This window comes from Ictalurus furcatus, chromosome 29 (genome assembly GCF_023375685.1).
Source record: "Ictalurus furcatus strain D&B chromosome 29, Billie_1.0, whole genome shotgun sequence".
NCBI classification, from domain to species: domain Eukaryota; kingdom Metazoa; phylum Chordata; class Actinopteri; order Siluriformes; family Ictaluridae; genus Ictalurus; species Ictalurus furcatus.
The window spans coordinates 1,600,827-1,889,184 of record NC_071283.1 but is presented as its reverse complement, the minus strand read 5'-3'; the positions used below and the strand labels follow the sequence as shown (position 1 = coordinate 1,889,184).

Here is a 288,358-nt window from a genome sequence, read left to right as displayed (position 1 = left end):
TTATTTTTTTTTATAATTTTGAGAAGAATATACTGTATGTGTGTGTGTGTGTGTGTGTGTGTGTGAGGAGAGACTTGACTGTTCCTCAGTAGAAGGCTAATTAGTGTTTCAGTGATGTGTTTGTGTGTGTGTGTGTGTGTGTGTGTGTGTGACGTACTTGCCGTACTGTACAAGATAGAAATGTGTGTCTTTGCATCTAAATACATATATGAAAGCCTTCAAGTAGAAAGAAGAAAGTTAACATAATGTTAACAGTGAACATATTGATTAGCCAGCTAGCATATTATTTCTTAGAGGACTTTTCTTTTTAGCTAGCCAGCTAACTACCTGAAATTCATATTCATAAGTGAGAATAATATTTACTGCTAATGTTAGCCTGCATAGCTAACATGAGCTAATGTAAGGTTTCTGAGAGGGTAACATGACCGAACCTGACAGGATTTCTGAAAGGATTTTATGTTATAGTCATAAATCTTCATATTGTCCACGCTAATGCTAGCTAGATTAGTAAAAAAAAAACAAAAAAAAAAACATTTAGGAATATTGTAATATTTACTTTTTTAAACGTTTAGAAATATTCACATATAATTACATAAATTTTTATTTTAATATTCAAGAATGTTTAAGTAGTTTTTGCCGAAATGTTCAGAAATATAAAATTTACAGTTTTTTTTAACGTTCAAGAATATTATAATATTCTTAGACCTTTCAGAGGAAAGTTTGAGATAATTTAATATGTTTTGAGAAATTAAAAAAAAATATATTGTTACATAAAAAAAAAAAATTCAGATATTTCAATATTTTTTTTTCAAGCAGCTACATTTAGGTTGCCATTTTGTGCTCCATCCTTTTACTGAAACACAAAACCGTATCTTTCAATCCACGTTCAGTCAGAAATTCAACAATATTCAATAATTAACTAACCCATGAACCAAAGCCAACGGACTCAGGCTTTCCAGGTGGGGTCTAATGCAGCTCAATTATTTATCTGCTGTTGTCCAGCTTTCCAGTGAACTTGCACTTTAAAGAAAGGCAGGGTTTGCAGGATCAGTGGCTCAGTGAGTTTTATTAATACGTCTTAGGTTCAGTCTGAGTGTGTGTGAGCGTATGAGTGTGTATGAGCGTATGAGTGTGTGATGAGGGTATGACGTTATTTAAGATACACATACCAGACACATGCTGTAGATTTCTGACTGCAGACTGACCGGTGTCAACCACGGCCGTATACTCACCCCGACTCACGCTCATGTCATAATGACACCACTTTCTATTTCCAACCTGTCTGTCTGTCTCACTGGGATTCCCGTCTCTGTTCCGCGTTAGTGTCCCATCCAAACACTTAAAGGAAAAGTCCGGTGGAATGCCACTCGATGTTGAAGTTTTAGCAAGCAAACCTTGATAAAAGAGGATCCATATACGTGTTTCAGGTGACTTTATGAGAGTTTTAGTATGTGGAGAACCGGTGTTTAGCCTTAGAGCTGGTGGTATTACGTCGATATCATATACAATAGCATCATGATACACTTTCCTAAGCATCCTTATTCCCGTCATGTGTCAGTGCTTTAATAACTCTTTTGTTACTGTGAAAAGTACCCGAGTGGGACGTTAAAAACGATCTTCTTTCCTTTTTTTTCATGAAATAGGGAAAATATGAACATTTGCTTACTTAACATAGCGGTTTCTAAAATGGAATTGATAAAAATGTGAAGTAAAAAATGAGCTGATTTAAAAAAAAAAAAAAGAAGAATGGAATAGGTTACAGTTGAGTTACACTTACTGACCTGAAGTTGATTATTTTCCTATAACATCACATCACATTTACCTTTGTGTTTTATTCCTTTTATACCACAGCAATTTGCCGATTTGTATTAGTTGTAGAACAACATCGTACTTTGGTACTTTGAAAACCAAAAAAAAAGGTAACGTCCTCTGTCCTGACGCTTCAAAATGACGCCTTGACCTGTGACTGCAAGTGGAGACTCCTTCCATAAATGTTAAATAAATATCACCATAACAACGATTATATGTATTTCTCTGTTAAATAACAATACATTTTTAATCGGTTTAGTACCTGTGCAAGTTGTTACTATAGAAACGATACTGTACTGTATTAGAACCAATGCATTAATACAAACCTTTTTCAACCAAGTGTGTTTTTCTTGTGTGTCGCATCCATGTTTGGTGTGTGTTGCAGGAAAGTGAGTTCTTATTCCCAGAAGTGCTAAGAGGAAATCTCCATCATGAACGCAGGTACGCCTGTAACATTCATGAATCCTAAATGCAGTCGATCAGAGACGTACGGCGTCTGAAATCAGCTACGACGCTAACGTAGCTAACTAATATTGTGTATACAGTATATTTTCCTCAAACCTATTTAAAGTTCTATGTAAAGTGCGTGAATTTGTTCTAGACAGCTTAGTCTAGTGATTTAGATTTCATTGTGTTGTTTTTTTTTGTTCTCTTCTCCGCTGAGTCAGCGTGCTCTTTCAGATCCACTAGCATTAACGCTGAGCGCGGCATCTTTCGGATGATTTGTGTTGTTTTGTTTGTTTGTTTTTTAAAAAGAGTTTAAAAGCTCTTTTAAGAGTCGCCATTCACCACACGTCCGAGCCGGGCACTTCATCCAAAATGAAAACAATTAAAAAGAAATAAAGACAAAGGAAAGAAACGAGAGCTTCTGGGAACAAGTACGGATTAGCCTGTTAGCGAAATGCTAGCTCGCGTTCTACAAACCAGCAGTATTAGCAACGTTTTTTCCCCCATACGAGATTGAATTTTACAGATAGTTAAACTGTTAGCTTTGGTACTAGTGCTAGGTGGAAAGTACTTTGAGTAGTTGTACTTCATTACTCCATATTAGTATTATTTTGGTGTATTTACTTCATTGAACTACTGAAATTGTACTACTTTTTTGACTTTCACGTCAGTACATTTTTGGCTGGATTCTTCCATTTTTAATCGTGTAAGATTTTCACACATTATTTATACTATCACATAAGTAGGATTTCATACATTTTCAGTACGTCCACCCCTGAGTATTAGTACTCAAATAGTACTTAATGGTATATAATAGAAACGGAAACAAGTAACAGAGAATTGAAAGAAAGAAAATACAGCATTGTATTTGATGCTTATTTGTCTGGTGTGTGTTTTCAGGTAGTGAAAGTCATTTGTCAGATTCTGGTAAGTGTGATCATATTTGTGTATTTGTACCTGTGTGTGTGTGTGTGTGTTCTATAGGTTGTCAAGTCATGGTATAGTAATATGACAGTAAATCCTGACAGAGAACCTGAAGCAGATATATAAATGGATGGTGCTATGAGGTAATTGTGTGTGTGTGTGTGTGTGTGTGTAGATGGTTGGCGGTCTCGCAGTGTGACAGACAGATTGAGGAATGGCGATACGAGCAGCTCCACTCTGACAGCTAAAGGTTACCGGAGCGTTCGTCCCAACCTGCAGGACAACAGCAGTCCCGTCCCGGTAAAAAACCTAACCTGCTTTTAATTAGCAATTTAGCAAGAAAAAAAAAGTGCCAAAAGGTAGAAAGTTGTACACCTTTGAAAACGTCACCATAGCCACGATTAGCGTAGGGAAACGAGCACACGCCTTGAGTGCTGAGATGACTTGCTGTGGAGGTCAACGTCCATCTCATGGGAATGTGGACGGAGTGTAATGAATTGCGACCTGTCTGTTCTCGGGTCTCAGAGCCACACGTCCGATCTAAGATCCCATGTGAAAGCAGGTCAGGTCTGAGTTGAAAAGACCGGATTTTTGGTGTTCAGTAGATTGGAGTGGAAAAGGTTTTCATGATGGATATAAGACTGGACAAAACATGTACATACGTAAATACATATACTGGTGTATGTACTGTATATAGTCCCATTACAATGATTTTATATAGACTAGCTTACCTTCTACACTATATGACTATATTATTATTATCGAATATGACTATTCTGCACTATATTTCTTCTTTGTATTATTGAATATCTGATTTTTATTCACACCAATTAATCTATCTATCCGTCTCGCACCCAGCATTCTTCAGCATTCTTTGATATGCCATTGTTTCAGTTCATAGAGTGCGTTTCCGTGGGGCGGCCATTAAAAAGGCAGCAAGATGGGTCGTTTTATATAATCTGTCAATTTAATCTTGTTTTTATTCGCAGGCCGCAGATTTAACGATCTTATCATTTATTCAGGAGGAACATTCTCGCGTCTGACTCACCATTCATTTTTTATTAAGATCATTTTCAATCGTGCTGCCAGTTTGCCATGCGCTCCAGTTCTAACGTTGTACTTCTTTTTGGGTTATTTTTTTTTGTCTGATTGGCTCCCCTTGTGTGTCAATCAGGTCCCGCTGCCGCCCCCTCGGAGAGAGAGCTATCACATGACCCCTAACCCTCCACCTTATAGCTCGCTTGTTCCCTCCGGTTCTTACGCCGTCAAATCCAGCTCCTCGTCCTCCTACTCGTATTCTGAGACTACTCGCGCTACCAGCACTGGCTCAGATATCTCCCCAGAGGCTAATGCTAATGCTAATGCTAATAACTTTATTAGCCAGCTCCTGGAGCGAAAGGTGTCCTCTCTCAAATTTGCTAACGAAGGATCCAACTCAGTCGCTGCTAATGCTAAAACCAGTGCAGGTGTAACCAACAGTACTAACATGAATCAATTATGGGCTAACACTAACATGGCAAAGGTCATGAACCCTGGTTCACCTGATAGTCCACCATCCCCACCACTACGTACACACTCCAAATCCCCTGCTACAACACACACAGCCTCTCTCTCCATTCGGATAGCCCCTAAAGGTTCGGAATACCATCCTGAATCTGGACTCCAGTCGGGATTCGGATCCGTAAGGCAGGATCCTGCTGAGCCAAGCCCCAAAGTGCCACCTAGACCAGCGGGCGATGTGGTGGTATTGCATTTATTTGGCTATAGATCACTTTTCACCTGATTAGTTTTTTCTAACCCACAGATTTTTTTCCAGTTACAGCTAACGTAAAAGTTCTTCACTCTGTCCCTCTGGGGAACCTTTAAAGGTTTTACATAGGTACCCTACAAAGGTACAAAGTGCCCCACACGAGAGTTGTCTTTAGAAACCGTTCCCCTTTAGAGAACTGTCCAAAAATCCTTGAGAAACCCCATTAGTGTATATACTTTCATTAAATTCTACTGTTTGTTCCACTGGCGCAACTCTTAAAGGTTCTATGAGGAACCCACCAACAATCATTTCTCTTTCAGACAGAGGTTACAAGTAGAACCTATTTAGATGTCTAAAACCATTGTGAACCCTGGAGAAATACTTTCTGGGAGTGGAAATCTGGGTATAGTTTCTCAGCAAAGCTGACCTGGGTCAAATTCTGTTTATACCTGTGATGGAACCTTTGAAGGTTCTATGTAGAGCCCTACAACAGAGGGTTTCCTTTGAAGAGGTTAATATTAGAGCCCCTTTAGAGAGCTAGAACCATTAACCACACAAATAAACCTTGAGTATCATTTCTAATTGTACATTTGTTCTTGATTCCTTACTAAAAACTCTCAAATCCTTTGTCAGATTTCTCAATTGGCCCATCTGGCCTGGATCCTTAAAGGCTCTGAGTAGAACTCTTGCTTTCCCTTTCAGAAAAGAAAGTAGAACCCTTTTCACCAATCTAATGAAATCTTGAGGAACCCTTTTTCCTTAGGGTATCTTTGTTCTTGAATCCTCAGGAAAAGCTGTCAAATTCTTCTTTCCTCCCACAGCTGAGTCCCCTATTCAGTCTGCTAACATGGTACAACCCATCTTTACCACACAGTATTTCACACCCTGCTTGCTAGCATGGTTGTGCTAATCTTTTCTTCATCCCTCCTTTCGTCCTTCCTACCTATACCCCGTTAGCGTGGCGTATCCCCACCAAGAGGTACCACCGACTTCGTTTGTGGGTCATCCTACAGCCGTACAAGTCAGGACTCACCTGACTTCCTGTCTGGGCCGAACGCTTCGTCACCATCTCTTTCGGCCCTGAGCCACTATTCATCATCAACAGCCGTCCTCGAAGAACTGCAGATCTGCGCTGTGGACTCGGCCGAGGCCACGCCCACCCCCTCCCCCACACTCAGCCACGCCTCTGTTACCCATGATGATGTCCCTCCACCCACTGCTTCAGCAACGGCTGCTGATACTAACGTAACTATCACGCAGCCACGCCCCCTTCACTCAGATCTCTCATCTGTTTGCCCTGGCTTGTTTTGCCAATGTTGCAAAATCTCTGTTTGTTTGTCTCCCCCCTAGCCTTGTTAGCATGTGTACTAAATGTTGCCGTAAATGCAGGTGGTCTGTTGAACTTGTGGCGTCCGTATTTTCTGGAGTGATCTCGTGAGGTTCTTGTGTGCTTGTCTGAAATGTGTATTTGCTACCCTTTCTGAAATGACCTCAGGCTTGGACATTTGAATATCTAACCCCATACTCAAGCTACTCTCTAGCTAACAGTTGTTTGACTTGACCTGTCATTGTTCAAACGTTGAGGTGTTCTAACACTCTTTTTTGTGTGTTTCCTGTGTGTATCCCGGCCACACTCACAATTCATTCAAATTTGTCTGTGTAACATCATGTTACGTCGCTTCCTGGTGTGCTAACACTGTAGACCCAGACCACTTACCAAACAGTCATGATCATGATATATATCATTCAGTTTCTTATAGATTGGTTGTGTTTGCAGGGTCAAATGGCGGTAAATGGAAGCGCGCACTCACAGAGGCCATTCTCTCCTCCAGCACAACGTCCTCCTCCACCGGTCTTTAGTCCTGGACTCGAGCACTTCCAGCAGATGAGACACTCGGGTGAGTGTCTGATGTTCATCCACCTCCAACAGGATCAACGTTAAACAGCGGCCATTGTGTAGGACTTGTTCGTTGTGATGGAGCAAATTATTAGTAGTCCTGTTGGGATGTGATTTTGACGAGATGTAGTGGTTCGGTGAACAGCTAGTGTTAGCTAGTTAGTTAGGTTTTAGCTATTTTTGGTCATTGTAAGTGACATTAAGAAACTAGCAAGGTTTCTCTGGGGCTCCCAAGTGGGCAACGGGATGGTGGGCGTTCACTATCCATGGCTGGGAGCCAAGGGAGCAAATTTGGCCATGGTCTCTGGGTGGGATGGATATCATGCTCTCTCTCCCCTGTCAATCACAGTGACACTAGTTAACTGTGGGCTGTGTCTTTGAGCTCATCTGTAGGCTTATGTTTTTGATTTCATGGGGTATTTTGATGAATTTGCCCCATAACCAAATGAATCACTACCAAAGTTCCTTTTTGCGTCTTCTTCCATTTACATTCGAGTTAAGGCAAGTTTTATTTGAGTTTGTTTTGATCAACGTTTTTTCACATAATTAATTAAGTCTAATAAATTCTTTGGACCGGTTATAGGATGGTCTGGTTGTCCAGAGCCTCGAGTTTCTACTTTAATTCCTAGCTTTGTTTGGCTGCTATGAAGTGAAAGTTGAAAGTAAATTCAAATGATTGATCTTGTGTAGTTGGGGGCACGGTGGTGTAGTGGTTAACTCGTTTGCCTTGCACCTCCAAGGTTGGGGGTTCGAATTCCACCTCGGCCCTGTGTGCACACCGTTTGCATGTTCTCCCCGTACTTTGGGGTACCTTCCTCCGGGTACTCCGGTTTCCTCCCCAATCCAAAGACATGCGTTGTAGTATGATTAGCATTTCCAAATTATCTGTAGTGTGTGAATGTGTGCGATTGTGCCCTGTGATAAGTCTGTACCCCATCCAGGGTGTCCACATCCTAGTGCTCTGAGTTCCCTGGGATAGGCTCCCTTCGACCCTGTGTAGGATTGGCTGTGTGGAAAATGCGTGGATGGATGCATGTTCTTGTAGTCACAATATAACATACAGCATATGAATAATTGGTGACGTTGCCATGGCTAGGTCTTCCTAGCCAGAATTTTTCCCATTCAGTGTAAAGTGGGCAGGGCTAAAGATTCGATCTGACCAACCAAAGGCTGATATCACTTGTCCCACCCACACAGTTATATAGTTATAGCACTATGCTTTTCCTTTGGAAAGTTCTCTTCACGTCTAATTCTTGTGACCTACTACAATGAAATCTTAAATAATGAACAAGGAGTTAGATGTCATTTTCACCGATTCACTTGTCAAGTAAGTGTCACTTCTGGAACAGTTAGCATGCCATATGCTCTTGACTTATAATCTCCTATGTGATGAGCGTTTTAGAAGCCATTGCTAATCATTTCAGCTCATATCTTATTGATTGAGCTCTGGAATCGCGGCGTCCATCTAATGGCAGTGTGATGTACATGGCTCATTAGCAGCGGCGCCGTTGGCAGCTAACTCTGTCCAGCTCTCGCATTTGCAGCCATTAAACCAGACTGGAGCAATCGATATCCGAGTAGAATGGAGACGGACCGCGAGCCACCATTTGGGCGCTGGTGAAAGTTTTGCTGCCGGGATGTCAGAGTGCTTCAAATGTTGACGGTGCAGATTCTAGCCGAGAAGCTAACAGTTTGTTTATGCCGTCTCCTGTAGTTTATGCTTTAGTCAGGATTTCTGCTCGTTCGGATTAGGTGCGACTGGAATCAGTGTCACTTCTGAATTCAGTGTCTCTTTGTCCGGTTTATATCCTTTCTGTCTTCTTGTCCTGTCATCGTTCTCTGTTTTTATCTGTCTGTCTGCCTGTTTCTCATCGCCTATACTTTTCTGTCTGTCAGCGTATTTCAGTCTCTCCTACTCTGTCTGCCTGTCTGTCTATCTATCTGTCTGTTTCTGTTTATTCGACTGTGTCTGATTGTCGGTCTGTCTATCTGTCTGACTCCGTGGATATGTCCGACTGTCTGTCTGTCTTTATCTACTTATTTATCTGTCTGTCAGTTTGTTTGTTCCTCTATTTCTTGATGTATTTCTCTGTCTCAGTCTACCTTTCTGCCATAATCTGTCTCTCTGTCTGTCTGTCTGTTTATCTGTCTATCCCTCTGTCTATCTGTCAGTGTACCTGTCTAGCTGTCAGTCTACCTTTCTGTCTGTCTATTGGTCTGTGTATATGTTTGTCTACCTGTCTGTCAGTTTGTTTATCCCTCTGTCTGTCTGTCTGCCTGTTGATGTATCTGTCTGTCTCAGTCTACCTGTCTGTCTGTCCATCTGTTTATCTGTCTGACTGTCTGTGTATATGTCTGACTGCCTTTCTGTCATAATCTATCTGTCTGTCTGTCTGTCTGTCTGTTTATCTGTTTATCTGCGTATCCCTCTGTCTGTCTATCTCTCAGTATACCTGCCTGTCTGCCGGACTGTTTATATATTTGTTTCTCCACCTGTCTATCTATTAGACTGTCTGTGTATATGTCTTGTCTGTCTGTCTATCTATCTATCTATCTTTCTATCTATCTATCTATCTATCTATCATGCTTTATTCCTAATAGTCTCTAGCCCTGTATATTTTCTGTCTAACACTTCCTGTCTGTCTGTCTGCTAGAAGGTTCAGAGTCAGTACAGAGGGAGTCGGTGTCAGTGGGTGAGACGTCGTTCAGCAGCGTGACTCCTGTGGCTCGTTTCTCAGAGGAGGAAAAGAAAGTTTCAGTGATCAAAGCACCTCATTACGAGGGCATCGGGCCTGTGGACCAGTCGGGCCTCCCCCTCGCTATTCGCACGGTGAGTGCTACTGAACCAGGGTGGGCCCAAAGGATGGGCATTGGGGGTGGGACCAAAGGGTGGGCATCAGGGCGGGCCCAGGGCAGTTATAATGGTGACAGGCAGGGGTGTAGGTGTCAGGGTGGGTGTCGGGGTTAGACATTAGGGTGGGAATCAGGGTGGGCGTCGGGCATCAGGGTGTTACGTCTGGGTGGGCATCAGGGTGGGCATTGAACCCTGATGTCCCTGAAATCCGGAAATGGTATTTTACAGCTCTTTAAAAGATTAGCATGTAAGCTTGTTAATGGAAGGCCGTCTGGAGTTGTGTACGGTGTGTGTGTGTGTGTGTGTGAGAGAGAGAGAGAGAGAGAGAGTGCTCTGGGATTGAAAGCACCATATTGACTTGCTGACATCATCATAAATTCTCATCATATTACTGTTTACTACAGCAAAGCTTCTTTATTCACACACACACACACACACACACACACACACACACACACACTGGGATATATTCATGATATGTTTGTGCAGATTAGATATTCCTTGGTTAGGAAAAGAAATATTATGAACTGTGTGTGTGTGTGTGTGTGTGTGTGTGTGTGTGTGTCTCCACAGACTGTAGACAGGCCTAAGGACTGGTACAAGACCATGTTTAAGCAAATCCATATGGTGCATAAAGCAGGTGAGTTCTTTATGACTGATTACCCTTGATTAATTTCCTCACACACACTAAAGCTTGATTTTTTATTTTTATTTATTTATTTTTTAAATTTGATATATTTTTAATGATTTTATTTGACGCTCTTCACAGATGATGACTATGCAGACACATACGGTGCTACCTACGCTGTCGTGAATAACGGTACGTGCTGGTTAACTCGCCTCTCTTTTGAATTATTTCATTAATAGAATGCATTTCAGTACGTTTCAGTACAGTTCCTATGCGCTTGATGTAAAAGTGCGCTTTTTATTTATTTGTTTATTTGTTTTTGTTCGACTGCTGATCTTCGTCCCTCAGAGAACTTCGACCCCGTCCACGCCCACCCGCCACCTCGGACACACACATACCGGCCTCTGTCCCAAAACCCCAACGAGCCCGGCAGAGCTCCGCCCCTGCGAGATTCCAGCCCCGTCCCGCCCCCGCCCCCGCCCATGCCTTCGCTCCTGCAGCTGCGCTCGCAAGACCTCGACCGCGCGAAAGAGCATCCGCACGATCCGTAAGACTTCCTCACTGGTGCTGCGAGTTGGAGAGTCCCTCGCTTCCTCTGCCATTATTTCACAATCTCTCTCTCTCTAATGAGATCGAGAGAGAGAGAGAGAGAGAGAGAGAGAGAATATTAATTCTTAACATCTCTCTCACTTTCACTCACTCTCCTATTAAGTCTCAATGCCTTTCTTTCTCATTACTTTCAATATCACTCACTTTCTCTCTCTCCCATTATTTCTTAATGTCTCTCTCTCTCATTATTTTCAGTCTCTCTCCAATCTCATTACTTCTCAATGTCTCTCTCTCTCTCTTTCTCTTGCTTGCATTATTTCTTATCCTCTCTCTCCCATTATTTCCTCAATGTCTCTCTCCCTCCCTCTCTCTCTCCTTCCCTCTGTCTCTCGCTCTCACTTGCATTATTTCTTATCTTCTCTCTCCTTCCCCTTCTCTCTCTCTCTCTTGCTCTCTTTCTTGCTTTATTTCTTATCCTCTCTCCCTCCCTCTCTCTCTGTCTCTCGCTCTCACTTGCATTATTTCTTATTCTCTCTCTCCCATTATTTCTCATGGTCTCTCTCTCATTCTTTTTTAGTCTTTCTTGCTCTCTCTTTCTCTCTAACATTATTTCTTATTCTGTCTCTTTTATTATTCCTCCATTTCTCTCACTCTCTTTTGCTCTCTCTCATTATTTCTCAGTCCCTCTCTCTCTCCCACTCTCGCTCTCACTCTCCCGTTATTTCAGTCTCTCTCGTTATTTCTCAATGTCCCCTCCTGTCTCATTAGTTCTTGTTGTCTCTCTCTCATTATTTTTCTCTCCTGTTACTGATCAATGTCTCTCTCTCTCTGTCTCTCTCTCCCTCTATAAGAAATGAATGGAGTCCCCCAGATCGTAAAGTGGACACACGGCGGTATCGCGCCGAGCCACGTAGTATCTTCGAGTACGAACCGGGCAAATCCTCCATCCTGGAGCATGAGAGACCGGTGAGCTCGAGTCACTGTGTTTACATTTCTGCCATTTCTTTATCTCCTGCTAAACCCATCTCGAGCAGCTGCAACCTTTATACGTCGTTTATCATGTGTGTGTTGTTCTGTGTGTCAGAAATATCAGATGCGGTATCGGATAGTGGAACACATTTGGAAACTATTTCTTAATCAGGGTTACAACTAGCTAGCTTGAATGAGCGTATTGAATTAGCTAGCTGGCGTTTTAACAAGGCACTGTCGTTTGAGTACGTTAGCTACATGTAAAAAAGCTAGCACGCTGTAAAGTACGGTAATACAATAAAATAAAAAAGATAGCTGTGTAGTTAGCTAGCCTGGTGATTAGTTAGCTACTATCTGGCTAGCTTTCAGGTGTTACATCAGCAGGCTATCGATGCATTAGCTAAGAAGAAATAGCTGAATAGCTAGCTAGCTCGGTAGTTAGTAACGAAGTTGTGTGATGACAATTGTGTTTCGGTGTGAAACAGTTAAAGAACGTGTGTGTGAGTGTGTGTTTAAAAAGTGACTAGCGCAGCGTTTCTCCTCTCAGCGCTTCAGCTCAGCAGTTTTGTGATGGGCTGGAGACAGTGAGGTGAGCCAGACGCTCGTAAAAACTACATTTCCCACAGGGCTTTGAGCTCCAAGCAGCTCTGCGCTGAATCACCGCACCATATCGCCCACATTTAGTCTCCACATTTTGTAGTGTTACAGCGTGGAACTGAAATGGACTTGCTTGGGATTGTGCAGTATATAATGTTAATGGAACTGTATCACCCCTGGGGTTAATACTTGGTTGATCCACCCTTGGCTGCAGTTCCAGCTCTTCTGGGATGCGTCTCTATCATCTTCGGATGTCTGGTTCTTCATATTTTTCTCGTATTTGGCTACATCCATCTTGCACTTTCACAACACGATGCGACCGCCACCACGCTTCACCGTTCTCAGGGTGATGAGCAGTGTTGGGTTTTTCCGCCAACGTTAGTGCTTTGGTCCACAGGTCAAAACGTTCCGAGAACCATTTCCACACGTTTCCTGAGTCATCCGTCATGCCTTTTGGGAAACTCGTACAGTATGTCCCGTCACCGTTCCATAAAGCACGGATTTGTGGAGAGTCCAGGCTGTTCGCTGTCTAGTGAACACCTTCTCTCAGATCCTTCAGAGTTGTCCTTGTCCTCATCATGGTTGCTTGTCTCGACTAATCCTGGTCCATCTTTGCCTGGTCACTGTCTTTTGGTGGACAGCTTCCTCTAGACAGAGTCCCGTTTGTACCATCCTAATTTTTCGTTTTTTTTTTAACTTCGTAGATGTTCGAAGTTGGTGCCTTCCAATAGCGACTGGCTACACCAGAACTAATTTAGGGGTTTCACAGCAACAGGGTTGAATACTTTCGCAAACTATTATCGATTTTTTTTTTGTCCCCTATGTAACCGGGGATTAGTTCATTTAAGTTCCAGGTTGTAACATTACAAGATGTGGAAATACAAACTGTGGAGAGAGAGCGAGAGAGAGAGAGAGAGAGAGAGAGAGAGAGAGAGAGAGAGATACTTTGCTGCCCTCTACTGGAGCGAAGGCTAATGTGCAGTTTCAGCAAAAAGTTACTTCCTGTATAAATTCCATCTACGCAATCTGCTACTGAACACTTTTTCCATCGCTGAACACAAATCATAACGTTTCTCAAACAACACTTAACCATTCGTTTATATTAAACTTTCGTACGAGGCTAAAATGACTTTAAATGAACTGCACATTGAGGAATAGTAATATTAAACAAGTTATTCATTTTAACGTCTAAGATCATTGATAACATAAAGCGGTTCTCGCTAGTGGAGTCTTTCTGTCAGCCATGTGTGCGTACGTGTGCGTGTGTGTGTGTGTGTGTGTGTGTGTGTGTAAACCTCTGATATGTTGTCCTTTCCCATTGTTTACCCATCATGCTCTGTGATTCGGTGCAGTCCTCTTTAATGCTTTCCATCTCTCTGTCTCCTTCTCATCGCTCCGTGCTGCAGAGTTTCGATTTAGAAGCAGATGAGATAGATTTAGAGAACGAGCCGTGGTTTAAGTTCTTTTCAGAGCTGGAGTTTGGCCGGCCGGTAAGTGGAACGAGGAGGGAGCTCGTGTGTGTGTGTGTGCGTGTGTGTGTGTGTGTGAGGGCTGCACTTCAGCGTGTGATTTAGCAGATATAGGTGTGTGTGTGGGTGTGTGTGTATGAGGTTGGCATGTGCCGATATTCAACATACAGTGATTGTCTAGTCTGAATGCTTAATTAGTAATAATTCCGTCCACCATGTTTTGGGTCATTTCCGATGGTGAACAGAATTATGGGATTGGACGCACGCAGGAACGTTATTGACAGCTGTCTTTCCTGAGCGTTTCCCGATTTGGAAACGGAGTGTCATGTATCCGCACATGTTTCGGCACATGCCCGATGTGTTGTGTGGTCTTAAGGCTCGACCTTGAGTCTAGAGGTTTGCTCAGGATTGTTTTTTCCCCCCAAAAGTAGATTTGGCGGTACGCTTAGGAACGTTGTCATGTTGGAAGGTGAAACATCTCAAGTTTCTTGACAGGAACAGGCTTTCTTCAGGTATCTGTCTCCATCCATCTTTCCCCTCACCCCTGAGCGGTTTCCCACTTCCTGCTGATACATAACCTGATGCGACCACCACCGTGCTTCACCGTAGGAACGGTGTTCTCAGGGTGATGAGCAGTGCTGGGGCTCCAGCAAACGTAGCGCATGGTACCAAGGTCAAAGTCTTGAAGCACACCTCTAGCTCAGTCGCGAACACTGCAGAAGAATCAGATTTACTTTAACCACGTTGCCAGTCGAAGCAAAATTCACGGCGTCGCCGAAGTTCGTTTCGGATATTTCATACAAAAATCGCAAATACGACAAAGAACGTCTTCTCCACAGTGGTCTCGGGAGTGGGCGGGGATTTCTGTATTCCACTCCGTTATGAATCTTTGGTAGTGTTGCTGCTTTAAGACCACACAACGGCTTGAGCTTTGTTTGTTTGTTTGTTTCTCACCTGTTTACTTGTTTACTGTTTGTGACTAATCAAGTAAACAAGCAGGAAGTTGCTGATGAATGACGCAGATAATCCAAACTTTCAACCTCCGAGCTGGTCTTGGGTGTATGGTACGGACCAGAACACACGTGTGGACTCACTCTCACAATAACTTGCTTCCACACACACACACACACACACACACACACAGTGTAGTTGCTGGCCAGCTTTGCTACTTTAAAGCGTGTGATGGCACGAGACTGATATTAGCATCGCCTACTGTATTTGCGCGTGTGTGTGTGTGTGTGTGTGTGTGTGAGGGTGTGTGTGTGTTTCAGTGTTTTGATGCTATGCTCTAATTTTGTCGCTTTCTCCACATGTCTTTCTTTCCCATGGTGCACCTGCTTCTCCACCTCATCTCCACTCCTCCTCCGCTCCTCTCCTCCGCTCCGCTCCGCTCGGCCGTCTAGCCTCCTAAAAAGAGGCTGGATTACACGCCTGACTGCTCCACCCACTCCCGCGCCCAGGTAATACCACCCGCTCCCTCCTTCCCTCCTTTCATCCATCCATCCATCCATCTATCCATCCATCCTCTCTCCAACTTTCTCTTTTCTCCAACCCATTACATCCTATCTCTTCTCGCAACCCATCCTGTTTCCAGTCTTTTCCTCTGTCCATCCATACTGTCCTTTAATTCATCCATCTTCTCCCTATCCACCTTCTGTCCTCTTCTTCTTATTTCTTCTCTTCCCTTCCTTTCATCTATTCATCGCCTTCCTAACCTTCATTTCTTTTCATCAAACGATCAATTTATACTTTGGTTGTGTCATCCTTCCATCTGCTCTCCAGCCGCCAGCCCTTTCATCCTTCTCTTCATCCTGGCCTTTTTTCATTTTTTCCATCCAACCGTCTATTCATCCATCGACCAATCCATCCATCTATCCATCGTCCATTGATTTTGTTGCCCAGTATTTTGTTCCATTCATCTACTCATCCATCCATCAATCAAATCAGCAATCAGTCCGTCCATCCATCCACGTCCATCCATCATCCATCCATTTTCTGCCCAATATTTTGTTCCATTCATCCATCCTTCCCTCCATCCATCCATCCGTCCACATCTATTCCTCATCCATCCATTTTCTGCCCAATATTTCCTTCCAGTCATCCACGTATCCTTCTATCCCTCCATCCCTCCATCCATTCACCAATCCTTCCATCACTCAGTCTATCCATCCATCCATCCATCCCCTCCTTTAATCCCTTCTTCCTCCCCATATCCGCCTTCTCTTCTTCTTTTCAACCCTCCACTTTTCCATCCATCCATCCATTCATCTATCTTCTCTCCATCCACCTTCTGTTCTATACTGTTCCCTTCTTTCTTCTTATTTCTTCTCATCTGTCTTGTATCCCTTCATTAAGGCCATGCTTCCATTTCCATACTCTGTGACTTTCTTTTCTCTTCTCTCCAAACGTCCTCCCTCCTATCCATCCATCCATCCATCCATCCAACCAACAATCTTCTCCTCTCCTTCTCCTGCCTTGCTTTGTCATCACACTAATCCACATTAGCATGTTATTACTGATACGTGACCGACTATAATCATATCCCACCATCAAAATACACGAAAGCCATGTGTTTAAAATAATAAACAACAACAATATTGTACTGCGGTCTCATTTTAATTAACGGAAGGTGGCCGAAATGAACAGTTTCCACACGTACGGCTGTTTGGTGGCAGAAATAACCGTATTAATAGATCGCAGTTATATTTACATTTTATCCAAAGTGTAATCCAGTTTCTAGGGGTCTTGTTCAAATGCTTAACAATGGCTCTCTGGAAGTCCTGGATGTTTTTCTGGACATTTCATTTACTAGTAATGAATTTTATCCCGTGAAATTATTCGAATTCATATGCAAATTTGTGCATCTTTTATGTATTTATTTACTCATCCAAATGATCAGCCAGTGGAACGAACTCCTTGACCAGCTCAGCGCATCTCACCCATGCGTTTTTATCGACCAGCTCTTTCATTCGCACGGATCACAGTGCATTGTGGGTAGACTGGAGCGTCCTGGATCAATCGTATGCTGATCGGTGAAAGTCAATCAAGGAGGAGGAGCAAATCTCGCATACTCACGCTCGAGTGCCACGTGGAACTTTTGTGAACAGACGCACGTGCGCGCCGGATTTCTTCAAAAGAAGCACCCCGAATTGTGTATGGTTACCATGGATCTCTTGAGACTTTCTCTCTGCCTTTCTTAAAGCAGGTCAAAGGTCATCATAGCGTTGTAAGCAGGGATGGGGGTGGGGGGGGGTTGGGGTGGTGGTGGAACTATTGTGAGATACAGCCGTCTGTAAGGAGAGGGGGAAGGTTTTGAGCGTCGCACGGTGCTGAAAAGCAACGTCAGGGCTTCTTTGTTTCCGTGCATCTCACTCCTGTTTTCTTTTGTGTGTCCTTTTTATTTATTTATTTATTTTTTAGACGTCTCTCTATCTCTCATCCTCCGAGCGGCCTGAGAGTGCCTCCAGGTGAGTTCTCTTCCTCTCTTTGTCCCTTTTTATATCTTTTTTTTCCTGCTTTCTTAGTCATAAAAACATCTTGTGTATCCATTAAACTACTAGCCATCAAGTTTTCATTATATTCCTATGTTTGTTTGTGTGTGTGTGTGTGGTGGTGTTTGTGCATTCATTTGCAGTGTGCATAAGTGCGTAAGGAATTTATAACACGAGTAAGCTTGCTTGTGTGTGTGTGTGTGTGTCACTGTGTTGTGTCCATGACCCCCTGCTGTTCTCTGTTCATCTCAGCTCAGCTCATTAGGATTCAACAATCCTTCAATCTCTATAGAGTTGATCTATGAACTATATTAGCTGCTATTATTGCGGACGTACCGCTTGTCATGGTGCTTTTGTATGCCTCTAGAATGGTGTGTAAATATATTTTTTTTTACGGCGCAGGATACACCTCAGAGCTCAAAGACTTGCATTTGAATGTTTTCTTTCTGTAGTACTTTTGAAGCTGGCTGCTCACTGGACAAAAACTGAGCTGCATCTCCCAATAACCACGCCGTATACCAGGCGGACTATAAAATCGGATCGATGGTTGTTAACCCGACTATAAGATTGCCTTTTGTGTTAGTGGGGGACCTACAAAATCACCGGCCCCGAGTCCCAGTTGAAACTTGAGCATAAAATAGGCACTACAATGTCTAGCTGAACTGTGTAACCCAGGGACGGATTACTGCACCCACCGCATCTACTGGGTACATGCCTGGGGCTCCTGGCCACTAGGGGGCCTTTGACTTGCATAGACTTAAATAGAATTGGCCATTACGCTAAGCAACATGCAACACTTATCACCGAATCGGAAATCATTTGAGAATATTATCCATGCCTGCGTCTGAACTTGTAACCCGTGAACCGACAGTTGGGTCCTAACTGGAGCTTGTTATGCAGGTTTAAAAAAAAAAACACGGACAGCATTCATTTTCCCGTATGGGTCAGATTAAAAATGAACTCCAAACTAAAATGGGTCAAATAAGCCTCAGCTGCTGGAGATTGAATCTAAGCTTGTTAAAGAGCTGGACTTTGGTGATTTGGTGGATGAGCGAGGAGAAAATTAAGACTGCCTTCTGCGTATCACAGAGGCTACACGAATAGAATAGAAGCCTTTCGCATATCCCAGCTTGTTAGGAAGCTGGGGTCAGAGCACATGATAGAGTGCCCCTGGAGCAGTTAGGGTTAAGGGACTTGCTCAAGGGACCAACAGTGGCAGCTTGATGGTGCTGATGCTTGAACCTCTGACCTTCTGATCAGTAACCCATATACTAATGATAATGAGTCTTTATTGGTCCTATGTACATTACAGCAGAGTGAAATTCTTTTTTCTTCGCATACCCCAGCATGTTAGGAGGTTGGGGTCAGAGCGCAGGGTCAGACATGATAGAGCGCCCCTGGAGCCAAGAGGGTTAAGGGCCTTGCTCAAGGGCCCAACAGTGGCAGCTTGGCAGTGCTGGGGATTAGAGTACCCGACCTTCCGATCAGTAACCCAGAGCCTTAACCTACTGCCCCATATATACTCATAATGGACATGCAGTGTAGTAATGTATGCATCTTATTTTGTATGTGGGGCAGTCAAGGGGGTTCCCTGTGTAGGTTCAGCCCAGGGGCCCAGAATTTACTAATCCATCCATGGCATAACCGGTCAATGGAAGTGTGGGCAAAAAATTGACAGGTACTCAAGATGCTGGGGAGGGGTAGCCAAGCAAAGAATGGGACAGACGTGTGACATTTTTTTTGCCCAGGAAGCTTATTTTAGTACTAATACAATGTGTTGGTGGATGTTGTCCTGTTTTCAACAAGATGGTAGTGGAAGCCATCAACAATTTTGGTGATGTTCTGGTATTTGTGGTGCCACCAGTGACTACAGGAAGAGACGGAAGTCGGAGCCGTTTGTCACTCAGCAGAGCACAGGAAATGAGCAGAATGCTGGTCCAGTCTCGAAACTCGAGCCCTATAAATCCAGCAGTCTGAAGAAACCTACCGTACGTTCCTCGCCTTCCTCTCCAGCAAAAGCAAAAGGTACACACACACACACAATCATCGAGTGCCCAAGGTGACTACCACTACCGACATTTCTGGGAAAAGATTTCACACACATGACCCACTCTTGTGGTATTCGCAACTTCGGAAGTCGATTCTTTTTGATAGATCGGAGTTAGAAAGTCGTAGCGCGCATGCCGATATTCCAACATTTTCACCGTCATTGTGCCTTTACGTTGTCTGTATAACAGACTCGAGCTATGTGCTGTCTTGCTAAACTGTTCATTTATTTTCTATTTGCTCTCATGACTTTAGCCTCTTCCAATGTCACGAAATAGGTTTGAGATATATATGTAAATAAATTGATGTTTGTCACCTTCCCTTCTATTACTTTCAAGAAATGATTGTATTCTGACGTTTTCTCTGTCATTTGCACCACACTTTCTTGCATTTCTGTGTACGATCTCGCTGCCTCTTCGTCTAAAAATTTCTTAGAACCACACTAACTCTCTCTTTCTTCCTGTTGAACCTATTAACTTCCGCTCCTGTCTCCTCTCTTTTGGCATGCTGCATTTGCTGCCTCTGCAGCTGGAGGCACTTGTGAGTCTCTCTCTCCATCAGTGAGCTCCCCAGGTATGGACCACGTGTCCTCCCACCTTTCCTCTGACACCCTCTCCCTCTCCACATCCACCCTGCGCAGCTCCAAGCAATCAATCAGCTTCAAGAATGGTTGGCAGGTGTGCCAGAAGGACAGTGCTGAAACTTGGAGCAGCGTGGAGGACGAGGAAGCAGGCGCTTCCTCGCCTCGCCTCAAGTCTCGCAGCTGTGATGATTTACTCTCGGACGGTAACGTCGGAATGAACGGCAATCGCTCGGAAAGCGTCGGATCGCTGCTTGGTGAAGGCGGAGCACGCCAGCAGCAGACACAAGCGAAGAGTCTTAATTCATCCCCTAGAGCACGTCGGCATCATCGGCGCAAAATGGCCCACGATACACCAGGATTCCTGCAGCTTTACAAGACGATGCACCACATCGACCGGGCACAGCTTCTGCCCTCGGAAGTGATCTATTCTGTCCGTGCCCGCATCCTGGAACTCGAGCGACAACAGCAGCAGCAGCGGAAGAGCCTCCATTCATGGGCGTCATGTGGTCATGAAGTACCACAGCGCATGGTGCCCAATCGGATCTCGGCGTATGAGCAGCTGATCCAAAAGTCCAAGTCTATGCCGGACCTCGGCGAAGATAACACTCCGTCAGGCACCACCACACCAGGGTCTTCTCGAGCCAGCAGTTGCCCCAAGCGCCGCTTCTCTGTGGAGTCGCTCCTGGAGGAGGAAGACCTTCCAGAAAGGGCGAGAAGTCCCCCAGAAGGCCAACCACGGCCAGGTCCAGAAGATCGCAGCCTTGTTCCGGTGGTCAGGCAGAACCAGCACCAGCAGCAGGACTACTCGGACAGCGAGCAGGATGCTTGCGCATCTGAATTGAGTGACTTTGTTCAGATAGAAGGATCTTCCTTTTGCAGCGAGAGCGACTTGGACCACTGCTCACTAGCGTCGTCTGAGAGCTTCTGTGGTTCTGGACACCATCACCACCACCTTCATCACCACCATCACCACGGACGCCGTCACCACAGCAGCCACCACCACCATCACCACCAGAGTCTGGGCCAGAGTCAAGGTTACCACCACCGCCACCTCATCAGCTCATGTAAGGGGCGTTGCCCGGCTTCCTACACTCGCTTCACCACTATGCTTAAGCATGAAAGAGCACAGCAAGAGAGCCGCGCCACCATCACGCCTCCACTGCTTCAGCAGTCACCCAGCGAATCAGGCCTTTCCAAGCTGGCCTTCCTGGTCAGTCCGGTGCCTTTCCGCAAGAAGCGGGGTTCCCCACCAACCCAGCGGCGCCATAGTCGCTCCGGCCACCACAAATCAAAGGCAGCAATGTATGAGGCTTTAGACGCTGCGCTACAGGACATTTATGACCACTTAAGGGCTGAGAAAGGTCTGGGAGCTGCTCGGTTGCCAGATGACAGCATTTTGCGTCGGCTACTGCAGGAGTTGCTCCCAGAAGTTCCCGAAAGGAGCTCGTCACTGCGGGGTCGGCGGGGGACTTACTCCCCTTCCTCCTCCCACCACTACCAGCCTTACCACAGTGCCTCCTTCCAGCAGCCGCACCACGCAGATGCCTCCAACAACAACCAGCACACTAATGCTAGCTCAAACGCACACTACTATTCAGGTGCAGCTGCACTAACATTTCCTCGCTCGCTAAGAACCCTTATCGCCACAGTTGCACGGTCCCATTGTCATTCCCACAAACTCGCTGTGCTGGTGTGTTTGAAACACTGCCTCTTTTCTGCTGGTTTTTAAAGTAGACACAGTTAGCATAGTTGCTAATAGTTGCTACTGTTGCTAATCTATTTCCTCAGGGTTTATTGGTTTATAATATAAATATAAAACATGTTCAGATTACGAATTATGGTCTGTAAGCTTGTTTTGTGGAAAAGAGGCAAAAAAAAGAAGAAAGAAGCATGATCCATTTTTGTTATGTTTGTTAAATGCATGTACATATCGTACGTTTCGTGTCATTTTGGTCCATCAGTTTTTACAGCTTTTCTTTTCTTTCATATTCAAGTCTTGCATTCGTCAGTTGTTTAACGTAACAGAAGCATTTGATTCGATGTTGAATTTTTTTGTTGTGTCTGTAACTTGTTTTAAAGTGTGATTGTATACAGTGACGGTGTAAGTAAAGTTTTTCCAGTTGCTTCAGTGACGTCGGTATTTAGGAAAATTAAAAAATGTGTCAATGTTATAGCAAATACCTTTCGTTTGTTTAAAGTTTTGGTGTCTGCAGCAAAATGTGCTGAAGCAACTGGGAAAAAAAAAAAAGATAGAGAAAAGTTTCCACTATTTTTAATGTACTCAAAGGATTTCTCGCACATCACGACGCCTAAAAGTGAAATAAACACTTTTGATTTTGCTTTGCAGTTTGTTTCATCCCATCGTTCTTTTTATTTTTATTTTCCCCCCCACCAGTGCTTCACCTTTCTCATCTTACAACCCTGCCACGTTCATTTAAATGGTTTCCTCATGGCATGCCGTCTCACCTTGGTGCTATTCACCTTTTTGACACCTACCATGTGTAAATTTACAGATCAGGGCTCTGATGCTGGTCGCCTCACACCTCAGATCAGAAAACCAACTCCAGATCGAGAGGTAACGACACCTTTAACTTTATTATGCTGTTATATACGATTATAAGGATTTATTAAAGTAAGTTCTTTTTTTCTTCGTCAGTTCAGTCTTTTGTCACATCTGCTCTATCAGTGTTAACACATATGTTAACTATCTATCTAATCTACCTTCCTTATACGGTCAGTACTTCCTGTCCTCGTTACCTCTCTGTTTTTCCGTTCTTGTGTTACGACCCTAATCAACGTGCTAATAAATAAACACACGCTCACCTCTTAGAACATATCAGACCCTACTGTAATAAATAAATAAATAAATAATAAAATGAAAAGTGAGAGCTCTCTGATTGTCTCCTGCTGTAGGTGTCCTCTAAGCAGATGACATATCTCATATTGTCTTCTCTTCTTCATCAGAGACAGTCTGCCAGGGCGATTTACGATTTTAAAGCTCAGACCAGCAAGTGAGTACACGCTTAAAAAAAAAAAACGGCATGCTTCCGGCACACGGTTATGACATCATACTGTCCCAGCTGTCCTCTCTCGTGTATCTGCTTCCAGTGGATGTTGTAACTGTTGTAACAATGTCTGTCTGAATTGACGTACATTTTAAATGACGCTTTAAAAACGTGTTCTGTGTGTGTTTTGCAGAGAGCTCTCTTTTAAGAAGGGCGATGCGATCAACATCGTCAGACAGATCGACAGCAACTGGTATGAAGGAGAGCACAGAGGACGCATCGGGATATTCCCTATTTCTTACGTCGAGGTGTGTTTATAGATATAATAAACACAGCATTATTAAATATAGTCACATATTTTCCGGAGTATAAGATTTTCTCATTCGTTCGTGTATTTAATCAAACAGGTACGGTATTTTTGCTGATTTATTTATTTATTTATTTTACATTGCATCATGGTAACCTGAAAAAAAAAAAGAAAAAAAAAATCTCTATTTTGTGGTTTCTCTGTGTCTCTTAGAAAGTCGTGTCTCCGGAGAGGAAGCAGCCGGTGCGTCCTCCTCCTCCTGCCCAGCTCCGGGAGATGGGAGAGGCCGTGGCCCGCTACAACTTCAACGCCGACACCAACGTGGAGCTTTCACTCAGGAAGGCAAGAGACGCACACTAACATGCGTTCCCTGTATTTACCAGAAAAGTCCACACGAACAGACTCACTCTCTGTAGCGTTATGCTCAGAAATAACCATTTGTTTTGGTGCTGTTGGTGTTTCTCAAAATGGCGGAACACATAGAAGTTGGATTAGTGGTCGATGCTAAGTGTAACTATGTAAATGTAATAGCATGGAGTCTGTTCTTAGTAACTGACCAACACATCTGAGGGAAATGTTGACATTGACTCTTTACTGCATGGCGTTGCCATATGGCAACAATGAATTTATCTCAGATTTTTTGATAGGCAGTAAAAGAAAAGTAATATTTTCATATGTAACTGGAAAAAGGAGGCTTTAACCGTGACAGAACAAAAAGAAAATAGCCATTTCACATGACCAGGAAGTGCTGTTTGCTCTTCCTTTTTTTGCAATCTCAGGGCTCTCAAAATTTGACTAATTTTTCAATATTTAGGCAAAACTACTTCAAGGAAAAAGTCTGAGATCGGTTAACATTTACTTTTTTTTTTTTATTTAAACAAGTTTATACGTTTTGAGTGTTTTGTTACGTGGTCAAATGTAATTGTTGCCATATGGCGACAAAATGCAATAATGGAACTGTGGTATGTGCGTTCATGAACTGAAACTGGCTTTAACAAGACACTAGGCTTCTCTGACAGTATATTTACTTTTTTCACATTCCCAGTAAGAAAAACCGGTGTAATATCAGACATTTTGCAATTGCATGTGATTTCAAGAGAAAGAATTAAAAAGATACTTCACCCAAAACGTTTTTGGATCTAATTTTTTGTATGTATTTTGAGTGAGTAAATCCAACCATGTACTTTTTACAACTGAAACTTCTTTCTAGAATTTTTAAATGCTTACTAGGTGGCAAAAAAATGTTATGCTACTTTCCACCGTTGCACATTGTTGCCATACGGCAACAATTTACCAGCTACCCCCTACCCCTATTTTTTTTAATAACTGTGAGCTAGCTAAATCATTTACCTCAGACACTAGCTAACTTGTACCGCCTTACACATTTATCAGTACTGTTTATATGTGTGCGTTTTGCAGGGAGAGAGAGTGATCTTGCTGAGGAAAGTTGATAAGAACTGGTATGAAGGGAGGATCCCTGGCTCCAGTAAGCAGGGGATTTTCCCCGTCTCATACGTCGATGTCATCAAGGGATCCCCTTCTAAAAGTCCCGGTCACCGTGTAGACACCTACAGGGTGCAGAAGGTGAGGCTATTCAAGAGCGGAAGAATCTGCTAAATCAATCACTTTCTTTTATTTTTCCATCACTTTCTCATTCTTTCTCTCTTTCTACTCCTCTATAAGCCCCATCCTGCTTCCCTTGGCTCCGCCCCTTACCCCCACCTCCAAGAGGTCACCAGTGAATGGTTGTCTCTCACTCTGGGCGTCACAGCCTTTTCCCCTTCTCCCTGTAGCACTCCTGTCCCGCCCACTCCACCACCCCTTCCCAGCATCCTCCACTGTCCCAGTACCCACCCACCCACTCCTCCACCGCTCACTCAAGCACCCACCACACTTCAGCACTCCTCCATGATCTCAAATTCATCTCCGCCTCCTCCTCTTATGGCCCCACCTCTTCTACACAACCCCGCCTCTCTTGTGACAGACCACTCCCACTTATTTAACAGCGGAAATCATTTTCCAGCCGCACAGACAACACGGTTACAAAAGAAGCTGAGTTCAGATCAGAATCAAGAGCTGTACATCGTAGAAGCAGAGGCGACCGGACATAAAACACCGACCGCAGAACAGCAACAAAGCCGAGACCTAGCGACGCTCATAACCGAGACAAACCCCTACGACAAAATTCTGACCATGTTCCTTGGTAATCATTTATCACAGGAGGCGGAAAACATGGAGCCTTGCACACCACTGGCTGACGAGTCATCTAAAACCTGTGTGCTAGTGTCACCTGATAGGTTAACTCTAAAGAAACCATGCCAAGAGCCCGTGAGGCTGACCAGCCAATCAGAAAATCCACCTGATGATGAGGGGATATATGGGGAATGGTCAAGCATACTGAATGACAAACTCCCAGAACCTCACAGCCCAGTGACAGACAGCTTTGGGGCAGGGCTTCCTAAGTTGTACATACAGGAAGAGGGCGATGAGCCAATCAGATCTTCTGTTTTCAGTTCTATAAACGATGCTTCGACACAAGAGGTAGCACGTGCGGTGTTTTCTATGAAAACTGTGAAATAGATTTTTTCCCCTTTTGCATGTTTTGTAATGCGTACAGAATTTATGGTGGTCATACTACTCCACAGTTACGGTAGTTTGCCTGTTTGTTAGTGTGTTTATGGTAGACATGCTACTCCAACAGTTGTGGTAGTTTGTTGAGTTTGTTACTGTGTTAACGGTAGGTGTGGTACTCCAACAACAGTAGTTTGCTGTCTTGTTAGTGTATTTATGGAAGGCGTGCTACTCCAACAGTTACGGTAGTTTGTCAATTTGTTCATGTATTTACAGTAGTTATGCCAACCCAATGATTACGGTAGTTTGCTGATTTTGTTAGTGTATTTACGGTAGGCGTGCTACTCCAACAGTTACGGTAGTTTGTCAATTTGTTCATGTATTTACAGTAGTTATGCCAACCCAATGATTACGGTAGTTTGCTGATTTTGTTAGTGTATTTACGGTAGGCGTGCTACTCCAACAGTTACGGTAGTTTGTCAATTTGTTCATGTATTTACAGTAGTTATGCCAACCCAATGATTACGGTAGTTTGCTGATTTTGTTAGTGTATTTACGGTAGGCGTGCTACTCCAACAGTTACGGTAGTTTGTCAATTTGTTCATGTATTTACAGTAGTTATGCCAACCCAATGATTACGGTAGTTTGCTGATTTTGTTAGTGTATTTACGGTAGGCGTGCTACTCCAACAGTTACGGTAGTTTGTCAATTTGTTCATGTATTTACAGTAGTTATGCCAACCCAATGATTACGGTAGTTTGCTGATTTTGTTAGTGTATTTACGGTAGGCGTGCTACTCCAACAGTTACGGTAGTTTGTCAATTTGTTCATGTATTTACAGTAGTTATGCCAACCCAATGATTACGGTAGTTTGCTGATTTTGTTAGTGTATTTACGGTAGGCGTGCTACTCCAACAGTTACGGTAGTTTGTCAATTTGTTCATGTATTTACAGTAGTTATGCCAACCCAATGATTACGGTAGTTTGCTGATTTTGTTAGTGTATTTACGGAAGGTGTGCTACTCCCAACAGTTACGGTAGTTTGCTGATTTTTTTTGTGTATTTACGGAAGGTGTGCTACTCCCAACAGTTACGGTGGTTTGTCCATTTGTTTATGTATTTATGTAGTTACGCTATTCCAATGATTACAGTAGTTTGCTGATTTGTTAGTGTGTTTATGGTTGGCATACTATTCTCACAGTTACGGTAGTTTGCTTATATTTCCGTGTATAAATTTTGGGCGTACTATTCCGAGAGATATACAGTAGTTTGCTTATTTGTTATTGTAGTTACGGTAAACATTCCATGGCAACAGTTAAGGTATGCTCCCTATTGCTTAGTGTATTTATGGTAGGTCTGCTACTCTGACAATAATAGTAGTTGATGTATTTGTGTTTTTTGTGCTACTCTTAAGAGTTAAAGTAGTTCTTTTGTTGGTGTATTTATTGTAGGCATGCTACTCCTATCTGTCTGTCTGTCTGTCTGTCGTCTCTATTAAGTGTATTGTGTTGTTTAGGATTTGCGTGTAAATGTCTCACTGTATTTCTCCTTGCTAGGCCGATCCCTCTGCTCTTGTCAGGCCTCATCTCTCAAAGCCTGATCACTCCCCATCACCGGCCCCTTCTTCTCCTCCTCCTCATGTGTCCTCCCCCTCCCCTATTTCCTCCACTCACAGTCCATCCCTCCATCTTTCTCCTCCCTCTTCCCCTGTCCCCTTGTCCCTTGCCCAAACTCCCCCATCCTTCCCTCCACCCTTCTCCTCATCTCCTGTCCCTTTGCCTGCATCTGAAGAGAAGCCGTCCTCGTCCTGTTGCTCCCCTCCTCCCTTTTTTCTTACCTCCCTTCCCGCTTCTCCTCATCCTCATTTTCCGTCATCTTATATACACCCTCCTCCTCCTCCTTCTTCCTCCTCTTTTTCTTCCTCTCCCCCTGCCCGCTCTCTGTCTCCTCCCATCCCTTCCTCTCATCCTCCATTTTACCCATCACGGCAACCTCTCCTGCCCACCATCCCTGCCTCTCCACCGTCTTCTCCAGTCCCTCTCTCAGAGCGAACCACATCTCCCATAACTCCCGTCTCCTCTTCAGTCCCTCTCCCAGAGCAAACCACATCTCCCACAATTCCCGTCTCCTCTCCAGTCCCTCCCTCAGAGCAAACCACATCTCCCACAATTCCCGTCTCCTCTCCAGTCCCTCTCCCAGAGCAAACCACATCTCCCATAACTCCCGTCTCCTCTTCAGTCCCTCTCCCAGAGCAAACCACATCTCCCACAATTCCCGTCTCCTCTCCAGTCCCTCTCCCAGAGCAAACCACATCTCCCATAACTCCCGTCTCCTCTTCAGTCCCTCTCCCAGAGCAAACCACATCTCCCACAATTCCCGTCTCCTCTCCAGTCCCTCTCTCAGAGCGAACCACATCTCCCACAATTCCCGTCTCCTCTCCAGTCCCTCTCTCAGAGCGAACCACATCTCCCACAATTCCCCTCTCCTCTCCAGTCCCTCTCCCAGAGCAAACCACATCTCCCACAATTCCCGTCTCCTCTCCAGTCCCTCCCTCAGAGCGAACCACATCTCCCATAACTCCCGTCTCCTCTCCAGTCCCTCTCCCAGAGCAAACCACATCTCCCACAATTCCCGTCTCCTCTCCAGTCCCTCTCCCAGAGAAAACCACATCTCCCATAACTCCCGTCTCCTCTTCAGTCCCTCTCCCAGAGCAAACCACATCTCCCACAATTCCCCTCTCCTCTCCAGTCCCTCCCTCAGAGCGAACCACATCTCCCACAATTCCCCAGTCCATCCCCCCTTTCTTCACTCCTCCCTCCATCAGTGCGTCTCCTCCACCTTTGATTCCTCCTCCTGCCCTTTCCTCCCCTCAGTCCTCCAGTGTCCCCTTGTCCCGCACTCCTCCACGTTCTCCTCCTCTCTCCACTCCACCACTGTCCCCCAGGTCACAGCCGCGTTCTCATCACATCAAGGTAAAGCATAGCAAGTGTGTGCTAGGAGAATGGGATGTTGTGTGCAGCACTCAGTCTGCGTTGTGATGTGTGTGGGTATAAAACGTGGCATGGCGTGTCCCTACAACAATGCAACTTTGACTATCTATCTATCTATCTATATATATTTATGGATGAAACGATATTAAAAGTAGATTGTTGCATTAGCATGACATTAAACGACAGAGTGTGTATGTGTGTATGTGTGTGTGTGTGTGTGTGTGTGATGCCAAGTCCCTGACATGAGCTGTGACTCTTACAGACGCTTTATAGTCATGCAGCGGTGGTTGATGGGAAGCCGCCGCTCAGCCCTATTTCCACCAGGAGGCGCTGTTTATCGCCCTCCGTTTCCTCCAGTAGAGTACGCAGGGTAGGACGGAGCGTGCAGTGACACTAGCAGCAGTGCAGACTGGGAAATGGAGTCCTCTCTTAATGCCCTTTCCCCTGTTTGGAGTTCTGTCTGTGCATGAATCAGATGATGATGATGATGATGATGATGATTATACTTAAGGATGAAAATGATGCTGCTGCATTGCATCTGTCTGTGTGTGCTGATCATGAGGTTGGAGTGACGTCCTGTTCCAGAACACCAACTCTGATATTATAAACAATTGATCAATACAATCTCCCTCTCTCTCTCTCTCTCTCTCTCTCTCTCTGTCTCTCGCTCTCTCTCACTCTCTCTCTGCCAGAGAATGATGCAGGATTCACTCCATGGAGCCGGAGAGCCGTAAGTGACATCACCGTTAGCAGGATTCTCTCCCAGACTTATCGTTTGCAGACAGCAGAGCGACTAAACTCACGCTTCCTCTGCTGCAGGTTCCAGGCCGTGTATAACTACGTGCCCCGGAACGAAGACGAGCTGGAGCTGCGAGAGGGTGATGTGGTCGACGTGGTGGAGAAGTGCGATGATGGCTGGTTCGTAGGTATGACACGCTATATAAACCTGCTGTAATATATCAATAATATTTTCACATTTTCACGTGTGTATCAAGAGATATTTTTTTTCTTAATCCCAAGCCTAGGTCAAGATTAGTCAAAAAAAAGATTAGCTAAACAAAGACTTGATGAAATTAGACAAGGCTAGAGTAGGCAGACCAAAACCATGCCAGGCCAATACTGGACAAGACGACAGACCAAATCGAGACCGGACAAGACAAGCCATGACTAAAAGAAACTAGACGACTTGGGACTAAACAAGATTATCCAAGCCAGGACTAGCTAAAATCATCCAAGACTAGACAAGATTATGCAAACCAAGAATAGGGAAAACTCTATAAGACTTGATAAGATTAGGCAAAACTAGATATGATTAGCCAAGTCAAGACTAAAACTGAATTTAAACTGTGTTGTTAATGAACAATAAATATTCTTCTTCTTCTTCTTCTTCTTCTGCTTATTATTATTATTATTATTAAGTGGATGGCGGTAGCAGACGTTTTGCGCCCCATGTACTAATCCCTGGTCCTCAGGTGTTAATTTAACAGCCTCCGCTGAAGACCTCAGCAGCACTCTGAGTATGTGTTAACGCTCTCTCTCTCGCTCTCTCTCTCTCTCTCTCTCTCTCTCTCCACTGGCTCTGTGATTCACTTTAATCATTTCCAGCTGTTTTTACGCTGTCGTTGTGCTGGAAGTGTTTATGGCTCCGATTAAAGCCCGGTTTTAAACCCCAGTCGATATCAGTGATAAACTCCAGTGCACTTCCAGAACGTTCCACACAGAGAGCAGCTTCAGCCTCTCGCTCGGTCCCTCACCACACTGAGCTTCATCACACCACACCCCGGGGGAACAGTTATAACTCTCTTCTTTTTTTCTCTCTCTCCTCCTTGTTCTTCTTTTTCATTTGCTTCCTCTCCTTTGTTTTCTTTTTTTGTCCTTTATCTCTCTTCCTCTCTTTATCACATCTTTTCTGTTCCTTCTCTTTATTATTTCTCTTTTCTTTCCTCTTCTATGTCTTTATTTCTCTTTTCTTTCTCTCTTCTTCGTGTCTGTCTCTCTTCTCTTCTTTCTCCTCTTGTTTTTTCCCCTCTTTTTCCTCTTTTTTTTGTCCCTCCTCCTTTCCCACCTTCTCTTTCTCATCCACAAAAATTCCACTCTATCATTTCCTGTGATTTATTCTTTCTTTCTTTCTTCTCAAAATCCTCTCATTGTTTTTTTCTTTTGTCGCTCCATATTGTCTTTCAAAATCTTTTCCTTCTTTCATCTCTTCTCGGTTATTCCTTTCTTCCTCTTTGCCCTTATTCTTCATCTTTTTTCCTCTCGTTCCTTGTATTCTCCCTTTTTTCTTTTCTTCTTTTTTTTTAAAAAAATGTTCTCTTCCTTCTCCTCCTTCTTTTTTTTCTTCCTCTCCTCTGCAGGAACGTCTCGGAGGAGCCGGCTGTTCGGAACGTTCCCAGGAAACTACGTTAAGACTCTTTAATGAAGACCTACGGCACAAGAATTGAGGCCCGGTGTGGAACCTCGACCCTCCCTGCGTGCGTGTGTGTGTGTGTGTGTGTGTGTGTGTGTGTGTGTGTGTATGTTCTCATGTTTTAGAGCTCACTAGCCATCTCTAGCCAACACTTTTATTTTCTCCTCCACTGAAGTTTTGCTTCCATCCTGAATCAGGAGCTCAGCAGTGTACTTCATGCTCCGTAATAATATTCACATTATTTATTAGCTGTAATATTTTAATAAGCAATAGTTTATCATTTCAGGAGGTTACGAGTAGGAGAGAAGCTCTGAGACGTGATTGGTGGAAAGAAATGATTGACAGACTGACCGACGTCACATAGAGACAAAAAAAAAGTCGCTGACGTCCCACCAGGTTTCTTGTGGGTGCGGGCGTGGCCTGTCCAGTGGCTCACAAAATGATAAAAGCCAAAATGACATACGGTACATTGTATACCGTATACGAATCACTTTTTAGGACTTTGCTAGGTATTTGTATCATTTAAAATTGTTTATGTAATGCTGTCCCCTCCCCCCCTCCCCCCCCCCCCCCAAAACCGCCAAACAGACGTCACGTGAATTGAAAATATTCCAAAGTAATATTTCACTTCATTTCATCTGTATTAGTGATACCGTTAAATCCGATCTAGCGAGCAAGCTAGGCCAGTATGTTAGCCGATACTAGCTAGGACGGTGTTGCCATGGTTACAGTGTGCACAATTTGTGACTTGTTTATTTTTGTTTTTTTTTTCCTGGCCAAAAAACAACTAGCGTGAAAGCAGCCTAAAGGCCCCGTCGTATGTCATGCGGAGACGACGTCCGGCTCTCTTCCACGGACACTACGGCGTAACTGCGGAGAAAAGACGAACTCTGCGTAATTTAATACTCTCACGTAACACTTGCGTATTATTTCTCTTTGCTGTTTCTGCGTAGTGTTGCCATATGGCAACCGTTCATTTATTTCCTATTTTCTGATAGGCAATAATACAAAACTGCTATTTTTGGAAGCGCGTTCAAGTCATCAAAATCCATCAAAACATTTTCGATGTAAATGTAATAATCCATGCAGTAGAGGGATATGGAACAAAATCAGCAGGCCTAACTCTTCATGTTCGGTCTTTTGTCGATGTTTTTTCTTCATCCGACTTTCAGCAAAGTTTATACCATAAAGCGGTCTTCGTACCGCTGTCACGGAATCCGTAACAGCGCCACCTGCAGTACTGGAGCGCTCAGACGTCACGTGGAGAACGTGGCAGTTTTTCAGCTCGCGACGTCGTCTCCGCATTAAGCGCGCGGAGGTGTTTAGTGGACGCAGGTTTTTGAACTCAGGAGTGAAGGACGTTATTAGTGCGCAAGCAATAACCTTGCTTTCCGTCCAGTACTGGCCGAAATGACGTCGATGATGAAGTATTACTTTCCTAAACATGGCACTCGGCGAGTGTGTATTAGATGGTGATGGTGATGGTGACGATGATGGTGATTTCTGTATGAATCCACAGTATGTTCCTATGTTTAAAGACTTTTACACATTGCCTGTTTGAAAAGTGAAGAAAATGTCGGAAAAAAGACGGAAAAACAGCTGGATTTTCCGCATTGTTGCGTTTGTGTACGGAATGAAGTTCGATGCCACTTTTCACTCTTTTTTTTTTTTTTCTCCTTCTTCTTCACTTTATAAGAACACAACGTAACAGGATGTTTTGACGATTATGATATTTTATATGATTCCTGTTTTCTTGTCACCAGAGTTCTGACGTTACAGATGTTCAGTGTTCAGAGTGGCGAGTGTAGCCGCACCTTACGTACACGAGTTATACGTTTGTGTTCATGAACCTCACAGGTTGTTGTTGTTTTTTTTTTTTTTTTGTATATTAACGAAATCCACTTGCTTTATAAAGTCACTTTGCTCACACACTCATTACTTTGGGTTTCATTTCATTTCCATCTGAATTCGGTTTTTTATTTGGATTGTGCTTTTAACTGTACTGTAGACGTTGTAGATTTAGGTCCCTGACGAACAAGCCAGAGCGACAGCGGCGAAGAAATGCTCCCCGAGACAACGTGAGGAAGAAACCCTTGACTCGTCCTCTTCTGGGTGACACCGGATAACGGGATGATAAATCTACAACTGTATATTATGAAGTCAAAATGTATTAATCAGCCGTATTCAATTCCAAAACGATGTACGTATTTATATGGGGAAAGTTCCTCGTATTCAGAGTCGGGTCACGCAGGCACTCGGGTTGATGTTTAGTATACATTTAGTTAACGTTTCAATTTTTCTTGAGTAGAACCGTCCGGAATGCGTTGTTAAATCTAAACCCGAAAAAAAAATTGCGTCTAGAAAATTCACACTGACGATGTAGACCGTGTCCAGATTTATTATTTAGCGTTTTATTTATTTATTTATTTATATCGTGCTCCGACGCTCAGTTCTGTGCGCAGCGTAATGACGCCATCTGATGCGAAATTGAGACGATAAAATGGTACGTCATGTGTATGCAGGGTCTCTTTTTTTTTCCCACGTTTTTAACGTTGCTATGCTTGATTTGTTTATGCGAATTAATCAAATAACGCCGATGTTTTTTGTTCATTCGATGCGAAAACAAACCTGCGGTTCGAAGGACAAGCTGACCAAGCACCCGTCTGCAAGCTCGAGCCGATATCAGATCACATAGGAAATGTGAACTTACGTTCAACTAACCGAGACACGCCTCTGTTCTGGCAAGCTCCGCCCAGCACGTGTAACTCTGCCCTCTTTGTAGTCTGTCCGAGGTCTGAATAACGCAATGATGTGTGTAATTTCGGTGTTAAACGGTCTTCACTACATATGCGCAGACCTCAACTCTGAATACGTGCGAATAAGAGTCTCGGGCCGAGAACACGACATGTCTGTATGATTACAGCGGCAGAATTAGCATTATCACAATATACAAACCGAGACATGTTTACTGTCTGTTTATTGTTACGTTGGAGCCGCGAGGTTTATAGGTAGGGAAGGCTACCATATGGCTACCAGTGGCTATACTGTAAGCTAACAAAATGACTAAATTGGCTACATTTGTGTACAAATTTCATTTTGACGAAAGTTAGGAACTGTAAAAATCAGCACACGCTTTGTCTCCAGCATTACCATGATGTGCCAAAATATTCCTACTTATATACAAAACAAGTAAATATGCAAAAAATAACAATAATAAGTTAGCAATGGACAATATTTTTGGACCAGAAATGAGCTTTACCTCAACGACAGGACTGAGTTTGGGGACACGTCCTATCTCTCAGACTTTTTTCGGGGCTGTGCGTTGGCACATTAGATAAATACGTGAAGTGAAATCTTTCTTCTACACACACACTGTCTCTCAGTATCTAATAAACTCCTTCTCAGTGATCAGCCTCTGGTTTTGTTGGGTGTCGTCCTGTAAATTTATCTTGCACTCAGTTTCCAGTGTGTGTGTACGTCTTACTCGGAAGGCATCGCTACCTGACACAGTTTCTTTTCCAAAATGGTGGAGGAACCTGTTTGGAGGTAAGATAAAGCAATAAAACATCGACTAGATCGATATTTGATTCAAATACAGCTTTAATGTAGCTGACTTCGCTATCTAAATGTGACAGCTGAGGTAACTTCATTACTTTATACATGTATATATCTGTTCTTTTCTTATTAGCGTGCTAGCAGGCCAGGTTCTTAGCATACTGGTTAGTGTCTATGCTAGACAATTAGCTAGATAATAAAGCTATACTTGCTGTGTTTGATTGATTGTACCTGGAAGTAGATACACTCTGTAATGTACGACGTACACGTTTTAAAAAAAAATTCTCTTGTACCTTTAGCAAGACAGGCTAACAGATTGTGGAAAAACAAAAATACTGTCTAGTTGCTAATTAGCACAAATTACTCTCATTATGTTGCAAATAGAAGGGGACATCGTTACATGTTACAGTTATAACAAGAAAATAAATGTTTCCTTCAATTAAAGTCTTTACAAATAGATGCACTAAGGATTAGTGTACTGTACTCATCGTGCACGCCGCCATTTTGACCGTGACGTCAGTTGTTTTCAGTCAGCGATCTCAGGTGAGATGAATCTTGCTCAAACTTTGAATCCTGTCCTCGAAATTTCCTACTCTGCGTTTTTCCGCAATAGTTTTTCCCAATAATTAAAAAAAAAAAACAACAACTTTTGTAGCTTGTATCATGTAGCCATGAAGTTGAGTTAGGTTAGCTAACTTGTAGCTTGGCTAACGCGAGCTAATCAGCACATTCCCCTTGCTAGCTACTAAGCTGGTTGTTTCGACTTTATTTTCATTCATTTATAAAAAAGCGTAAACTATATTGTACCTGTATGTCCTTAGGATTTCAACTTTGATATTTACATAATTATAAAAATATATTCCTTGATCATTTTTTTCAGTGATTTCACGTCTTTAAATTATAGCTAGATTTATGAAGTAACTTGCCCGACGTTTTGCGAGCTGGTCAGCATGTTTCCTCGCTAATAACCAAGCTCCCAAGTGGTTTCTCAGTACAGTTGTGTCTAAGTGTGTTTTTTTTTGTTTTTTTTTAAATGCTCTGGTAATTAGCAAGCTAGCAAGAACACCAGCTAGTTAGTTAGCTATCCACCAACGTTGCTGATTTGCCCGTTGTCAAAGGATGTAGACTGAACAAACCTTTATAGCAAGATCACGTGGACTATATTGTGTCTGCTGCCAAGGCCAAACGTGGTCCAGTTTAAAAATTCGATTCCTTCTACACACGATACACAAGTATCAGCTCTGTGTGTGTTCTTTTAAATCGTGGGGGAAAAGATTAGATTGTGACAAGGTTACTAACGTAAACAGACAAAACAACCTAGAAAACAGCTCAAGAACTTACTTCTGAGTCAATAAGGGCATGTTGGAAAGTTTTAGAACCGAGAGAGAGAGAGATGTTTGGATGAGGAAGATTAGATGGCATTTACATTTGGAACTAGATGAAGAAGGCGAGAGTTAAAAACAGCATGATCCATGGCTGGAGAGAGAGAGAGAGAGAGACAGAGAGAGAGAGAGAGAGTTAAATAAGAGGCAGAATGCCAAAGAACTGTAGCTCTGGAACAGACGGAGGAAAGAGAGAAAGCGAGAGAGACTGAGAAACGGATATTCTCTCCACCACTCGTATATCTCACCAAATAAGGGCAGGAGCTCTGATCACCATCCTCAGGGCTCATACACACACACACACACACACACACACACACACACACAGGGTGTTTCAGACAGTTAACCTTCTGTACTGATCCCTGTAATCCTGGTGTCTTGTGTGTTCGGAGTAAAGCACAGGGCCCAAATCCACCTGATTTGGCTCGTCAGCTTCAATTGGTGTTCACACAAGGAGATTGCCAAAACTTCTGGACTCTAGATATATTGTAGTGTTTAAGTCATGTCATTTTTATATTTCACCCAACTGACATGTACTGGCTTCGTCTCATGATTCTGCATGTGGAGAAAAAGTTTAGAACTTTTGCACGAAGCTTGCGTTTGCTGGGACGCGGAGAACACCGTGTCCAAGGCGAAGCATGGTGGCGGTAGCATCATGTGGTGGCGATGCTTTTCATCAGCAGGGGCTATCAAACTGGACATGTATCAGCTCTACACTGGAAAAATTTCATTCCCAGTGACTACAAGCGCTCAATGCCGCCGCTGTGGACAGCAACAGACCCCGTTAACGTCGTTCGGTGTTGCCATGGCAGCAATGACGACAGTTTCCTGATGGACAAAGGACAAGGAGCTCATCTGCATACGCTGAACTTTAAACTCTGCATTCAAGACCGTGGAGACTTGAAATTTCCTCCAAAAGTTCAGAGTATGTTCAATAGCCTAGAGGTCTTTCCCCTCAAGTGTCCTCGCTTTCTTTAATACCGGTACAGTTTAAGAAGGAAAAACATCTGACTTCTGCATTTATTATTCAACTTTATACTTCAGCAGTGTAAATCCTAACGTTCCGGGATATCGTACATGATCACGGCGATCATAAACATCACATATTTTCTCTCACGATGCCATTACTAAAACAAAGCAGTATTATGTACAGGAGCTTTAAGCGAAAACAGATCCCAGATCAGTAACACGAACTGCTCGTTCTAATGTGAAAGGACTTTAAGCGCTATGAAAATTAGCAAACTGATCTCAGGTCAGTCAAACGTTCCGTTTACGGTCATGTATACAAATGCTAAACGTAATGAACGTGGAAAAAAAACTGGATTTCGGATGAGTATAATTAATGGTTTATGTTAATTTATAGGGTCTTTAATAAATAATTATACGAACTGATTGCAGATCTGTAGGATCAACATGATTTATTCTAGTGTATAGGAGTTTCAAGCAATATGAAAAACGAAAAAGCTGATCACAGGACAGTGGCATCAATTATTAAACATTATACAACTCACAGAACTGGTCTCAGGTCAGTGGTGTTACCTGTATTCACATGCATATGAGCCTGGTGAAAGGTGAATAACTGATCTCAGATCAATAATGTTACAAATGTTTGTTTGCACATATTGGTGTTTTAAGCTTTCTGAGAGTTACAGAACTGATATCTGGTCAGTACCACAGGACTATCGGGTCTTAAGGAGGAGTGGAAGTGAGGAATCAGGGATGATAAGAATGAAGAGGAGGAGGAGGAGGAGGAGAGAGAGAGAGAGAGAGAGTTTTAGATGTATGATCTACCCAAATAGCTTGTCCTGGGAGGTGGGGTCTTTTCCTGTGTTAATAGAGCCTAAACACAGGACAGTGCTCCATTCTGCTTGAGGATACACACTCTACACACACACACACACACACACTGCAAAGGACATGGCACACAGTGTCATACTGGATGGACCGGCACCATGGGGCTTCCGGCTGATTGGAGGAAAGGATTTCAACCAACCTCTCACTATCGCCAAGGTGAGCATATGTGTGTGTTTGTGTGTGTGTGTGTGTGTTAGCTCAAATAAGCATATAACAGCCAATTTAAGCTATAATAACCTAAGTGGAAACATTCGAGCCTCTGTGTATATAGTTCAGTGCATGTGTGTGTGTGTCTCTCTCTCTCTCTCTCTCTCTCTCACACACACACACACATACACACATACACAGGAGCAGGAAGTGCACTTTGTCCCTGCAACAAGTCCAACAACGAGTGTTAGAGCGAGTGTGCACTTCAGGAGTGCTCACTTCGAACACAAGACTGAATTTTTTTTTAAAAAAAGAGGCTCGGTTTTGAACCTGACCCAGCGTCCGGGATAGAGTTCTTGTAATTGTAAAAGCCAAAACTAAATTTAGAGAGTGTGTGTGTGATGCTAAAAGTTCAGCAGTGAATCATTCATGAGGAAGGCAGCGTTGGGAACGCTCGCACCTGTTCCCGGAGCGGATTATTGCGGCTCGTTTGAACTAAACAGCGCTGATCGATGGAGATTTTAATGGACCTGATGGATGTGGAACCTGAACGAAACTTTCCTCAACAAAGACGTCCCAGATGATACCGTGTTTCAAAATGATTTAAAGATAACTGTAAAAGCAGACATATTTCAGATTTCATCACCAGCGTAGTATCCCAAACATCAAGAAAACCTAGATTATTAAATGATTTGAATTCATCCCAGCATGTCTGAATACATACGCTTGCCCATTTTTCCTATTTCCAGCACGTCAACTTCGAGAACTGACAGTTCACTTGCTGCCTAATATATATATATATCCCACATCTTACTGTGGCATTTTAATGAGATAATCAATATTATTCACTTCACCTGTCAGTGGTTTAAATGTTATGGCTGATCGGTGTATTTACAGTCCCCTCCGAAAGTATTGGAACAACACGGTCCGTTCATTCGATCATTTGTGCTTTACACCAAAGACATTTAGGTTTGAGATCAAACCTGGATATGAGACCAGAGTTCAGGATTTCGGAGTTTAGGTTAAAGTCTGCTGATTGACTTGTCCAGTCTAAAAAATTCCACCGTTTCCCCCCCGATGAAGAACCTGTGTTGAGGTAGCAGTGTGTGTTGGATCGTTGTCTCGCTGCATGATGAAGTTCCTCCTGATTCATTTGGATGGATTTCTCTGGAAATTGGCAGACAGAATGTCCGTGTAAACTTCTGAATTCGTTCTGCTGCTACCATCATGACTTCCATCATCAATAAAGATTAGTGAGAATGTTCCAGAAGCAGCCATGCAACGTCCAAGCCATGACACTACCTCCACCATGTTCCACAGATGAGCTCGTATGTTTCTTGCTTTCTCCACACTTTGGCCTTTCCATCACTTTGGTAGAGGTTCATTTTGGTTTCAGAACTTTTGTGGTGCATATCTGTATTTCTTTGCGAATTCCAATCTGGCGTTCTGATTTTTACTGCTGATGAGTGGTTTGTATCTTGTGGTACGTCCTCTACTATGTGGTCATTCCAAATTGCTGTATTGGTTACGCTAAATGTTTGTGCAATGCCTCCTTTCCCCTCTTTTCTCAGCTTCAATATGGCTCGCTTTTCTCCCATAGACAGCTCTCTGGTCTTGTTGTTGGTTTATCCTTTTTAACAACAAATGCAGTCTTCACAGGTAACACTGAAGAGTAGATGTTCAGAGCTATTTATTGTTTAAACAGTCAGTCTAACAGAACACACCTGGGTGACAAGAAACACCCGTCATTCACCAATATTTTGTACTCACGTACAAGTTGGGTGGTCTGATACAAAATGTGCTGTCTTCTATATCGTTTAATACATCTGCATATAAGTGCCAGGAAATAATAGCTGAAATCCTAAACTCTCTTCTCGTATTCATCTTTTGATCTCAAACCCAAATGTCTTCAGTCTACAGAAAAGAAAAAAACAGTTGAATTGGCCTCGCTGTTCCAATCGTTTCAGAGGGGACTGTATATATTTATAAGAGGAGATTTTCATACAGTTATAATAAGGTCTGGGAGTTATATTTCTAGGTGGAAAATGTTAATCAAAGCAATTTTAAAAAATTTTAAACAGACTAGAGTGCAATTTAAAAATGCAAAACATGATCTATTAATAAACGAGAAAAAGAGTGTTCTTTAAACATGTTTATACTGTGATATTTTGATACCATGGACGGGATTGTTGATACCATTTATCCATGCTTGCTATAAAATCTCAAAGAATTCAGACTGTTTACCATGCTTTTAATTTTTCCATGACTAGACAAGTGTGTATGTGTGTGTGTGTGTGTGTGTGTGTGTAAGAGTGAGATCTGCTGAAGCGGTTCCTCCACAGACGGACACTTGGACATCGCAGTGTTTTTGCGTGAAGTTTCCCAGCTGTAGTTCTGCTCAAATGAGCTTTGGCTCTCAGTAAGATCGCTCCACACGTCCTGCGTTTCAGCTCAGAGACAGACGGCCATGTTTGGTCAAAAAGTCCTCCAGCTCTGTCTCTCTCTCTCTCTCTCGCTTTGTCTTTCTCTGTCTCACACAGAACAGTTGTTCTGTAGATTCATTAAAGACGTAACTCTGATAGAAAGTGTGACGAGAGTTGAACCGTTGTCCAAACTGATGCTCTGTATGTGGAATATTTACACAACGAGGTGTGATTACGGACACACACACTTATGAGATCTATATAGTACTGAATAAGCTGTGGTCAGGGACGCATCCACAGAGCCCTGAAGATAACGCCTTCACGATGGCTTTCATCTGGCCTATTTAGACCATAAGATGTGATTTGGGACACGTCCAGATATCAAGAGGCATAACTAATTGAGACGCACGTCTAACTGGTCAGATGTGTCTCTCTAGATGTTTCTACATGTCCACAGTGGACCGATGAGAAACATGTGAAGCATTCATAGTTGTGTTTGAGGCCTGTATGTAGTGAATACAGTGTGAATTGACACACAAGCGCATTCACGAATGTGTGTTTGTGAAGTATATAGGGAATAGGGTGTGTTGTTTAGGACACGCCCACAGTGGACTGATGATTGTGAGACATTTGTGATGGTCTTTATGTGAACTGTTCAGTGAAAAAGGTTGATTCAGGACACATCCTCATTAGACTCACGGTAGTGTTTACGTGAGGTATAATGGTGAATAAGGAATGTGGTTTGTGAGACGTTTGTGATGGTCTTTTTCTGGTCATTTGTGACGGTGAGACAATCAGGATGTTTATCTAGCCTATATAGTGACCAGGGAGTGGATTGGGACACGTCCACAGTGGAGCTGATTATGGTGAGACGCCATGTGACTATCGCTACCGAATAATCAGCGAATTCTGTAGTCTACGGAGCTAATTCATGAATTTGTTTCTTTATATTAGTGTGCTAGGTGGTGATCGTGATTTTTTTTTTTTCTCTGTAGGGAATAAGTAGTTCCTTAGGAGTAGGGCACCATTTCAAACATATCTAGAGATCGAAGTAGCGCTAACAGCTACGTTGCTTTTGTAAATTCTCTCTGCTTAAAGAAAAAAAACAAAACAAAAGAAGACCATACACCTGGCTTTGTAAGATCACATTATACTACCAGGCATTTTAATTTTCTATAAAATATGTTTTTACTGCCTCTCATTTTTTATTTTCTTTTTAAATGTTATTAGCCTTCCAGAACTAGATTTAGCTTAGCGCTAATACTTCAGAAAGTACTCCAGAGTCAGTAACTGACTATAATCAATTACTTTGCAAGTTAAAGATTTAGTTTATCATTTAGTAAAAATTTCTTCAGAAATTCCTCAGCCCATGTAGGTAGCGTTGTTAACTAGCATATCGTACTATTAGCTAGCTAGCATTCGGGTATACAAAGCATTCTGTCAGCTGAGCTAATGAGCAGTTTTTCTGGTCATTTCTGTCAGCCAAGACAACTGTTCTTTTTTTTTCTTTTCCACAAGTGCTGTGTGATTTCTCTTCTTCTTTATTTTTGTCAAAATTCCTCATCTCCCTTGTTGATATCAGCTTGCTAACTCGATACAGTGCTGTAAATCTAGTTCTTTCTAAACCTAAAGGGTTTAAAGGGTCTTCTTTTCGTGCATGTACTACAGTCTCTCAGTCTTACAGTCTTATTAAAGTCTGTTTAATTTCGTGACATGTTCTATATCAGTCCCATGAGTTTTGGCTACAGTTGCTATTCCTAGCATTCAGTGAACGCCCTCTTATGAGAATCTCAGTGTGTTTCCTCGAGTTCACACGGGGTCTCGATGGAGGATGGAGAGATTCCATTTTTATTTCTTTTTGGTGCCTTTTGGTAAATATTTAGTTATTCATACTTCCGTAATTCCTCGGAACCGTTTGTAGCTCTGCTGCCTTCACATGCTTGTCAGTGGGTCAGATTTATAGCCGTAATTATGCAGTGAATCTATATCTTCCTAAAATTCCCAATTATTATATATATAAATGTAAACAGTATAACCATCAATCAGCTAATTGTCGAAATAAGTACAACGGACCACTGAAACCGTTCGTTTGACCTCCATTTTGAAAAGGCATGCTAATAGCTAAAACATCGGTATCGAGATTCCCAACTATCTTCGACTGTGTATAGCGCTCATGAATTTACGATTCTGATTGGTCGGAAGGTGTTGATTCATTTTCTCTAACGTTTGTATGAAAGCGCTCGTTCCGATACGTTATCGTTCCTATAGTAACGGCTCGTTCACAGCGGCTTCGGACGTCGGATCCTTCACGTGAATGGATGGAAATAACATCGTAGTGTGATCGTCGACGCGGTGATGTTTTCAGTAAGGAGAGGTTTGTTTGGCGTTTACGAAAAGGAGTCTCCAGCGTCAGCGCTTTGTATCAGTCCGAAGTAAAGCTGTAGCTTTAAGGACAGGGGAGTTCACGCTTTGCGGTTTCTCACGGAACTTGAAGCACGTTAAGCGTCACTGTGAACGGATAGAAAGTACGACACGTTCTTTAATAAGCAATAAATCGTAGTCGTCGTGGTGCACGGGGAATAAAACACTTCAGGGTGTGCTGTCATGGGAAAAAGAAATCAACTCCAGGGTGGTAACAGTGTCTCCGCTTGGTCACACCACCTCATCACTGGATTATTTGACTATAACAGCGTCATACGGTGTGTTTTATTCTTTCAGTCTTCAAGAAGATCAGATCTCAGATCAGATTTACTTGGATCAACGTGTGGTTTTCAGGGCCGTACTCTATATCAGTGCGTGATGCGATGAGATCATCATCCAGCCCAGCGATATTAATAAACCAGAGCAGAGGAACTCAGGAGTAGGAGTGAATAATGGGATCTAAACCGAAATCGTGTGTGCCTTTTAACAGGTTAATGCATATATACATGCCTGTGTGCTTAAGTCACGTAATGCAGTGCACATGCATGTGACGCGAGAGCAGATATCAGCGCACTCGCAGGGTTCGCCTGGAGATTGTTATCCTGTTTACTGTGGAAAAAACAGTTTACACAAGTGCACATACCAGCAGGGGAAAGAATCCACACACACACACACACACACACACACACACACACACACACACACACACACAACTTCTCCCATACACACATTCTCTGGCTCAGTCTGCGCTCTAAGACTCATACACAGGAGCCAGGAGCTTTTATTTTATATATATATATATATATATATATATATATATATATATATATATATATATATATATATTAACTCATTTAGAGATTTTGTTTGTACTAATTAAGCATTTAAACACCATTATTCTATTATGACCTCCATCCCATACCCTCCAAACACCACTTCTCAAGTGCAAGCTGGTACTGTATACAATCCAAACATCGCTGTATGACTTCATCTGGTGCGTAGAAAGGAAAATAGAGAGAATAACGAGGGAACGAGTCTTTATAGCTGCTCTAACGTACGTGAGAACGGGATCTAACTTGGTTCACGCCATTAACCGTGACTATAAATGCATAAAAAGTCATTCTTTAATCAATAAAAATGTCCATTTGTTCTGTGGTATAAAACCTGTGCTTCATCGCACCACCACATCGTTGATTATTTTCCTATAACAGCGCGCCCTGAAGTGTTTTATACCTTATATAGTTCTTAATCTCCCCCGACAAGCGACAGCGAATCTTTGGCTAACGTTTCAGTTATGATCCTCTTCGTTGTTCTTTTTCTTCTTGACGTGTGTTTAAACACGAACCGGCTGCACTCGTTAACATGTCTAATAAACACAAGAGTGTTCCATGGCCTTGTTTTATGTGTGTAACTTGAGCAGGGAGCGGGATTAGATTAGGGAAGGAATACCCTGCGCTAATTCCGGGTCTTTTCAGCGAGTCAGATCATTCGGTTCCGCATCACTGTTTCAGGCAGGATGTTCTTATAAATGTGAAGTTGTCTAGGTATTAATACTTAAAAATGTCGAACGTCTTTATTATCTCTGCTCAGATATCTGCAGGCAGCAAGGCCTCCATGGTAGACCTCTCTCCTGGTGATATTATCCTGGCTATAGATGGCATCTCCACCAGCAACATGATGCACTGTGAAGCTCAGACTCGCATGAAGCAGGCCACACGACAGCTCAGCTTAACCGTCCAGAGGTCAGAGGTCATGCTACACTTTGTTTCATGGAAATAAACCAATCAGTGGACCAACTATATCTTTTTTTTGTTACAGGCCAGAAACCAAACTGTGGACACCTCGAGTAAGAGAAGACGGCAGAGCGCATCCGTTTAAAATGAACCTGGAGGCAGAGAGACAGGTCAGTGCGATGCTAATAACCACGTATACTGTGTACGTATTAGCATTACTTTCTATGTACTGTGCAACAATGGTAAGCGTCTTTAATTTTCCACGGTAGGAGTACAGACCAATAGGCACGGGCCATAACCGGCGAGCCGCGCCCTTTGTGGCGGCGGCCAACATTGACGACAGGCGACAGGTGGTCAGCTCTGCCTACAACTCTCCCATTGGTCTTTATTCTTCAGGCAATATCCAGGATGCCTTACAGGGTCAGCTCAGAGGCCTAATACAGAGCAAGCCAGAGAGGTGAGTGCAGAAGGAAGCTTTTCAGGTCTGAGCCACAATTAGTCAAAAAATGTTCTCTCCAGAACAGTATAAGAGATGCATTTAAGTTGAAACTACACACTGAAATAAGACGAAACTACATAATGACACATTTCCAAAAGTACATAATGACAGAAGGATGAAGCAGATGATAAATATGACCAAACCACGTAATGACAGAAAAAACAACAACAACCTAATGACAGACAGACCAAACTACAGAATAAAACAAGACCAAATGACTTAAGGACAGAAAGAGCAAACTACGTTATGAGAGAAAGAAGAAACTACAGACCAACGTAATGAGGCCACGCCTCCTTCACTGAGACTGACAGACTCAGAGGCCACGCCTCCTTCACTGAGACCGACAGACACAGAGGCCAAACCTCCTTCTCTAAGACTGGCAGACTCAGAGGCCACACCTCCTTCACTGAGACCGACAGACTCAGAGGCCACGCCTCCTTCATGAAGACAGACAGACACAGAGGCCAAACCTCCTTCTCTAAGACTGGCAGACTCAGAGGCCACACCTCCTTCTCTAAGACTGGCGGACTCAGAGGCCACACCTCCTTCTCTAAGACTGGCAGACTCAGAGGCCACGCCTCCTTCACTGAGACCGACAGACACAGAGGCCAAACCTCCTTCTCTAGGACTAGCAGACTCAGAGGCCACGCCTCCTTCACTGAGACCGACAGACACAGAGGCCAAACCTCCTTCTCTAGGACTAGCAGACTCAGAGGCCACACCTCCTTCACTGAGACCGACAGACTCAGAGGCCACACCTCCTTCACTGAGACCGACAGACTCAGAGGCCACGCCTCCTTCATGAAGACAGACAGACACAGAGGCCAAACCTCCTTCTCTAAGACTGGCAGACTCAGGGGCCACACCTCCTTCTCTAAGACTGGCGGACTCAGAGGCCACACCTCCTTCTCTAAGACTGGCAGACTCAGAGGCCACACCTCCTTCACTGAGACTGACAAAGTGGTCACACCTCCTTCACTAAGTCTGACAGACACAAAGGCCACACCTCCTTCACTAAGACTGAAAAACACAAAAGCTGTGCCTTCTTCAATGAGACTGACAGACAAAGAGGCCACGCCTCCTTCAGTGGGACTTGACGGTGACTCATTCTGCTTGCCGGAGTGTGACGCAGGTCGCCTCAGGGACACACAGTCCATCATGTGGCTCACATTAGAACCACAGATATATGAGGTGTGTTAGAGAATGATGGCTAACAGAACAGCTCAGGAATGGACTGTGGGGATATGTCTCTTACAGTCAGGTGAACTTTATGACAAAGGAATGCACACACACACACACACACACACACACACACACACACACACGTACGCTGAGTGACCCAGAATAAAACACGTGAACAGTTCGGCTCAACACAAAACAGATGAAGTCAAAGCAGAGGACCTTGACCTAATAGAGTATGATGATGATGATGATGATGATAAGTGTGTGCGTGTGTGTGTGTGTGTGTGTGTGTGTAGTCCCAGGACGCTCACGTCTATAGAAGAATCAGATGTATACCGCATGCTACAGCAGGAAGAGGGAGAGACGGAGCCTCATGAACCCCGCCAATCAGGATCCTTCAAAGCCTTACAGGATTACATCAACAGTGAGGGTACGACACACACACACACACACACACACACACACACACACACACACACACACTTACATTCCCTCAGTACAGCAGTCCATCATCATCTCGATTGATGGAAACGTTTGACGTTTCTCTGATTGACAGGAACACTTCCAGTCGTGACGAAGTCGGTGCAAGCGCCCATCACTAAGCCTCTCTCGCCTGGAGGAAACCTGCACAAACTGCCCATGTGTGACAAGTGCGGTAACGGCATAGTGTGAGTGTGTCAGAGGAATCCACAGCTTGGAAGATTATCTGGAAGTCGTGTTGTGCATTAACAGTCAGAAATCTATCCTCAAAGCCATATTTTAAAAAAGTCAGAAATGTAACTGTCTGCGTATCCTGCAACAATATTTTCAGAATATTAATGTGTATTACATCATTCAGCAGCCAATCCGGGCTGTTATAAGGGTTATAAAGGCTGTTATAAAGTAGTCATAAAGGTGAAGTGTAACATGAAGGATGCAAGTGTGTATACTCGGCGTGGGTTTTATTTGGGCAAATCCAGGAATCGTAGCGTGTGTGCATATATCCACACGCATCAAATTAGTAACGATAGTATGGTAACGAGACGGAAAACCGGAATAAACGTGGGACACAAAAAATAAGGTTTAGAACGGAATCATACAACTGACAAGGATACAGCACAGTACGAGTAGATAAAATTACTCAGTGACACGCAACAGGTGAACACATTAGGGCAACGAGGAGCAGAAACAGGACTACAACTAAAACAAAGGCACGTGAATAAATGTTCTTTGTCTTTCTCTCTTCCTCTCTCTGTCTCTTTCTTTCTCTCTCTCTCTCAGTGGGATGGTAGTGAAAGTTCAAGATAAGTTTCGGCACCCTGGCTGTTTCGTCTGCTCGGACTGTGAGGAGAACCTGAAGCAAAAAGGCTACTTTTTCATAGATGACGAGATCTACTGCGAAACTCACGCACACGCTCGCGCAAAACCTCCCGAAAGCCCAGACCTGTAGATACTACACACGCACGCACACACACACACACACACACACACACACACACACACACACACAAACACACACTCACATCCAAATATTCTAAAATATTAATAAATAAAAAACCGATACTCACTTACAATTGCACTCACTTGATACACATACGCAAGCGGTATGGTGATTTATTGAGGAAACACCGCAGGATGTTGATCGCATTGGATGTTAGTTTATTTGTGGGTTTTGAAATGTGTTTACACTGTGCTTTACACATACTCTAGGAATAAGCTATTGTGGATAAATATTTAAATAAAATGAAATGTACAACTGTGTGATTATTAACCTGGTAGATTTTCTATTAGAATACGACAGATATTTGTCTCAGTTGCATTACGCTAAAAGAAAATATCCACCATTTACCATAATTTAACTGATAGACTAATCAGCAGCGAACGGATTATACACAGGATTGACGTTAGCAATACGTTCTGAATGAGCCGTTGCTTTAAGCGAGCGTTATGACCAGAAAAAGGGTGGCCGTTTTTTAATAAAAATATTGCTAAGAGTGTTCTAAGACTACCGAGTAGACTACTGAAGACTGAATATGCTTGAAATATATTTTCAAAGATCAATTGTTTGCGTTAGATAAAAGAGAGGACTATTTCGTTCTCCCAGTGTCAGTTTATTTGAGGAATAAAATATAACGGGTGTGCAAGAAACGTCAGAAACTCTCTGTCCTGACTGTTAGGAAAGTGCTGACACTGGAGACTCCTTCCATGAATGTTAAATAAATCTCCTCACAGAAAACGAGTGATGTGGATCGTCCGCCATGCAAGTCCCCGAGCATGAGCTGTTGCTATAAAAACAATAACTAGCATCAGCAAGAGTGTTTTTTTATATATATATATATATATATATAAACCTGTGATTTGCCTCACATCCGAATTACACAGTCATGGGAAACGAATCAATAGATTCCAACCAATCCGAATCGAAGAAGTAAAATTTCCTGTAAATTACCCTCCAGTCCAGTGACACATTTTGCTAATGATGTTATAAAACTGTTCGCTACTAGCTTCAGTGTATTAGTAGCAACATTAGCATTTTTTCGATACACCTAATCATTACGATTTTCATACAGGATTCATTCTCCAGGCTGTGGAATAAAAGAACGCTTTATTATTAGCAGGATTAGCAGGCAGCCATTTTGTGCAAAGACAATCAAACAATCATGTATCTTTTGATAAATGTGTTGTGATTAGCCCAACTTTTACCTTGATGAACTTCATTATTAAAAGATATATCCCCACATCTTTCCCTCTTATATAAGGGTACTTTAGTTATACTTTGTATAAATATGTGTATACATAAATAAATGTATACATATCACTGAAATAGTAGGGTCAAGAGTAGTTATTTTCCTGTGAGAATGTGAGTGTACCTTTAAAATTCATGTACCTTTAAAATTAAAGGTAATTAAAATTACCTTTAAAAGGGACATAACTGGGACGTTTTGAACCATTATGGTGTATACGAAGGGTATATTTATGCTATTTTCTATGTCTTGGTAAACACATATGGAGTTTATTGTAGCGTTGTTTGTTTACTAATCGATTTTAAAAACGGATGAAATAAATGCAGGTTCAGGAATAACTGCAGTATAATCAGACAGACAGATTTATCAGATTTATCACAAGTTTTTAAATTTAGTTTTAGTGATAGAAAATATATTTAAGAAATGGATTTATCTTAAAAAGGAACACAGTGGAATGTCAATAGAAAATGACCCATTAAAAATCCTCATAAATTAAAAGTAAGTAGAATTATTATCCATTATTATTCATTAGTTTTTGGCACCTTTTGCTCATTAATATGGAAATTAAAGCATTGATGGGTGAAGTTACACTTATCCATCTGGCAAGATATTGACAAGAATGTTCTTTTTTGTTTTATTCAAATGAAAAAAAATTAGACTTAACAATTAAGAAGAAAAAGAAAAAATTATAATTCGTTTATATGTGTTTCCTCCGAACCGGCAGGTGGAGCTGTGGCGCATTCGTATACCTTTACACCTCCCTATTTACACACACGAAGAAGTGTTCCTGCTCCGGATATTGATATTATTATGATTATTATGATGATTATCAGGCTGTTTGTAAGAAATGGTTCAGTGTTTTGTCGCGGAATGTGACCACAGTTACAGTAAAAACCAGTGCAGTTTTTTCCGTTTGCCCTCCAACATCCGAACGAGGCGGAAATGGGAGCAGCTCTGCGGGTTCGTGCTTTCTTTTGATTCACTTTCCTGTGTGATTGAGCCAGGGTTAGTCCCAAATCGAGCGGAAGTGCGCTAGGTAGGCTGCAGGAGCGGTCGTGTGTAGTGTGCGTGTCCAGGGAAGGGGAGACATTTTGGATTGAGCCACTGTCATGTACCTGGTGAGTGATAGGATGGTTTGACACGGATTACTACAACGGTATAAACTTTGTCGCAGGACAGTGTCCAAAATGATCCTTTCTCTAAAAGTGCATTTAAAATTAGGAACATTGAAATACATTAATAATGTTTGAAAACAAAATTAAATCATTTCTATGATTCATTGTATTGAAAAGTCAACATTTATATTCTCGTTTATTGCATTTTTACTGCTAACACGTCTTTCAGGCTGTATCCTAATATGTGTGCACTACTTAGGGTATATAATACACTCTACTCTACCTAGTGCACTTTGTCAGTCATTTCAGGAAAGTGATCTCTACCCTGTTATCCATCCATTTCATCAATGGATCTTTATTGTTATATATTATATTATATTATATTATATTAAGTGCACCTTTATAAGGAGTAGGGATTGATTTGGGATACAGCCACCACTTGTACGCCTAGCTAGTGATGATATGGGTTTGAACAAATATTTTAGATGTGTAGCGCACTACGTAGGGTGGAACGATGGATCCTAGACCTTCGTGCGATGTGCTTTTATATGTGAAGATGAGGAATGAAATTGTAAATAGTTCCTTACTGGATGGTATATTATATAAAACCACCACTAGGAACAACGTTCTATTTTCCAGCGCATTTATATAAGGAGCAGAAAACTATTTGGGATTTAACCAATTAAATGGTGATCTAGTGCTCTTTCTTAATATGCGACACACTACATAGTCGACTAACTAGTGCGCTTGCAGATGAAGTAGGACTCTATTTGGGACCGAACCGATATACATAGTGATGTTGGGTGATATTCTGGAGTCTCCAGTGTGTAACAGTCAGAGGTAAAGCTGTTAACAGATCGGTTTTGTGTGTGTGCCCCTGGGTCGTAGGCGTCCTCCGGATTGTTCCAACGAAAACTCGAGGATCTGCAGCTGTCACTTTGTGGGCGGGATGAAATCCGCAGCTCCCAGTGTGTTTACATGGAGTGAGAAGAAACTGTCCTGCTTCACAGCTTCACACACCGACCTGAAGGTGTGTTCCTGCATAAACACACGTCACACCAGTCACACTGAATTCCACTGGATCCATAACGACATTGCGTACATCTCTCTCTCTCTTTCAATCTTTCCCTCTCTCTCTCTCTCTTTGCACACACTACAGGAGGAACCTGAGGAGAAGGACATTGTGAGTGAAGCTCCAGGAAGCGCCGCATCTCTCAGCCCTGCAGGTGTTTATTTTACACTCCTCACTCCACCTGGACCAGTTTGTGTCAGGACCGTGATGGAGGTTCAGTAGTTCCTGAAGGTTCTGGGGTTTGATCCCGAAGGGCCGCTTCTCTCACGTGTGCTGTGATTGTTTTGTGCTTGTGGTGTGCAGGAGGAGAAGAGAAGATCACTCACTTCAAACAGGAAGAGGCCGAAACGGAGATCAGCCCGTTTCAAACAAGTCCATCTCCAGCAGGACATCAGAGGAAATCTGATCAGAATGTGTCTGAGAGTGTGTGCAAGTGTGTGTAAAAGAGATAGAAAGTATGTGAGAGTGTTTGAGAGTGTGTGAGGGTATGACCCTACTGTAAGAATGTGTGTGTGTGTGAGACAGAATGTGACTCTGAGATTGCTTGATGGAGAGAAAGTCCTTGTGTGTGTGCTTGAGTGTCTCAAAATTTGTGAGAATGTTTGTGCGAGTGCGTGTGTGAGAGTGTGGCCGTGAGTGTTTGAGTTTGTGAGTGTATAAGTGTGTGAGTGGTTCAGTGTGAGATGTGAGCATGTTGAAGATTGAAGTGTTATTATTTCCGCTTTATGAATATGCAGTATTACTGTAGGGAAACTACATAATCAGTTTTCCTTTTTTTGTGTGTGAATGCATCATTAATTAGTTGTAATATATTTAAATCATCCTGGTGATGAAATCATTTTTAATTAAAAAATAATACTCCTGACGGACTGTTTTGCTGCCTTTCTTGACTTTTTTTAAAACTAAATATATTACACAAGTGAGAACAGGAACTAACTTGTTTCATAGACTTTCCTATAACTATAGTAAACGCTTCTATAAATGGACAAAATGTACAACGTACTTTAATTTTAAAACAGGCAGTCAGTCACGTCGTCTTTCGACATGTCTCCTCAGCCAATCACCTTTCCGTGCTGCGCTCTCCGCAATGAATATTCATGAGTAGTTCACTAACCCGGAAGAAGCCGCCTTTGCTCTTGTTTGGCTACGTCATTCGTAATGGCTGCTTCCTGAGGACCACGGTTGTGCTAGTCTTGGAGATTTTAGCACACAAAAATGGTATGTAATATGTTTTTGATGCAAATGAGAGACGGTTTATAAACATTTAATGCGCATATGTGAACAGAATGGCGTGTTTCGTGTGTGATTAACGCTATTAGATGGGCTGAAGTACAAATAGCGGGCTACTTCCTATATATGTGCACTATACAGGGTTTAAAGTTAACCGCGTATGCACACTATCTAGGGAAGGTTGTGTTCACTATAGAGCCGTTTGTGCGCCTCCGTGTTTGCTGTAGTAAACGCTTTGTTTTTACCAGCTGTAACAGGTAACTCCAGTTGTATTTATGTCTCTTTTTGTATTTTATCAGGTGCTGACAGAAAATAACAACTTTATTTTCCGACTAAAGGGTGTTTTGGAGTTTTCCTGCCAGCTTGACAGCTCCAATGGTAAAGTTTCCATGGTTAAATGATATCGGCTTGTTGATATAACGGTACAACGGTATACCGGGATAAGTGACTCTAATCTCAACTAGCGATACCGTTAAAGACAGTTCCTGTAAGATCATACTTTTTGGTAATATTCTAAAATTACTTCAGTCTAGCTGCCGTTTCAATCCGTAAAAAGGTGGCAAGTAACCCACAGGCATTACCGTAATTACCCTGACTCAAACACACTGTAATATAATATAATGCAGCATGACTAGTAACGGTAACTTGAACAACATGTACGTATTCTCTCTTTCATTTCTTTAGAAGCCCACGGACAGAACGCCATCTCTAAAGCCTTCCGGGTTCTCCGCTCCAGAATATCATCGGAGAGTCTGGTGTTTATGGTGTGTAACAGCCCCATCCTGCTGTGGCCTAACAAGTCTTGTCACTCCACAGTGGAGAGTCTGAGTGAGCGAACGCCGTGCAGAGACGTCCAGCAGCACATAGAGTGAGTCCCCAGTGTCGGGTCTGATGTATTTATATGTACGTATCATTTGATTGGCCTGGCGGTAAGGCCAGGTGATGATTTTGTTGTGGCGTCCAAGGTCAAAGCTGTCGTGTTAGTCATTGTCGCATTTTGTTTGACAGCCTGGAAGATGGGCCAAACAGGAAGTCCTCAAAAAGGAGGGATAAGAAAGATGCCAGTCCTGTGAGTATACATCTCGATCACATGCTGTGTAGCAAGCTCTAATTCAACATCTGATTCACAGTTTCACAAAACCTCCTCTAGAAGGTGAACTTTAATAAATAAATAAATAAATAAATAAAAAGGTTCTTGGTGCTTCCTGCGGAGCCTAAAGCTCAAATGTTTCCACAACAGGAACCTTTTCAGGAACTCTGTACATGTCCATGCTTATTCTATCACATGCCAAAACCAGGGAAATGTTTCTCCGTGTTGGTCTCCATGTGTTCTTTAGATCACGGTGAACCTGAAACTGTTGATGGAGGTCACCGAGTCGGGAAGCGGCGGTGCACTGAGTCTGTGTAGAGTAACGAAGAAACAGCAGTGTGTGACGATGCCTCTTTGCATGGACTGTGTGATCAACGCAGGCGGCCATGACACTCTCGGCTTGTGAGCGGAAAATATATATATATATTTTTTTCTTAATAAAATTTGCTTTTAAAATGAATATCAGTCCTGGTCTCTCCAGCGATCCAATACTGAAGGTATAAATGTGGAAATTGGGATAGTATGCATCTCTTGTGATCCTGATATTTCTGTCTGTCTCTTGCAGTGTGTGCTCTGGCCTGGTGGCGGCGCTGCACGCTCAGCTCTCAGACATGGAGCAAACGGTGCTTAAATACAGGAAGGACAAATCTCTGCCCCTTCCTGAGCCTTTTCACTTTCAGCTGCCTGCGTCTGACCGCCTGCTCACTGTTATTTACCCTGCTGGGGTAACAGACGATCAGCTGCTGTCTGTCAGAGAGGCAAGACACACACACACACACACACACACACACACACACACACACACTGGTATATAACCCCATATTTAAGGTGCGATTATATATGCGTTTGTCTTGGTTTTTGTTTAGATCAGGTCGTTTATGATACTTTTCACCATTTGTTTTTTTGTTTAGAGTAGGACATTTCTGATACTTTTGCCTATATATAATATAAAATAATATCATTTTGCAATGCGTATCAAACACAGGAGCTGCACAGGAAGCACGACTTGCTCCACGACCGGCCGTATTTCCGGCGCGCCAACGCCTTCCACTTCCCGGGCGAGCCCTATAAAGATGGTTACCTGCGCAGTCCACACACACACCTCAACGCTCCCAGTATAGAGGACGCCAAGGTGACGTCACGCCGTAAATTTAAACATTAGTGCGCTAACCGTAGACTGAACTATCCTACACAAAAATACCGCCCACCCTCCCATTTCTCTCTGTTTTTGCCCTCCAGTTGTATGTGGTGCGTGGCGTGTACAGTTATCATCACTACATGCAGGACCGGGTGGATGATAACGGGTGGGGCTGTGCATACCGCTCGCTGCAGACCATCTGCTCCTGGTTCCAGCAGCAAGGCTACACCGAGAGAACCGTCCCCACACACAAGCAGATACAACAGGTACACACACACATATTGTTAGAAGCGGACAATCTTTCTATAATCGCGCATTTTTGACTTGCTCAATGTATTATACATTGTCATGACAGTGACTCTTTGGTGTTTATGGTTTTATGGTGGCTTATTTATTCATTTACACTGTGTGTGTGTGTGTGTGTGTGTGTGTGTGTGTGTGTGTGTGTTCAGGCTCTGGTGGACGTAGGCGATAAGGAACCTTCCTTTTTGGGTTCTCGTCAGTGGATCGGCTCCATCGAGGTGCAGGCTGTGCTCAACCAGCTGCTGGGAGTCAACTCGAAGATCCTGTTCGTCAGGTACATCACCTGCGTGTGTGTGTGTGTGTGTGTGTGTGTGTGTGTGTGTGTGTGTGTGTGTGTGTGTGTTACCATTATAGATCTATTTTGCTGGCATACAGCTGCACTTAGCAAACTTTCAACAGTATGACAATGAAGGACGTCCCTACTAAACATGGGCGGAGACGACGTTTGATTTGATCGACCAATCACAAGCATGATTGGATGACATCACTTTAATAGTTTATAAGCAATAGTTTATCTTTAGATTAGACTCCAGGCTTTAATATGTGTATTGTTTATGTTTTTGGAGACCGATAAAGGTAGCGCTGGATTCAAAAACAGATTTTTTTTTTTTTAAATTTTTGAACGTTTGATTTGAGCATTTAGTGAATTTCTTCTCTTGATGTAGTCGTGGATCTGAGCTGGCTTCCAAAGGCCGAGAGCTGGCCAATCACTTCCAGACTGAGGGCACACCCATCATGATCGGTGAGTCAAGTGTCTCTACGTTCTAATTCTTAATGCTAATTGTTGAAGATTAACCCAAGGTTTGCACTAGCAAGTGACGAGTCTTGCTTATCTTGCTTGCGGGGACGTTTGTGAGCGTACGCTGTCCAGTAGAGCCGCAGGTTAGCAAAGCGAGCTCACCAGAAGCACTGATGGGCTCTGCTACTTCCTTCCAAGCTTTATTTTTCTTCACAATAACTCTTCACACATTTACTGAAGTCGTATATGACAGGATAAGACATGAGATAAACAGGAAATGGGAACAAACTGAAAGAAGGAACTGATTTGGACTGCGGAATCATTCAAGCTGATCATTTAGATTTGTTGCTTTACGGAGTCATACCTAGTACTCAAGCTGCTTCATTTCACCTCTAACTTGACATGTATGTAATAAGTTGATAAATTCCACATCTGTTTTTTTTTTTTTCTTTTGTCCATGCCAAAAGGAGGGGGCGTCTTGGCACACACCATCCTCGGCGTGGCCTGGAGCGAGACCAGCGGACAGATCCGCTTCCTCATCCTCGATCCACACTACACAGGAGGAGAGGACATACAGACCATCACTGATAAGGTATGACTGACAGCATGGCCAGCCAATCAGCACACTGAGTCTGGTTACATTCAAGAATTTCTGAGTCGTGTTTTTGTTTCGTCCTGATCGTAAGCTGAGAAAACACCAGGAAGTTTCGGGGCTGAAAGCAACACGTTCTAGCTGATTCAAATGAATCCGTACGTTCACAGATCGACAGTGTTACTGGTTGGAGTTCGTTTTTGTTACTTTCGCCTGTTTTTTGTCTAGAGTAGGTCGTTCTTGTTCGTTTCACCTTCTCGTTAAAGTGGGTCGTTTGTGTTGCCTTCTAGTTTAATCATTTTGTTTGTCGTTGTGTTCCCTTGGTTTTGGGTAACCTTGGGTTATGTCATTTTGTTCCCTTGGGTCAATTATAACTTATTTTGAATAATTTCCTGCTGCTTTGGGTCATTTTAGTTACAACATAGCCTGTGGATTGTTTTGCCATTAATCCTATTGAAAATACCTTCGAAAAATACCTCAACCTACTCCGTTCTAATCAAACCAATGACAATCAAATGACAACTTTAAAATGCAAGTCAATTTTTTTAATCGGATGCCTTTTTACTCAGTGTGCACGTCCACCAAAATATGAGCCAAAAGGGGAAATTTAATCTGACACATCATCTTCCATCACATAAAAAAAAAAGTCTTCATGCACCCTGTACACACATCCTGTAATCACACTTCCTTTTCAGAAATTAACCCCTTCAATCCTGTGAGAAATTAGCTGCATTTAATTCCTCTGGTATTTTCGCAGCTCAGTGATCTGGAAAGGAAACGGAACCTTTTATTAAGAAATGAATAAATTTGGGAAATATTTCGAGTTGAGCGATTACTCAACCACGACCTGGGTTAAGACCTGGGTGGTTGGGGGACCACACCGAAAACCTTCACTGGGTGTCATTTTGTTCGAGCTGTGTGTGTGAATGATAACAGATGAAACCATGCGCTTGTACCGGCATGCCGGAAGCAGCATCACCTCTACTGACAGTTTCACTATAACGTTTGATTTATCTGTAAAATACTGTGTGTGTGTGTGTGTGTGTGTGTGTGTGTGTGTGTGTGTGTGTGTGTGTGTGTGTGTGTACAGGGCTGGTGTGGATGGAAGGGACCGGAATTCTGGGATCAGAATGCCTACTACAACCTCTGCCTTCCACAAACACCGAAAATCATCTGAGAGTCCGCAGCGTTAATCCCACAAAATAAAAGAAACAAACAAAAAAAAAAAAAAGCGTTTAACCCACAGCAGACGCCATTCCTCCATTTTGTAAATGGTCCTTTTTTATTTTCAGCCAGCGTTGTCTTGCTCCAACAGAATTCTGTCTTGCTGCTTCTCCAGGCAAAATTAAACTGAACCAGAGCACTCAGACGTCTGCACTGTAACATGCTGTAGTCGACTTCTTCTCAAGACTTGGTGGTAATAAATGGATTTACTGAGCAATTTCTCCACACACTTTCCTTTGAATCGTACTCATTAACTAACACGCTAGCTCGTGATATACAGTGGCGCTTGAAAGTTTGTGAACCCTTTCGAATTTTCTACATGTGAAAAAACACCCGACTTTTAATTTCACCTTCAAGTTAAATGAATTGCTAATCCTAGAGGTTCACATACTTTTGCCACTCACAGATATGTAATAGTGGATCATTTTCCTCAATAAGTAAATGAGAATGTCTTATTTGTTGAATATCTTTTAGGACATCTGATGGTTTTAGGTCATATTTATGCAGATATCTAGAATATATATGTAGAATGGTCTTTAATGTACAACGCGTGAAACTTAGTTCGCATATCAGACTTAAGGCGTGTCAATGAAAAGTATTTTAGTGCACCTGTTCACATTTTTAAACCGCTTTATCCACTATCTGTCTCCTTAAAGTGTTTTGTACATTTTGAGCTTTTTGAAAGTCGCTCTCGATGAGCGAGTCTGAATGTAAATGACATGACGCAAGTGTAAGGGCTAGCTAACGCTCATAATGTAACATAACATAAGCATTCATAAATTTGACCTGTAAGGTCGCTGATACCGATAATACCACAGCGTCGACCAATTCCGGATTCTGATTGGTCGAAAGGTATCGATTTATTTTCTATAACAGCAGCTCTGACAATAGTGCCAGCTCATTCTCCTCACGTGTTTATATTAATGCCGTTGTTCTCTACAGGACTTGTATGATGGATGATCTACATAACCGAAGGCTAATAATAAATGGATTTTAACACACACACAAAAAACCATTTTATTATTTAACAAAGAAAATACCAATCAAGAGTATGGTGATGCTTTTTAGACGGAGTTGCTGTTTTTTTTTTTGTTTTTTTTTAACATTTATGGAAGGAGTCTCCAGTGTCAGCGCTTTGTAACAGTCGGAGCTAAAGCTGTAACTTTACCCATATTTTCAGGACAGAAGCGTTTACACTTTATGCGTTCTCAGTAACATGGCCAGCTTTATTTTGTTATTTATTTATTTATTTATTATTTTTTAAATGATTATTAATTCAAGAAAGAAAATAAAGAGAGGCTGGTGAGGGAACGACTGTTTATAGCTGCTATAATGTTCTGTACGACATGGATTGTTTTTATTCTTTACTCGGTTAGCTAGTTCGCTTACCAGTTATTATATTATGAGTTGGAAGTGTGACAAAGGGTTGAGAAAGCTTAAATAAAGTTTATGAACAGTATATATAGTACGCTCTCTTTCCGGGTTTGTTTTGATGCGCCCCCTGCTGGACGCTTCCGCATTAAATTAAATTAAATCAAATTTAAATAAATGGAACGGCGCAGCGGTTGCGGAAGTGACGTTGCTTAGTTACCGTCGCTAAGCAAACCCACTCCGTATCCACTACATAGCAAGCGGTCGCGTGTCTAGTGAGCAGCGTTTTAGCTCCGAGTCGCTTTCACACGCAGAACCCAGCGGAAATGGTGTGTTGTTGCGTTTCCTCACCGAGGCTGCGGGTTCGTTTGTCCAAGTTTCAGCTTTAAAGGTAAGATTTGTCACCGTTAGCTTTAGCTACACTGCTACGGACGTATTGAAAATGTGGGCGAATCCCAAATAAGTGTGTGCTCCTTATATAGGTGCACTAGATGTGGTGGGAAATGTGTTTGTTTGACGCTTAGTTCGAGGGACGTTTAGTGCGATTTGGGACGCGGCGCCAGAGAGCGTTGGCGTGGTGGTTTCACGCAGCGGTTTTTTTCCACTTTGTTTCGGTGTTTTATCAGGTTTAACGCTAGCTCCACTCGATGTTAGTTCATTTATTGAGAAACAGACATTTTATAAGTGAAATGTTTGGTCTGTAGTGTTGCTGGAAACCTCAGCTAGCTTAATATTTAACTAAGTACCTAGCGTGGCATAGAAACCCTCCTGTCAGGTTTTCTCCAGAGCATCAACCTTTTTGTTTGTTTGTTTGTTTATTTATTTATTTATTTATTTATTTTCCCCTCAGCTTTAATTAGACCTCCGTGTTTTCCCTCCACACCAACATATAGCCTTTCTAACCCAGTATTCTCATTAATCTATGATTTTAATAGGGCGTTTCGTTTCTCTTCATCTTCTCTTTCTCCTTGGTTTATCTAAAAGTTTTACAATAATGATGAAATGTATAACGTGAGCGTCAAAAACTCACTGCAGACATAAAATAAAATAGAACACAAACAACCTGGGAGCTGAAAACGTCAAAGAAACAAATCATTTTATGTCAAAAATCAAACATTTGCGTTATAAAATATAAGAGCCAATCAGGTTCCAGTATGCAAATGAAGGCAGGGCAACACCAGTTAATCTGAGGAAGGGGTGGAGCATGTGGGGTTCAGGATGTCTACCTAAAATTTGCATAATTTTACAATCCAGATATCTTGAGTGTTTGTGGTACTAATATTACTAAAATATACATTTCACAAATGTGGACTTCTGCTGTAGTAGCTTCTGTAGCCCATCTTCCTCAGGGTTTCGATGTATCGTGCGATGCGTTCTGCTCACCACGGTTGTGAAGTTTTTTGGTGTGTTATTGTAAGCCTTCCTGTCAGCTTGAACCAGTCTAGCATTTCTCCTCTGACCTTTCTCTTCAACAATTTTTTTTGGTCTTTTTTTTTTTTTTAGAAGGTGAAAGAGGGCTCATCTGAAAGAAAAAAGAAGATAACGATGTACAGCCCAAAAGAGCTTGAAGGGGAGGTAGATCATTCGTTCTTCGACAGTGACTGCGATGTGAGCAGCACCAAGCCAGAAAACCCTGTCTTCCAGAGGAAGGGGAATGGAAGCCACACCGATGAGAAGCTTCCCGATCAAATCGAGAGAGAGGTCGAAGCGTGTGGAAGCTTGAAGATGGAAAATAAAGAGACTGCATATGGAGCAGGAACGTTAGAGAAAGAGATGTCCGGACTTGAGCTTCAGAGCGGGTTGGTTGTGAAGGATGGTTCTGAATGTAAGGAGGACATCGAAATCAGAAAAGAAGAAGTTGCTTATCAGGAGAGTGAAAAGGAACAAGCCAAGGAAAGAGAAGATCCACTTAAAAAAGAAGAGGCGGCATGTGGGAAAGAGGACTCCGACACCTCATCCAGGAAATCCTCACCACTTCCTCGTTCTGACATGTCCGATTCGAGCCGCGGCAGCCAATCGGATGACTCGTCCAGCATCTGCTGCTCTTCCTCCTCGTCGGCGGCCGAGGAAGACGATACTGTTTTTAAAAACGAGGACGATGGCTACAGACGGAGTGAACCCGCCAAAAAGTCCACAGGCAAATTCCGCAACCGGAGCCATAGCCACCCGTCGTCATCCAGCAATGGAGAGAGAAGCTCCACCCCCTTGGCCAAGCACTCCAAGACTCAGTCAACCTCGTCACCACGGCGACAACCACGACCGGGATCAGCCAATCGGAAGCAAAGGCCCAAAACCATGGAAACAGCCGATTCCGATGATACAGTGACCGACGTTACTCCTCTGTCCTCTCCGGACGTTAGTCCCCAACAGTCGTTTGACCTGGCCCCGCCCACTTCCACTGAATCAACCCTACCTGTCCCACCTACTGACGCCTTGGAAACTGTTGATGGAAAGCAGCTGGATGTGAATATGGATGGAGAGGAACCATCCGGTAGGTATCACCGCTCGTGGGAGGATGGAAAACCACCTAATGTTTGGTAGCTTTACCGTGGTAAAATCCCAAGCTTCCTAAATATTAATAATAATAATAATAATGATAATAGTAAGATTTGATGATTCCATAATGACATGGTATGATGTATAAGTAATTATTGGCGATCTATAGGTGATCATTGTCCATATTTTGTAAATAACCCATGTTTTGTTCTCGTCTTCCTCTCTCTTCCTCCCCGTCTCCAGCCATGCCGAGCGCAGGCAGGCTTCTGGACAGGGTGTTGCTCGTCTCCACTCCCGGCAACACCTCCGTCAGCAGCCTCAGGAGCACTGCAAGTCAGCGCCATAAGAACTACACCTTCACCAGCGACGAGGTGCGACGCATCGATCGCGAGAACCAGCGGCTCCTGCACGAGCTCTCGCGCTCCACCATGCGTTCTTCCTCTCGCCCCACCCACCGCTCATCCGCAACGCCCTTCCGCCTTTATCACAGCGCCCTCAACAGGCAGCGCGAGCAACAGCGCATCCAGCGAGAGAACCTGGTCTGTGTCTCTTTTAGTTCTTCCTTAAAAGTTTCATAAAAAGTTTCCCAGTACGCTGTTTTCCCTGTGCAAACAACCTTTAGCCCATAGGGTTTTATATATTCCCTAGAAAACGCCTCAGTGTTCCTGGACGTTATTTTCCCAACTCCCGTGTTCCTTTATTAGGTATTCTAAATGACAACTCCCAGGATTCCCAGTGCTCTGCGTTCCAAGAGCATTAAAAATATTCCAGGAAACAACCGTGTTTTCCAGAGGTCGTTTGTTACCAAATTGAAACTTTCTAGGGGAAAATGCTGACTCCCTTTTTTTTTATTTTTTTTTTATTTTTTTTTTTTGTATCATTTTGCAGAACATAAATTAGAAATATAGTAATAGTAATAGCTCTCATTAACAAAAAAGTCTTGTTTGTTATGACCACTAGAGGGGATTCTTGGCTCACTTTTCAAGCGCGTGTATCCTGTGCGAAGGGAGACTCACTGTCGGATGGACAGAGACAGGTGGAGGAGTCCCAGTCTAAAGCAGTCCAGCATGAGTGGACTTGATCAGATTAAGCACAGATTTTTATTAGTGCAGGCACATTTGTGCTTTAAAAAAAAAAAAAAACACCCAAAAAACAAAGTAAACGGAATGAAAGAATATAAATGTATGTTTATATAACAAAATGTCAGGGGTGTTTATCTGTCCTGATATGTGATCAATGCTCTGATGTATAAAATAAAAAGCAGCCATAGATTGAATAGGAAATAAAAATATTTAAGTGTTATATTTGAGGGATTAGGAGGCCACACCCCCTTCACTAGTACTGATGGGCACAGAGGCCACGCCCCCTTCACTGGGACTGCCTATGGAAATGATTTTGATAACATTTCTAAATAATAGTAATAATTAAGGTGTTGGGTGTGTTTCATCAGACTTTCCAGCCATCCTGGTACCAGAACATCTGCCCCGAACGTGATGTTCTGAATCGCTGCCGTCTGTACAGCTTCTGCGATGGAATTTATTTGTTTACTTATTTTTTAATTCAGGGTCCCACTGAGTGAGTGTTGTGAGGTTGGGACAAATTGTCCCCCTCCCCCCCCCCTCTCTCTACCCTTCCACTTGCTCTTTCTGTATCCTTCTATTCATAGCACAGAAGAGTAACACAATCCAACTGGTGGTCTGTTTTCTTTCCTACACACACACACACACACTCTCAATGTCACGTTCCTTTTCTTGGATTCATTATTTCACTCTCTCTCTCTCCATAAACCGGCCCGCTTGAACACTTTCTTCCTTATTTATTGAAGTAAAACCTAACAGATGACTGGATCTTCCCAAATCTGGTACATATCTGTAATCATGGCCTTCAGTCTTCGCTCTATTTCCAGTGACGCGTTTCCCGCCGGCTTCTGCTTACTGCAGGGTTTCCAAAGGCTCTCGGAGGCACGAGTGCTGCTGACATTCTGATCCCCGTGCCCGGGTTATTTATACCTTCAATGGGTCACAAGGAACCTTTCACTCTGTTCTAGTACTCGGTGAACTCTCTGCCATACAAGAGTGTGTGTTACAGAATTAAGGACTGATTGATTTAAAAACAAAGGAATTAATATGCAAGTCATCATTGACGCAGCGGTGTGACTTCTCCTGAAGTCCTGAAGTGTTTTATTCCTCTTATACCACCATGATATGCCTGCGATTACTATAAACCTGCTAATTTTTCGATATCTACACATCTTTATAGTCTGGGAAATAGAGTAACGTGTAATGTATGTGTTTAAAATGAAAATGTGTATTATATGAAAAATGACACTGTAAATCCCTACACATCCTTTTGTGACAGTAACATCAATGATACCTTGTTAGACGTCCTAATGGATCATGGTAATCATTATTATCCGTGTGTGTGTGTGTGTGTGTGTGTGTTTGTACACGTTAGGCCTTTCTAAAGCGTTTGGAGTCAGTAAAGGCGACTCCAGGAATGAACCGATTAGAACAGCTAACAGACTACCAGCGCCAAGCCGGGTACCTTGGAATACCTACACCCCTCATCAGATCTACATCAGGTATACACACACACACACACACACACACACACACACACACACACACACACACACACACAGAACCTCATAGGCACAAATACGTCCCTTTGTATGTCACAGGGCGGCATAAGACATTCAGAGGAAACCGCGGTCTGCCCTCTTCCACATACGTGACCTTTCCTGCACGTTCTATAGTTGCATGACGTTAGTTTAAACTCTTGACAGGTTTGCTAATGCTGGTCTCTACGATGAGCAGTTAAAGTCAACTGGAATAAATATATACCATTCGACTATTTTATGTTACCGTCCACAGGAAGAACTTCCAGAACCTGCAGTTCAACCAGTCCTCACAGAACCAGACCTGAAACCACGAAACCCACCAGAACCACAGCTCCACGACCGGCCTGGTCCTGATCCAAACCCTCAGCTCTATCACATGCCAGACCGCTCAAATGCTTCCTGCAATGCAGCACCTCAGATCTGGGTCGTGGCGAGCCGTGTTTCTGACGGACCTCTCGACCAGGTGATCGGCTAGTTATATGTCGTCGTGTCTTCTTAAATTTATTTATTTTAAATTAAAAGTATGTTGACGGGTTAACAGAAGTGGTTGGTAGAGAAGAGACCTCAATGATTAACTTAATCCTCGCACATAAACTCATTTTATATATATATATATATAATATATAAAAAAAAAAACAACCCGTCGCTCAAAGCTGCGTCACGTGAACCAGGTTCAGAAATTTTCTCTCATGTTGCCGTTCCCAAAACTAGTCATGATGTCTATCGAGGCCATACGTTACGATTATTTCACTTATCAAAAGTCTTCATTCTTGAGCTCTCTTCATAAACTTAAATCCTAGCTAGAGAATAAATATTAGCTGACTAGCGAGCTAGATAACATAATATCCGGGTGGATTGTGGCACATGGTGATTGATTGATTGATTGATTGATTGGCAAATTAGTATAATAATCATTAGATTAAAAAAAAAAATTAATTCAACGCTAGGCTATTCGTGTACTTTAGTGTTCTCAAGAAAACTGAAAAATTATTAATGGACTGACCCTTGGATATATGACGTATCGCACTGAATACTCTTCTTTACCATATTATGACAATCTGTGTCTTTTATAAAACGAGGGTTTTGAATGTACAAGCCAAATTTAAAAAATTGACCCCGACTGTTTTCAGAGTACACGCACATGACAATCTACATCAGCCATTTCTCGATCAGTGAAGGAAGTTAAGCCTTATTTTGCTCGATCCAGTGTTTATTTTGCAGCTTCACATTGCACTTGGCAACTTTAGAGAACTGAAATGTACGTAGAATCGCTCATACGCTCCTCTCAGAGCGACGTAGTCGATGCCTATCTACAGTCCGCTTGCTTTCTTTGTGCCTGAAATAGCAGTAAGCTTAAATGATTAACCTGCTGATGACAAGACAATGAAACACTTTTGCTTTTACTGTTTACTGTAATAAGAGCATTTCATCTGTGGTGTAAGATTAAATAGAAATTACATACATACTATATATTTGATATTGTCAAATCTGTTTGCTGAAATAAAAGTCTTTAATTTCCTCCATTGTACGACACTTGATACCACACACACACGCACGCACATTGACGCAAGTTACTACGGATGGCTTCGTCACTGCAATGCTGACAATCCTGACCGTCTGGCGCTCGTTAATCTCTGCACACAAGCACGGAAAGACTCGCATTCGGTGCCGGTCCTGGCCCATTTGGTGCCCTAGGCGAGATTCATCCTCACTACCGCTTTTGTAGCTGAATGAACACGCATCCCTCACAGCCACACTCCAAAATCTAGTGGAAAGCCTTCCCAGAAGAGTGGAGCACTTTTATAACTGGGCTAAATCTGGAACCGGATGTGATGGTCATGTGTCCACATACTTTTGGCCATTTGATGTTGCCGTGTCGGCTCCAGACCTATTTGAACCGTTTATAAATATGGGCAAATGTTGGGTTTTTAGTTTAATTAGCTCAAATGTGCAGAGACAATAAAGAAATCTGACCTAGAATTGTATTCATTTAGTTTGTGGCTATAAAAACAGCTACACACCTGGAACCGAAATGATTATGGGTAAGCCAAAACTTCATTTCATGTTATCGCCTCATAGCTGTAGTGCAACACTAAATAAATAAATAAATTCCAACAACCAACATGTCTTGGCTGATTGTGTAAATTTGGTGACAAGGGTTATATTATGTACCTGTGTACATTATGTAAATTTTATGCTAAACCACAGTTGTAATATTCTGGTGCTGATTAGTCTAGCATAAACAAGTAATGTTCAAATTTTAAGGTTTTTTTGTTTGTTTGTTTTTGCAAGTTATTTTCAAGGGAAAAAATATCAAACTGGGGCATTATTTTCCTTTTTTTTTAATTAATTTATTTATTTATTTATTTATTTATTTATTTATTTATTTACATTTTTAACTTTGATGCCATTGAAATACAACAGAACCCATTTTGCAGCGATCAGAGTAGGACTGTGGTTACATTTGCTTCCTGAGGTGAAGAAAAGTTTTGAGGAACAACTCGTTTCTGATAAAGAAATGTTGAGACAAAAGCTTAAATGGTATTTTCGAGTTTATTTTTATTAAAAGAACACAAGAACTGTTGACTTTTCTGGTGTACAGGGACATGCTTCTTCCATTAACAGGGCCCTCTCTGGGCCCCAGAGGTGCTCATGTATGTTTTTTTTTTCTAAATGGAACAAATATTATAAACGAATCAGAACAATCTTTGCGTACCGAGAGTAATCGGACCTGAGACGACAGTCGTAATCGGAGACGTGGGTGGGGTGGGGTTAAATATATTTACACAGGTTTAGGAGCGGACAACGAAGGGGCTGCTTCCTCTTGCTCTCAGACACTCGGTACACTCTCGCACACATCGAGCCTGATTTAAGACATTCACAGAGTTGAGGGTCTTCCTTTTGGTAAAGAGGGATCTGGAGGTTTCGATATTTATGTGAACTTCTTGATCTCGTCATAGAGGACAAGCACGAAAGCACCGCCCATTCCTCTCAGCACATTCGACCAGGCGCCCTTGAAGAAGGCCTTCGGTCCTTCATCCTTGATGATCTTCTTCCAGCAGTCGATTGTGCCCTTGTACATGATGTCAGCTGGGGAAGGGAAGGGGAACAGACACGTTTATCGAAACATCAATCACACAACGTATTGTTCGTTATGCGTGATCACAGCTTTAGGCTTTGCAACATCAAGATCTTTATCGTCCTTGCTGCAGAACCAAAAGTCCAGGGGATGGACCTAATGACCTGACCTAATACATATAACCTTAACCTTAACCTTAACCTACAATACAGAACACACTTAACTCCATTCTTATCCAGTTTAAAGCATACTGAGTTGTCTCCACCCCCTGGACGTTTCTGCATTGAGAGGTCCTTGGAATTTTTAACCCTATTGAGTGCTATGATCATACGTGACAAGCTTCGACGTTCCAGAGTTTCTGTATGGTGTCACAGTATTTACACACAAGTTTCAACCATGAGCATTAAGGGTACACCATTGAGTCCCTAAAAGATTGCGGAGACTTTTACGAGTAAGCTCTGCTTACCTCCTTTGCGTCCTGACTGCATCATCATACGACGTCTGACAGTGTCGAAGGGATAGGAGATGATGCCAGCCACAGCAGTGACGGTCTGGGCAATCATCCAGCTGATGACGATGTGCGTGTTCTTGGGGTCTGGCAGCATGCCTGCAAGTTGACATTCAACAAATTTGCTCTTTAGCACTGGACAGTTTATTTATTCCTCGATGAAGCAATCAAACATCAATTAATTGTTACCTTTAGCGGTGTCATAGATTCCGAAGTAGGCTGCTCTGTAGATAATGATGCCTTGGACAGACACGTTGAAGCCAAGGTAGAGCCCCCTCAAGCCATCTGACTTGAAGATCTTGGTAAGGCAGTTGCCCAAGCCGGTAAACTCTCTCTCGGCAGCACCTTTGCCGATATCGGCAGCCAACCGGGTCCTAGCGAAGTCCAGTGGGTACACGAAACAGAGTGACGTAGCACCGGCGGCACCACCTGATGCCAGATTTCCAGCGAAGTAGCGCCAGAACTGGGTGTGCTTATCGACACCGCCAAGGAAGATCTTCTTGTACTTGTCCTTGAAGGCGAAGTTGAGAGCCTGAGTCGGGAAGTATCGGATCACGTTGGCCAAGTTTCCACGCCAGAAACTGAGGAAGCCCTGCTCCTTGGGAATCCTCACCACACAGTCTATGATGCCTTTGTACTGCATATCAACTGTGATCTGTTTGCTGGCATGCTGGACCTGGAGGAGGACCAATTGGTGTTAGTTCACTCCAAGTGAAATTTATTCACCTCAGATACATGCGTCTCTGCTGTCTGATCTTAACAAATCTCTGGCCTTTCACTACATCTTTTGATTCCAAACCAGATTTCTGCGTCTGTCGGGTTGGATCAGTTACCTAATTAGTTGGATCGGATGTGTCGGAGCAGGAAAACCAGACTCTGACATCAGGTTCATGGGGGAATACTTGGTGGTAAAATTCTCAGTTCTGTGCTAGAAGGTGGCACAGAAGGCACAGTATGACTAGAAGGTTGTGAGTTCAGAACCGTGGTTGGACCCTTGAGAAAGGGTATTAACCTTCAGCTATATCCTCAAATATGTGGCTTTTGACATGTTACATTCTTGACCTGCCATGGACAGTTGAGTTCCATGGTTTCCATCGTTTTAATCTCTCCGTTGTTCATTCGACTTGGCTCCAGTATAGATATTTCACCTTTCTTCCTGGAAAGATTGGTCTGACCATGTGCACCAGCCGCATTGAGGATTACACCCATGTGAGGTGGTGTGAGTATTGGGTTGCAAACCCCAGGCTATATTTAGCACTAAACTCACGCCAAGTATCGTCACTTTATGCAACCACGTTTTTACCAACCCCTGTGTCCAGGCCGTGCTTCTTAATAACTCAGTCACCAGAAGTTGAAATTGGATTAACATGATCAGGTAATTGTCCGCTAATATCAGCCTAAACTTCCTGCAATGTCAAAGGACAGTGAACCTTTTGCAGAAGACTTGCAAAAAAAAAACAACCCAAAAAAAGCCTTGCAGCGAACACCTACACCGACAGTCCCAAGTGATGATACCATGAAAAAGAAGTGCTGTAAGTAATTAGGTATACCAAAGACTAGAGAGAATCCACAAGGTGAAAACCAAGGTTGGTGGAAAGATCCCTTGGGGCCGTGACCCCTGGCCTGGAAGAGACGAATTCCAGGAACGACAAAACAGAAGGGTACTACGAAGTGCACACTTTAAGAGTCTGAAGAAGTAACCACTCTTGCAAATATAGATGAATGAACTTATCAAGTGTATTGAATTATGTGTAATTTGTAGGCTAATAAGTTACTCTTTGGATAGTAATCAGTTCATTCCAACTTTGTAAAAGGGTTCTGAAAGGGAAACCCTCTGTTACCGGGTTCTATGCAGAATTTTAAGGGTTCCTCCACCTGGATAAACCCTTTAGAAGAACCCTTTAGAGTGGTGGATGGATTTTGTTTTTTCGCCCAACATCTTTTTGGATCCAAATAAATATTACGTCTGTCAATTAATAATTAAATTGATGACATCATATCATAATATTAAATAATGATTAAAAAAAGTTGTTCATTTCGAAGGTAATTGGGATAAATTTGCGCGCGCACACACACTGAGTTACCTGCAGGAGCAGTTTGACCCTCTCGATGGGCGCGACGGCTGTTTTGGAGATAGCCGCAGCCACTCCACCTGCCAGGAAATCCTTCAAAAAGCTGATGACCGCCTCAGACATGGTGCCGGTGCGTGCGTGCGTGCCTGTCTGTCTGTCTGTCTGTCTCGCGCGCACTTACAACTCTCGACACGCCGCTGGACCCTCAAAGTGGACGAGCACGCGGGCCTGTGCGTGCCTCATATAGCCGTGTACCTATCGCGAGAAGAGCGGGTGATGGACGCGCGCGGCATCGAACGAAAAGTGAAGCGTAAATAAATGTCCCGGGTCAGAGGGCGCGAGGCAGACGCCATGCATGATATTGAGGGACGTTTAAAGGACAAAGTATACTTCTTTCTTCTTTTTTTTCTTTTCAAACAACAATATTCAGTTGTCCTTCCTGTGTTTTATTTGCAGAATAGTGTGAATAATAATAATAATAATAATAATAATAATAATAATAATATGGACCACTATTAAAAAATATGCTATATTTTATAAGTATGCATTTATGGATTTAAGAGCAAATAATAACCTTGCATACTCAAATATTTATTTACTCATTTATTTACTCATTTATTTATTTAAAACATTTCAAGAAAGGTCGAATTCAACACACGCGTCTTTATATTAGTTTCCCCTTCCTTTCCCATCAGATCATTCACATTGACCCTTTTGTGTGTTTAAAGAACCTGGAGTAGGCTATGACTAGACATTTTCGGTTTACATGTCACCTTGCAACAAATGTGCGCTCGTGCCTAAATAAAGATAAGAAAAAAAAAAAGCTCGGATTTTTCCTGTTTTGGTAACTTGTGTGCTCTGCGCAAGGCATTGCTGTTGCTATAAATGGCCTCCTCTTAAATGTGCACCCTAAAGCGTTTGACTTTTTAGAAATATGAATGGATGTCTAGGACGCGTGTAGAGCCACAGGGGTCAAAACTTTTTCCACGCTGGTTATTTCACCCAGCAGTCTCCCGAGTCCCGTGCGTAATTACGCACAGTCCATATGACCGAGGCGCGAGGATATCGGTTTCAGTGTAGAGATTATAACTCTCTTAAGGTCACACAGTAAAACCTGGAGTGGACTAAACACACCGGAAGTGTGACTTTCACTATCCGGCTTGTGTTAGTGTGCACAGACCTGGATAAAGACACGTTTATATGCATGTGTGTGCCTTGCAAATGCGTCTAGGGTGTGGACAGTATTTTTGTTAAAGTGACCCAAATAAGTCTTCTATCAGTGGCAACTTTTTTATGTTTAACTACTGATAAACATTATACATTTCTAAGTGTTGTAATATATATTACAACATATTATAAAAATGCAGGAAAGAAATAGCTAGGCCTTTGTGATGAAAAAATGTTACTGGTATGCTCCATTGTCATGTATAAATGATCTTTTCCTAGGTCCAGGATTTAAGTGTTGCATGTCACAAATCTTATGTGTGGATGTAGTAGAAATATGAAGCACGTCGGTTAATTTTTGACTGATATTTTAAAATAATAATAATAATAATGTGGTCTATAGAGTGTGTGCTGGAGGTCAGAAGGTGGCGATGGAGAGCTGTGACATCCTCCGCCTGTGAGATGCTGCTGAAAGATCTATCAATCTATCTATCTGTCTATCTGAAGGATGCTGTGCATGAAAAAGCCACATTTTTGGAAACGCTTCTTTTCAGGCTTATCTTTAATTATCAACAATGAACAATTCCTGATTAAATTCATAGCAAGCTAGAAACATGCAGAAAGGACTCGAGAACATCACTACTTTGGCAAAATATATTTCTTGTGGTCAAAGATGATTGTTTATTATATTATAAAAGAGTTATGTAAAAAAAGGGAAAAGGGAAAACTTGTTTTAATTCCGTTCACTTTAATATTATTTGTATGAATGTCCGTTTCGACCCGTAATGAGCAAGCCAGAGGAGAGAGTGGCAAGGGAAAAACTCGCTGAAACTACACGAAGAAGAAACCTTGAAACTCAACAGGGAAACCTCTATAAACCCAATACTGGCCTTTGAATATCATTATACAATTATAATACAACTTCCTTGTGCAATACTGCTTCAATATATTTCTGAGAAGTCTACAAACATCTAAAGAAATCCAGATAAGATTATATCCTGAAGCAGAAAGCATTTTTTTGGTGATGTGTGAATCTTTTGTCATCCACAGATGGTGAGTCTCAGATAGAGAGAACATGTACAGCTCAACAGTGAGAGATGGGATAGATTATAAGGTACGCTTTTATCATACGCTGGTTTTCTCCCTCCGCTAAACAAACTAGTGTTCTCTCAATTCGTATACTTATGCACTATTCTAGACCATTATTGAATACTAATCTCTTATTACGCTATTTTAAAAACCTCTCATGTCACCTTCAAACCTACCGAAAGGTCTGATTAGAGTACCAGCCTTCAGGATTTTCTAGGTTAGTAAACATTTTTGAGCCTAAGGTCAGAGATTTTCGATTTGAGACCGCAATTCATGACCAAAATCACGACAACGGTGGAACGTTTGAAGAGCGACAGAGCTCGTCAGAGTGTTTAATATTTTTACGTGTCAAATCAATACACGTTTTATAGAAACGTGACGCACAAGATAGGTAGCGAGTGTGTGAACAATGTCGCTTGTTGCATCGCCGCTGAATCAGCGCACCCCGGCGTGGTGCGATTAAATGGAAAAGTTTTCACTAGCCTTCGATTATGTGGATTGTTAAGTTTAGTTGTTACCATAGGAACGCTAATGTATTCGAATAGAAACCTGTGATTTGAATTAGAGACGGAACTAATTTCAAAGCTGCTGTTATTGAAAACCAATGGGAATGGAGAATTCAACAGCACTCTGGTGTAATACGTGTAATGAATGCTGTGATGTACTGTATATACTGTAGTAACATGCTGTAGGTGTAGGTGGCGCCGCAACAGCGTGAACTTTCACTTCCCCGCCACTGACCAAACAAACAGAGAAGGAAATCTTTCTCACTTCATGAAGCTTCCTTCCTGCCAACAAATGACACACGACCGTGGAGACCTCGGGCTCCCGACTCTTGTACTCAAACTGACTCGAGCTGTAACAGGCTTACGTCCCATAGTCCTCCTGTGCCCCGGGTCAGCGGGTGCACACACATCTCATAAACGCCCGATTCACGCTTTATGCAGGATGTCCACAGCTTAACGGATTTGGGGATGGCGAAAAAAACCCCAAAAAATCCCCACGGGCAAACACAGTCCAGCGTCTCCAGGAGCGGGATGAGTCGCTGTAGCAACGGTTGCTGGGACCTGGTGTAAAGCTTCAGTCTCATAAAGTCACTTTATTCAGACTCGGGTTAGAACAGGATGATAATCTCACGAGTTTCAGTATCTCAGTACGTGTCAGCTGCATTCCTTTTTATTTTTTTTTGTTTGTATAATTTTCTTAAAGAAAATGATATAAAAAGGCATTTAAGACTGATAAGTTGATTGCTAAGATGATTTTTTTTTTATTGACCATTTTCTCAGATGTTTTGTGTGTTTTTTTAAAAGTATAAACATTACCTTAAAGTGATGTACCTGTAACACACAGGTACGCTTGCGCCCTGCATAAAATAAGCTCAATTTGTTTTCTTAAATAGTGCGTTTTTGCTGCAAAAGACTGGTTTCAAAATAATTGGTACACTTCAGTATTGTTTAGGGTGTTTACCACAGGCTCATGCCAGAAAATACTAACAAAATGAAAAGACTGTAAAAGATAAATGTTTGTTGGAATTAGGGTTAATATTTTTGTTCAGTTTGAGTGGAAAATGTAAGTCATTGTGTATATTAATAATAATAATTATTATTATATTATTAGTGTTATCATCTTCTCTTTCTCGGTTCCTTTTTTCTTTCTTTCCGTCTACAGTTTCCACCATTTTGTGTGTACAGGAACGTTCGTTAACACGTTTCAGAAGTATTTAAAGGTGCTGTAGCTCCTCAGCACCTCTCTATTGCATGAGAGGTCAAAGGTCGGAGTCTGCTGAGGCCCCCCGGTTCTTTAATTAAACCTTCAGTGTGTGTATGAAGCTCTGAGGTTAAAGCAGTTGCTCATTAAAGCCTCATGTCTCTCTGCACTCTGTGTGTGTGAAGAGCTCGAAGCGCTTCTGTTCCCAAAGTGAATTCACTCCTTAATAGCAGGGCAAGTGGGGACCACCTGATCATTTAACTGTGTGTGTGTGTGTGTGTGTGTGTGTGTGTGTGTGTGTGTGCGCAGGGACATCATTAGTTAAGAGTAGTGCACTCGTGTAAAGCAGGCACTATCATGCAGAAATCTCAGAAAAGAAACCTCAGAAAACAAACATAACACAATATAAAGTTCATGAGAAATTTCCATGATTTATAATTAATGCTAAGTGTAATTACAGTGTAATATAATTCATAAACAGCCTTTTTGTAGTATTTTATCAACACATCTGAGGTAAAAGTTGATATTCTTAACAGTTTTGTTTAAGGTTCACGATGGCTGTACCTCTGCATTCCCTGTAAACGGATTCATGCTAGCTGAAACGTGATTAGCCTGCAGTCAAAAGTTATGAATAGTCAAGAACTTTTCATTCATATAAGTGAAGTTTGGGTATCACAATGCATCATGTTATTTATTATTATTACTATAAATAGAAATCCTCACTCTAGAGAAACTCAAAGTCTGGTTAGCAGTCAACGCTAGGTGTAATTGCCGTGTAATATTAACCAAACGGAGTCTTTTCTTAGTATTTTATCAACAGATCTGAGGTAAATGTTGATATTTTTGACAGTTTTGTATAGTTTCCTTGATCGCTACACTTTTACATTACCCATAAACAGCTTTATGCTAGCTAAAACTTGAGTAGCCTGCAGTTATTTGCTAGGTTATGCCCACATATTGTGTCTATACTGTATGTCCCAATAGCCTAGCAACAGTGCTCTAACAACTTTTGCTAGTTTTCTCTCAGTATCTCAATTTATCTCAGTTTATGTCAGGTGCTTATACAGGTGTATATGTGGATAGCGTTTAAAAGGAGCATCAGCCATTTGGATAACACACATTTGTAAAGTTTTATTCTTGTTATAGCTTTAGTCATTAATATGTTACACACCTGATTTCTTTACACAATCCTGTCAGCCTGTGGTCACACTCTCGGTCAGTCTATTAGAGCTCAAATATGTGCGCACAGGTTATTCATAAAGTTTGATAAATCAATCGGTCATTCTCTGTGGTTCCTGGACCGAGTGAAGGTTGCAGTTTGTGTGTGTGTGTGTGTGTGTGTGTGTATGTGTGTGTGTAATAAAGAGACTTTAATCCTACGATTGAGAGATATGTGACTGAAAGGTTTGGTCAGTGTGTGTCCAGCTCTTGGCTGAAGGGGCAATTCGACCTCTTGACCTAAAGGGTCAATGAACGGCGTATGCTGATGGTCTGCTTATCCGACCAGCTCGCCGACCTCCCGCTGACCCTTCAGTGACCTCTCGAACCCTCTCCGCAGGTTTGGACTAGAGATTTCCGACAACGAGTTTGAACAGCTGGTGGAAAGACTTTACGTTGTAACTTTTCGGAAATGTGTAGATGTTTTTATTGGTTGCCGTCAACACGAGGTACGAGCTCAAGCTCTCGCGCCGTCCTCGAACAAGGATTTTAGTATGAAATAATAACGTGATTTAAATGTTGTCCAGTTTCTCAACTATTGTTCTGTAATTCTGCGGAGAGTCGTACGACGATAATGCATGGCGAACACAGGAGCGTACAAAGAATATTGTCAATATCACGCACTAGCATTTGAATGAAATATAAATAATGACAGCTGTGATAACAGTTTTTGCACAAACTGAAACTATTTCGATAGATTTTAGTTTCATACAGCTTCGTCACAGTTTTAATGTATAATGCAGGCTATTACTGGATAATAATTTTGGAACTGAAATAATTATATAGTTTATATATAATATATGTTTTGCTACTTTTGTAGAAAGCACTAGAACTCAAATTGTATGATTAAAAGAAAATGAAAAATTCAGCATACACAGCTGTTTCAAAATAGTTTCCTCATAATTATATTTATTAATATATATAATTTTAAAAAAAAAGTAGTCTGGATGCCAAGTTTAATTTCTTACAGTTGTTCTAGATGAATCTATAGTACAGTTTTTTCATTACTTCATTTTTTCCCTTACACTTAAAAAAACCTCTTTCTGTAAATTATTTGAAAGCTGTGAAATTACTGAGCGATAGCATTTTATTCTAATTAGAATACAATAATTTAAATTCCAAAGCTATAAACAGCAGTGAACGTTCTTTAGTGGGGGTTTAGTTATTCTGATGTTTTTGGTTTTTTTTAAAACCCATAAACCCTGAAGCTTAATTTAACAACGTTAGAACATTGAAAGTTTGAAGATAAATTTGCACCTAAAGTCCCATTTGATGATTCACTTTAAAACCAGCCACAGATATATATATATATATATATATATATATATATATATATATATATATATATATATATATATATATAATATATATATTTCTGTTTGACAAACATTTGGTATTAAGCCACTTTAACACAGTTAAAAAACAACGTTTTGTCGCCTTCATGTTTAACACCTTTTTAATACATTTTTAAAATTTTTTAGAAATGTTAAAAATATCAGAAATTATTGCAGAAATTATTCCCCTCACAATCTTTCACATATACACAAACTATACCTTCTATATTAAGGAGGTACTTTTTGTCAATTTCATGTGAGAACCCTTGTCATAACATTGTACTTTGGCCCAAAACAGTAATTTCACCAACTAAATGCGTATTTCGGTTATTCAGTAACAGTCTTACTAAAACAAACCTCACGTTAAGGAGTATGAGTGCTAAATCACCTCAAATTTACTGTCAGGCTCAATATTATGAAAAGAAGTGAGGACAGTCCGTCTCTCTTCCGTTTCAGACAGCTTTTTAGCTTTGTGTGTGTTTCCTATGGTTGACGAAATCGGTCAACTTAGCATACTTTTTTTTTTTATTATTCGAACGGAATAAACCGCCGTGTGTTTTTATTCTCTGCTACGGTTGGGTTGTTTTTGCGGAATAGTCGAGTTTACAAGCTCGGATTTGCGGATTAGATCCCGGCCACCCGCGGGCGAGTCCGGAGAATGAGAACTCCCCCATCCGTCCAGTGAATGGGCCACAATAACCAACGCAATGTAAACGTTTCTGAAAAAAGAACAGGGTAATGAATTTTAATCTGCAAGAGTAACAGCTCCTAGACATGTGGTTTCACTGTTTGTATATATGTGTGAGTGTGTGTGTGTGTGTGTGTGTGTGTGTGTGTGTGTGGGCATTGATAGTGGGAGGCTGGGTATAAGCTTAGCTTCTCACTTTTTTTTTTTCTTCTTCTTGTGTGTGTCGAGGATAAAGACCTAGAAAACCAGCCAGGCTTAGTTGACAGGTGACAAGGGTTAGAGTGAATGGGGATTTTGTAATACCAACAGAAAAAGCCTGGGCACCGAGGGACCGACTGAATGGAGAGAAAGGAAACTTTAGAACGGTTCAGGACTCTCCCTCTCTCCCTCCCTCTCTCGCTAATCAATGCTAAATCATTGCCATGCTAAAGCAGGCTGATCCCGGTGTCACCAGTTCCTGTGTGGCACTCTCTTCCGTCGCCGTGAATTTTTGACACGTTTGGTCAACAGAATTTACATTTATTCATCAGGGAGGCGCTTTTATCCGGAGCGGTCAGGCAGTCAAACCACGACCGCTGAAGACTGGACAGAAAGCAGGGAGTTAAACTCGCAAGTCAGAATTAACGCTACATGCTAGACTACGCATGCTAGCCAAAAGCGGCCTGTATGCGTATTATCAACTTCGTTGATAATCCTTCAACGTCTATGGAGTTAAGGAGTCTCCAGTGTCAGCACCTTGTAACAGTCTGAGGTAAAGTTGGGAGGGAATGACTGTTTATATCTGTTGTAATGGAAATAATAGCATGAGCTAAATTTTTCCACACAGACAACGTTAACTTCAACTATAAACAATTTTAAATTTTCCCAGTCTTCAGCTGATGATCGTGTGCCCACTGTAGCTGTTGTTCCACATCAACCTCAAGGATCAATGTGTTATGCGTTCTGAGATGCGTTCTTTCCTGCTCACCACTGTTGTAGAGTGGTTATTTGAGTTATGTTAGCCTTCCGGTCAGCTTGACCCGTCTGGACATTCTCCTCCGACCTCCCTCATCAACAAAGTTTCTGTTTTACACACCATTCTGTATAAACTCTAGCGATTCTTGTGTGTGTCAAAACACAAGATCAGCTGTTTCTAAAATACTCAAACCAGCCCGTCTAGCACCAACAACCATGTCACGGTCAAGGTCACTGAGATCACGTTTTTCTTCATTCTGATGTTTGATGTGAACTTTGACTGAAGCTCTTCACCTGTATCTGCTTGATTTTATGCATTGCAAAGCTGCTGCCATGTGATTGGCTGATTGGATCATTGTAAGAATGTGCAGGTGTACAGGTGTTCCTAATAAAGTGGTTGATGAGTGTATACACAAGGCTACTTTTACTTTGCTTCTCTTCTCCTAACCACGCTTGTTTCTGAAACAAGTTTGTGTGAACCCCATGCGGCAAGAGACACAGAGAGAGAGAGAGAGAGAGAGGATGGAACTGTGTCAGATCTTCTTGTGGGAACCCGAGACTCCAAAAGCCCACCATGATCCATGAAGAAAAATATTTTTTGTTTTTCCCCCTCTCTCTCTCTCTCTCTCTCTCTCTCTCTCTCTATCCATTCAAGGCTTTAATTTTTATTCATGGGGACGGAGAGGAGCAGCGGCCATCGGGGGAAACTGGCCTGGGATTACCATCTCATTAATAGCATCTATGACTTTTGTTCAAAAAGAGCGACTTGTGTAAAAGTGGCAGTGCGGATGACGATTAATCCGCAGCCTGCAGCTGTAGGGAGCTGGACATACACACACACACACACACACACACACACACACACACACACACACACACACACACTGTCATGTATTCTAATACTTATGGGGACATTTGGTCCTTGCTAAGCACTAGAAACATACACACACACACACACACACACACACACACACACACACACACACACAAAATCATATATTCCAATACTTTTGGTGGATGTTTCATCCTCACTAAGCACTAGAAATACACACACACACTGTCATGTATTCCAATACTTATGGGGACCTTTGGTCCTCACTAAGCACTAGAAACACACACACACTCACAGAGAGAGCACTCAGATGGTGGCACAGATAAAGCAGGCAGCAGATAAACGGGCATTATCCCCCTTCTCCCCATGCCGTATTCTCTCCATCCATCCATCTCTCCCTCTCTCCTCACACGGGACGAAAGAATGAGAGGAATAAGCCACTCATTCATACAGCCGTTATCTCTCGGGGTGTCTTGTCTCGGCGAGTGATGGGGATCATTCTTTTCTCGGGCTCCGTCTCTCCCGTCTCTCTTTCTTGTCCACAAATCCCTCTTTCTCAGCCTGTGGAGAACAGTGGGAACGTGAGCAGGGAAACCGATCCCTCTTTCACATAAATGCCACTAGATAGTCGCCTCGTGAGCGTGAGTGGGGCTCTGGTGACCGACTTGAGATAGAAGATGGACGTTGCTTTATTAGACAAAAACTAATTTTGCATTTGTTTGTGCTACATGTATAGATAATCTGGAAATATTCATCATCTAAAAATTTTTACATGTGATTGATTAATCAAGCCAAACCGATGTCAGACTCTTAATCCTAAACTTTAATAATTTATTTAAGGAAAATCCACACATTCTTTGTTTTAAATTGTTTAAAATGTCATTAATTTGTTAGGCTCGTATGCTTCGTTTCCATTTTCAGGGCTGATTACACAGTATAACTTACATTATTCACAAGAGCCTTGTTTTTTTATTTTTTGAAATACATTCTTTGATTTTTTTTTTTTAAATGTGCAACTTATTTTAAGAAATAAATGACATATTACATGAATCATTCTTAATTTACCATATTTATTTATTAATAAACATTCTTCATTTTAACCCGGATTTTTCATTTTCAGAACTTAAGCAATTTATCTTTAGTTCTTTTAATAAGCTGTTTATTTCATTTTTGCTAGTTAAATAAGAAAGGTTGAACAAATTTAACAAAATCATTAAAATATTCATTTGTTTGTTTTTAAAATCTCACTTTCTTCATTTTCTTTCAAAATATTTTTGTTTAGAAATTCAAATGATTCAATTTAAACTTGAATGACTAAATGTTTTTTTTTTTTCCTTTTGAAGTAACTTGTATTCCATTTGAATATTTTCAGACCATTTCATTTTATTGGGAATTTTTTTAAAATCATTTTTTATTGCTGTTTAAACAACAACAACAACAAAAACATTGTTAAACAATGTTAGCTGTTTGATTGTTTATTTATCGCAGCACGGTTATTTGCACGAGAGACCTTGCTTTCATTTGTTTAGCCCATGTGCATACAGTATGTTCTCGTCATTTTTACTTTCGTAAGTCGTTCCTGTAAATCTTTATTGCACACAAGACGTGATTTCTTTTGAAATGTCCGAGACTAAGACGCAGTTTGAAATCTGACTTTAACCTTATGAAGGGATGTCTCGTTTAAAACCTTCGCGCATTCAGACGACACGGTGAAATAAACAGATTGTGGCAGTGGCACTGTGTGTGTGTCGCAGCGAGTTTGCCTTCATGTCGTTGCCTCTGTGGCATTTCGGTTGTAGGTCCGTCGCTCCCACGTATTCTTGCGGACGGACACTGCGTTCTTTCATGTAATCACGGCTACGGTGGTTTTAGCGGATTGGATTAGAAGCTTGTGTTGGAGAGACATGGGGATGGATTTCACTCTCACATTCCTGATGCGCTGACGTGATGCTGAGAGACAAACCTGAGCGGGGTTAACTGCCCCTCACAAAGACTCTTTCTCCCAATATCGCTGCCAATCCGACCTCAGATTAGTTTTACTGTCGCCTTCATAGTGGATGAGATTTGGATCCGGAGACGAGGCGCTGATCTCGGATCGGTGAAAAGGAGGAACTTCTGGCAGTGCAGAGTGAGAGAATGGGGCGCAGGGTCAAACTTTATCCAATGGACTTCTTGCTGTTGTATCAATGACCAGATTTAAATGGGTTGGGAAGAAAATGTCGCAAAATCAGGGAACAAAGCTTTTTAGAAACGCTGAAGAAAGGAGGTGTATTCCCCTTGGGGAACGCTTTAAGCTAAGAAAGATCTAAGAGAAACCTTTATCTAACCTATCTTTAAATTATTTTAAAAATCTGGAAATTAGTAAACATTTATATTATATATATATATATATATATATATATATATATATATATATATATATATATATTAAATATTAATGTTAGCATCTTGGCATTGGCATAGATTTTGTTCAAAATCAAGATGTGAAGGTATAAGCAACTGAACAACAATAACAAAAAATTTTCAGAGTTGACATGCATCATTTACATTGAAACCTTTGTTTGTTTGTTTGTTTGTTTGTTTGTTTTACAAAAATTGGCATATGCCCGTGTGTGTGTGTGTGTGTGTGTGTTCAGAGGTGGTCTGGTTATGACTCGGTGGCTGTCCAGGACCCTGCTGTGCCGGGTTTTGTGGTCGTGTTGTCGGACAGCGGTTTCCTGCTGTGGTGGTGTAGAAGGTCAGATCTGTGTGACCCCCTGCAGCAACTCCTTATATTTCTGTTACATCCGACAACAGTTTAAATATAAATTTTATTTTATTTTACTACCTTGTCTTGTCAATAATAAAAAATTATAATAATAGCGGTTTGTGTATCGTACACGCCAAACAAAAAAAAGGAGTTTTGGGAAAGTAAAGTAAGGAACGGGGTTTTTCTGTGATAAATGTGGAACCTACCTGTCCATGCAGCTAAATATAATAAACTAGTAGCTTGGGTACGATCTGCTTGTCCTGGACGCCTGGGCTACGTAAATAAAATAAAAGTGAACCAAAAAAGTCACCCTCCATCTTTGCCATCAGGAAGATCGCCGAGCATAAGACGGTCTTCTCAAACTTGTTTTCCACTGATATTGCTAATAATCTATTTTTTTTCTTTAGCTTGAAAAGTTATAGTAGTGAACGGGAGCGTTAAATCCACTCCCCCTTTCGTTACCCCAAGTACGGTTCTCCCAGATCCCGCTCGTGACCTGTCCAGCCTATGATCCGCCCACTTCAGCCCTGGACGCTGTCCCCTTCCCTGGACAAAAGAAGCCCCGGCCCTAGCGGTCAACCAGTCTGTGCCCTATCAAGCCATCCAAGCATGCAGGGAGGCTATTAGCCCCGATCGGGTTTTGTGCCTCGTCCTTTTTCTCACGTGCTTCCACACGCCCTCTGTTTTAAACTCCAGATGCAATCAGGTGCATTTTGGATTTTCTCCACGCCAAATGACCCCAAAGCTATCATGGCCACTTGACCCCTTAGGCCTTTATCCTGCACTGTCAGCTCCTGTAGCGTCACTCGAGCGCAAAGGCGGTCCTCAGAACTCTGGGAGTTTAGCGACACAGAGCCGGACGGGTTGTCGTCGATGGGGGCGTCGTCCTCCATCTGACCGTTTTTGGGTTATTTCTGATCTAATCTGTTCTGGACCAAAACACACACATTTGTCCTCTTTCTCATAAGAACACATAAGTCATTAAATAATGACACCATAAAGATTCATGCAGACCACCAGACCAAATCAGAACATACACACACCAAATGGAAACTCTGGAGTGGAGAAACTGGACATTAGGTAATACGGCTAAAACAAGGAACCGTGGAACCTGGACCGTTACACCAGCAAGACTTTACCAAGCGTGCACTCACAATTCATTACTAAAACTTCTCACAAGATTCACACACACACACACACGCACACACACACACACACACACACACACCAGCATTCGGATCAGGGAGATTTGAAACTCTTTTGTTCTGTAAGACAATGCGATCAGAAGCCGGCGCTTTCTCTCTGTAAATGATGCCTTAATTGTGAGTTAACCAGCTCTACTTCAGCCCCATGAATAACAAAGTGATGAGATAATGAGGCTTTTTACACTCCACTGCCTTCCTCTTACACATTCCCATGCCTCTGGCTGTCTGTCTGTCCATCTTTCTGTCTATCCATTGGTCTTTATGACTATCTGTCTATCTATTTATCTATCTATCTTTTTGTCTGTCTATCTAACTGTCTGTCCATCAGGTCTATCTATCTATGTATCTGTCTGTCTATCTATTTATCTATCTATCTATCTATCTATCTATCTATCTATCTATCTATCTGGCTGTCTCTCTGTCTGTCTGTCTATCTATCTATCTATCTATCTGGCTGTCTGTCTGTCTATCTATTTATCTATCTATCTATCTGGCTGTCTCTCTGTCTGTCTGTCTATCTATTTATCTATCTATCTATCTGGCTGTCTCTCTGTCTGTCTGTCTATCTCTTTATCTGTCTGTCTGTCTGTTTGTCAATCTTTTATTATCTGTCTGTCAGTCTATCTGTGTCTCTTTTTGTCCATCTGTGTATCTGTTTATAATACTACCATCTATCTATTTTTCTTTCTGTATAGCTGTCTTATGGTCTGCCCATCTTTCTATTTATCCATCTGTCTTTCTGTCCACCTCTACCTATCTATCTATCTATCTATCTGTCTGTCTGTCTGTCTGCCATTAATGCCCGCCATCCACCAATCATTTATTTATTTGTTTACCGTTTACTCCTCTCTCTCTCCCTCTCTTTGACCCACAGCTTTTCCTTTCGACCCTTTTGTCGTTCACTTATCTCTCGCCCTGCTCTCTCTCTTGTTGTTTTCTTCCTTCTTTATCACCCGCTTTTATCTCTTCATTCATTTTTCTTGGAGCTGGTATGAGGCCTAAAAGGAATGGGTGGCGGGGGGGGTGCGGATGGATTTACATAATCTGTGGTGTGGCCCTGGCAGAGAGAGAGAGAGAGAACGAGAGAGAAGGAGAAAGAGTGCCAACCAGGCTGAGGTAGCCCGTCGTCGCCAGCTCTCAGATTAGTGACTCTTAATAGGCTTTAGAGCAGCCAAGTTCACAGAAGGTCTGGCTCATGTGTCAGTGCCAACACCTCTGATTCCCGCAGTGGGAGTGTGAGAGAGGGAAACTGTTGCTTCTTTAAGTGATTCTCACAGCACACACACACACACACACACACACACACATTTAACTCTCCCCTTTGACTCTTAATAAAAGAATCAAGGTTGTTATCGTTAACAAAGACTAAAACTAAGACTTCAAATATATAAAGCTAAAATAAAAATTCATAGCTAAGATTTTAAGCTGAAATTAAAAGGAAAATTTAAAATAATTTTTTTAAAAACCAGACATGAATTATTTTCATTTTTATTTTATTTAAAAATATATATATATTTAATATTTATGTCACATTTTCTATTAAAACATCACAATAAATCAGTCTTTAGATCAGGTTAAACCAAAATCTAGACATTTTTTTATTCATTTCAAGCTTTAAATTCTTTTCTTCATTTCAGAAATAAATACTTAAAATGAGAGATAAATCAAGCTGCTAAGTGAATAAATGTAAATGTAAGCTTGAAATGCATACAAATGGTCTAGAAATACGTTTAATAATCATATATTTGGTTCACTGTAATCCTGTAGTTAGAAACATTCACTAAATTTAATATATTCATGATATTTCCACAGTGACATGCTATTAGATGGCAAATTGTCTACACCAATACAGATATGTTTGAGAATTATTCACGCTAAAACACGGGAGTTACAGTGTTCCAGGGTTCGATCCTGAGCTCCAGAGTCTGTGTGGAATTTAATATGTTCTCTTTGTGTCTGCGCAGATTTCCTCTGGGTTCTCCGGTTTCCTCTCAAAACATGCCAGTAGGTGGATTGACTGTAAATTGCCCCTAGGTATGAATGAGTGTGTGTGTGTGTGTGTGTGTGTGTGTGTGTGTGTGTGTGTGTGTGTGTGTTTGTGTTTGCATAGTGCTCTGAGAAGGACAAGCATCCTTTCCAGGGTCCGCATCCACAAACATACGTCTATCTGATATACAATATCTAAAAATCAACCACGAGAGAAAATGACCAAAAGGCAGATACAGCGTCAAAACAACGGGGGCAAGGCAAAGGCAAAAAACAAGGCAGGGCAAAAGGTGAAAAAAAAAAAAAAACCTGATGTAGCTATTCAGAAAAAAACCCACAACAACCAAACTCAGAACTCACTAGAAAGACTAGGCAAACTGAAAGACTTCGCAAAGCGTTAAAGTGTCCACGTGCACGGAAATTGAAATGACAAACAAAGATGTTAAAATTCGGATGAGGGCGCCCTCTGGTGGTGTGGCGAGGTAGAGCGAGGCTGAATGTTACACCGAGACTGAACGGTTAGGTTATTTCTCTCAAGAGCTTTATTTGTGTGTCATAAAAGGACGGGATATAGATGTATGTAATCCATGTAAAAAGAAATCAATCACATGACAATAGTTGGGTTTTTTTTCCCCCTTGATACCTGCATTTACAAATATTATACGCTTTAATAACATTGCAGAAATGACTATATTATACATATATAAAACGTACAGCAATAAAATAAGGCAATGTACTGTGTAATTCATTTTACAAGCATTTTAATGAAGGGCCAGAGATGGATCTTATATTCTGGACAACGCGGTAATTCAGTCGAAGCTTCTGATGTCGATCATATTCGAGTGCGAGGTGATCTTTCTTGAGGGAACGTCAGATAGTTACTACGTGACACCGATACAGACAGACGTGAGAAGATGTTTGTTAAGGGTACTTGGCAGTGTTGAGAAGAAGTGATTACGTGTGTGTTTCTCATTTCTCTGTCACTGCTGTTCTTTGTTTAATCATGGTGTGTGTGTGTGTGTGTGTGTGTGTGTGTGTGTGTGTGTGAGAGAGAGAGAGAGAGACAGAAGGATGAGTTCTCTCACAGTGCCGTCCTTTCTTCAGCCGCGCCTGGTGCCAAGGTCTTAAGATTACTGCCCCTGTGTGTGTGTGTTATGAGAAACTGTTGCTTCCCTGCATTCGGCTGCCAAGTCTCAGCTTTGCTGCAGTTAGGGGGTTTAAGTGTGCGGGGGGAGGGGGGAGGTTTAAGGGTAAGGGTTTGGGGGGGGGGGTTGGGGGGGAGGAAAATTCACACAGTTTAACACACACACACACACACAATACTTAATTTAGGTCAAAGCAGGTTTACTGGCATGTCAGTATCAGCATGCAGCATCGCAGTCACATCCAAGTAACGAGCACCAAAACACAGTGTCGTGCTCTTCTAGGAAAATAATCAACAACGGGACGGTGCGATGAAGCGGAGTCACCGTTTTCACCCCGAAGCTGGGTGAAAACACCTCCCCCGACACTGGAGACTCCTTCCAGAAATGTTAAATAAGCGTCTCCCGATAGAAATCTTCGCCATATCAATGAATTTTTTCATGTGCAAGCGTTTACGTTACTATAAACCTGTGATTAAAGAGTTCCTCGGGTCGTCTGCTTCCTGGAGCAAGCATGGAGACTCGGATCAAACCACTCGGAATCCCAGTAGACGATCCAAGGATACAGTATAGTCTCCGGGTCATGGTACAGCTTGACAGGAGCAGAATTCAGACTCATTATCACAAATTTCTTTGGTTTCCTAATGGATTAAGGCGCTGGTTTGTCCATCCCGGGTGATTCTTGACATCTTCCTGGTTAATTTTGTTTCCCTAGAGCAGTGGTGACCAACCCTGTTTCTAGATAGAGCTCTACCTTCATGAAGACTTTCGGTCCAACCATAATCGTTCTCACCTGACCATCTAATCATTCTCCAGGAACAGGGTTGGTGATGGTGACCACTGCTTTAGAGTCTTCTTGGGTCTCTTCCTGTGTGCGTTTGGTTTGGTTTGGTTCAACCAAGGTTCTTCGGGTAACGTTGCAGCGCACAGTCGCTCCTTTTTCCACACATTTGTCCAACAGCGTCCTCGTTTCTGAAGCCTTTCCACCGTTTTCTCCACCAGCTCTCTGTAGCAGTCGAACATTTTCCATGACAATGCGCTGGCTCCCTGGCGGGGTGCCATTAGTTATTATTCATAGAGCCATAGAACTGGGATTTAAACCAATACTCGCTTTCACAGCACACGCCTTTCATGGCATTATGAGGTTTTTCCAACCGCACACCCCCTCTTTGTGATTTCACGCTCTCGTTTTCGTAAAATTCCTGCGTGAACACCTCGGTCGTACCTGTGTGTCGTCCAGGATAGGTGGATGGAGTGAGAGTTCTGTCTGTTCTGCATGTTCTTCATACTTCCTTCGGTGTGCAGAACTATGGGATTCTTGGATCAAGCTAAGGATGGGACAGATTTTATCTCAGGATTGGGAAACGTTCCCCAAAAACGTTCTAATGCCCACGTAGGCAGCCTGGAATGCAGGGGGTAGTGATTTTTGATGCGACCATATTGTGCATGTTGAGTCTTAGAAAGTCGTGTGTGTGTGTGTGTGTTTAGATGGTTGGCTTTTCAGTTTCAGTTCAGTCGCTCTCTCCTCAGTAGTTTTGATTTCATACGCCTGATTATTTTCCTTCAGAGCCACTCAAGGATGAAGCTCAAGGAGCCTGAGGTCCCCCTTCACCCCGCCTTCGCCTGTATGGGATGACCGGACGACCCCCCCCCCCTCCCGTCCACCTCATCTTAAGCCGGCTTCACACTGTACAACTTTCAAAAATCGCACATGATAAAAGAATTCTGTGGCTACGAATCGAGATTACCGACGGTACGGAAGTTCCGTCAGTGTGGAATGATTTTGACTGAAAGCTCAGCGTGAGCTGCTGCTGCGACGCTCGTTTAAACTCCACCAACGCCACGTACACTGGCAGGACCGCTACAGATACGTTAGTGACGGCAGCAAAACGTAAACAGAACGATCGCTATTAGCGCTAACTCGCTCTGAAGAACGTTCGTGTTTCCTGCGTCAGCTGATTTCCGGAACACGCTGATCGATGATGTAAGCGGAAGTAGTTTTCTTTCTTTCGTAGGCCTTTTCTTTACTCAGAGGTACATCGTTAGAGGATCTTCACCGTATGATCATCTTTCCTTCTTTCATTCATTCTTTCTTTCTTTCCTCATTCACCCTTCTTTTTGTCTTTCTTTCTCTCACTCATTTAGTCTGTTTATTTTTGTTTCTTTCTGTCTCACTTCTTTGTTTTTCTTTCTTTTCTTTCTTTCTTTTTGTCTTTCTCTCACTCATTTTGTCTTTGTATGTTTGTTTGTTTGTTTCTTTCTTTCTTTCTGTCACTTCTTTGTTCTTTCTTTCTTTCTTTCTTTCTTTCACTACTTTATTTCTCTCCTTTGTTCTTTCGTTCTTTTTTCTTTCTTTTTCTTTCACCCTTCTTCTTGTCTTTCGTTCTCTCACTCATTTAGTCTTTGTTTGTTTTTGTTTTTCTTTCTTTCACTACTTTGTTGTCTTTTCTTTCTTCTTTCTTTTTCATTTTCTCTTTCTTTCTTTCTTTCTGCCTTTGTTTTTATTTTTCTCTCTCTTGTTCTCGGTTTCTCACTTTTCCCTTTATGATGTTCATACCCCCTCCTTGTCTCTCTCTCTCTCTCTCTCTCTCTCTCTCTCTCTCTCCAAATGTAATATACTCACATCACCACTTTAATGAAAGTACTATTTAGGAGTAACACGCCATGTTTAGGCTGTGAGTTTTCAGTTCCTCTGCATTACACCTCTCTCTCTCTCTCTCTCTGTTTCTCTCTCTGTTTCTCTCTCTCTCACACACACTCACACACTCACACACACACTCACACACACTCACTCACTCACTCAGACACACTCAGTTCGATGATCGGGTCGGTCAGGGCGTTAAACCGGGCCGAGACGGAAGGAGGAGAAGGGCGTGGCAGAGTCCATTCTGTGCTGCATTGTGGAGGCGTGAGAGGTTTTCGCTCCATCCAGTGAGAAAGGAAGAGGCCGAGCCGGCGACATCCCAGAAACAATCAGCGTCACGCCTCACCGCAGCTTGGTTAAATTATATGCAGATATGGCCGAAGTGTCGGGGCCTTTCTTCACCCCGGTGGCCTGAATCGCGGCTTTTCCACCCCTAATCCCGAGCACAGTGGAGAATAGCGCAGCCTCATTTGCCTAAATACGGGAAGAAATACGGCAAGACAGAACTTGTCCAGACTTAGACAGGGTCGATCTGTACGGCAACAAAAACACCACTTTATACTTTCGCAATAAATGACATTTCCAAACATCTTGTTTAGTGGATAAAGTGAAAATTATAGCAAAGCAGCAGAGACACATTTAGCATTATTTTTAGCATCATTATCAGACAGCTCATTATTTGACCCCATTAATCTTTCGACAAACACGCCAGACAAAACCGAAGAGTTGTTTATAACTGTAGCTAAAACGAATCACTTCCGGTCTAGCTAATCCACATATTTGTGCTCGTACGTTATACTGTGCTTAAATTTAGCTAATGTAGCATGACCTCATGGTTTATCTAGCTAGTTTGAAAGCCATTTAAAGTGCACCTATTATGGTTTTTAAAACGTGCGTAATTTTGTTTTAGAGGTCTCATACGATAGGTTTACACGCATCCAAGGTCAAAACACACTTTAATTTTCTCATAATTTACATTGCAGAATGACCTTTTTCCCCCAGTGTCACAAACGACTTGTTCAATGATCTGTTCATTCTAAACTCCTCCTTTCAGAGAGCCTACTCTGCTCTGATTGGTCAGATATCCCAGGCTGTTGTGATGACAGTGCGTGTCGGAAAGGAAACGCCCACTACTGTATACGAGTTGACCATGTCGGTTTTACCTGATCAATTTGAGCCAGAGTCCGATAACGATGCGTCGGAAGATCAACCCGAACCACCATGGTAAGCACGACGAGAACAGGACGTTTCTCAGTGGTAAGTTTATATGTAGTTTGGCAATAATGTGAGTTAGCCGGTTGCAGAGGCTAACAGCTAACACAAAACCATGCATTTGGAACACTCGGTAGAACATATATATATAAATAATGAATCACACTTGCAGGTTGTGATCCAGAGGCACAAGACGGTCCAAATAAAGTGGGTACGGCCAACGTCTTCTAGACATAAACCTATCTCTTTCAAGACGCAACATCAACCGTAGTGTTTGAGAGCGGCCAATGAACACCAAAGACGGGGTTGCTGTTACCGACCTACGTAGGTTCATACAGGAAGTAAGTCTGGAATTACTGACGACTCGTTTCAGCTGTTCAGAATCGGTTCTGTCTTTTGGGAGCCAAGAAGTCCGTCTTTGAAACATTTTAGGCTTTTTACATTCACGAACAGGTGCACTTTAATTCCGGTCCACGACAGCTAACATGCTAGCTAGCTTTAGCCTAGCTGTGTTTATTCAGAGCTTGTTGTTCATCACCGGCAGATGAACTGCTGCTAGTTTGGGTTTCATTCTCATGGAAGTGAGAAAAAAACAAACAAACTAGCCAATTCTAAACAAGAAAAAACATTCCATTTATAGTATCCAAAGGATACGCCGAATGTGCTGAAGGATCCATTTTTGGTTTAAATGGATCTTTAAAGGATTTCTAAAGCTGTTAATATAAATACACTACACAGCTTCTATTGAATATATTATGCTCTTCGAAATGGAGTCAAGGCTTGCAAATCTATGAGGGACAGGATGGGCAAATAATTATATTTGTGTGTATAGGAATGAGGTTAACTTGTTTAATAAAACCCCAACCCCACCCATTATTGACTGATCCAATTTGTTGTTTGCATTATATTTAAATATAGGTGGAAGAGTCCAAGTCCTTGGAAGGGGGGAGGACATTGTATTTGGCTGAATGCTCTGGGAAAGAAGCTTCTTGTCAATCAATGAGTCTTAGACCAACAAACTGATCTGCAGAATCCCGAGGACTAAAGGCTAATGTGGCTAACAAGAAAGGGAGGCTTCTAGCCGGCAGTTTAGCGTTGTTTATGGAGGGAGGGAGGAAGTAACACAGCATAATTATAGGTCTGGTTTTGAAGTTGACTTTTACTCTGTCAACTTTAGAAAAAGAAATGAAGAAAAAGCTCTATTTTCCACACATTAAACTTTCACTTTTTTGCTACGTACACTTTGTATTTATTTATCGATCGTCACAGTTAGCTATTATCATTAAGCTAGTTCGTATGGTCAGGAGTTATTGTCATGCTAGCTAGCATTTGAGAGATTGGGAATAAAGTCGTTGTTAGCTCGCGTTAGCGAATGTTTTAGTATGTTCCGTCTCTTTCACCCGACAGAAACTAACATTTGAGGCGTCTTTTTCTTTTTTGGGGTGTTGTACGCAGAGTAAATTTACGAGTTTATTCTTTCTTGAGTGAAGAAGTCGAAGCTGTATTTCCCCTTTAACCGGATGATTTACTGAGATGAGTTTCCGCACTTTCACTCGAGTAAATTATTTGTTCGTTTTGCGTTACGTTTTCAGTCATCATATCAGCGAGGGTACTGTAAATAAGACGAAAGATCTTCGAACTTCTGAGAAACGCTCCACTTTCTGAGCTAATGTCTCTCGCCCGATAGCTATCGATTTTGGTCCGATGAGCTACTTTCAGCTGAACGATTTACATGAGTATATGTGATTGGCTAAAACACAACAGAGGATCTGTTACAGAAATCGAATTGGCATCAAAATGAAACAACAACGTGCTGCGATTTGTTAGAAATAAACAAATTCGTCCCAGAGATCTTTTTTTTTTTTTTAAAATTTTATTACAAAAACATGTTTAGTAAATTTGAATATCTAGATTCTCGTTTGAAACGTGCACATATAAATTAAACAGAAATACAACAAACATCCAATCTACAAAGCGACGTGTGGCGTCGTGTGCAAGCTGTGTGTGTGGCTCATGAAGTTCATGTAATGGTGATGGTCCAGTCCGTGCTGCTGAGGGTAGGCGAGCGCCGAGCCGTGCCAGGATAAATGCCCGCCGTGGCTCTGCTGGAATACGGGTTCGCTCGGGTTCTGATGGCACTCCGGCGGAGAGCGCAGCTGACACAGGAAGTCTACAGGCTCGGGCGAGGTAAACGCGGACTCGTAGCGTGAGCCGAACACGGGCTCTGAGACCACCTTGGACTGCAGGAAGGCCAGGATGCGTGCGTACTTGTTGTCTTTGGTCTCTGTGCGCTCCACCGTGGTCAGGTAGTGCACCAGGTTCTTCATGCACTCGTGGTAGCCGTAATGGAAGTAGTTGGCGAACTCGCTCAGGAGCTCTCCTGCGGGAACAATTACGACAAACTGAATTGATCGCTTGTTGCTCTGGGAGAACATTTAAAAGTTCTACAAGCCAACAACACGGGGTTTCTCTTTTAGAAAGCGTTCCAAGTCGAACCCCTTTTGGAAGATAGAACTGTTAAGAAAACAGTTGAGAAACCCTGAGTTGCATGGCTGTAAGAACAATGTTTGTATTGTCCTGAGGCAAAAAAAAAAAATAGAAAAGTATCTTCCATTCAATATGATTTCATTGTCTAATATAAATCTGTTTACAAACACAATTCCTAACCGTTTTTTTTTTTTTAAACAAAACAAAACAAAACGAAAAACCTTTAAATTCTGTTTACTTCATTGTACTTTAAAAATGATGGCCAAAGTGACTAGAGGTTTAAACCTCCGATTTTAAGATTATACATTTCAATCCAATTTAGAATCGATATCTACTAACTCAGAATCCAGGCCTACACTCTTAAAAATAAAGGTTCCGGTTAGAACCAAAAAGATCTCTTTTTTTCAGCCTGAAGCCATAGGAGAACCCTTTTAAGCTGCACAAAGAACCGTTTACTCTCAAGTTCTTTAGAGAGCCATCTATTTACTGGTGCTTTAAAGAACCCACAAATGGTTCTTCACAGCAGTGCCACAACGTACCATGTTGTAATAAGTTCTCTCTAAAAAAAACAAACAAAGTGAGGTTCTTAAGAGTGATGCTAGGAGAACATTTTCCAGTCCCACAAAGAACCTTATACAGTAGGGTTCATTTTAACCCTAATTAGTTAAAGGATGGTAGGCCACCTTGAAGAACCAGTACACTGCTCAAGAACCTATAATGATGAATAATAAACATCTTCTTGAATCTCCAACGTACCATAGAGCTCGACTCAAGAACCCTATACGATGAAAAAATGGTTCTTGACAAGAAGAAGGTCCTTTGCTGAACCTACGGTGCTGTAAAGAACCATTAACGAACCTTTATTTGTAGTTTGCGAGTGACGAAGAACGATTTTAAAAGTATAAATCGCCTTGCCAGCCTGTTAAATTATTTACACGTACGTCTGAACGTTATTTTTTTTACACACATCTTTTCCGATAATGATTGATTCGTGATTGTTGCGTCGATTCATTTGAATCAATCAATCAATGAATCAAGCCAAAACTTTTAAAACCGTATTAAATAGCCGATGTTCGGTTGTCCTGGATGAAGTACAGACGCGAGACGGAGAGCACGAGGACTTGTCCGGCGACGTACCTTTTTCTCTCCCGCGGGGAAAGTCGGCTGAATGTAAAGCGCGCAGGTACTGTACGGTCATCTCTAATATTTCTGCCTTCTCCAGCTTCCCACAATTCTGTAAGAGAAGAGGAGATAAGATAAGACACGTGCAAGCAAAAATCTCGACGTTTGGTGTATAAATAAAAACACGGACTCTATAAATGTTAGATTAACTTTGACGCACATCACCGATATATTACACATTTCGAGAACTTTAACTTGAATCCATTCCATAAATTTAGCACTGGTTAGTTTAATACTTCCAGCATATGTTCATGCTTTAATTGTAATCCTTTACTATACTTCAAGGAGGATGGATGGATTAAAAATAAAACAGTTACACAAACTAAACGCAGCATAGGTGTTGTTTGTTTGTTTGTTTGTTTGTTTGTTTGTCTCCCAGAACTTTTTCTCCCAGTAATGTGCAGTGATCGTGTGGTACCTGTTTGGCCAGGGCCATGGGGACGGTTTTGCCGAGCTCATTCAGACAGCGGTTGATGCGGTCTCTCCTCCTCTTCTCGATCACCTTGTGTGAGACTGGAGTTCTCTGCGGGAAAACGGTTAACGTAGTGAAAAATACTGCAAACTCACGTAGCTTGATCCGTCGTCTTTTTTCAAATGTATTTTTAGCTATAGAAAAGCCGCAGTAACAAACAGGTACGTGTCGCGTCGCTGGATCGCGTCGGTCGATCGCTCTGACGTACGACCAAAACGGCAAATTATTCAGCGGTGGAATGTTTATTAAGCCATTAATGAAGAGCTTTGCATCATTTTTTGAGTTCTCGCATTACAAATGACCCTTAAATGATGTGATGTAGCTCGTTAATATCACTGAGCGCTTAATATTTTTCTTCTAAAATCACTCCACGTATTGAAGCATGCTTCCCAAAAGCAACTCTTAAATGAATAACAGTAGACTAATAACATGACTCGTCATTTAAAACATTTCGAGTGTTAAAGTGCCACTGTCACATATAGCAGAACCCTTAATGTGTTTTGTGTTGCTGTGTGATTGAACTAAATATCTAAAAGTGAAATTTCTCAAAACACCAAGCTGACGATTTGTCTCTCTCGTAATAATATTAAATATTCTATCTATAAATTGGTCTAAATGTGCCGACTGATTTATAGAACTTTCCTACAGCCATTTCACACTCAACATACAGGCCTAACAAGCTACTTTTAAACTAATATGTAACATTAGCATTAATTTGTCCATACTGTCTAGTCGTTATTGACGGCATTCACAGATTTTCTCAACAACAACAACAACAAAATTATTGATGAGAAGAGATTTTTAATCTCCGAGATTTAGTCATTCAGCTTGGTTAACATGTTCCCATTCCTGATTTAAAGTTCACGAATTAATATATTTAAATTATAGGCTATTTATTGATTGCACGAGCAGGATACCGAGCAACAGGCGCCGAATTGCGCGTGCGTTTGGTCTTTATGTTCACGCGATGGTTTCCTTTTTTAAATAATAATAATAATAATAATAATAATAATAATTTAAAAAATTGCGCATTTTCAAACGCATCGTGAAAAGTGTCGAGTCAATACAGTCGCGATGCTTTTGAATAAAATAGCAAACTACAGTACACTATTTTCAGCTCCATGCACGCGCTGGGTCGGATGCATGCGCGCGGTTTGTGACGCGACCCTTTTGACGCAGTTTCTAATAACTCTGATCTTTCTAAAAAAAAAAAAAAAAAAGGTTCCTGGGACTAAAAGGTTCCCTTTTTAGTTGTTGTTTGGACTGTCTCTCTGACAGAACCCTTGTTCTTGGAACATGAATGGCTTTGAGAGAACCCCAATAAGAACCCTCATTAGCTTAGTAGTGATGTGATATCCAACAAAATAACAAAGCTACTTGTTTGGTTAGTTTGATTTGTTTGTTTGTTTGTTTGTTTGTTTTAAATAAAACGTGCGCAAAAGGATCAACTCGAGTTCGCATGCCGTGCGCGCGCATTTTGGAGGGTCTCTTACCTTCCGGTCCTTCATCTTTGAAGCCATCATTTCCTTGGAAATGCAAATAAAAAGCAATTGTTGCCAGAGATCCAGGAAAGTTGCTGTGCACAGTACTGTAGGTTCCTGTGTCAGAGAGTGAGATTGAGACTGAGGTGTGTGTGCGGGTGGGTGTGTGTGTGTGTGTGTGTGTGTGTCTGGAGTCCGGTCTCTTTATAAAGCGGATTGTGCGCATGCATGGCCTCCCAAATGATTCCTCAGGGATTAAAGGCGAGAAAGCTCTGGGTTTTTTTTTTTTTTTTGGTTAATGTGCTCGCTTATAGGATCAGTTAAATTGAAAGAGAAAGTGAAGGAGGGGGGAAAACCTGAAACCGTGGGCTCGAGAGCTTGAGGAAAGGGGGGCAAGTGCTGTTTTGTTAATCCACGTGGCCGTCTCATGCACACGTGATGAAGGGATCTGAAGGGACGAGCGCGCGGAGAGCAGACCGCAGTCAGTGCGCGCGCGACTGAAACCCGCTTTCTGGTTGCCTTCCAGTCGGGCTTTATAGGTGTGGGCTCGTGCCCTACATGCCAGACTACGTTTTTAGTAAGAGCGTTGCCTCGTGCGTGAGCACGTGAGCACTTAGTTGGCGCATGTTTCAATCGGAGCGCGCTTTTTGGTGCCATCGTGTCCAAAACGGCACCCTAATCATCATTCAGACACTGAGCTAAGATCTAATGCAATGCACACTCTCGGAACCATAGTGTGGTACCATGAATGAAACGTCTGGTGGATGCATGTGGTGTACCTTTAATTTAAAACCAAAAATTTAATTAACTAAAAAATAAAGCTTAAAAGGTGCATTAGTAGCCCTTAATGACAAAATTATGTCCTAAGGTAGGTTTACAGATATATATATACATAGCTACTAAAGATACAAAACATGCACGTTTAGTGGTACCATCATCCTCATCATCATCAACCTCCTCATCCTCATCATCATCAACCTCCTCATCCTCATCATCAACCTCCTCATCCTCATTCTCATCCTCCTCCTCCTCCTCCTCCTCATCATCATCCTCCTCATCCTCATTCTCATCATCCTCCTCCTCCTCCTCATCATCATCAACCTCCTCATCCTCATTCTCATCCTCCTCCTCCTCCTCCTCCTCCTCCTCATCATCCTCCTCATCCTCATTCTCATCATCATCCTCCTCCTCCTCATCATCATCAACCTCCTCATCCTCATCATCGTCATCCTCATCATCATCATCATCCTCCTCATCCTCATTCTCATCATCATCCTCCTCCTCCTCATCCTCATCATCGTCATCCTCATCCTCATCATCAACCTCCTCATCCTCATTCTCATCCTCCTCCTCCTCCTCCTCATCATCATCATCCTCCTCATCCTCATCATCGTCATCCTCATCCTCATCATCATCCTCCTCATCCTCATTCTCATCCTCCTCCTCCTCCTCCTCCTCATCATCATCATCATCCTCATCCTCCTCATCCTCATTCTCATCATCATCATCCTCCTCCTCATCCTCATCATCGTCATCCTCATCCTCATCATCATCATCATCCTCCTCATCCTCATTCTCCTCCTCCTCCTCCTCCTCCTCATCATCATCATCCTCATTCTCATCCTCCTCCTCCTCCTCCTCCTCCTCCTCCTCCTCATCATCCTCCTCATCCTCAATCCTCATTCTCATCATCATCATCAACCTCCTCATCCTCATCATCGTCATCCTCATCATTATCATCATCATCCTCCTCATCCTCATTCTCATCTTCATCCTCCTCCTCATCATCATCATCATCCTTATCATCCTCCTCATCATCATCCTCCTCATCCTCATTCTCATCTTCATCCTCCTCCTCATCTTCCTCCTCCTCATCCTCCTCCTCCTCCTCATCATCCTCCTCCTCATCCTCATTCTCATCATCCTCCTCCTCATCATCATCCTTATCATCCTCCTCATCCTCATTCTCCTCCTCCTCATCATCCTCATCATCATCATCATCATCCTCCTCATCCTCAATCCTCATTCTCATCATCCTTCTCCTTATCATCCTCCTCCTCATCATCCTCATCATCATCCTCCTCATCCTCATCATCCTCATCATCATCCTCATCATCATCATCCTCCTCATCGTCATCAGGGACGAGGTGCTAATGTGATCTATAGTGTACGTTTAAAAGTGGTTTACGGTGCATAATTCTTGTGCCTTTATTGATAGTATAAAGGTACCCTGTCTATCTATCTATCTATATATCTATATATATAGAATGCACACACTCAGATAAAAAGGGTACTAAACTATAACTTTTGTTCACTCAAGCCTCGAGTGTACCCTGTGCACATGAGACACAAAACAGACCTGTAACCCGGCGACTAAGAAAGTTTAGTACTCATTTTTCCCCGTGTGCTCGTGCACCGTTGCAGTGCGTTTGTAGGATTTCAGGAGCGCTTTGCTTTCCGAATATAACTTTAAACTGTTTACAAACACGCACAGTGACGGGAACATGAACACGCTGTGGGTTGGACACTTGTAGCTAGTACCCTGTCTAACTTTTTTTATTTTCTTAATATTTATAAATATATCGCTGCTTCTCTGGACGCACGCGCGCGTTTAGGGACGCAAGCCTATTTTGGCGCAGTTTACGCGGATTGTTTTTTTTTTTTTTTTTTTTAAAGCCTGTCTGCTGTCATTGAAGTAATTAAGCAAAGCCTATAATAGGCTGTTCCGCCGTGTTGGACAGTAGACGCTTTTTTTGCGGAGCCCGAGTGTCTCTGTGTCCTCCTCCTCCTCCCTCCGCTGTGTTCACACGACTCGGTGACACGGAGATCTTTCACGCAAAGCGTGTGTTTTACACTCCCAAGCCTCGGCAGGTGTATGCGGGGGACCTCTTGGGCCTGGCATAGCCTCCAGACACACACACACACACACACATATATGCAGGCACACACTCCGGGCACGCCGCCTTTTTTTTTTTCTTTCTTTTTTTGCGCGCCCTGCGCCACAGCAATGGTGATGATGGGTTTTTCCCCCTACCCACCACCTCTGGACGGCTCAATTTGTATCCTATTATCCTATAAGAAAATGTCTATTGAGCGGAGTGAATGGTTGCACTGGGTCTAAAGTTTAATAAAAAGAAGAGAGCGAGAAAGAAGAAGAATGACGGAACGCAGCTGGCCCCCTGATCCTCCATCACCTGCGCGCCCCTATTCATTTGCCCTAATTTCGCTCAACTTAACCAACTTGGGAAGGACTCATTCGGGCATTGTTTGCCAAGGGTGAAGCTTTCTGATCGAATTAACACCATGTTTTGATCCGGTAAATGTCATTAGAAAGAAAAAAAAGAAGAGAGAAAGAAAAAAACAACAGTCGCGTCCAGAAGGGGGTCTTTGGCTACAACGCGCAAAAGCGCACAAAAGGACTTTTTTTTTTTTTTGTCCCCATGTTGCCCAAGTTCGTGTCCGACAAAGGGCATTATTTTATACTTGAATACATTTCATACAACAATCGGCTGTTTGTTTTTCTCCAGCCATATTTTCACACCGGGGTTAAACAACGGGGGTTTATTGTGCTCGCCGCACCGCGCGCCCTTTCCAAAGCGCGTTTCAGATCGTCTGCTGCTGTTTTAATCTCCCAAACACTGAGCTCGGTGTGTTTTGTGTGTTTTTTTTTAAAAAAAATCACACAGTTTCTGTCTACGAACCATTAAAGTGGGGGATGGTGTTAAAAAAAAGAAGAAATAAAAGATTTTTAAAAGAATAAAAGCGCTTTGGATAACCTATCTCCTGCGATGGGAAGGAGAGAGAGAGAGAGAGAGAGAGCGAGAGAGAGAGAAAGGCAGCAGTGGAGTAGACTAAAAGCAGAAAATCCCATTAGTCTGATTGTTGGATTATTTTCCAGCACAACCCGTATATACTCCTATAAACCCTCTGTTCCGAAGGTGCACAACTTTCTGAAACTTTATTTATTTATTTTAATTTTTGGAGTTTTTGTGTCTGAAACTTTAGCCCCAGAGCGAAACGCACAAACATTTTTTAGTTTAAATCTTCTACGACCTCAGATCATCTTGGAAGAACAAGTATGAGCCGGCGGAATTATTGCATTAAACAATATTCAGTGTTTCAAAATCCGCAAATGTGTCTCTTCTTTCCTTCTTTCTTTTGAACGCGTCTGCGAGTGCATCAATTAATCTATACACTTCATTAAAAATAATAAAATGTTCGTTCTATGGCTAATTCATATTCAATCATTTAATAAATGTCGGTTTTAAAGATCTGCACAATCTTTTTTTTATTATTATTATTCTTTTGATTTGGTCTTGGGGCTGTAACATGTCCAAGACGCACGCGCATATCCTATATATATATATATATATTTCTTATGTTTAACCTAATGATTCGAATGATTACTTAGTTAGTGTGTTATTCCTTTTTATTACTAAAACTTTGAACCTGTCATTTGGGAAGAATTTGGGAAGAATTTGTGAAGAATTTGTCCGTCCTGTCTTGTTACACGCCGTGTTTTCAGAGCGATGCATTTTTAAAAATATTTTTATATTATAATATTTTTTAGTCTATTAATTTCATCCCCAGATTTCAGTTACACTCAAACCTCACGCTTATACGCGTGATTATAATGCTTGCTGTGTAATTAATTCACAAATTATTAGCACAGAGTCATGCACGTGCGCCTCATGGAGACAAGTGTATACAATAACGAGCCCGAGTCACGATTTCGAGCTAAATAAATAAATAAATAAATAAAAAGCAGTGCGTAAAAACACGGAGGTTCAGTTCAGCACACTGAGAAACAGATGAGGGCCTGACAGTTTCTCTCTCTTTTAGGTGCCTCGCTCTGCCATTCAGCAAATGCCTTCCAGTCAGCCAAAAACTGTGTTTATTTATTTATTTGTTATATTTATTTATTTTACTTTTAGGAATATCTCTCTTCTTTGCTTCCAAATTAAATTTCTGTTGTTCTAACTGTATACTTATACCCGTCGGTATATATCTTAGTTTTGAAGCTGTGATCTAAGAAACACCAATCTCTCTACCGTCGCAGAGGCGAAGTTCCTGGAACTTCTTATAAGAAATCGCTCCATGTAACACTTCTCTCTCAATGTTCAATGTTCTAATTCTAATTCTAAATTATTGATGATTTCTACCAGTCAGTGTTGAGGCTGCATCACAACAAACAACAAACAACAAACCGCCTGCGCGTCAACACGGTCTTCAGGGTGAAACTTTTCCACGAGTGTCCTCCGGTTTACTCGTCGTCCAGAAAACCTGAAAGACCCGCGCAACCCGGCCAGGAGACGCCAAATTGCCGTGGAAATTAGACAACCCTCGCAGACTCGTTCTCTGAAGGTAAAATGGTTTATTACAGAAAGATGTTTAATACAGGATAGAATAAAGTAGGATAGAATAATGAGAGCGCTCTGAAGTGCTTGTGCTGAACCACTACTATATATAAGAAACGCAGAGCATGACACACTTCTGGGTACCGATAAGAAGTGGTTTGAGGCAGTTTCAAGCAGGCTTTGTTTTAGGTTTTAGGGTCTTAGAAGATGTTCAGACGAACCTTGAACAGAAGAACATGCTTGTGTCTCTCTCTGTAAGCAGATAAACATTCCGTACTGATCTCAGTGACATGACGTGGCCTTCTTAGGCGTTATCCTCACATGAACATGAACAAGAACAAAATTATTACAAAGTAAAAATGAATAATTTCCCTCACAAGTGCAAAACGGATGTGCAGAATGTGTGTAGGTGTATAGGATTGTTCATTATTATGTTGTGGTCATCTCAGGGACAGCTGTAAGACTTAACGCTGGTGATTATGCTGTAAGGACACTGAGTCCCTGGTAAAATAACTAAAGTGTTCTTCGATCACTGTATAAAATTCTCATTTTCTTCTGGAGCACTCTGCTCCTGTAGCCTATTGCTTAATGATTGTCTTAATGAAGTCTAAACATGCATAGCTTTAAAAATAAAATAAAATCAGTGTAATCACTTTACCTCCGATTTACATGTCTAACTTCACTATTTTTTGGACGGATATATGCTGTTATTATCGCGCATTAAATAATATTCAAATGAATGTACTATTAAAAGTACAAAAGACATTGAAATGATTAATAATAATAATAATAATAATAATAATAATAATAATAATAATAAACATATTACAGTTTTATTATTTACAGGTTGTTTTTCCTAAAACAACACATTTAAAAAAGGACAGCAGTCGTGCCGCTCTGTCGGGATTTTAATGATTAAATTGTTCATATCTTCCTTTATATTTCATAGGTTTATAATGTTTATATGTTTACTTGTTAGTAAACCCTGTTTTAATTGCTAGCTTAATACTTTAATACCTTCTTTCGGCTTGTATTTTAGCGCAGGTCAAAGTTTTCAAGGTCGTTTTGAATGTTAGCGCGCCCCCGTGTGGAGAAAAACAACCTCAGCACCGACCAAACGCTTTAAACGCGATCATAAATTCTTAAATAAAAATAATTCATCAACATCAAAGAAATCAGACGTGTTCGTTTTAGATTTAGTAATCATTTCTATAAGCATTTTGCTATTGTTTTTATTTATTTTTTATTTTTAAATATCTGATATCCATTTTACACACGTATTTATAAACCATAGCACTGTATGCAGGCCTATGTAATAACTAGAATTACACACAGCAATGACCCAAAGAAATAAATAAATTAATATATATAAAATAAAAAAAGGTGATAGCCTATAAAATGATTATCCAACAGGCAGATATGTAAATTAAATATAAATATGCAGTAAATATAATCCCAAAATAAAGATTGCAATAACCTTTAAGAACTGTAACTGTATCCTGAAAATGAAATAAACCACTTCGAATTAAATTAAAATATAAATAGAAAGTTAAATGGTTGATTTCATTTAAATAATTGTATACTTATGTGAATTAAATGTAAAATAAGTAAAATAGTGTTTCATATGATATTTTATGCTGTACATGTGCACAAACTTACAGAAGGGAATATGGCGGATGGTTTGTCTGGAAACATGAGGTGATGTCTCAGGCCCGAGGCCAGGTGAGGGCCAAGACCATCCTTTGAAATGTAGAAAAGGCTTATTTGATCCAAATATATTGCTCCCAATGTAGGTTTTGGGGATTACACACAGCAGGCCCTCATGTGAGACACAGTGACCCGTAGTGACCTCGGGGCCCAAGCACTGTGAGTCTGTCCCACATTAGTGCACACAGTGAGTGCTGTATTGTGCCCATATCAGCCATTTATCTCCTGTAAGAACATGCAATCACCTCTGCTTTTCACTGAAGCCACTATACTGAACTGTTGTGTGTTTATTTACATGGAAACTGACATTACAGACTACAATTCCTCATGCAGCTGGAGATGGGTGTGTGATCAGCTCTACAGCAGAAAAAGAGAAAGAAACTCAGTTTTACACAAAACTTGTATACATCTTGTTTATTTATATCTTATATATTTAAAAAAATAAAAATAATAAATAAATAAAGTAAACAATTACTACTTAATTTAAGTGGTTTTAACGTACTGCGGTTTTAATCCTGTAGAGGGCGCCGTTTAGCTTGAAAACGACAGCTTCTTTTTCATGGGTTATAATCACAGAAAATTAATAAATAAGTTATTAATACGTGCATAACAATCCGTGGAAGCATATATGAATGAAGTAAATTCCTACCAGCTGAAATATAACACATTTCCAAACAGATGCCTCTGAAATGTGCATAGATGCTACAGCTTTTCAATATTTCTATATTTGGCAGAGCTAATATTGTTCTAGCTTAGGTGTTGAAGAAATTGTTTGTTTGTTTGTTTAATATTGTCGCTGGGTGTATTTATTTTGTCCGTTTTACGAGTTTTGGTAGTCTGTAGAATGTGATTGATGAAAAGTAAATGTATGTAAACGCTGTGTTTGTCCACTAGAAGGCGCCTGTACACTGTTTAAACTCAAATTATAAATCGTATAAGATAAACATATTTAAAACAGAACAAAATGTACGTACGATCATTATATATATTTTTTTATCATTGAGAAATAAAAAGTAGGTTAATGATTTTGTTCTTGCGCCTGATTATTAATATTAAAGGTATATTTCATAACTTAATACTAGCTTACTTTATATATATTACATGACATAATATATGACTATCACACAGATTCTCTCTGATCATTACACTCCTAGATGTGGAACGCTTCAGTGAAAGAAATTTTCACTAAATGGCGCATTTAAAGGCCTGCAAACTGTGCACGTATTGTATAAGCCTAATTACAAATCTTTAAAAAAAAAAAAGAAAGAAAAAAAAAGCATGCGGTATTGTGTAACGAACATGTTAAAAATGTTTTTGAAAATCCTAAATGTATTACTGTATCATTTAAAAATAAATAAATAAATTTGATATTTTAGATTCTACTTATGTCCATATTTTGTTTGCTAAAATCTGTGAGTCGAATCTTAATTGGCCAAAAAGATTCGATTCATCTTCTATCGACTTCTTTAACTACTTTCACTTATTTCTTGTGCATAAAAAGGTGTCATAAAGACCAAATGTCCTCTTTTTTTTGTTGTTTGAAATTTCTTAAATGTGTGTTACTGTACGGTACAATATTTCTAACAGGCACTCTGAGTGGTGAATCAAAAGAATCGAAACTCATAATGTTCGATTCATTTAAACTCAGCTCGTGTAGTTAAAAAGAATCGAATCAGTAAAGTGATACAGCAAAGTCGTGCTGATGGTCACAGCTTCCCGTTTTAGAACGCTGGTAGGAGTGAAATCCAATCAGCGGGCCGCTCGTGAGTATGAACTAGCGTGCTAGCCAATCAGAGCGGAGGAGGCGGGGTTTGTGTGTGAATTGGTGCTGCAGGGGAATAAACACTGATGACTGTACCGTCTCTCTGGATGTCGGCGGCGTTTATGTAAAACTCACGCGCTTCAGGTTTGTTCCGGTTTTCATGATATATTCAGCAACAAGCTGGTTGTTTGATAATCTGTTGATTTAAAAGAAACGATGTCTTAATCTTTCAGAAGCTTTTAAGGGAAATCGGTTGCTTGCATAAGGTTGCAATTGCATGTGTTCATTGTTGTTTCATCCTGGACTTACATTTCAGTTGTGTACTATCCTGCGCGTGCTTGTTTGTCATATTTGTACCTGAATTTCAGGAGAAGAGCATTCCACCATTCACCATTCTAAGAAATAAAGGCACCAAACTGTACTTTTCCTGGTTTCTGGGGTGGTGAAGTCATGGGTGCATGCTTAGTACCTTTATCATGTGTGTTTCAACTGAAAACATGAACCTAGTGTACCTTCAAATTAATTAAGGGTACATAATTGAACCTCTGATGTTCCTAAACGTGCAGCTTCCACATGGTAAATGAAAGGAGGATGCACTGTTGATTGTGCTATCAGGCCGACAAGGAAAGATATTAATATGAGTATCAGGTAGATAAACATCTGAGGTCTCGGTTTGGAAATGTAAAAATAAAGGCGTGTGCATCAGATGAAGGTCTGTGTGATCCAGAGGTGTGTGTTGAAACCCGGAAAGGTGGAAATCATCAGATTCATCGGTCTTGACCCTAGGGAACAGGGTCTGAACTCTAGGTCCTGAGGTCAAAGTGTGTCCAAGCAGGAAAAACACTACAGGGAATAAAAATTAGCCGGGTCCTGGAGATGTGTGCAGTTACTTGGACACTCTGGCCTTGTGTGGTCTTCGTCATGTTAAAGGGCCAGGATTGGACGTTTTGTTGGCTCTAATCATCCTCCAGTCCACGGCATGGAAAAATCCACGACAGCAGCTGCTGCCCCGAATCGGACCAGGGTGGAAAATGCAGGTTACGTAAGCCGAAGCAGATGCGAAACGACTCAATAACTGCGAGTGTGTGGGAAATGAAGTGCAGTCTCACAGAATCCAGCTTGAGCTTGACCATGACCTCGTACAACGCTTTTTACACACGAGATCGTGTGAAGATGCCGCATAAACGTCTCACCGTTTGTGGGTTTTTTTTTGGGAAGTTCCACTAACTGATAATCCTCCCCTATCATACGACAACTGATGAGGGTGAAGGCTAACACGTGCTACGTCCCGGACACGTGAAGCCAGTCAGTGCATATTTCTGAACTGCTGCTCACGCTTCATCACAAGACCGCGTAACGCACTCGGCAGAAAGCGCTATCGAGAGGCGAACGGCGCGATTTCTTATGTTTGTGACCGTAATTAAAATGTAATTTTAGACATGCAGTTTACCTTAGCATCACATCTAAGCAAAATGGAGATTCTGGAGAATTTTGCTGCAGTACTACTGTGACTTTACAGTACATTGTTTGTATAAATGAGTTGGCAGTGTAGACATGATTTCTCATGTTTGGGACAGGAAGACTGCTCAACTGCACAAATGTATAAAGAGTCTTATACGCTGGTGGTAGTCATGTATTCGGATGAACGGTCGCACGCAGTGGTGTTTAACCTCAAACAAGTGCTTTTGCACAGACGATGAGTCATCACTGAGGTTTACTTTCTCTTCTATGCAAGACAGACTATAAGACTTCAAGTCTGTTTCGAAGGTTACAACCAGATGCACTCAGGAATGTCTGGAGTTTTGTCTAAGCGGTTTGAGGTTCGGGACAAAGTGAGCGAATGAAATGAAATGAAATGCAGCAGATGTTTAAGAATCGATTAAGAAACGCTTTGTGTGCGTTTGTGTCGAGCCGCTCGTGACGTACTGAAATACCTTCTTCGTGACTTTCGGCCTTCGGGATCGCACGTCGTTGGCTTTATGCAAAACACAGGACGAAGGCTGCCAAGCGCAGTAACTATTATATTAAAGGAACAGTTTTGTAAAAAAAAAAAACCCCCAAAATTCATTTACACCAGCAAAGTTGATTGGCCAAGACTTATTTGGTGTTGAAAGTTGTCTTTAAGTAAATATCTAACTCAAACCGCATCTTGTTGTTATAAAATGATGGACACGGCCATCTTGGAAAACCAGGATAACTTCTTTCTTTAGCAAAAACTTGGTTTCACTTGATTGTACCTGCTGTTTTTACAAATGTTGTTGAGCCATATGTAAATGTTTGGCAAAATAAACAACCAAAACCTTTCTGCTACATTAGCAATGTAGCAAAAAAAACAACCCAGGCCCCAAATATGTCTTAGCTGATAGAATTTTTCCAAACCGTTCCGTTAACCACTAGTTTTTATGAATTGTGTTACTCATATAAGAGTAAGATTGTAAGATCATGGACATGGCTGGTTGGATAAACCACTGGATGTGATGTTGATGAGAATCTCATCCAGCACAGGTTCCTAGAATCGTCCCCCGAACACTGGAGCTCTTGATGATGGACCTCTGAGCAGAACTGATCAGATTGTTCTCTGGTGACTATCAGCACCATTAATCAGATTAGCCACATCTCTCTACAGCTTTCACGCAGGCCGAATCATCTGCAGCAGACGCTGTTTCAGTCAAACGTTAGTGCACCAGGTCTGTGTGCCGTCAAGATCCATAAAAGCCTCACTTTTATGTGAAAAAAGCAAACTCTGTTAATTCAAAATATAGTGCAAGGGGCGTGGTGTTGTTTGTTTACATCTCGTATTGACAGTTTGTACCTGGATAGCAAGCGTTGTGAAAATGACCCATTCCTGATGACTTTCACTGTCCAGTAAGCATAAGTCCAAAGTTCATTATATTTAAGTGCTAGCTGGGCATTTGGTGTGCACATGCATGTTATATGAGCTCATGAGTGTGTTACATCTGCAGCGCCAGCTGCACACAGGAATGTCTGGAATTTGGGCAGAGTAGCTGGTTCCTTTTAGCGCAGTCTCTTTTACAGCAAGTCCAGGCAAGCTCTAGAGATCTTGGCATTAATTAGCGTACAGTAAGAATGACATAAAAGTGAGGTCATAGTTTGTTGGTGAGGCTACAGACTAAGTAAATAGTATACTAGACTAAATAAAGCGAAAATGACTGTGAATAGACGTTTAAAATTGTAAACAAAATGTGCTACAGGTTCACCCAATCTTAAAAATAAATAAATAGATTCTCGTAAAAATTTGATTGAACGTACAAAGTCTGTAACGCTGGGAAAATAATCGATTGAAACATGTTCTGCTCAGTAGCAGCATCTGAGGTGTCGTTTTAAATAAATAGAGCTCCAAAGTCGGCTAAAACGATCGGCTTCCGTGACCTCTTTCTCAGGCGTTGTAGATGCTACCAGCGAAGGGCTGGTGTCGTTTGAAAGCTAACCAGGATCGCTTTTTTAATAGTTATAACGGGGTCATGTAACCATATAACGCATTGTGTGTGTGAGAGAGTTGTTGTTATCCGAAGCTCTACACACCGTATGGATTTCGCAGATCGGGACCGACGGTGTTCAATAATTAATAGAAGCCTGATTTCCATGATGCACATCGTCAAATGTTTCCACTTAACAGCTTTTCTACGATGTCTTGTATTCCACGATACTGTGGGACACCACAGTACCAAATAGCATCTGATTCGAGGAATCACAGCAAGTGATGAATATATAACCCTATCAATTCAAATCAAAATGTCGAACCGGTTTAAAATATCGGAAAGGATTAAAGATCATTCTACCATTTTTTTTTAAACAATTGTTACATTTTAGTCAACGTTTTAGCAATTTATCCATCTAATCTATTTTTAACCTTTTTATTTTCATCTGTTGTAGTGGATAATTAACTCATTTTGGTGCGCATTGGGTGGGTATGAGAGAGAAGGAGAGAGTATTAAAGGTTTGGACAGAAGTAATTTAATATCGGATATATGCCGAGTGTGTACGTGGGTTAATGAACGTAGCAGGCCGAATCCCCCCCCCAAACACACACACACACACAGACTCATGGGCCGTCATCCCAGAACATGTTCTAGATTCTTCCATTTACTTGTCATTGGCTCTTTTCAGGCCTGTGCTTCACCTGTAGCATGTCTACTGTATTGTCACTCGGACTAGTCTCTGATCATCCCGACCAATCACAGACGATCGAGATGAAAGTTTCTCCGTCATCGCGTAAATGCATAAATTCATCCTAACACGCATCGTTTTTGTGCAGATAATTTAAGAAAAAATCTTTAACCATACGTGGCAGGATTTTGTTCAAATTACAACGATGTCTTTCCCGACGAAACGTTTATTCATAATAAAAGCTACACGAATGATGACTTTAGCCTCACGTGTTGCTACACCGCATGCAGATAGATCGCGCTATGATACGGCTGTTGAAGAAATCATTTTTACTCATTAAAACGTGATTAAACATCAGATTAAAACTAGCTAAAAAAGCTAGCTAGCAACTAAAGCCTGCAGTTGGGGTACAGCTAAACATAAACAAGTGGCTAGCTACGTAAGAGTGATATAAAATAAAGTATTAAGTATAGCTTATTTGTTGGCCTTGTATCAAGTAACATAAACAACCAAATACTAAATTCTCTCTATAAAAGAAAGTATTAAATAAAATAAGGTGTGAAAGGAGGCTAGCAGACAGTCACTAAACATTACCTGTGTAACCTACATAGCTAGTTAGATCAAATCTGGAGTCCTTAAAGAACACTGGTTAGCCATGTGTGCTAAGCTAAATGCTAAATAGTTTGTTCTTATATAAAATGTGCTAATCAGAGGATCAGAATTGGATTAGAGTGTTTTACAGCAGCAAGCTTACAATCTTGTTAAGTCTCACATAAGAATTTACATGACCTGCTAACTAGGTCCCTATTTGTGTGTGTGTGTGTAAACAATAAGCCTCTTGTAAGGCTTTAACAACAACAACAGATTTCGTGATCATATTTGAGGGGTTTTCCTTGTAAACTTGATCCTGGTTTTACTTCCTCGATTGAACAACCCTAGCGACATTAGCGACGTGAAACCGCTCGTCCACGGTAGTGGTGCTTTTTCTCTCGGTGCTTATCTTTACCAACTCTTGACTAGCTCGATGTAGCCATGAAGTCTTGTATACGGACCGCGGAAAGCCAGAGTGACTTTGAAAACGAGACCTAACCATCGGGAACGTCCACATTTCTCTCAGATGTGATGCTCGTTCGCTGAGAAAAAACTCCGTTCAGTGAGAATTATTCTTTCAGTGCATTTAGCCTTGTTGCTAATCAAACCACAGTGGCTTTTGTTGACACACACACACACACACACACACACACTGATGCAAGCTGAAGTCACATGGTGCATGTTGCTAACTGACTTTCCGGCATATGAAGAATGTGTTCCGTTTACTGGGTGTGTGTGTGTGTGTGTGTGTGTGTGTGTGTGTGATGAGCGGTAGATCAACATCACACCCTCCACTCTGGCTGTGTCGACCCACACGATTATCACCTCCAACTCGCTCTGCTGGAATTTATATAAACACACTCATGCTTTAATGTGGGTCAGCTCTTTATTTGTGTGTGTGTGTGTGTGTGTGTGTGTGTGTGTGTGTGTGTACATAAAATAAGGAAGTGGTAGAAAAGAACCTCCTTGTTGAATGCCAGGATCACGCTGGTCTACTAAATGACACATATATATATACACACACACACACACACACACACACACACACGCTCTCACACACACACACACAGGGTTTATATTGCTCTGCCCAAACATTTGGATCAAACCACAAGACAGGGAGGAAGACAGCACGTTGGTTTCCCTCTGAGGCAACAGTAAGTGTCTGTGTCTGTGTGTGTCTGTGTCTGTGCGTGCGTGTGTGCGTGTGTGCGTGTGTGCGTGTGTGTGCGTGCGTGTGCGTGCCATTTGAGGGGGTGTTGCTCTTCTATTCTTAGTCACTTAGGAACCCGTCTAAGAGTCCTATATACTACTGAAACACACACACTTCCAGACTTTGTTCTGCGCTCTCTCTCTCTCTCTCTCTCTCTCTCGGTTAATCATGTGATTCGCAGCTGTAAGTATAGACATTCACTCTGTGTGTTTGTGTGTGTGTGTGTGTGTTTGGATTTATGCTGAGGTGTGTCTGGATGACATGGATGGGCGTGTCCGAGTGTGACAGGTGGGCGTGTCTTTGAGCATAACTGAATGCCAGTGACTTTCCTCTAGCTGGAGACATACATTTATGGAGTCGAAGACACACCCACGTTCCCATGTATGCACTTCAAAGCTCACGACTCATTAAAAAATAAGGACTTGACGACAAGCCCATGTTTTTTTTTTTTCTTCTGTGATCTGTGACGTGACCCTGCTGCTATATCCAGCTGAGTCACGAGTGTGCAGGTGGGTGGGGACTATTTTCAGCAGCGGTCAGGTTGGGTGAAGGACAGGGTCACCGGAGAGAGACGGAGAGTGTGTGTGTGTGTGTGTGTGTTTGCAGGTTTGTGGTTACACACTAGGGTTAGTCTGTTAAGTTTTTGAATGAGGGTTTGTGTAATTGTTGGCACAGAGAGGACACGCCTCCTTTACTAGGATTGACAGGTACGAAGGCCATGCCTACCTCACTGACTGACTGCTGCACCGCCTTAGCAGTACAATTCTGTTGCTGTGAAGTTATCGTTGACGCGATTTGAGTTTCCTGTCTGACCAATATTGGTTCTCTCTGTACAGACTCGTGGTGCGTTTGACTGAGGAGCGCCTCTCGGTGGCCGAGCCATGCAGGTGCAGGATCTGATTTGGCAGTTCCGGTTGCCCGAATTGGGCGACTTCAGGCAATATGTGCGTAGTTTGCCCACCAACACGCTGATGGGCATGGGTGCGTTCGCCGCCATCACCACCTACTGGTACGCCACCAGACCACGAGCCCTGACGCCCCCCTGTGACCTCACCATGCAGTCTGTGGAGGTGGAGGTACAGAACTTACAGCATTACACCTGGAACAACGATTTTATCCTGAAATGTTTATCAAGCCATGTTCTGTGTACTCCTTAGAAATGTTTTTCAGTCCATCATAGATTTAACTATATGAGAAAATGGATTCCAAAATCTCTTCCCATTTCTTAACACTTGTAATTTGCTTGAATGACCTGAACATCGATTCCTTGCGACAACAGAAAGAGAAGGAGATGTGCTCAGGCTGCACGGTTGCCATAGCGACAGCCTTGGCAACCACAAGAAAGAGAGGAAACCTCAGGCCAACATCCTTCTCTGTCTGTCTCTCTATTTGTGACTCTCCATTTCGTTTTCTGCCTACGTCTTTTATTCTGTCTTTCTTCCTCTCGATTCTTCTTTCTCTCTGTGCATCACTTACTCTGCATCACTATTTATAATCCGGACATCCTTTAGGGATCCCATTAATCCAAATCGCTGTTAGAGAGGGATTATTGCTAGTCGAGGCTTGGGTTTGACGTGAAGATATGGGTCTTCAGTCTTTGCATGAGGACAGGCCAGCCAGGGGGATGTTCATTTCACCTTCGGGTGCCAGGACAAACCAGCGTCTTACTGTGCATGTCTTACTCGTATCTTAAGCGATGAGCCATGCTCATGTCTTAAAGGGAATGCGGTGCAGAGTGGGGTTTAAAATCTCAGCAAGAATAAGATGCTGTAAATTTCTTGAGATGTATGTCCATGTCAGGATTTGTTAACACTTTTTAATTTTTTTTATTTTTACTGGAATGAGTCGTCAAACATGTCTTAGCAGCTCCAATACATTTGGGATGTTTTCCAGGGCGAGGAATACGCTCGCCGTTCCACCCTCCTGGACAGCGACAGGTTGATGATGCGCTTCTATGATGATGCACGGACCATGTACGAGGTGTTTCTTCGTGGAATCAGAGTGTCCAGTAAGCGTCCTAAAACGACACCAATTTTTTAAACAATACTTTTTTTAAAGAGCAGGCTGCCTGCAGGTTTTCTTTCAGTTGATGCGTTGACGCTAAGCGTTATTTTTCTGTTTGTTCTGCTCAGATAACGGCCCTTGTTTAGGATCGAGAAAACCTAAGCAGCCATACGAATGGCTCTCGTACAAAGAGGTAAGATGTCAGAGGTCAATACTGAATTAATAGCACCAGCGTTTAGGCACGTAACAGCAGGAGAATTTAAGCAATGATATCAGGCCATTCTAGAACATCCTGTAACCAGTCGGACCACCTTTCCCATTCTCACCACCACTGAAACCAATTGGACCACCTTTCCCATGCCCACCACCACCGTAACCAATTGGACCACCTTTCCCATGCCCACCACCACCGTAACCAATCGGACCACCTTTCCCATTCGCACGACCACCACCACCGTAACCAATCGGACCACCTTTCCCATTCGCACGACCACCACCACCATAACCAATTGGACCACCTTTCCCATGGCCACCACCACCGTAACCAATTGGACCACCTTTCCTATTCCCACCACCGTAACCAATTGGACCACCTTTCCCATGCCCACCACCACCACCGTAACCAATTGGACCACCTTTCCCATGCCCACCACCATCGTAACCAATCGGACCACCTTTCCTATTCCCACCACCACCACCACCGTAACCAATTGGACCACCTTTCCCATGCCCACCACCACCACCGTAACCAATTGGACCACCTTTCCCATGCCCACCACCACCGTAACCAATCGGACCACCTTTCCCATTCCCACGACCACCACCACCGTAACCAATTGGACAACAGTTTCCATTCTTTACACCAATCGTACATCATTTCCTGTCCCTATTGACTCTAACCAATCAGATTATGGTTACTGCCCAAAATCCCTAGAACCAGCCAGACCACGATACCCACACCTGATGACGCTGTAATTAATCGGGCTACAAACCCTGCCCCCATCGGTACCATGACCAGTCCTCCCACCTCCTCAACTCCCCACCAACTTTCCTCTCCCAAATAAACTCTGTAACTAATTTGAGTACAGTACTTACCCTCCTGCACCAAGGTAACCCATGTGATTGATACTAGAATAATATATTTCTGTGTTGTTAAAATGTCTTGCTGTATAACTCCTCTCTATTATGAACTTGTGTTTAGTACATCGTGTGTGTGTGTGTGTATAGGTTGCAGACAGGGCCGAGATGATTGGCTCAGCGTTGCTCCACAGAGGTCACAGTAAAGAAGGAGACAAATACATCGGTATCTTCTCCCAGAACAGACCTGAGGTACACACTGGCATATATTTATTTGCTTACACAAGCATGAAGTCTCCAATATCACAGTATCTCGAAGTATCCATGTTAACCGTATTGTCCAGGTTAATTTTTGCAAGTATATAAACAGATTTCGTGATCACGTTTGAGGGAATTTCCTTGTAAACTTGATCCTGGTTTTACTTCCTCGATTGAACAACCCTGAGGACATGAAACATGCGACGTGAAACCGCTCGTCCACCGTAGCGGTGCATCGGAAAGCCAGAGTGACCTTGAAAACGAGACCTAACCATCGGGAACATCCACATTTGCTCGTTTTCTGAGAAAAAACTTGTTTAACACGTCTAGATGTAAATATCAGGACATGAAAGCTGAAATTCAGATCCATCATCTTATATTCATGTTTTGATCTCAAACCCAAACGTCTTCACTGTACGGCAAAAAAATAATAGTTCCAATAGTTTGAGAGTGGACTGGATGATGTTTCTGATTATTGGCGCTGTGGTTACAGTGGACTATATCTGAGCTGGCCTGCTACACGTACTCGCTGGTGGCTGTTCCACTGTATGACACACTGGGCACCAAGGCCATCGGCTACATCGTAGACAAAGGTAAGTAAACACACAATCGGAGTTCAACAGGGCGTGACCATTTTTGTTAAAAACATGCCGCAGTGACCGTTTCCACCATAGTCTGCCCAGTCAGAATAAATACATAAAAAAAAAAAACCCCACACTTTATTAACTCTTCTAAACAGATGAGGCGTGTCATGTGATTAGTTTCGATTAGCGTCTCGGTCCGTCTTCCTCACCTCTTCCTTAATCTCTGTCTCTAGCCGAGATATCGACGGTGATCTGTGACACGGTGGAGAAGGTGCGCACGGTGCTGGAGTGTGTGTCGGGTCGAGAGCACAGCGTCAGGACCGTCGTACTGATGGAGGAGAAGGAGAGCGAGCTCACGGCACGAGCCGAAAAGCTGGGCATCCAGATTCTCAGCCTGAGGGAACTGGAGGTTAACACAAACACACACTAATACATGCACATGCACACACACTAGAAGCTGAACTGAACCGAGTTGTGTTTCTTGCAGGCTCTCGGCAGAGCTTATCACAAACGCCCGGTGGTAAGCAGAATATTATTACAGGATTTTAAACCTTCAGGTGAATAATAACTCGGAGTGAGCTGGTGAAAACTGATGTGTTGCTTTGCTTTGTGGATTTTCTTATGTAGCCTCCTACACCTGAAGACCTCGCACTGGTCTGCTTCACCAGCGGAACGACAGGTGTGTGTGTGTGTGAGAGAGACGGAGAGTGTACAGTATATGTTTCATTTATCATCATGTTGCAGACGAGTACCGTTCGGTTAAACTCCCTATAGTGATTTAATTATTCTACTCCATCAGGGCAGCCGAAGGGTGCGATGCTCACGCACGGCAACGTCATCTCCAACTGCGCCGCCTTCATCCGGATCACGAAGGTATAGCCGATCTTTCCCGATTTCCCAGGTTCTCGTCACGACGCGGCGTAAAGCAGACGTGTCCGTGTTAGAAGAAATTCCTTCGTTCAGCGTGGATTTGTTTCACGACAAACCGCTAGAGACGAGACGTCGATGTTCAGAACAGACTTCGGTTTTAAGGGCTCGGGGCCGAGTGATTACTAAATTGGTTGCGAGGGGAAAAAACAAATCGAATACATCTTTAATATAGTCTAATTCACCTTATATTTCTACACACAATCACGTTCATACTTGGATATCTAACGGTCCATTTTCAGCAGAAAATGTATGTAGAAATTTGCTTAATAATCGTATACCTGTTTTATTATAATCTCTAATGACATTATACATTTGAAGATATGTTTATGACAGGAAGTCCTTTTATTTCTCTTCTACTGCAGTTATTGTCTCATTTCCTCTTTCATTGTTTACCTACTTCCTTTCCTGCTGCGTGATGTGTGTGTGTGTGTGATTAGGAAAAACTAAGGATGAATCGTCACGACATTATCATCTCCTTCTTGCCTCTTGCTCACATGTTTGAGAGAGTGATGGAGGTACAGTGTGATTTACCCTGCATGTGTGTGTGTGTGTGTGTGTGTGTGTGTGTGTGTGTGTGTGTTTTACAGATACACTGCATGCTCAACCACACCGATATCCACGTATCTTACCTTCCCCTCGCGCACATGTTCGAGAGGGTGGTAGAGGTACGTATATGACTGTGAATCCTAGACTGGGGAAAACGTGTGATTGAACACACAGCGCTCTGATACACAGTGAACTGAACCGGGTTTGTGAAAAGGAGGGGAAAAGCTCAACTTTGAGACTTTTAGTGAAAAAAAAAAAAAAGAGAGGTTGATTTTGTCTTGCTAGACAGGTAGGAAATCTGGACTGAGCTGGACTGAGGTAAGATTTAGCGCGCTAGCTAGCACCCTTTTACGTGTACGGAAAGTCCAAACGAAAAGGCGTAACGTCAGCAAAAACTATACAGAAATGTTGGGAATATCAACGTTTTCTTCAGTTGCGGTGGTAATAATAAACTAATAAACCGTTTCATATCCCAAAAATTACATTGTCAGTTAGTTAGCATTTCTGGCAAACGCTGTAACATCTGGTTCCAAAGGCTAACAATTGCTTGGCTAATGTCTTTTTATAATGACAATTTATATATATATATATATATATATATATATATAACACTGCCAGTGAAAACGAGACAAAAATGGTAAGAATGTACACATTTCTTACGTGTGATGGTAAAGCATATTTAGCATATCCCGCTAATCAATCTTTATACCAAGAAACATCAAGGTTCTGTTTCATGACCTGAGTCAAAAGCTAACTAACACTTGGCTGAGATTCTTTTTTTTTTTTTTAACTGCTACGGTTGTTGTGTTTTGTTTAATAACAGATTATTAATTAACAGATTATTAGCAGTTACGCACAAATATTCTGCGCATGATTTTGAAATGAAAATAAATAAATGTTCCGATCCTCGACCTCGTGTGTAGAGCGTGATCCTGGTGCACGGCGCGAGGATCGGTTTCTTTCAGGGCGACATCCGTACGCTGATGGACGATCTGAAGACTCTCAAACCCACCGTGTTCCCCGTCGTCCCCCGACTCCTCAACCGCATGTTCGACAAGGTGAGGACTCGTACGTTCTGATGCGCACAGACGCGCTCGCTTTGCGATTGTCGGTGCGATGTCGAATGCCGTGTGTTCGTGCTACAAAGCGAGAAAGAAAAACGTTTGTGATGAGTGATTTGTATATCCTCCTCAAAACAGCAGACTGTATAGTCCGTGTCAGACTTAACAAGCGAATATGATTGCAGTACTTGTGTATACATCGAGTGTTTACTGCTGATGCTGTGAGCGGCCATTTTGATACGATGTCACCTGGGGAACGCGGATTTGAGGAGACCGGCCCTGAATGGGAATTTCCAGTTGAGGGAGCGTTGAATGCAGCGTTCAAATATAATTTAACGGAGCATTTCAGTATAAACGGCAATATATTTTAACTGAATCGGTCATAACTTTTTTACTAGAAATAATCATTCTCGTCAGGACCAGTCAGACAAAACACGATTTATTTATTTATATTTTTTGGCATAGTTCACACGATTGGGACACGGAAACTGAAAAGGGATTTGTTTCGGTTTACCCCACTCGTTTACCCTCGAGCTGATAACCAACACACTGTGTTCAGATCTTTGGGCAGGCGAACACTCCGCTGAAGCGCTGGCTGCTCGACTTCGCCACCAGGAGGAAAGAGTCGGAGATGCGCAGCGGCATCGTGAGGAAGGACAGCATGTGGGACAAACTCATCTTCAACAAAGTCCAGGTAACGCAAGACACGAGCGTGTTCGAAGTGGAAACGACATGCGGAAGGCTTTTCAATTCAGTCTAAATTCATGCGAACAAATCAGGAAGTTTCCTGATGAAGCTGGAGAGATGAATCCCAAATGGCTTTGTCCTGCATAACCGCATCTTATACACTAATGTAGTCCACAGTACACTTTACTAGGGAACCTTCTGGAATTTAGTGTGAATAAGAAGTGATGTATACTTAGATAGCTGTAAATTTTTTGGACAGGTTAAAATACTAAATATTAGATCTAGTCCATAAATCCCGGTAACTGTTATTATTATTATTTCTAGGTGAGTCTGGGTGGGCGTGTGAGGCTGATGATCACCGGCGCCGCTCCCGTGTCCCCCACTGTGCTGACGTTCCTGCGGGCTGCTCTCGGCTGCCAGGTGAAGTACCACACCTACTTCCATCACGTAACGTTCTCCTCGCTGTCAATAAATAAATAAGATGGCGAACACGGGCTGCCGGCGCCACTGTGAAGTATCGAGCAAATATTGATTATCTTGTTACAACGGCGCTTGTTACGGGCTGGGATGTTAGGATATTAGGCAGTTCAGTTCTCGAAGTCGACGTTTTGGAAGTAGGAAAAATGGGCAAGTGTATGAACGGCGTTTTCCTTTACGTCACGTGGACGGCCACGTGCGTGTGCTCTGTGTGATTATGGTGCGTGTTCTGTGTGACAGTTTTATGAAGGTTATGGACAGACAGAATGCACTGCAGGATGCTCCATGTCTCTGCCAGGAGACTGGACGGCAGGTAACACTACCACACACACACACACACACAGACACAAATACGCTTGCAGAAAGACCACATGCACAAGCTGCTGTGTGTGTGTGTGTGTGTGTGTTTTAGGTCACGTGGGTCCTCCTTTACCCTGTAATTATGTGAAACTGATCGATGTGGCTGAGATGAGCTACTACGCAGCCAACGGAGAGGGCGAGGTGAGTCACCACTGCCTTTCACAACTCCTAAAACCCGATCCTGAGGACGTTCCCGGAAAATAGTGGAATTCCTATATCTGAGTGTGTGTATTATGTTGACTTATTGTTTAGGTGTGTGTGAAAGGACCAAACGTGTTCCAGGGCTATCTGAAAGATCCGGAGAAGTCCGCGGAGGCCATCGATACAGATGGCTGGCTGCACACGGGCGACATCGGCAAATGGCTCCCGGTAAATTCCGCGTTCCTCAAGTGTTTACGGGTTTACTTGGGGCTGTCCCGACTCAGAGAGCTTGTACGTGCGTGTTTAGATACACAGTTCGGTCATGTTCGAGTGCATATGTAATGTAATTGGTGAATACGATTAACGTGTTCATGTTAGATTTGAAGTTAAGACTGTGTTCAGGCGTTTCCGTGCGTGTAGAAACACCTCTTTAAGCATGTCCTCTGTGTGGCGCAGAACGGCACGCTGAAGATCATCGACAGGAAGAAGCACATCTTTAAGCTGGCTCAGGGCGAGTACATCGCTCCCGAGAAGATCGAGAACATCTACATCCACAGCGACCCCGTGGCTCAGATCTTCGTTCATGGAGACAGTCTGCAGGTCCTCAAAACAAAACACACAATGAAACACAGTGAAACATAGGTGTGTGTGTGTGAGTAAATGTTAATGCACTGTGTTGTGTGTGTAGGCGTGCTTAATCGGCATTGTGGTACCAGACCCCGAATTCCTCCCTGGATGGGCCAAGAAAAGAGGACTTGTGGGCTCCTACCTCGAGCTGTGCAAGAGCAAGGTGACCCCCCCCCCCGACCCCCCGCCCCACACACACACAGTATTACAATATTAGTAATCCAGGTGAGAAAGAAGTAAAAGCATGGATCAGTGTTAAACGCACAGTGCCTGGCTCCAGTTTATTTCTCAACCCATATTAGCGTTTGTCTGGTGTGTGTGCTTTAAAGTTGCACTTCCTCTTTTCTTTTTTTTTGTACAGGAAGTGAAAAATGCCATTCTAGATGACATTGTGCGGTTGGGGAAAGAAGGTGGCCTGAAGTCCTTTGAGCAGGTCAGCTGATGGTGGCGGTTGGCTCTTCGGGCAGACGCACTTCCCCGATTTCTCTGTCACGAGAGTGGAGGGAACATTTAAATGAGGTTTATTTGTATAGCGCGTTTAACAACAGACGTCGTCTCGAAGCAGCTTTGCGGGAACCTGGAGGTAGATTAATGTCTCTAATGAGCAAGACACCGTCCTCTTCTGGACACGGGTTTTCTCCTTAATGCAAATGTAGTCAATCAGCCAAGTCATTTTCTCTAAAGTGGCACCTTTGTTGACGTGACACTAAGCTACCGTGGAAACGCAAGCGCGTCGAACCGGGCAGAGGAAAACTGCCTTTAGCGATGTTGGCGCTACAAACTCAAAATAATGTCCAAAAAATTGATTCCTCAAACGTTATCGAGACTGCCATCTTGAGCAACCAGCGTCGCGCATTTCAGTTTCATGCCAGGCGACACGGTGCTCGTTTACCCTAATGACAATTTAGGACGTGCCCTGCCTCCTAGTGTTGGAAAAGTGGAATTACACCAGCGAACTGGATAGGAGACAGATATTATAGTTCCACTTAATACATAAAGCTCTACACGTGCAAGAAACTTGTTACTTGACATTAGCTCCAAAAAAAAAAAGGCTGTAATTATTCCAAGCTGAGTTGTGGTTTTTAAGAGGTTTGAGCTTAAAACCTGGCAACCACCCTTGGCACGGAACCTTGGTTTTGCTCGAACTTTAACTGCTGCCGCACAGCTGCTTAATATGAGCGAGGACAAGTGCTCAGATACACAACATAGAATAAAGTCAAGCATACACTCGTTCAGTCTCTCTAGACCAGGGGTGTCCGATCTTATCCGGAAAGGGCTGGTGTGGGTGCAGGTTTTCATTCCAACCCAGCAGGAGCCACACCTACGGACATGAAATGCTCAGTAGCTTTCAAGAAACAATTCCATATTAACACTCATGGGAGATGTTCAGGGATCTGCATACCGTTTTGCAGTTCACAAAGGGTTTATGTTCACTTGTACCGCTTCCTGTGTGTGTCCAGGTGAGAGACATCGTCCTGAACCCCGAGATGTTCTCCGTGGAGAACGGCCTCCTTACACCAACCCTGAAGGCCAAGAGAACAGAGCTGAGGAACCACTTCAAAGAACAAATCGATCGGCTCTACGCCAAGATCAAGACGTAAACACAAACAGAGATGGAGGGGGAAAGAAGGTGGAGAAAGCCAGAGAGGGTGGTGTGATGTGGTGTGATCTCGAACACATGTCCTCGCTCTGTAAATAAAGTGCAGTTACGATGATGTCCACTCGGTGGTGCTGAGTGTGAGCTTTTTGCTTAAAACGTACTTGGGTAACCAATGTGATTTTATTCAATGCCTTCAGGCCAGTAAATACCATCTGGCAGAAACAATTATAGGAACAGTTTAGAAACCTATATATTTTCACTTCTGCACTAGATCTACAAGGCTAATTGCCTCCAGTTTAGCATCGTATAAATCAAACATGTCTTGACTAATCAAATGTTTGAGGTGAATATTTAAAATATATATATATTTATCTAAACTGTTCCTTTAAATGGTCATTACTTTGATATTCAGATTAAATGACCTCTGTTCAGTCCATCACTGCAGAGTTTTAAAAAAATCTGCTCCTGACGAATAAGGTTTCCTTTCTTTAATTTAAATAATGTTGTTTTTTTTTTTTAAATTGTCAGTTGTCCCTAGCCTCTGTAGGCTGGTTCCTGTGTACCTGCTCAGTTTGTCTCAGCTGTCTCTTTCTCTGTGCCATGTGCTTTCCTATATCAATCGTTTAGTGCCAAAGACGTGCCATTCCCCTGACTGCCAAGTTCGAGTACATTTCTAGCATTGATGCAAATCCTGTTATGAATTTATAAATTATAAATATCTAAGCTTAAAAATCAATCAGGTTTTATGTACAGCCTGATACGTGTGACAAGTTTGAAATGAAGAACAAAACACTTTCAATCATGCTGTTATAGGAAAATAATCAATGACGGGCGTGGTGGTAGGAAGAGTTATGGATACTGCCCCAAAGTTGATTATTTTCCTATAACAGCATGTCCCAATGTGTTTTATTCCTCGTACACCACAGCCGTTTGTCATTTATTATTTAAACAACAACAACAACATACCTTTTATCCATAAATAGTTACATTTGACGTTGGGAATGAATCTAATTTCTGTTATAGCAGATATAAACGGTTGTTGTCCTCGTTTATTTTCTCTCTCCCAAAGTTAATCAGACAAACACGCAGCTCGTCGTGTTACAGAGAAACTGCAAAAAGCACAAACTCCTAATGTGTTAAATAAACGCAACTCACTGTGGTATTTAAAAATAAAGTTTTAAAAAAAACCCGTACACGTTTCTTTAAATACTTGCGTCACATTTGGCCAATTTTTTTACTCTTGAGTTTTAAATTAAGTAAATATATAGGTTGATCTGTTTAAAAAAAAAAAAGAAACACTTCTAAAGGTTCATCTAAATAACCACTACCACTTACAGTTACTATTCTGTAAAGATATATTTATGTTTTAAATATATAGATATATATATATATTTTATGTATAATTATTGCCGTACTGAATGTCACTTGTGTGTGGGTGAAATAAACAGATGTATTGTTTTATATCAGTATGAGAATTATTTATAAGGAAGGTTTTTATTATTTTTTTGTAATTTAAAGTTTACACTCGACACTTTGATTTCAAATCAAACAAATACATCTTTCACTAAATGAATTTTTTTTTTTTTTTTTTTGTATCTGTAATCCACCAATTTCCATTTATGGAAACCGTCTACAGTAAGTTCCTGTCAAAACTCGTTTAATTGGACTTAAACATTATTTAGCCGTAAGTGACAAACTATAACGAGAACACGTATTGCTGTCCATAACGCTAAAGGACGGGTGTAAAAAGCACAGTTTTGACTTACATATTTCTTTAAATGGACACCATTTTGAATATTGGGCACATGGTTATTATTTTGTAATAATTTGGTTTGTTATTAAATGATTCATACCTACTGTTGCTGGAAAACTGTATAAAGATTGCCCCATGGTTTCCTCATCTAAACATAAATAATTAACCTAACGGTTGATTTAGAAAATAAAATACTCGATTAAAAAAAAATGTCTTACCATAGTCATCCACACGGAGTTTCCTCTGGTAAGGTAAAGAGTCGGTTATTTCAATCGGTTCCATGAATCTGCTGTTTGATGTGAACGAAGGGAGTCGATTCGCAGATCTGAGGAGATTTTTCGTGATTGAACAGCAGAAAAATTAAGACATTTATAAACTGTATTTATTTATGTATTAAATGCGAATGAGCAGCATGTATATCATCTGACTGCCGTAGTTTAACAGGGTTTTAAAGGCTAAAACCCAACTGATATAAACATGAGGCTAACACTAGACATCTAGCTAGCACGTGCTAACTCGACAACGTTAATTTATTTGGTAAACTACCTCAACTTTTTACAGCCCAATAATTATTTAATATAAATAGAAATAATTAACACAACAGTCAATTTAGAAATTGACAGACTGAAAAACAAAAAGTTATACTCCTTTTAAAACCTTTTACCAAATACATCCACGCCGAGTGTGTCGTTTGCCGTTGGTCGGTTCCTTGAAGCAACTGCTTGTGGTGATCGAACGGAGCCGACTCGCAGATCTGAAGAGTCGTTTTGGCTATTGGACAGGGTTGAGTGCAACTAAAATTAAACATTAAAACTTTTTTTTTTTCTTTTCTCGACAACACATGAAATAAAAGCAGGTTTCCAGCACACGATGTTAAATGGAATCACACATTAATGCAGAATCATTGCAAAAACATTCTTAAAGTGTTTTAAGTATGATGTATTTCTAAGGTAAAGTGTAGCTATAGCAGGCTGGGACTGGTGCGGTAGATTTAGTAGCTTTTTAATAACGTTTAAAGTGATTTATCTGAAACATTCCCATAAATTGTTGTGAAGAATACATTACCAGTGTTTAAAATAGGATTCCACTGATTATTTATTTTAGTCAGCCGAGATCAACATTCCATACTATGCACATTTGGCTATAATTATGTGGACACCTGACCATCACATCTACAGTATATGAGCTTATTGGACACCCTATTCCAAAACCCATTATGTGGCTATGACAGCCTTCGCTTTTCTGTGAAGGCTTTCTAAAAGATTTTGGAGTGTATCTGTGGGGAACTTACAGGCATAAGAGCACCAGTGAGGTTGGGCACTGATGTTGGACGAGAAGGCCTGGTTCACATCCAACGTTCCAATTCATCCCAAATGTGTTCAAGTGGGATTGAGGTCAGGACTCTGTGCAGACCACTGGACTTCCTCCACACCGAATTGGGGAGGGCTGGTCCAGTGGTCCACTGGTTTTACACCACTCCAGCCCAACCCCAGACATTGTGCATCACGATCTTAGGCTTGTGCGCAGTTGCTCAGCCATGAAACCAATTTCACGAAGCTCCTGACACATAGTTCTTATGTTGCTTCCAGAGGCGGCACGGTTCTGTAATTTTGCGTCTTCTACCGCTTCGTGGCTGAGCTGTTGTTGCTCCTAGGCGCATCCATTTCACAATAACAGCAAGATGACATCTTATGACAGTACCACATTTAAAGTCACTGAGTTCTTCAGTGTACGACCCACTCTACTGCCAACGTTTGTCTACAGAGAGGGGTGTCCACATACCTTTGGCCATACATTTTTTAAGAATACCCATGGTAAAATACAAAATGATATAGTGATTCTCAGGATAGATGTTTAGCCTAAAACCTGGCCACAACTGCACCTGTAGATAAGAGTTTTACTCATTGAAAAGTAACCCCAGAACAGGAAGTCCTCCTGTAGAACTAAAGATTTACACAATTCAGCTATTGCACAAAAGAAATGCCGTTTATTTATCCCATGTAAGACATCCATTACAAGCAACAAATGCAAGCAGTGCAAGACACATCCTCACGAACAGAAAGCAAATACAGGAACTGGTGCTTTACTATTAAAAATGTTTACAGAGCCTGCTGTTTAAACCAGTCTGGTCTGGATCATACACCGTGTGGCTAATTTGGCTCATGCCAACATCATATGATAGTCCGTCCATGCAAAGACACTTGGCTAAGTAAAGGGACACTTGAGGTATTGTCTGATTGTTCTAAGGTCATGTTCCTCTAAAACATTACATGATTAAATTCAACTGGCTGATTAGTTCAGAGTCTATGGCTCATCATCTAATGCCATGGATTATATAAACACACACATAAACCAGCACCTTGACAGTATAAAGACAAATCCTGGATAAAAATGCATGAAATGTTAGCTGAATGCAAAGATTTCTTGCCCAAAGGAAGCTTCAGTCAAGAACTTCGTATTAGTGCACCAATTATACACCAATATCTAGATCCCACAACACGCAGTTGCCACATTTGATAGTTCCCTGATTTGATTAGTTTTTCGATTAGTAATAGCTGGTTTTATAAAACGCTGATAGTCGTTGAAACTCTACTACGGGTGAATAAAGCTGCAGGTTCACAATATGATGTTCAGCATCCAAAAATCCAACAATAAATACACAACACGTACATATACAAAACTCCCTTTCAATCACTGTGGGGGAAAAAACATCATAATAAATGCTACAAAACGAGACTTAACTGGAGTTCGGGCATCGAATGTAAATTTAAAAAAGTCATTCAGGTTTTCCCACACGATCAAGTATTTGATAAAGGCTCAGCTCAGGTTCAAATGAAATGAAATCGACACAGATTCAGCAAAGACTGACCACAGTGACCAAGGTGTAGTTCTTAAAAAAGTTTGCGCGCAGGCGAGAGAAACCTGAGAGAGGCCTGTAACAGAACCTGGATAAACCTCAAAAACCGTCCTGCGGTCCAATACTGCCTTCCTCATGACTTTGTGTCTCAGGCTTTGACAAGACACGCAATTTTCTTGGGCAATTTGTGTGGCCTTACTTCCTTTGAAGGAATTATATTAAGCTCCTGTCCTTGCTGGTATAATGACTCAAATCCTTGTTAATGTTACTTGAGCCATTCATGTAATAAAACCACCAATAATCTAATGTTTACCAGAAAATTCTACACCAACAACCCACATTACTGGTAATGTTAATAAAGCTCCAAGTCATAATGCAACACTGACATTTGTCAACATACCAGAACCCACTGAATGTTAACGTTAACGGCCAATGCTAAGTAATTACTTGTGTGCAACTGTGTGGGTTTTGGTCATATGGAGCATTTTCTTAGTAATTTACCAGCACATCTGAGGAAAAAGTAGACATTTTTAACAGTTTTATCTTATTTTCACTGTCACACTGCCCTTACGTTGTCTGTATAAAGCCTTTATGTGGTATCTAGCTAACGGAATAGCCTCAGTCATTAGTTGGCTGTGCTTGCCAGCTGCCTAGCAACAGCGTTCTGACAAATTTAGCCGTTTTAACAGTGAGCACAGTAGATCAAATGAAGTTGAGGAATGCAGCGCGTGTACTGTGGTATAACAATCATAGGAAATATCTTTTTTGTTTAAGTTACTCGTTGTGATTCGTATATGCAGTCTAAGTTTTGTTTCACACTAAGGTGATGTGAGGAAAACAATTACGAAAACAAAATGTCCGAGAGCCTGTTGTGAAAGAGTAACGCCACAACTACACATACACAAAATCGAAATGTAAAAATAAAAACCCCATGATAATCCATATCTACTGTAACAAATGCCATTTTTGCGACGTCTAATGCTAACTACCTGCAACGTTAGTGCCCTAACAAGACCTTTATGGCTCATTTTGCAATGTTCAACCGTTTCTTAATGAATCCTATTTACTATATGTCTAAAGATTAAAAAAAAAAAAAAAAAAAAAATCATTCATCCCAAACTCTAACCCCTAGGGGGCAGGTTATGAAGTGAAATTTTGACCTATTAGCTAAATATTCAAGTAATCTGGAAGTGGCGTTCGCCCCCAAGAAACTCTCAAAGTTTCTTTCTAAAATGACACTGAAATATTCTGAACTTTCCTCAGTCAGGGATTTGTACATCTAGCACCTTAAAAGGTTAAATGTAGATCCTTAACTATCCAAAAAAATGTAAAAAATCTATGAGGAACCCCTTTTTCCAAGAAGGTAGTAGCATTTATATGCTATTGTTTTTCAAATGTATTTATCTAGACATTATAGTGGTTTTATTTCAAAATAAGGCCTAAAAATAAGGCATTAAATCTGCCATGAGAAAAAAAAAGATTACTTTTGTCTTCCTGTTCCATAAACCAACGCTGAGAGCTGATCCCGCCCACTGAGGTTGATTGACGGATGGCCTTACTTTAAAAATAAAACCAAGAAGCAAAGTATACAGCCAAATTTTAAACGCGTTTTATGTTGCCTACACCCGTTGCCTATATTCCGCGTAAATATTCCACAGTGTGACGTAATTTACCAAAATAATAATATATTGTCATATCGCCACCCCCAGATCCCCATTCATCCTATTAAAAAAAAAATAAAAATAAATAAATGTGCCTGTTTGTACCCTTATCCCCATTACATAAGTGTGTGTTTACATTCAAGGAGTGAAGTACATCTCTTTGGTGAGCATGGACACAATACAGGGGATCTGCTTCTTGGCGTGGAAGCCAGGCATGCTGGAAGCAGACTCGAAGTCCAGTGCCACCTTGTGGTTGACGCGGGTCAGGATCTGCATGAGCTCCAGCTGTGGGCCGTGTTTACTCAGCAACTCGCAGAGGGACTGCATGAACCACGAACCAGTCTGCGTGTTCCTCCACGAGTAGTAACCTACAGCACACACAAGCCAGTGTGCGATTGACACTTTTTTCAGGTGCAGTGATTACAAGGACATTGTTTGTGTATGTGTGTGTGGGTACCTGGTGCTGTAGAATATGCATAAAGGAAATCAGCCTCCACTGGGATTTTCATCGAATCCTCTGTGCCACTGTCAGTCTCGATGCCAGGGTCCAACTCTGTGCCTCGGCAGGCCTGATGAAAAAAAACCACACGTTTATACTCTTACAATATTTATGAGGACCTTCCAATGCCGTAATGCAGCTATTTAATACTATGCCTACAACTAAATATAACTCATTCCTTAAAAGGAAAACCTTTGGCTCTTTTAGGTTTTAAAATAAATAATAATAAAAAGCAGTTTTGTTTGTGGGGACAAGCCAAATGTCCCTACAAGGGGGAAAAATTTGTTGTACATCCCATCCTTGTACGATACAATACAGTATGCACTGTGTGCACCTCAACCCGATAACCCTACACACACACACACACACACCTGGATGAAGAAGAGTTTGGGTTTGCCCACTAGCGATATGCAGCGGTCTCCTCTGAACAGACTCGTCAAAGCCTTCAGCTCCAACGCACCGTCTGTCCCAAAGAACACGCCCTCGTCTCCGTGACTCAGCAACACGCACACAAAGGAGGCACAGCGACTGTGGTCATCCCTGGCAACTGACACACACACACACAGGGAACACAAAAACAAACAATTTTAATTCTCTGTAAGGATCTCACCAGTCCCAACACATCACATCTCAACTAGCAAATCTGATACCACAATGCAGAGGCTGTGAGAGGCACAACGCCACATCACCACAACACAACGATCCAATTCAACAATGCAATACAATTCCGTGAAACCCCAACGTTAATGTTTTCTTACAGTGAGAATGTCTCCTCACGCCAATTAAAGAAGGTGGCGCTTCGGTTTCTACGACCGTAGAGAGATCCGACAAAGGCGATGGTTTTGCTACGTTTACTTTGAACGTAGTGCCATGTGACAGACGAGAACTCAAAGACTTCACACAACCACACCACACGCGACTACAGTTTACATATATATATATAAAAAACCTCGACTCCATCAGTCTTACCTGCAGTTAAAAGTTTCTTGATCTGATCTACGGTCTGGTCGTTGAACACCTTCACTTTGTAGCCCAGCTTCCCGAAAGTCTTCATGGCGTTTGCGGCGTCGACGTCCGTCCCGTTGCGCTGGTTCATGCCTTGTTTTTGGTCGGAAAATTGAGATTAGAACGCTTTACTTCAGAAAGGTAACTTCCGAAATAGCGAACGTCAGAAAATCAGAAACTTGCTAGCAAAACTGTTCCTGAAGCTTCCACATGACAGTAAGTGTCTGACTGTCACGGTTTCAACATGGCGGATGCATGGTTTCGCCAGGTTAATGGTTAATAACTCGTATTGTCTCTAATTCAGGCATGGATACCATTAAGTTTGCATTTCCTGAAGGAAAAAAGCAAGAAGCTGAAATACACAGAGGGGAAAAGAACAGTAAAAAAAAATAGTAATTTGAAAACGTATGATATTTACCATAACATTTACAGGTCTTCTTTTTTTTTTTTTTTTTTGCTTTAGTCCAAGTTTTACTTCCTGGCCTTATCATATGCCATTTTTATCATATCATTTTTGTTCATCGTGCTTATTTTACATTATTAGCAGCTTGAATGATGATGTTATATAAATAGTGTTTTATAGCGGTCGAGCGATTGTGGATTTTACCGATAAATAATTCAATAAAGTTTTATTTGTATATTGCTTTTAACAATGCACATTGTCACAAAGCAGCTTTACGGAAATGTATCAGTTTCGGATCGAAATTTTAAATTGCTCAATTTTAAAATTGCTCAATTTTAAAATGTTGAGACTGTGGTGAAATCCTCATAACTAAGTGGGCGGTACCTACCTGCCAATAACCGATGAATCAACAGATAGTTTTAAAAACTGATACTGAATGAAAACGTAACGCTCAAAGTAAAATATCCCTGAACTTTATTACAAAAATAAACAGTACTGGCTGTACCATAAAATTGTACTGTACTTTTTTAAAATAAAAAATGAAATGAATATATAAATATGAATGTGTGTTACCGGTGCTCTTGTGGAAGTTTTTGTTGTTGATGATGATGCAGTGGCCGATAGAGTTGTAGCTCAGGCTGTATCTGTAGCTGTAAGCGGAGGTTTTGGCGTCCACCTGCATGGGCTCTCCTCCTCCTGCCTCGACTCCTCCGGCACTGCACGTTAGAAACACGGAATAATCACCAAAACAAACCATTTCTGAGGGAATGACTGTTTACAGCTGCTATAATGAAAACAAGAACCTCTCTTTTTACAGATGCTCCACAACATTAGCTTAAACGTAACTATAAATAGATAAAACGTGTGACTTTTTTTTTTCAAAATAAAAATGAGCAGTTGTTAAATTGCTGTAAAAAGAATAAAACACTCCTTGACGTGATATGCGCTGTAACACTAACAGTTTATTCTGAAATTATCTTCGGCACACACTGCAAACAAAGTTATGAACCCACTTCACGCTTCAGGTAGATATGACCTCGTAAAAATCCAAATAAAGATAAACACAAAGTGTACATAAAGATATGAACATGAAACACACACACACACACACACACTCAACTACACCTAGTATAAATATTTAATTGGAAATCAATTTGTTTCCCAGAAACAAAATCATATATACAAAATTAGATCAATGACAACTGGTTTTGTTTAATACATTAAAGATCTTTACAATTTTTAAAAAATAAAATACACATTGCGATTAAAAAAATGAATACACTGTGGTGTTAAAGTCTGACTAATTGGTGATCTAAACAAACATGGCGTGAAATAAATGTGATACGCAAATTAGTAAATTCAGTGCCTCGTTTGCATATTCATTTATGTAAATTAAGTACTTGAGGTGTGTGCACATTTATTACTTAAAAAATACAGTTTAATAAACTGTTATATAGGTCTAACTTGTTTATCTAAAACAAACCCTAAAAGATCCATCCATCCATCCATCTTCTACCGCTTACTCCTTCTTCAGGGTCACGGGGAAACCTGGAGCCTATCCCAGTGAGCATGGGGCACAAAGCGGGGTACACCCTGGACAGGGTGCCAGTCCATCGCAGGGCACAATCACACACACTCACACACCCATTCATACACTACGGACACTTTAGACATGCCAATCAGCCTACCATGCATGTCTTTGGACTGGGTGAGGAAACCGGAGTACCCGGAGGAAACCCCCGCAGCACAGGGAGAACATGCAAACTCCGCACACACATGGCCCCGGCGGGAATCAAACCCTGGAGGTGTGAGGCAAACGTGCTAACCACTAAGTTATTTTTTTGTGATATGCAAATCATCACATATTTGCAAATCGCTAATTATATGCTTGTTGTAGGTGTGTTTTTTTTTTAAAAATGAATTTTTTTGGCAAATACATTTTAATGATATGCAAAGTAGCACATGGATCTACTGCCTCATTTGCATATTATAATCCAAGCAAACTTGCAAAACAAACTAACAAAAAACACTCCATTAATATATACTTTACATGGTTTGTTTTAATTCTGAAAACAATTTTTAAAAATGATATTAAAACTGATAAATTAAATAAGAGAAACGTTGTTTAGCAACAGTAGTCAAGTTCTTACTCTGGCGTGTCCGTGCCCAGTGCGCATGCGCAGTCTCCGTTCGACGCCTCACTCTTCTCCAGATTCTCAGACATGGCGTGTTTTTTTGTTGTTGTTTTTTAATTACTCTTTATTCCCAAATGAAACCAGGTTTCAGTTTTTTTTTTTTTTTTTGATCCTTCAAATTCCTCGTCTCGTTCACCGTTATTCCTTTGTTTCAGCGCTCGACCAATAACAACTTCCGGGAGAAAGACGAGATGTGTGACGTCAGCTAGATGTAAACAACAAACAAATAACACAAAGCAAATCAACACCATTTTAAAAGTATTTTTGCACATTAATTATGCGTTCAAAACATCAGCTATTCAACGTCATGTCTATATTCAGCACGTACACGGTTTAAACAGTTTATTCGGTGCATAAGGAAGCTACAACGCCAGCTGGATACACTTGCATCCAGTCTTTCTTTGTCTTTGTTGAACTGGCGTAACAAAACAAAACCTGCCAACAAAAAATAAACTCTTTCCTAACTTCTAGAGTGACTCTTACCATTAACTCTAAAGCGTTTCAGCTTTAGAAACGTCTCCGATATCGTAAAGTTGCCCAGTAAAACCGTTAGCGTCAGTATGTCGTGTATCGCGGAAGTCTAGAAGGCGGACTCATATAATAGACTACACTACCCAGAATTCCCTGCTCCCGCTACAGCGTCCGCGTTACCGTTGCACCCCTAAATGATGAAAAGCGGGGTAGTCGAATGGCATTGTGGGTAATGTAGGAAGGAAACCAAAATAGACAAATTTGATGAAAGGAGGAAACCAAAAAAGTCGGAATTGAATAATAAAATACATCTTTTTCTTAATTGACGAGCACATATCAGTGCTCATAGTGAGTGATAATAATGAGTATGAGGAACACAAACACCTGCATGCATGTAATTAATTTAGGAACATTGCTGTTGTTGTTGTTGTTAATAATAATAATAATAATAATAATAATAATAATAATATATTTTTATGTATACAGAATGAAAAGGAAACACCGACCCTATTAACGTTTTATTTATTCTAAAAAAATAAAAAAAAAAAATCCTACTGGCTGTGAGTACAGTGAAATGAAATGATATGTTCTCTTTCTTTACATTCTACATATATATTCCTAATAGTTGGCCAACTAACATACTGCTTGGACGATTGTAAAAATGGAAGTAGTTTGCATAACTGTGCTATAAGACTATGACATGTTGGCTCATAATTAGCCAAAGCCCAGTGTTACATTAAAGGCCTCCTCACCATATAAATTGTGCTATTGTTAATAAATAGACCCATGGATGAGCCTGATTTCGACTTGTTATCTAATTTTATCAGTCAAAGAGAATGCGTCTGCTGATGTGATCGATGCGGGCAAAAACGCTGTGGCTTTTTTCTAAATTTGCGACGCAACTTGTGGAGCTTTTTGTGATTTTTTTTTTTTTTTTGAGGAAAACTACTCGAATTGGCGAAATTGTGGTTGCACTAAATCATTTTGCACGATCTTTCGCAGGGATGTTTGGTGGAAACGAGACTTCAAGCTCCACAAATTTCAAGCCTCTTATGTTTTTATTTCAAATACATTCCTTATTTGTGATGTAAATTGTCTGCCGTTATTGTAACAGGGAACATTTAGATTAGCGCTAGGGGAGAAAGTCAGAAGAGTAACCCGATCTTAAAATTACCTTTCATGACACAAACCATCACTGCACATCATTAATGATTAGCTCATTAAGACCCGCCTCTCTCATCGCAGTAAAGAGATCTTTTGGTCATACCCTATAAATACACTGATGTTTGTGCGTCTTTGCAAAGCGAGCACCAATTACGTAAGTGCCACAGGTTAAGGACTGGCTAATATATTTATATTGTATAAATATATGCAAATGTGTTTAGTTTGTGTATGTAGTGAAGTAAAATATAGACGACAGATTTCTGAATTCCAGATCATCAGATGATTCGGTATTACGTTATCAATCAAATGCAAATTTGTAAATGTAATTAACAATTAAAATATTTGACATAAGCGTAGATATTAATGACTTAAATAAAGGTGACTTGCAAATGTTTTCCAGGAGGAAGCTTGTGTTACTGTGTGAAAGGCTGAAAGCACGGGTTTTCGTGTTTGGCGAGGTCACAAGGTTGGTATTTGTTTAATTGAGCAGTTTCACTGCGACAAATGGTGTTCTGTAATAAATCAGAACTTTCCAGATGCCCAATGTGTGTTTACACTGATTAATAATTCAGGTCTAATCATAAAGTAAGGAATAAAACCCTGAAGTTGATTATTTTCCCTATAGAAACACTTCCCAGAGTGTTTTATTCTACTTGTACTACAGCAATTTACCAACTATAGTGATTTTATTTTTTTAATTTAGTAACGAATGACAATTTATAACTGTTTTATACATTTATAGTTAGGAAACAAGCTAGTTACTGTTCTCACTTACGTTATAGCCGATATAAACAGCCGTAAACCCTCACTAGTCACCTCTCACAGCTTGCCATGTTACCGAGAAACCGCAAAGCGTAAATCTTGGAAAGCTTACAGTTCTCGTAAAATTACAGCTTTACCGCTGACTGTTATGAAGCACGGACACCGGAGACTACTTCGCAAAACGGGAAACATTTAGTGTTAAAGATTGTAAGATAAGGTGATGAATGAAGCTGATGAAGATCAAGCGTATTATATTACTATAAACCTCCGATTCGCCTTGCAGCCGGAACTACTGTTATATTAATTCTACTTTTATATAAAATTATTCAACAATTTCTGACTAATCAGAATCAAGAATTCGATGGTGTTATGGTATACAGTCATGTGAAAAAACAAGTACACCCCATAGAAATGGTTGGTTTTTTGTTGTTTTTTTTGTCCAAATACGTCAAAAAAATGGCAAACATCCATGAGGTGTACTTATTTTTTCACATGCCTGTAAAATACTATATTGCAGCATACTGTGGTTGCAAAAAATTTTTCAAATATTCTTCCTGTTTGTTTTCTTCTTATTCTTCTTCCTTTTTCGTCTCCAGAAATGGGGAAAATGGAACAAACACTATCCCAGTTCCTGATGTTCATCATTCTTATTGGCTGGACTCAGGGAGAAAAAAACGCTATAAAGTATTACAGCTCCTCCTATGGGATTCTGTGTGATGACACCTGTGGCACGCATGAACAAAACTACTACTGGTGCAACACTAAAATGGGATGGGATTATTGCTCACCAGAAGAGAATACAGATTACACGGGCCAGCCATGTCGAGAGGACCATCCCTGTGGGAAGTATGGCACATCTTACCATTGGTGCTATACTAAGGGTGACAGCTGGGGTTACTGTGGTTTACTGAGAGATACTTCAGAGCCAAAGACCAGGTTGTATATAGGTGCGTCCCTTATGAATGCATGCTGGGATGCATGTTTGTATGATGAGGGAAAGAAATTCTTCTGGTGTCACACGGATGAAGGGTGGGACTACTGCTCTCCACTACCTGATGTCACGTACAAGAATGAGCCATGCCGCTTGGACCACTATTGTGGCACTCACAACTACAGTTACACCTGGTGCTTCACAAACTCAAGTTATGACTACTGTGGACGCATCAGCGATGGAGAATGCACGTATATCACCCCTAAAACTAATAAAAAAGACATTAATACTGGGATATCCTGCACATGGAAGGATGCAAAGAATGAAAAACAGATCAAGTTCAACCTTGAGCCAGAACTTACAATATCTAGTGAAGGTTCCACCTGGAAGAACGAGATAATCAACTTCATTGCACGCTGGAAAAATACCTACTTGAACCCACAGGCCAGTTCCAAGCTGATCACCTCAGACAACCTCAGGTTTGAGGTACAGAAGCTGGTGAATGAAGAAGGTGAGCAATACTATAACCTGCAAATCGTGGTGAATGTACACGCCCAGAATGGGAGGAGCACCAAACTGGCCCAGGTGCACATACCGGAGTACGGAGTTCCAGACAGATTTGTCCAATTGGCCTTTGTGGAGAGCTTCTGGCATCACGCCAGGATTTCTTTGAAAATTAATGAGAGCATATACAGTTAATATGAAGTGATACATCGGTATATATTTTAATATCATTTCCTCATCTTAATTAAATGTTAATTATGTGAAAAATTATTACCTAAACATGTTACACTGCTCGCTGTACTAAAATGTTCACCCTATCATTTGGAAATCATAATTTGAATCTCCATGATGCCACAACCATCCATGGCTCGCTGCCAGGGAAGCAAAATCGGCCATGCTATCTGTGTGGGAGGAGCATACTCTCTCTCGCCTGTCAATCACTGTGACACTAACCAGTCACTGGTAGGTGGGAAGTGGCAGTTGAACAAATTGTGCAACAAAAAAAAAAAAACACAACAAAAAAGGGGGTGGGGGGAACACAGAGAAAAGATATGCCTTTTTTTTAATGCAAAACACATTATCTCCTGTCAAAAAAAGTCTTACCAGTCTACCAAATTGTGGTGAATGTACACGCCCAGAGTGGGAGGAGCACCAAACTGGCCCAGGTGCTCAAGTTCCAGACAGATTTGTCCAATTGGCCTTCAAGGAGAGCTTCCGTCATCAGGCCAGTTAGTTTTTCACATGGGTGATAGGTGTCGCTTCAATAAAAAATAATAAAATAATAAAAACTGTATTCACGTAGTATTTCGTTTGAAGATCTAAAGCTATTATTTAGTTACGAAGACGAAGACGTTCCAGACAGATACGTCCATAAGGCCTTAATGGAGAGCCTCCACCGTCGTGCCAAGGTTTTTGTGGACGTGAGCGATAATAGCTTTATTTTAGAAAGTCTAACATAATCTGTTGATTCTCAGCTAATGATTACCTATATCCCATTATATCTAAAATGAAACTTGCTTATGCACCATTGATGTCATTTAACAAGATTTATAATGGACTTCTGCTAGCTACCTGAAGCTACAGACCCACGTAGCATGCTTCTTCATGAATATATTTGATTTACTGAAGACTGGTGGCACACAGACATTGTGAATGATAATTGAGCTAAAAGAGTATTGTAGCTTCTGATCATGAAAATCCTCATCTATAAATGTTTGTGTCAGTACAGCTGATTAAAATGTGCATCACTACACTGATGACATTAACTACATACAATTCATGTTTTAGCTCGCTTCAAGCAACAGAGAAATGTAACTGATTATAGAAATAAAATAAAAACGCATTTACATTTCTATATCTTTACTTTGTAATAAAATGAAATGAGCTTCTAGCTGATTCTTCTTTCCCTGACGACTTTGTGTTTTAATATGGAAAATATTTGCATTGAATTCGGCGACAGAATCTCCACCTCTACAAAAGGTCACCACTTTTCTATCAGTTAAGAAGATGGAGTTTAACGGAAAGTAAAACACTTCATATCTTGTGCTGTTACAGTAAACAAAATAATCCACAAAAGGGGTGGTGTAAAGAACCAGAGTTAACAGTTACCACCCCAAAGGTGATTATTTTCCAATAACTGAAATGTCTGAGTCTTTCTATACCACTGTGGTTTGCCAATGATGACTATTTTTTTCTATTAAATAATGACACAATGTACATTTAAAAAAACCCAAAAAACCTGTTTATACTTAAATTGAATGTTGTGAGCCTGAATCGCTGTTATTTCAAAGGACTCAAGAATAATGTTCCATATTGAGCAGTAGAGAAGGAAAAATTGTCCGGGATATGAGGTGGAGGCAGATGCAAGTACAGACTATTTAGTATTAAATAAAAATCACAAATGAAACGAACATAACAGCAATCATATACAAAGCAAGAAACAGCCAGGAAACAAAAAGCAAACAACAAATGACAGAGAAACTCACATAAACCAGAACTTAAATATGGGTGCTAAGAACAAGAAACAGGTGAGTGATCAGTGAGGCATTTGACATGGTCATGTGATGTGCTGGGGCTGATGGGCGTTGTAGTTGTAGTCATGTAGTTGGTCATTTTGTTTCGTCGGTCTCCGTTACGCAATAATTTGGAGAGGGCCACAGTTTGACGAGGCGAACAGAGCGATTCCTACCGAAATCACGGACTACAACGCAAGCCTTCAACTTTACACCAAAAATGGCTACGCGTGTGCTCGGATATATATCGGAAAATCCTTCACTTATTGGGAAAAAGAGTTTGCCAACTCATGGGTGTCTTTCTACAGCAGCTCTGAAGATCCCGACAACAAATACCAATCCTATCAGTGGGTCACAAAGTTCACGAAAGTTGACAACACTAAAGAATATCTCATCTACGAGTACGAGTCATCCATGAGTATCGGACCTGGAGTCCAAGCTCGCTTTCTGTTCTCCACTCATTATTTCTTCAGGAGGTTTAGTTCTACAACCGTCAAAGCTCACACTATTCCTTGGGAGAGTGAATAACTGATTAGAACAGAGCATATAATATATAATACATAAGAAAACCCTGTCTTGGAAACAAATTAGCATGTGATGAAAATGATGTTTAGCTGTCAGGTTTCATTCCAATGAAATGAACTGATGCAGAAACAATAAAAATCAATCAATCAATAAATAAGAAAACAAATTATCACAAAAATTAGTGCAACTGTGATTGGGGCTGGTGAGGGGATGAGTGTTTATAGCTGCTATAATGCGAGTAAGAACAGGATGCAACACTTTTCATGGACAGTACACATTAAACGTAACTATAAATGGATAAAAAGTCAGATTAATCGGTTTTTAATTAGATACCATATGTTTGTCAAGCACATATTAATAAAAAGTTATTCCTAAATTTGAAATCCTAGTTTTTTTTACATTTACACTTTCTTCACTTTGGCAAATGCTTGATGTCTACAAAGGCTTGTAGTCGATATTAGAACTGTTCTAATGTGCGAATAAAATAATTTATATGTCTTTGGCTCCCTCTCTTGTCTCAACGGGGTTATTCTCCAACACAGTGGTGTACAATTACACGATTTAAAATCTTCTTGTCACGAATCGTGACGGAGCAGAGATAGGACGGATGCAAGTGCCGAATGAACAGTTGTTTATTAGAAAGAGAGACAGGCAGACAAATCCAAAACGTGATCCACAACGTAATCCACAAACATGCAAGAGGTCAGGCGATTGGCAAACAGGCATACACGGGGCAAGGCAGGAATCTAGGTCGATAAACAAAACAAGAAACGAACTATGACGAGGGACTGGAAGCGGATAATCCAGCGCGAACTAACTCTAAACATGGACCGTGACTATGAATACGCTACGACCTTAACTAACTCTAAAGTATTAATAATCTTCCGCGCTGTGTGCTGGGAGGCGCGCGGTATATATGCGGACATAATCAGCGTCTAAACTGCTAGCAGCTGAGAGCAATACAGACCCACGTGAAATCCCAGCCAATGACAGAACAGGGAGGAGACATGACAGAAACATAAACAAAACACACGTGTCCAGATGTCATTACAGTCAACAACGGAAAAGCAGGTGCTCGCGCATTCGCGCTTAGAGCACGCTGCTTAAAGGGGGAATTGTGACAGAACCCCCCCCAAAGGCACTCCTCCCGGAGTGCCATGAGTCATCCCATTTAATTGGCGGACCCGGCCCCCTGGACTGAATGTCCCAGGCAGAGCCAGGAAACTGCACGGTGTTCTTGGCGGCGCAGGGAAGCGGCGCGACGTCCTTGGCGTAGCAGGGAAGCAGAGTGACATCCACAGCCGGGCAGGCAGGCTGAGCGAAGTCCTCGGCGGAGCATGAAGGCAGAGCGACGTCCTCGGCGGAGCATGAAGGCAGAGCGACGTCCACAGCCGGGCAGACAGGCTGAGTGAAGTCCTCGGCGGAGCATGAAAGCGGAGCGACGACCCCAGCTGAACTGGAAGGCAGAGCGAAGTCCCCTGTAAGGCCAGGGAGAGGAGCGTGGGTCCCCGTGCGGCCAGGGAGAGGAGCATGGGTCTCCTCGAAGCAGTAGGGGGGAACGACGTTTGCCATGGAGCCAGAAGGCTGAGCGACGACCTCAGCTGAACAGGCGGGCTGAGCGAAGTCCTCAGCTGAACAGGCGGGCTGAGCGACGACCTCAGCTGAACAGGCGGGCTGAGCGACGACCTCAGCTGAACAGGCGGGCTGAGCGACGTCCTCAACTGAACAGGCGGGCTGAGCGACGTCCTCAGCTGAACAGGCGGGCTGAGCGACGTCCTCAGCTGAACAGGGGGGCTGAGCGACGTCCTCAGCTGAACAGGGGGGCTGAGCGACGTCCACAGCTGAACAGGGGGGCTGAGCGACGTCCACAGCTGAACAGGGAGGCTGAGGCTCTGAGGTCACCAGGTGAACCTTGGGCATGGGCGGAGCTTGGCTGGCCGTGTCAGCAGACTGGGGCGCGGGCGGAGCTTGGCTGGCCGTGTCAGCAGACTGGGGCGCGGGCGGAGCTTGGCTGGCCGTGTCAGCAGACTGGGGCGCGGGCGGAGCTTGGCTGGCCGTGTCAGCAGACTGGGGCGCGGGCGGAGCTTGGCTGGCCGTGTCAGCAGACTGGGGCGCGGGCGGAGCTTGGCTGGCCGTGTCAGCAGACTGGGGCGCGGGCGGAGCTTGGCTGGCCGTGTCAGCAGACTGGGGCGCGAGAGGAACTTGGCTGTGCGTGTCAGCAGACTGGGGCGCGAGCGGAACTTGGCTGTGCGTGTCAGCAGACTGGGGCGCGAGCGGAACTTGGCTGTGCGTGTCAGCAGACTGGGGCGCGAGCGGAACTTGGCTGTGCGTGTCAGCAGACTGGGGCGCGAGCGGAACTTGGCTGTGCGTGTCAGCAGACTGGGGCGCGAGCGGAACTTGGCTGTGCGTGTCAGCAGACTGGGGCGCGAGCGGAACTTGGCTGTGCGTGTCAGCAGACTGGGGCATGGGCTGAACTTGGGCGACCGGGTCGGTAGACTTGGGCGTGAGCAGCATTTGGTCATTAGGCTGAGATATTAGCAGAGCTTGGTCAACTGGATCAGCAGGCTTGGACGTGAGCTCAGGGACGGGAGGCTTGGCTCGGACCTCAGGGACGGGAGGCTTGGCTCGGACCTCAGGGACGGGAGGCTTGGCTCGGTTCTCAGGTACTGGAGGCTTGACTTGGACCTCAGAGCCTGGAGGCTTGACTTGGACCTCAGAGCCTGGAGGCTTGACTTGGACCTCAGAGCCTGGAGGCTTGACTTGGACCTCAGAGCCTGGAGGCTTGACTTGGACTTGGACCTTAGGGACTTGAGACTTGACTTGGATTTAAGAGTTGAGCTCTGCATGAAGTTGCCTGTAGTGGTGGGTAAACGGCAGGGCAGGTTCGCCTGCCAGACTTACCCCCCTGAGAAGTTGTTCTAGCTCGTCTTTCGCCTCCGGACTCCCGAATCGCATCATGAATTCCCCCACAAACTGTTCTACACTGTCCAGGTTCCTACAGTGCTTATCCAGTTTGAGCTGCACCCATTGACGGGCCGGTCCAAAGAACCGGGACCACATGAATCGGAGCCATTGCTTCTCCTCTGGCTTAGGGTCTAACAGGCTGGCGAAATAGTATTGACAGTCTACCAGAAAATATTCAGGGGCACCGAAAAATACGTGAAATGGATCAGGAAGCTCCATAAATGTCCATTGTGGGAAGTGGACGGAGTCCATAGCGGGGACGGCTGGCGTCGACCTCCAGGTTCTGCGTCTCCTCCGTTCTCCTGCTGCATCCATGTTTTGGCGGAAGATTCTGTCACGAATCGTGACGGAGCAGAGATAGGACAGATGCAAGTGCCGGATGAACAGTTGTTTATTAGAAAGAGAGACAGGCAGACAAATCCAAAACGTGATCCAAAACGTAATCCACAAACATGCAAGAGGTCAGGCGATTGGCAAACAGGCATACACGGGGCAAGGCAGGAATCTAGGTCGATAAACAAAACAAGAAACGAACTATGACGAGGGACTGGAAGCGGATAATCCAGCGCGAACTAACTCTAAACATGGACCGTGACTATGAATACGCTACGACCTTAACTAACTCTAAAGTATTAATAATCTTCCGCGCTGTGTGCTGGGAGGCGCGCGGTATATATGCGGACATAATCAGCGTCTAAACTGCTAGCAGCTGAGAGCAATACAGACCCACGTGAAATCCCAGCCAATGACAGAACAGGGAGGAGACATGACAGAAACATAAACAAAACACACGTGTCCAGATGTCATTAAGGTCAACAACGGAAAAGCAGGTGCTCGCGCATTCGCGCTTAGAGCACGCTGCTTAAAGGGGGAATCGTGACACTTCTATTTATTATAAAGTGCTGTAAGAAACTCTCAGGCCGATATCAAAATGTGCTTCAGTTTAAATCGTGACCTAGAAATAGTGCAAAAATATTGAATATTCCAGACATGTCAAGGCAGAAAAACAACAACAACAACAAAACAATCAAATACACACTTTATGACACACTTTATGACATTAAACAAAAAAGAAAGTGAACATACCTGCAGGACTTCATACTGCTGGAAGGAGAGGTTCATAAAGTAACACATGGACTAGTTGAAAGGTGTGTGATGGTGAACAGGTGAGTGTCATTAGGAATCAGGAGGATTATGGGAGTTGTAGTCTGGGCTCATGGCACGTTTCATATAATATCTCTAAAGATCATTTAAAGAAATGACCAAAAAGAAAACCAGTCCAAACCCCACGTTTACTTACACACTTCTTTATTTATTTTAACAAAATATTTCGATATGGTCACCAAATGAGTGCCAATATCTAGGAAAAACTAAATGTATTGAACGGTTGATAACAATAAGTTGAAAATGATATGACTCCACTACGGATCTTTCAGTGTTCTTTAATACGGTTCAACTTTTAGTCACTAGGAAGTCCAGGAAAAGTACAGACATTGGGAACATAAATGGAGACGTAATATACCATTTATTTTCATTTATTTATTGACTTCCTAAAGTCGCAAGGTAAAAATGTTTGGTATATTTATTATTATATTATAACATTTAAATGAATATTTTTTTTTACATTGTAATTTATATTTCTTGACTTTATTAGAATATATATACCTATAAATAGCATAGAAATGGTTTTGGATTCCATAAGCTGATTTTATTCTATAATAATAATAATAATAATAATAATAATAATAATAATAATAATTGTTATCTTTTAAGTTTTAACACACTCTTACAGACTGGAATACACACCACAGTCAGCATGTGACTGTTTCCTGTTATTGGGTTGTTTTACACTCTGATTCTTAGTTATATAACAGTCTGTAGCCAAAGACTAGAAGATACCGAACTTCTGACTGTGTTGTTTATCCCGACTTCAGGTGTGTGTTCATTCGATTATTATCAGAATTCACTTATTTGAATAATTTTAAGGAAAAAAAGGGTGGGGGTGATACATGATACACAGTATTTCTGAAAACTCTTTGGAGCAGTGAATTTAGGAAATTATAAAACCCCACCTGATCTAATGAAATTCTCTGTATCTCTGTTGTTGGGGGTTGTTTCAGAATTCCTAAGGTCTTCTGTCTCTCCTCGGTGTCAGAGGAACCAGTAACTACCCGGTACAACATGTTGCAATATGCTTCTTTGCTCAAATGAACCTACTCAGCATAATGGTGATGAGTAGGTTCAGAACAGACAGAAGACCTTAGGAAGAGACAGAATTTCCTAAATTCACTGCTCCAAAGAGTTTTCAGAAATACTGTGTATCATGTAGAAACAACAATGTGCAACAATGTGGTTTCGGCCACAAAATGAGCCACAGAATCTCTCCAGATCCTTCACATTTCGATGTCCACGCTGGTGGACTCTCCTCTTCAGTTCACCCCACAGGTTTTCTAAGTTTGAGCCACTTACTCTTTTGTAGGAACCTTAAGTTCTGTCACATGACCACCGTGGTACAACAGATGGTTGCATGCAGGGAAAGCATCAAGACATGCGTTCTCTCAGCCATTTGCTGAGGTGATCTGAAGAGTATGCTGTTTTTAATACGAGTGCAGGTGAGGACACCGAAAAAAAAAAAAGGCTTAATAAGTTAGTGAAGGGAAGCATTTAGGAAATTACTATTATGAGCCCAGGACAATTCATCTAATTGTTTAATTGATTTAATTCTGAACTTTAAATCTGTTATTGTCAACATGACACAGCAGATTGGAACAGCGCGATTGTTTACACAGCACTGGTAAACACCTGAAACCTGGCCAGTGGAGGTGGAGGTGGACTTACAGGAGCTGAGGTCCATGCCTGTTTTTGCCAACTAGGTTTAACGGTCATGTATCATTTCTATAATTTTTTTCAGCACATATAGGTTGATGATGCGCACAAACCTGTTGCTGAAGGACCAGATATATGACTGGTGTAGGGACTGACTAACAGAAAACAAACAAACATATGATTGGTCCAAAAGTTTTTTGTCACCTGTGGGCCTGCAGTTTCGAATAGCAAAAAATCGAATAGCAAATAAATAAAAACACGACTTTTGCAGAGTAGACAAGTGGATCAGAATACTCTGAGGCGTTACACACCTGATGGGAAGAAATGTACAGATATATGTAGCAATCACGGATACTCAAAGTGCCACACTGGAAACGGTCGGGCTAATTACTCAAAAGAAGTAAAAGAGATCACAGATTACGAAGGCCAGCCACGTGCTTCCAACATCGGACCAGGATTACTTTGAAAGTGTCACCTTCCAAATCCCGTTACAATGAGAGGAAAATGTCATGGAAATGAAGCCGATCTTTAATCCAAAAGCAAACCCTGTACTGAGGAATGGGCAAAAATTCCATTTAATACTCTTTAAAAATACATTTACACGTTCAAATCCAACAATATGTTCACAAACATGCGTTCATAGAACAACGAACTGTTTCTAGTGTAAGGTGTTCAGGTGAGGGGAAAAAAAACTCCATGAAATGAACAAAATAAAAAATGTACGCATTATGTTTCGCAGTGTAAGTGTAAATGTCTTGAGCTGTGAGGAATATTACGTCCATTACTAGCATTCGTGTGATGTTCAAAAATACCGTAACTACAATACTACTAAATTAATAATTATGTACCTACTGACACTTTCATTATTTTTGACCGCGTATCAGAAAACGCTGTTGTAATAGGTGGATATTAAATATGATCCTACTGAATACCGGTTCTCATATGCCTTGATTTAAAGTCGACACTCAAACCAGCGCGAACTGAATAAAACCAAATACATAATCAATTAAAAACAAATAACGCATGATATTTTGCTACAATTTCAGATTCATTCCAAACAAACCATTCGTATAAGCGATAATAAATATGTATCAGACTTCTGAAGTTCTGGACTTCTGAAGTTTACTCAGTAGTCATTCTGTAGTGCAACACAATATGGTAGAAAAGGTTTTGTTTTGTAATCTGAAAAGTTCTCGATTACTGAGCATGTCACGCTCTTTAATGATGGACATATTTTCGTGGTGATTGTTTCCCCCCCTATTGCCTATTGAGTATTACAAAAGACATATTATGTCAAAATAAAGATGCAAAGACTGTTTCCCATCTATGGGTTGAAAGACATCAGGGTTAAGTACATAGTAAGGGGACATGGTTAAACATTTACAAAAGGGTTCGATTTTGAAACACGGTCCAGTTGGCGTAGATTATTGTTTGGGAACAGGTTGAGTATTTTCACCACTTACACTTCAGGTAAGTCCAATATATTCATTTCTTATTATTGTGTCTTGATTTATTGTAATTTCCATCTCGTGGGGGGAAAAAAAAAGATATATCATTATTTGCTTGTCGCTGAAGGTACTAAGGTTTAAGTACATATTTAATAACTTAAATAACTTGTATGGTCACCTTATCTCGTTCCTTTTTTTGAAGGGAAAATGTTCAGTGACCAAAAGTTCATTGACCCAAACGTCACATCTGTACGTGTCTTTTAGCACATTGTTTATTATAAAGTGCGCTCAGGAATAGAAGGAAAAAAAACTCCACTATAATAATGCCCATTTAAAAAAAAAGAAAAGAAAAAGATGTTCAACAAGCACATGGTGCTCGTTCTTGAGGATTGGTCTCCAAGTGTCTAACTGACTGAATTAACCGATAGAATTCCACTGAACTGTGTGAATACATCGCAAATATTGATAAGGTAGGCAATAAAAATGTTTTTAAAAAAAAAAGTGACAACGCTCAATACTTTGATTGCTTTTCTGTTTTAAATTGTGTGCAGCATTCACGATGGCGTGGACGAGGTTCCCGTGTTGCCTCGCTCTCGTCTTTGTCTGTGTTAGTGCTGCCACGATTGAGACCTTACACAAACTCGATGATCTAAAAAGCAAAACTTTTGGTCATGAGTACCCACGCCACGGTCTTTTCCTGCTGCACTGGCTGGCCAACCACATCTCCATCAATCACGCAGAAGACATCCTGCTTCATTTTAATCCTGCACGACAGGACTATGGCTTCCACGACTATAAAAACACCAACAATAGCAATAACACCCTTCCGCACTTGGAGGACTCAGATGACAGAGCGTACTACTCTTTGGGCAGGCTCAGCTCAGAGGTGGTCCGAACCAAGCTGCCTCCATACGTCACACAAGACTACTACAACGCCTTCGAGGACCCCAAGAGAGACCTGGACCGCATAGTCGTCAGAGTGCAAAGGAGCAACCCAAGCCAAGCAGACAAAGTGTACATCACACAAGCAGTGAGCAATGAGCAAGAGGTGGACTACGACTCAGATGAAACCTATGAGATCAGTCCTAAACTCCTGATGCAAGTACAAATTCTCAAAAACCCTCTTGATTTAATACAAGCTCTGGAATCACATGTGACTGGCGCTCAAACCTCAGATGATCCTAGACTTGTCCTCTCCAAAGAGCAACTTCTCAACCACTTGAAATATTCTGACAAACGTCTTCAGACTATTTATGAAGACCCGAGTGTGAGGTGGGTTCTGTTTCTGGCTGGATACGACATAGAGAACAGGTACAGGATCCATAAGAATACTTGGTCCTGCTCAAATGATGAGCCAACCCAGCATGGCCAAACTCCAGCGCTCCTGAGACACTGTGTGAAGGCCACAGTACAGTAAACATCCAGGTGAAATCCACAGAAGGTGGCTACGCAAGAATCATTTGGAGCGGTTTACCGAAAAACATCTTGAAACAGAACACTACCCTTGTCCTGTTCAGTAGCGACGCGTCTAGTGACATCGAGAGGTTCACAAAGATCGACGGCCAAACTTCGGGAACCTACGACACTTACCTGCCGCTGAATCACGGAATTCATCCACGTCTGGTCACGTTCAGCTTCGCCTTCGAGTACGGTTTCGTCGGTCTCCGTTACGCAATAATTTGGAGAGGGCCACAGTTTGACGAGGCGAACAGAGCGATTCCTACCGAAATCACGGACTACAACGCAAGCCTTCAACTTTACACCAAAAATGGCTACGCGTGTGCTCGGATATATATCGGAAAATCCTTCACTTATTGGGAAAAAGAGTTTGCCAACTCATGGGTGTCTTTCTACAGCAGCTCTGAAGATCCCGACAACAAATACCAATCCTATCAGTGGGTCACAAAGTTCACGAAAGTTGACAACACTAAAGAATATCTCATCTACGAGTACGAGTCATCCATGAGTATCGGACCTGGAGTCCAAGCTCGCTTTCTGTTCTCCACTCGTTATTTCTTCAGGAGGTTTAGTTCTACAACCGTCAAAGCTCACACTTTTCCTATTGAGAGTGAATAACTGATTAGAACAGAGCATATAATATATAATACATAAGAAAACCCTGTCTTGGAAACAAATTAGCATGTGATGAAAATGATGTTTAGCTGTCAGGTTTCATTCCAATGAAATGAACTGATGCAGAAACAATAAAAATCAATAAATAAATAAATAAGAAAACAAATTATCACAAAAATTAGTGCAACTGTGATTGGGGCTGGTGAGGGGATGAGTGTTTATAGCTGCTATAATGCGAGTAAGAACAGGATGCAACACTTTTCATGGACAGTACACATTAAACGTAACTATAAATGGATAAAAAGTCAGATTAATCGGTTTTTAATTAGATACCATATGTTTGTCAAGCACATATTAATAAAAAGTTATTCCTAAATTTGAAATCCTAGTTTTTTTTACATTTACACTTTCTTCACTTTGGCAAATGCTTGATGTCTACAAAGGCTTGTAGTCGATATTAGAACTGTTCTAATGTGCGAATAAAATAATTTATATGTCTTTGGCTCCCTCTCTTGTCTCAACGGGGTTATTCTCCAACACAGTGGTGTACAATTACACGATTTAAAATCTTCTTGTCACGAATCGTGACGGAGCAGAGATAGGACGGATGCAAGTGCCGGATGAACAGTTGTTTATTAGAAAGAGAGACAGGCAGACAAATCCAAAACGTGATCCACAACGTAATCCACAAACATGCAAGAGGTCAGGCGATTGGCAAACAGGCATACACGGGGCAAGGCAGGAATCTAGGTCGATAAACAAAACAAGAAACGAACTATGACGAGGGACTGGAAGCGGATAATCCAGCGCGAACTAACTCTAAACATGGACCGTGACTATGAATACGCTACGAACTTAACTAACTCTAAAGTATTAATAATCTTCCGCGCTGTGTGCTGGGAGGCGCGCAGTATATATGCGGACATAATCAGCGTCTAAACTGCTAGCAGCTGAGAGCAATACAGACCCACGTGAAATCCCATCCAATGACAGAACAGGGAGGAGACATGACAGAAACATAAACAAAACACACGTGTCCAGATGTCATTACGGTCAACAACGGAAAAGCAGGTGCTCGCGCATTCGCGCTTAGAGCACGCTGCTTAAAGGGGGAATCGTGACAGAACCCCCCCCCAAAGGCATCACTCCCGGAGTGCCATGAGTCATCCCATTTAATTGGCGGACCCGGCCCCCTGGACTGAATGTCCCAGGCAGAGCCAGGAAACTGCACGGTGTTCTTGGCGGCGCAGGGAAGCGGAGCGACGTCCTTGGCGTAGCAGGGAAGCAGAGCGACATCCACAGCCGGGCAGGCAGGCTGAGCAAAGTCCTCGGCGGAGCATGAAGGCAGAGCGACGACCACAGCAGGGCAGGCAGGCTGAGCGAAGTCCTCGGTGGAGCATGAAGGCAGAGCGACGTCCTCGGCGGAGCATGAAGGCAGAGCGACGTCCACAGCCGGGCAGACAGGCTGAGCGAAGTCCTCGGCGGAGCATGAAGGCAGAGTGACGACCACAGCAGGGCAGGCAGACTGAGCGAAGTCCTCGGCGGAGCATGAAGGCAGAGCGACATCCACAGCCGGGCAGACAGGCTGAGCGAAGTCCTCGGCGGAGCATGAAAGCGGAGCGACGACCCCAGCTGAACTGGAAGGCAGAGCGAGGTCCCCTGTAAGGCCAGGGAGAGGAGCGTGGGTCTCCGTGCGGCCAGGGAGAGGAGCGTGGGTCTCCTCGAAGCAGTAGGGGGGAACGACGTTTGCCATGAGCCAGAAGGCTGAGCGACGTCCTCAGCTGAACAGGCGGGCTGAGCGACGTCCTCAGCTGAACAGGCGGGCTGAGCGACGTCCTCAGCTGAACAGGCGGGCTGAGCGACGTCCTCAGCTGAACAGGCGGGCTGAGCGACGACCTCAGCAGAACAGGCGGGCTGAGCGACGTCCTCAGCTGAACAGAGAGGCTGAGCGACGTCCACAGCTGAACAGGGAGGCTGAGCGACGTCCACAGCTGAACAGGGAGGCTGAGCGACGTCCACAGCTGAACAGGGAGGCTGAGCGACGTCCACAGCTGAACAGGGAGGCTGAGGCTCTGAGGTCACCAGGTGAACCTTGGGCATGGGCGGAGCTTGGCTGGCCGTGTCAGCAGACTCGGGCACAGGCGGAGCTTGGCTGGCCGTGTCAGCAGACTCGGGCGCGGGCGGAGCTTGGCTGGCCGTGTCAGCAGACTCGGGCGCGGGCAGAGCTTGGCTGGCCGTGTCAGCAGACTGGGGCGCGGGCAGAGCTTGGCTGGCCGTGTCAGCAGACTCGGGCGCGGGCGGAGCTTGGCTGGCCGTGTCAGCAGACTGGGGCGCGAGCGGAACTTGGCTGTGCGTGTCAGCAGACTGGGGCACGAGCAGAACTTGGCTGTGCGTGTCAGCAGACTGGGGCGCGAGCAGAATTTGGCTGTGCGTGTCAGCAGACTGGGGCGCGAGCAGAACTTGGCTGTGCGTGTCAGCAGACTGGGGCATGGGCTGAACTTGGGCGACCGGGTCGGTAGACATTTGGTCATTAGGCTGAGATATTAGCAGAGCTTGGTCAACTGGATCAGCAGGCTTGGACGTGAGCTCAGGGACGGGAGGCTTGGCTCGGACCTCAGGGACGGGAGGCTTGGCTCGGACCTCAGGGACGGGAGGCTTGGCTCGGACCTCAGGGACGGGAGGCTTGGCTCGGACGTCAGAGACTGGAGGCTTGGCTCGGACCTCAGAGACTGGAGACTTGGCTCGGACGTCAGAGACTGGAGACTTGGCTCGGACCTCAGAGACTGGAGACTTGTCTCGGACGTCAGGGACTGGAGGCTTGACTTGGATCTCAGGGACTGGAGGCTTGACTTGGATCTCAGGGACTGGAGGCTTGACTTGGATCTCAGGGACTGGAGGCTTGACTTGGATCTCAGGGACTGGAGGCTTGACTTGGACCTCAGAGCCTGGAGGCTTGACTTGGGCTTCAGAGCCTGGAGGCTTGACGTGGGCTTCAGAGCCTGGAGGCTTGACTTGGACCTCAGAGACTGGCGGCTTGACTTGGACTTGGACCTTAGGGACTTGAGACTTGACTTGGATTTCAGAGTTGAGCTCTGCATGAAGTTGCCTGTAGTAGTGGGTAAATGGCAGGGCAGGTTTGCCTGCCAGACTTACCCCCCTGAGAAGTTGTTCTAGCTCGTCCTTCGCCTCCGGACTCCCGAATCGCATCATGAATTCCCCCACAAACTGTTCTACACTGTCCAGGTTCCTACAGTGCTTATCCAGTTTGAGCTGCACCCATTGACGGGCCGGTCCAAAGAACCGGGACCACATGAATCGGAGCCATTGCTTCTCCTCTGGCTTAGGGTCTAACAGGCTGGCGAAATAGTATTGACAGTCTACCAGAAAATATTCAGGGGCACCGAAAAATCCGTGAAATGGATCAGGAAGCTCCATAAATGTCCATTGTGGGAAGTGGACGGAGTCCATAGCGGGGACGGCTGGCGTCGACCTCCAGGTTCTGCGTCTCCTCCGTTCTCCTGCTGCATCCATGTTTTGGCGGAAGATTCTGTCACGAATCGTGACGGAGCAGAGATAGGACGGATGCAAGTGCCAGATGAACAGTTGTTTATTAGAAAGAGAGACAGGCAGACAAATCCAGAACGTGATCCAAAACGTAATCCACAAACATGCAAGAGGTCAGGCGATTGGCAAACAGGCATACAAGGGGCAAGGCAGGAATCTAGGTCGATAAACAAAACAAGAAACGAACTATGACGAGGGACTGGAAGCGGATAATCCAGCGCGAACTAACTCTAAACATGGACCGTGACTATGAATACGCTACGACCTTAACTAACTCTAAAGTATTAATAATCTTCCGCGCTGTGTGCTGGGAGGCGCGCGGTATATATGCGGACATAATCAGCGTCTAAACTGCTAGCAGCTGAGAGCAATACAGACCCACGTGAAATCCCAGCCAATGACAGAACAGGGAGGAGACATGACAGAAACATAAACAAAACACATGTGTCCAGATGTCATTAAGGTCAACAACGGAAAAGCAGGTGCTCGTGCATTCGCGCTTAGAGCACGCTGCTTAAAGGGGGAATCGTGACACTTCTATTTATTATAAAGTGCTGTAAGAAACTCTCAGGCCGATATCAAAATGTGCTTCAGTTTAAATCGTGACCTAGAAATAGTGCAAAAATATTGAATATTCCAGACATGTCAAGGCAGAAAAACAACAACAACAACAAAACAGTCAAATACACACTTTATGACACACTTTATGACATTAAACAAAAAAGAAAGTGAACATACCTGCAGGACTTCATACTGCTGGAAGGAGAGGTTCATAAAGTAACACATGGACTAGTTGAAAGGTGTGTGATGGTGAACAGGTGAGTGTCATTAGGAATCAGGAGGATTATGTTGTAGTTGAGGAGTTGTAGTCTGGGCTCATGGCACGCTTCATATAATAGAATTTTTTTTTTACATTGTAATTTATATTTCTCGATTTTATTAGAATATATATACCTATAAATAGCATAGAAATGGTTTTGGATTCCATAAGATGATTTTATTCTATAATAATAATAATAATAATAATAGTTATCTTTTAAGTTTTAACACACTTTTACAGACTGGAATACACACCACGGTCAGCATGTGACTGTTTCCTGTTATTGGGTTGTTTTACACTCTGATTCTTAGTTATATAACAGTCTGTAGCCAAAGACTAGAAGATACCGAACTTCTGACTGTGTTGTTTATCCCGACTTCAGGTGTGTGTTCATTCGATTATTATCAGAATTCACTTATTTGAATAATTTTAAGAAAAAAAAGGGTGGGGGTGTTGATGGGGTCATGCCTTTGTAGTGAATACATACTTTTGTTTTTTGTTTTTTTTGTTTAAACTCCAGACAAAAAAAAAAAAAAAAAAAACCCACACACATTTTGTGTTTATTGCATTATTTAGAGCTTTGTGTATCTTCAGTATTAATATTTAAAGCCAACACAATGGCACATGTTTGCTTGGATGTTAATGTGCCCATTATTCACATTCTCGCATACAGTAAATGCCTGATATTGAGAGGATTTATAAAAACCCGCACATGTCGCAAATGAAACATCCTCAGGCATGTTTTCCGGTTATAACGATTTTAACGATGGACTTTGTGCTCGAACATTAATCCAAGTACTGAACGCACTGGACAAACATGTAGCTGCATATTTATTTCTTGGAGCCCTTAGAGCCCACACCGAATTCAGTAATTCAGCATATTTTATGATGTTATACGTTGTTAAGAGCACCTTTACCAGTTTGATTGGTTTGTTGATTGATTTGGATGGATTGAACTGCAGTCAAAATGAAGTTGGGATTATTCTAGACTAGGAATAAACACCAGAGGTGGTTTTGGTGCACACAGAGAGGAAGCCATATGGAAAAGTACCTCATGCCCACGGTTAAATATGGAGGTGGATCTTTAATGTTTTGGGGCTGTTTTTCTGCCAGAGGACCTGGACATTATGTGAAGATGCATGGCATCATGGACGCTTCAAATGGGCCGTGGTTGGATCTTCCAGCAGGACGGTGATCCAAAACATCCATCAAAATCAACACAAAAATGGTTTACTGACCACAAAATCAAGGTCCTGCCATGACCCTCCCAGTCCCCTGACCTGAACCCCATAGAAAACCTGTGGGGTGAACTGAAGAGGAGAGTCCACCAGCGTGGACATCGAAATGTGAAGGATCTGGAGAGATTCTGTGGCTCATTTTGTGGCCGAAACCACATTGTTGCACATTGTTGTTTCTACATGATACACAGTATTTCTGAAAACTGGTGGACTCTCCTCTTCAGTTCACCCCACAGGTTTTCTAAGTTTGAGCCACTTACTCTTTTGTAGGAACCTTAAGTTCTGTCACATGACCACCGTGGTACAACAGATGGTTGCATGCAGGGAAAGCATCAAGACATGCGTTCTCTCAGCCATTTGCTGAGGTGATCTGAAGAGTATGCTGTTTTTAATACGAGTGCAGGTGAGGACACCGAAAAAAAAAAAAGGCTTAATAAGTTAGTGAAGGGAAGCATTTAGGAAATTACTATTATGAGCCCAGGACAATTCATCTAATTGTTTAATTGATTTAATTCTGAACTTTAAATCTGTTATTGTCAACATGACACAGCAGATTGGAACAGCGCGATTGTTTACACAGCACTGGTAAACACCTGAAACCTGGCCAGTGGAGGTGGAGGTGGACTTACAGGAGCTGAGGTCCATGCCTGTTTTTGCCAACTAGGTTTAACGGTCATGTATCATTTCTATAATTTTTTTCAGCACATATAGGTTGATGATGCGCACAAACCTGTTGCTGAAGGACCAGATATATGACTGGTGTAGGGACTGACTAACAGAAAACAAACAAACATATGATTGGTCCAAAAGTTTTTTGTCACCTGTGGGCCTGCAGTTTCGAATAGCAAAAAATCGAATAGCAAATAAATAAAAACACGACTTTTGCAGAGTAGACAAGTGGATCAGAATACTCTGAGGCGTTACACACCTGATGGGAAGAAATGTACAGATATATGTAGCAATCACGGATACTCAAAGTGCCACACTGGAAACGGTCGGGCTAATTACTCAAAAGAAGTAAAAGAGATCACAGATTACGAAGGCCAGCCACGTGCTTCCAACATCGGACCAGGATTACTTTGAAAGTGTCACCTTCCAAATCCCGTTACAATGAGAGGAAAATGTCATGGAAATGAAGCCGATCTTTAATCCAAAAGCAAACCCTGTACTGAGGAATGGGCAAAAATTCCATTTAATACTCTTTAAAAATACATTTACACGTTCAAATCCAACAATATGTTCACAAACATGCGTTCATAGAACAACGAACTGTTTCTAGTGTAAGGTGTTCAGGTGAGGGGAAAAAAAACTCCATGAAATGAACAAAATAAAAAATGTACGCATTATGTTTCGCAGTGTAAGTGTAAATGTCTTGAGCTGTGAGGAATATTACGTCCATTACTAGCATTCGTGTGATGTTCAAAAATACCGTAACTACAATACTACTAAATTAATAATTATGTACCTACTGACACTTTCATTATTTTTGACCGCGTATCAGAAAACGCTGTTGTAATAGGTGGATATTAAATATGATCCTACTGAATACCGGTTCTCATATGCCTTGATTTAAAGTCGACACTCAAACCAGCGCGAACTGAATAAAACAAAATACATAATCAATTAAAAACAAATAACGCATGATATTTTGCTACAATTTCAGATTCATTCCAAACAAACCATTCGTATAAGCGATAATAAATATGTATCAGACTTCTGAAGTTCTGGACTTCTGAAGTTTACTCAGTAGTCATTCTGTAGTGCAACACAATATGGTAGAAAAGGTTTTGTTTTGTAATCTGAAAAGTTCTCGATTACTGAGCATGTCACGCTCTTTAATGATGGACATATTTTCGTGGTGATTGTTTCCCCCCCTATTGCCTATTGAGTATTACAAAAGACATATTATGTCAAAATAAAGATGCAAAGACTGTTTCCCATCTATGGGTTGAAAGACATCAGGGTTAAGTACATAGTAAGGGGACATGGTTAAACATTTACAAAAGGGTTCGATTTTGAAACACGGTCCAGTTGGCGTAGATTATTGTTTGGGAACAGGTTGAGTATTTTCACCACTTACACTTCAGGTAAGTCCAATATATTCATTTCTTATTATTGTGTCTTGATTTATTGTAATTTCCATCTCGTGGGGGGAAAAAAAAAGATATATCATTATTTGCTTGTCGCTGAAGGTACTAAGGTTTAAGTACATATTTAATAACTTAAATAACTTGTATGGTCACCTTATCTCGTTCCTTTTTTTGAAGGGAAAATGTTCAGTGACCAAAAGTTCATTGACCCAAACGTCACATCTGTACGTGTCTTTTAGCACATTGTTTATTATAAAGTGCGCTCAGGAATAGAAGGAAAAAAAACTCCACTATAATAATGCCCATTTAAAAAAAAAGAAAAGAAAAAGATGTTCAACAAGCACATGGTGCTCGTTCTTGAGGATTGGTCTCCAAGTGTCTAACTGACTGAATTAACCGATAGAATTCCACTGAACTGTGTGAATACATCGCAAATATTGATAAGGTAGGCAATAAAAATGTTTTTTTTAAAAAAAGTGACAACGCTCAATACTTTGATTGCTTTTCTGTTTTAAATTGTGTGCAGCATTCACGATGGCGTGGACGAGGTTCCCGTGTTGCCTCGCTCTCGTCTTTGTCTGTGTTAGTGCTGCCACGATTGAGACCTTACACAAACTCGATGATCTAAAAAGCAAAACTTTTGGTCATGAGTACCCACGCCACGGTCTTTTCCTGCTGCACTGGCTGGCCAACCACATCTCCATCAATCACGCAGAAGACATCCTGCTTCATTTTAATCCTGCACGACAGGACTATGGCTTCCACGACTATAAAAACACCAACAATAGCAATAACACCCTTCCGCACTTGGAGGACTCGGGTGACAGAGCGTACTACTCTTTGGGCAGGCTCAGCTCAGAGGCGGTCCGAACCAAGCTGCCTCCATACGTCACACAAGACTACTACAACGCCTTCGAGGACCCCAAGAGAGACCTGGACCGCATAGTCGTCAGAGTGCAAAGGAGCAACCCAAGCCAAGCAGACAAAGTGTACATCACACAAGCAGTGAGCAATGAGCAAGAGGTGGACTACGACTCAGATGAAACCTATGAGATCAGTCCTAAACTCCTGATGCAAGTACAAATTCTCAAAAACCCTCTTGATTTAATACAAGCTCTGGAATCACATGTGACTGGCGCTCAAACCTCAGATGATCCTAGACTTGTCCTCTCCAAAGAGCAACTTCTCAACCACTTGAAATATTCTGACAAACGTCTTCAGACTATTTATGAAGACCCGAGTGTGAGGTGGGTTCTGTTTCTGGCTGGATACGACATAGAGAACAGGTACAGGATCCATAAGAATACTTGGTCCTGCTCAAATGATGAGCCAACCCAGCATGGCCAAACCTCCAGCGCTCCTGAGACACTGTGTGAAGGCCACAGTACAGTAAACATCCAGGTGAAATCCACAGAAGGTGGCTACGCAAGAATCATTTGGAGCGGTTTACCGAAAAACATCTTGAAACAGAACACTACCCTTGTCCTGTTCAGTAGCGACGCGTCTAGTGACATCGAGAGGTTCACAAACATCGACGGCCAAACTTCGGGAACCTACGACACCTACCTGCCGCTGAATCACGGAATTCATCCACGTCTGGTCACGTTCGGCTTCGCCTTCGAGTACGGTTTCGTCGGTCTCCGTTACGCAATAATTTGGAGAGGGCCACAGTTTGACGAGGCGAACAGAGCGATTCCTACCGAAATCACGGACTACAACGCAAGCCTTCAACTTTACACCAAAAATGGCTACGCGTGTGCTCGGATATATATCGGAAAATCCTTCACTTATTGGGAAAAAGAGTTTGCCAACTCATGGGTGTCTTTCTACAGCAGCTCTGAAGATCCCGACAACAAATACCAATCCTATCAGTGGGTCACAAAGTTCACGAAAGTTGACAACACTAAAGAATATCTCATCTACGAGTACGAGTCATCCATGAGTATCGGACCTGGAGTCCAAGCTCGCTTTCTGTTCTCCACTCATTATTTCTTCAGGAGGTTTAGTTCTACAACCGTCAAAGCTCACACTATTCCTTGGGAGAGTGAATAACTGATTAGAACAGAGCATATAATATATAATACATAAGAAAACCCTGTCTTGGAAACAAATTAGCATGTGATGAAAATGATGTTTAGCTGTCAGGTTTCATTCCAATGAAATGAACTGATGCAGAAACAATAAAAATCAATCAATCAATAAATAAGAAAACAAATTATCACAAAAATTAGTGCAACTGTGATTGGGGCTGGTGAGGGGATGAGTGTTTATAGCTGCTATAATGCGAGTAAGAACAGGATGCAACACTTTTCATGGACAGTACACATTAAACGTAACTATAAATGGATAAAAAGTCAGATTAATCGGTTTTTAATTAGATACCATATGTTTGTCAAGCACATATTAATAAAAAGTTATTCCTAAATTTGAAATCCTAGTTTTTTTTACATTTACACTTTCTTCACTTTGGCAAATGCTTGATGTCTACAAAGGCTTGTAGTCGATATTAGAACTGTTCTAATGTGTGAATAAAATAATTTATATGTCTTTGGCTCCCTCTCTTGTCTCAACGGGGTTATTCTCCAACACAGTGGTGTACAATTAAACGATTTAAAATCTTCTTGTCACGAATCGTGACGGAGCAGAGATAGGACGGATGCAAGTGCCGGATGAACAGTTGTTTATTAGAAAGAGAGACAGGCAGACAAATCCAAAACGTGATCCACAACGTAATCCACAAACATGCAAGAGGTCAGGCGATTGGCAAACAGGCATACACGGGGCAAGGCAGGAATCTAGGTCGATAAACAAAACAAGAAACGAACTATGACGAGGGACTGGAAGCGGATAATCCAGCGCGAACTAACTCTAAACATGGACCGTGACTATGAATACGCTACGAACTTAACTAACTCTAAAGTATTAATAATCTTCCGCGCTGTGTGCTGGGAGGCGCGCGGTATATATGCGGACATAATCAGCGTCTAAACTGCTAGCAGCTGAGAGCAATACAGACCCACGTGAAATCCCATCCAATGACAGAACAGGGAGGAGACATGACAGAAACATAAACAAAACACACGTGTCCAGATGTCATTACGGTCAACAACGGAAAAGCAGGTGCTCGCACATTCGCGCTTAGAGCACGCTGCTTAAAGGGGGAATCGTGACAGAACCCCCCCCCAAAGGCATCCCTCCCGGAGTGCCATGAGTCATCCCATTTAATTGGCGGACCCGGCCCCCTGGACTGAATGTCCCAGGCAGAGCCAGGAAACTGCACGGTGTTCTTGGCGGCGCAGGGAAGCGGAGCGACGTCCTTGGCGTAGCAGGGAAGCAGAGCGACATCCACAGCCGGGCAGGCAGGCTGAGCAAAGTCCTCGGCGGAGCATGAAGGCAGAGCGACGACCACAGCAGGGCAGGCAGGCTGAGCGAAGTCCTCGGCGGAGCATGAAGGCAAAGCGACGTCCTCGGCGGAGCATGAAGGCAGGGCGACGTCCTCGGCGGAGCATGAAGGCAGAGCGACGTCCACAGCCGGGCAGACAGGCTGAGCAAAGTCCTCGGCGGAGCATGAAGGCAGAGTGACGACCACAGCAGGGCAGGCAGACTGAGCGAAGTCCTCGGCGGAGCATGAAGGCAGAGCGACATCCACAGCTGGGCAGACAGGCTGAGCGAAGTCCTCGGCGGAGCATGAAAGCGGAGCGACGACCCCAGCTGAACTGGAAGGCAGAGCGAGGTCCCCTGTAAGGCCAGGGAGAGGAGCATGGGTCTCCGTGCGGCCAGGGAGAGGAGCGTGGGTCTCCTCGAAGCAGTAGGGGGGAACGACGTTTGCCATGAGCCAGAAGGCTGAACGACGACCTCAGCTGAACAGGCGGGCTGAGCGACGTCCTCAGCTGAACAGGCGGGCTGAGCGACGACCTCAGCAGAACAGGCGGGCTGAGCGACGTCCTCAGCTGAACAGGGAGGCTGAGCGACGTCCACAGCTGAACAGGGAGGCTGAGCGACGTCCACAGCTGAACAGGGAGGCTGAGGCTCTGAGGTCACCAGGTGAACCTTGGGCATGGGCGGAGCTTGGCTGGCCGTGTCAGCAGACTCGGGCGCGGGCGGAGCTTGGCTGGCCGTGTCAGCAGACTGGGGCGCGGGCGGAGCTTGGCTGGCCGTGTCAGCAGACTGGGGCGCGAGCGGAACTTGGCTGTGCGTGTCAGCAGACTGGGGCGCGAGCAGAACTTGGCTGTGCGTGTCAGCAGACTGGGGCGCGAGCAGAACTTGGCTGTGCGTGTCAGCAGACTGGGGCGCGAGCAGAACTTGGCTGTGCGTGTCAGCAGACTGGGGCGCGAGCAGAACTTGGCTGTGCGTGTCAGCAGACTGGGGCATGGGCTGAACTTGGGCGACCGGGTCGGTAGACTTGGGCGTGAGCAGCATTTGGTCATTAGGCTGAGATATTAGCAGAGCTTGGTCAACTGGATCAGCAGGCTTGGACGTGAGCTCAGGGACGGGAGGCTTGGCTCGGACCTCAGGGACGGGAGGCTTGGCTCGGACCTCAGGGACGGGAGGCTTGGCTCGGACCTCAGGGACGGGAGACTTGGCTCGGTCCTCAGGGACGTGAGACTTGGCTCGGTCCTCAGGGACGTGAGACTTGGCTCGGTCCTCAGGGACTGGAGACTTGGCTCGGTCCTCAGGGACTGGAGACTTGGCTCGGACCTCAGGGACTGGAGACTTGGCTCGGACCTCAGGGACTGGAGGCTTGGCTCGGACCTCAGGGACTGGAGGCTTGGCTCGGACCTCAGGGACTGGAGGCTTGACTCGGACCTCAGGGACTGGAGGCTTGACTCGGACCTCAGGGACTGGAGGCTTGACTCGGACCTCAGGGACTGGAGGCTTGACTCGGACCTCAGAGCCTGGAGGCTTGACTCGGGCTTCAGAGCCTGGAGGCTTGACGTGGGCTTCAGAGCCTGGAGGCTTGACTTGGACCTCAGAGACTGGCGGCTTGACTTGGACTTGGACCTTAGGGACTTGAGACTTGACTTGGATTTCAGAGTTGAGCTCTGCATGAAGTTGCCTGTAGTAGTGGGTAAATGGCAGGGCAGGTTTGCCTGCCAGACTTACCCCCCTGAGAAGTTGTTCTAGCTCGTCCTTCGCCTCCGGACTCCCGAATCGCATCATGAATTCCCCCACAAACTGTTCTACACTGTCCAGGTTCCTACAGTGCATATCCAGTTTGAGCTGCACCCATTGACGGGCCGGTCCAAAGAACCGGGACCACATGAATCGGAGCCATTGCTTCTCCTCTGGCTTAGGGTCTAACAGGCTGGCGAAATAGTATTGACAGTCTACCAGAAAATATTCAGGGGCACCGAAAAATCCATCAAATGGATCAGGAAGCTCCATAAATGTCCATTGTGGGAAGTGGACGGAGTCCATAGCGGGGACGGCTGGTGTCGACCTCCAGGTTCTGCGTCTCCTCCGTTCTCCTGCTGCATCCATGTTTTGGCGGAAGATTCTGTCACGAATCGTGACGGAGCAGAGATAGGACAGATGCAAGTGCCGGATGAACAGTTGTTTATTAGAAAGAGAGACAGGCAGACAAATCCAAAACGTGATCCAAAACGTAATCCACAAACATGCAAGAGGTCAGGCGATTGGCAAACAGGCATACACGGGGCAAGGCAGGAATCTAGGTCGATAAACAAAACAAGAAACGAACTATGACGAGGGACTGGAAGCGGATAATCCAGCGCGAACTAACTCTAAACATGGACCGTGACTATGAATACGCTACGACCTTAACTAACTCTAAAGTATTAATAATCTTCCGCGCTGTGTGCTGGGAGGCGCGCGGTATATATGCGGACATAATCAGCGTCTAAACTGCTAGCAGCTGAGAGCAATACAGACCCACGTGAAATCCCAGCCAATGACAGAACAGGGAGGAGACATGACAGAAACATAAACAAAACACACGTGTCCAGATGTCATTAAGGTCAACAACGGAAAAGCAGGTGCTCGCGCATTCGCGCTTAGAGCACGCTGCTTAAAGGGGGAATCGTGACACTTCTATTTATTATAAAGTGCTGTAAGAAACTCTCAGGCCGATATCAAAATGTGCTTCAGTTTAAATCGTGACCTAGAAATAGTGCAAAAATATTGAATATTCCAGACATGTCAAGGCAGAAAAACAACAACAACAACAAAACAATCAAATACACACTTTATGACACACTTTATGACATTAAACAAAAAAGAAAGTGAACATACCTGCAGGACTTCATACTGCTGGAAGGAGAGGTTCATAAAGTAACACATGGACTAGTTGAAAGGTGTGTGATGGTGAACAGGTGAGTGTCATTAGGAATCAGGAGGATTATGTTGTAGTTGAGGAGTTGTAGTCTGGGCTCATGGCACGCTTCATATAATAGAATTTTTTTTTTTACATTGTAATTTATATTTCTTGACTTTATTAGAATATATATACCTATAAATAGCATAGAAATGGTTTTGGATTCCATAAGCTGATTTTATTCTATAATAATAATAATAATAATAATAATAATAGTTATCTTTTAAGTTTTAACACACTCTTACAGACTGGAATACACACCACGGTCAGCATGTGACTGTTTCCTGTTATTGGGTTGTTTTACACTCTGATTCTTAGTTATATAACAGTCTGTAGCCAAAGACTAGAAGATACCGAACTTCTGACTGTGTTGTTTATCCCGACTTCAGGTGTGTGTTCATTCGATTATTATCAGAATTCACTTATTTGAATAATTTTAATAAAAAAAAGGGTGGGGGTGTTGATGGGGTCATGCCTTTGTAGTGAATACATACTTTTGTTTTTTGTTTTTTTTGTTTAAACTCCAGACAAAAAAAAAAAAAAAAACCCCACACACATTTTGTGTTTATTGCATTATTTAGAGCTTTGTGTATCTTCAGTATTAATATTTAAAGCCAACACAATGGCACATGTTTGCTTGGATGTTAATGTGCCCATTATTCACATTCTCGCATACAGTAAATGCCTGATATTGAGAGGATTTATAAAAACCCGCACATGTCGCAAATAAAACATCCTCAGGCATGTTTTCCGGTTATCCGCGCTGATTTGTAGTCGACTGGTGAGGTGAACGATTTTAACGATGGACTTTGTGCTCGAACATTAATCCAAGTACTGAACGCACTGGACAAACATGTAGCTGCATATTTATTTCTTGGAGCCCTTAGAGCCCACACCGAATTCAGTAATTCAGCATATTTTATGATGTTATACGTTATTAAGAGCACCTTTACCAGTTTGATTGGTTTGTTGATTGATTTGGATGGATTGAACTGCAGTCAAAATGAAGTTGGGATTATTCTAGACTAGGAATAAACACCAGAGGTGGTTTTGGTGCACACAGAGAGGAAGCCATATGGAAAAGTACCTCATGCACACGGTTAAATATGGAGGTGGATCTTTAATGTTTTGGGGCTGTTTTTCTGCCAGAGGACCTGGACATTATGTGAAAATGCATGGCATCATGGACGCTTCAAATGGGCCGTGGTTGGATCTTCCAGCAGGACGATGATCCAAAACATCCATCAAAATCAACACAAAAATGGTTTACTGACCACAAAATCAAGGTCCTGCCATGACCATCCCAGTCCCCTGACCTGAACCCCATAGAAAACCTGTGGGGTGAACTGAAGAGGAGAGTCCACCAGCGTGGACATCGAAATGTGAAGGATCCGGAGAGATTCTGTGGCTCATTTTGTGGCCAAAACCACATTGTTGCACATTGTTGTTTCTACATGATACACAGTATTTCTGAAAACTCTTTGGAGCAGTGAATTTAGGAAATTATAAAACCCCACCTGATCTAATGAAATTCTCTGTATCTCTGTTGTTGGGGGTTGTTTCAGAATTCCTAAGGTCTTCTGTCTCTCCTTGGTGTCAGAGGAACCAGTAACTACCCGGTACAACATGTTGCAATATGCTTCTTTGCTCAAATGAACCTACTCAGCATAATGGTGATGAGTAGGTTCAGAACAGACAGAAGACCTTAGGAAGAGACAGAATTTCCTAAATTCACTGCTCCAAAGAGTTTTCAGAAATACTGTGTATCATGTAGAAACAACAATGTGCAACAATGTGGTTTCGGCCACAAAATGAGCCACAGAATCTCTCCAGATCCTTCACATTTCGATGTCCACGCTGGTGGACTCTCCTCTTCAGTTCACCCCACAGGTTTTCTAAGTTTGAGCCACTTACTCTTTTGTAGGAACCTTAAGTTCTGTCACATGACCACCGTGGTACAACAGATGGTTGCATGCAGGGAAAGCATCAAGACATGCGTTCTCTCAGCCATTTGCTGAGGTGATCTGAAGAGTATGCTGTTTTTAATACGAGTGCAGGTGAGGACACCGAAAAAAAAAAAAGGCTTAATAAGTTAGTGAAGGGAAGCATTTAGGAAATTACTATTATGAGCCCAGGACAATTCATCTAATTGTTTAATTGATTTAATTCTGAACTTTAAATCTGTTATTGTCAACATGACACAGCAGATTGGAACAGCGCGATTGTTTACACAGCACTGGTAAACACCTGAAACCTGGCCAGTGGAGGTGGAGGTGGACTTACAGGAGCTGAGGTCCATGCCTGTTTTTGCCAACTAGGTTTAACGGTCATGTATCATTTCTATAATTTTTTTCAGCACATATAGGTTGATGATGCGCACAAACCTGTTGCTGAAGGACCAGATATATGACTGGTGTAGGGACTGACTAACAGAAAACAAACAAACATATGATTGGTCCAAAAGTTTTTTGTCACCTGTGGGCCTGCAGTTTCGAATAGCAAAAAATCGAATAGCAAATAAATAAAAACACGACTTTTGCAGAGTAGACAAGTGGATCAGAATACTCTGAGGCGTTACACACCTGATGGGAAGAAATGTACAGATATATGTAGCAATCACGGATACTCAAAGTGCCACACTGGAAACGGTCGGGCTAATTACTCAAAAGAAGTAAAAGAGATCACAGATTACGAAGGCCAGCCACGTGCTTCCAACATCGGACCAGGATTACTTTGAAAGTGTCACCTTCCAAATCCCGTTACAATGAGAGGAAAATGTCATGGAAATGAAGCCGATCTTTAATCCAAAAGCAAACCCTGTACTGAGGAATGGGCAAAAATTCCATTTAATACTCTTTAAAAATACATTTACACGTTCAAATCCAACAATATGTTCACAAACATGCGTTCATAGAACAACGAACTGTTTCTAGTGTAAGGTGTTCAGGTGAGGGGAAAAAAAACTCCATGAAATGAACAAAATAAAAAATGTACGCATTATGTTTCGCAGTGTAAGTGTAAATGTCTTGAGCTGTGAGGAATATTACGTCCATTACTAGCATTCGTGTGATGTTCAAAAATACCGTAACTACAATACTACTAAATTAATAATTATGTACCTACTGACACTTTCATTATTTTTGACCGCGTATCAGAAAACGCTGTTGTAATAGGTGGATATTAAATATGATCCTACTGAATACCGGTTCTCATATGCCTTGATTTAAAGTCGACACTCAAACCAGCGCGAACTGAATAAAACAAAATACATAATCAATTAAAAACAAATAACGCATGATATTTTGCTACAATTTCAGATTCATTCCAAACAAACCATTCGTATAAGCGATAATAAATATGTATCAGACTTCTGAAGTTCTGGACTTCTGAAGTTTACTCAGTAGTCATTCTGTAGTGCAACACAATATGGTAGAAAAGGTTTTGTTTTGTAATCTGAAAAGTTCTCGATTACTGAGCATGTCACGCTCTTTAATGATGGACATATTTTCGTGGTGATTGTTTCCCCCCCTATTGCCTATTGAGTATTACAAAAGACATATTATGTCAAAATAAAGATGCAAAGACTGTTTCCCATCTATGGGTTGAAAGACATCAGGGTTAAGTACATAGTAAGGGGACATGGTTAAACATTTACAAACGGGTTCGATTTTGAAACACGGTCCAGTTGGCGTAGATTATTGTTTGGGAACAGGTTGAGTATTTTCACCACTTACACTTCAGGTAAGTCCAATATATTCATTTCTTATTATTGTGTCTTGATTTATTGTAATTTCCATCTCGTGGGGGAAAAAAAAAAAGATATATCATTATTTGCTTGTCGCTGAAGGTACTAAGGTTTAAGTACATATTTAATAACTTAAATAACTTGTATGGTCACCTTATCTCGTTCCTTTTTTTGAAGGGAAAATGTTCAGTGACCAAAAGTTCATTGACCCAAACGTCACATCTGTACGTGTCTTTTAGCACATTGTTTATTATAAAGTGCGCTCAGGAATAGAAGGAAAAAAAACTCCACTATAATAATGCCCATTTAAAAAAAAAGAAAAGAAAAAGATGTTCAACAAGCACATGGTGCTCGTTCTTGAGGATTGGTCTCCAAGTGTCTAACTGACTGAATTAACCGATAGAATTCCACTGAACTGTGTGAATACATCGCAAATATTGATAAGGTAGGCAATAAAAATGTTTTTTTTAAAAAAAGTGACAACGCTCAATACTTTGATTGCTTTTCTGTTTTAAATTGTGTGCAGCATTCACGATGGCGTGGACGAGGTTCCCGTGTTGCCTCGCTCTCGTCTTTGTCTGTGTTAGTGCTGCCACGATTGAGACCTTACACAAACTCGATGATCTAAAAAGCAAAACTTTTGGTCATGAGTACCCACGCCACGGTCTTTTCCTGCTGCACTGGCTGGCCAACCACATCTCCATCAATCACGCAGAAGACATCCTGCTTCATTTTAATCCTGCACGACAGGACTATGGCTTCCACGACTATAAAAACACCAACAATAGCAATAACACCCTTCCGCACTTGGAGGACTCGGGTGACAGAGCGTACTACTCTTTGGGCAGGCTCAGCTCAGAGGCGGTCCGAACCAAGCTGCCTCCATACGTCACACAAGACTACTACAACGCCTTCGAGGACCCCAAGAGAGACCTGGACCGCATAGTCGTCAGAGTGCAAAGGAGCAACCCAAGCCAAGCAGACAAAGTGTACATCACACAAGCAGTGAGCAATGAGCAAGAGGTGGACTACGACTCAGATGAAACCTATGAGATCAGTCCTAAACTCCTGATGCAAGTACAAATTCTCAAAAACCCTCTTGATTTAATACAAGCTCTGGAATCACATGTGACTGGCGCTCAAACCTCAGATGATCCTAGACTTGTCCTCTCCAAAGAGCAACTTCTCAACCACTTGAAATATTCTGACAAACGTCTTCAGACTATTTATGAAGACCCGAGTGTGAGGTGGGTTCTGTTTCTGGCTGGATACGACATAGAGAACAGGTACAGGATCCATAAGAATACTTGGTCCTGCTCAAATGATGAGCCAACCCAGCATGGCCAAACCTCCAGCGCTCCTGAGACACTGTGTGAAGGCCACAGTACAGTAAACATCCAGGTGAAATCCACAGAAGGTGGCTACGCAAGAATCATTTGGAGCGGTTTACCGAAAAACATCTTGAAACAGAACACTACCCTTGTCCTGTTCAGTAGCGACGCGTCTAGTGACATCGAGAGGTTCACAAACATCGACGGCCAAACTTCGGGAACCTACGACACCTACCTGCCGCTGAATCACGGAATTCATCCACGTCTGGTCACGTTCGGCTTCGCCTTCGAGTACGGTTTCGTCGGTCTCCGTTACGCAATAATTTGGAGAGGGCCACAGTTTGACGAGGCGAACAGAGCGATTCCTACCGAAATCACGGACTACAACGCAAGCCTTCAACTTTACACCAAAAATGGCTACGCGTGTGCTCGGATATATATCGGAAAATCCTTCACTTATTGGGAAAAAGAGTTTGCCAACTCATGGGTGTCTTTCTACAGCAGCTCTGAAGATCCCGACAACAAATACCAATCCTATCAGTGGGTCACAAAGTTCACGAAAGTTGACAACACTAAAGAATATCTCATCTACGAGTACGAGTCATCCATGAGTATCGGACCTGGAGTCCAAGCTCGCTTTCTGTTCTCCACTCATTATTTCTTCAGGAGGTTTAGTTCTACAACCGTCAAAGCTCACACTATTCCTTGGGAGAGTGAATAACTGATTAGAACAGAGCATATAATATATAATACATAAGAAAACCCTGTCTTGGAAACAAATTAGCATGTGATGAAAATGATGTTTAGCTGTCAGGTTTCATTCCAATGAAATGAACTGATGCAGAAACAATAAAAATCAATCAATCAATAAATAAGAAAACAAATTATCACAAAAATTAGTGCAACTGTGATTGGGGCTGGTGAGGGGATGAGTGTTTATAGCTGCTATAATGCGAGTAAGAACAGGATGCAACACTTTTCATGGACAGTACACATTAAACGTAACTATAAATGGATAAAAAGTCAGATTAATCGGTTTTTAATTAGATACCATATGTTTGTCAAGCACATATTAATAAAAAGTTATTCCTAAATTTGAAATCCTAGTTTTTTTTACATTTACACTTTCTTCACTTTGGCAAATGCTTGATGTCTACAAAGGCTTGTAGTCGATATTAGAACTGTTCTAATGTGCGAATAAAATAATTTATATGTCTTTGGCTCCCTCTCTTGCCTCAACGGGGTTATTCTCCAACACAGTGGTGTACAATTACACAATATAAAATCTTCTATTTATTATAAAGTGCTGTAAGAAACTCTCAGGCCGATATCAAAATGTGCTTCAGTTTAAATCGTGACCTAGAAATAGTGCAAAAATGTTGAATATTCCAGACATGTCAAGGCAGAAAAACAACAACAACAACAAAACAATCAAATACACACTTTATGACACACTTTATGACATTAAACAAAAAAGAAAGTGAACATACCTGCAGGACTTCATACTGCTGGAAGGAGAGGTTCATAAAGTAACACATGGACTAGTTGAAAGGTGTGTGATGGTGAACAGGTGAGTGTCATTAGGAATCAGGAGGATTATGGGAGTTGTAGTCTGGGCTCATGGCACGTTTCATATAATATCTCTAAAGATCATTTAAAGAAATGACCAAAAAGAAAACCAGTCCAAACCCCACGTTTACTTACACACTTCTTTATTTATTTTAACAAAATATTTCGATATGGTCACCAAATGAGTGCCAATATCTAGGAAAAACTAAATGTATTGAACGGTTGATAACAATAAGTTGAAAATGATATGACTCCACTACGGATCGTTCAGTGTTCTTTAATACGGTTCAACTTTTAGTCACTAGGAAGTCCAGGAAAAGTACAGACATCGGGAACATAAATGGAGACGTAATATACCATTTATTTTCATTTATTTATTGACTTCCTAAAGTCGCAAGGTAAAAATGTTTGGTATATTTATTATTATATTATAACATTTAAATGAATATTTTTTTTTTACATTGTAATTTATATTTCTCGATTTTATTAGAATATATATACCTATAAATAGCATAGAAATGGTTTTGGATTCCATAAGATGATTTTATTCTATAATAATAATAATAATAATAATAATAATAATAATAGTTATCTTTTAAGTTTTAACACACTCTTACAGACTGGAATACACACCACGGTCAGCATGTGACTGTTTCCTGTTATTGGGTTGTTTTACACTCTGACTCATAGTTATATAACAGTCTGTAGCCAAAGACTAGAAGACATCTTCTAGAACACAGTCAGAACTTCTGACTGTGTTGTTTATCCCGACTTCAGGTATGTGTTCATTCGATTATTATCAGAATTCACTTATTTGAATAATTTTAAGAAAAAAAATGGGTGGGGGTGTTGATGGGGTCATGCCTTTGTAGTGAATACATACTTTTGTTTTTTTTTTGTGTGTTTAAACTCCAGACAAAAAAAACAAAAAAACAAAAACCCACACACACATTTTGTGTTTATTGCATTATTTAGAGCTTTGTGTATCTTCAGTATTAATATTTAAAGCCAACACAATGGCACATGTTTGCTTGGATGTTAATGTGCCCATTATTCACATTCTCGCATACAGTAAATGCCTGATATTGAGAGGATTTATAAAAACCCGCACATGTCGCAAATGAAACATCCTCAGGCATGTTTTCCGGTTATCCGCGCTGATTTGTAGTCGACTGGTGAGGTGAACGATTTTAACGATGGACTTTAAAAATGTTTTAAAAATGTGCTCAAACATTAATCCAAGTACTGAACGCACTGGACAAACATGTAGCTGCATATTTATTTCTTGGAGCCCTTAGAGCCCACACCGAATTCAGTAATTCAGCATATTTTATGATGTTATACGTTGTTAAGAGCACCTTTACCAGTTTGATTGGTTTGTTGATTGATTTGGATGGATTGAACTGCAGTCAAAATGAAGTTGGGATTATTCTAGACTAGGAATAAACACCAGAGGTGGTTTTGGTGCACACAGAGAGGAAGCCATATGGAAAAGTACCTCATGCACACGGTTAAATATGGAGGTGGATCTTTAATGTTTTGGGGCTGTTTTTCTGCCAGAGGACCTGGACATTATGTGAAGATGCATGGCTTCATGGACGCTTCAAATGGGCCGTGGTTGGATCTTCCAGCAGGACGATGATCCAAAACATCCATCAAAATCAACACAAAAATGGTTTACTGACCACAAAATCAAGGTCCTGCCATGACCCTCCCAGTCCCCTGACCTGAACCCCATAGAAAACCTGTGGGGTGAACTGAAGAGGAGAGTCCACCAGCGTGGACATCGAAATGTGAAGGATCTGGAGATATTCTGTATGGAGGAACGCTCTCAGATCCCTCGCCATGTATTCTCCAACCTCATCAGGTGTTATAGGAGAAGACTCAGAGATGGTATCTTGGCAAAGCGACGTAGCACAAAGTATTGATATATGAATCCTATATATCGCCCATAGCTAGATCAAAGCAACACCAGTCTTTGGCGGATTTTTCGTTGTAGTCCAAACATCACTGATCCTGATCCTGTAACCATAATGTATCAGTAATTCCCTGCTTTCTCGTTTTTTTTTTTGTTTTTTTTGTAGGTTTCAAAATGGAGAGGCGAGGACAGCTTTGTGGTTTCCTTTTCTACCTGATCGTGACCAGTACTGCTGCCATCGAGACCCTGAAAGACATTAAGGACTTGAGAAGCACAAGAACAGCTTTGAAAGAATTCCCACGACATGGCCTCATGCTCCTGCACTGGTTTGCTAACAACGTCGAAGTTGATTCAAGTGGAGAGATGCAACTTCATTTCGACCCAGGACAAGGCAGCTATGGATTACACTGCTATAAAGATATTGTCCCTGGAGTGCCTTTCGACTCTTCTGAAAGCCTTTTTTACTCTTTGGGTGACCTCGATCGCGGAAGCGCTCGAATGTTACCGTTCTACGTCACGTACGATTTCCATCATTCGACGGAATCGCCTGGGAAAAACCTGGACCGAGTGCTGATTCGAGTCCAGAAGAGCAATCCGACAAAAATCGAGAAGGTGTATATAACAGAATATCATAAGGACGACAGCCAAGGAAGCAACTACGATCCAGATTGGACCTATGAGATCAGTCCTCAGCTCCTGATTCAAATTCAAGAACTCGGCACTGATCTAAAATGTGATTCAAGCGATCCTAGACTAAACTTTAGCCTGTGTGAGTTCTTGAATCACCAACAAAAGGCTGCCAAAGTATTAACGATATATCCAAATGTTCCAGGTCTGGAATGGTTTTTGACTCTGGCTGGTTACGACATAGACTCGAGGTTTGATGTATTTTCACGAGCATCATTCTACGCAACGAACCCACCTTCTAATCCAAATGCTAACGGCTCTCGACCCTCCGTAGGTATCAGTGACGTCATGGGCAACAGAGCAAAACTAGAGGTGAAATCCACTTCAGGAGGGTATGCAAAGATCACATGGAGCGGAATACCCGAGAACGTCGCAAGAACGAAGGTAAAAATCGGCCTTTATGAGGGCAGAACCAATACAAAACCTTTGAAAGATTATCCACTGAACGGAAGGACGTACGGATCCATAGACACCAGCGTGCCTCTAAATCCTGGCCTTCAGGTACAGCTTGTACAGAGTGAACAGACAAGTTACTACATTTTTTTCACAACCACGTCCTACACGGCTGTCTGGAAAGGTCCAGAGCTCGACGAAGCCAACGGGATTCCTCCGGTTAATATCAGAGGTTATCAGGGCGGCCTGCAGCTTTATACTAAACATGGCTACGCCTGTGCCAGACTCTACATCAAGAAAACCTTCATAAACTGGAAAAACGTCTTCAACAATGCTTGGGTGGGATTCTATACGAGCAAGGCAGATGATAATGACAAATACAAACAATACGCATGGAGTAAATCCTTTGAGAAGATTTCAGAAGATGGCTGCCCTTTGGGTTTTGAGATTTATCAGTATGAGTCCAGTGTGAATATCGGCCCTGGAGTCCAGGCTCGATTCATGTTGACCACGCATTACAGTAGTGAGAAAGCCCGAACTGCACCATGGGAGGAATTGTCAACTTTTAAACAATAACCAACCTTCTACGTCTACGTTTTCTAGACTATGATCTCTTTATAAACAGGATTTTCAGACAATAGCTAAACTTCTAAGGGTTAAGTTCACAAATACGTCTACTAACATGTCTAATGTGAACTTCTAAGAGTTTTTCTAGACCCTTCGTCTTTGTGCCTCTGGAGCATGAGCATAGCCGACCACCAAATTTCACCTATTTCAAATAGCTAGGTTTTCTAGGTTACAAGATGTGTCTCGGTAAAAAAAATAAAATAAAAAAGGTCTAATACGTCTCAGTTTTCTCGACGTTAAGTCTTTGCGCCTTGAGACGAATCTCCAACCGTCAAACAATAGCCAAACGTCTAGGACTAGCTTTTCGAGACTTCAAACGAGAGCTAGTTTCTCTAGATCCTGATCTGGTTGTCCTAATTTTTTCTTCCTGAACATTAACAGTCCTTGTCAGTTTTAGTCTGTTCTCAGTTCTGTGTGTTTCTGTTTTTACTCGCATGCAGCTTCTTTCTCCGTATCGAACACAGCAGTTTCAGGTCAAATGAAGCAACCTCTTGGGTCTATAACTAGAATTAGCCTGCTTGTAGAACTGATCCAAATCCGTCTTTTGTCTTGTCATGACAGAATTCTTATATAATGCGCTTTTGCAATATTAACCAACAAATTATCTCCACTCCGAGGACACCACTCCAATTTTATAGATGAAATTTCTTGCCAGGAGTCTGGGCATACCACCAAATCGAAACCCTCTCGATGCCGGTTGAAAACAGATCTCGCAGACGAATCCGTAGTGACACCGGCCTGTTTGTTTAAGAGTCCTTCCTCCTGCATGACAACGATCTACGTCGGTCGAGAAGGGTTACGGGATCGCTAGTCGTCCCATAACGAGCGGTTCTTGTTGTCTAACATTAGATTATTAGTACGTACTAACAATAATTACTTTCCTTGTCTAAGCCTTTTTTTATAAATATCATTTGATATGACATTTATATGGCTCCATGTACCAAATAAATCTATAAAATGATATTGAAATGACTGTTATTTTTTTTCTTTTGTTTTTTTGCGTGATTACTTTCCATCACAGAATTCCGGAAACAGGAGTTGTTCCACACACACACACACACACACACACACACACTAAATGCAATCCGTAATGTAACAAATGCCTTATTTTTTTATACCTTGTGTAATTGAATAACACATAACTCATTAGAGCGCATTACAAACTCATTACAAACTCATTACGAATACCCAGAACACATTAAACTGTCATTCTGATTGAATTACCTTTTTAGCAGAGGGATGATTTGATCGTTAAGCTTTTCTCCCATAGACGTGGGTGATTGATGTACTGTATATATCCGACGGACGCAGCCACCTAAGTGCGACTCTTAAAGGTAAATTTGATTAAACGACCCCCCCCCCACAAAAAAAAGCGTATACAAGGTAGCTGGACATCGGAATTGTTAACATATTGGCTTTTAGTAATATAAAATATAAAAAAAACGCAGATTGGGTCACTACAATGGTGCAACTAAGATTTAAAAAACGATGTACACCAGGGAGTCATTGGTGTACCTTATGTGAATAATCCGGAGGACTAGGGGGCAGGGCGATGGATAAAACATCCCTGACGGGCACTGGAACATCTGTCTTGACAGTACACCTGACCAAAGCTAGGTCATTAAACCAATACTGTTGTGTAAACAGAGTACGTTTCCGGTGCTGACGTGACCGTCACGTCGCACTACAGAGCCCCGCCATTTACACCGTTTATGTCAGGATCGCACCAATCAAATCACGCAGCATTCGTTTCTGAGGACGTGCACAAGCTACGCTCCAAAACGACCGCACGATACACACGTGGCAGCCGTTCTGTGTATGCGTAGCAACAAGGCTTTATAGAAAAGGGTTCTGTAGGGGTTCTTCAGACGGTTGAGCTTAACACTGAAGATAAGATTTATCGCTTCCTGAATTCCGTCCCTCGCTTTTGGGATTGTCTCGGAAGTAAAAATAAATAAATAAATAAAAAGAAAGAGACAAGCTTTGGTATTTTTAAGAATAATTTATTGCCAGTAGTAAAGCGATTAAGCTAGTGGCAGTATTTAAAAAAAACAAAAAAACAAAAAATCATAAACAAGACCGAAGCATCGCTCGCACACGAGCGTTTGCTTGAAAAAAGTCACGAGTCCACACTTCATCTCGCAATATAAATATACCGGGTCCCGTTTTTCTTTTCGTTTTTTTTTTTTTTTTCTTGGTGGAAAAATAAAGGAGTTTCAAAAGTTTTACAAAAAAAACAAACAAACAAACAAACAAACAAACATACGAGAAAAAAAAAAAAACCCACAAGAAAATGAATCTGACATCACGATAATAACGCAGACGCCCATCGGAGCGGAGCAGGAAGTGTGGAGACGGTCACACACACACACACATGTATATATATATATATTTATTTTTTTCAACCACTGTGTATATCTTTTTTCCCCCTCTTTCTGTTGTGCAGCACAAAGCTGATAACGACACGCCCTTTCATTCTTTATTTCTCTCTGCATTGGTTCTTTTTTTTTTTAAAAATAAAAATATCTACAAAAAGAACTAGTCAACCCTTAAAATCAAAACTGTACAGTACCATTTACATTACAAACGAATGAGCATTTGTAATAATTGAAAAAAAAAAATCAAACAAACAACAAAACAAAAACAGGTTGCATGGTTTTATCTACACAAACAGACAGCTATCGCTCGAAATGACGCTTTTTTTCTTTTCAAGAAACAAGACGGTGTGAATTTTCTATCGTGGTGTGACATCGTGTGAAGGCAGATACACACCTGAACACACTCGGGTCCTCTCGACTCCTATGGAAATTAGCTGCTGTGCTCCAGAGGAGAAATCGTCCTTGAATATGTCCACGTCTAAGAGAATGTGCGCGCTTGAATGTATTGTGTGAATCTTGTGTGTGTGTGTGTGTGTGTGTGTGTGTGTGTGTGTGTTTACGACAACAGTCTCCTGCATAAGGTTTAATTTTCAGGCACTTTTTGATTTTTTACTCTTTATGGATCCAGTGTCAGACTTCGGTGTGTTGTTGTTGTGGTTGCGGCGGTACGATGAGCCGTCGAAATTGCGCCCCGTCCTCGGCGCCGCTCTCACAGTCGCTCATGGGCGCCTCTGACTCCTCTACGTCCGAGCACGACACCGTGGACGCGTACAGCGACAGCGAGATGTCGTCAGCCGCGATGCTGCCGCTTTTCGGCTGCTCCGGGTCGGACGACGGGTACTGGTGGTGAGGGAGGTAATGGCTGAGCGTGTAGAGCTGGGGTAAAGGCGGGCGCTGGCGTACCCACGATCCTCCAGGACTAGAGGGGGCGGGGCCGAGCGTGTCGTACGATGCGGGCGGAGGCGGAGGAGGAGGCAGGTCGTCATGGGCGGGGAAGTCATCGGGCGGAGGCGGGAAATCGCTCTCGATGTCGTAGCCGCCCGCGTAATAGTCCGTGTCGAGCAAGGCGGGGTCGTTGTACAGGGTGGGCGGAGATTCCACCACCTCATACTGAGGAAACTCCTGGATTCCAGGAAGTTGAACACTCGGCATCCAATCAGATGTGTCCCAGTGATACCCTATAGGATGAAACGACAAAACGTCAAACCGTGACATTACAGCGTCACGATAATATTGTTACATTAAGGTTAAATTAGCGACGATTTTCAAAAATTATTTATTTATAACACAACATACTGGGTCGTTTTTTTTTTTTTTTCAGTTCAACGAATTCGTAACATCACTAGTGCATTAATTATTATTAATGTAATACATTCTAATTCATTCCAAGACAGGATTAAATTAGGATGATATAAATCGTTATGCAAAGTTACTGGAGAATTTGATTAGAAAATATATAAATAAATAAATAAATAAATAATCAAGATTCGTTTTCACTGGAATCCAAACAGAAGGAGTTTGAATTTGCTGAACTGAAATAAAATCCTGCACAGGACAGCTCCATCTGACGGTTATCATCAGGGCGAAAACAACACGACACGACACGACACGACACGACACGACGAACGCGTACGGTTAAACATCATGCAGGATCACACGGTTAAATCCTCAGACAGGATACACGCATTATACACAACACAAAGAAATGAAAATAAAACGAATAAAACACGGATGCTGACTGAAGATGGGTTCGGAATGGTTTCAGTCTCATCAGTGTCTTTTTCGGGAGTAGTTTTCTATAATAATTAAAAAAATATATTATGACACTTTACTACACAAGTTACTGTGCTACGACACAAATAATAATAATATTATTATTAATAATAAAAAGATTAAGAATTAAGCCACTGGTTAATCACATAACAAAGCTACAAGGGACGTGTTAGCATGAATTAATGATCGTATTAGTGTTCGTTTCATTTTTATTATGAAACCGATTTTGTTTTCCTTTTTTTCTTTTTTTTTTTTTTCTCTCTCACAGCACTGCATGCAGGTTCGGGGAGAACTCACAGGGCTTCAGGCAAACACGCGGAAAAAAATTCAATTCACCTCTCGGGTTCTTGAGCTCATGAGACGGGAGTGACTCTTTAGGCGAAAGCAAGCAGCAGATACAGAGGAAAGAAAAGGTTAATTTTTTATTTATTTAAAAAAAAAGGACACAGAGAGAAAAAGAAGGAAATATAGAAAGGACATCACAAGGACACAAGGACGCCATTGACTTAATCAGACACGTCAATATTCATAATCTTTATAAGTGAAGTGTGTGAAGTCTTTTTTTAAATTTTTTTTATACATTTATTTAAGAGACATGCCGGATTAAAGAAACATAGCGTCCGTGCATCTTTTTTTTTTTTTTTTTTTAAATCTCCCACCCAACAATACTCATGGAGACGACGAGACAATCAAACAAACGGTACCTTGCGTCTCCACCGAGCCAGCCGCCGAGCTGACCAGGTGGATTACAGTCACTATGGAGGCTTCAGGGAAGGGAAGGAGGGATGGATGGATGGATGGATGGATGGATGGAGGGAGCAGATGAGAGAGAGCTAACGTTAGTGTGAGGACATTGAAGAAGCACCTGGAGTTAAGACGACTACGATGACATGATGTGACACTGCGACGCTGAATAACCCCCTCCTCCCCCACCACACTGAGAAAGCTAGGGCTGGGCGATATATCGATATAATATATCGATATCGTGATAATTGATTACACAATACACTTTTCTGAGATATCATTAATGTATTTTTTAAAAAAAATGTTTTTAATAATTACAAATGAAATGGTACTGAACGAATGCTGCTGATTTGACGTAATTAAAAAAGAATTTTTAGTGTTATGCACAGCTTGTTAGCTAATCATAGCAATGTCTTCAATATCGCGTTGTGATATTTTTACCATATCGCCCAGCCCTAGAGGGCGCTGTTTCGTTTCAAGTTGCTTTGGAGCGGATGATGGTTTGGTTTTGAGCGTTCGCTTTATAGTGCTGCAGAAACAGGCTCGCTTTAAACAATCTGAATCACCTGACTCCGGAACAGAAATATTCACGACCTTAAAAATCCAGACCACGCCCACAAAAACGACATTTCTTCTAATGTCTACGTTTCGTCCAAATTCCTTACTGGGATGTCGGGGGTTTGGGAATTAAAATGGTGGAACACTTCGACAGAGAAGGGCATGGTGAGGTCTTTTAAACGCTACACGGTTTACACCGTGTTCAAAGTCGTCTCCTACTCGCAACTTCACTCAGACCTCGGAATGACCTACTTTTCAGCCTCCTAGAAAGTGGGACCAAACATGGCGGCCTCCATAAAAATCGCAACTAGCTAGCCAGCTAAGATTAGTAATAACATTATGAGTTCATTAGTAATTATATCGAAGTATTTCGTCAATGTTATAAATTTCACCAATGTTCTCTTTGTTTTTTTCCCAGTAGGAGGAGCTACGGGGTTTAGCCGAATGCAACGTGCAGTATTACGATATAAACCAAACAGGCTAAGTAACAAAATAAACGGTTCTTAACTTCTTAACAGTTCATAGTTTAGTGACTCCATAAGAAACACCAGGTTCTGGATGCATCATGGTGGAGTGAAGACTCGATGTTTTTGGGTTGATGGTGACATACAGGAGGTCGGTGATACTCGATGATGGTTCCACGGACACTGAGGGTACGATACGGTACAATACGATACAAGCAGAAGGAAGGATCGGGACCAGGAGAATTCTCAAGGATTAAGAAAAAAAGAAAAGTGAAGACGGGGAAAGTCTGTTTGGTTCCACGAGGAAAACAGGAAAGCCTTGAGGTACCTCAGGCTAGGGAAAAAGTAAAAGTAGAAGGCCAGGATTAATGGACTTCTAATGGATTAAAAGTTGTTTGTTTTTTTTAGACAAAAAAAAAAAAGGAATTCCCATACCACGGACGTCTTCAACTATCCGTAGCAGCTTGCATGCAAAAATATCCAAAAAAAAGAAGCAAACAGAAAAAGGAGTAACAGATGAACCAAATTATCACAAAGCCAGACAGTAGAAGGAGGAAGAAAAACAAAAAAAAAACCCACATTTCTTCTTTTTATACCCTGAGAATCACACTAGGCCTTTTTTGTGAGGCGATCCCTTCCTTCTCCGTGTTTGACTTACGAGTTTAGCTAAAACCTCGCCCTGCGTCTTTGGTGCGGTTTGATCCAAATGGGAGCTAAAGTCCCAAAGCAGCGAGTTAAAGAGGGGGAGAGAAACACAACACAACAACATGACCCTCAAACCACACAGCGTTGAATCGAGTTACGAAAAGAGAAAGAAAGAACGAGCTGGTTAGTATTCATGCTAACGCTAACAACACTACAGTGCTACGGTGGGAGCGATAAGACTGTAGATCACAAAAGAAGTTCAGTTTGTTTTAACGTGCAAGTGCATGGAAGCTTCTGGGTTAAAAATAATAATAATAAAAAATGCACAAAGTTAAACGACTAGCTAAGAAGTTGATTTGTTTCACCAGAGAATGCTAACACTGCTAAGAATAAATGTAGGCAAATTAGCATTTAGCCATGCTAACATTTTCCATAATAATGGTTGAAGATAAACCCTATCTAGTTAGCTTTGTGTAAACTAGACTCGGATTGTATTCAGTGTTAGCCTCCTTTAGGTGAAGTATTTCTATAATTTCCCTTGTTTAAGTCGTGAGAACTATCAACTTCATCAAAAATTAGCAAGAGATTCAGTTAAGCTGCGCTGCTTACTAAAGATCTGACAAGCTTCTGCTTATTAGAAACGCTTAATAAAGGAGGATGAACTGAACACCTGAGCAGAAACGATGCTAATGATGCTAAGTGCTAAACCGTACAGTACCGGTTAGCACACGTACCGTTGTCGTCGCAGGACTCAGACTGGAAAGAACTGAGCGACTGCACCTCGGACATGCTGCCCCGGGTGTTATAGGGGTGACACGTGCTGTCCTCCACTGCCTTCTTACTGAAACACGGATCCAGATCTACGACTTTAGCTGTGAGTAAACAAAAAAGATGCACGTGATGAGCACTACGTTAATTAGTTAATAAGTCCATGGTAAAAAAAGAAAAATTAAAAATGAAGGAAAACGGAAATGGAAAGCCAGGTCCTTCTTTACCGTCGTAATCGTAGTCCCAGCTGGGTTTCTGAATCGAGTCGCTGTCCGAGGCAGAGTTAGATGGCGGTGGCGGGGGCAGGTTGGGCGCCACGCTGCACACGGCAACGGCTTTGCGGTGCCCATGGCCTACCGGGTCAGGGTTGAAAGTGCTGAACTCGGTGTGCTCGGGAACAGCCGAACCTTCAAACGAGCTGCGGTCCAGGTTGTTGCGAGAGTCACTCGGCACGCTGGGAGTGTATGAGATGGGTCGCACGGGCACTTGGGGCGGCACGTCGGAGTAGACGTTCCTGCCCAACTTGGAGTCGTAATACGGACGCTGCAGGAAGGACGAGTGCAGGCGCTTGTCGTCGTCGGGAGACTGGGGCTTGGTGCGCCGGCACACACGCTTCCGGATCACGACAAACAGTAGAGCCATGACGAAGATCACGGCAACAAAGACGGCGATGCCGATGACCTCCTCCAGGCCGATGTTCCAGGATGTAGAGAGCACCTTGTTGCTTATCTGGGCGTGCTGCTCGCAGTGGTGACCTCCGTAACCAAGCGAGCAGTTACAGCTGTATGAGCCGTACGTGTTCTGGCACTGGCCAGCATTGGCGCACGGGTTTTTCAGACACTCGTCCACATCACTCAGGCACCTGGCCATGCAGACAGACATTTCCTTAATGTTTACGAACAAAAAAACAACAACTGTGCTGTTCTACTATTACTGAAAATACCACGTACCTCTCTCCTTGGAAGCCAGGCTCGCACTCGCACACCGGGCCGTCCAGGCTGCCGATGCACCTGCCGTTGTTCTTGCAGGGGTTCTCTGTGCAGTATGGACCTAGCTGACACCTGTCACACACGCAAAACAAATTAATAAGACGAGCAAGAGCAGAAACCACCTCGCCGAGTTGTTAAATCCTACGAATCGAATCACTAACCACGGTTTAACCGACTGGGCAAGCAACCAGAACGATCATGATCATGGGACTGTATCCCATGAACATGATCAGTCACGATACAAGCCTACCGTACAGCATGAAAGCAACTGTGGGGCCTTGCTATCATATAGAATGGGTATGTTCTTGTGTGTGTTTTCTCACCACTGGCCGGAGTACTGGCCTCGGCACTGGCAGAAGAAGTCATCTCCACGTGGCACACAAGTTCCACCATAAAGACAGGGATTGGATGAGCAGGGGCTGATGCTAACCTCACAGTGGCTGCCCATAAACAGAGCACTGCACTTACAGAAATAACCTACAACAAAAACAGGGAGAGAAATGTGGACAAAAGGAAAAATACTGATAGCATAGGCTCTGAATTTTGGGTTTTGTTGTCACAAATATGCAAAACGTATGTAGCAGAAATTACTTCCTAAACACGTCTTTTCCCCTCACTGCTACATCTAAATCTGCGCTCCCAGACCCCGTACCTCCATTGGGCAGCTCAGTGCAGGATCCCCCGTTGGCGCAGGGCTCACTGGCGCAGCTCGATACCCGAGGAGGTGGGCTGCAGCCCGGCACAGCTTCCACGAGTTCCTCCAGCACAGAGTGCGCGCTACGAGGCTGCGATCTCAGTGGCAGCTCGCGTCCGTTCAACACAACCCCCTGCAGGCAGCCCCTCAGGCCATTGGCCACACCCGCCTGCCACACATGCCCACCAAAGAAGACGCTGGTGTCGAGGTTGAGCGTGCGAAGGTTGCCCTGTGCTTTGCCCGAGGCGGTGTGTGTTCGGTCAAGCACCAGGCGGGCATAGTTTCCATCCACCTCGAGCGAGACTGTGTGCCATTCACCATCATTCACTAATGGGCTGTGGATGGGGACGACACCAGGCCCACTGCCACAGTCAAACTTGTACTGCAGGCGCCCGTTCACGATCTACACACAATAATATACACGTTAGCGTATCGTCTCATTCCTTTAATACGTCGCACACACAGCTGAACACATGAACGGGTATTGCTGCAAATTAAATCTGATCTGCCAAGCACAAACTTTACCATGACATCACCACTAGCCTTTTCTTTTCAGCTCCATGGCTGCTTATTGGCACAGTGCTAACCACAGCAAACTACTGAGCTTAGCTAAAGTTTAGCTAAGCTAACGCTAAAGCTGAGTTCAGTGAGCGCAACCTACAGTAATGCTATTTCATTAGCCAATTCAGCTAGCAATCTAGCTAATACTTGGCTAACTAGTATATTGTGTAAATAAAATAGCGCAGCTAGGTTTGTTAGAAAGCTAGCTAACCTTAACTATTATATTATCTACTATATTGTGTAATCAGATAGCTTCAAAATGTTCACTAAAATGTCAGTTAAACTATTTCATTAGATAATTAAGCCCAATAACGAAGATAATGTTAGCTAATGTTTTGTATTAAAACCAGCTGCTAAGTTTAATAGTAAGCTAGCTAACATTAGTATTTACTAAAACGTTCTTACAGGCTAAATAAAGCATGATGCAAGAAGTGTGTGTGTGTGTGTGTGTGTGTGTGTATGTGTTCTCAGAGGCTATAAATGTAGCATAGCGTAGCGTAGTGGATGTGTGTGCAAGGCAGAAATAGCAGGATGCTGTAATAAGGATAACATAACACATAACAGTGTACCACTCTCTCTCTCTCTCTGCCTGTCTCGCTCTCTGTCTCTCTCCTTCTGTCTGTCTCTCTTTCTCAGTGCTGGAAAGGAATCTGTGAGAAAGCACTCTCTCTCGCCCTCTCACACTACCAAAATAACCCGCTCTCTGTTTTTCTGTTGAGACCCCTTGAGGCGGCCATATTGAGGAGACGATGGACAGAGTGTGAGAGAAAAGAAAGAACGGCAGGCAGAAGAGAATGAAGAGAATGAGAAGGTTTTCCCAACATGCTGTGTGGGAAAACCTGTTATAATAATACTACACTCAAGCATTTCTGATCTGCCTCTGCACTCATCATTATGAGAAGGATGAGAAGGGGGTGTGGCCTTGGTGCCCTTCAATTTCATTTAAGGAGGTGTGGCCTAGCAGTGAATGAGGTGTAGTCTCTGTCCCTGCCAGTCTTAGTCAAGGGGGCGTGGCCTAGCAGTAAATGACTCATCATTATGAGAAGAATGAGAAGGGGGTGTGGCCTCGGTGCCCTTCAATTTCATTTAAGGAGGTGTGGCCTAGCAGTGAATGAGGTGTGGTCTCTGTCCCTGCCAGTCTTAGTCAAGGGGGCGTGGCCTAGCAGTAAAGTAGGTGTCATCTCTTCCCATGTCAGTTTTAGTCAAGGGGGCGTGGCCTGTCAGTCAAGGAGGTGTGATGTCTTCCCAAATCAGTTTTAGTCAAAGGGGCATGGCCGAGCACTAAAGAAGGTGTGGTCTCTGCCCCTGTCAGACTTAGTCAAGGAGGTGTGGCATCAGTGGCCTCTTAGTTTTTCAAAGCTAGCCATATTCTGATACAGTTCTGTGTGAGCATGCAAGTGTGTGTGTGTGTGTGTGTGTGTGTGTGTGCGCGTGTTCACCTCCAGGATGCTGTAGTCAGTGCCCTTGGCGTACATGATGGTGGCGTGGTCGGAGAATGTGCGCAGCCTGAGAGAGAGATTCATCTCCTCCTTATTGTCATTCTCCATCAGCCTGTAGCGCACGTAGCCGTTCCCGCTGAATGTCAAAGCGTGACCTTCTGAAACACACACACACGCACAGAGTTATAATGCAGTGTATTCGATTTATTTATACAGTGAATTATGCTGAGGTGTTGTGAGAGAGAGAATGTCTTTACCGGCACATTGTCCATGTTTCTCGTCTGAGCATATGCAGCTGAACGAGGTGTGCGTCGGGTCTTCCACACACTCCGTACCCTCGGGACATGGGTTCCCTCCACACAGCTTGCTCATCTCAGCGCACTCGGCACCTTCACAGATGCACAAAGCGTAAAGCAAATCAGTGAAATAATCCAAATAATTCTAGAACTCATGTATTGATATGTATCAGTGAAGTAAAATGTTGTATTTGAGGAAACGTGGAGCGTGCGTTACCGCGGCAGAGGCAGTCAGCTGTCCTCGTGTGGCGTGGGGTGACGAAGCTGAGCCTTGCTGTGCTGTACGTTGCCATAGCGCCCGTCTCCAAGGTCACCGTCTCCTGGCAGTGACGAGGCGGACAGTCCAATCGAGGGCAAAGTTTCTTGCCCACACGGACAATCCTCACCCCTGTTATCTCCTCAATGGCACCAACGGAGGCATTCAGCTTCCTCAGAACCACTTCCTGTGTCTGCTCCGGACTTCCTGTCTTGTCAAGCGCGAGGAGCACTTCCAGATCACCGTGATCAGGCTGCAGGCTGACGAGCTGCACATCGCTGCGCCGCACGCCCGCCGTGTTACGCAACGCCCGGGCGAAATTTCGCCAATGCTCGCCGATGAACTCTTCAGGCGCAATGGTGTCCAGGCGGAGGCTCACGAGGTTTCCGAGAGCAGGGGCGGGGCGCACGTGCACAGTGACACGCGCCCACGTTGTGAAGCGACCGTCTGTTACAGTGACGTTGAGCGGGTAGCGACCAGAGTCCAGGGCACCCAGCGCCACAAGTCGGCCGTCGGCAGGCGAGACAGAGAAGAGGGCGGAGTTGTCAGAAGGGGCGGGGTCAGGGCTGATGCCGTAGGTGAGGGTATCGTGCACATCTTGATCAGTCGCATGGATTTTTCCCAGCACTCCACCTCCGGCGTACTCGGCGGTCGTTGTGGTGACGAAAACATCGAGCTGGAGGATGACAGGCGGGTGGATGCTCTCTTCGATCAGGCGAACGAACACCATGGCGGAGGAGGAGAGCGGCGGCCGGCCGGAGTCCGACACCTGAAACGGAGAGACGGTTCCAGAGTTCATGATTCAGAGTCACCACTGAGTCACTTGCAAGGTAAATGAATTGATTCATTGCAAGGAATTATGATTCAAATGATTTTTTTTTACTTTGAGTCATTTATAGGGTAAATAAAAAAATTCAGGTTATTAAATATGTGGTAAATAAATTGATTCAATGAGAGAAAAGATCCAGGATAAATGAATCACTTCACTAAAATGAGGTGAAAGAGAGGGTTTCTGTGATTCAGAGTCACCACTGAGTCACTGATTCAAAAAAGCATGGATTCAGAAAAAGGAAATAGGATTATATGGCACACACACACACACACACACAGAAAGAGAGAGAGAGAGAGAGAGAGAGAGAGAGAGATTCAGAATCACCTCTGAGTCACAGAATCAATGAATCATTTCACTAAAATGAATTAAAAGAGAGGGTTACTGTGATTCAGAGTCACAAATTCAAAATAGCATGGATTCAGAAAAAGGAAATAGGATTATATGGCACAGACAGACAGACAGACAGACAGACAGAGAGAGGGAGAGAGAGAGAGAGAGAGAGAGAGAGAGATTCCGAATCACAGCTGAGTCACAGGATAAACAAATCATTTAAGGAAAATTCATGACCATTTAGAATCACTCATGACTCATCACGCATGACTCACTCATCAATCCCCCTCTTTTTTGAGAGAAACCTGATAAATAAAACGACTGTTTAATACGACGGCAACGATTTCAACGGTCGAGTCTGAAGTTTGAACATTTGACGAACAGATTAATATCGTATCTCGTCCACGCAGGAAAGCAGCAGCGTGGTGGATTCGGCTCTAACGCACCCGGTCGAGCTCCTGCAGAGATTTCGATCCAAGTCAGTGTTTACCGCGGCTTTCGGTTGCCAGAACAGAGATTTATCAAGCTTTTTGTTTTGCGAGCGTGAAACCCAGAGTCAGATTGTTCGGCACGTGTAGAAGCAGCTGAAGCTTTAGCAGCCGTAATCGTCTTCGAGGCGGATCATTACGGTGCTCGCGGCGGCGCAGGAACACATCGATACACATTACGGCAATTTAATAATCGATAAAATCACGTATCGGATGGATAAAAATGCGACGAATACACTTTACGTTTAGCACGCTCCTTACCTGGATCTCTAAGACGTAGCTGTCCTTGCTGCGGCGACTCAGCGTGCCGATCGACACCAGCACTCCCTGAGACGTGACGTCGAACGAGTGGTCCTCGTTCCCGCTCACGACGGAGAAGGAGAACGGCGGCCCGTTGTGTGAGGCGTCACGGTCCGATACGCTCAGCTGGAGGACGCTGGTCCCGACCGGACGGTTCTCCTGCGGATTAAAAACAAACGCACACCGCGGTTAGTCATTAACGCGTACGTATTTCCTGTACAGCGAATCTCCGCCCACTCGTGAAGACGGTTCGAGTTTTTTATTTTATTTTTTTTAAAAATTTAACTAGAAGAGGGAGAACAAGACAGAGACAGCAAAAATGCTATTTGTTGAGATGTGTGTGTGTGTGTGTGTGTGTGTGTGTGTACCTGGATGATGAGTGTGTAGTTGCTCTGGGAGAAGACAGGTGGGTTGTCGTTGATGTCGGAGACGTCGATGTTGATTTTGGCGGTGCTTAAACGAACTGGACTCCCGCTATCAGATGCTCTGACAGTCAGAGTGTAACCAGACACCTACACAAACACACACACACACACACACACACACACACACACACACAGTAAGACAAAGCAAAAAAAAAACCCCTGAAAAATAGTGATGATGGTTGATCAAATGCATGCCCTTGTGGGTGTGTGTGTGTGCGTGTGTGTGTGTGTGTGTGTGTGTACCTTCTCTCGGTCCAGATGCCGTGCCACCTTCACCTCTCCCTTTATTGGGTCGATGGAGAAGGGGCTTCCTTGGTTGCCGCTGATGATGGAGTAGCGCACCTGGTTATTGGAGGATCCGTCTGCATCTTCAGCCATGACCTACACACACACACCTCATTATCATTAGGCTTTATTAGTGCGCACTCTTTAGACTATTTATGGTCATGAGGGGGCGGAGACTCACCGTCAGCACCACCTTGCCCGGCTCGATGTCCTCACTCACCACGGCCGCGTAAACCGTCTGGCTGAAAACGGGGCTGTTGTCGTTTACGTCCGTGACGTTAATACTAACCACGGCCCTGTCGCTTAGAGACGGCGTTTCTCCGTCTGTCGCCTCGACCGTCAGAGAGAACTCACGGGACGCTTCGTAATCCAGCGGCGCGATCACAAAAACGACTCCTACGCAGACACGGGCAAGAACGAGAATCAAACATAGCTGACCTTTCCGTTTTGGCTGTGAGACAGACGTGAGAAGCGGAGTTAAACGCCTCCGTACGTCGCAGCGCTTCGACGTTTACCTGTGTGCGTGTCCACGCTGAACGCGGCCTTGTCGTTCCCGTCGACGATGGAGTAAGAAATCTGGGCTTCGGCGTCACGACTAGCCGCGCGCACGTGCAGCACCTGGGTTCCTGCGGCGACGTCCTCGGGGACGGTGGCGACGTACTCGCGGTGCTGGAAGACGGGAGGGTCGTCGTTGAGGTCCAGCACGGACACGGTCACCGAGCAGACGGTGGAGAGGGGGCGGGGCCAGCCACGGTCCGTGGCGCGGGCTCGAAGAGTGTACGACGGGCGGAGCTCACGGTTGAGAGGTGCGGCCAAGCGGAGCACGCCGGAGTGCTCGTCGATAGAGAACGCTCCGTCGGCCGAATCCAACAGAGAGTATACGAGCTCGGCGTTAGCGCCTGCGCAGAGAAAGAAAAAAAAAAGTCAAAGGAAAGCAAAAACCAATCTTCCTTTCATCTCTTCCCAATCACAGCTGATTACAGTTAACATAACCCTGTGATCTGAAATGAATCCAATCAGAAACCCTCGCAGCGCTGGGGTTAGAATGACTGCTACAACACGCTGATTATTATTATTATTATTATTATTACTGCAGAATAAGTGGTGTACCGTGCAGGAGAAAACATCAGCGTGTTCCTGAGAAGCCGGTCACCGTGTTCAGGTTGGATAATGACTTCATTATTTACCGGCGTCTGCGGTTATTGATTTCGCTCTGGCCAGCATCGAGCCATCACGATGTGTTAACACGTCCCCGGTATTCACACGCATCGATTTCACAGACGCCGCCAGAACCGATAATCCGGCCGCTGCGGAACACACGTACACAGACGTGCGATAAACACGGCCGACCGTGTAAGGAAATGTGAAAAGAATGTGCATCTCTTCGCCTATACGGTGTTTAAACACACACCCCCCCCCCCGGGTCATCCGGTTTCCGTCCCACCGTGTTCCGTGCGTTTAAGCGAATCCCGCCGAGCGGTAACACACTCGAAGCTCGGATCAGAAACCTCTCACGAGTCACGAAATCGCAGTTTTACGCCGCATTAACAATACGTTATCGTCTCTATAGTAACAGCTCCCTCATAGGAACTGGTGACGTGACGTGGTGATGTTTCCATGACGAGACGTTTACTTAAGGTTTATATAAAGGAGTCTTCTGTCTCAGAGCAAAGCTGTAAGATCTTTTATTATTATTTATTATTTATTTATTTTACAAAATGGCATCCCTGATTCGCAACGCAGAATCGCAGAATCGCCGGACGCTTTAAACACACACGCCCTGACGTGCGACACGAGACAGCGTACACATACGCGCGACGTGTAACAGCTGTATTTCTCGATAATAAAAAAGGTCTGCGATGGAAGAAGAGAAGGAGAGAAAGCGGTTTTGCGTGGGCACGGGCGCCTCAAACACTGCCTGGAATTCAGAGCTGCTGAAAAACAGGATGACATTTAGGACGGAACCGACGTGAACAAAGGACGCTGAAAGAGAAGAAGAGAAAGAGGATCTCATAGTGCGGGGGGTGGGGGGGCAGAGAGAGAGGGCGAGAGAGAGAGAGAGAGGTAGACAGAGAGACAGAGAGAGAGCAAGTGAGAGAGAGAGACAGAGAGAGAGACAGAGTGAAAGAGAGACAGAGACAGACATAGAGCGAGTGAGAGAGAGATAGAGCGAGTGAGATAGAGAGACAGAGAGTGAGAGAGAGAGTGAGAGAGAGAGACAGACAGAGAGAGTGAGTGAGAGAGAGAGAGACAGAGAGAGACAGAGAGAGAGCAAGAGAGAGAGAGACAGAGAGAGAGAACGACAGAGAGAGAGAGAACGACAGAGAGAGAGAGAGAGAGAGAGAGGGAGAGAGACAGAGAGAGAGAGAGAACGACAGAGAGAGAGAGAGAGAGAGAGAGGGAGAGAGAACGACAGAGAGAGAGAGAGAGGGAGAGAGACAGAGAGAGAGAGAGAACGACAGAGAGAGAGAGAGAGAGAGGGAGAGAGAACGACAGAGAGAGAGCGAGAGAGAGGGAGAGAGACAGAGAGAGAGAGAGAGAGAGAGAGAGAGAGAGAACGACAGAGAGAGAGCGAGAGAGAGGGAGAGAGACAGAGAGAGAGAGAGAGAGAGAGAGAGAGAGAGAGAGGGAGAGAGAACGACAGAGAGAGAGCGAGAGAGAGGGAGAGAGACAGAGAGAGAGAGAGAGAGAGAGAGAACGACAGAGAGAGAGAGAGAACGACAGAGAGAGAGAGAGAGAGGGAGAGAGACAGAGAGAGAGAGAGAGAGAGAGAGAACGACAGAGAGAGAGAGAGAACGACAGAGAGAGAGAGAACGACAGAGAGAGAGAGAGAGAGAGGGAGAGAGACAGAGAGAGAGAGACATAGAAAGAGAGACAGACAGAGAGAGTGAGTGAGAGAGAGAGAGACAGAGAGAGACAGAGAGAGAGAGCAAGAGAGAGAGAGACAGAGAGAGAGAACGACAGAGAGAGAGAGAGAGACAGAGAGAGAGAGAACGACAGAGAGAGAGAGAGAGAGGGAGAGAGACAGAGAGAGAGAGAGAACGACAGAGAGAGAGAGAGGGAGAGAGACAGAGAGAGAGAGAGAACGACAGAGAGAGAGAGAGAGAGAGGGAGAGAGACAGAGAGAGAGAGAGAGAGAGAGAGAGAGAGAGAGAGAGAGAGAGGGAGAGAGAACGACAGAGAGAGAGCGAGAGAGAGGGAGAGAGACAGAGAGAGAGAGAGAGAGAGAGGGAGAGAGACAGAGAGAGAGAGAGAGGGAGAGAGAACGACAGAGAGAGAGCGAGAGAGAGGGAGAGAGACAGAGAGAGAGAGAGAGAGAACGACAGAGAGAGAGAGAGAGAGGGAGAGAGACAGAGAGAGAGAGAGAACGACAGAGAGAGAGAGGGAGAGAGACAGAGAGAGAGAGAGAACGACAGAGAGAGAGAGAGAGAGGGAGAGAGACAGAGAGAGAGAGAGAGAGAGAGAGACAGAGAGAGAGAGAGAGGGAGAGAGAACGACAGAGAGAGAGCGAGAGAGAGGGAGAGAGACAGAGAGAGAGAGAGAGAGAGGGAGAGAGACAGAGAGAGAGAGAGAGAGAGAGAGAGAGGGGGAGAGAACGACAGAGAGAGAGCGAGAGAGAGGGAGAGAGACAGAGAGAGAGAGAGAGAGAGAGAGAGAACGACAGAGAGAGAGCGAGAGAGAGGGAGAGAGACAGAGAGAGAGAGAGAGAGAACGACAGAGAGAGAACGACAGAGAGAGAGAGAACGACAGAGAGAGAGAGAGAGAGAGGGAGAGAGACAGAGAGAGAGAGAGAGAACGACAGAGAGAGAGAGAGAGAGACAGAGAGAGAGAGAGAGAGAGAACGACAGAGAGAGAGAGAGAGAGAGGGAGAGAGACAGAGAGAGAGAGAACGACAGAGGGAGAGAGAAAGTGAGTGGGAGAGATAGAGAGAGAGAGAGCGAGAGAGACACACAATCGGCAAACAGAGTCAAGGGCGTACATGTTCAGACATTAAACACTTATCTCTCTCTCTCTCTCTCTCTCTCTCTCACACACACACACACATATCTTTGTACCCAGCTTTCATCTTTGAACTCTGCTTTAACTCCATCTGCTCTTTGAAGTCTGCACTTTGAAGCAGGACAAAAGTTTTCCCCTTTCACCGATCGCCAAATATATTTCCCCGTCCCGCTTAAACATGGCCCACTTCATCAGGGTGCGTTCACTAATTATGAGCGATCATGTCGTCTCCTCGTCCCTACGGCCTTACCGGCAGGAAATGACATCACGATTTCTTTTCGCTTCTTGAAAACAAAGCCGAAACCTCATTTAAAGGACGAACGCGCCGCCGCATCGCTCTCTTCGGGCGAGGGTTAAATCCCGCTACGCCGCCGTCAGCAAGGAGCCGATGAAAACAACTCAAACAAACGCTTTATAAAATAAATCTCGGATGCCATTAAAGATCACGTGTTAATTGTAAATATGCAAATCACGTTCAGAAAAGGAAACAAGCACGGGATATTCGTCTCACCGGTGTCGAGGTCCGTGGCCTGCAGCCGCGCGACAGGTGTGTGTATCTCGGTGTTCTCGAACACGGTGATGGCGAAGGGGTCGGCGGCGAAGCGTGGCGCATTATCGTTCACGTCCTCCACCGCGACCTCAACGTCGGCCTCGCAGTAACGGCCTCCTCCGTCCACCGCGCGGACCTTCATCCTGTGCACCGCGGCCTCCTCATAGTCCAGCGCGCTGAAGGTCTTCAGCTCTCCTGAGAGAACACACACACACACACACACACACAGTGTCAGAACGTTCAGCTCATCCCCCAGATGCAGAAGATAAGAAGCTTTAACGACCCGAAGGCACTTTCAGGAAGCTTTATTAAACACTTCACACCTTCTTCCTTCTTCTCTCAGACAAATAAAAACATCCACACAAACAAACATGTGAACGTGTGCTTAACGTGTGACGTGTGGAATCTGTTTAACGAATAAAAAAAAACAGGAAATAATTAAAGGCCGGGAAAAAAGAGGAGACAGAGAGAAGTGGGGTAGAAGGGAAACAGAGCGGTGAAGGAGGGAAAGAAAGAAAGAATAGATTAGAAAAGATTGAGAAATGATGAGAGACAGTGTGTGTGTGTGGTGTGTTTGGTGTGTGTGGTGTGTGCATGTGTGTGTGAAGCCCTTGGAATATCACCCTGATCATCTAAACACTAAAAGACTCGGGCTGTAACGCACAGCCTGATGGGATCCACTTCCTCCACTGAACCCCGCTGTGGCCTGTAGGGGGCAGTGTGGCTGTTCGGCTGGGCACAGAGAGGAGGATGATTACCCCTTCACTCAGAGAACCCTCTCACACGACGAGAGGGAAAGAAAAAACAAAACAAAACACACTGCTCCTCGCAGCTAATGACTGTCAGATGATGAGAAAAGTAAATAATTAAAGAACAGAGTGAGAGAGAGAGAGAGAGAGAGAGAGAGAAAGTGGAGGACGAAGGTAGAGAAAGAAGTGACTGAGGAGGGAAGAAGTGCTTGAGAAGGAAAGAAATCTTTTTACTAACTTCACTTGAGCACTTGAGGAAAGAGAGAGAGAGAGAGAGAGAGAGAGAGGGAGAAAGAGAGAGCGCTCTAGGAGACGTGTCTCTCTGCGGGACTCTTGGCATCGCTAACCTTCAACAAAGCGTCTTTTCTTTTCCGTGACTGAACAAAAGCGGGGAAAAACGAGGAGAAAACCCTGCAGATACGTTAATCCCACACCCAACACCAGCAGTCTGTGTGTGTGCCAACATATAAACACACACACACACACACACACACACACACACACACACACACAAACACGCAACGTTCTTGCTTGCAGCTGCTGACTAGCACCTTCACAATAGGCTTTGTGTTGTAGCGGCGTGATGAGATGCTAACACACATGCTCAAACACACACACACACACACACACACACACACACACACAGTACACTGCTTGCCTTCTGGCTGTGTGTAATATTTAATTCACAAAGAAAGAGAGAGAGAGAGAGAGAGAGAGAGAGAGAGAGATTTGGAGTTGGAGTTAATAAGCACCGTCAGACAACTAAATAGCCTCGCTTTTTCAATAATGCATCTTAAATTACTTGCAGGGCTTTTGTGTGTGTGTGTGTGTGCGTGTGTGTGTGTGGGTGTGTGGGTGTGTGTGATTCATTTTCCTTTTCCATTGTCTACATGGTTAAAGTCTGGAGTGAAACTACACACAGGACTAATGCAAGGAGTCTAGTTTGTGTGTGTGTGTGTGTGTGTGTGTGTCTGTGTGTGAGAAGAGCTTTGGGAGCACCGAGTCTGTCAAAACAAGGCCAAGCATCAGCTTCCATACGAGCCATGACACTGATAGTAAACCGTGCGCGCGCACATACACACACACACACAACCCCCTGACACTTGGTTGCATATACTGACATGATTACAAATGCTGGTACAATGAAACCACAAAAACACGTGTATCCTGTACACACATACACACACACACACACACTCACTCTGTACCTGTCTCAGGGTCGATGCTGAAGTGTTCGGCTCCGGCTCCTGAGAGCTGGTAGTTGATGTGAGCGTTGGAGCGGATGTCGGCGTCCGTGGCGGAGACCTGGAGGACGTAACGTCCGGCTACGGCGTCCTCCGGGACTCGCACCGTGTACAGAGACTGGAGACAGAGGCAGGTAATGAGGACGAAGTATTACGATACAGAACAAAACAACGAACAAAATACGTGTGGGTGGACAGAAAAATAATAAAGCAAGAAAACTGGAGCAGATTAGATATAGAGAGAGTGAGAGAGAGAGGCGACATATATATATATATATATATATATATATATAGAGAGAGAGAGAGAGAGAGAGTGAGAGAGAGCGACAAATATATATATATGTATATATAGAGAGAGAGAGATAGAGAGAGCGAGAGAGAGATAGAGAGAGAGCGCGCAAGAGAGCAATATATATATATAGAGAGAGAGAGAGAGAGAGAGAGAGAGATAGAGAGAGAGAGAGCTAGAGAGAGAGTGAGAGAGAGCGATATATATATATATATATAGAGAGAGAGCTTGAGAGCGATATATATATATATATAGAGAGAGAGAGAGAGAGAGAGCGAGGGAGAGAGCGAGAGAAAAAGAGAGAGCAAGCGAGAGAAAGAGAGGAGAGCATATTTGAAACAGTCCCACTGTGGAAAACAAAAAAACAAAACAAAAACAAAGCAGGGAGCAATTGAAACACAACTGGGGCGTATTACCACCTGAAAAACGACTCTCAGAGCTCTCAGCGGTGCAGAAGGATGCTTTTTGTCTTTTTGGAGCGACGTTTCACACAAGCACCTTTCCAAAATCACAGCTCAAGTGAAATCCATTCTGTCTCTCTCAGCTTGTTCTCTAGCTGTCTAACAAATCCTTGTTTACTTTTAAATTTGCATGAAGTGGACGAACTTTCTTCCAATTTACCTGACAGTAGGCACTTGTCTGTTTACAGGCTACTGTTACTAGCTTCTCAACAGTTCTTAAAAAATCAGACTGAACCTTTAAAAAGGCAACAAGTGGCACGAATCGATACGAAACAAAGCTCCGAACCGTACCTACTCGACTCCAAGAGTCTAGAACCGATGAAACACCTTGGAAAAGCCACCACCTTGACGCCCAGACACCTTGACTTCACAGAATGACCTACATGCTTGCATCACCATCTTACCTTCTCACAAACAGGACCATTGTCATTGGCGTCCAACACTTTGACCTCCACCACTGCCCGGGCGGTGAAGGTGCCGTCTGTCGCCGTGATGTTGAGGTGGTAATTGTCCGTCTCCTCCCTGTCTAACGGCTTTCGCACCAACACCTTCCACTCGCCCTGTGTGTGCTCTACACCAAACTGCCCCAGGGGGTCACCACCTTCAAACAGCCATCGAAAACAAGTCATCAACATATTGAACACATCAGCCAGTAATATTTCTGCAACCTCTAAAATGAAGACATCTGAAGATGTGAAGTGAAAAGAAACACTGCATGCGACACACATTAACAACGTGTTAAACGTCCTGTTTATATAATGATCTAATTGCTCGTTTAGCGCCGGTTCTCCGCGCTGGGATCATTTCTGTGATTTCTACACACCCTTGGCAAAGGTTTGTTTATCTTTCTCCATGGGCATAGTTTCGACCAATGAATGAAAAAGTTTTATGAGGAAGACTTCGTGCATTACCAAATCAAACCAAAAGTATCTATCTTGCCCTGGCTTGAACTCAACAATTGGGACAATAGTTGCGAAAGCATGCTAACAAAAAAAAAAAAACACTTAAAAAAACTATATATATATATATATATATATATATATATATATATATCACCAGTGCACTTTTGCAAGATTTGTATCTCAATCATAATCCGAGGTCCTGCAAAGAGGACCGTAACAAAGGAGTTAGGGTTGCCAAGGAGTAAGCAGAACCCTCATCATGACCTCATTTCTAAGATCTTGAGACATTCAGCTTGGCAGAGTTTTTCACACGAGCTAATTAACACCAGAGCATGCCCATTTCCCCAGCCAATTCCCGAAGAGTTACTGGAATAATTACACAAGCAGGACTTTTTCTATTGACCTAAATATTTCGGCTTGTAATTTGAAACTTGTTTACAGATCGAATGAGGAGAATGTTTGAGCAAGCAGATGGTATCTTTATACTGGCTGGTTTTAAGTGGCTCGGCAGTGATGAGCTGTTATTAGTGCAGGATAATTGAGTGCTTGTAGATTAGCAATATTCTGAATTAGCGGTTTCAGTAGGTTGACAGACAACCGGAAATGTTTAGATACCAACAAAGGAAATGGCGTCTAGCCGTGCTTTAGGACTTTTGCATACCTGTAACGAAGTATTCGACTTGTTTGTTGATGTCCTCGGAGTCTGTGTCGGTTGTGCTGAGGATGGCGATCACTCCACCAGGGGGGTCGTCTTCGCTCACTGTGCCTTTGTAGATCTCTGCTGTGAATCTGGGCGGGTTGTCGTTCACGTCGGCTACCGTTACTTCCACTTTGGTGCTCACTGTAAGTTGAACCTTGTCTCCACGGTCAGTGGCCAGGACTGAAACGGTGTACTTGTCTCTCTGCTCGCGGTCCAGCTCCTTCAGTGTGGTCACCCAGCCTGTTTCGCTATCGACAGCAAACAGTTCTGTTATGACCTCTGTGTCCTGGACGGGATCCAGACTGTAGCTCACCTGCCCATTGGTGCTTGAGTCCAGATCCATTGCTTTCACCTGTATCACCGAGGTGCCTCCAGGGAGATTCTCAACCACGACAGCTTCATAAGGGTCTGACTCAAAGAACGGACTGTTATCATTTACGTCCTTGACCTGGATGTTAACATCCACAGAAGAGATGATTTCATTCCCTTCATGGTCACTGTGCGCTTGGAGAGTGAACTGATACCACTTGGTGCTCTCATGGTCCAGTTTCTTCACCAGCTTCAGCGCGCCTGTGTCACGGTCAATCTCAAAAACCTCATCTTTGTTGCTCTCTAGGGTATTACCCTTTACTAGACTGTAGAACACTGGCTGGCCGCTCTCTGCCTGAATCATATCAATTTGTGACCCTAGGGGACGATCTTCTTCAATGGCAAACCTATAGTATGGTTCTACAAACTTTGGCACTTTGACCTCTGGGGCAAGTACTCTAACATAGACAGGGACAACAGAGGATCTTGAAGGGTTACCACCATCCCTTGCACGTACAAGGAAAGCATAGAGCTCATTTTCTAATCCAATGAGACTCTCTTTCGTCACGATGATGCCACTGAGTGGGTGGATCTCAAAGTTCTCAGATACGTTTTCTGTGTCAGCTTCGATAGTGTAGGTTATGTCAGCATTGCTGCCTTCGTCCATGTCAGAAGCGGCAATTTTAACCACCGTTGTTCCTCGAGGAACATCTGATCCTATGTTGACTTTGTACTCTGCAGCTCTAAACTGCGGGGAATTATCGTTAATGTCGGTCAGGATCACGTTGATGGTGCAGAATCCTACTTTCCCGCCACCATCTTTTGCCATCAGCGAGACCTGAATGATTTTCTCCAAAGCATTCTCGCGATCAAGGCTCTCCAAGGTAAAAATTTCACCATCTTCATTCACAGAAAATTTGTCTCTAGCGACATCATTGACAATGTGGTACGTGACTCGTCCGTACGTACCCGCGTCTTCGTCCGACGCCGGAGCCTCTGCCACTAATGTTCCGACTGCAGAGTTTTCTAGAAGCTCGACTATGTAGTCGACTTGAGGGAAGGAAGGACCGTGGAAGTTCGCACCGTTGACGGTAATTTTCACAAGAGCAGAGTTCCTGAATACGCCGTCGGACACAGAAACGTTAAGGCTATACAGGGGCTCCATGTGCGGCTTCCTGTGATTGGAAATCACAACTGCTCCAGATTTTATGTCTATGACAAAGTTCTGCTCCTCGTTTCCTGACAAGATTGAAAACTCGAGTTTTGCACTATCAGAGCTGTCAGCATCCGAAGCCTGAACCTGTGTCACGAAATGGCCACGGGGAGCCAGCTCGCTGACGGACGCTTCATAAATCTTCTGGGAGAACACAGGAGCATTGTCGTTAAGATCTATTACATCAATCATCACAGTGACTTCACTGGAAAGCGCTGGAACTCCTCCGTCGACAGCTCTGACTGTTAGCTTGTGTTGCGTTTTCTCCTCATGGTCTAGCATGCGTGCGGTCCAGATCGTACCAGTGTCACGATCGATAGTAAAATATTCAGAGTTTTCATCATTGTTGGCGATTTGGTAGAACAGAAGTTTGTTGTTACCTGTGTCGGAGTCAATGGCGGATACCTGCACTACCGCAGTGCCGATGACGGAGGCTTCGGAAAGGCTAGCGTTATAAGACTTGGCTAGGAACACAGGTGGGTTGTCATTCACATCCTCTAAGATTATGTCAACAAATACGTCAGCCTTGGCACCAGTCAACGAATCTGTGGCTCTTACACTTAACTTATAAGCAGGATGTGTCTCGAAATCAAGAAGCTGAACCACTTGAATAACTCCTGTGTTGAAGTTGATGTAGAACTGATTGTAAGGATCGCCCTCTGTGATGGTGTACACTACCCTTGGCCCTTCTGAATGACTAGCCTGTACATGGATAATGGGAATGTGTAGCTGTACATTCTCAGGGATCTCTAGACTGTAAAAAGGTTTTTCAAACACTGGTATGGCTTTATCCACTACAGTTATAGGCACTTCAACGGTTGCTGACAATGGTGGTTCGCCGCCATCTGTAGCCACAACCGTGACCATAAACTCTGAGTCCATTGAGTCCATCTCGAAGGACTTTCTCAGTGAAAGTTCACCTCTAGCACTTATCTGGATGTATTCGTTTAGTTCCTGTAGACGGTATCTTACGTCGGCGTTATTTTCTGTGTCCAAATCCATGGCAGTCACTTGTCTAATAACTTGGCCCACCTCGGCATCCTTCTGAACCAGTGCGTGGTAAGGCAGGTTGACAAACATGGGTGGGTTGTCATTGACGTCTTCGACGGTTACTCTTACAGGAACGTGAGCCATGTCGGACGACTTGTCCGCTCTGGTCACTTCTACTACAATGTCATAAGCGTCCTGCTCCTCACGGTCAAAGGGTATGCCAGTTGACGAGAGAACCCCAGAGGTACGGCTGATCTCAAACCTTTTATCCGGGTTTAAAATGGCATAAAACAGAGGATCGTTCACTTGGTTTCCTACAGCAGCAATGACAGCCAGAGTTTTCTTTTCCAAGGAGTTCTCCTGTACAAAAGCCTTGTAGGAGTTCTGAGTGAACTTCAGACTGCTTGCTTTATTCTCTCGAATGCTGATCTTCACTGACGCCATTTTGGAAAACCTGCCATCAGACACCCTAGCCTTCAGCTCGTACCTACTTCTCAACTGGGTGACATTTTGAATAGTAACGACCCCTGTGAGTGGGTCCATTCTGAACTTGTCTCCGATGTTGCCCTCTGCAATCGAGTAGAGGAGTCTAGCGTTCGGTCCCGAGTCGGCATCAGTCGCGTTCACTGTGATGACTTTCACACCTTTATAAGTTGGCACTAGAACTGTCGCCTCATATATGTCCTGGCTAAACTCTGGTGGACAGTCATTGACGTCTACGACTTCGATGGTCACGTTGGCAGCCTTCTCGGCAAAGTGACGTGGGATTCCCATGTCGTGTACTTGAACTGTGAATCTGAAAACAGATTTTCGTTCATAATCCAACTCGGTTGTGGTTCTTATCGCTCCGGTGCTAGAATCAATGGCAAAGTAATTGTGGGCAAACGGTTCCACAATTTGGTAGACTAGCCTAGCATTTGCATCCCGGTCCATGTCTAAAGCACGGATGACTAAAGGAGTGCTGTCTTTAGTGAGGACCACACTGTTCACAGGAGAGGACTCACTAACTATCCCGGTAAACTCCTCCTGGATGAAAACTGGCACGTTATCGTTTTCATCCTTCAGGTGAATCAGAAGTGTAGCATTGCTAGCTTGGCCAGCCATGTTGGAACCCTGAATGGTTAGTGTGTAGGACGGAATGCTTTCGTAATCCAGAGCCTTTTGAGTCACAACGACTCCAGAGTTGGGATTAACGTCAAACGCCCCATTCACATTTCCTTCCTTGATCTGGTAGAAGACTGACGATTGGCTGGTGGCTGTAACCAGACTTACGAAAGTTCCAGGAAGCGCAGTTTCACTGATCTCAGCAGAAAACTCTTTCTCAGAGAATTTAGGCACAGCGTTGTCCGAGACAGTAACCGCGACGTCAACAGTCGCTGTAGCGCTAAGGGGTGGACTTCCTCTATCTGTAGCTTTCACCGTAAGCTCAAAGTGATTGTTGTTGCTTTGGTCCAGCTCTTTCGCCACAGCGATGGTCCCGAGGACAGGATCGATGGCAAATGAATTAGCTACGTTTCCTGCAGAAGAGAGGCAATAAAACAGAAGCTGTATATTACCATGCTTGGCTAAAGTATTGATTTCTTTTATTCTTTCAGGCAACTAAACTGTACCTTTATATATTTTGTGACTCTTGACTACGCATTTAAATAAACTCAATGGGAATATTAATGACATGTCATGCATTATCGAACACCCTCACAAGCATCAGTTGTTGTTTTTTTTGTTTGTTTGTTTTCTTTTACCATAATTCGTGTCCCATTGAATATGACTGAGGTTGAAAATGTGACATTTAAATAAAACTTCGGATGCGTTGTATCATCAGATAGGTCTTTTTTTCTTGGCGATTTCCTTTTCGCAAAAGTGGTCTCTTAATATTTTTTTATTGACAACAGATGAATATTTAGCTGACCTTCAGCGCTACGTTAAAACAAATCAGATTAAAATAAAGCATTTTCACTTTCCATGACACACAAGGGTCTATGTGGTGGTTTATGAGTAGCGCTGACTCTCTGGACTTTACGCTCCAGTTAGATTAAGTCATGCGCGACGCTTCAAAAATGTGCATTCTCGACATCCCAGAGAAACATCCCCGCTCTGCTGTCCAAACACTGGCTATTTATTAAGACAACAATAATGGGAAATGAAAAGGGAGGAAACCACCAGCCTACTGCATGCTTCACAATCCTCTTTAATTTGTCGCTGTCTTTTTTTTCCTTTCTGTCTCCCCTCTCTGCTATCCCTCGTTTTGTATCCTTCGCTTGGTCACTCGGCTTTCTTCCCTCCCGCCTCTTCGGGTTTTTTTTTACTCCGTCTCTCTACATGACGTCTTCTCACTTTCTCAGATTGAGAGCCTGGTGGGTTGGAGACCTCTGGACGGGACACGTAAACTCTCCCACTCTCATCTCTCGCTGGTTCTCTGCTCTTTATGGACAGAGACACAAAGGAAAACGTGGGCAACATGACAGGAATGCTCTGCCTGCCGCTCGGGGTCTGTCAAAGCACGTCACCTCATGCACTCCGAACCGTTTCAAATTTTAAAGCCCATAAACACAAGCTGCCAGGACATAAACCCAACGTTCTCTTCGACAAAGAATTTCAAACGATTCCACCTGTTTGAAGGTAAACAGTGCTTATAACCTGCAAGAAGCTGACGATCAAAACCAGGATTTTTCCATTCCAGTAACTGTTTACCGCGTCATGTAACACACAACACCTTTGTTCTTCGATGTAAAAGAGAACCAATGTTCTCGTGCTTTCTCAAAACATCTTCAGGACCATTTATTCCACTCGAAAGATGTTTGGGTTAGTCGTCGATTTACAGAACCCGTGATCGCTATAAAACGGCTTCTTGGGCTCCGCACGAATCGAAACCGTGTAAGGAGACATTCGCCAAAGTCACGAGAGAAAGGGTTGGTGCTTTAATATTTCGTCAGACAATCGCTAGAAAAACCGAGAGCGCGTACGCAAGGCCGATTTATAATTAATGGCTATCGTTATAATGGTTTGGATTTAAAGTGATTACTACTGAAAAATAACTGCGTGGCTCCATAGCCAGCTCTTTTAGCTCCGTAGGTCTTTTATTCCTCTGTTCTACGGCTTCGCAAAAGCAGCAAGAGAGAAATCGCTGCAGCTTCTGGACTCCTGTGGCCGTTTAGCTTTCATTTAATTTGATGAACTTTTATCTCCGAGTGGGAAACTGATTCGTCTTATATCTCGACAATAAAGGAAGATGTGCACTGAGGGCTCGGAATGGTTGGTCCCCGGAAAACGTTCAGAGGTTTTACTGAAGGCCAGGGATTTGAACTTGCAACCTGACGATCTCGAGGAAACCCCTGAAGCACAGGAAGAACATGCAAACTCCGCACAGGGTCGGAGGCGGGACTAAAAATCCCAACCCTGAAAGTGTGAGGTAAACGTGCTAACCACTAAGCCACCGTCGCCCCCATAACTTTTGTGATGTAGCACTGAAGGTCTCTGATATAATTTTCTTGTGCAGTATGCATAATAATAATAATAATCATAATAATAATAATAAAAAGTTGACATTAAGTGATGCTTTTCACTTGAAAAAAAACAACTAATAATCACCTGATTCGATACTGTAGACGATCTCAGCGTTCCGTCCTTTGTCCTTATCCAAAGCGGCGACCTGCAGCACGGACGAGCCGACAGCGGCCGACTCGAACACGCGCGCCACATACGGCGCTCCGAAAAACCACGGCGCGTTGTCATTAGCGTCCTCCACTCTGACGATCACTCGCACCAGGTTCCGCTTCACTGGGATGTCCTGGTCTCGCACCTTAGAAAGTTAAGGAAGAGAGGTTCAAAACGTGCGGACGGCCATTTTGTTTCTTCATCATAATGTAGTTAACGTAGTTAACAAACCCATCAAACACTCCTGAGAACATAAAGCGTTTTAAAAACAAAATGTTGTTGTTTTTTTTTTTTACAATTATTTCTCAGAGACATGCACGGATGGCTTGCGAACAGAGCGACAAACAAACCCAGAGAGAACATCAGGTGAGGTGACGCACGACTGACTCGACATCTCAAATAATGACGACAAATCAATTCAACTAAATAACTAAATAAACACCGCCACATGATACACACACACACACACACACACACACACACACACACACACATCTACAGCTTCCCAAATACAAGAAACAAATTGAACTAATTAAGAACAAACAAAATCAATCAGAACTTCTGGACCACAAACCGTCTGCGAGTTCGTTTCACTGTAATAGCCTCATACGTCTCTAATTTAACCCCCGTGCAAAAAAAAAAGCACTCACATTTCATGATTAAATCCAGCGCATTTGCAACGCCAGGCATCGTATTAACTGAGAAAAATAAAACGTTCTTCGTCTTCGCTGTTTTTCTTTCTATAAGTTCTATTTCGCTCATAAATCTTTCCCGTAAGTACGCACACAGCTACGTAATCTCGTTTTCTCATTTCTCCACACACACACACACACACACACAAAGACGAGGTCATACCATGACGGTGAGCGTGTGCTGGCGCATGGCCTCGTGGTCGAGAGCCTCGGCTGTGTACAGCGCTCCGGTTCCCGGGTCCAGGCGGAACTTGCGCAGGCTGAACGGGTCGGTGCTGCTCAGCAACGTGAACGTCAGTTTGTTCTTCTCGTCCTGATCGGTGGCGCTCAGGCGTAGCACCTCGGTGTCGGGCGCCGCGTCCTCGGGCACGCTCACCTCGTACCGTGGCTGGGAGAACTGCGGCCGGTGGTTGTTGGTGTCGATCACTTTGATGAGGACCTGGCGGGAGGAACACGAGCGAGATTTACTGCCTCATACTCATATGTGTTCTAGTTATGTTGTGCTAGTTTGTATACTTTCTTGCTAGCTAGCTGCATGTCTTTGATATTGCTTAGGTTAGGAATCATTTTACAACATCGCCCTTTGCGGAAGTGCTGCCATTTTCAATTTCAACGCATCTCTGAAAGCTACACAAGACTCTTATTGTTACTGTAATAGTATTATTAGCCTCATTTCTATGCTTCAGTACTAGCTAGGTTTTTGTTGTGCTAATGCCTATTCAGGTGATGAGCACTACACCACAAAGCACTTCCTACTTGTTAAAATGAACAAAATGGCTGATAATATAACGCAGGCGCTGTAAAGCGATTCTAGCTGCTACACTAAAATGGACGTTATGCTAGCTAGCTAGCGTGAAGCTGAAAATCTGGATTGTTAAAGTACCCCAGGATTGCGCCAACGATATATTGTGTGGCTACAGTCTGACTATTAACGTAGACGGTCATTTTTTATAATGATTAGCCTTCGCATATTGTGCGAGATGAGTTCATTCACTCTGAATGCAAACCGCTGAGGTTCAAACAACAGACATTCCCCATTAACATCGAGGCTTCACCAATGAGATTGTAATAACCGCTATGCGTACCGCACACACAACATGTCGCAAATTAATATCAGTATGATATTTAGTCCGTATCATTCAACCCTAAAATAGAAGCAGCGTTTAGGCCTTGCTAATCAGACTGAATCAATCAGACTTTAACATTTTTTTTTTTAGCATTGCTGCTAAGTCAAGCGAATAAAGCGCTTTGATATTTCAAATCCGGTCTAACCCCGAGATGAGCGCTTGGGTCGGTAGCGCTGGGAAAATGTTACGGATTGACATCGTCTTTCTCTAAATACCAAAAGTCGCTCGCCTACATTAACGTAAAAGGCTGTGTTTCGTTAACGGTTATAAAATCAGCCGAACGGAGTTAAATGTCAAAGCGGAGATGGTGGCGTAATTATCCGAGAGCTGACGGTGTAACCTGGTCACGAACAGGGCAAAACAAAACAAAAGCAGGCGCGTGGAGACACGATAACACAATAAGCACTGCGGCAATATTCGTAGCTTTTTCAGTATGCAGTAATAGTCATAAGTGACGCTGTACTTATATGGGCGTTAGCAGAGATGCTACGTAGCTAGTAGGGAGATATTACAAAAAAAACTAACATGGAAGAAACTAGCGCAGTGCGAAATGCTTTATTAGATTGTACAAATGACTGTGGCTGTGCTGTGAGGGAAAATAATATGCAGGGACATCAGAGAGGTGCTAGAGCGTAGACCACTGAGAGAGAGAGAGAGAGAGAGATAGAGAAAGTGTGTGTGTGTGTGTGTGGCACAAACTAGTATCCCGGTAGAGCTGGCCTGTTTTTATAAAGTGCCAGAAGAAGACAAAACGTCCCTCCTTCGTTCACTCCACTCGGCTCTGAGGGGCTGAACAACATACCATCAAGCCATGCAGTCACAAACCCCCCCTCCCCTGTGGGCGGCCATATTGGATCCAGTGCTCTCAATAAGGGAAGCCCATATTAGCTGGCTGGATGTGATGACAGCAGATAAAAGTAGCTTGGCAGCAGAGATAGACAGAGAGAGATAGACAGAGAGAGAGAGAGAGAGAATGAGAGAGAGAGAGAGAGAGAGAGAGAGACAGATGACTAGACTGGCGAGGAAATGAAGTAGGGAGAGAGGGAAATGTGAGAGAGGAAAATGGAGGAATAAAACTGTGAGACAGACAAAAAAAGAAAGGGAGAAAGAGAGAAAGAGAGAGAAAGACAGACAGACAGACAGACAGAGAGAGACGGGGGAAGGGTGGAGGAGTTTGTCTGGCTGCTCTCCTGTCTGTGAGGTACCCACAGTGGTATGCAGCACAGTGGAATGTGTGTGCGTGCGTGTGTGTGTGTGTGTGTGTGTGTGTGTGTGTGCATCGTTTCATCCCTGAGGACCATCATACTGAATCCAGAAAGAGAAATCCCTCCAGGGCACACACACACACACACACACACACACAAACACACTAACCTCCTAACCGCTGCATTAAAAGAATACTCCGGCATTTTTCAACCTGTTGTGTGTGTGTGTGTTGAGAAAAACGACACAGAACCTGTTTATGTCAAACTCGCTCACAATGCAAGCCTAAGTGCAGTCTAAGGACAGCTGACGAACTCCTTCAATAACGCATTCATGAAAAAATCTGAATTATTCATAAACTTTATACCAGGGGTTTGTAAACGAAGCTCTAAATCTGTGTAACGATTCCGTTCAGAGAAGGTTGAACTCTACGTTAAGGTTAGGATTAAGGTTATGCTAAGGTTAGCAGCATACACGAGTGGCATAGAAACTTAAGCAAAGTTACTAAAGGTAACCGGGACTACTTTTCAGTGTACTGCTAAAAACCCTACACAGCTTTGTTAAGACGTTCTCACACATTACTCGCAAAATTCTAATCGTGCTAAGCATCACTTCCTGGCTGGCGGACGTCCAGGTTAACGTTTGGGTATGTACAACGACAAGATCCTTAACAATCGTTAGCTTAATACAGAGCTTGTTAGCTAAGTAAAGCTGCACTGATTTCGCTGAGTCATGCTAGCTAGTAGCTAGCTTCTGTTCTGAGGTCCATGCTCATTGTCAGGGCTACTCGATATAGAATTATTACAATGTTAACAGGCTTTTAAATGACTAAACATCGCTTTGACATATTACTGTACATATCACTCTCTCGCTAATAACAGTGAAAACGTGTGTGAAGAGATGCTAGCAAAGAAACTAGCACCGCTTCGGTTAGATTAGACTTCATCCACTCGGCTTCACTGCTCCAGCGTAACTGCTGTACACGTGAGTTTGCGTTCTATTGTTGTGCATTGAAATGTTTCAAATGTTGACCAACCGTTAGACGTCCATTACACGTGAGTTTCAGGTCAACGGATTTAACGTGAAATTCTCAGAATAGGAAAAATAGCTTAAAAGCTATTCTCCCTGATGCAGTACAGAGAGTCTGGAAAATACAGGATTCCTTTAAAGGTTCAGCACACACACACACACACACACACACACCGTTTATGTCTCAGGACACTTAAAATAGAACCGTTAAGAGAGATATTCTCTTCCGCCACTGCTTTTATCTCCCGCTGGGAAAAAATGGCATTAAATTGATCGTAATCCACTCGCTGTCCCAGATCCTGTGCTTTAACGAGAAACAAAAAAAGACGACAAAAACAACAAAATCAGGGCAGTGCCGGGGTTCTGCCTTATCACAGGCAGAACATATAACCCAACGCCGTCGGTATGCGATGGGGGAAAAGCAGCCGGGGCGGAACACGGATTTGGAACCGAAGATGTGTTTACCGCTGGGACGAACAAAGACGTGTTAGACACACCGAAGACGCACAGCGCGAATTCCGACTTTAATCTGCTTATCTCGCTCTGTTTTTAGAAAAGAAACAATTCAAAGCGCATGACGTGAGATTTAGAGCACGAGGACGTTAAGAGCGTCTCCTAATCCTCCAGGTTCGACTTGTCACGCAGAAGAAAAACAGAAACTAGGCCTGAGGCAATCGTTTGTTTTTACAATATATCACGATATTCGGTACTTAATATTATCGTTCAGCTCGAGGCGGCACTTTTGCAGTGCCGATTGTGTCGCTAAAGCAAAATCTCTCTCATTATCTCAGAAACGGTGGGGGCTTTGGATTTATTGATCCATTTATTGATCAAAACAAACGTGGCCATGCTGGTCGATTGTGGAGGACGTACTAGCCTCGTGCAACACCATCGGCACTTGAGGCAAACTCAAGCAATTCAGGAGGGGGAAGTGAAACGTGATTGGGTGTGGTGGAGTGGGAGGTGAAACGTGATTGGGTGTGGTGGAGTGGGAGGTGAAACGTGATTGGGTGTGGTGTGGTAGAGTGGGAGGTGAAACGTGATTGGGTGTGGTAGAGTGGGAGGTGAAATGTGATTGGGTGTGGTGTGGTAGAGTGGGAGGTGAAAAGTGAGTGGGTGTGGTGGAGTGGAGTGGGAAGTGAAATGTGGTTGGGTGTGGTGGACTGGGAGGTGAAACGTGAGTGGGTGTGGTGGACTGGGAGGTGAAACGTGAGTGGGTGTGGTGTGGTAGAGTGGGAGGTGAAACGTGAGTGGGTGTGGTGGAGTGGGAGGTGAAACGTGAGTGGGTGTGGTGGAGTGGGAGGTGAAACGTGATTGGGTGTGGTGGAGTGGGAGGTGAAACGTGATTGGGTGTGGTGGAGTGGGAGGTGAAACGTGATTGGGTGTGGTGGAGTGGGAGGTGAAACGTGATTGGGTGTGTTGGACTGGGAGGTGAAACGTGATTGGGTGTGGTGGAGTGGGAGGTGAAACGTGATTGGGTGTGGTGGAGTGGGAGGTGAAACGTGATTGGGTGTGGTGGAGTGGGAGGTGAAACGTGATTGGGTGTGGTGGAGTGGGAGGTGAAACGTGATTGGGTGTGGTGGAGTGGGAGGTGAAACGTGATTGGGTGTGGTGGAGTGGGAGGTAAAACGTGATTGGGTGTGGTGGAGTAGGAGGTGAAACGTGATTGGGTGTGGTGGAGTGGGAGGTGAAATGTAAGTGGGTGTGGTGAGGGGAAGGGCGAGGTGAAATGTGACCATGTGGGGGAGGGGAACATGATTTTTACAGATTCCACAAACAAGGAAGTTTTATTTGCAAGTTGTCTTTAAACAGTAAACAAACCCAAATGGTGCACAAGGTTCTCACGTTATCTTGCACTATTTGAATAATATATATTGTGTATATATTGTTACATATATTCTAACAAAAACGTTGCACGCCTGCAGTTCTTATCAAGCCTTTATTTCCTCTCGTGTCTCCAGCCGCTGCTGCTCTTTATTAATGCAAGTGCAAATATTTGCAGAACACACCTGCTGAGCAGCTCGCGAGATATCAGGACGTGTTGACAGGGACATGAGGCGAGCACAAAAGACGCTAATGGGCCGGAGTGTTGAAAAGCAAGAGGTGACTGGAACAAAAAAAAAACCCAGAAAACTAAACCCATGAGCTGTCACAAACAAACACGTCAATCAATATCGGAAAGACAGCGTGACACCGACTTCCTGTCACTACATCAACGTGATGCGGATACGAGTGTGTGTGTGTGTGTGTGTGTGTGATAATAAACCGTCATATGGTGCACCTTTTCTGATTAGGTACGAATGTAAACTAAATTTCAGACTTGCCTCCGAGCTTTTTACGTAACAAACAACTCGTACGTACCATAATACAATTTGTACAGCTAGCTAGCTGACTAACCAACGGGAAGCATGAGGAATGTAGGATTTCCGTGGAATATTCCGTGAATGTTTGGGGAGCGTTTAAAGAACGATAGCGGAACGTTAGGAGACGAAACCGAGCGACGTTTGAGGAACCTTCGGGAGAACGTTAGCGCTTAAGTATACTGATGATGTATAGAAGAGATTTTTGAAGAAAATTTAAAGATCAGTTTTGGGGAATGTTGTGGGAATGTTAAAAAAAAACATTCAAGGAAAATTTCAGTATGTTTACAGAACACCGGGGAATGTTCACGGAACTCTGGGGCTACAAATTAGAGGTTGCTTGAGGAACGTTTGTGAGAAAGGTTTTAGGAACCGTTCGTGGAATATTGCGAGAAGTGAGAACGTGTAAAAGTCGCGAGTTTTCAATGGAATTTATGAAACACATTTTTGGAGAACGTTAAAGGAACAGTTTGGGAATGTTTCAGGAGAGCAAACGTCAGAAGGAATGTCTGAAGGAACATGTAGGAACATCTGGGTAATGAATTGAGGAATATTTAACAACTGATAATAATTGGGACACAAATGTCGGGAACGTTTAGGCAGATTATTTTGGCTTTGCCGAACTTTCTCCATCCAACACAAAGCCTAAGACAACGACAGTTCATCGCAATATGATCACGGTATGATATTCCGTCCATGCTGTGAATTCCTAGTTCAGACTCTCTGGGAATTTAATATCTTTGGCGTCTTTTGGAGAAAGTGGAGACGGACACAAAGCTCGAGGACCGGAGGACACGGTCTTACACAAGCAAGCGGCGGGACAGCTAAAGTCTACACGCTGTGTGTTTGTGTGTGTGTGATGACTGTAACTGATTTGGGGTGAAGGCTCCGAGTCTCCAACAATGCCTCTCAGATTAGCACGCCGGCACAGAGGAGACGCGCTAACAGACTGCAACGATGCGGCTAAATGTGTTATGTCACCGCCCCTGGCTCCTGATCACATGAAGTTGCTTTTGCACTCTCCACCAAAGCCAAAAACAAAACAGAAACTTTTTTTTTTTGCTAGCTAGCATTCTTCAGGTTCTCTAAAGGTAGGAAACAAGAAGATACACCAAAAGACAAACAGAAAGATATACTGATGGAGTGGTGGTGAAAAAGGCCGACAGAGAGAGAGAGAGAGAGAGAGAGAGAGAGAAATAGAGATAAAAGTTATTGGAGCAGAGAGCCAGACATCCTCCTCACATGCTCAAGGAATGAGACAACGGAAGAATCCAGAAGCCGAAGCCAAACCCCCCCCCAAAAAAAAACATCAGCCAATGTAGAGAACGTTAGGAGGACAACCTTTGGAGAACGTTTTAAGAAATCTTGGGAGAGCATTTAGAGAAAGGTTCCGTGTTCGAAAAAGTCTTTAAGGAACATTTGGAAGAACGTTAAAGGAACGTTTGCGGTGAGTTAGGAGAATATTTAGGGAACGTTGAGAATCTTAAAAGGATGATTGAAGGATGTTTTTGGAGAATGTTAGAAGAACCATTAACTAATATTTTGGGGGACGCTAGCATTGTTTAGATCCACGTACAGTACAGTATTTTCATGCGAATTTTGGGATATCGCATTGAAATGTATTATTTAAAAAAAAAAACGCTGGATGGAAACACCAGATGCGAATAAAATCTACGAACTTACACGCATAAACTACGATGGAAACACACTCCTCAATGCGCATCAATAATCATGGATCATGTGACTCAACAAATCATGTGATCAGATAACTGGCTCAGAACAGTCAAAATGGCGGAAAAACGGTGCTTCATTCGCGAATGATCGATGCGATATTCCAATTTTTCGCATACACGTTAAAGCCGCAACTTGGATGGAAACGCGGCTAACGTTTGGAGAATTGCGATCTGACCTGAGGAAGACTTCAAAAGATTTCAGGTACATTTCTGACACCGTTCCCATTTACAGAAAAAAAATATTTCGGAAGTATATCGGAATATCGGGAGAACAAGCTGAGGAACATTTGAAGGAAACGCTTCAGGCTTCAGGATAATGCTAGGGGAATGTTTTCAAGGAAACGTTTAGAAAACCATTTGTGAGAAAACTGAAAGAGTATTTAAGGAATGTTTTGGGAATGTTAGGAGCACGTGAAGAAAACAGTAGAAGGAATGTTTATATTTAAGGAGGTTTTCGGTATGTTTATGGTACACTTAGGAACATCTGGTCTGGTGAATAAATTGAGGAATAATTGAGAAAGTACAGATCGTTTGTGGAAAAAAAACAAAGGGGGAACAAATCAGAAACATTTCAGGAACGTTACGAGGACGTCTGTGCCGCATTCAAACGCTCGGGGAACCTATAAAGGATTTAGTTGGAGAACTAACATTTGGAGAACTAACAGGGGAACGGTTTGGGGAACGGCTTTAGAGAACATTCATGTTTAAGGATGATGCTTAGGGAATGATTTGTAAAGCATTTTTGGACACAATTAAAAGAACAGCTTGGGAACGTCGGGAGAACGCCAAGAAAACATTAGAATTGATGTTTTGGGGAATATCACTTACGGGATATTTAAGGAACACTTGTGGAATTTGTCCGGGAATGCTTGAGGAACGTTTGTGGAATAATGCAAGAATGTTGGAAGAGCTGTTTTTATGGAATTTTCAGGGAGCAAGCTGAATGTTTGTGTAAAGACTTGTACAGAATGAACATTTTGGGAACGTTAGGAGAACGTCTGGAAACCATATCCCGCTCTGCTGAAGCTAGTCTAATCCTGGCGTCAGGCCCAATCCGTGTGGCTATGTGAGGAATTTCTGAGCTCTGGAATCACCTGACCACTGTCTCAGCACACACACACACACACACACACACACACACACACACACACACACACAACACACACACACAGGCTGATTCTGAAGAATCCAGTCTGCCTTTCAGCGTCGTTAAACATTCACAACACGGCTCCAACACAAACACACACACGCACAGCCGCTCCCTCTGCATAAACACCAGTTCCTCTCACCTGTGTGCTGACGGTGTTTGTGCCGTCCGTAGCCTCCAGCGTCAGGTTGTAGTTGGATTTGTGCTCGGCGTCCAGCGGCCGCGCCACCATCAGCGTCCCGCTCGCTTTTCCCACATCGAAACGGCTGTCCGAGTTCCCACCTGTACGGAAAACCAGAGAAGAACCTTCAAACTAACCCTTAAGCTTATCTGTACAACCTAATCACAAGAACTTCTTCTTCTGAATGGAAGACTCATCAGAAGGTTCGAACCCGTATCCATCCACAGAATTTTAACCACGATTTGATTGTTAATACCGTATTTAACACCAGGGCGTGATGGTGTTCAGATGCCACAGATCCCACAGCAGCACGTGCACGTTAACATGTAATTAAACGTTCAAAGAGATAGAGTAATTAGAAAAACTCCGCGCAGAGGATTTACCTTCCGAAGAGCGCAGATAACAAAACACATTAGGAAATCACAACGAGGCTGCAAAGGGTTCTGGGAAAAGCAGCGATGGATCGCTTCTCCAGACCCGGATTAAGCCCGGATTCTGATGGGGATTGATTTTCTTTTGGGAATTTCCCAGTTTAGTTCAACACCTAAACCTTGGGCTTTATCCACGTGTGATGTGTGACGATGGTGGAAGGAAATTACACGTACAGGAAATAAAACACTATAGAACTTAGTAAAACAAACAAACAAACAAACAAATAGAAATATAATATACGAATACACACACCAATATACAACAGTACAATGGAGATGAATTCAGAAGAGCATGCGCCTTTTGCAATGAAAACACTCGGCTATACGTTTGCTACTGCACTTAGCCTAGCTAAAATTGCTTTTTCACTCAGGTTCGGTTAGCATAAGCAAACGTTACACACATGTGCTATTAGTTTCCATAAATTCCGCATGTTTGTCTTTGAGAAAGACAATCAATTACCTCCTCACGCACTGGGAAGTCCTTTCGTGTGACTTAAAACACGGCTAAGAATTTAAAAGCCGTTAAGCCGTTAAAACACGGCTAAGAATGATCATACAGATTAGCATGCTAGTTTGTCTGCCTAAACCTCTTCTCAGTGCACAAACCAATAACGACATAAATAACCTGAGCACCCGAGGTGACATTTTTGAGAATACTCCAAAAGTTTCCAACTGTGTTTTGTTGATAAGCTTTGAATTCATTATAAATAGATAAAAGTAGCTGTATTCAGCAATGCGTAGCTAGCTAGCTAACTTCCTGCTAGTGTTACACAAATTCGATCTCATTTCAAACTCATTCTTCTAACGCTTAAGTAAACAGCAGTAAATTATAGCAGCTAATGGTTTCGCTTAACAGACCCGAACAATCAAAAAAATTTTCAGGCATGGCTAACTATTCTAACGTTGTTGCTAGCTGTCGTAAATGTTGCATCTGCAACGTGTAGCATGAGAAACAGGAAAGAAAACGTCAAAAGAAGTAGACCAGCTTCACTCTACCCTTAATTAGCTACATTTTAGAGCAGAGAACGCCAGAAACTACTGTCCTTTCTGCTTCTAGAGGAGGTTTAAGTGAGTAAAACTGTGAGCCATGTTGCTTTTATTCATGTTGCATTCACTGTTAGAGATGTTAGCGTCTTCGCAGTGAGTGCTCACTTAAAGGAACGTTTTTAGAGGATATATCGATATACTCATTCATTCATAATTCACAAAAGAACACTCCAGGAGGTTAAGTAGCTGAACTGTTTTTTTTTATGCTAATGCTTTTATGCCCCGGTGGAACCTTCTGGGAGATAATGTGCGCACCATGTCGTATTTTAGAAGCACAATGGGAACAAATGACTATAGAGCGAAGTTTAAAACACAGTAAAATATATAGAATTGTTTCCAAGTCCAAGACAGTTTGGTGATACTGTACGTGAGGGAGTAAAGCACTTCGGGGCGTGCTGTTAGAGGAAAATGATCGACGACGGAGCGGTGCGACGAAGCTGTTATGAAGATAAAAGGGCTAAGCTGAGTCTAGCGCATCATCTAGTCCAAACGTAGCATTTTCATTGCTTTGTCTTGACTTTGAGACACACAGGACAGCACAACACCTTTTTAATTAAAGCCAATCACAGATCCCGTGGAGATCTGCGATGGATACCTTCTGCCGTGCAGTTCAGGTCGCACGCAGCTTGTACGACGTGAAACGCCTCGCTGGGCTCGGCGTTTTCTTCCAAGCAGAAGAGAGAAACGAGAAGGAGAGGAGGTATAGGAGGAGCATAAAAAGAGAGAACAGATTGTCAGTTGGTTAGAAAAGATCAATGAGACGAAGAGAAAAAAAAGGGGTGAGTAGGTTTAAGTTTAAGCGAGATGCTCGTGCTACAAGAGACTCGTTCGCAGAAATCGAAGCTATGTGTTAGGACAGCTTTGAAGCGTAACGTACTTCGAGAACTTCGTCGTGTCTGTACCTGTGATATCAAACCAGACGGGTGTGTCCGTGTTCTCCATGGTGATAACCCCGACCATGTGGGAGACAGGGTCGCTCTCCATGACGCTGAAGGAAAACATGCTCTCGTCGAAGGCCAGCGGCGTGGCACTCGGCTCCGGCTTGGGGATCCACTCGATGTGCAGACGGCAAGTCGAGGATTTCTGGGGCCGGCCGTTATCCACCGCCTTGATCTGCAAACATTTCGGAACGGTTCAGCGTCAAATTCATTAACTCGTTTATTATTTACGTTTGTCAAGGTTTCCAAGAAGTATATGCCAATCGGCTGTAACACAGTACTTCGAATACTGCAGAGGAAGGTGCCTATGTAAGCATTTGGGCAAGAATTTGGGCATGCCATCATACAGCACCCCTGGAGCAGAGAGGGTTAAGGGCCTTGCTCAAGGGGCCAACAGTGGCAGCTTGGCGGTGCTAGGGCTTTAACCCCCGACCGTCCGATCAGTAACCCAGAGCCTTAACCGTCAAGCCACTACTGCCCCTGGAAGTGAAGTGCTTGGACCCCTTTGATAAGCACGGTTCAATTACAGTCCCAATTCTTTACAAAAAATTTGGTGGACAAGACTACCTGGAATGTTTTGTACAAAATGACTTTGATTGCCAGTTAGTACAGTACCTGTAATCATCATCAAATCATCACATTATCCAGTCCTACATGGTAAGGAAACATATCAAATACTGGCAGAGACGCGCTTATCCAATACCAAGTATGTGTGAACCTACATCCCGGTTTCCGTCTGGTCCAAACGCTACACTAACAGTTAACACAACGGAAAGCACTTCTTGACAGATGCAAAGTTTTCAGACAACACGTTAGGTCTCACCGTGAGGATGTCGTATTCACCAGCCGAGGAGAACTTCTTAGACGACACAAAGCCAGTTTTGGGTTCGATGAAGAACTTTCCCTGCTCGTCTCCGTCCTCGATGCTGTAGGAGATCTCGGCATTGGAGCCGTGGTCACGGTCCGAAGCGATGACTCGGTACACTGGCTCTCGGCGTGTCGAACGCTCCTTCTCGACCTTCTCCCGCTCTGGCAGCTTGATTTTGTAGACCTTTTCCATGAAGACGGGCCGGTTGTCGTTTTCGTCTAACACCTGTACGATTACGCGTACCGTGGTGGAGCGGGCCGGTACGCCCTGATCCGTCACCGTGATCTGTCAAGGAAGAAGACGAAGGGGAAGGTTAAAACTAGAACGTCGAGAGGAAACCATTGGACTTATTGGCGGTATCCTATATTTTTGTTTCCCAAGGTACAAATGGTCCCTTCATGGATCGAGACTTTGTTGCAGTGAAGGGTCTTAATGCTCCACGTTGGGAGTGCCAGGCTTGGTCAACAGATCTGAGGGGAGAGGTCTGTCAAAAAAAGCGGTGTCCTAAACCCCCCATGAAAGGTACAAATACAAATGCACCCTTGAGATACAACAGTTGTCTTTAGATCTGATTTCAAAAGTTAGTCCTAACTATATCTTCCCCCTATCTAATGGTACAAGGTACCCTTGATAAGGGCACACACATTGAAAGGTACACTTCCCTTTTTATCTGATCCTGTACAAGTCTTCCTGCTCGTCTAGTGTAAGTTTCATACCTCCACATGATTAGAACAGATATATGATATGAACGGATGATATTTTGATGGTTCCATTATTACCACATCACTACACTCCATACCCGGTTCTGTGACTTGTTCACGGGCCAATTCAGCACCCGGTAATTGGACAGGTCCTCAAGTCCCTGTCCATCGAGAACTGGTGAAACATGAACAATTCTCAGTAATGGACTCGGACTTCCAGCCCTTAATGTGTAATTCTGCCAAAATGGGCTTTTTTTTTTTTGGGTGCGTTTGATCCCTCTCGTGTCAAATAACCCCCAAAACCCAGAAGACATCTAGTGTCAAATTGGACATTTCCAATTAGAGAGGAAACAAGATCAGGGAGCAGCAAATTGTGAAAGTGAGCGACGGGACAATAATAGACTGTCTGCGCGATGACGGTCTCGAGAGGAGCAGCCGATTGAAAACGTTTGTGAAACGTCCGTGGTCGGAATCGATCTGACACACACACACACACACACACCCACACACACACACGCACATAAAAAACCCCCTCACTTGCTCAGCTTCTCTTGACGAAGCTTTCGCTAATTCAACTGGCTGCCAAAATGGAAGCAATGCCCCGGGTGATTAGCTGTCAGATATTTTACAGAGACACACGGCTACAATAAGTGAGACCCCGAGGTAGGTGAGATGAAAAAGCTGTTATGCACTTCAGAGCATCAGAGTGACAGCTCCTTCTCTACTGCCTCGTCCCGCGAGAGCGTACTAATACCTAAGAGAAAAATCGAGAGAGAAAAAACCCAGTACACGATGCAAACTAATTGGACCCCGTTGAATGATGTTTTCTTAAAAATAACAGGTGTTTATGTGCTGTTTTCGGGGGTTCGAGGATGAATTACTCCAACGTTCCCAAAGACACGATGTACATAAGGTAATGTAAAGCAACTCCATGGTTAAAAATGTATTATTATTATTATTATTATTATTATTATTATTATTATTATTAGGGAATGGATTAGTATTTCCCAAGTCCACGGGAACATCAAATTCCTCCGGAGCGAAAAAACTGAATAAAATCCAAAACAGCCGAGCATCGCAAAGCGCCGAACCGAACAGGATGCAGAGTTACAGAAGTACAAAACTTTTCTTTCTTTTTTTTTTTTTTTTTTGGTCAGCATGACTAAAACCGACTGAAAACTATTTTTATAACTATGCGTCCTATTAAATTCGGCTTTTTGCAGCGCTCGGCTATTTTGGATTTTATTACATTTCGGAGTTAGTTTTTGTTGTCCTCAGCACTTTAAAAAACAAAAACAAAGACTTAACGACCGTCCGAAAGTCGTAGCGCGTATTAACACTTACAGATGCGTGCTTATATATCGGTGTGGCAACCTCGTTAGACGTGTTAGACGTCGAGAGACGAGAACAATGAAATTAGCGTTCGGGATAGTCATATTTATAGGTTCTGTCGCATTTTAAATACTGTGTTCTTGCTTATTAACTGAATAAAAATATATAATTAATGTTTTCGGGGGGGGGGCTTTTATATAATGGGCTGTGAATCCTTTGGACTTTACTCATAAACCTACTAAACATATCTTTATGTGAAGGGACAATGTTCAGATTTGTGCGGTTTCTGAAAATAACCATTTGGTCTGGCGTAATGGAGGGACCTGGGCATAAACAGTCTGCAGAAACACACACACACACACACACACACACACACATACCCATGCACACTTTTTCTTGCTAATACAACATCTCAGTTAGAGAACGAGCCCCTGGAGCAGTCAACAAAAAAAAACACAAACGGAGAACTGGAAGTCCAAACACGGCCATTTCGGCGTGTGTAAGCAGCTCCTCCATCAGGCTCGTCACACACCGTTTGGTTCGGAAGGTGATTAACGCCGTAATGTGCCGTCGTCTTCCAAATCTGTTGTTTTCCAAGCTGAACACGATTAATTAATCTGGTTATTTTCAACTATATTAATTAACCAAGTTACTTCTAACCATCCAGTGTGTGTGTGTGTGTGTGTGTGTGTGTGTGTGTGTGTGTGTGGGGAGTTCACCAGCTCAGTCAATCCCGCTTTTATGGAAACGCAGCTCCAGATCCGTAATTACAGCGAGACAAAACATCAATTATACAAAAACAAATTTCAGAACACAGACTCGCTCCAATTAGTCCGACGCTGGAGGAGGATGAGGGAGGATGGTAGAACTGATTATTACCGAGATGTGTGTATGAGTATGAGACACCGCGTAGAGACAAAACATCCCACTATCAGCGCCAGATCTGACCCAGAATGTACAGCACTTAGAGAGAGCGAGAGAGAAAAATGTTATCTGATAAAATGCCTGGAAAAAAAATCCGATCTTGTCAAAGCCTGCAACGAGACGCCGGTCCGATCCGAGCAGGCAGGAATGCGAACGTCTCTTCCAAGAATTTTAACTGATGAGTCAGATCTGGGAAAACACGAATTAAAGCGGAACGCTGTGTGGAAAGCTGGGACTCGGTTATAAACATATATACCGTAACATTTCCGTCTAAGGCGCCTCGGCGTGTTACAGAGTGCTTATTAAAACCTGATTTTCCCCCACGTTAATTTAGTCCTTTCCCATCTGCTGCATAAATGTGCTACAGCACGAACGCTCCTTATTTGGGAGGGTCCTTTTTTTTTTATCCTTTCACAATTTTTCACTATTAATGTGCCAGATGGTCAGGAGGAAAATTATTATTATGTGCTAAAACCAGAAAAATAGGCCATAAAAAATAGGTTTGGTTATTACAGAGCAGAAAATGTGATAATTTGATAATTATGTATCATTGAGTTGTTTTTTGTTGCCTCATTATCATTTGAGGAATTATCATTTTCGTGTGTGTGTGTTTTTTTTTTTCATAATCATCTACGCCTCGCTCTTGCACGTAAGGACGAGTGAAATGATCGTATAATCGGTATCACGATACGCGATATCGTAATCCCTGCGAGCTTCCTGAGAACAGGAGTCTGTCAGTGACGCGAAGTGGGCGGGGCTAGCGATGCGACAAAGTGGAGTCGAAATTGAAATCGATGCAAATTAAATAATGCAAATACTAATGGGAAGAGAGTAACACTCTTTTCTGCGAATCGGATCATTTGACTCGGTGCACCTATAAGAGTCGACTCTTTCAGCTCCTAAACGACTCCTTCGCCGTTTTGGAGGAAGCTTTGTCGTGTCGATGTAAATGATGAAGTAGGGGACACAAGGGCACGTGCTTCAGCACTCTATCTAAACATGGTTTCCAAACAGGACTCAGAAGTAGGGGGGAAAAAAAACCCCGATTCACTATAAAATTCTAAATGACTCACGCGAACGATTCATCAAATCAGATTTATAATCAGGAAATGAAATTACTTTACGGTTTACGGGCTTTTTCCTTTTTTTCAATCGGCTTTCATTTAGACATGTGCACGCACACACACACACACACACACACACACGCACACACACACACACACACACAATAACCTTTCAGGCGTCTACCCCCTCCCTCTTTTTCCGCCCCCTGGAGGGACGGACGTCAATAAAGGACTTCCTGATGTCAAACCCTAAGCAAACACTAAACACTGAGCAGGTCACACCGATATAATCACACTGACCACCAGAGAGAGAGAGAGAGAGAGAGAGAGAGAGAGAGAGAAAGGAGTGGGGTGAACTCAATTAAAGGAAAGAAAGGAAGGAAGGAAGGAAGTCCACTGGTTTTCTATCTCTCTTTTATCAGTCCATCAGTGAGTGTGACATCTAGCCAAATTAACACACACACACACACACACACACCACTTCACTGACACTCACACACACTCAGAGAGAGAAACAGACACACAGAGTTAGAGGGAGAGAGAGAGAGAGTCAGACATAGAGATATAGAAAGAGAGAAAGAGAGAGAGAGACAGAAAGAGTGACAAAGAAAAAGAGAGAAAGACAGAAAGAGAAAGAGAGACAAAGAAAAACAAAAAGAGAGAGACAAAGACAGATAGAAAGAGAAAAAGAGAGAGAAAAAGAGAGAGAGAGAAAGACAGACAGAAAGAGAAAGAGATACAGAGAAAGAGCGACAGAGAAAAAAAGACAGAAAGAGAAAGAGACAGAGGAAAAGAAAAAGAGAGAGAGAGAAAGACAGACAGAAAAAGGGAGAGAAAGAGAGAGAGAGAAAGAAAGACAGAAAAAGAGAGAGAAAAAGAGAGAGAGAGAGAGAGAAAGACAGCGAGAAAGAGAAACAGAGGGAAGAGAGAGAGAGAGAGAGAGAGAGAAAGACAGCGAGAAAGAGAAACAGAGGGAAGAGAGAGAGAGAGAGAGAGAGAGAGAGAGAGAGAGAGAGAGAGAGAGAGAAATAACTCAATTAAAAATCCACAAGTTTAGACAGCGGCCGGTGGCTGATTGATACTTCCTGTTCTGGCCTGCCTGATCCCGAGCCGGAACACCGAGAGAGAACAAAGAACCACACACACACACACACACACACACACACACGCACGCGCATGTGGCTGATATCTGAATCCCTGACAGAAGCAGTTTAGAAAGGTTGTATGGGAGGCGGGAAAAGGAATCTCTCTCTCTCTCTCTCTCTCTCTCTCTCGTTTCTTTCATCCTTGTTTGGCTCCAGACAAAACCTCATTCAGTCGCCGCAGCGGGAATTTACACACATGTGTGAGGTAAAACCTGTGAAGAATTCACCAGCGAAATACCCTGACGGACCAGAGAGAGAGAGACAAAGCGAAAGGGAAAAGAGAAAGAAAAGAAAGGAAGAAAAGAAACACAACAATGAAGAGATGGAGGGAAAATAACAAAGGGATTGTAAAAAAAAAAAAAAGCACAAAGAGAAAAGGACAAGAGAGGAGAAAAAAGAAAGAAAGAAAGAAAGAATGAATGAAAGAAAGCACTGACTAGCCGTAAAAATGGTGGCAGCAGCTGATTGGTGGATTTAAAAAGGGGGCGGAGTTACCTCGAGGATGTGCTCGTCCTGCTGCTCTCGGTCCAGTTTGCGAGACGTGGTAGTGACAAGACCTGTGGGGGAAACATGAGCCAGAATTAGCGAAACAACCTAAAAATACACCATTAGCATTCATTCCGACAAAACTGCACCGATTTCTGTGAAACTGAAATCTTTTTATTTTTATTTTCAATTCAAACAGTAAATCATTGTTATCATTGTTACTAGCTACATGCTACGTAGCTCCTGTTGTGTTCAGCTTCAGCTAACAGCAGCTCATTTCATACATCACATATGAGAGCAGCTAACAACCAAGCTAGCTAGCTAGTTAGCTGTTTATGAATGAAAAACACCTCAGTGTAGCAGCAGCAGCTAGCTAACTTTGGCAAACATTTATTCAATTCATTTCAATTTGATTCGCTAAAAAAGTTCCCATTTCATAATGAAATCTTGGCTGCACACGGGTTAAGCAGACAGGACAGCACGGCTGTTGGACTTCTGGCCACGCAAACGCGCAGACGTGTGAAATACTGCGTGTGTGTGTGTGTTAGCAGTGCCACAGAGAGGTCAAGAAAGGCCTCGAACTTCAGACAATCTAGCTAGCACACACCCACGCCTTAAAATAACCTCCTGAACCTCACACACACACACACACACACACACACACCCTGTAGTTTACTAGCATGGCCTTTGCCAACAACTTTTCAAGCCCCGTTGGACTCCGCCAGCACCGCTTTTGCCGCTGTGTGATTGAATGAGGGAGAAGAGAGACAGACAGAGAGACAAACAGATAGAGAGACAGAAAGAGAGAGAAAGAGAGACAGCAATAGAGACACACACAGAGAGAGATAAAGGCAGAAAGAGAGACAGAGAGATAGAGAGGCAGAGAAAGTAAGAGAGAGACAGCAAGAAAGACACAAAGAGAGAGAGACAGACAGAAAGAGAGCTTGATGGCTAGAGAGACAGACAGACAGAAAGAGAGAGAGAGAAAGAAAGAGAGGGACAGCTATAGAGACACAGAGAGAGAGACAGCGAGAAAGACAGACAAAGAGAGAGAGACAGACAGATAGAAAGAGAGACAGAAAGTAAGAGAGAAGGAGAGAGACAGCAATAGAGACACACAGAGAGAAAATCAGAAAGAGAGATAGAGAGGCAGAGAAAGTAAGAGACAGACAGCAACAAAGACACAAAGAGAGAGAGACAGACCAAAAGAAAGAGAGACAGAGAAAGAAAGAGAGACAGCAATAGAGACACAAAGAGAGAGAGAGAGACATTGAGAAAGAGGAAGATAGAGACAGACAGAAAGAGAGACGGACGGAGAGATGTTTTCTAGCGTGGCGTTCTCAGTAATTGCAGGATAGAGAAGGCCGAGCGTCACCGCGCTGTCTGATTAGTGCTGAAAAAACATTCTGGAAACCCCAAAACCCGGGCCTGTCTCCCTGTCTCTCTCTCTCTCTCTCTATCTCTCAATCTTTCTCTCTTTTACACACACACACTGCAAACACCAGGAATAGCCTGGCCACAGCCCGCCCCTTACCATTAAAAATAACTTAGATAGCCTCTCTCTCTCTTTTTCCAAAAATGGCGGACAAATCTGGCACATCTGGTTTTTGTTTTTTTTTTCATTTTTAGTAAAATATTGTGATAGCATCAGGCCAACCACAGACAGAAAATTATAAACAGCCATGGTGTGTTTGTGCTTTGGACACAGGAGTGCTTCTGAAACAGACGATAAGCTTGAACTAGCTAAAAAAAATCCCTACCTGCGCCAGGTAGCAAACAGCCCTTACGTCCTTTTAAGGACAACGTAAAGACACGCCGACAGCGAAAACGAAACAGAAACATCCGGAACGTCAACATTTACCTCAAACGTGTTGCTGAATTACTAAGAAAATGCTTTAAAATATACACTGGAGTTAGATTTAGCATTCGAAGCTAACACAATTTCTATAACGGGAAATGTTTTGGCGACAAGATTTTCACTTCTGACGTCATGAACAGCAAAAAAAAAAAAAGAAAGAAATAAACTGTTTATTGAAAATAGTTTCTCGTAAACGCACTACACTTAGCTTGTGGGAATTTTATGTGAGAACAGCTAACGTTAGCTAGCTAATTAAGTAGATAGATAGCTAGCCGCAGTTTGGGCTTCTTCCTTAATAACTCTTACACACACGGACGCACGCACACACACACACACACACACACACACACACACTCTCTCTCTCTTTCTCTCTCTCTCTCTCTCTCTCAAACCACACTGTGAGGAGTGACAAAGATTAAACAGATGATGATGGAGAAGATTGGAAATGCTTTTTTCGGCTAATCAAATCCACGTCAGTCGTGCAAATATAATTATAGCAGCGGTAGACTGTGTGTGTGTGCGTGTGTGTGTGTCTTTTCAAAGCTGAGGTGTTCTTCAGCCTTTGGCAGGACACACACACACACACACACAAACCCGGGCCTCGAGAGACGCCCCATAACTCTGAACCACAATCCATTTCTTCCTCCCAAAAAATAGCCTCGTCCTCTGGTGTGGGCCAGAGATAATTACAGCTTTCTCCCGGTAGCGGAAAGAAAAACAAAAAAGACGCAGAGGGAAGAAAGAAAAGAGCGAATGTAGTCGACTGGGAGAGGGAAAAATAAAGAGAAAGATGGTTGTTATCAGTCAGGATGGCGCTGTGTTAGCAGTTAGCATCCCCTCAGCGGTTTGAAAGCTAAAATCATACAAAAACACAGCGTGTTCAGCATTCCTTCAGACTGACAGGAATGAGAAACCGCCATGTTGACAACCTAACTATGCTAGCTCGCTAATACATCTTCTTCAATCACGAAAATATTGTTTCATTGCTAAAATATCGAACTGTCTTGCTAGCTCACTGAAATATCAATACTGTTTCGCTAACACGTGCTAGCTGGATAAAATGTAACTGATATAATCCACACCCGAATTCATTTTGTTTTTAATTGCTAAATCTGGGAGCCATGCAGCTAGCTGTTTCAAAGCAATCAACACACACACTGGACTTAAATATCGAGCTATGTTTTGGCTAGCACCCGCTAGCTTGCTAAAACACCACTCCACCGCTTTGCTAAATCTGTGCCAGCTTTTTTTTTGTTAGCAAATTAGCAGCTCACACTTACATTTCCTCCTCATATAGTGTCTGTTTATGTATCTGGCTGTCTTATAGAGACTAGCTTGCTAAGATATTACGTCAGCCAATGTTGTATACATTTGTTAAATCTGCGTGTTATTAATATTTCATATATCCGGCTGTGCAGCATGTTGTCTCGTGTTGTAGCTAATATACATGCTAGCTAAAGATGTCTCTTTTGTAATAACCTAGCTTGCTGACACAGCTTTCTACTGTTTTTCCAACTAGCTAACTTTTCCACGTGGCTGTGGACGAACACCATTAGCCCACATTTGTGTGTGTGTGTGTGTGTGTGTGTGTGTATCACAGCACTGTCGCTTCTTGTCTTTTGCAGTGGCTGTGCACAGCCCACGGCTAAACACCTCTCTGCTTAAACGAGAACGCGTTTAACCTCCGACACGCTCGGTGCTCTCGCTTCTAATTGTAGCGCCGACCCACTGATGAGACGTCTCAGGGGAAATTACAAAAGACAGCGAGCCGAGAGAAAGAGCAAAATAACGAGCTGGGAAACAGGGTTAGCGAAAGAATGTCCAATTAGCGTAAGGATAAAAGACAGCGCAGTGCTGTTTGCTTAATGTATATACGACAATTTGTTTTTCGAGAGCGTTATTTACTTTCTCTCGCATGCCTCGGATACGCTAGCTCCTGCAGTAGCATGAAGGGAACCGCTAGTTAGCGTCAGTCCGTTAGCTATAGCAGCCATGTTACTGTTAGTGAACAGGTACTGAGGCGTCTGATCCAGAACTGAGCGCAGCTTTTAATCTCTCAATCTCTTTCTCTCTCGCTTTCTCTCTCACTCACACACACACACACACACACACACACACAAAAGCGTAGAACCCAAAATCTAGGCCAAGATCCTGAATTCCTCACTGCCTACACACTCACATTTACTCACAGTACACAGTCACATTTCTTTAAACAACATGCATTTTAGGATAGACAATGGCGAGAGAGAGAGAAAGAAAGATAATGCGCAAAGAAAGCAGCGAGGGAGGGAGTGATTTCGGATGAAGGAGAGAAAGAAAAAAGAAAAGACGAGTGGTCTCTCTCACACAAATTCTTTCTCTTTCTTCATAATTTTTGTTTGTTCTTTTGCATACTTTTTCTCTTTCATTCTTCTTCTCTTTTTTCTTATTTTCTCTCTTTTATATTCTTGCTTTTTTCTGTACTTCTTTCTTCCCCTTCCTTCTTTTTCTTTGTGCGTTTATTTTTTCTTTTCCTTTCTTTTGTTCTTCAGAATTTTTATTTCTTCTTTCGCTTTCTTTTCTCTTCCCTTTTTTCATTTTTCTTACTTTTATTCTATTCATCTTTCTTACCTTTCCTTCTTTTCCTTTCTCTGTCTCTTTCTTTCATTCTGCTTCCGTGCTTTTCTTTTTTTTGTCTTTCTTTCATCAGATTTCTTTTGTACTTTTCCTTTCTTTTCTCTTTCCTTTTGTTGTTTTCCCTTCTTTTGGTCTATTGATCTATTTTCTCTCTATTTTTCCCATTCTTCCTTTTTTTCCATACTTCTTTCTTATCTTTTTTTCCTTCTTTCCATCTCTTTCTTTTGTTCTACTTTTTTTTCTTTCTTTCTTTCACATTTTGCAGGATTGCTCTATATTCTGTTTGCTCATTTTCTTTCTGTTTCCCCTCTTTTTTAACATTTCTTTCTTTTGCTCTATTTTTCTATTTTCTTTCCCTTTCTTACATTCTTCCAATTTTCCTTCGCTGTACTTCTTTTCATTTATTTACCTCTTTCTCTGTTTCTGTACTTTTTTTTCTTTCCCTTTTCGTTTTAGTCTATTTCCCAATCTCTCTCTCTCTCGCTCGGTTTCTCTACTTTTCATCAAAAATGTCAATGTGTGTATGGGTGTGTGTGTTTCACACTGACAGGTGAGACTTCCTTCCCGCCCCTTTATTTTTCTCTTTCTCACTCTTTTGTGTGCTGCCACAGCTGCCCGAGAGGCAGGAAATGACCCACAGGAAGTTGTTAAGCTCGGATATCTTTCCTTCCTTTCCTTTCTCTGTCTTTCTCCTCTTTCTCTTTTCACTCCCTCTTTTCTTTCTTTCTTTCCATTTTTTTCAGCGCTGAAAGTGGAGTCGGGGTGAAAGCCGAGTGCCAGCAGACAAGTGGAGACGAGTGTTTGGCATTCGCTTCTGAGCGGCCAAAAAATAATAATAAAAAAAATAGATGATCGACTTGATCACTCCATTCCATCACTTTCTCTTTGATTTTGTAAAAAAAAAAAATAAATAAAATCTGTATTTATCCGTACATGAGAAATAAAGCAGGAAGTAAACGTGTGAGTGATTATCGAGAAATGTCACATGAGAAAGCAGACACGATGTTTTGAATTATAAGGCACAGATTTATGATACTGAGAACGGATCTGCGATTTACGTAAAATGACTTTCGACAGGAAATGAGCTCCACATTCTTGGACGGATTCTCCGCCTCCTCGCGATATTCGGATCGGGCGTCTGGGACCTTCATGGCCACCTGGACTGCACGAGTAAACAAGTAAACAAGCTACATATAAAAACCCACATACGGCCTCGCTCCAAATCACAGACTTTATCCTGCTTCTGCGTGAGAGTTCTGTATATTCCCCCCGGGTTCCTCAGTAGAGCTGCCAGCGCTCCTGTCTCTGTGTGCGAGTGTGTAATTACCGAGCCTCAGCCGCTATGTCGTTAACCCTCTCAGCGCAGAGCAGAGGGGAGAAAAACACACACTCCGGTCTGCGGACTGACGCCAGAGATCCTTCACGATCATACTGGAGAAGATGTATGAAGAAGAGAGGAGAAAATGTGGAGAGGATGGAAGGATTGGTAGATGACAGATTGATGGAAGGGTGGATGAAGAGCTCTAAATTCTTCCTTGGTTCTTCTCATTTTCTAGATGTTAGATTGGATGAGGGAGAGACAATACGTAGATCGATGGATAGATAAAAAAAAGAGGAAGGTCAGACAGAAGAAAAGAGAAGAAGCTGTAGAAAGGACAGTGGTCCTTTTTGTTTTCTGTTTATTAAATCACAAAACAAGACCTCGCTAATCTAGAGTAAAAGTGAAAATCGATTAGTTCACGCCAAGGTCACAAAGAGTTCTCATATTGATCAGAGTATTGATTAGCATTAGCGAGTGATACTCTTCCTACTTAGACGACCTGGTTAAGTCAGGGAACCTGGGAACATCGACATTTCCCTCAGATGTGTTGGTAAATCACAAAAAAAAAAAAAAAACCACACAATATGAGTGATATTACGATTTAGCTAGCTAGCATGCAGTAGTAAAGTCTTTATATAGAAAACGTAAACACTCAGCGAGAGTGGAAATGACATGAAAATGTCTGGAACGTCAATATTTCCCTCAGATGTGTTGGTTAATTACTAAAAAAAGGCACAATATGAGTGATATTACGATTTAGCTAGCTAGCATGCAGTAGTAAAGTCTTTAAATAGAACATGTAAATGCTCAGTGAGAGTGGAAATGACATGAAAAAGTCGGGAACGTCAATATTTCCCTCAGATGTGTTGGTTAATTACTAAAAAAAGACACAATATGAGTGATATTACGATTTAGCTAGCTAGCATGCAGTAGTAAAGTCTTTAAATAGAACAATAGAATGTAAATGCTCAGTGAGAGTGGAAATGACCCAAAAATGTGGGGAATGTCAATATTTACCTCAGATGTTTTGGTTATTTACGAATAAAAGACTAAGAAAGTAAAGTCTTTAAATAGAACAATAGAATGTAAATGCTCAGTGAGAGTGGAAATGACCCAAAAATGTGGGGAATGTCAATATTTACCTCAGATGTTTTGGTTATTTATGAATAAAAGAATAAAAGACGACCTGGTTAAGTCAGGGAACCTGGGAACATCGACATTTCCCTCAGATGTGTTGGTAAATCACAAAAAAAAAAAAAAAACACACAATAGTAGTGATATTATGATTTAGCTAGCTAGCATGCAGTAGTAAAGTCTTTATATAGAAAACGTAAACACTCAGCGAGAGTGGAAATGACATGAAAATGTCTGGAACGTCAATATTTCCCTCAGATGTGTTGGTTAATTACTAAAAAAAGGCACAATATGAGTGATATTATGATTTAGCTAGCTAGCATGCAGTAGTAAAGTCTATATATAGAAAATGGAAATGCTCAGTGAACATGGAAATGACATGAAAATGTTGGGAACGTCAATTTTTACCTCAGATGTTTTGGTGAACTACTAATAAAATACGCCAAAATGTGAGAAATTCCATGTGAGATTTATCTAGCTAGCATGTAGCTGTTAAGAGTGTAAAGGCACACAGTGGGAAGGACAGGAAACTGTCGGGCACGTCAATATTTAACTCGGAGGTGTTGGTGAAATAAAAAAGAGACTAAAATCATGAATAAAACACGAGTCTGCTATTCATGTCCGGAATTGTATCCGTTTAGAACGCCAGACTTTTATTTTAAGACGGATTAGCTCCGTAGTTACGTAGGAATTCCCCTCTATATTTAACCAACCACGAATTACAGGAAGGGAAGAATCCATGAGATCGCTTATCTCTTTCTCATGACTTTTGCGAGCCCACCCCGCCATACACACACACACACACACACACACACAGTTGCTTTATTAACCTACATGTTTGCAGCTTTCCTTCTCAGAGTTAATGTTCAACGACACCAACACCCACTCAGCTTCTCTCTCTCTCTCTTTCATTCTCCCATTTCATTTCCATGGAAAAGTTCCAAGAGAAAGAGAGAGAGAGAGAGAGAGAGAGAGAGAGAGAAAGAGAAAACACAGCCCCTTATTTGGCCTGAAAACACACTTCAGGGCCGGAGTGTATGAGAAAACGTGGACCACACAGGACCAGAAAATCCCTAACGCTCCTGGACCAGAACCACATTTTTACGTTCGCCTCGTTATTTAGCAATGTTTACCAATTCTGAGTTCTGAGCCAATCATATACTTGCCATATACAACCATATATTTTTTTCTTTGATTAGCAAAATACTAAGAAATACTGACTTTAATGAATATAACATCATAATAAAATGCTAAAACAGAGTGTAATAGTGTACCCTGATTTAAGTTGTGCTTTAATTGGTTTTGATAGTTTACTAATCCTGGCTAGCTAGAGAGCTAACTATGCTAACTACATCTGTTAAAAGTAGCATTTCATGCATAAAGGAGATCAACCTTGGACCTACATGATCAAATCTAACCTAAGCTCCGCCCCGTTGTCCCACAGAAGCGTCACTCGTGATATGCTAATGTCTGTCAAATGAATATGGTTAATACGCCTGTTTAGCTTTTAAAAAATAATAAGTTTCACAAACATTTAATTTGGTGAATATTCAAAAGTTCTGAACTGAACAGGAGGAAAAAAGAGTAAGAAAAAAAAGGTCATGTTGTGGATGACCTTTCAGAGTCTGGAATAAAGGTCGGGAAGTTTGAGGATTTTTCTTGCCTAAAACTTTCTCCAACACACACACACACACACACACTCACATGCACTAGAAGACCTATTTGCACCCCGAAGCTGCTCTTAGTCCTCACAGCAAGGATTAAATATTCAGAGCAAGTCCATTTTGAGAATATATAAAATTCCCACAGTTGAGAGAGAGAGAGAGAGTGTGTGTGTGTGTGTGTGAGAGAGAGAGTGTGTGTGAGAGAGAGAGAGAGAGAGAGTGTGTGAGAGCGAGAGAGAGAGAGAGAGAGAGAGAGAGAGAGAGAGAGAGAGAGAGTGTGTGTGTGTGTGTGAGAGAGAGAGAGAGAGAGAGAGAGAGAGAGAGTGTGTGTGTGAGAGAGAGAGAGAGAGAGAGAGAGAGAGAGAGTGCTAAATGGAGCTTTTCAAAAATACAAGACTTTAAAAGGAAACTAGCGAGGCTTCTCAGTCATGCTAGCCCGAGTGATCTCTCCACATCCTCGCACTAAAAGCCACGGGAATCCCAGAATGCACAAATGATGTCGGCAGAAATTACCCACAATGCACAAGGCTCAAAGACAAATGCCTTGTATGTGGGTATGCCTAACATTTGAGTTATGTGGCCTATATAATGAATAGAACTGTGTGGTTTGGGACACAACCATAGTGGACCTGGCCTATATAGTGAGTATGTTCCGATTTGGGACAAAGCCGTGGTGGAGTGATGATGGTGAGATGTTTACAATGGTGTTTATATGACCTATGCCGTAGTTGCGGTTTGGGACACAGCCCCAGCAGACCGACGATAGTGAGATGTTTACAACGGTGATTATGTGACTGTTGTAGTGTACAGGTTGTGATTTGGGACACAGCCCCAGTAGCAGTAATGAGATGTTTACAAGGGTCTTTCACCCTGTGTGTGTGTGTGTGTGTGTGTGTGTGTGTGTCTCTCTCTAACTCTCTTCCTGTCTCTCTCTCTCTCTCTGTCTCTCTGGCTAATGTGGGCTATGTAATAGCGCTCTGATGTGAACTGCTCTGAACTGATGTGAGACCAGATTGTGCCAGACAACAGTGAGGCGTGCCGGAGAACTCTCCCTCTCCCGCTCCTGCTCCCTCTCTCTCTCTCTCCCTCTCTCTCATAAAAACACACCACAACCCCACATTTAGGAATACACCTAAATGAGATATTCTCTGCAGCTAATAATTATCAGACGAGCTAAATTAAAGGCTTCTGCGCCCAAAATGCTAACGTTGCTAATATAAATAAAGGTAATTAGACTAACCAATAGGCCTGAATAGGCTGTTAAAAGGCGCACACAGTTCTTTTCCGTGATATCATGTATGATTATTATCTATTACCTGGATGGCATTTCAACCCGAGCACTCAAAGGCCCTCAGCTACGTGTCTGTCCTCTGCGGTTTTAAAACTTTAATGCTTTCCTTCACCTTCTCTTCAAATGGGTCTAAAAAGGGAGTCTCCGAACACCACTGTCCTTAGGCTTTAACCCCGGAGGCCAAACTCTACACCAAAATGCTGCCTACATAGGCACCCTAGCTTCAAGTGGAACAGGGAGGTAGGGACGATTAAAACGGTACTGTGGAATCGATGAATTTATTCTTCCTCGGTTTAGCCGCGTTAGAGATCTTTGCACGAAAGCGAAAGCTATGTGAACTTACGTCAGGTTGCGTAACTTACGTAATTTTTACGTTGATGTCAGTTTCGTGTTAGCTAACACAGTGATGTGCTAGAGCATGATTTCTAACTAGCACACGATTCTTTTACAAATATTCCAAATAAACACCGACCATCCGAACATTTACATTTCCTCTTCAATATAATCTAGCTAGCTAGCCTAGAAGTAAACTTACGCATAAACACAAGGCATATTTTGACATTTTTATTCAGTAACCATAAAGCTTTTTGTATTGTTGTTGTTGTGTTTTTTTTTTGTGAGATCTGTGCTGTATTTATACAGGTTTTTATTTATCCTGCAATACAGGCAGTGTTTCAGTTTAGTGTTTTGTTTCAGTCCTGTACCTTTCTGGCTCACTGGTCTGAATCTAGGTTTACATACACCTGATTACGTCTGCAACTAACGATTATTTTCGTAATCGATTCATTCGATTCATTGAATTGGGGGGCAAACTTTCAGTATTTTCAGTTTTATACTTCCGGTTATTTATTCCAGTTATACTATTATGGATTAGTTGTTGCAGCTCTACACCTGATATCATTAAAGCATTCGTTTTGAACCCATCTCCACTCACCGGTCTTGGCGTCGATGCTGAAGAAACCCTGCGGGTTCCCGCTGCTGATCTTGTAGCTCAGTTTGTCGCTGGAGCGAGTGTCGGGGTCGAAGGCGTCGATCTGAATGACTGAGACATCTTTGGGCGAGTTCTCCATGACGGACGGGTAGTACACAGGCTCGGAGGTGTGCGGCGCGTTGTCGTTCACATCCTGTACCTCGATGTAGACCTCTACGAAGGACGAGAGCGGCACCACGCCGCCATCGCTGGCGTACACCGTCAACCAGTAGTGCGACACCGACTCGCGGTCCAGCAGCTCCAGAGTGCGGATCACACCTGGGTCAGAGAAAGGGATAATGGATTAGACAAGATTTCATTCATTCATTCATTCATTCATTCAGGTTCATCATGTCAACAAAATTCCAATTCACACTCGCATGAAGCAACACCGCATTCGGCTGCGGTGTCACAGGTTATAACACAGTTATTACTCGCACTTAAACCCATAAACTTTAAATTTACAGTCTCATTTTCATTCATAAAAACCTGCCACTGAAAAATATAAGCGCTGAACACGACAGCTGCGTGTTATTGCATCATAAAATATAAGAACCAATCATTTTCCAATATGCAAATGAAGAACACACGCAAAACCGGTTTCCCAGGGTCGGACAGCCGTAAAGTCTTGGCGTTATATGGAACTGCTACAGCCAAATATTTATGATTTAACATACGTTTTGGCGACTTTAACAAAAACAACGTTCGTCCTCAATCAAATCAAATCAAATCAATGCAATGAAATGATTTAAAGCATATGATTTGCATTTTGCTAAACTGTTATCCCTCTGGAACAAATCTGTGCGTAAAATTGCGTGTAAACTCGCAGCAGATCACTAGATCCCCAATACAAACATGAACAGCTACCCATAAACCCATAAAAATCCTGACATCAGCTGGCGGTGACATCACATCCAAACCAAATGGTCTTTTTTTCGCCACTTTTGCTTTGAAAACAAGCATCGACCCCCGTCCACGTGTGTCCTCAACGTCACCTCTACAGAGCAACACAATCCTCCGGAGTACGTGTTCCTGTTCACGACACTTTTAAAGTGAAAGACACGTTCTATCTAGCAAACTATATTCTGTCCGACCTTAAAGCTTAAAACGCAGAACCTCGAGGCGAAGGGCTGCATTTATATAAAATGACAGCTAGAATGTTGAAGAAACCTACAACCGTCCATCAAAGCTTGAGGAACCAAGAGTGCACTTCTAATTTACAACATTATTAACCTGTAATCATTTCTTTATATAAGGCTGGGCAGTTTCACGATGTAATATCAATATCGTGATAAACGCCACGATCCTATTTTACTGTTAACCTTCTCAGTAAAGAGAAATTCAAAATGGCTTTCGAAACCGTTTCCATGTTTAGAGACAGAGATTTAGGAATTCATCAGCCTTAAAAACAAACAACAACAACAACAACAGCAAAAAAAAATGCCAGCGTGATAACAGAAATATTTATTTTTATGCCGTTTTAGTACCGTTCCTTTTACAATGGGTCGTCACGACTCGGACATAATGTAAGGGTTAAAGATTCACCAGAGCCGGCGGAGGCCATTTGGCTCTCAGCTGTGTCAACAAGGCACCTATTCACAGCAATCCTGGAACGAGAAGGGGCGGAGAGAGTGGCCGAGAGTAAACGGCAATCCACAGAGAGAGAGAGAGAGAGAGAGAGAGAGAGAGAGAAGGGAGCGGAGTGAACTTTGAGTCGTCTTTGTTCTCGTCCATTCAAAGCAGCCTGAGAGGACTGCGGTTTCACGTTACCTACAGCAATCCTAAAAGTTAATTATATTATTGTTATCAGGATGAACATCCACCTTGCTATAAACTCTCATAAAGCAGGGTGTGTGTGTGTGTGTGTGTGTTTGCTATTGACCATAAAGAGACGCTCCCTGGTCAAAGTGTACGCTGACGATTCACTTCCTTTGATACAACGATGCATCAGCAACGCCGAACGCTCTGGATTCGTTTCAGAGCCGGAAATTAAACACGATAGCCCTTTTAAATCGTCCTTGTTGAGTGCTGGTCCGCAAGTCACATCACAATTTTTTTGTTTTTTAGACCAACAGAAATGCAGGACGGTCCTATAACTGAAAGCCGAGATTCAAGAGTTCCTTCTTGTGGCACAGTTATGCATTGACCTTTGACCCTGATAACGTAGACAAGGACTATATCACGGGGCTCCTACATGTCGCACATTTGGGAGCAATGACACCGTGTCCTTTGTTTCCGGAACAATCCTCCTCGCTCCCCAGTTCCGTAACTCGATGACCTGCTCCCTGATTTCATTTCGGGGTGGGGAGGGGTGAGAGAGAAAAAAAAAGAAAAGAAAGAAAGACAGGTTGGCTTCAGGCGATAATTATATTCGAGGCAGGAGGAGGAGGAGGGGAGGAAACGCTGGCTACAATATGCTCCGTGTTATTGAGTCCTCAGTGTCTGACGCTTCACTGATGGGAATGGCAATGAGCTCAAGAAGCAAGCGTGGGACTCGAGAGAGAGAGAGAGGACACTGGAGTGTGTGCGTGTGTGTGTGTGTGAGTGTGTGTGTGGGAGAAAGAGAGGGAAAGAGAGAGTGAGAAGTATCAAAGGAATAAATGAGAAAGCCAGCATGCGATAGCGAACGGGCAAAGAGGAATGTGCGACAGAGAAAAAAACCGAGTGCGAGAGGACAAAAACTAGCAGAAGGCAGAGAGAGAGAGAGAGTGTGAGAGAGAGTGAGAGAAACGAGTCAGTCTTTGCCAACCGCATGAGCGCTCATCTAGATAGCGCACACACACACACACACACACACACATACCGAGACACAATCTCAAGAGACTTGTCCCTCTGACTCAAAAGAGCCTTGCTTTTAGCCGCCCTCAACACAGATGACTTCATACGCGGACACAATGCAAAACTACGTGTGTCTAAGACACACAATTCTAGGTTGCCGCCATATAAAAAGCTTATTTTTTTACTGCTAACTAGCCTCCTGCTATACAGCCCTTTTATGCTAATTTGCAGTAGCTGGCATGTTGTATAAATAAGAATAAAAAATATCAGCTGTTTGTTTCAACAAGGAAATCTGTTCACGCCAGCTTGCTTTCTAGCTAGTTAGTAACTAGCTAGCTAGCACTACCCTGGTAGTTACTATGTATGTGTTGGAAGTTTCCAACCTTCAAGTAGAAAAAAAAGAAAAGAAAAAAAAAAAGATTTGTTTGAAAGTCAAGAGCCCTTTAAGCCTACTTGTGTGTGATATGCTTTAAACTCGAAAAACATACAGGAATACTAGCATAAATAAGTATTCTGTGGAGGAAGTGCTAGCTTAACGTGAGGGTAATGGTTTTTTTTTCATGTTAGCATTCTGAATCGGAAATTAGGAAGCCACTAATTTGACACACTATTTAATTCTTAGGATAGTACTGATATGTTTGGCGAAGAATCAAGTGAATAAGCTTTGCTGTGTCTAAAAAGTGCTTTGCTAGCTAGCTAACTAGCTTACACCACTTGCTAGCAGTTAAAATCAGTATAGTAAACAGTACCTGGTAACTAAGGTCCTGATTTGCCATTGCCAAAGCGTCATAGAGTGTCGTGCTAACAGAAAGCTTTGTACTGGCTAGTAAACCCATAGCTAACTAGCCAGCTAATCCCGCTCGCTAATAATATGGCAGGCACAGAGGTGTGAACATCGAAGGATTGTTGAAGCTGTTTAGCATTCCTGCTTTTTAAATTTTGTACTGTTAGCATGGAGGCGTCCTGCCCTGTATATACGCTAGCGGTTTTTGTGGTAAGATAATTTTTTTTTCTTCCTTTATGTTAACATTTTCTTGTTAGCAATGTTGGTGTAGCTGCCAACATAGTTCTTCAGCATAGTAGCATTGCATTTCTGCATGTAGCCATTAAAAGGAAAACCAAAATACATCAACAGCATTTATGGCATGCTATGTTATCTTTATAAATAAAACAAGTGCAAGGATATGAACTAGGTAGCTCGTGATATGGGACTCGGAAAACAAGGCGGATGTTTGCTCCTAATCTCCTTAAATCTGCTCATTGTTCTGATGAGGCTTTGGCCGCTCTTCTGCTTTCGGGCTTAATTGTCGCTGATAATCCCTATTTCTAGAGAAAGCACTGCTTTATTTCTTTCTTTCCTTTTTTGTTTCGTTCTTTCGAACCCCCTGCTGAATTTAGAATATACATTTTAATCCCTAATTCCAGATGTGAAACCAGCGACTAAGAAATAAGAATTCAGAACCGCATTATAAAAGAAAAACACTCATCAGGATCGATACGGTCGTAGCGTTACGTCTTTCATTTACACATTTTTTTGCCCCCTTGGCACAAAATTTCCAGGTTCATTCTGAGACACTCCTTTAAAGAAAAAGCTGTTGAGGAAGTTGTGAAATTTGCCCCCAGGGTGCAGAAAACGATGACAGAGAAATCCGACCGGTCTCTCACTCTCTCTCTCTATCTCTCTCTCTCTCTCTCTCTCTCTCTCTCTCTCTTTTATTTCCTCTGTCTTCACTCTCTATGTCACTCTTTTGTCTGTCCATTTTATCGCCCTGGGGAACGACTTTTCACAGCCGCCTGAGCTTCTGACTGAACAATGAAAGAAGCCGCTCGCACCGGTTTCGACCCCGGCCGACCTCGCGAGTGCGTGTGTGTGTGTGTGTGTGTGTGCGAGAGAGAGAGAGTTTGACAGTAAGTTTTCATGTGTGTGTGCGAGATAAAGCGGAGTCTGTCCACTTTAATTAGTTCCCTGATTGGCGCCTTCGTGGCACTTTCACAAAAGCCGAGCTGGCTGCAAACACACACACACACGCGCACACACACACACACACACACTCACACACCAACCAAAAGCTTCCAAATGGCTGTTCTAACTTCAGCAGCTGAGGAAAACGATGGACAGGAATGTAGGAAGGCAAAGTAAGCGGACAAGGGAGGTCTTTCGGAAGACTTCTGCTCAGATCTACCATATGATGCAAGGGCCGAAAATCTGTAGAAACGTCTAGTCCAACATCAGCTGCAGAGAATCACATTGACTATGCACAACAACAACAAAAAAAAGCTGGCACTCTTGCTAAATTAGGAAGCCAAAAAAGATTAGCAGGGTTGTCAAAAGGGGATTACGGTATGCAGAATCCTGTTTATCCTCTTGCTCTCATTTTCATATAGTAAGGAGTTCGAGTGAAATCCCAAGCAATATCATCCCTTTTTCTGGCAGGGTACAACGTGTAATAAGCAACGATAACTTTAAGCCTGCAAGACAACTCCAGTTCCAGTTAAAACCGCTCCTCAAAGTCATCCATCCCCACGTCAGCTAGTCCGACGATGGTACCTTCAGTTACTATACTTTCATACGAGTGAGGGATAAAGTAAAGACTCGACAGACAATGGCTCAGAAGTACCACAGATGTGAAGTTAATGCGGATTACGTGCGCTTGCATGTTAGAAGTCGGACCCTTTGGCTTTGAACTCGCTCGGTTAATTCCCAGCTCATCTTTCCTGCATTCCGGAAGGTTCTCAGGCCTCGGGGTCACGAGGGTTGCAACAGACTTTCCCATCATTTCTCCTTCTCTCTGTGCACCTCAGTCATTCCCTACACCACAGGAATAGCTCAAATTCCTCTGCCTGTGCAGGGAGATCATGAAGGGTAACCCAAGCCAAGCTTCATCTTGCCGCAGTCTCCCTCTATCACTTAAACTTAAATCATATCCCTGCTTCCATTCCCAGAGTTTTGCGCCATCTATAAAAAGGTATGCCTTCTCGTTTCATGATTAATGGTGTAAAACATTTAGCGGTGTTTGACTCAGCCAGGAAAGACTTTTTCTGGAGTATCTGCACAGGCCTCCGAGATTGCACTGCCACTGATTTTGCTTTATACCCATATAAAATCCCTCGGAACGCTTGGAAAAATACGGCGACTGTCAGCAGCGTGACTTATCAGAGGGAAAAATAGATGTGTCTTGCATGCAAATACAACAAGAATTGACAGAAAACCGTTATTAGGACGAACGCTCGTGTAGCACAGGGATGTTTCTTCAACCAGACATGGGGGGAAAAAAACAAAACCCAAACCTCCCACGTGGCACTGCCAAGGTTATCAGCTCTCGAGTGTGGATTGAGGAAATGTTTATCAACTCCAGAAGCTGATGACTTTAACAAATATGCGCTTCGCACAATCTTATCTTCCTGAACATCCTGAGCAAGCGATTATAAGGCAGCAAACCTCTGGAGTCGAGTCGACCACCCCTATTTCCGCTTCACGCTTGGCTGTGCCTCCTGTACACAGCCGTGGCCGCTAAGTGCTAGCAGTTTCAGCAACAGCTGGCCACATGGGAAATTGACCGGGGGGGGGGGGGGCGGGGTGGTGCGAGGTTTGGAGGAACGGAATAATTTCACTGGCTTAACAAAGCAGAGCAACGTGTCTCGCTCTACATATCTGGTTAATCTCATCATCTCAAAAGAGGCGGTTGGGGAGGGAGGCAAAAAAAAAATAACCTTCAACTTCCATTAAGCAACAAAACGGCTTTAGCAAACCAACAAGCATTAGCGTAGGCTATAAACCGAGCACTCGTAGAGGAAGCTTGGAAAGAAAATACCGACAAAGACTTGGGGATTTGGGAGACTTATTAAAGCTAAACAAGAAGAAAAGATGAAAGGAGGTCGACCTGAAGCGCAGGGGAAAGAAACAAGTGTGGGTGTAGAAGGAGGAAGTTCCTCAATGAATGAAGGGGAGTGATGCAATTAGAACATGCCTGGTGGGACACGGTCTTCTTTATCCCCCCCTGCTGTTTCTTCTGCCGACTCTAGCCTGTTACTTCCAGTCGAGAGGTCCTATTGGGACATGCCCAGACAGAGCTCATTGTCCAAGCTCAGTTAATGTTATTGCAGCGGCCTTGCTAACGAGGGCCAGACCTTTTCAGTATCGACACCACTATTTAAGTGCTAGAATCCAATCCAAGTTCTGGATCCTGTCCTCTGATAACAACCGCTTGTGTTCTGCTAGCACAACATTTTTATGAAGCATGAAATAGCTGCCCGGTGACGCTCAGCCCTCGCTGCTAGGTATTACCGCCAGTATCAGTGTGATAGTTCGTACTAAAGTGCTTCGTCCTCCGTTCTCGTGGTAAGGGTGATAAGATGGTAGAGCGAGAGAACGTTTTTCAAAGGGGCGCCGAGTTGACATTTTGAAAGCCCCACTGCTTTTTTTTTTCTTCTCCTCTCTCTCTCTTTTCTATTTATAAGCCGACACTCCTTGGAGTATTTCTGTGAGGAAGGGATCAAAGGCGTTTTTAAATCGTGGCAGGGGTGGAAAGGTGGCTTGCCAATAAAACAAGGGGAATAGGAAAGCCGCTCGGTTCAAAAGCCAGATGTGGAACTGTTGACTCTGCTCCTAATTACGTCTTTATACGGCATTACTACAAACGGAGAGACTGTGCACTTAGTCGTCGTTTGCAAGCCAGCTGCACCGAATCTCACCCGGCAGTGTTGTGACTGGCCGTGACAAGCCAAATTAAGTCCCGGCTAAATAGGGAAGAACATTCTGAACATGCCAAGACTTACACGCAAGACGGGCTTCAACGCTAACCATCAAGGTGCACCAGAATCAGACAGTAATGAAAAGTTCCCGAAGCATTTTTCTTCATTTCTGATTGATTTGGCGTTAAGGCGATAGCCCCGATTTGATTCGATCGGTCCCCCGATCACGCGACGCTGGCGTGCTTGTTAAGGCTGACGTGGAGTCACATACACTTTGTGAAGAGATGAATCACAGTTTTTCTTCTGTTTGGGGCGCTTGCCATGTTTATTTCTGCCATCACTCCCTTCACGTTCGATTCTCGTTACGATCTGGAGAGCGTGACATCAAAGGGGCGAATAAGCCCAGGCGGCAGGATGCCATCTGCCATAATAGGAATTTTCATTGCCAAGCACTGATCCGTGGCCTAAAGAGTACAGAGGGATTGTGGGTATCAGTTTAAGAGCTAGTGTGGGTCCTATTAGTAAAAAAAATATGCTTGGATAATAAAACGGCATCTAAACTCACCGGGATTCTTTTCGGGCACGACTAAACCCTTAACTTTTCTGGAAAAAGTTTGCCCTTTTTTCTTTTTTCGTTTCTTTCTCCTTTTTTTTTTTTTTTTTTTGGGCTCACAAAGTAAATCAATTAGCCCTCGTTAAGGCTCGTTAGCATAACCTGAGCGAAGCACCTACGCGGGGACTAAAATAAGCACTCCCAACGTTAGCACCCTGCAATCATCTCCGGCTCCCTTCGCATTCCTGAGGACCGTCGCCTCGGCAACGTGGCCAAAGCACAGACTATGTGGAGTCGAGGTCATGTGACCCTCCGGGGTGCGGGGGGACGACGGGGGACGCTCGAGGACCAGCGCGAGAGAGAAAAACGAGACAAGAATGAAAGAGAGGTAAATCTAGATATGTTGCTTAGACACGTCCTTCACCTCTCTCACTCCTTTACCTCTCTTCACCCTTTCTTCTACTCTCTACTCATTCTCTCTCTCTTCCCCATCTTCTTTCCCATGATCCCTCTTCCCTTCTTCTTTCCCAAGCCGTACGAACATGAAAAGGAAAAGCAGCAGGCGCATATTTCTGTTATCTGGCATCACCGGCAACTTTTCAATCTCCACCGCAACGACACGACGGAGAGGATCACCGTTTATATTTTTCTTCCCCACACGAATGACAAAAAAACAAAAAAAACCCCACACGATAGTGCTTTGTCGCAACATGCCCAGCTATCGGTGGCCCCTTCACAGAGCCAGAGAAAGGGCAGTGCATACATTACTCGCTCTGCAAAAGGGCAGGCCGTGTTCAAACCCACAAACAGAAAGCAGAAGAGACTCGATTAACGACTCGGCCTGACCACGTGCCGTTTTGCTCGTTCTCTTTTCAAAAAGTCCCCTTGAGGAGGCTTTTATTTGCTCCCTAACCCTTCTACTTACTTCATTACACGGCATGGAAGAGAGCAAAACAACGACCCGAAGACTCTCGGACAAACACAAATCAGACCCATTATCAGGTCCGCACGCTTTCGTCAGGCGCAGAGGGCCAGGCGGGGGGTCACACAAAACAGAAAAACACATTTAATAGACCGAGAAACGGCACGACCTCCGGTTCCGAGGGTCGCCTTTTGTTTTTGCCGTTAATACAGCAGTAATGAATTGAGAAAATTGACCTTTTTGCATAATTGCGCTTTTAAACGAAGAGTTGCCAGGTGTTGAATGTTTTCTCTCATTATGGAACACAGCGGGTAACCTCATACCTCCGACACCACAATACGAGCAAGCAGAACTACAATTAGAGCCCTGGTGGTGGGATTTTAGACATGAATATGGATTTTACACAAAAACAACGAATTTGGAGATTTGGAGGCGATTTGTATAAAAGTTCGGAACGTATTAACGATTATAAGCCGTTTTCCTGCGGACCGTCCAGACACGTATATTCAGGATACACGTATTTGCGTATCCCGCGTATATCTGTTCTTTCAGCACTCGTTTTAACAGACATCCTAACACACTCTACGGGTGACTAATAATGAATACGTCAAAGCAAATAGCTCCGGATTCCCAAACAACAAATTTAAATATTAATATGCGAACGTTAAATCCAAAGTCCAGAGCACGGCACCGTCCCCGTGATTTTAATGGCCTTTGTTAGGATCGTCAAAGTGAGGCATAAAAGATATTTCTCATGAGATAATTAATCAAATGCACGTATATACACATATTGAACAGAAAATGGAGGACACCACCCTGGGATATCTTAAAAATCTAAACGCATACATATTAGCAAAAAAAAAAAAAAGGATTATTATCTTATCTATCATTCAAAGATGAAACGAAAACGAACTCTTTCACATAACTAAATTAAACACTATAATGGAAACTGTAATGGTCCCTGCGGGTCCCTACTGGTAATTTGTTGCCTTCTATTGGTGCCATGTTAAGTCCAGTGGATACCATAAAGGACCAATAATGCTCATTGTAATGGTTTTAATGGTTAGCTGATGGTTTGTAATGGTATTTATAGTGGAAACGGTTACAATTTCTGTGACGGTTTCTATTGTTTGGGGTTTTTTTCTTTTCAGCAGGGATATCAAGCACCGCGGTGGACGTGTAACGTTCTTTTTCCTTTTTTCTCTAAACAACAGACGCGCTGCTTCATTATTTACTCAGAAAAATCTAATTCCATCGGAATCCCTCTGAGCCGAACGATGTTACAAGGTATGCAAATGAAGCGGGGAAAAAACGGGGAGAATTGGCTAGTTTGCATGATTAGCATGATAAAGAACAGGTGGCCGGCGAATGGCACTCGGAGCGAACAGGGACGTGAGATATATATAGGCGATACAGGTGAGACTGATCAGATCTGACGTCGTAGCCCTTCGGTGTGAACAGCAAGGAGGCACATGGCGCTCAGGTTTGCTTCGCCCTAGCTGAGTTTGAATTGCAGATTTGCTTCAGCACAGTTTATATTGCAGATTCCAGACACGGCAGTGCGGTTTCGCCACTGGGCTTTTGTAAACCAAGTCTCTCTGAATCTGCTGTGATTTGCGACATGTGCCTTGGAGCCTTGGCTTGTTCTTTTGCCACAAGGACATTCAGCGGTTTAAAAAAACCAAAAAAAGCACCAGATTAATTGCACTTCTCTGGCAACATCAATCGGGTTTGTGGCAAAACCTCAATCCTGTGCGAGTGTGTGCGGCCTCTATTAACTCACTAACTCAGGAAGTGACATGCACACAAAATCAATTCGCATTCACACACACACACACACACACACACACACACACACACACACATATGCATTGAGCAGGGCTGAAATTAGCCCAGTTCACATGGCGAGGTCTCACTGAGGCTCGACATGTTTGTGCAATCTGGCGACGGTAAACATCACTGCTGGTGACTCGCGAGCACACTCAGGAACTCAGCAAAAACGCCTCCAGCCAGCGGCATTTGGAAGGACGAAAATAAAAATAAAACGAGCCAGACACAATCCGGGAGTAACAATTTTGGGTTTCGTAGCCTGGCTAAAGTTATCTCAGGTCTACTGGGACAAAATATCAAGCTCTTCCTGACGCAGGAAACCTCGGAAGAAGAAGAAGAAGAAGAAGAAAAAAAAAAACGTTCCCGAGCTCCTACGTGGTTTGGAAGACGGCGAGGTTTTTCTTTCTTTCTTTTTTAATTCTAAAATACATACACGGCCAGACTAAATATAAATAAAAGCCACACGTCCCTGAGGGAAGAAAGCAGAAAAGAGTCACAGATGTGAAGCTAGAATTAACGAGACGCTAGGCTAGAGAGGAAAATAGGAAACCGTGTGGTTCGTACCTTCCAAGCAAATACCTTTTCGGCACTGACCACCCCACCCCACCCTACCCCCCCATTTATTCCCCCACCCTTTGACGGGTGAAGCAAGCATGCAAATAAAGCGAGGAGGCGGAAAAGCCACAGAGCCCAAAAAGTGCTGTACGTTTAACCAAGACCAGAGGAAATCATGCCATTTTGCTGAAAAAAAAAAAAAGAAAAAAAAAAGTGGCCCAGTCTGCTCTGTTTTAATGACTGCTTTCATTTTAAGCAACTAATGGTCTGATTCCATCAGAATTAGAGCGTACATTAACCAAACAGCATTGTGCTGAATGTCAAATGACTCATGACTCCAGCTGTAAGGAATAAAACACTCGTGTGTCATGCTGTTTTAGTAAAATAATCAACGATAGGGTGGTATGACGCGTTACACTTACCACCCCGAAGTGGATCATTTCCCCGAAACAGCATGTCCTGAAGTGTTCCTCGTATCCCACAGTAATCACCAAGCATTTCTAAAGCTACAGCTTCAGTAATCTGACTGTTCCAAAGGGCTGACACTGGAGACTCCTTCCATAAATGTTAAGTAAGCATGGAAGTGAATGGCTTTCATGCTTCATCTAAGCATGCAACATCTCCTGAATAATTTACTTCATGAATTCATTATCTCCACGCATGATCAAATCAAAATCCCAAAGCGCAAGCAGCTCAGACTGATATCATCTCGATGCGCATTTGTCGTAGCTTCTTTTCTGTTCTTTCTCCCCCACGTCTAATCTGCGAGCCCATGAGGAGCTGCAGATTTACTTTGCCACCAGCCCTAGTCGTGATTCCTAACAATGGGCCCTTAGTGCAAGACAATCCCATCCCTGCTGGCACGTATAGATTACTCAGGTCATGCGGGGAAGAAGACCAGGTCAGGTAGGTGGTGACCTGGAACGTTTCGGGGTTAAAAGGCGGTGCCAATGAGACTGCTCCTCAGGTGTCACGGCCCGGCTAAATATATCAAGCTGGGATCTGTCAGTGGGCGGCCTGCTAAATCCAAGCAATTATTTCGCACCACTTAGCATTTAATGGATGAGGGGGTGCGGTGGGGGTGGGTCAAGTCAAGCTAAACAATATTTGACTTTAAACTAGGAGTACAAAAAAAAAAAAGAGTTGCCTTATAGTCAGGAGATCGCAAAAATTGGCCATGGTCTCTGAGTAGGAGGGGCGTTATTCTCTCTCACCTGTCAATCCCAGCAACACTAGCCAATCATAGTTATCTGTGAGCTTCACAACAATGGGAACTACATTAGCTCCAGCATTTTTGACGATTTTCTTTATCCGTCCCAATGTCTTGGCGTCTGAAACAAAACAAACGATCAGTAACCTCTGACTGAATGAGGCAAAACCACTCTAAAACTCCATGCTACTGGGCGCACATAATGACTTGCAGATCCTGTAGGGCAAGAAGCACCAGCGCATCCTGTCATGCTAAATTTACCACTGCCGAAAGTGAGATTTCCCTACAGGGATCCCTAACAGCCACGTCTAATTTACCCTCCTTAATGAAGTGCCCTGCACCACCTTCCTCTAAACGAACGCTTAATACATTTTACAGAGTTTTACAGAAGAACTTTTCAAAAGGACACTGCACAGTACATGTAAAAAAAAATTAAAAAAAACCCCCTAATGTTTTATTTATGATCATTTCACAGACCCATTTGTAGATTAATTATGTATGCCGCAGAACACATTTTCAGAAAGGATTAAAAAAAAAAAGAAGGCAGAAGCGCACATTAAAGGTATAAATGAGAATTTTCTTGCATATTAAAAAAATACGAGTGAAGCACTACATAGATGTGGTGTGCCAAGCAACCGTTAAAATTCCAGACAGCTTATTTTTAAGCTTTTTTTTTTTTTGGCACGAGTGCTCACAGTTGACCAGCTGAGTGAGGTATAAATACGTCCTTTGTGCGGCGTTAATGAGGTCAGGTTTTGAGTTTTGCAACAGAAAATTCGGTCCAGTTCAAACAGCAATGGCTTGCTTTATTGAATATTAATGGGGTAGACCAGTGCTCTTAAATAAGCCATTGGCTCAGATACCCAAACCAGATTAAAGCTGTTTAGAATACAGAAGGAAAATAAGAAAAGAAGGAACAGTGCATGAAGTTGAGAATGTTGGTGGGAGGTGGATTGGCAGCGATGTGGGGGAAGTGCTCAGTAACTAGTTTGGAATGTTTACGACAGGTCTGAAAGACAGCTGCTCCATCTGTTCCTGCCATCGATTCTTCCCCCTTATGCTAGAAAACCAAAAAATTGCATCTCAACACACAGTCCCAACATCCAGCACTATTCGGTGCATATTCGCCGCATTTCTGAAACGAAACCCTGCTCTTGCTTTGCAGTACGAACGTCTGCCTACATCGCTGGTCAGATTCGTGTAAAAGCAATCTGCGTAATGAAATATTTATGAATAACAAACCGCTCACAAACATTTCACGTCCATATCTCAGCCACAAGGACGAAGCAAAACAACTCACCGGTTTCTTCATCGATGGCAAAGATCCCCAGTCCAGATCCATCCCGAATAGAGTAGCGAATCTCGCCGTCTCTTCCTTTGTCCTCGTCCTGAGCCGCTACCTTCATGACCGACGTTCCGATTGGCACGTCCTCTTTGATAAATCCCTTATCCACGAACGACGGGAACCACGGTCGATGCAAATTCTCGTTCACGTCCACCACCTCCACCTCGACGTGACAGGTCGAGGATAACGAAATGGGTTTGCCTTTGTCCTTGGCCCTCGCTACAAGATTGTAAACTTGTCTTTTCTCGTAATCCAGATTCTGGACGATTCGAATCGCGCCGCTGAGTTTGTCCACTTCAAATTTCCCATCACCGCTGTCGACGAGGCTGTAGCGTACCTGGCTTGAAGTTCCTACGTCGGGATCGTGGGCTTCCAACCACATAATGACGGTACCGATGGGCAGATCCTCGCGCACTTTTACCCGATAATTGGGAGGTATAAACTTTGGAGGATTGTCATTCACATCTTCAAGCGTGATCTTAAGCGACACGGTCGATACCAGTTGAGGTTCAGCAGCTGCCTGGTCACGGGCTGCTATCCGGAGCACAAACTCAGGCTGAACCTCGCGATCTAACGGCTTTTTGACCCTAACCAGTCCAGTCTCCTCGTCGATAGCAAACTGATCCGTGTCTGCCAGTATAGAATACCTGACAACACCGTTATCTCCCAGGTCTCTGTCTTTGGCTTCGACCTGAACGATTTCAGTCCCTACAGCCGTGTTCTCAGTTATTTCCACCGAATACGAGTCTTGTAGAAACCGTGGGCTGTTATCGTTAGCATCTGTAACCTTGACGTCAAGCAGGCGAGACGAAGACTTCTGAGGTATTCCCAGGTCGTAGACAGTAACGTTTAGCGTGTAATGATCGGATGTCTCTCTGTCAAGCGGCGCGTACACTTTAAGCCAACCATCAGTCATGTCGACTACAAACCGACTTTCTGTGTCACCTCCAGATATGACGTAAACCAGCTTCCCGTTGAAACCGCTGTCAGAGTCGGAAGCGCTCAAGTGGACGATCCGAGCCCCGACAGGCAGATCCTCCTTGACCTCGACGACGCTCGGGAACGATTCTGCAAACTGAGGTGTAAAGCGATTGACCGCATGAAGGTCTAAAAAATGATCATCTGGTTCGACTTGGCTGTGGATTTTACTGCCTTGCAGCAACTTTTCCGCCAACATGGTGGCTACACCGGTGTCGACACACTTGACTTGAACCGGTTTGCGCGGCGTGACGACGGTTATGTTCAAGAACATCGCCGGGGTTTCGTGTTCTCCGTCACTGGCTACAATCTGCAAGCTGTACAAGGACGTCTGCGCTGCCTCACCCTCGCTCAGGGACTGCTTTAGCGACAACACCCCCGAGTTGGTGTTCAACTCGAAACGATCCAGGTCGTTCCCAGCTCTGATCATGTACCTGACCAGCTGAAGCTCATCGGCATCGATGGCGGATACGGTCGTGATTTGTTCTCCGGTGCCGTGGTCTCTGGGCACGGTTACGTGGCAATCCACGTTCTCAAACAGAGGCTTGTTGTCATTCAAATTGCTCAGGCTGATCGTGACTTGCGTCTCCACCTCATGTCGGAAGGGTTCACCCCAATCTGATGCGCGTACCCGTAAATTATAAATCCTTGGCATCAGCTCATAATCGAGTTGTTCTGAGGTACTGATAACACCAGTGAAGTAGTCAATAACAAAAGGCTGGGGATTTATATTAGCAATACCGTATGTGACATAGCCATTCTCTCCACTGTCTAAATCTGTGGCTTTCACTGTTAGAACACTGGTGCCTACGGGCATGTTTTCATCAACACTGGCCTTGTAAGATGACTGCTGAAACTCCGGGGCGTTATTGTTCACGTCAATCACGTCGATAATAACTTTGGTGGCTGCTTTTCTGTCACTAATAATTACCTCTAATTCATAGTGTGGCAAAGAGTCAGCATGGATGGGTCCAGCTGTTGTAATTAAGCCAGTGTCTGAATTGATTGCAAAGGGAATTTTGTCCAATTTATGTTTGAAAGCATACTTCAACTGGGGATATTTTGGCACAGCTGCTACCATTACAACAGGAGTGTGCAGTGGAGCAAATTCACTTATATTGGCCCTGTAAACAGATTGCTCAAATTTAGGGGGCCCTACTTTAAACTGTGGGGAAGTGATGTGGATGACTTTCGCCGAGGAAAACTGGGGTGGGCTTCCTTTATCCTTAGCTTGCAAAGTGAGGTTGTAGCCATACGGCTGACTATCCCAGTCGACTTCCTTCACCGCTTTAATTTTGTATTCCTTACTGCCAGGACTGGTTCTCATCGCTCGGAACTGCTGTAAAGGGTCTCCTGCTACCACGCTGAGAGATGCTATTTCGCCATTGGCTCCTTGGTCATCGTCTTCGACGGTCACTACGGCGTAAGTCGGGTCCTTGTCCGTGTCGGAAGGTGCTAGGGTAACAGCGGTGATGACAGGAGCATTCTCGTTAGCCTGCTCGACACGTACCGTGAGTTTAGCCATACTGCTAAACCCGCTGCTCCCATACAACTTCATCCCACGATCTACCGCTAATATCTCCAATTCGTACTGCTTTGTCTCCGCATAATCTAGCTTTCCTGTTAGAGTGACCACCCCACTTGTGGGATGAACAGCGAACATGTCCGTCCACTCTCTGAAGCTGTAGTAGTACTCTCCGTTCGTACCGATGTCCGCGTCCGTCGCCGTGACTTTGGCGATGCTAGTGCGGATCGCTGTGTTCTCCGGCAAGGACACGGTGTAAGAGGTGGGAGAGAACAGAGGCCGGAGGTCATTGGTATCCAGTACCTGAACCACGACTCGGGCTCGTGCCTCTGCGTTCGAGTTCCTTTCCACAGCTTTGATCGTGAGCAAATAGTGCTCTTGGACCTCGCGGTTAAGAATGGCACTGCTGCCTCCTTTGGTCCGTATTCGCAAATAGGTAAAGTCTCCCAATTGGTACTCCTCAGCTTTGAAAAGGTTCTCGTTGTCACCTGACACGATTTTGTACCGTATTTCCCACGAAGGGTCTGTGTTGTAGATGCCCATTTTGACAGGGCCTTCCAAATACGTTTTAGCAGCAGAGTTTTCGAATATGGTGGCATTGTACATAGGATGGGTGAAGTGTGGAACAGACTTTGCATCCAGCCCTTGGTTTTGGGCGCCGCCACAAAGGAGCAGCAGCAACAGAGCCAGCAGTGAAGTCACCTTGTTCTGCATGTTTGCAGAGCACTCTTCACCAAACCACCTACAGAAAAGAGAAGAGAAAATGTTTAAAAAAAAAAAAAAAGTAAATAAAAGAAGGTGTAAAAGGCTGTTAGAACTGTAACAATCACTAATGAATTAAAATGATATGTAGAATAACATCTTCAATCATACTTTCCACCACAAACCACCTGGCTATGCTTTACAGATCCTCAGGGTCCCGAGATGCCAGATTGAGAACCATTGATTGAAACAGGCAAGAAAATCTATATCAGGGCTTCGCAAGCGTTTTGCAGCCAGGGATGCCTTCAACTGTAAAATCCCACAAACCCTTTCAGTACAATTTTTTTGCTTTTTAAAAGGAAAAAAGACCAACATCAATAAATCCAGCCATTCAAATATTAAGTTCTTTATGGCAATGTGTACAATAATATTTTGGCTAGTTATTGGAGCAATAAAGTTAATCGACCTCATGGGTATGCGGCCCAGACCGCATGCTATATACTCAACGGAAAATCAAACGCAGTTCCAGTTAGGAAAGTGAATAAATAAATTCAACCGACAGTGAGTTTTTAACGTATTAACCCAGTTTTCCACAGCGATTTCAGCTGCCTTTTAAGATTCCTGCACGTCACACTACACAGGATGATCCGAATAAACTTTTACAACGGGCTGCGTGATAGCACGCGGTCCACGTCAGATCCTCTAACTACAGCAATGAAAGAAAACGACTTTCTTACGTTCTGCTTATGTCATCGATCGGCGTGATCGGGAAATCATCTTGTGCGGCAAAGAGGCTCGCGTAAACGCAAATATCCAACACGTACAAGTGCGTTTGATTTAATAAAGGTACTTTTTATGTCTTTTGTGTGTTCTCGGATTTTGGCGTCCGCCTATGAGGTCCTCCTAAGGTTAGGGTTCTGCCACTGCCAGGACTTTGTTGTCATCCGTCTTTGTTTCCAGTAACACGAGCATGTCACGTTATTTGTCCTAAGACCATCGATCTCATCTCAGCATCGATTAAAATCAGCTTCAAGGAATCACTGCGCGATCAGATACCCGCGTGCTTCACGTTCTCTGAAATGAAACGAATCTAAATTGCTAAATCGAGCCTAGCGCAGCAGACACGATCCACATCAGGCTGAACGTTCGTTCCTCCCTATCTCTTATTTCCAGTCTCGCTAGTCTCAACAGGCGCCGCGACGGGAACCCGGTCGCGAATGACTAACGCTCTAACGGCGGCGCTCCCAGGGAGGATGGAAGCGGTTTGTCCTGGATATATACACACACACACACAAATACACACATTCCACTGGTTGTTATGAGAGTCCTAATCTTTTCGGCGCTGTTTAGCCTGGAACGCATGGAACATTCCCTACAGATACGGAAGTTCTACAAAGCAAGTCAACTCGCCTCCACGGATGGGATTATGACTTCAGAGCCAAGCACGGCGCATCGAAACGCCGACGTGTGCGAAAGAAGCAGACGGCGGTGGATATTACGCGTTATTTCATAAGGCAGTAATGAATTCAGATGTGCCAGGGGATTAGACCAGGGCTTCTGAAAATTGTCACCGTCAGGAATGGCTTTATAAAATAAATTACACACACCCTCTAGGCACAGATGTTTAAACGTAATCCACTTTCCCCCCACAATATTAGTCTCGTTATTTAAACGTGTACAAACATGTCGTGGAGATTCATTACAGCCAGGGAGCTTTTTATTCCTGAACTATCGCACTCACAGAACACACTGACTTTATTTATAGTCTTACAAATAAAAATAAATGGATCACACACCAGACCCCTGGGGGACCTCACTCTGAGTATAACTCTGACACTGATTTAGACTGAATGAAAGAATAAAGAGAGGACACCAACACAACCCCCCAACAAAAAAAAAATCTAAGTTACCATGTCGAGACTTTACACTTTTTGCACCTTTATTCAAACTTATTCCGACTTGCAACAAATATGCACTAACTCTTTGAAGCACTTTTTTCGGTCTTTGATTTGTGCAACAATAAAACCCCGTCCAACAAAAGCGAGTTGTTAAATTGTAAAGCCCAGCATCCCATCCCCCTCTCTCTCTTTCTTTCTCTCTCTCTCTCTCTTCCATGCGCCTTCCCCATTCAAGTCCCGCAGCCAGATGCATGGATGCGTGTTCAAACAAAGCCCGCAGGAACTTACCTAAACATTTATACCTTCAACCAGCAACGCAAAACATCACATATTTATAAACATTCCTGCCACTCTCTCTCTCTCTCTCTCTCTCTCTCTATCTCTCTTTTTTTTTTTTAATCTTCATGCTCAAGTTTCACCCAGTGCCAACTAAGCAGTAGGTTCAAATCCGACGGGGCAAAAACTTTTACGCACTGAAGTTCTGAACATCTGGAAAAGCTCTCAGTTTTCATTCTCGGTCTTTCTTACCTGATCCGACTCTAACGTCCGTGGTTTGGTGGTTTTTCATGGAGTTTATAAGTTCCCAGTTTGTACATGTACATGGCAGCGAGAAGCCCTTCTTCTCCTCTCACTCTGTTCGCACTAATGCGCTCTCTCTCTCTCTCTCTCTCTCTCGCTCTCTCTCTCTCTCACACACACACACACATACACATACTACTCCGCTCTTCTCTACACAAAAAAATAGTACGCCACCTAACGGCTGACATACTATCCAGCACACTAGTATGCGCTTTTTTCTTTGTATCCCTCCGCGCCACAGCAGACTCCAAAGACCGGCTCTACTTCCCTCCGGCACGAAGATTAAACAAGAAAAAAAAAATAGTTACCACTAAAAAAATAATAAGTAAGGTTGGAAATGCATTTAAAACTCTATAAAGTGCATTTAAGGATTTCTTTGTTTCGGTCCTGGACTGAAATGAACGCGCTTTTTTTTTTTAAATAAAAAATAAAAATGTCACCAGAGTAAAGAAAAGAAAACCATGGGGGGATTATGAAGTTTAAATACAGGTTACAGTGGGAGAACCGTCAAACAGGGTTGCCATGTTGGTGAGATCTCACCTTGTTGGAGTTATTATTGCATTTGGAACTCTAGAGATAAAAAAAAAAAAAATCCTTCATATTAATTTTATTGATTCGTTTGTATCGGGATGGGGTTTTTTGGGTGGAGGTAGGAGGGGGATTTGTAGGGGGTGAAAGAATTTCAGATCTGGCAACCAGAACCTCGCGGTTTTCTCAGCGCGAGCGAGTGCCGGTGGTTACCGAAGCTCGTGCTCACACTCGCGGGCGATGGCGCTCGTTCACCGCCGAGCTCCGGTAATGTACACGCAACTCAGTTTACAGAACAATGCACACGCAAAATAATAATAATAATAATAATAATAATAATAATAATAATAATAATAATAATAGTTGTTGTTCTTATTATTAGGCCTTTTATTATTATTATTATTATTATTATTATTATTATTATTACTCACACCATCGTCATAATCATCAGCGTTGTTATTAAGTTATTAAGTTATTAAGGCGCACTCACTGCGCGCGCAGGCGGCCGCCGCCGCTTCAAAGTTTCTCGCCGTTCAGTTGAATTCCGAGCGCGCGAGCATCTCTCCGAGAATCGTCCGCGTGCGGGTCCGACTACATCTCCACCAACTCCGCTCTCTCCCTCGCGCTCTTCCTCTCCTCTCGTCGTTCCGCTCAGCGCGCGCGCGCGCACCACGCTGCGCCCCAAAAACAGGCACCGACACAGACTGAAGCGACGTCCGGCCGCCCGCACGCGCGAGCTCCCAACTCCAGATTCCGGTACACGCGGAGGAGGCGCGCGGAGTCTTGAGACCGGGGCAGGAGTGACGTCACGGGAAGCTCCCACATCAATTGATAGATAGATAGATAGATAGATAGATAGATAGATACTGAGACAGACAGATGGACAATGAGAAACAAAGAGGAAGACAGGAAGACAGACAGAGAGAGTGAGAGAGAGAGAGTGAGAGAGAGGTAGCTTGACAGTCAGAAATAGACAGGCACACAGACAAACTGATAGACAGACAGACAGATAGACATGCCGATAGATAAGCAGATAGATGGATAGATGGGTAGATAGATGGACAATGAGACAAACAAAGCGGAAGACAGACAGATAGATAGAACGTTAGGACCCGTGTCTGAGTCTGATTAAGTTTTTATCGAAACCACATTTGGCTGAGAGCCTGAGGGAATGAGGGGCGCCAGATTCTCTTAGTGTGTGTGTGTGTGTGTGTGTGTGTGAGAGAGAGAGAGAGAGAGAGAGAGAGAGAGAGAGAGAGTGTGTGTGTGTGTGTGTGTTCAGCACACAAACATTCAAGTGTCACCCTCTTTCCCCAAACCCCCCCCCCCCCCCCCCATGCCTTCTTACAAACACACACACACACACACACACACACACACACACACACACGAAGCTTTAACTGGATTCCGGTTTGGTGATCTAGTGGAGAGCTCCAGAGCTTTTGATCTTTGTAGCATTCAAACATTCCATTGTTGGCCCACGGATGGCCTTGAGAAAAACGAGCAGCACATCTGTGCGTGTGTGTGTGAGTGTGTGTGTGTGTGTGTGTTCATGTGTGCACACCTCATTGAACTTGTTAATCCATTGATTAAATCTCTAACCTGGCCCACATGCTCCATTATTACCTCCTCATACGTTTTTTTTTATACTAGGTGTAGTACTCCACGGCTTTTCCTCCAGAGTTCACTTATCTGCTTCCTTTTCTAAACATCACCCTTCGTTTTCTCTTTTCACACCAGTACAGTCGGTTGACGCATCTTCTCCAACACCAGCATAGAAAATCCCAATTTGCCCCAAAATGTAGTTGATCAGCCAAAACATTTAGACCCCATTTTAATATCTGTGTACATGTGTGCAGGGCCTCACTGTCTGACGTTAGCTTCTGTAGCGTTTCGTTGGAGCTATGAGGCTAATGTAGCTAAGTAAGTAAGATCTCAGAAATAAAAAGTCTATCCCACTTAAAATCTCTGTGCCTCAAACCAGATCCATTGATGTGAACTATAAACATGAACTCAACTTAGACGTCACGGAGGCGGCCATCTTGGATAACCAAAATCTCTTTTGGTTAAATCTCAGCGCAGTTCGGTATCATTCCGCCATCTTGTTTATTTAGAACTGAGGTTGAGCGAGATAAACAACATCAGCACCTCGTAGCACCAGTGCAACAATGAGGAACCATGTCATGCCTGATCAAGTAGAAGTTATGTACGTTTGATTTATTAAGCATTTCTTGCCTGACAAAATACATTTTATCTGCATTAAAAATGACAAAGGACCATGAGAGAAGGCTTAATTACATTTGCAGTCGAGCTGCTGGTGCAGTTTTACATCACCTTCTGGAGAAATTGCTGTAGTGCCTCATTTCACACTTTCACTCAATTCCACCGAGTAAGCGACCCTGAATACTTAATAAAACTGTTAATGACTGGTGAAGTGTTTCTGCTCTTCCTCTTCCCCAGGGACGCTGCTGCGCTACAACATCCTCCCTGCGCGAACACCCCTGACTCATCAGATCGTAGCTTCATGGGATGAAACGCTTTGCTTCAGCAGAACCCCGGATTTCAACCCGTAGTCTTTTACACTTGGCAGACTTTTATTTCTACAGTGTACACTCTGACGATTTATTATCCCGCCATGTCTGTCTGGTACCGAGGGAGTCTGAGGCAATGTTGGTGTTGCTGCTTGATGATTTAATCACCCTGGACACTCATGGTGTTCAAGTTCATGTTCATTCCCATGGTTCTTGGTTCGATTGTCAGGGTTCTATTCGCATGAAGATGTGGATTATAATATCAGGTATGCTACAAACCTAAAGTCCTGCTGGTCCAACCTGTCCAAGCCATGTCAGGGGGTAGGAATACCTTCAGCCTTAGCCCTCTAAGCCAAAGAATACTATCCAAGCTCTTCCAACTGTCTAAGCTCTTCCAACCCATCCAAGCCTATCCAACTGTCCATGACTGTCAAATCTGTCCAAGCCTATCCTACCCATCCAAGCCTGTCCAATCCATGCAAGTCCATCCAACCTAGTCACCTTGTCCCAACTAGATCAAACCTATCTAGCTGTCTAAGCACATCCAAATGTCTAAGCCTGTCCAACCACCAATGACTGTCTAATCCATCCAAGCTTATCCATCCTGTCCAAGCCTATTCAACTAGGCCAAAACCTGTCCAATCCATGGCTTGTCCAATCCATGGAATCCTGTCCCAACTGGTCCAAACTCATCTATCCTTTCCAGCCTGTCCAATCTGTGCAAAAACCATTCAACCTTTTCAACCCATGCAAGTCAATCAAAAGAGGCCAACCTCATTCAACCTTCCAAGTCTGTCCAACCCTTACATAGCTGTCCAAACGGTCCAACTCACCAAACCCAACCAACCAATGCAAGCCCCTCCAACCTGCCCAGGCTCATACCAGCATGTGATCACTACTGATGCTGGTACAGTTGTGAACGTGATTTAACATCCGGGGTTGACCTCCTTGTTCCTGGTTTTGAATGATGGTTTTTGTTAAGATACGAGAAGCTGCAAGAATTGATCTCCTTCAGTAAGAGGTTGAAGCTAGAAGTTAAGACCAAAGAGATAAAAGAGAAAGAGAGAGAAAACGAGAGATGGAAAGAGAGCAAGTAAGGACCCAACATATGGGAAATAATTGCCAAGTAATTAATGCAGAACTATCAGGTGCATCGTTGTGCATTGCTCTATTTTTGTTTACCCTGATGTTCTGAGTGATAAAATGTCACAAATGCAGGTGTTGGGATCACATTATTATACAAGTGAGTTAGAGACACAGACAGAGAGAGAGAGAGAGAGAGAAGCAGAGCCAGAGAGGGAACATCTGGCCCTTTGAAAAGCCCCTGGTGTATAAGCGGAATTTTAATGATCAAATTCTGATAGACGAGAGACAGAGACCCAGACAGGAAGACAGTTATGCCTGCAGTAAACTACAGGAGCAGCAAAACTTTTTTTTATCTCCTCGCTAAAACCTGGGTCAAGAAAGGTTGTTTTTATGCATCGCTTATAGTGACCACGTTAAAACTTAAAATAGCCAGATTATTATTATGCTAATTCTTGTTGGCGCCAGATTGTCTTTGTCCTTCAACTGTCTTCAGTTGTGTCCCACCCACAAGCGCCTTCGGAAAAAGTTACAATTTTATAGCTAGTTGTAAATTTCGTTTCTGATTTAGCCTTATGTACGGTGGCTAGTGCAACTGCATGGCTAGCTAGCTAAAACATTGTGCTGGATATTGGTGGAGCACAGCCTAAACCTTGCAGCTTTCCATTTCTGGATGAAGAACTTATGAACTTTAAATGTCCTGATTATAATCATTCAAACTAGTACTTTCTAGTACTTTCTAAACTAGTACTCGTTCAGTGTTGTTTCACTAGCCTAGTCAGAAGCATTTTCAAGTTGATGTGTAGCACGTTTGCCTCGTACCTCCAGGCTTGGCGGTTTGAGGAGTTTGCATGTTCTCCCCATGCTTCAGGGGGTTCCTCTGGGTACTCTGGGTTCCTCCCCCAGTCCAAAGACATGCACTGTAGGGTGACTGGCATCTCTAAATTGTCCGTAGTGTGTGAGTGTGTGAGCGATTGTTCCCTGTGATGTTCCAGGGTGTTCCCCACCTTGTGCCCCGAGTCCCCTGGGATAGGCTCCAGGCTCTTTGTGATCCTGTGTAGGATAGATGGATGGATGGATGTTGGTCCACCATGATGTCATAAATATTATTGGCTAAGGTCAGTCACATAGTAACCTATGTTTCTTACACACGATCTCCAATGAGAGAACTCTGTTTAGATAGATTATTTTTTAGCACATCCTAAACATGAGGTCAGTTCCCGTTTTGTCTCAAATTTAAACAAGTGAGACATGAACCTTCAAAGAATGAGGCTACTAATCCAGAATGCCTGAGGAGGTGCAGGTCATCTGCATATTTATCATAGGAGTGGTAGAAAAGAGATTTAGTGAGCGTGCAGAACTCCCATTTGTTCATCTGAGCACCTGCATCGTGAGGAACGCTCTGAAACACCCACACCCCCACACACCCACACACACACACATACACACACACACACACACACACACACACAAACACACACACTTCAGCACTGATGGATTATTTTCTTAAGAGATTACAAAAACCAAAGGCACAGACCCTAAGCATGCTTTGTGGAGTTAGCTTAAAAGAAAAGAAAAGAAAAAAGAAATGAGCCGACGCTCTGTTTGAAAGGCCCGAGCATGAATCAGTCGCTGTAATTTTTTTAATGCCTGAGGAAGTGTTTTCGGTCTGCGCGTGTACCTTGGTGCTGGCTGTAACAGGATTAGACACAAAGGCAAGCGCACCATGGTTCTGTAATCGAGAACCACATTATGATGGATTATTTTTTTAAAATAAAACACTTCCAGCTTTCTTGAGTTTTGTCGTCTCCTAATGTGTAGTTTTCTTTCTCTCCGCCTTTTCCAGGATCACAGGCTGGAGGGCGTGTCTCGGAGACCACAGATCAGTGGGCATGAAGTGAAGGGCTGTGGTTGGGATGTGGACCCAATAAAACATTTTAGCAGACCAAACCAAGCAGTCCAAAAAAAGGAATGGAGTGGAACCATTGAACACGAAAAAACACACAGAGCCTAGAGGCTTTAGCAGAACCTCTGATGTGACCAATCACCTGCAAATTATTTACCTGAAAGCAGCTCACCAAGAACTGAAAGAGTTTTCACTGATTCTCTTTTTCTGCCTTTCACTCTCTCTCTATCACTCTCTCTCCCTCACACACACTCTCTCTCTCTGTCTGCCTGCCTCTCTCTCTGTCTCTCTCTCTCTCTCTCTCTCTCTGTCTGCCTGCCTCTCTCTCTTTCTCTCTCTCTCTGTCTGCCTGCCTCTCTCTCTTTCTCTCTCTCTCACTCTCTCTCTCGCTCTCTCTCTCTCTGTCTCTCTCTTTCTCTCTCTCTGTCTGCCTGCCTCTCTCTCTCTGTCTCTGTCTCTCTCTCTCTCTTTCTCTCTCTCTCTCACACACTCTCTCTCTGTCTGCCTGCCTCTCTCTCTCTGTCTCTCTCTCTTTCTCTCTCTCTTTCTCTCTCTCTCTCTCTCACACACACTCTCTCTGTCTGCCTGCCTCTCTCTCTCTGTCTCTCTCTCTCTCTCTCTCTCTGTCTGCCTGTCTCTCTCTCTCTCTCTCTGCCTCTCTCTCTGTCTCTCTCTCTGTCTCTCTCTCTCACACTCTCTCTCTCTGTCTGCCTGCCTCTCTCTCTTTCTCTCTCTCTCTCTGTCTCTCTCTCTCTCTTTCTCTCTCTCTCTCTCTATCTCTCTCTGTCTCTTTGCTGATATAAATATATTTTCACTGCACATTTGAAGTAAGTTTCTGGAATTTTATCATGCATTACACACAATGACACAATGACTACTGCACACACACACACACACACACACACTAACACACACACACTCTTGCTGTATCCATCAGGAGCACATATTGAGAGATCTGGAGGCTTAAGAACTGCCGCAGGGTCGTGTGTGAAACTAATCCCATGCCTCAGAGCAGCGACAAGAGCTTCTCCAGCTTAAAGCTGCTCTCACAAACCCGACTCAGCAAATCTGACCAACATCAACTCAATGCTTTACAGAAAACTTTCAATTCCACTGAACTTCCTCAACACAAGTCCTGCATTACCAAGCATGGCACTTCAAATATTTATAATAAAATAAATATTAATAATAATAAAACTACAGTACTGCTATTGATTTCATACCTATATTTTTCAACATGTTAGATAATTTAATTATTATAATTAAAGCTCTATATATTTACCTCTGACATCAATTACTTTTTAAATATTTTTTATTTATTAGTTATACCATATGTTAAATGTTATTTAAATATAATAAAGGCATAATATTCAGCTGTAAAATAATATTAAAGTATTAGTTTGTTCTTGTCATGTAATATGGGAAAAGGGACTAATACTACGTTTCCCATCAGCCACTGCACCAGGTCACATATCTTTTTCACCTGATTCACTTTTGGTTCATTAGCACTTGCGTATAAATAGTCACATTCTGCACTGCATGTGCTGTCTTGTGTCGTTTGGTTTATCTTTATGTGCCAGGTTCGTCTAGCCCTGGGTACGTCTAGCCCTGGGTACGTCTAGCCCTGGGTACGTCTAGCCCTGGGTACGTCTAGCCCTGGGTTCTTGTAAGTCTTGGTTTACATTTTGTTTGCACTTCATTAAAAACATTTGAGAGTAGATTCTGCATTTGCATCTGTCCTTACCTCCCTGACGTGACGTGACAGTTCTATAGTTTACATTATTGTTATTTATTTATTTATTTATTTATTTTAGTTTTTTCGCTTAAATGTGGCATTTCATCATTTCCTAATAGTAACATTTGTCATAAACTATATAAAATATTGTTTCATTAATTGGATGTTTTCTCCTGTAAAGTAAACCCTGCTGATGGTGTGAAGGATAAGCTGACCAAGTATTTCATTAGTTTTATATTAAAACATTATATTTATATTAACATTCACTCCGAGATGAGCAATGTCTCTAAGGTGTGTGTGTGTGTGTGTGTGTGTGTGTGTGTGTGTGTGTGTGTGTGTGTGTGCACGATTAAAAGTTCTGTGTGCATCTTTAATAGGGTTTATCCTGAGTTAAGCATTTGATGTTAAAAGGCTATGATGGGTTGAATGTGTTTCGCATCATTACTGTGTTTTTAGAGAACTTTCTAGTGCCTTTTCTAAATTCGAGCAAGTCTAAAGTTTTATACACACACACACACACACACAGTTTCGTCCTACATACACTCCCTAATTCTCTGAGCACACGCAATTAAATTAAACATGAAGTCCTTACTCAATAAATCACATCTTCCTAGAAACACACACACACACACACTAAAGAACATGGACTTTAATTGCCTCTACTGTACCCCATAAAAACTATTTTTACAGGCAGTTATGTTCCTGATTACAGTGTGATCAGAGAGAAAAAGAAAAGAGAGAGAAAAAAAAGCTCAATCAATAAGAAATGCCTTGGAATGCTGGTTCTGTGTCTGAAAGCAAAATCTGTTGCTATGGTAACATTCGGGATCATGACCCAAGCGCCTTGAGTTTTCCATAGGAATTATTTCTGTGTTATTCGCTCATGATATAATGGGATTGGAGAACCATGCTAGAGTAAAAATAATCAATAGGCTAAATATAATGATGATGATAATAATGATAATAATAATAATAATAATAATAATAATAATAATAATAATAATAAATCAGAAATCAATACAGGGCTATAGTGTAACTCCACCATGTCACCATTCAATGCAGTGTTACTAAAATAAAACTCTAGGTTTCCTTCCCCTCTCTCTCTCTCTCTCTCTCTCTCTCTCTCTCTCTATATATATATATATATATATATATATATATATATATATATATATATATATATATATATATATATATATATATATATATATATAAATTGTTTTTATTTATGTGTACACAATTATTTAAATGTATGTTATACAGTCTAACTACTAATAAGTACTAAGCCATATATAATGTCACGTGTCATGTAGAAATCTTCCTCAGTCTCTCAAGTCAGACGTTTCCGTCTCACACACTGTCCGTCTGTCTCACAAATTCTCTCTCTCTGTCTCTCCTGCTGTCCCTCTCTTCCTCTCTCACTCTACTGAGTCTTTGATTGTCTACTATTTTTGATGAAGTGCTTCTCAGCTGTGCATTTTGACTCTGTTCAGCTGGGATAAGATGGTCCTTCAGCAGAATTTAATGCAGACACACACACACACACACATACACACATTGTGTGGGTGTTTTGGGTGAAGATCTAAGACAAGGATCAGTCTTGAAGCTGAGAGTGTAAATGTGGAGTTATTAGCATGCAGCAGCACAAACTCAATCTAAGTCTGGCATCTCTCTCTCTCTCTCTCTCTCTCTCTCTCTCTCTCTCTCTCTGTACACAAGCCTCTTCTTTTTTTTGTAAAAAAAAAAACTGCTTTGTAGATTACAAGGTAGAGCAAAAAGCAAATGTAACACAGCATATATTGTAGTTCTCAGATAATTGGCAATTAGTGTCCACATGCTTATTTTTTATTCTTTCTCTTTCTTTCACTCTCAATGTCTCACACACATGTACGTACACACACACACACACACACACACACACACACACACACACAGTGAGTTCAGATTATTGATCTACAGACGGATAGAAAGACAGGCATGGAAAAAAATAAAAGGAAAGACAGTTGCAGAACAATAGATACAGAAAGAAAGTTTAAAGATGTGTATATTATAGGACAGAGAGAGTGAGTGAAAGAGTATATTAATGACCGACTATTTAGCCATATTGAGTTCTGTGAGTACCTCCCTGATAACCACGAAAATAAATATCTCCAACAATGATTAATACTGCACCAGTCCCTGCTTCGATCAATACTACGGCCCCAGTCCCTGCTTCGATCAATACTACGGCCCCAGTCCCTGCTTTGATCAATACTACGGCCCCAGTCCCTCTTTCGATCAATACTACGGCCCCAGTCCCTGTTTCGATCAATACTACGGCCCCAGTCCCAGCATCGATCAATACTACGGCCCCAGTCCCAGCATCGATCAATACTATGGCCCCAGTCGAAGCATCGATCAATACTACGGACCCAGTCCCAGCATCGATCAATACTACGGACCCAGTCCAAGCATCGATCAATACTACGGACCCAGTCCCAGCATCGATCAATACTACGGACCCAGTCCCAGCATCGATCAATACTACGGACCCAGTCCCTGCTTCGATCAATACTACTGCCCCAGTCCCTGCATCGATCAATACTACTGCCCCAGTCCCAGCATCGATCAATACTACGGACCCAGTCCCAGCATCGATCAATACTACGGACCCAGTCCAAGCATCGATCAATACTACGGACCCAGTCCCAGCATCGATCAATACTACGGACCCAGTCCCAGCATCGATCAATACTACTGCCCCAGTCCCTGCTTCGATCAATACTACGGACCCAGTCCCAGCATCGATCAATACTATGGACCCAGTCCCAGCATCGATCAATACTACGGACCCAGTCCCAGCATCGATCAATACTACTGCCCCAGTCCCAGCATGGATCAATACTACGGACCCAGTCCCAGCATCGATCAATACTACGGACCCAGTCCCAGCATCGATCAATACTACGGCCCCAGTCCCTGCTTCGATCAATACTACGGACCCAGTCCCAGCATCGATCAATACTACTGCCCCAGTCCCTGCATCGATCAATACTATGGCCCCAGTCCCAGCATCGATCAATACTACGGCCCCAGTCCAACACTATTCAACAAAAAAGTACCAACATCAACCAATGCAAGCTTCAATCCCAACTTCAATCAGCAGGATCAGCAATGATCAACACTGTCCTCTGTTATCCTGACACCATTCAATACTACCGCAATATCAGCCTGCCGATACTGGCTTTTGGATTTACCTTTAGCAAAGGTCAGCTCTGAGTCCAAACACACTCTCCAAAATACTTAATGAACACATAATCAAAACAACCGACCACATCATGAATCAGTACTTTCAAAATCTTAACATCAATTTCTCCTCAATCCCAGCATCGATCATGCTCAATACTCATGTCTTCATCACGATGGTTAATGTTTCAACCCTGTAAGAAATCTCATCCTGTTTTTGAATGAGCCACTCAGGAAAGGTCAGCTCTGACTCAGGAGGAGACTGTACACACACATTTTACAGAATTAAGTATTAATAAAGCTCTCCCAGTGAAACTTTGCATTCAGTGTTTGAACTCATTAGCTCAATAACACATTCTTGCGCAATTCACAATATTTTCTACGAGTTATAAACTACACAAGTGAGTTTTATGATAATGTACTTCAGAGTCATAATGCTACTATTTCTCCAAATACCTAAATGTCTGGCTCACAGAATCAACCTTCACATATCCTTAACCCCAGCAGCTGCTTAATTATGTACAACTAAGGTCTCTTATACCTGCAACAGCTTTCACTCTACGTTCCTGGCCTTGATGATCTAGAAAAAAGAATACATGTTACACATCCCAGGGATTTTATTCACTCTGAGAATCTACTAATGCTTGTTAAAGCATTGCCAGTTTGTATCAACAAGAAAGTCATTGCAACAGATGTGCCGTGTAATAGGGGCTTTTAGTCTAATGGTGGTAATGGGGAGAGAAACTTTCAACTTTTATTTATTTATATAGCACATTTAAAAACAACTTTGTTGCCCAAAGTGTTCCACAATTGTTTTAGAAGAAGAGGGTATAAAAAGGAAATGGTAAAAAATAAAGAGCAATGTAAGAAAAAATGGCAAATAAGAATTAACATGCCTACACACAAATAGCCAATAACGTCATCGTGCCTACACACACCGAGACAATTACTCAAGATTCCCTTCATTCACAAAGATAAGTTTTCAACCGAGATCTAAAAACCTCAAGAGATGGAGCCGACCAAATATAGAGTGGAAGACTGTTCCACAATTTAGGAGTAATCCATCAATGCCGCCCCCAATCCCGGAGTCCATCAATGCCGCCCCCAATCCCGGTGTCCATCAATGCCGCCCCCAATCCCGGTGTCCATCAATGCCGCCCCCAATCCCGGTGTCCATCAATGCCGCCCCCAATCCCGGTGTCCATCAATGCCGCCCCCAATCCCGGTGTCCATCAATGCTGCCCCCAATCCCGGAGTCCATCAATGCCGCCCCCAATCCCGGTGTCCATCAATGCCGCCCCCAATCCCGGAGTCCATCAATGCCGCCCCCAATCCCGGTGTCCATCAATGCTGCCTCCAATCCCGGCGTCCATCAATGCTGCCTCCAATCCCGGCGTCCATCAATGCTGCCTCCAATCCCGGAGTCCATCAATGCCGCCCCCAATCCCGGTGTCCATCAATGCTGCCTCCAATCCCGGTGTCCATCAATGCTGCCTCCAATCCCGGCGTCCATCAATGCCGCCCCAATCCCGGCGCCCCCAATCCCGGCGTCCATCAATGCTGCCCCCGATCCCGGCGTCCATCAATGCCTCCCCCGATCCCGGAGTCGCTCAGTGCCGCCCCCAATCCCAGTGTAGATCATTACCCAAAATATCGCAAGATCTACTTTGATTCGTACTGCTCCCGTCACAGTGCAGGTCAGTATATCATTAATCACAACATTGTTTATCAATTCCCCAATCCCAGTTTTGGTCCATACATCCCCAGTCCTGACATCAATAAAGAACTTGGGTTCCTCACCCTCACAGATTGATCTTATTTCTTACATCATTTCGACATGAACTGGGTAACTGCTAAGCCATGTTTCACTCTCTAGATGATCTTAATAAATTGATCACACACTTTTCTGCAGCCCATTCCAACACATTTCAAGACTATGCTCCATGCTCGAATGAGAGCAGAAGGAGAAACCGTGGTAGTGACTGAAAGCATGGACAGATGGAGGGGTGGAAGCAGCAGAGCAGGTGGCTATCAGTATCTTCCAACAAGACAGTAATTATGTCTGTTTTATCACAAGTTACACGGCAGAATATCCAAGTTTCTCTCCTTCCATCCCGCTCTTTCAGGCATGCACACGAAACCCAAAAAACACACATTCTCCTCAGTTAGCAAAATGGCTCTTTCTCGTTTTTTGTCCCCAGACTACAGCAAACAGCAAATCTTCTCTTTGAATCTGTCTCATTCTCCCCAGGAAGACTATACCGTTCTGCACTATTCAGCGCACTCCAAAAGAAAAGCAGCAGAAGCATCGATAAAAGGATAAAGAGCTATCGACTCTAGCAAAAGACCCTGCGGGTTTTATTTACGGCAGGCGCTGTGCAAGAGAGAACATCGTGGTGAATGTGTCGCATCCACAACAACAGCAGAGAGAGGTGAGAAGAGAGAGAATGAATACTGGTGTCCCCTGGGAAATGTTTGTGTACGGCACACGAGGTGGCAAGAACGTGATTTTAGCACCTTTATTAATCTCCGCCACAAACGTTATTTAATTAATTACACATACAGTACAGCAGCTGTGAGTTCCGTTAGAAATGGCAAAATTGAAGCGTGTATGTTTGCATGTACCGTGTCCTCCAAAGTATTTACAGGGTCATACTGGCTTTCTAAAGGCCAAGCTGGCTAATTAACGAACTCCGTAAAGAAAACAAGGTTACGTTTTTTAGCTTTCTGGTGCATAGAAGATGACGTAGGTTGTATAAAATCTAATTGCAAATATATAGTATATATATTTTTAAATGTTAAAGATTTTATTGCTAATGTTCGTTCTTTCCTTTCAGATAGTAGTAATGCCTTTTGGGTAAAATCCATACAGAATGTTTACTGCAGACTGGAGGGCAGTAGTCACCAACCCTCTTCCTTGAGATCTACCTTCCTGCAAGTTTCACCTCCAGGGGGGATAAAACTCCTAACCCTAACCCATTAGACGGTCAGTTGGGCATGTTCATGGTTGGAGCTCAAGTCTTCAGAAGGTAGATCTCCAGGAACAGGGTTAGTGACCACTGGTGAAGGGTCTCCAAGGGGTTGTCCACCTTATGTTTAGCAAAGATTTCGTGCTTTTTTTTCCCCCTGCATATTTCCCAATTAAATTTCGAACACATCTACATGAAATCGGCCACGATTTCAAATGGCGTGTGATCATGATGTTAAGATTTTATAAAAAAACATTTCTCAAACATCTAAAACACGAGTCGTTGACCGGGACGGTCGGGACGTTATATAGTAAATAAACGAATGGTATGCCCTGGGATGTGAATAATGTCCTCTGAGTCTTTTATCTTAATAAATGTTCTATCTACCAGACAAATCTAGATGTGAAGTCAAAGTCAGCGCATTCGGAGGTCTCTACTGTCGTTAACCTAATGTTTTCAGCCCGGCTTTGGCTGATGAATTGGTCGATAAATCAGAGCTGTTTGCGGGGCAGGGCGCATGACCGTGTCGGATAATCAAAGTATGTTTATACAGAGGAGACGAGGGACATTAGCTTCGATTATTGCTTACACAGCCTGTGATCATTGGTGTGTGTGTGTGAATTGCTCTTGCGCTTCTTCTCCACAATGACACTAAAACATAATAATATAGTGGAGCAATTTTGTTGGTTCCAATAAGGAAAAACATCAACTTTTTTTTTATTAGCAGTATTTAAATTCCATACCTGTTTACACTGGTTAATTCTGATCTGACGCTGGTGTATCCAGCCATCATGGCCGAACATGTCTTGGTTAGAGATAGCTGTAAAATAGCGTACGTTTTCCTTGAACCCTTCCTTTTAAGAGTAAATAAATAAAGAAGTTCCTCTACCACGATGGACTCTATTCGGCACCTCGGTTACCCGCGTCAGTTTTAAAGGTTGAGGTCAATCTAGATATCGTCTCTTAAACGCTGTGTCCGTTTTATCTTTGGTGTGTGAGAGAAGAGGTTATTACCACCTCTCGTCCAACGGGTTGCTGATACGGATCTGAAATTAAACTCACTTTCACGCTGGAAACCTGCCTCCCCCGCTTTCCGTTTTGGCCGACACGGGCATTATTCTTGTTCAGGCTCGGCGGAAATTGCCCGCTAGCGCCTCGGAACAATTATACTGTCAGCGAGATGTATGTGTCCTGAAACGTCACTCGGTTGAACTGAGGAAGGTGTAATCCGTACGTTTCTGTGCCTTCTCTCTTTCCATCTGAGGTCCGTTTATTTATTTATTTCAATTTTAACTGCGTGTACTTTTCCACCGATCGATACAGAGACTAATTACAGGAGAACTGAAGCAGAGATGGCTCGGTAAACAAGCACGTGAACTTCCAGCAAAGAGAAATGAGCAGTGACATCAAACAGGATAATCGAGGCTTCGCTTTGAGACTGAGATGGACCAACCAATTAATGACGCACATGATGCTGCTAATTAAATCCTGTTCTCCAGATGTTCTCAACGTTGATCAGGTACCTAGTGGTCGCTTGCAGTTTACAGCTGGAACTTAATCTTAAAGTAATTTCCATGAAAATGGGGTTTTGAATAGTTGAGTATTAGAACCTTTATGGGGCTGACGTTCTGGCCGTACGTTCGACGCTCCTGTACTAGAATGACATCATCAGCATGTATAACCATTCAACATCAGCCAGGGTTCTTGTTCCTCTGAGAGAACCCTACTAGATGGATCCATCCGACAAAGGGTTTTCTTTTCAGAAAAGGGTTCAATGATAGAGCTCTTAACCCTCCAAAGAATCCTGAGAAAGGATTCCTGGCTAGTTAAGGGATCTTCGCTTCCTTATGGAGTTCCACCTGGAGATCTCTTTGATTGATAGAGAAGCACTCTGTTTTAAAAGTTCTACATTGACAAGCTGACATTTTATTCGACATGACTCTAATCGGACCTGCTTCTTGAGGAAAAAAACAAACAAACAGAATAACTGCAAATCACAAGTGTGTGTGTGTTTTATATATATAAATAAATAATACACCAGTTCTAGTGCGATAACATTTCTATAGCAACAGCACGTTCTCAGGGATGTGATGGATGGATGATGGTGGACGAGCTACCTAATTTAAACCTGATAACTGGATTAAAAGTGTGTTGATATGGTGAGGTTTTGTGTAAGGAGATGCTTATTTAGCATTTATGGAAGGAGTCTCCAGTGTCAGCGCTTTGCAACCATCAGAAATGAAGCAGACGTTTTTCTGACACTTTCAGGACCGAGGAGTTTACGCTTTGTGGTTTCTCAGGAACGTGACAAGATGCGATGATAAGCTATGACTCTTTATATCTTGCTATAATGTAAGTCAAACTTTTTTTTTTTTTTTTGGGATGTTCCACGTCTTTAAATGTCACTATAAACAGATGACGTAATTTATTCGATAAATCGTTGTTAAATTGCCGTGGTATAAAAGGAATAAAGCACTTCGTGCTGTTATAAGAAAATAACCGGCTCCGGTGCGGTAAAAGTTTGCGTCGTTACTGATTATTTTCCAATAACAGCGCAACACTGAATGTTTTTAATCCTCACTTAAACAACACGGAGAAGGCTTATTATAAATCTGTCTGGCCCTTTTTTGAATAAGCCAGCTCTTTCTTTTGGCTTGCCTCAGCATTTCCTAGCTCGAGAAGCGTCACACATCACCTCATAGATTCTTTCATAATAGGCTCTAATGAACCTAGAACCAATAATCCTTAATTACGCCATTTTTTTAAATTAAAGGTCTGCAGGCTGGGGAACATAATGAGTTCTAATTAGTTGCATACAGGGACGCTTTCTTAAGGTAAATACAAATAGTGTACGTTCACCTGCCAAGAATCATTCAGTCGTTTTTCAATCCTAATTCCATAAGCGTTACTTATTTATTTATTTATTTATTTATTTATTTATTTCCCCAGCTCATTTTCAGGCATTAATAATAAGTCATGAATCAGATGTTTTAGAACAACGAAAGGAAAATGCGCAGTGGGATTCAGGAATGCGTGCTTGATTGCAAATTATTTAGTAATCGTAGCACATTTTGTAGCAGAAATGCAACAAAACACCTGGCATTCGCATTCATTGTTGCATTTGCGTGGAATTTGTGACTGTTATAAATTATAGCACGCCATCCAAGCATTTTTATTTATTTATTTTTGCGTCTAACTGCAAGCCCAGCCGATTCTCCAGCAAACACAGCTGCGCGTTATCAGCGTGTGTAAGACTCCAGCGTTTTGGCTTCATGGGGGCTTCATTTCCCATAAATTCTCAGCAAACACAGATAAAATCCAGTCAGATGAGCAGAATTAGCCAGCTAATTTTGTCTTTTAATTAACACGGATTAAACGGTGCAGACGCTCACCGATTACGCGCCGTTTCCTGGTCGTTTTTATATTTAAAATGGAGTTATAAGTGTTGTTCGAGGGAACGAAGTATCTCAGACGGATCAAGACTGTGGCGTTTAAGTGCCATGCCTTTCAGATAAGACTATTATAAAGTGATATTAAGGATTTATGGAGGATGAAATTGGCAATTATGAAATGTAGAACCAGACAATTTATGGCTTCCCCTTTAGAAAAGGTTAGAAGTAGAACCTGTTTAAAAAAAGAAAAGAAAAGGAAAGTATTAAACATCCAAAGAACCGTCTTTAAATAAGATTTACAAGATACATTTATGCAAACAAGAACATAACCAGTAAAATTAATGTCAGTAATTTCATGAAATGAATGAAATTAAAATGGTTTTAATGATGTATGTAGAGACATAAGCATATTCAAAGTGAATATCAGAATTTTTAATCTAAGTGCTTATACTGGAGGTGGGTGGATAACCAAGTGGGAGGTACTACTCTGAATGTGGGAGGATGCCAATGAGTGGACGGTGCTTACAATGCAAGTGGGTGGATATCAACAAGTGGGAGGTGCTTACACGATCAGTGGGTGGATACCAAACAAGTGGGAGGTGCTTACACTGCAGGTGGGTGGATACCAACAAGTGGGAGGTGCTTACACTGCAGGTGGGTGGATACCAACAAGTGGGAGGTGCTTACACCATCAGTGGGTGGATACCAACAAGTGGGAGGTGCTTAACTAGTGCTTAACCAGTAGCATTAACTTCATATTGAATAAGCTAGCCAGCGTTATTTACAACACTAAGCTCACTAACCACACCCACTTAGAGGTCTTCCAGCTAGTGCTGGTCTCCAGAGGATTCTATCTTCAGTTCCCCAGTTACTATAGTAACGATAAGGTATTAGAATGGGTGCATTGATATAAACCTGTGACTTGTAGCCTCTCTACTGTCAGAGCTGCCGGTAATCAGAGTCCAGAATTCAAGTGTTGTGCTATAAATAATATTCTATGCTTTATTTTTGTGCTTGATGTGATTATAACGGGGGCACTGTCGAAGAATAAAAGAGAATCTGTTATTTTATTATTTTTTTTGATCGCTCCACCTGGGCTAATTAACCCGTGGAAAACACTTCTGTGAGTTTAAGTGAGTTCCATCGCTGAGCTTTTGCCTCTCACACTAAAGCAGCTAAAGCTCCCAGACACTGCTGAGCTTCTGGAGGCTTTATTAGGCTTCAGCCTCTTCACCCTTGGAGAGAGAGAGTGTGTGTGTGTGTGTGTGTGTGTGTGTGTGTGTGTGTGTGTGGGATGATGAGTCATGGTGTCCTCTAAACAAACTTCTGCTGACGACTGAAATGGGTGTCATTTCTTTGTGCATGCGCACACACTCCCACACACAAATTATTGGCACCCCATCATATACATATTTGGCGTAATTATTTTGTTATTTTGACTTGATCTCGGCTAGTCCTGGTCTTGGAATCGATGCGTTCAAGCTCTCTTTTTTTTTTTTTTTTCTCGACTGTGAGCAACCGAAAAAGAAATGATAGATTTTTAAAGGATGCCAATTTGTTTCCATTTGAAAGATTATTCTGGAGTGTCAATAGTTTTGCAAACACTTAAAAAAATGTTTTTATGAGAGAAATATGTATTGAAGAAACGTTTAGTAGTAGTTCCTGTACTGTTTAAGTGTAAAATTGGAAATCATGTTTATTTTATACAGTGGAGTGTATAAAATAAACAATTAAGGGTGCCAATATTTCTGGACCTGAGTGTATATACATTCAGAGTATTGACTGTATATAAAATTATCAAACGATCTGTGGGTCAAAATTGTCTTTTGCCTGTGTGTGTGTGTGTGTGTGTGTAAGTAAAACGTCCGGACACTGAACTGATGGCGCAGACCACCCAGTCTGCCCGCTTCCTCACCCCATCCCTCTCTTGTTTCTCCCCACCCCATCACACACACACACTCTGACCCTGTCGCCCTATCGATGAGAGTGAGTGATCTGTCCTGAGGAGAGCAACGGTGTCTGTCACCTTGGCCAGCCGGAGGGCAGGAGATGCTGTCAGAACTGTGTGTGTGTGTGTGTGTGTGTGTGTGTGTGTGTGTGTGTGTGAGCGGGGGGGATGGTGGGGGGCATGGGGGGGGGAGAGTACCAGGAGGTCTGTATGACTTTCAGTTTATGTCTAAGAGAATAGAGACGGAAAGAGTCGTTGTGTGTGTGTGTGTGTCCATGACAGTGTGTGTGTGTGTGTCCTTTCATAACCATGTGTGTCTGATCCAATATCCCCACAGCTGCACTTAAGTTACCATCTCCAAGATAAAATTGAGCATTTGAAGGTCCTCAGGCAAGGCATTTATCACACACACACACACACACACACACACACACACACGACCTAAAAACAGACAAAAGGACAGAGCTAACAGTCATAGTGGCCATCTTGAATCAGAATCACCTTTTAACCTCAGCAGGGGGAGGAGCTTCCAGAAACAGAATGGTGATTACACGACAAAAATAAACGTTGCAACAACGTTGTAGGAATGTTTATAAAGGTTATGTGAAAAGCATTCTCAGAACAAGTCCTCATACGGCTTTCTCGACTATCATGTATTTGTATTCTTGTTTAAACAAGTCCAGATTTTCGGTCCTAAACGTTCCATTTTTGACCGTAACTCTCTCCGTACGAAGAGCGGTCGAGAAGGACGGAGGCCGGAAATGTAGCTAGGGAACACAGACAGAGCCATAAAACACACCGAGCCTGTAATAAACACGCCGCAAGCCTTTGCTGCGGTCACCCTTTTATCTGCCCTCCATGATTACCCAGGCAGCTTATTAACTGTCCGGATCAGCCGTTTGCTCCGGGACGTCGCCACACGACCGTTTCTCTTCTCCTTCCCTCCCTCAGAGACCCAGCTCCTCTTTTAAGACTTTCGGACTCGCTCGTCAATCAGCCAGGCTGTGGAGTGGTCGGGAGGGATACGAGTTATGAGTTAAAGAAAGAGAAGCATGAAAATACAGAAAAAAAAAGAGCGAGTTAAACCCGGACTTCTCGAGCGAAACGTTCTGAAAACGCACGTCTGGAACTTTCGTATCGGTAGGAAAGTGTTTTCAAGCAGGTCATCAAACAACAACAATACAGCGCTGTTAAAAAGAGAAGACGCGTTTAAAAGAAAAAAAATACAGCTTGGAGTGCGCTGAAGCGTTTTGAGAACCTCATCTGAGAAAGACGATACAGAATAACCCCTGCTGAGGGGAAAAAAACAACCCAATACAAACCATTACAGAAATTCTAATGGTTATAAGAGGAATTGTATTGGTTTTAATGGAAACTATAATGGTCCTTGTGGGTCTCTACTGGTAATGTGTTGGGTTCTATTGGTGGCATGTTTATGTCTAGTGGAAACCAATACAAACCATTAAATCCCGGTAGAATATGGTCCAAAAAGAGCTCCATTTGTTAATGGTTTTAATGGTGTTTGTAGTGGAAACATTACAGTTTCTGTAATGGTTTGTATTGTTTTAGGGTTTTGTTTTGTTTTTCCAGCAGGGAGATCTACTATAAGATGCACTGGTATAAATGTTGACAGTTTGATTATGATTCATATATTTATGCGATTCAATGAATCAACACTTTTTTTTTTACTCTCAGACCTTGTTTATGATCATGAGATAATAAACTCCTCGGGTCCAAAGAGTCCAGTCTTACGTTCTGGAACTACATGCCTTTAATATACAGCGCTAATATCTGCCGTAGTCCGCCGTTCGCGCAGTACATGAACTCACTTGATACCCACGATTGGCTAATGTTGCTGTGATTGACAGGGGAGCGTAATGATGCCCCTCCCACACAATTATCGCTTCCTTGGCCCCCTTGATTCGCGAACGCTTTTCCGTCGCGGCACTCGAGAGCCGACGCTTTGCGTTTTTTAAAGTTACCTTAAGAATACAAGTTTCCATTCAACAAAACCGTTCCTTTGTGTCGACTTATGAAGCGAATCCAACAATTTACCGAACTTAAAACGATGAGAAACAAAAACAAAGTCATTCAGGCTGGAATATTCTTAAGGCAGGAGGAAGGGGGGAAAAAACTGATAGAGGAAGAGAGAGTCTGAGAACGATAAGGACGGGGAGACGAGAAGGAAAAAGAGAAAACGATTTTGAGACCATTTCAGTCAAGGAGAAAGAGACCAATGAGTTGGAGAAAGAGAGAGAGAGAGAGAGAGAGAGAGAGAGAGAGAGAGAGAGAGGAAGAGCAGGAAGTGATCACTCCAAACAGGCAAAGCAAATTACAGTGAAAAATGACTCAGAGACTGAAGAGCAGAGAAAAGGAGCTTCAGGGCCTCTTTCCTGCACTGATGTAAACCTCTAACGTGTGTGTGTGTGTGTTTTCAATCTCTCAGGGAAGATTTAAGTGTACTATTCTAGGTATGACGGCACAGTAGGCGTCTGTCTCTATCACCGAGTGAGAGAGACCGAGAGAAAACACATGATCTTAAAGAATGAGATGTTTGACTGCGAGTGGAAAGAAACATTTACATTTATTTATTCATCACTTTTATCCAAAGTGAAGAACTCTGGAAGAGCTCCGCTGCCACGGCAAAACAAAAAGAATCTTATCTCATTTTACTAGAAAACGTCTTATTATTATTATTATTATTATTATTATGATGATATATCAGTGTCTCGTTATTGTTAGAAAACGTCTTATTACGACATGTCTCTCGTTATTATGAGAAAAGTCTCATTATTATGGATGGAGAGTCATTGTTTTTCTTGAGATTTGAGAGACAAGGTAAATGCCGTAGCTTGAGGCTCTGTGTCTCTGCGCAGTGTTTAACAAGAACTGACCCGCGGAACGTGAATAATACGTGAGTAATAAATCCGACTTCCTGTTGGCGGTGACTGATTTGACGTCTTATTGACGGATACTGATACCGCGGGCAGATTTCATCCTCCTTATCAGGGAGACTGCTTGGATACGGAGTGTGTTGTGTGTGTATAATATTTGCGTAGTGATGTGTATGTGTGTTTTTTTTTTTTGGTATTCGTGATGGAGACGCTCTGGAATCTGAGAGACTAATTACTGATTGACCTATTGAGGGCAATTCAGATCTTATCAGGTACCTTTACATGTACTGTAGCTTTGATATGCACTCACACACACACACACACACACACACACACACACACTGAGTAGTCCAGGTGTGAAGGAGAACCCCCCACACATGCATACAGTGTTTAATCTGTGAAACAGCCGTGCAGGCATGAAGGTGAAAGCTTCACAAGCGTCCCCATGAGAATACGTACACCTCAAAAGTTGATTACGCTACACCAGCTGCTGTTCTGAGTCTCACACACACACACACACACACACACACACAAACACTTTATGCCTACGCTACACAGCCCGAATGCCCCCTGCTCCGGAGAAGCTGACAGGATAATTGCCTTTACACTCGGCTCTGATTGTCTTGTTTTGGCAGGCTGGTGAACGTGGAGCTCAAAACTCCGAATATACGCTAATATTTAATGTATACGCTCGTGTAGAGCGACACTTCAAACTATTATATTGACATAAACATCGCACATGCCAAACTACTTCATTGACTAGCGCTACATTTAAATGCCTACGTACTGTAAGAAACGACAAACGAGATCGTGTCCAGATATCACGTGTGAAACACGTCGGTATAAAAAGAACGGACTCCGATCAACGATGTTAACGTGTTGTAACGTTCAAATGTCGTAACAGAGTGATGTTAAACACTTTATAGCTACCTAGCGCTGGTGGATCCCGTTAACATACTCCATAACTGGCTTTAAGTAGCTGTATGACTAATTAAACTACCCGGAACGATTACGTACGTCGTGAAAATATCGTAAAAAAAATGGTAATCTTGTGAAAAAGAAATCGGCTTGAGAACCGCGTGATGTTGAGTACGCGTCTCCCGGGTGGTGTTATGAGCAATCAGGACCAACTAAATCATATCCGGATGAATCTGCGTAACGGAAACGCACGTGAAGTCCTGTCGTTACGTTACGTTACGATTCTTCGGATTTGAAAAGTAATTGTGTCCTGTCCCGAATATAATATTACACCCGTCAGAAAACCTACGGTGTTACCTCGGACTGTTACAAAGCACCGACGCTCGTCTAGTATCAACGATTCCACATGCCACACAAGTCCCTGTGAATGAGCTGTTACTATGGAAACGATAACATGTTACTCTAATAGACTCTAGCTAGCTTACTTAGTTGCTGTTGCCCATCCCCCCCCCCCCCGCCCCCCGACAGCTTTTATGTTCACGTCCCTTCAGGTTCTTTTAAGTCTAAATGAACATCCAGTCAGACGGAAACCGCCGGAAACCACCGGCGCCACTATTCCACCACACACCTCTGCTAATGGAACCTGCACGGAGCGTGTCGAGCGTGTGGCGTTCCTGCAATGTGCCGTTGGATTAAATTAAACTCTTTAACACTTCGCGGCTCTTTTGAACTCCTGCTGATAAAAGCCGTTCTAATCTGCCAAGAGCAACCGCTTAGCCTTTCAACTGACACGTTACAACACACACACACACACACACACACACACACACACACACACACACAACAAAAGGAACCATCCATTTTCAAAATGTCCTCAAAAGAATTTAGACCTCAGAACGTTGTTGTCTTTTTTCTCTCTCTCTCTCTCTCTCTCTCCGTCCCTCCCTTCTTCCTTTATCGTCTCTCTCTTAGATGCCGCGTCAATGCAATCAGTCAGAGACACGAACAAAGCGCTACGCGTGTTCAAATAAACTCCGGGAGAACTTTTCGAGAACTTTTTTACAGAGACAGACTAACGAAAGTAAACCATCTGGTAGACCACGAAAAGAATCACAGTAGTGGATGAGTAAGAACACATTGAATGGCGAAGAAAAAGAGCGGGCAGAGAGGGAAGAATCAGTCATCCAGACTTCGTAGGGTTAGCGTAGATAACTTTTATTGTTTGCTGCTTCAGCTGAACTCAAGTGTCTGGTCAATCCCTGATCCAATCCTGTGCCATGATCACGCTCTACGTTTAAACTTGTTCAATTGGCACTTAAAAAAAAAAAAAAATTATTTGTTTTGGACTAAATTTGGTTTCCTGTCAGTTCCAACCCACCAGCTAACTCTCCTGCATGACAAGGTGTGCATAACATGCTTGGAGCAAAGCGCTATCCACCCTCTTCCACATACATGAGCGCAGCAATGCTGACGATTGGCTAGTGTCACTGTGATTGACAGGGCTGAGATAAAGTATGCCCCTCCTACTCAGAGAGCACAGCCAGTGTTACTCACTCGGCTCCTCGTGGTCGTGTAATCGCCAGGATGTGATCTCCTCGTGATCTCCAGATGATAGGGAGGCAGACTTGTTGGACCAAAGTTAGTCAAAAAGCACAGAACATATTCAGAAAGCTAAAAGCGTTAACCGTGCAAAGAAACGTTGAGAGAGATTTGTTTTCTGAGAAGAAATTCTTTGGGTAAACGACAACTTGTGTGTTGCGAACGAACGATCAGCAGATCAGCCGTGTTGATGTTATAAACGCGAAACGGTTCCTTTACGCTTTTGCTTGAGTGGTTGTAACAATTCTCATAACTTCAAGTGTATAAAGAGTTATGAAGGTTAAGATTAGGGGCGGGGTTAACGTGTACTTTTTTTGAAAACCTAAACACATCCTCCTTATTCAAATTCTGAAGGTTATTTGACACTTTTAAGAGTTTTAAGACCGGCGTGGCCGTATAAAATGAGTAATAAATTAATAAAAGTAATAAAACGGCCGCCACACTGACGCCAAGTGGTTTCACAACCTGCTTGGCAAAACTTCCTGTCTGCTTTTTTTTTTTCCTTCCCTTTGTTAAAGATAACATTATCCTTCACTCTGATTCACTTCGATTATATTGATAAGAACAGATTCATATTCCTGCGGAACATTTCCACCAAAAGCGTTAGCGAAAACAAAACAAAAAACAATGAATATATACGATGTGGTGTATTTTTTGTCAAGTGCTATCATGTTAAATATTAAAGAGGAACCTGCACACCAATGATTAACCCTACTGAAAGAAACCAATAGAAACCATCACAGAAATTCAAATGGTTTCCACTACAAATACCATTACAAACCATCAGCTACCAGTTAACCGTTACCAAATGGTTTCTATTACGTAGTAGGACGTATTAAAGACGTAGGTCCTTTAATGGTTTCCACTCGACATAACATTCAACCAATAGAAGGCAATAGAACGCTTGTGCTTGAGTGGTTGTAACAATTCTCACAGTTTCAAGTGTATAAAATCACGAAGGTTACAGTTAGGATTAGGGGCGGGGTTAACATTTGTACCTTTTTTTTTTTTCCGTAAAACCCAAACACATCCTCCTTATTGAAATCCTTATGAAATGTAGTTGGTCGTAAGAGTTTTTGATCTCTTTAGTTCCTCATATGCTTATGTAACCGTGATGGAAACAGTGTCCCTGCTTTCTCTCTTTCTCTCGGTCTCGGTGACGGAGTGTTATTCTGTCCTTTCTCTCACACACACACGTGGACAGTTCTAACGAGGCCTGTCTCTAAAGCTCCATGTACGCACTCGGAGCTGTCACATTAGCATGCACTTCACCCTCTTAAACGATACATCAGATACCTGGCACTGAAGTGCTCTCCGAGGACCATGACGACCCGCCGTCACTACATCACGCTCACTACAGCCTGACCGAGAGGCCTCGTGAAAAAAAAAAAATCCTTTCAAATCCTGTTTTGTCTTGAGAATAAAGTGTGTGTGGGGGGGTTAAGGATCGTTTTCTCTGGAATGCCCCTAGTCATGAAAATACTTTTCATTATTCGTCTTTTTAAACCGTGTGTATCAACTTCATCAAACATATAATCAGCTTTTAATCAGCCGTGGAACTGAAACATTACCTCTAAAATGTAGTGAATTGTTTTTTAAACTGGTTTAAGGGGAAAGAAAACAGATTTACAGTATAATAATGCACAAAAAAGGTTCAATCTCCAACCTTAAATGGCTTATCGGATTGTTACTGAACAAATAAATAAATAAATAAATAAATAAATAAATAAAAGCTGCTTAAAGGTCAGGTTTGGAAAAAAAAAAAGGGAACGAGTCATTTGGGAGTCGAACCTTATTGGTGAGCTGAGTCGATTCCTCCGACTGACTCACTAAAAACAGACAGAATTCCCGTCACTCCCATCGCATTCCCAAACGGAATGAGGTTCCTTCACTGAAGGTTGAGGATCTCCATCTCTCGTCGTCTCTCTGTCTACATCTTCTCAGCCTTCTCCGGACTTCCTGTCTGTGTATCGGAAGACGTAAAGATCTAACCAGTAACTTATGTGCTGCGTTCAGAGGAACAACGAACGGAATGCTCGTCTCATCGTCTTCTACGTTTTGTCTCGTCTTCTTATCCCGTCCCTTAATTAGTTCTTCATCCAGACGCCGCTGTTTAGTTATGAAACCCGGCATCTCCGCCCGTTCTCAGCTCGCTCCGTTCGAACTGCTGAACGCCGGATGAATACCGCGCCTCCAGTCGAAGAAATCAATTCTCATTTTATCACGCTCAGGACGATCTGCAAGGTCAGGACGTCCTGCGGGACGAGAGGCAGGGACTGGAATGACAGAATGACGGAAAAGATACAAACATCTTTCTGCACTTCTCCGATAAGTCAAGGTTCAAAAACCTTTTTGTGAAAAAAGAGAGATCTAGACGCACCTGGGATTCATTTCCATTTTCCGACGGTATTGATTAGGCAGGGGAACGCTCGTGATTAAAAATTTGCAATTGTGATTCATTGAGGTCCAGACGGAGCTCACGTCAACGTCTTTAATAGGCAAATGGTTGTGTGTGTGTGGGGGGGGGGGGACGAGGTTATGGTAATATATGAGGAGCCATCTGGACCTGAGAAATGACCCACAAGCATAAAATATTATATTTGGAACCAGGAGAGCTGTTAGAAAGAGTAATGAACAGCATTCTATTGTAAATCAATGGCGCAAGTTACGGCCAGCAACCCAAAGACGGTTCCACTGTACTTCATAAAAAGTCGATCACATCTGTTGTTAGCCGTCTAATGCACCAATTTTGGAATTTTCTCACCAATCTGGTCGATCTGTATTATTGAACTTTGACCCCTGTATCCGAAATATTTTGCTGTCTCAGATCTGCATGGTGCGGATGAGCGGTACCTCTGAGGATTCTGCAAATCCTCACAAAGGGCTAATAGAAAGGAAAAAACAGATGTATGGGAAACATGCTAATATGCAACCTATCGTTTTAAACAAAACAAAACCAAATCGCTTCTGTTATAAATGAACACCATTTGGAAAAACAATGCCAGAAAGGATTTTGATCCTCCTCGTGAGCAGAAAGAATGACTAACACGGTTTTTAAAGTTTCACACCCTGAGGCTGTACACGTTTTAATGCAGAGACATGAAAGCGTGCACCTGGTGGTCATTAGTCCTGGAATCAGATCAGTCATCCACTCCAGAGCTTTGCGGGGATGCGGCACAAACACAACGTGTGGTAATGAGTTTATGAGCTGAACCAAAGCACTTATAAATCGAAGCATGTGGTGGACCACAACTTCCCTACTAAGCAATTTTATAATAGATTTCTAGATAGTTTACTGATGGACATTAAGCAGTTAGCACTGTGGGTTAAAAATGTCACAGCTGAGTCTTTGTTTGTATTAGATTTTAAGACCGTAGTGGTGGTAACCATACAGATCTTCCACCAAGTGGTTTGCATGGTGGGTATGTACCCAGGGTCTGATTTTCCCAGTGGACCCTATATTCTAAGGGCCCTGTGTTTCCAAGGCCCTTGTTGAAATTTTCTAGGAAACGGCCCTATATTCCCAGAGCTCAATGAGTCCAGAGCCCTATATACACTATATGACCAAACGTATGTGCACCCCCGACTATCACACCCATGTGTAGTTCTTCCCCAAAGTTGGAAGCACACAAGACTTTCGCTCGAACCATAATCGTGCCCACCTGAACATCTAATCAGTACCATAAGACGTTCTTGATCAATTAAAACAGGTGTGTTAGATGTTGGTTGGAGATGGAACCTGCAAGAAGGTAGATCTCAAGGAACAGGGTTGGTGACCACTGGACCCCATTTTCATTGAGTGATGTTTTTTTTTTTTTTAGGACCACCCTGTACCTAGGACCCCATGTGTCCAGGTCTTTATCTAACCAGGGTCCTATGTTCCCTGAGACCTTCATTCCAAGGGTCCAATGTTTCCAAGTCCTTATATACCCAGGGTCCTATGTTCCCAGAGACCTTAATTCCAAAGGTCCAATGTTTCCAGGTCCTTATATACCCAGGGTCCTGTGTTCTCAGAGACCTTAATTCCAAGGGTCCAATGTTTACAGGTCCTTATATACCCAGGGTCCAATGTTCCCCAAAACCTTCATTCCAAGGGTCCAATGTTTCCAAGTCCTTACATATACAGGGTCCTATGTTCCCAGAGACCTTCATTCCAAAGGTCCAATGTTTCCAGGTCCTTATATACCCAGGGTCCTATGTTCCCAGAGACCTTAATTCCAAAGGTCCAATGTTTCCAGGTCCTTATATACCCAGGGTCCTATGTTCTCAGACACCTTCATTCCAAAGGTCCAATGTTTCCAAGTCCTTATATACCCAGGGTCCTATGTTCTCAGAGACCTTCATTCCAAAGGTCCAATGTTTCCAGCTCCTTATATACACAAGGTCTTATGGTGTAGCCAAGTCACTATATTCCTAAGTTCCCAGGATCCTATGTCTCCATGCTACCATACTCCTAGAACCCTATGTTACCCTGTTAAAATTTTCTATCTCTTAGGGCCCGACATGTCCAGGCCACCAGACTGCAAGGCTCCTTTGCTTCCTTGTTGAGATGTTCAGATTTTCATGAAAGGAAGATAAATGTCCCAACCTTGTTCTATTCACAAATGTACCTATTCAGTAAATAACAGAAATCAGCCTAGTCGTAAACCTATGGGTGTTTTGTGGTGTGAACCATACCGAAGGAATCCGAGCGGTCCGGGTAGATCGGATATTGTTTGCAAGCTCTAAGCACAGTAAAAGCAATAACTTTTCTTTATATAGCACCCATCATGCTTTGCACTCAGCATTCTGGCCTATAAAGTCAACCAATATACTACTGCCTTACACACCCCGAGCAAGTGTCTAGTCTACAAAAAGACGATATTAAAGCCGGTATTAGAGACGCAGTCATATGGATATGGACCAGGGGAAAAAAATGAATAATGAGTGAGAAAATCTGGATCAGGTCTGGCGTAATGAGCAGAGTTCACACTATTAGCAGTCTAATTTGCACACCGATAGCTAAATGACACATTTTCATCTCAACATTTTTCCTGATGTCATTTTTTTTGTTCTCGGCGTGACGTTAGAGCTCTAACACACACGCACAGCAAACACCCGGTCAGAAGATGTACGGCTATGACGTTTAGTAACATCTCATTTCCGTGGGCTTGATAAGGGGAAGTTTTCTGTAAGAAGATGTTTATTTAACATTTATGGAAGGAGACGCTTGTCCGATGTTAAACACCAGAATTTGTAAATGGTGAATTCAGTGTGTGAGACAGTGTGTGTGTTCAGCGTACGCCTCCTTCTCTTCTTTCTCCTCCTCCTCCTCGGTGCCGAGCCGCTGATCTGACAGGTCGTGTGTTAAACTGCTATCAGCTACCTGGCGAGCTTACAAAGATGACCTTCAAACACGTACGCATCATGAACACACACACACACACAAACACATGCACGCAGACCATCAAAGGCAACGGTGCAGATAAGAGTTTGACCAGAGGAAAATATAGAAGGTCAAGAATGTGAGGTTAGTCATAGGGACACACACACGCACACACACTGTACTCCTGATATGAAGTGTTCTCAGATACACCAGCGCTCCCGGTTGGACACAGGAACACAACCGTAAAGCAGAATGACTGTAAACTTCATCTATTATAAATATTTACTGTGCAGAATCTCATGTTGACTTGAGTGTGGCATCTGAGCGAGCAACCGCAATAACAATGTTTATACCCATCTTATAAATACACCATTACTACACTCCTACACCGCTGCTACTACACACCTACACCACTACTACACTCCTACACCATTACTACACTCCTACACCGCTGCTACTACACACCTACACCACTACTACACTCCTACACCATTACTACACTCCTACACCGCTGCTACTACACACCTACACCACTACTACACTCCTACACCACTACTACACCCCTACACCGCTACTACACTCCTACACCGCTGCTACTACACACCTACACCACTACTACACTCCTACACCACTACTACACCCCTACACCACTACTACACACCTACACCACCACTACTCTCCTACACCGCTGCTACTACACCCCTACACCACCACTACACTCCTACACCGCTGCTACTACACCACTACTACACCCCTACACCACTATTACACCCCTACACCACTACTACTCTCCTACACTGCTACTACACTCCTACACCACTGCTACTACACCTTTACACCATTATTACACTGCTACTACACTCCTACACCACTTCTACTACACCACTATTACACCCCTACACCACTACTACTCTCCTACACTGCTACTACACTCCTACACCACTGCTACTACACCTTTACACCATTATTACACTGCTACTACACTCCTACACCACTTCTACTACACCACTATTACACCCCTACACCACTACTACTCTCCTACACTGCTACTACACTCCTACACCACTGCTACTACACCTTTACACCATTATTACACTGCTACTACACTCCTACACCACTTCTACTACACCACTATTACACCCCTACACCACTACTACTCTCCTACACTGCTACTACACTCCTACACCACTGCTACTACACCCCTACACCACTACTACACCCCTACACCGCTACTACTCCACTACTACACTCCTACACCACCACTACTACACCCCTACACCACTACTACACTCCTACACCGCTGCTACTACACCCCTACACCACTACTACTCTCCTACACCGCTGCTACTACACCCCTACACCACCACTACTACTCTCCTACACTGCTACTACACTCCTACACCGCTGCTACTACACCCCTACACCACTACTACACTCCTACACCCTAATCACTGCTGTGCACTTCTCTCAGTGTGGAACGCTTCCACAAGGAGCGAATTCGAACCTGAAGGCTCGTCGAGGATGACTGTGAACATACTTCAGATCTGGTGTGTTTGTGTGTGTGTGTGTGTGTGTGTGTGTGTGATGAGTGGAGCTCAGGGTGGTCTGTGGCTCACGGATGGCAACACTGTTATACAGAGAGAGAGAGAGTGAGAAACAGAAAGGGAGAGGGAGAGACAGACAAAGAGACAGTGTGAAAGACAGACAGAGTGAGAGAGAGGCAGACAGATAGAGAGTGAGAGAGAGAAAAAGTGATGGAGAGGAAGACTCTGTAACCATTATCTCTTTCTTCCTCCATATGCTTCTTTCCATTTTCTTATTTTTGTCCCTCATCTATGCTACCTTTCTGTCTGTCTGTCTTTCTTTGTCTGTCTGTCTTTCTTTTCTTTCTCTTCCTTCTTATATGCCTTTTTTTCTTTTCTCACTGTTGCTTCCACACTATACTTCTATAATGTTTTTTTTGTTGTTGTTGTTGTTTTTTTTAAATCAAAGCTTTTTTCTCTCTCTTTTTTGTTTATTTTCTCCTTCTCACTTCCTGTCTCACTTCCTGTCTCACTTTGATGTTCTGGATCTCCATCTTTGATGAAAAGGTGAATATTTGGGTGAAACAAATGATGAGGTGTTGCTGGAAACACACAGGACAAACACACACACACACTTGTATCGAGGCCACACACACACACACACACACATGAGAAGACTAATGGAAAGTCGTTGTTATGAAGTGAAAGGGGAAATAAATAGTGCTCTTGTGTCACCATGTTGAATAAACAGACTCTCTGTGTATGTGTGTGTGTGTGTGTGTGTGTGTGTGTGTGTGTGTGTGTGTGTCTGTTCAGTGGTGTGCACCCTTTAACTAAAGACATAGTAAAATACACAGAATGAAGGAGCAAGCAAGGATGAAGACATGGGTGGGATGGAGACATAGAGACAGACAGAGAGAGAGAGACATACAGACAGATAGACAGACAGATAGACAGACAGAGAGGTGACTTTCAGTGCTGCTGAAAAACAGTCACTTCTTTGAGGAGGTTTGTTTGGTGCTAAAGTACCTCAAGCTGCTGAAACAGTTCCTAAGTTCCAGAAATAGTTCCTAATTTTCTTATTTATGAGTTCCGAAGAGTTCCCAGATCCAAAAAAATGGGTTTGGAACAAAAACCTTCCTCAGTAAAATGTTCAGCTTCTTACAATATTCTTGGATTCGTTAGTTTATGGGTTCCTGAAAAGGTTCCTCTGGTGGAAACAAAACATAATTGGATCCTGAAAGGGTTCCTGTAAAGGTTTGTCCTTTTGAAAACGTTTATTAATAATAATTGGTGTGGTAGAGAGCTGATCAAAGCTCAGTGTTTATTAGGTTTTATTTCATCATTGATGCAGAAGCATCATGGAATCTCGCTGTCTCTCTCTCTCTCTCTCTCTCTCTCTCTCTCTCTCTCTCTCTCCATCCTTCTATGCTTGCTGAACCACCAAGGTCACCCTCATGGACCATTACAGACGCCCTCTCTCTAACTCTTTCTCTTTGTCCCTCCCTAACTTTTGTCTTCTTTCCATCTCACCATCACCCATAACTCTCTCTCTCTCTTGTCCTCTGCCGTCGTCTATCTCCTCGTCCCATGCTCTCTCTCCTTATCGTACACCTCGTTTCCTTCTGAGCCGTGTCGCTCTGGAAGAAGTCTGAATGTAAACGTAAACGTCCTCATAGCTAATTTTAGATACGTTTCATACTTCATGCGCGGCGAGATAACGGACACGAGCGGCAGACGTGGGGGAAGTGAACAGAGTCGCAGTAATACAGATAGCGCACGTTCGCGTATAATATCAGTCCTGATATTACAAAAAGCGATGAGGAGCTGCCCGTGTAATCTCGCTCGACAGACACTTTTACGAGTCGTCCTGCACAGCTCGGAAAAGAGACGGATACGCACCGGCGTGCGCGGTTTCACCCAGCTACTCCTCCAAGTACGTTCGTTAGCAAATAAATTCTAAGAACCAATCAGGATGTAAAGGCAAAATAGACGTTTATAAACGTATCTAGCTGTAGCTTAGCATTAACAATCTGTTATTAGTTGTTGAGATCTCAAATCGGAATTGATCAGAAAGCGTTCACGCTAAACGTAAACGTTTATCGTAATGATTGGTTTGTTAAACGTTTAGGGAAGGAGTCTCCAGTGTCAGTGCTTTGTTTACGTTTTTTCGCCGTTTTTTCGGTAACATGACAAGCTGCGTGGTGAGAGGCTGGTGAGGGAACGACTGTTTGCAGCTACTATAACTGTAAGTGAGACGTAAACCTCGTTTTTATTTCCGATAAATGGAACAACAGTACGATATATTTATTAATAAATTAAAGAAAAAATGTCAAAATTGCTGTGATTTACATTAAGTAGAATAAAACACGCTATCGGATGTTGTCGTTGATTATTTTCCTCGAACAGCGTGACCTCATTTGTGCTATAATTTAAAAAATTTAGCCAACAGTCTAACTACCGTTACATTTGCTCGCTAGCTATCTAAAGAGTCTTTATCCGAGCTAGCGAGCGACCGTGCGTAAACGAACGTAACGTTCATACGGAATGCATTACGATCGGTTTAGATTAGCGCGCCGTTCCGGTTTTGCAGATCGGCGTTAATTAAGCTCAGACTTCCGGCTCCGTCGTTCTCTCCTTCGTGCGATCGATCTTTCCGTATTATTTCCGTCCTGCTTCGTTTTGCATGCTAACGATCTGAAGATATGCGACGCATTTCTGTATTTAAATCAGACATTGTGTTCATTCATGAGATCCCGAGCAGAAGCAGAGCCGTAGCCAAACGCCGTCTGATCTCGCACGAGATGTTCGGATTAGCCGCGGGGAAGACGCGTTGTTTAATAATAACCGAACCCACTCGTCAGATTTAATCGCTTTCCTGCAACGGATGATGAGGTTCAGCTTTCTACTTTTATATAATCAAAGATGTTAATAAATAAATTAAAAAAATATTACTCTGGGTATAAAAGTGTGAAAACTGGCACCAATCATGCACCAATGTCGCATATACGGTCGCATGTAAGTTTGGCCGCCCATTTTTTTGTGATTAATTTTTTTTCAGCTACTTTATATTTGAACTCGTCAGGCTTTAATTGATTCATTAGGACTCGTTACTCAGGTCAAGAATTCTCATTAGGAACAATTCCAGAATGCAGTTAATTCTCTGGCTAATCTTTTGCTAACACAACAACCATGTGCTCCTCTAAGCAGCTGAATGAGGATCCGGAAATGAAGCGAATCGATGACTACAAAGCAGCAGAAGGCTATGAATAGATAGCAAAAACGCTTCCAGTTTCCTCAGTTTTTGCTGTTCGGAATGTCATTAAGACTGGGAAAGCTCTCAGAACGGGAAAGCAAAGTCCCCGGATGACGCTACCGACCTGCTAGAAGGTTGAGCTGACGCAGCATTGCTTGCACAATATGATCTGCATGGAAGAGTCATCAGAAGCAAATCTTTCCCGTGACCTCATCACAAAAGGCAACGTCCGCTAGTATGCATCTTGATTAGACCGAGGAATTGTGTAAGCTAGTGAAGTAAAAATGGAAGCCCAAATCACCAAAGGTATGTTTGGAGAAAGAAAAAAAAAAGATAGAAGAATGAATTCCAGTAAATTTCAGAAAAAGATTCTTTCAGAAATTCCCAAACCTTAAGACATGGGGAAACTCCACGATAATGGATTCTCCACCAACTCAAATTTCAAAGCGGCTAGGACGTTTTACACTTAGTCAAAGCTAATGTTTGGCGTTAGCACGTGTTTTGGGACGTGTAGACTAGAAGGGCGTTAAAGCTAATGTTTGGCGTTAGCATGTGTTTTGGGACGTGTAGACTAGAAGGGCGTTAAAGCTAATGTTTGGCGTTAGCATGTGTTTTGGGACGTGTAGACTAGAAGGGCGTTAAAGCTAATGTTTGGCGTTAGCACGTGTTTTGGGACGTGTAGACTAGAAGGGCGTTAAAGCTAATGTTTGGCGTTAGCACGTGTTTTGGGACGTGTAGACTAGAAGGGCGTTAAAGCTAATGTTTGGCGTTAGCACGTGTTTTGGGACGTGTAGACTAGAAGGGCGTTAAAGCTAATGTTTGGCGTTAGCACGTGTTTTGGGACGTGTAGACTAGAAGGGCGTTAAAGCTAATGTTTGGCGTTAGCACGTGTTTTGGGACGTGTAGACTAGAAGGGCGTTAAAGCTAATGTTTGGCGTTAGCACGTGTTTTGGGACGTGTAGACTAGAAGGGCGTTAAAGCTAATGTTTGGCGTTAGCATGTGTTTTGGGACGTGTAGACTAGAACGGCTTTAATCACGTTTAGCAGATCGAGGTTTTATGCTAGCCGTGTGTGTTTGTACAGAGATTATATAAGCCACATCTGTGCCCACTCAGTCGTTTCAGTCGTTTATGTGCTCACGATTTCTAGGGTGTGAGCCCTCCCGCTGCCGTCCTCGCTCCTCCGCCGTAATTGCATGCCTCACACTTGCACACCTCAAACCCTAGCAGTTAATTCCACTGGAGAATAAAAATAAATAAATAAAAAGACTGATTACATGATTTGTCTCTTCTTTCTTTGACTTGCTAACAAATCCATGCTAACACTGCATGGGTTTGACCTTTTACTTCAGCTAATCTGAACTCAGTGCTACAAGTCTCTGTGAATGAGCTGTTACTATAGAAACGATATCGCGTTAATACGAACCTCTGGCTGTGTATCGCTTCAGATTTGAGGATTTAATAGCGCAAATGTGCAACCGTGACTCCTTGTTTTCATTACTGCGACGAAGCCAACATAAAAAAGCCATTTCTGTTTATCTTTGGGTGACAGAATCGTTTATAGTTTATCGTTTCTCCTTCAAAAAACCTTATCACAGAACGCGGCCACGCTCCCTCCAGACCATAATACTCGCTTTAAACAGGTTCTGTCCTTCTACATTAAAACGCACTGATCTGTGAAAGTTCTCTCTGTCTCGTGCTCGGAGACGGGCTTATCAGATATAAAGGTGCGGAAGGCGGGTCGTTCGAGGGGATATAAAGCATCGTCATCATCATCATCATCATCATCGCTGTCATTCTGTTCCCGTGTGGAGACGAGCCTCCTCCGCATCCTTCTTCTGTCTTTCTGCTTCACACAGTCTACACAGATCCATCCATCCATTTTCTGCTCCGCTTATCCTACACAGGGTCACAGGAGGTCTGCAGCCTATCCCAGGGAACTTGGGGCACAAGGCAGGGGACACCCTGCAGGGGGCGCCAACCCACCGTGGGGCATAATCGTACCCACTCGCACACTACAGACAATTTGGAAATGCCAAGCAATGCCTGTGTTTGGACTGGGGAGGAAACCGGAGTACCCGGAGGATGCAATTTTTCAAAAGTAGCGCAGATTTTCTGCAGGTTTGGGCCAAGACGCGTCATGTGACGTCATCACAACACGCATTCAGTCAAAGCCCTCTTCAATTCACGTGCGTCGAACATGAGTACAGCTGTTCACGTTCTCTTGCAGTTTTTTTGCGATTTCTCACAGATATATGTGTTTTCTTGCAAAAGATGCTTGCCGCCTTCTGCATTTTTTGCACTGTCACAAAGATATTTGCCTTCATTCGCATTTTTTTTTGCAATTTCTCGCAAAGATATTTGCGTTTTCTATCATTTTTTTTGCATCGTCTAGCATTTTTTTTTTCATTTTCTAGAATTCTTTTGTGTTCTCTCGCAAAAGATATTTGCGTTCTCTCGCATTTTTTGAGTTCTCTAGCATTTTTTTGCGTTCTCCCAAAAATATCTTGCGTCCTCTCCTAAAACCTGTTGCGTTCTTTAGTGGAACGTGCGTTCTCGTGAGAGAGACCAGATAATCGTCTTTCAGGTAATATCCTTTTCAGGTGTCTTTCGCTTACGTGAAAACCACGCCTTGAACTAACCACTCACTTTTTTTTTCTTTACACTCGAGTCCAAGCTCAAAATAAAACTATTGTGAGCGTGTTCTGTCTGAACCACTGCCCTGCTACCAGCGAGACATTAAACAGGAAATCCTGTTTATATAAACACGGGAGGATGCAAAAAAATCTAAAAAATGCGAAAGAAAGCAAAGTTTCTCGGGGGAACGCGAAAGTTTGTGAACGGACACGAAAAGCATTGAAATATAAAATTTTCTTCCCATCTCATATTTTTCCATCACCATGTCCCTGTAGAGGCTCTGTAGATTTCACCGTGGTCCTCTTTTTGAAGTTTCCTTCCTTCCTTCCTTCCCTGCTTTCCACTCGTTCCTGAAATGAGTCTCCTAAGTGCACCTCCTATCCCCTCTGCCGTCTGATTTTCAGACTGCGAGGTAGCAGGATAGACTTCAGAGATGAGATTAGATCAGGCCGAGAGCTTTTGTTTGTTTGTTTGTTTATTTATTTATTTTCTTTTCCTGGCTCGATTGCTTTCCTCTCAGGAAACGCTCAAGACAGCAGGTTTATTTGGAAGAAGAAGGAGAAGAAGGTTTTCGGCGACTCATTTCGGAGGTCATTAGCGATGCATCCGCACGTGGATGTGATTAAACACTGAACCCTTGGTGTTCTCCTCTGAGCGTGTTGAGTCCATACTGCGTAATTACCCAGCGCAAACACACACAGTGGCTTCCGATGGATTTGCTCCTGCTGTTGAGAAGATTAATGGTGTTATGTGAGACTGATTATGGAGAGAAACAGAAATGTGAGATACGAATACAAAAAAAACGACATTTATTTTTACATAATATACGTATTTGATTTATTTAACAGCTGGTATAAATGTTGCATACAAGTAAGCATGTATAATAATAATAATAATAATAATAATAATAATAATAATACAGTTATTAGGACACTATCCTGAGAACGGCGTGTGTGTGTGTGTGTGTGTGTGTGTGTGTGTGTGTGTGTGTGTGATTATTCATAGTCTGCTTTTTGACAGTCATCACAACTCACTTTTAGCAGAGAGAGAGTGTTTAAAGTGAGTGTAGAACAATGCCTGCTGTACAGCTCCCCGGGCTAATTAAACACACACACACACACACACACACACACACACACACACACACACACACACACAAAAAAACCCTCAAATCTTTATCTAGACTGGCAGAAGAGAGAAATAGTCTTTCACGTTTGGAGTTAAAATACAGCTTTTTAATCAAGAAAAGGAGACTGTGTGTGTGTGTGTGTGTGTGTGTGTGTGTGTGTGTGTGTGTGTGTGAGAGAGAGAGAGAGAGAGAGAGAGAGAGAGAGAGAGAGAGTGTGAAATATAGAAAATGAAGAGAGTGAAAGAGAAAGGGAGATGGATGAAGAGAGACAGATGGAAAGAGAACAGATGGGGCAAATGGAGAGAGAGATGAAGAGAAAAATGGAAGGAAAGAAAGAGAGGGATGGATGGAGAGAGACAGATGGAAAGAAAGACAGAAGGAGAAAGAGAGGAGGTGAGGAGAGAGATGGATGGAGAGAAAGAAAAAGACAATGCAAGAAGAAAAAGATTTTAATACATAGATGTTCTCTCTCTCTCTCTCTCTCTCTCTCTCTCTCCAGCTCTTTCTCCTCTCATTCTCTCTCTGTCCATCTCTGCATCTCTCACTTCATCTCTCTCTGCCTCAAATATCTTCATCCCTTTCTCTGTGTCTCATTCTCTCCATCCCTTTCTCACTGTCTCATTCTCTCCATCCCTTTCTCTCGGTCTCAGTCTCTCCATCTCTTTCTAGCTCTCATTCTCTCCATCTCTTTCTTTCTCATTCTCTCCATCTCTTTCTCACT

General features: G+C 42.9%; 13 protein-coding genes across 23 annotated transcripts in view; 9 read left to right on the top strand and 4 right to left on the bottom strand.

Moving 5' to 3' along the window:
- The window catches only part of sorbs2a (sorbin and SH3 domain containing 2a), a 46,065-nt gene extending 14,204 nt beyond the window's left edge, over positions 1 to 31,861 (top strand). The window contains exons 2-25 of one of the 2 annotated variants that reach the window (XM_053619080.1): positions 2,195 to 2,250; positions 3,157 to 3,183; positions 3,356 to 3,480; positions 4,355 to 4,924; positions 5,888 to 6,175; positions 6,708 to 6,828; positions 9,482 to 9,657; positions 10,255 to 10,321; positions 10,451 to 10,501; positions 10,658 to 10,856; positions 11,710 to 11,824; positions 13,831 to 13,914; positions 15,297 to 15,353; positions 17,314 to 17,360; positions 19,249 to 19,409; positions 19,959 to 21,611; positions 22,527 to 22,588; positions 22,927 to 23,024; positions 23,212 to 23,326; positions 23,539 to 23,667; positions 24,745 to 24,909; positions 29,579 to 29,616; positions 29,706 to 29,812; positions 31,244 to 31,861. In XM_053619080.1, the coding sequence (XP_053475055.1) occupies positions 2,241 to 2,250; positions 3,157 to 3,183; positions 3,356 to 3,480; positions 4,355 to 4,924; positions 5,888 to 6,175; positions 6,708 to 6,828; positions 9,482 to 9,657; positions 10,255 to 10,321; positions 10,451 to 10,501; positions 10,658 to 10,856; positions 11,710 to 11,824; positions 13,831 to 13,914; positions 15,297 to 15,353; positions 17,314 to 17,360; positions 19,249 to 19,409; positions 19,959 to 21,611; positions 22,527 to 22,588; positions 22,927 to 23,024; positions 23,212 to 23,326; positions 23,539 to 23,667; positions 24,745 to 24,909; positions 29,579 to 29,616; positions 29,706 to 29,812; positions 31,244 to 31,305 (4,527 nt within the window). In that variant the 5' untranslated portion in view covers positions 2,195 to 2,240 and the 3' untranslated portion in view covers positions 31,306 to 31,861. Of the gene's footprint in view, positions 1 to 2,194; positions 2,251 to 3,156; positions 3,184 to 3,355; positions 3,481 to 4,354; positions 4,925 to 5,887; positions 6,176 to 6,707; positions 6,829 to 9,481; positions 9,658 to 10,254; positions 10,322 to 10,450; positions 10,502 to 10,657; positions 10,857 to 11,709; positions 11,825 to 13,830; positions 13,915 to 15,296; positions 15,354 to 17,313; positions 17,361 to 19,248; positions 19,410 to 19,958; positions 22,041 to 22,526; positions 22,589 to 22,926; positions 23,025 to 23,211; positions 23,327 to 23,538; positions 23,668 to 24,744; positions 24,910 to 29,578; positions 29,617 to 29,705; positions 29,813 to 31,243 lie in introns of those variants that run through there. The other variant, XM_053619079.1, reaches the window with a different exon arrangement.
- Positions 31,862 to 37,743: 5,882 nt separating this feature from the next.
- On the top strand, positions 37,744 to 52,550 carry pdlim3a (PDZ and LIM domain 3a). 2 transcript variants are annotated; one of them, XM_053619101.1, is made up of 11 exons: positions 37,744 to 38,243; positions 44,669 to 44,820; positions 44,897 to 44,981; positions 45,081 to 45,268; positions 46,789 to 46,922; positions 47,049 to 47,160; positions 47,753 to 47,917; positions 51,219 to 51,360; positions 51,490 to 51,556; positions 51,706 to 51,835; positions 52,459 to 52,550. In XM_053619101.1, exons 1-11 carry the CDS (start codon positions 38,151 to 38,153, stop codon positions 52,505 to 52,507), a joined length of 1,317 nt encoding a protein of 438 aa, XP_053475076.1. In that variant the 5' UTR covers positions 37,744 to 38,150; the 3' UTR covers positions 52,508 to 52,550. The 2 variants fall into 2 exon arrangements, with proteins under 2 accessions (XP_053475076.1, XP_053475077.1); XM_053619102.1 differs by lacking the exon at positions 52,459 to 52,550 and having other exon boundaries at positions 37,746 to 38,243; positions 51,706 to 52,267.
- On the top strand, positions 52,523 to 57,935 carry ufsp2 (ufm1-specific peptidase 2). Its single transcript, XM_053619100.1, has 12 exons — positions 52,523 to 52,620; positions 52,932 to 53,010; positions 53,317 to 53,500; positions 53,641 to 53,701; positions 53,970 to 54,124; positions 54,288 to 54,480; positions 54,708 to 54,854; positions 54,962 to 55,126; positions 55,313 to 55,437; positions 55,829 to 55,905; positions 56,370 to 56,494; positions 57,585 to 57,935. The coding sequence occupies exons 1-12, from the start codon at positions 52,618 to 52,620 to the stop codon at positions 57,669 to 57,671; spliced, it is 1,401 nt and encodes a 466-aa protein (XP_053475075.1). The 5' UTR covers positions 52,523 to 52,617; the 3' UTR covers positions 57,672 to 57,935.
- A 1,372-nt stretch (positions 57,936 to 59,307) lies between these two features.
- On the top strand, positions 59,308 to 65,724 carry cfap97 (cilia and flagella associated protein 97). Of its 2 annotated transcripts, XR_008385147.1 has the most exons (6): positions 59,308 to 59,480; positions 60,593 to 61,580; positions 61,829 to 62,124; positions 62,546 to 62,621; positions 63,036 to 63,160; positions 64,040 to 64,156. XR_008385147.1 is itself a non-coding variant. In XM_053619099.1 (5 exons), exons 2-5 carry the CDS (start codon positions 60,635 to 60,637, stop codon positions 64,557 to 64,559), a joined length of 1,470 nt encoding a protein of 489 aa, XP_053475074.1. In that variant the 5' UTR covers positions 59,308 to 59,480; positions 60,593 to 60,634; the 3' UTR covers positions 64,560 to 65,724. The 2 variants fall into 2 exon arrangements, 1 of the variants encoding a protein (XP_053475074.1); XM_053619099.1 differs by lacking the exons at positions 62,546 to 62,621; positions 63,036 to 63,160 and adding an exon at positions 64,459 to 65,724 and having other exon boundaries at positions 64,040 to 64,166.
- A 1,142-nt stretch (positions 65,725 to 66,866) lies between these two features.
- Positions 66,867 to 70,135, bottom strand: slc25a4 (solute carrier family 25 member 4). Its single transcript, XM_053619104.1, has 4 exons — positions 69,877 to 70,135; positions 67,982 to 68,468; positions 67,751 to 67,891; positions 66,867 to 67,295 (listed from the first exon to the last, which is right to left on the bottom strand). Exons 1-4 carry the CDS (start codon positions 69,985 to 69,987, stop codon positions 67,138 to 67,140), a joined length of 897 nt encoding a protein of 298 aa, XP_053475079.1. The 5' UTR covers positions 69,988 to 70,135; the 3' UTR covers positions 66,867 to 67,137.
- Positions 70,136 to 91,755: 21,620 nt separating this feature from the next.
- On the bottom strand, positions 91,756 to 95,449 carry helt (helt bHLH transcription factor). The gene is made up of 4 exons (XM_053618769.1): positions 95,423 to 95,449; positions 93,876 to 94,028; positions 93,413 to 93,509; positions 91,756 to 92,168 (listed from the first exon to the last, which is right to left on the bottom strand). Exons 1-4 carry the CDS (start codon positions 95,447 to 95,449, stop codon positions 91,756 to 91,758), a joined length of 690 nt encoding a protein of 229 aa, XP_053474744.1.
- A 5,116-nt stretch (positions 95,450 to 100,565) lies between these two features.
- acsl1a (acyl-CoA synthetase long chain family member 1a) lies at positions 100,566 to 121,983 on the top strand. Of its 5 annotated transcripts, none has more exons than XM_053618927.1 (21): positions 100,566 to 100,774; positions 111,002 to 111,241; positions 112,059 to 112,173; positions 112,298 to 112,362; positions 113,397 to 113,498; positions 113,998 to 114,097; positions 114,322 to 114,497; positions 114,576 to 114,608; positions 114,716 to 114,767; positions 114,888 to 114,961; positions 115,456 to 115,533; positions 116,488 to 116,622; positions 117,185 to 117,319; positions 117,637 to 117,732; positions 118,030 to 118,102; positions 118,202 to 118,290; positions 118,402 to 118,518; positions 118,747 to 118,890; positions 118,979 to 119,080; positions 119,279 to 119,350; positions 120,378 to 121,983. In XM_053618927.1, exons 2-21 carry the CDS (start codon positions 111,047 to 111,049, stop codon positions 120,516 to 120,518), a joined length of 2,094 nt encoding a protein of 697 aa, XP_053474902.1. In that variant the 5' UTR covers positions 100,566 to 100,774; positions 111,002 to 111,046; the 3' UTR covers positions 120,519 to 121,983. The 5 variants fall into 5 exon arrangements, with proteins under 5 accessions (XP_053474902.1, XP_053474900.1, XP_053474905.1 ...); XM_053618925.1 differs by lacking the exon at positions 115,456 to 115,533 and adding an exon at positions 115,606 to 115,683 and having other exon boundaries at positions 100,567 to 100,774; XM_053618928.1 differs by lacking the exons at positions 100,566 to 100,774; positions 115,456 to 115,533 and adding exons at positions 104,290 to 104,380; positions 115,606 to 115,683.
- Positions 121,984 to 124,235: 2,252 nt separating this feature from the next.
- casp3a (caspase 3, apoptosis-related cysteine peptidase a) lies at positions 124,236 to 131,519 on the bottom strand. Its single transcript, XM_053618932.1, has 7 exons — positions 131,374 to 131,519; positions 130,846 to 131,095; positions 129,269 to 129,411; positions 128,257 to 128,385; positions 127,659 to 127,834; positions 127,246 to 127,357; positions 124,236 to 127,156 (listed from the first exon to the last, which is right to left on the bottom strand). The coding sequence occupies exons 2-7, from the start codon at positions 130,917 to 130,919 to the stop codon at positions 126,927 to 126,929; spliced, it is 864 nt and encodes a 287-aa protein (XP_053474907.1). The 5' UTR covers positions 130,920 to 131,095; positions 131,374 to 131,519; the 3' UTR covers positions 124,236 to 126,926.
- A 1,086-nt stretch (positions 131,520 to 132,605) lies between these two features.
- On the top strand, positions 132,606 to 137,757 carry LOC128604108 (uncharacterized). The gene is made up of 3 exons (XM_053618931.1): positions 132,606 to 132,679; positions 132,926 to 132,991; positions 133,884 to 137,757. The coding sequence occupies exon 3, from the start codon at positions 133,886 to 133,888 to the stop codon at positions 134,915 to 134,917; it is 1,032 nt and encodes a 343-aa protein (XP_053474906.1). The 5' UTR covers positions 132,606 to 132,679; positions 132,926 to 132,991; positions 133,884 to 133,885; the 3' UTR covers positions 134,918 to 137,757.
- A 14,762-nt stretch (positions 137,758 to 152,519) lies between these two features.
- LOC128604335 (uncharacterized) lies at positions 152,520 to 156,829 on the top strand. Of its 2 annotated transcripts, none has more exons than XM_053619406.1 (2): positions 152,520 to 154,279; positions 154,809 to 156,829. In XM_053619406.1, exon 2 carries the CDS (start codon positions 154,817 to 154,819, stop codon positions 156,332 to 156,334), a length of 1,518 nt encoding a protein of 505 aa, XP_053475381.1. In that variant the 5' UTR covers positions 152,520 to 154,279; positions 154,809 to 154,816; the 3' UTR covers positions 156,335 to 156,829. The 2 variants fall into 2 exon arrangements, with proteins under 2 accessions (XP_053475381.1, XP_053475382.1); XM_053619407.1 differs by lacking the exon at positions 152,520 to 154,279 and adding an exon at positions 154,342 to 154,727.
- Positions 156,830 to 160,917: 4,088 nt separating this feature from the next.
- On the top strand, positions 160,918 to 171,849 carry LOC128604426 (uncharacterized). The gene is made up of 2 exons (XM_053619549.1): positions 160,918 to 161,005; positions 169,346 to 171,849. The coding sequence occupies exon 2, from the start codon at positions 169,354 to 169,356 to the stop codon at positions 170,833 to 170,835; it is 1,482 nt and encodes a 493-aa protein (XP_053475524.1). The 5' UTR covers positions 160,918 to 161,005; positions 169,346 to 169,353; the 3' UTR covers positions 170,836 to 171,849.
- LOC128604424 (uncharacterized) lies at positions 162,578 to 166,908 on the top strand. Of its 2 annotated transcripts, none has more exons than XM_053619547.1 (2): positions 162,578 to 164,357; positions 164,888 to 166,908. In XM_053619547.1, the coding sequence occupies exon 2, from the start codon at positions 164,896 to 164,898 to the stop codon at positions 166,411 to 166,413; it is 1,518 nt and encodes a 505-aa protein (XP_053475522.1). In that variant the 5' UTR covers positions 162,578 to 164,357; positions 164,888 to 164,895; the 3' UTR covers positions 166,414 to 166,908. The 2 variants fall into 2 exon arrangements, with proteins under 2 accessions (XP_053475522.1, XP_053475523.1); XM_053619548.1 differs by lacking the exon at positions 162,578 to 164,357 and adding an exon at positions 164,395 to 164,806.
- Positions 171,850 to 172,317: 468 nt separating the features above from the next.
- fat1a (FAT atypical cadherin 1a) lies at positions 172,318 to 250,312 on the bottom strand. Of its 2 annotated transcripts, none has more exons than XM_053619546.1 (27): positions 250,019 to 250,312; positions 243,274 to 246,563; positions 229,398 to 229,712; positions 218,589 to 218,650; positions 212,883 to 213,212; positions 212,024 to 212,234; positions 209,605 to 209,744; positions 201,027 to 201,302; positions 200,106 to 200,316; positions 193,967 to 198,034; positions 192,808 to 193,004; positions 191,618 to 191,771; positions 189,622 to 189,855; positions 185,627 to 186,010; positions 185,293 to 185,507; positions 185,070 to 185,207; positions 184,770 to 184,913; positions 184,363 to 184,560; positions 182,413 to 183,220; positions 182,157 to 182,288; positions 181,900 to 182,057; positions 179,858 to 180,302; positions 179,529 to 179,682; positions 179,167 to 179,277; positions 178,444 to 179,078; positions 178,183 to 178,320; positions 172,318 to 174,442 (listed from the first exon to the last, which is right to left on the bottom strand). In XM_053619546.1, exons 2-27 carry the CDS (start codon positions 246,533 to 246,535, stop codon positions 173,895 to 173,897), a joined length of 13,668 nt encoding a protein of 4,555 aa, XP_053475521.1. In that variant the 5' UTR covers positions 246,536 to 246,563; positions 250,019 to 250,312; the 3' UTR covers positions 172,318 to 173,894. The 2 variants fall into 2 exon arrangements, with proteins under 2 accessions (XP_053475521.1, XP_053475520.1); XM_053619545.1 differs by lacking the exon at positions 250,019 to 250,312 and adding an exon at positions 248,950 to 249,264.
- Positions 250,313 to 288,358: the final 38,046 nt, after the last annotated feature.

What these genes read in the sequence shown, in the direction of transcription:
- pdlim3a (XM_053619101.1), top strand. Translation starts at nt 38,151, where the DNA reads ATGGCACACAGTGTCATACTGGATGGACCGGCACCATGGGGCTTCCGG. An exon ending in ACCTGGAGGCAGAGAGACAG is followed by an intron (nt 44,982 to 45,080) that starts GTCAGTGCGATG and finishes TTTCCACGGTAG; the next exon opens with GAGTACAGACCAATAGGCAC. An exon ending in GGATTACATCAACAGTGAGG is followed by an intron (nt 46,923 to 47,048) that starts GTACGACACACA and finishes TCTGATTGACAG; the next exon opens with GAACACTTCCAGTCGTGACG.
- ufsp2 (XM_053619100.1), top strand. An exon ending in ATAAGAAAGATGCCAGTCCT is followed by an intron (nt 53,702 to 53,969) that starts GTGAGTATACAT and finishes TGTGTTCTTTAG; the next exon opens with ATCACGGTGAACCTGAAACT. An exon ending in CCAGTATAGAGGACGCCAAG is followed by an intron (nt 54,855 to 54,961) that starts GTGACGTCACGC and finishes TTTGCCCTCCAG; the next exon opens with TTGTATGTGGTGCGTGGCGT.
- cfap97 (XM_053619099.1), top strand. Translation starts at nt 60,635, where the DNA reads ATGTACAGCCCAAAAGAGCTTGAAGGGGAGGTAGATCATTCGTTCTTC. An exon ending in GCATCCAGCGAGAGAACCTG is followed by an intron (nt 62,125 to 64,039) that starts GTCTGTGTCTCT and finishes TGTACACGTTAG; the next exon opens with GCCTTTCTAAAGCGTTTGGA. An exon ending in CCTCATCAGATCTACATCAG is followed by an intron (nt 64,167 to 64,458) that starts GTATACACACAC and finishes TACCGTCCACAG; the next exon opens with GAAGAACTTCCAGAACCTGC.
- slc25a4 (XM_053619104.1), bottom strand. Translation starts at nt 69,987, where the DNA reads ATGTCTGAGGCGGTCATCAGCTTTTTGAAGGATTTCCTGGCAGGTGGA. An exon ending in AATCTATGACACCGCTAAAG is followed by an intron (nt 67,892 to 67,981) that starts GTAACAATTAAT and finishes GTCAACTTGCAG; the next exon opens with GCATGCTGCCAGACCCCAAG. An exon ending in GCAGTCAGGACGCAAAGGAG is followed by an intron (nt 67,296 to 67,750) that starts GTAAGCAGAGCT and finishes TCCCTTCCCCAG; the next exon opens with CTGACATCATGTACAAGGGC.
- helt (XM_053618769.1), bottom strand. Translation starts at nt 95,449, where the DNA reads ATGGCTTCAAAGATGAAGGACCGGAAG. An exon ending in CCATGGCCCTGGCCAAACAG is followed by an intron (nt 93,510 to 93,875) that starts GTACCACACGAT and finishes CTTCTCTTACAG; the next exon opens with AATTGTGGGAAGCTGGAGAA. An exon ending in TCCCCGCGGGAGAGAAAAAG is followed by an intron (nt 92,169 to 93,412) that starts GTACGTCGCCGG and finishes TTGTTCCCGCAG; the next exon opens with GAGAGCTCCTGAGCGAGTTC.
- acsl1a (XM_053618927.1), top strand. Translation starts at nt 111,047, where the DNA reads ATGCAGGTGCAGGATCTGATTTGGCAGTTCCGGTTGCCCGAATTGGGC. An exon ending in TCAGCCTGAGGGAACTGGAG is followed by an intron (nt 114,498 to 114,575) that starts GTTAACACAAAC and finishes TGTTTCTTGCAG; the next exon opens with GCTCTCGGCAGAGCTTATCA. An exon ending in TCGAGCTGTGCAAGAGCAAG is followed by an intron (nt 119,081 to 119,278) that starts GTGACCCCCCCC and finishes TTTTTTGTACAG; the next exon opens with GAAGTGAAAAATGCCATTCT.
- casp3a (XM_053618932.1), bottom strand. Translation starts at nt 130,919, where the DNA reads ATGTCTGAGAATCTGGAGAAGAGTGAGGCGTCGAACGGAGACTGCGCA. An exon ending in CTGGGCACGGACACGCCAGA is followed by an intron (nt 129,412 to 130,845) that starts GTAAGAACTTGA and finishes TCTAACGTGCAG; the next exon opens with TGCCGGAGGAGTCGAGGCAG. An exon ending in CAAGAAACTTTTAACTGCAG is followed by an intron (nt 127,835 to 128,256) that starts GTAAGACTGATG and finishes TGTGTGTGTCAG; the next exon opens with TTGCCAGGGATGACCACAGT.
- LOC128604108 (XM_053618931.1), top strand. Translation starts at nt 133,886, where the DNA reads ATGGGGAAAATGGAACAAACACTATCCCAGTTCCTGATGTTCATCATT.
- LOC128604335 (XM_053619406.1), top strand. Translation starts at nt 154,817, where the DNA reads ATGGCGTGGACGAGGTTCCCGTGTTGCCTCGCTCTCGTCTTTGTCTGT.
- LOC128604424 (XM_053619547.1), top strand. Translation starts at nt 164,896, where the DNA reads ATGGCGTGGACGAGGTTCCCGTGTTGCCTCGCTCTCGTCTTTGTCTGT.
- LOC128604426 (XM_053619549.1), top strand. Translation starts at nt 169,354, where the DNA reads ATGGAGAGGCGAGGACAGCTTTGTGGTTTCCTTTTCTACCTGATCGTG.
- fat1a (XM_053619546.1), bottom strand. Translation starts at nt 246,535, where the DNA reads ATGCAGAACAAGGTGACTTCACTGCTGGCTCTGTTGCTGCTGCTCCTT. An exon ending in AGCTGACTGCCTCTGCCGCG is followed by an intron (nt 182,289 to 182,412) that starts GTAACGCACGCT and finishes GCATCTGTGAAG; the next exon opens with GTGCCGAGTGCGCTGAGATG. An exon ending in CACTGAGCTGCCCAATGGAG is followed by an intron (nt 179,683 to 179,857) that starts GTACGGGGTCTG and finishes TTTTTGTTGTAG; the next exon opens with GTTATTTCTGTAAGTGCAGT.